This window comes from Anolis carolinensis, chromosome 2 (genome assembly GCF_035594765.1).
Source record: "Anolis carolinensis isolate JA03-04 chromosome 2, rAnoCar3.1.pri, whole genome shotgun sequence".
In the NCBI taxonomy this organism is placed as follows: Eukaryota; Metazoa; Chordata; class Lepidosauria; order Squamata; family Dactyloidae; genus Anolis; species Anolis carolinensis.
Window position 1 is genome coordinate 253,157,306 of NC_085842.1, and position 286,848 is coordinate 253,444,153.

Here is a 286,848-nt window from a genome sequence, read left to right on the forward strand (position 1 = left end):
TACAGGAAAGGAGATTTCACCTGAACATCAGGAAGAACTTCCTCACTGTAAGGAGAGCTGTTCGGCAGTGGAACTCTCTCTCCCGGACTGTGGTGGAGGCTCCTTCTTTGGAGGCCTTTAAGCAGAGGCTGAATGGTCATCTGTTGGGGGTGCTTTGAATGCGATTTCCTGCTTATTGGCAGGGGGTTGGACTGGATGGCCCATGAGGTCTCTTCCAGTTCTATGATTCTATGATTCTATGACTATAGCAATAAATGTCTGTTTTTCTACCTTTTCACTATCATGTCTATTTTATTTCTTGACACAAGTGAAAAATAAAACCTCAAACTGCATTGTCCCACTTTTCAACCACTAGTGAAGGTATCCTCCACAAGGCCTTATTCTGAACAGAGAAAGTTGGTTCCCATGTGATGAATTAAGCGGAGGAGTTGGGAATAGTTGTGGTCTGTATTGGTGGAGAGTTGCATTGCCGGATTATATCCAGGATGGGGCTCCTGTAACTTTATCCTGACAAATTGTGGAGTAAGGGCAGGCAAACTGGTATTGCTGCTGGACCACCACCAAAGGTCTCTATCACAGCACTGTTGGTCTTCCTCCTCATTATGATTATCCCTTTCCTAGCTATAGCCATGCCACGTCCAGAGGTGAGTTAAGTATATTTAGATATACTTTCTTTTCTACCTCTGGCAGACTTTCAAAATTGAGTGTTCCACTCTGATTTGTGTGATTAGACCTGGATATATCTGAGGTAGGCATCAGGATGATGGGTGTTTAATAGCATCCCTTCTAACCACCCACTTTCCAATGGACTGAAATTATGTTTGAGGCCACCCTGGTTTTATTGACCTTGAAACCCTGCCTGGGCCAGAAAGTGACTGTGAAGCCAGCTGCAAGCATCCTCCTCCTTTCCTGTGTGTGTGTGTGTATATGTATGTGCATGTGTACTCTTGGATTCTCATCTTTAGGAAAGATCCTCCAAAGGTGGTGCCTCAAGAGATGTGATTGCAGTCAGCTCTGGGGTGGTCAGCCCACAATTGAGCATTTCTCCGGCTTCAGAGCTGATGGCCACAAATGGAGCAGCTCCCATAATTACAAGGGGCCGTTCCTCTCATCCAAGGTTAATACAGGTTAGATAAAAGATAAATATGTTTCCCACAAGAATTTCCTCGAGCCAAGGGATGCTATATGCTTTCATCTTCTTTGACTACCCTTATTTAGACAGGGCAGCAAACTTACAATGACACTGGGGAAGAAAAGAAGTTTTTGGACACATCCTTTACACTAAAATGAGAACATTTTGTTTTTATTTTATATCAAACAAACAAGTAATTCATGTCCCCAGCCTAAACTATGTGAAGTAATCTTTGGGTGTATCAACACTGTAGAATTAAATCAATTCAACTCCACTTTTACTGCCATGGCTTGATACTATGAAATCATAGGACTTGTTTGGTAAAGCAGCAGCACTCTTTGGCAAAGAAGACAAAAATGATGGAAACTGTAAAACTACAGGTCCCATTAGTCCATAGCATTGAGCCATGGCAGATAAAGTGCCATCGAGCTGCATTAGTTCTACAGTGTAATTGCACCCTAAGTCTGTCTCCTTGGGTTTTATTTTGAACAAGCTTGGGTACCCGGTGTTGCCTGGGTTATTTGAAAAAGTCATTTTTAATTGTACAAAATGCATAAGGTTGTGGATGTCCATTGTTGGTAGAGTTTGCAGATTGCAGGTGAACTATACATTCCAGTACCTACAATTCCTATAAATCATGATGAATTCTCTCCAAACCTCTCTAGTATATTCAGTTGCTGATCAATTCCTCTGTTTGCTGTATGACATAGAAAAGAGCAGGAAAGGGTGATGGGAGAGGCAGTGGGTGGGGTCATGCAAATTCCACACCAATGGAGGGAGAAAGGAACCCTAGGATGCCTGTGGTGGAGGAAACACGGAAAATCTCAGATGAAATGGTTCCCGTATGAAAGCCTTTGGTGTTTGTGGAGGGCATTGGCAGGGCTCTTGGACATGTTCATGGCACTCTCTATAACCTGCAATGTCATTGGTATCTCCTGAGTAGTGAGAGCTATAGCTATTTGTGGAAGTGGGAGATTGTCTGTATAAATGGACTCCCCAGCTGAACACATACATACATATTTTCACTTCTATTATGTGTATAGATGATTCTACACTGGAGCATAGTCTTTCAAAAAGGTGGATGGGTGGGAAAATGAAGGCACATCAAGCACTGCAGAGTGTGTGACACTGAAAATCATTTACACCTAGAACCCTATGTTTGATGTGTTTGTATCACCTTGTTCACTTTGCCTTCCTCTTTTCTTTAAATATCTAAACTGTATGTCTAAATTCTCAACAGGTGGAGGAAAGGATAAGAGGATCAACAATTCTGGACTTGATCCTAACCAACAGGAAGGATTTCGTCACTGGAAAAAAAAGCCATTGGTACTTTCTGTGGGACTGATCTTGTAATGCTAGAATTCATGATTGTAGGACAGGACAAAGAAGGGTATGGCCAAACACAAACCTTGGATTTCAAGAAGCCTGATTGTATCACACTCGGGAAATTTTGGGATGAATCCTATGACTAGAGATGCTAAAAGCAGAAAGAGACTGTGTCTGTGTGAGATTTTATGGAGAAAAATTGCTAATTGTACAATCACAAAGAAAATGCCATGGCAGAGTAAACATGGGAAACATCTGAAGAAAACAATGTGGCTGCACAGTAAAAATCAGAGAGGAAGTGAAAGGAAAAAAGAATGGAAGGGAGGAACAGTCACCAAGGAAGAATACAAATATGCAGCTAGAGATATGTAGCCCGAGTTTGCAGGAATAGTGTAAGGAAAGCGAAAGCTAAAAAGGTACTGAGACTTGCTAGGGAAGCAGGAAGCTAGAAAAAGGGATTTTAAAAAACTGACTCAATTATTGAATCAAATTTGAATCAAATGTGAATGCATACAACAACTGATATAATGAGTCTGCTCTCATGGGGATAATCAACAGGATGCCAGCCCAAAACCCTTGGAGAGATACTTTAGGAAAAGAGAGAACAAATGATGAATACTACAGTACCCGTTTTCCCTAAAATAAGACATCCCCTGAAAATAAGACCTAGTAGAGATTTTGCTGAATTTCTAAATATAAGGCCTCCCCCAAAGGTAAGACCTAGCGAAGCTTTTGTTTGGAAGCATGACCGCTGAACAGAACATCAGAGTATGCAGGATCAGTAAATGTACACAATCATACCATAGATTGTTGTACATGGAAATAATGGTTGTAACAAGAAATTCTTGATAGTATTCACAGTTTGTCTGGTTGTGCTGGTTTGTGATGACAACTACTCTACTGTATATAATAAATGTTCATTTTTTTGTTCAACAATATATGTAAAATCTTCTTCATGGAAAAATAAGACATCCCCTGAAAATAAGACCTAGTGCATCTTTGGGAGCAAAAATTAATGTAAGACATTGTCTTATTTTTGGGGAAACAGGGTACTGATAATTCCTAGACCTGTTGAATTACTGAGATATATGTTACTTACCATTCAACATTTGATTCAATTAGTCTGGTCAGGATCACCAATAGAATTCTGCCCATGAAATTCAAAAGAACTTGCCCATTTTAAATATAAATTTCCTTATGCAGTCATTAATCATTTGCTAATTACAGTAATTAATCACTTGCTATGGCTCAATGCTATAGAGTTCTGGGATTTGTAGTCAATAAAGACACCTGTACTCTTTTGTAGAGAGGATTAAAGACTTTGTAAAGCTACAGCTCTCATGATTCCATAGCATTGAGCAATGATCATCAATGTGGTATTAAACTAAATTAATTCTACAGTCTGCATGTATCTGCACACTAAAGCCTCAGTGACTATGCCTCTTGAAGTGGGAGACAAAGATTAAGCAGAACTGACCTATATTGCTTGAAAGTATATTTCTATGTTGGAGCCCCTGGTGGCACAGTGAGTTAAACTGCTGAGCGGTTGAACTTGCTGTCCAAAAGGTTGGCAGCTGGAATCTGGGGAGGGGGGGGTAAGCTCCCACTGTTAGCCTCAGCTTCTGCCAACCTAGCAGTTTGAAAACATGCAAATGTGAGTAGATCGATAGGTACCACTCTGGTGGGAAGGTAATGGTGCTCCATGAAGTCATGCCGGCCACATAATCTTGGAGGCATTTATGGACAACACCGGCTCTTCAGCTTAGAAATGGAGATAAGCACCACACCCCAGAGGACTGGACTTGATGTCAGGGGGGAAACTTTTACCTTTACCTATATTCCTATGGCAAAATGCCATTCAGCACTATGGGTTTTTCATTGCATTCTTATGCAGACAATACTAAAGATGCAAAATCTGAAGTATTTAATGTGTTGTCGAAGGCTTTCATGGCCGGGATCACAGGGTTGTTGTATGTCTTTCGGGCTGTGTGGCCATGTTCCAGAAGTATTCTCTCCTGACGTTTCGCCCACATCTATGGTAGGCATCCTCAGAGGTTGTGAGGTAGGTACCTCTGAGGATGCCTACCATAGATGTGGGCGAAACGTCAGGAGAGAATACTTCTGGAACATGGCCACACAGGCCGAAAGACATACAACAACCCTCAGAAGTATTTGCTTACATTTATTTTCCTAGGCTGCTTAGAGATTTTCTTACCCATTTATTTTCATCTGTGCCTGACTTGTGAAGTTGAGACAATCAGTAGATTGTGCCAGAATAAATTGCAGCCATGTATTCTATTGTTGGGAAATCAGATGGAAACACTTTGGTAAAATATCTGTTAAAACTGATTGAGCTATGGTTTGGTTTTTCTTGAGACTTTTGAGAAATGGCAGATAAATACCATAATATATATCAACAATGAAAATGACAATTAAAAAACCCAAGAATCCTGTATTAGATTAGTTTATACAGGATGTGGTTTAGAGGGAGGGAAAAAAAACCTATGAGGAATGATATGACTTCAGAATTGTTTGCAGGGCAAAGGCGATGATGCATTATGTGGTGTCAATTGGACATATATGTGGAAAAGCCAGCAATTGTATGCACAGGGATCATGCACAGACTTATAACCAACTTTCCCCTGTTAGGGTATAAAAAGTTCCATTCTGAATTCTTTCCTTTCCTGTCTGCAGTGAACAATATATCATATTAACTTTGTATTACAGTTTGTCCTTGGTATCTGCTGCGGTTTTGTTTCAGAAAACTCCATGGGTACCAGATCCCTTGGATGCTCAAACCCCATTGTATTAAATAACATAGTAGAATGGTGCCCTTATATAAAATGAAAAATCAATGTTTGCTTTGGGGATATTATTTGAGGGAAGAGGGACAATATTGCAAGCTGCAGATGGTTGAATCTGCGGGTACAGAATTTGTAGATACAGAAGAGTGAGTGTAATGTCAAGAGAGGAGGCCACACTCTAGACTTGTAGGAGATACATTAGCCCTGTTTGAACATTGAATACTTTAAAATCTGGAGTGGGATGGAAGCACATGTGACAACCCTGTTCCCTTTATTCATGGTTTCCCTTTGTTGATGGCAAAAGTCTGCAGCCCAAATGGAATGGCATTTAAAGGAACACAGTTACAGACAGTGCCTGATGCAGATAATTTTCACTGGAGCAGAAGGAGCCCTCAGTGGTGCAATGGCTTAAACTCTTGTGCCAGCAGGACTGCTGACTGATAGGTTGGCGGTTTGAATCCAAGGAGAACAGGTGAGCTATCTTTGTCAGCTTCAGCTCCCCATGCGGGGACACAAGAGAAGCCTCCCACAAGGTTGGAAAACATCAAACATGTGGGTGTCCCCTGGGCAATGTCTTTGCAGATGGCCAATTCTCTCACACCAGAAGCAACTTGCAGTTTCTCAAGTTGCGCCTGACACACACACACACACAAACTAGAGCAGAGAATTCACTCTTGGATTGATGCCACACTTAATGTTTTAGTCATATAGGAACTCTGTCGCAGCACCTAGATAGCTGTAATATAACCCAGAGCTGGACCAAAATGAAGGCTGAACGAAGGAAGATAGAGACTTTTGAACTATCTTGAGGAAAATCCTGAGAGTGCTTTGGACCGTAAGAAGATCCAACCAGTCCAAACTCCAGGAAATAATGCCCGGCTGCTCACTGGAGGGAAGGATATTAGAGGCAAAGTTGAAGTATTTTGGCCACATCATGAAAAGACAGGAAAGCTTGGAAAAGATCATGATGCTGGGGGAAAAAGGAAGGAAAAAAGAAGAGAGGCTGACCAAGGGCGAGATGGATGGATGGTATCCTTGAAGTGACTGGCTTGACCTTGAGGGAACTGGGGGCGGTGACAATCAACAGGGAGCTCTGGCGTGGACTGGTCCATGAGATCACGAAGAGTTGGAAACGACTGTGCGAATGAAGAAGAAGAAGGAACCCAGAACAGCAATGGGAGGAGAGCTTACAAAATGAACGCCCCTATCACACTATACTGTTGTAGTGCTATGATTCGACTTTTAACAACAACAACAACAACAACAACAACAACAACAACAACAACAACAGCAGCAGCAATAAGTTTTATTTATATCCCACCCCCTTTCCCCAAATGGACTCTAGGCAGCTTTTACTGCCATGGAAATATTATATGAACTAGTTTAGGAAGAGGTACTGAGTTCTCAGCCAGAGAACTCTTGGACCGTACTAACCTCAACTAAACCCTAAGAATTACAGACATTTGCAATGATAGTTAAAGTAAATGAACAGTGCTATAACATTTAGTGCAATATGGTGTATTCATTGCTCCCCATAGCAACAGATCTAGACTTAGCAAGGCTCCATAACTCACAGAACCATTACTGTATTGGACCACAGCTCCCCAGGTTTCCAGAATTTCTCAGAAATGTAATTCTGGAGGGGGGTGGGGGGTAGTGGTGGATTGATGGGCTCTAGGAGTTATAGGGAAAAAGGTAACAGCTCCAACTTCTTCATAGCGGTTCCTAATTGCAGTCATTGAAAATGCACTTAAGACTCCACTGTTAATCTTCCCTGTCACTATGGAAAGGCCATGAATACAAGAAACAGAGCTTGGGTTGAATTGCTTTTGGAACATTTTTCACTGGACTGCTTTAGGAAAGCACATCTTCTCTTACTTAGCTATGTCCCTCATTGTAAGGGCAAGGAGTTCTCACTCTTTCTTTCTTGATAGTTTGGGGGACATAATAACTATTCCACACAAAAATCCACATTTGTAGTAATTTTGCTGCTACCACATGATGGAAATTATTTGACTTCAAAAATGAGAAGAGAGAACAATCTGTCACGTGCTGCTAGTTATTAATGAATGAATGAATGAATGAATGAATTAATTAATGAAAAACAGAGACTGGAAAATATTACTTTTGTAGACTGCAAGCAAAGGCTTGGTGGATTCTGGAAATCTTGTCCCCCAAATTTAAACTTCTCAAGAGCTGTTTAAAAAGTAATGACAACAAATGTTCTTTTCAGCCATTTAGTCTTGACTAGGCTGGCTTTTAAACCTGCTTTGGTATCATGTCATCCCTCTTGAAACCACTTTAATCTGAAAGGGAGCCCCTGTCAACAACTCCTGTTTAAACTATCAAGGGATACCCAGAATGTCTTAGTGCTGTAGTTATCAGGTCACTCACATAATATTTTTTACCCTCAGTCACTGTTGATGAGCTCTAAACCCACTTCATGCTCATGTGAGAATAATTTTCTTAGCTTTCTTCTTCCCTTTCTGCTCTGATGACCTTCTCCAAGATTTGGGCTCAGCAACACTAAATCATTTGACATGGCTAATAGCCAAGCTTGCATTGCATCCAAGCCTCTGCACTTTTGTCCCCTTCCTAGCCATGTTGGGAGTGCTGGAAAACATGAACATGACACCTGATCAAAGAATTTAGTGATTAGCCAAAAGAATTTACAATGCATTTTTCACAAGAAAATTATTGAGAAGTTGAACATGAATTAAATATTATGTCTAGTTTTCCTGTTTACACTGTATAAATCTTGGAAGGAGTTATAAATACATAGAACAGCACACTGTTTGTTGGTTTTTAATCAAAGAAAATACATGGAAGCTAATCAGTTTTAATTTAATCTGACATAGGCTAAAAGGTGATTTGATTTCAGCTAGTTGTGTGTATAAACAGAGAAGAAGTAACTCAAATAGTACAAAAAAGGCAACTCTCATTCATTCATCAACACTATTTAATTTACCAGTATGGTGAACCAAAACATTTTAAAGAAAAGTAGAGTTTTACAATTTTGCCAGTAGAAACATCTTTCTGCATTTCTTACTGATAAGGTACAATCAAATACATAACATAAATAAAAAGCAATCAGTATCAGAACAAATGCTATTGATTATGGAAAACACCAGGGGTAATGGACAAATAACTGTATCTGCACAACTAGAGGAAGAAACAAGGATATACACGTCCTAGATCCTAGGTTTCGCCTGTGTAGAAGACATTTCCAAGTGATTGAAACCCTGCCTCTATGTCTGTGTGTATGCCTTCAAGTCACCTGTTGATTTATGATAACGCCAATTTCCTAAGGTTTGCTTAGCAATTGAATACTCAGAGGTAATCTCTGACATTTCTTTAAATTAATGAGTTATAAATAGAAATTACAATACAGGAGAATATTTTTTGGAGGCAGGGATTCAATTCAATAGTTTAGAAAGAAGAAATATTAAACCCTTTCCAGCTAGATAAGAGCTATCAAGAGTTTCCTATCAATGTAGTTTGACGAAACTTACCTGCCTACAATACTGTCTTCCTATTCAAAATACATTATGTATTGTAAGAACCTATGAGTCTCCATAGGAACACCATAGGCAGCATGGTGTAGTGGTTTGAATGTTAAACTATAGCTCTGTAAAGCAGGGCTTAAATTCCTGCTCAGATCCGGGAAATCACTGGGCAAGTCACATACTTTAAGGAAGGCAAAGTTTAACCATCTTAGAACAAATCTTGCCCCCAAAAACCCTATGATGGGTTTGACTTATGGTTGCCATAACTCGGAAATGTCTTGAAAGCAAACAACAACAGCAACAATGTGGACATTATTTTGGGAGGGACACATAGCTATGGTTATTCTTTGGGGTGAAATTAGATGGAGGCTTCCTAGCCCACAAAGTACTCTGCAGATATACCATCTTCCTTCCAAAAACAGATTTTCTATAATAAGAGAAAACAGTGGTGAAAAAATATGGGAGGCTTATGAATGGAAGATGTCATCCTCTCCCAAAATCATCCCCTAACATTATGTGCTTGCAGCAGGGTGATGTCACAGAATTCTTATCTGCAGCTGGAAGCACGGTTATTTTCCCAGTTCCTGGTCTAGTTGAGCAGAGCAGACATTTTTTTACTATGTATGTCAGTGGTGAAATATGGTCTGTTGTTGACTAGTCTTGGAATTCTTAAATTTTTCCCACTTGCAATCCTTTTAAGGTGGACATTTTATGTGACCCCAAGTATTATAAAATAGATATATATAAAACACAAACATTTACTGAAAATAATTCAGCATTTGTAAGGTTTGCTAAACAGACTTATTTTTCCTTTTTAGAAGAATTTTCTGTAGAGTCCACTAACAGATTTGTGTAAATGGGTGGCATTCAGAAACCTTTTACTGTTGCCAAATATTTTGTGACCCCCAACATTGAGCTAAGGGCACCCCATTTGAGGATGGGACCTACAGTTTAAAAAGCAGTGGATTAGACATAGCCCTCTGATTTTACCCAAACCCTGTTCCCGTTGACTCAACCCACAGGCCTCATACATAGCAAAGATCTTCAGACTTCACAAAAAGGTCCAATCACTGGACCATATAGGTAAATCCAGTTGTTAGTCCCAATTAAAATGGACCCACTGAATCAATTTTGTGTGTGTCAGGAGTGACTTGAGAAACTGCAAGTTGCTTCTGGTGTGAGAGAATTGGCCGTCTGCAAGGATGTTGCCCAGGGGATGCCCAGATGTTTGATGTTTTACCATCCTGTAGGACGTTTCTCTCCTGTCCCTGCATGGGGAGCTGAAGCTGACAGAGGAAGCTCACCTGCTCTCTCCAGATTCGAACCACTGACTTGTTGTTCAGCAGTCCTTCTGGCACAAGGGTTTAACCCATTGCACCACCGGGGGCTCCGGATCTATATAAGTGATCATTTACCAAGTTTCCTGTGGTTCAATTGGTTTATGGAAGATGGTACTAACAACTGAATATAAGCCTGTAAATTGACTTTGTGCATCAATTTTTAAAGGTTCTGTAGCCTGCTAAGCAGAAGTTGACTTTATCATGATAGGTTTACTTATATTTTAAAAAATTCTGCCCATTGTCTAAACACACTTGTTATTCCATTAAGAAGAGAAAAAAGAGAAAAGAACAGAAAAGCAGGAGTGGAAGTAACAGATCAAGTGTGTCCATTTCCCAGGGATCACTATAGTTACAATCCATTGATTGAATGAGCATTTATCTGTCCAGGATTAATTGTAACATCCCACACTAAAGAGGAATATTAGTCAAAATCCCTTAAACCTGCATTATTACCCATAACATTTTTTGTTTAAACCTTGACACTCCCTTTTAATATGATACTTTTCAAGGCTTTCTTCTTTTTATATCAGAGACTTAGTATTTAACTAGGTAATGGGATTTATGAATTTGTTTATATCGGTTGTCTTGGCAACTCACCCTAAAAGCTCAGTTGCCTGGCAACTTGGCATTGTGGCCCTGCAATGGAGGGTGGACTTTTTGTCTCCCCGAAGGGAGGGCTTAAGGAATAATGAAAACTTTTGCTCATACTTCTCATGAATACGCTTATTTTCAAGGTCACCCGTTTCTCCCCTTCTGCAATAAAGACGAAGGCATTTTCCTTCTTAAGATGCGCCATAAAATGTTTTTTCCCCAACGATTATCTTGTGTCAGAGAGAGAATAACCAGCTTAAGCACATCTCTCTCTCTCTCTTTGCCCAGTTGCATAATAAAGTGCAGTGTTAACTATAGTGCAGCTTTCATAAAGCGAGCCTTTTATTTGCTACCGCTTGCTGCATTCATTAAGAAATCAGCTACTGTACACCCCCAAAGTTTCAACTGTCCTAGAAAGGCAGGGCGGCTCTCTGCAAAAAAAGTGTATTTGTTCTGCTTTTCTTTTCTTCAAACCCTTTCTCCTCCCTTTGGTTACAGTGGGGACATGGGGTGGGAGTGATGAAGGGCGAGGGGGAGATCTTTAGGTGGCCAGAGAAGGAGGAAAGTACATTTCCAGCTGCCAAGTTTTATTTCACATATTTCACACTAATGCTTGACTCTTGATTCAATATTTTGTGAATCATATTGAAGAATTATATCCAATATGTTGTAACCCAAATTAAAATTCTGTCTTCTGGTACTGTACTTCCAAAAATAGTTAGGCTGAACAAGCAAGTTCCTCTCCAGTTAAAAAAAACAAAACTACAAAATCGGTGCTGAGGATTACTCAGGGCAGCTCTGTGGGGCATGGTCCCACAGCAAAAATAAGAATAATAGGTGTGCACTGTCTTATGCTCTCCAATGCTAGGTGTTTGGAGGCGTAAGGAAGATAATATTTTCCTTGTGTAATTTGCTCCTATTGTAGCGAATACCCCAAGACGCTCGTGCCTCCTGATATTGGCTTTGGGTGTTACCTCCCCTCCAAAGCAGATCAGAATCCATTTCATTAGGGAAAGGAAATCCATTCTGCAAGTGGATGCCATTCTGCTGCAAAAGGGCTTTATGGGATGGAAATAGAACTCCATAACTATGAAGACACCTTTTTCAAATTTGGCCTTGCAAACAAGATTACTTATAGATTATTATGATTTTAGCATTTTTATTATTTATTGTGTTTTTAGGGATGGTTGGGTGGTGCACTGTACACTTTTGAATTTTGGGACTTTATCCCACAAAGCTGCTACCCCACAACATTTGTGCAATGAAATATAGCATCATAGAACCATAGAACCATAGAATCATAGCATTGGAAGAGACTGCCAAGAAGCAGGAAAATCACATTCAAAGTACCCCCGACAGATGGCCATTCAGCCTCTGTTTAAAAGCCTCCAAAGAAGGAGCCTCCACCACAGTCTGGGACAGAGAGTTCAACTTACTGGAACTCTCATTCTCACAATCACATCTCTCTGTTGTTGGATGACAGCAACGATTTGTCGAACTGTGGCCTTAATTCTGGTTAGGATTGTAAACCTGCCCTCCTACAATTCCACTGCTTCATTTTAATAATACAATAATAATAATTACAATTATTTTTGTACCCCGTCTCCATCTCCCCGAAGGGACTCGGGCGGCTTACATATACCACAAGGTGCCTAAAACAATGCATAAAATAAACACACAGTACAATACAAAATAAAACCACGGGTATATAAAGCAACAATTTGAACTCAGAACAGCACCCAATAACCTATAGTTCATCTGTTGTAAAACATGGCCAACTGTAAACAAGAAGAGGGGAAAGACACAGTGCAAGTTGTAGTTAAGGAACAAGGACGTGGGATGAAAGTGCTATGCTATATCATAACTGCGGCCCATTGGGCTAGACATTCTCAAAGGCTTGTCTAAACATCCAAGTTTTCAGTTCCCTTTGAAAAGAGGATAAGGTGGGGGCCTGCCTAATGTCCCTGGGGAGGGTGTTCCAAAGCCGGGGGCCACCACCGAGAAGCTCATCTCCCTCGTCCCCACCGACTGTGCTTGTGATGGTGGCGAGACCGCGAGAAGGGCCTCCCCATAGATCTTAACACTCACAGAGGTACATAGGGGTGGATGTGGTCACGAAGATAGTCAGGGCCCAAACCGTTTAGGGCTTTATAGAAGATTAGTGATTACCTGCACTTTGAATTGGGACCGGAAACTTATCAGCAGTCAGTGGAGCTGTTTTAATAGGGGTGTTGTCCGTTCCCTATAATTAGCTCCAGTTAGCAACCTCTAACTGGGGGTTAGGGTGTAAAAGCAACGTTGAAATTCAGTGGTGGTTAGGTTAAAGAAAAAAATGAAATAACAACAATCCTGCAAGAGTGGAGGAGAGTGGAAGAAGAAAATCTTGTCCCTTGAGGTCAACTCCAAACCAGCCTTTCAGCAAGTAGAAGTAGATTGGGCTCATAATGTGAGTTAAGTGACTAAATTGTGGCATTGACTTATTACAGGAAGGTGGCAGATTGGCAATGGATTACTTATGGTGTTACACAAAAGGAACTGTCACCAAAGGTGGCAGTCCTACTTCAATTCTGGTTTGCCACCTTTGTGCAATAGTGTCCATGGCAGGAGGAAGGGGTGAAATACTGTATAATAAATAATAAACCTATTGCCATCTAAAAAAAAGGGTTTGTAGGCTGCACAGGGTCTGTAGGCTGCACAAGACCTTTGTTGCACCTGACGGCTGATTGCGCTCTAGTGTTGCAAGTTACAGAAATGTGCCACATTAAACCTGTTATTCAGTCACCTTGTATTCTTTAGGACTGACAAGATGCTTCAAGATGGCAGAAATACACTGCCATACTAGCATTAGATAGGTCTGGGAAACGACCTTTTGATTGCTATGTAGCAGGAGAATGGAGTTTCCTGGAATAAAGGCAGAAGAAGGGAAAGGAGTTCTAATATCATGTCATTCATATTCTGCTCACACTTGTGATCCATGTTTCCCCTTTTATTCTATGCCACCCCCCCGGCAAACATGGAAGTATCTCCCACGAAGCACACACACACGTCCTGTACTTTCTTAATGCCACAAAGCATGCTCAGTCCTTCACAGGCCGTTTTGGGGTCTTTCCTTCCCCTTTTGTAAATGAATATACAGAGTAATTATAGTTTCCATTTCCCCCGAGTGTCCACCCTGCCCCCAATCAAGTGTACAGAAGCCACTATTTTGTTTGTGGGTGGCCCTGTTTCGCTGCCAGATGGAGAGTTGTGGGATCACCAAGTCTGGTGTTGGAAGGAAAAAGCAGAGATTTGCAACAACATGTTCGCTGTTCAAGGCTCCTGCCAGTCTAGAACAGGAGCCTTGTAGCTGCCATTTACAGAGTGCAGTGGGGAAGGGATTTCATAAGGGGGGGGGGGGAAAGGGCAAGCTTCTCTTTTAATTCCCTCTTCTATTCTGAAGCCTTCTTCCACTGTACTCAATAGCTAAAGGGTGCAGGCTGGGAGCCAGTTCCGAGTCTTTACTCCACTGCTTTATAGCTAGGTAAGAAATAGTTCTAAAAAGTGAAAAGGAAGACGGAATCCCGTTTTCTTTCTTTTCATCTTCTGAAAGCTGTCTTTGTGGCATAGGAGTTTTTGTAATCACAATATGTAAGCTGTAAGAAGCTTCAATAAGAAAATTCAACCTGTTTCTTCCTCCTCTCCACCTTTTTTGGTGGACGCTCAGGTGCTCTCTACCTTCTATGGATCAAAACACATGCTCAGTCCTTATCCAGAAATTAGTAAAATGGCATTTTGGACTACAGCTCTCAGAATCCCCTAGCCAATCAGACCCTGAGGGTTGTAGTTAATAAATGTGACTTCAACATACTTCTTGTCTCAGCCTGTTACAAATACAGTACTACCTCCAAAGATTCAATATCAATGATTTCAGTTACTTATGCTTCAAAAATTATTTCCCATGGAAGTATTTGTGGACCTTTCTAGGTCCTCCAGTGTGGTTCCATGGATGCTTCTGATCCCACTATAATAAAAATATAGGGTTTGCTATTATCCACAATTTTGGGTATGTATAAGAATGTAACATATTTCCTGTGATTACAGGGGTTGTACTGTAAAAATATGTCAGAAAATCTAGAGGAGTCCCCAGTGGTGCAGCGCGTTAAACCGCTGAGCTGCTGAACTTGCTGGCCAAAAGGTTGGCGGTTCAAATCCAGGGAGCAGGGTAAACTCCCAGAAATTCTAACAGCTGGTAAACTGGGAGTTATAGGCCAAAAACCTGGGGACCCATAGGTTGAGAACCACTGATCTAGAGAGTGCTCTCTACTTGTAGCAACTGCTGGCTTTCTTGGAATTGGCCATGTTTCATGTCAAATTGATAGCCATGAAACCACTAAGATGGGTGCTGTCTAGCAGTTGTGGTGGCTTCGAATCACGCTTGTAATCTTTTAATTTTGAGTTTACAGATTACTCTTTCACACTACGCAGTGATAACACCAGGATTCTGCCATATTTCCAACCTGTAGAATTCTGGAATATGCAGGGTTTTCTTTAATCATGTCAGAAGTGACTTGAGAACATACTGCAAGTTGCTTCTGGTGTGAGAGAATTGGCTGTCTACAGAGATGTTGCCCAGGGGATGCCTGGATGTGTTATCATCATGCTGGAGGACTTCTCTCATGTCCCCGGATATGCAGTTGAAAAAAAGAATAAGAATAATAAGAATAATTCTTAAAGCCTTTCTTTCTACTAGGTATGCAGTTAAAAGTAAGTCTTTTAGAATTAGTCTTATTCTTATTATCATTTACTTACAGAGCACCATTAGTCTATATGGCACTTTGCAAAATAAAACTATCAAAGAGCTAGCCCTGCCAAACGTATGCAATCTAGTTATTTTTAAAGGAACATGGGAAGAATGGAGTAGTATTGCAAAACAAGCCATATAAATATAAAAGTTAACGCAATCTATCTATGTCAAAGTAGTATGTATGTATGCATGTATGTATGTATGTACGTTGGTTGGTCTGTTTGTACCACAAAAGCTCCTACTTGGCTTGATGGATCTGGACCAAACTTGGTACACATACAGTTTTGCCTTTAGAGGTGTATATATATCTAGTTTGCCCCAAGAGATATCCTACTTGACTTCCAGAAAATAAGGGGTTTTATTCATTTTACCTACTCAAGTTAAGACCAAAAGCCTGGGTCATGAAATTTTCATGGAATAATCTGCAGTGCTCTTTTCCAACACGTAATAAAGATTGTCCACATCCCCATATTTATTATTTACATATCCTAAGTAGGATGGAATTTTGGTCCTTATTTCTAATTGTTTTACTCAGTCATTTGTTTTAAAGCTGTTTCCTACAAAACAGAAATGAAACAGATGTTAAATGATTCCAGCCTCCCTGTATAAAGCAAGGATGAAGGGTGGCAAGGAAGTCTGCCCGCACTTCACTAGCTCTATATTGTGATATTTTATAGACACTTACAAAGAGCCAAAGTCATAAAATTGGGCATTTCATTCTGTCTAATCTTAAATAAGGTTTACAACCCTTTTATTAAGGTAGTAGCATGTTGCACTATTGAGCTATTCAGAAAAGCCACTCTGTACCTTGTATAAACTTGAAAATAAAAATGCAGTGCGTTCTTCAGCAACTGGCAATGGGAAATTAATACCAAATAATCCAATAAATTGCATATACTAAAAATAATCACAGCAACCTGACTCTCTTCTGCTCCTTGCCCCATGCTGAAACAGACATTTCCTCTGCATTTTAAGCTTTTCGGGGATTTTGTTTTAGGAATTTGTTCCTCAGATTTTGGTTAGTTTTCAGTCTACATAAAAGTACCAGGAAAGCCTGCCTGGAAAGGATGGCGGAGTTCTGAATGACCCTTGAAATCTTTTGGTTTTGCAAAGTTTTCAAAATAAAAGTCTGAAGTTACAACTAGCTTCTGTGTGTAATTCTCTTTTATCTTTTTCAGGAGTCTAAAATATTCTAGAAATTCTGAGTAATATTCAGTCTCATTGTTTGTTTTTTGTTGCAAAGTGATTTGGATCATTTTAGAGGAAAAGCTGTCAAGGAGAAGATAGATGTTGGATTAGTCAAAGCTCAGGTGTCAAAAATAACATGCTTTAGAAAACTATTCTCTCACCTCAAATGTATCATATTTGGAAGTATGTTTTGAGCATTGTAAACATGATTAGGATCCTGTTGTGGCCATCCTGAGACTTTGGAGAAGGGTGGGCTAAAGACAAACTAAACTAATGTGCCTTTGGAGACATGGGCTATATTTGCTGACTTTCTGATTCAGCAGACCACCATACAATGTATTGAATTCTCCTGTGCTTCAATAATGGTTTATTTATTTATTTATTTAAGACATTTCTATATCGCCTTTCTCCAAGCACTCAAGGTGGTTTACAACCATAGTTAAAACATAACAATATAAAACAACCCATTAAAATAATCGCATTGGTCCAAATCACCTTGATTTAATGAGGTGTTGACCAGTTCCCTTATCCAGGCCTTCTCCCCCTGGCCTGCTTTACCAGCCAAGATGAGCAAGGGTTCAGTTTGCAGGTGGTGGCTCTCACTTCTCCCCAGATTTTGTCAGCATTTTCGGGCAAAAACAATTAAAACAAATCCATTAAAACTGGACAAGATGGTGCGCTGGCTACATCCACCAGACCTGCCAAAATAGTGGAGTTCAAATCATCCCGAATCCAACTGATCTTATTTGCGAAGTAGTAAGCGAAGTCCTTGCATTGCTCTGTGGTAGGTGGACTTTGACTTTTGGGTTTAGAAACCTATTAAACAACTCTGAATAATTCAGATTCTGTTTTTTGCAGTGGCGATGGAGGTTGAGAACAAGGATTTTTTTGCTGCCTCTATGGCTTCACCATAGGCCTTTTGGTGGAGCTTCGGCCTCTATAAGTCGGATTCATTTTGATTCTTCTGCCACTCACGCTCTAGACTCTTTCCCATCTGTTTCATTGCTAATAGCTCCTTGGAGAACCTATCCTGGTAGTTGAAAACTCCCCAAGAGATATCAGGAATCCATCCAGATCCATAGGCCTCCTGGAGTGGACCATCTTAGTGGGTCCACCACCTCTGCAGATGAAAGGGCATGTGATTCAATGTGTGTGTTTGCTGGACCAAAAAGGCAACTCCTCAGGAGTATGTGCGCATTAGAAGCTTTGCTGGAATGCACCCATTGTAAATACACATTTAGACTTAAACTGCATGGCCCCATCATAAACTTGCTGGCTCATAAACTCTTTGTGAAGCATGAATGCTTTTTATCCTAAAAATCCTCTTTTCCTGGAGACATGGTAGAAAAGACTTACTGGTAGTTCTCTGCACTAAAACAGATTAACTTACTCTGGAAAGAATGTACAGGCAGTCCCCAGGTTACACACACCTGACTTACAAATGACTCATAGTTAAGAATGGGAGTGAGACAACAGGAAAGGAGAGAAATCTACCCCTAGGAAGGGAAATTTACTCCTTAAAGAGTTATTATGGAGAAAAGGTGTCACCATTGAACTTTCTCATCAATCCTTGTTTCCACAACAGGCCAATTTTTTTCCAAATCCAATTATCACAGGGACAGGAAGTGAAGTGAAATCTTCTGAACGGGGCACAGATAGCAAAACAAATGCCACAGGGACTGGAGTTAGACTTAAAAATGTAGCCATTCCAACTTATACATATTCAACTTAAGAAGAATCCTACAGAATCTATCTTGTTCATAACTTGGGGGCTGTCTGGTAATCTGTTAGGAAATCCTCCCCTTCTTTTCTGGGTCCTGTTCATACTGTGTATTTGTCACACTGTTGTTCCACTTTAACTGTCATGATTTCACCCTACGGAATTTTGGACTAATTTAAGAAGGGGCATCTAGAATAGTGAACCAGAGTAGTCCAGGGCCTCACAAACTATAATTCAGGATTTCACAGAATGGAGCTCAAGCAGTTAAAGTGGAATCATAGTGCTATAATTCTATAATATGAACGGGCCTCTGTTCTTAGGCTTCTGTGATATAAGCTTTCACTTGCTTCTATTAAGCATGTTGATATAAAATGTTTAGTATATTGCAGATCAGATTTTTCTAATAAGAACAAACAATCCTTTTACAGCTTCAGCTATTATACTTCTTTTATGATCTACAAACAATTTTATTCTTATTTTAATACACTTTCTCTTAAAGAATGCCTGTATGTGATTGATCGATTATTTGATAAAAAAGAATCAGATTTCCAAATTCAATTTTGGATCATTGGGAATTGGGAGATTCCCTGAAAAGTCCACAGTTGTCAAATTTTAACATTTTACAAACTGTTTTAAAGCTCTCCTGAGTATATACCTCAAAATTGACCTAACAAATGAACCTTGGAAATTATTTGCTGCTGGTAACTCCTAAGTCAGGTATTTTCATTTCCCTGTGAAACTTGAACTATTCAACAACACAACATACCAATGCAGTTAGAGACTGCACACTAGGAAAAAATGCTTTAGAAAAATTGAAACTTTACTTTGATTTCTGTTTTGATTTCTTTTTAAAAGCCCAATTCCATTCAAGCTGCTTTTTAAAGACAAATGATGAGTGTGATATATTTGGAATTATAAATGCTTGCATTTTGAGTAACTACTATGCAACAGTGATTAGCATGTTCTTCAATCACATATTCTCCTAAATATCTCATTTGACTTTAGCATATGAACCATTTCTTATGCTCCACTTTTCAAAGTTTTAATATTCCTCATGGATGTTTCTTATCCTGAGAAACTTTCTTTCCTTGGAGACATGGTAGAAAATATTTATTCTGTTGGGACCCTTTCAGAGCTCAATGTTTTCTGGTCTAGGATACCTATTGACAAGCTTTTATTAAGCACTAGCTGTGCCCAGCCACGCATTGCTGTGGCGAAGTATGGTGGTATGGGAAATAAAGTATTGAGGAATTGGTGGTAGTTAAGGTAAAGAGTAAAGTTTTTACCTTACATTAGGTCCATTAACAATGGGTTATATAGCTGTGTGGAAGGGCCTTGAGTCTACACTGCCACATAATCCAGTTAAAATCAGATAATCCGTATTTTATAGGCAGTGTGGAAGAGGCCTAAATGAGGCCTAACTCTGCCTGTCCCCTGGGCTGAGTGGGTTACTAGGAGACCAAGTGGGCGGAGCTTAGCCTTCTAACTGGCAGCAATTGGATAAAAACAATTATTGCTCTCGCTCTTTATTTTTCTTTTCTTTTTGTTGCATGAACGTAGAGGCATGGATGAGGGGTTGTGCTGCCAAGTTTAGTGTTTCTGGGATGTGTAATTTTGTTGTTTTGTCCTAGGCCGAAATTTCATTACTCTTTTATATATATAGATATGAAAATAATTTGGTACACTGTAAATAAGATTTCCATACGGAATGCAAATGATTTCTTACAGGTCAAATGATTTCTTACTTATTTAACAGGTGTTAAATGATACTTTTTTATAGATTCTAATATCTGGCACAGTGTGTTAAAGTGCTGAGCTGCTGAAATTGCGGATTGAAAGGTGCCAGGTTCAAATCCCGGGAGCAGAATGAGCGCCCGCTGTTAGCCCCAGCTCCTGCCAACCTAGCAGTTCAAAATCATGCAAAATGTGAGTAGATCAATAGGTACCGCTCTGGTGGGAAGGTAACGGCACTCCATGCAATCATGCCGGCCACGTGACCTGGAGGTGTCTATGGACAACGCCGGCTCTTAGAAATGGAGATGAGCACCAACCCCCAGAGTCGATCACGACTGGACTTAATGTCAGGGGAAACCTTTACCTTTTTAATATGTGAGAATCTTAGTGACACACTTTTTAGCTATCCATCCTTTCATGACATGGCAATTCAATTTTACTAGCAAACATGAGATTTAACCAACTCCTTACACACACACACACACACACACAATCTTTCCTGTAAAATACATTTGTAATTCTCTCCTTTGCACTTTTTAGATACTACAGTTGATTCTTGTATAGTTTTCTCTGTAGGCTATAGATACTCCATATACCTTCCGCAAACATTATTGTCAATAGATTTTCTTTTCTTAATAATAAAAATATCAATTATAGCTGTAGTTACTGCAATTTAATTAACAAACTGTGCAAAATATAAAAGTTACAACAGTACCTACACTTGAACAACACTATGTAGTACTCCACTTCTGTAATGATTTTGATGAGGGCACACGGGGCAATTCGCCAGCCTCTGTGGTGAATCAGTGGGGCAACAGGGCAATCTCTTTGCCCCACGACCTGCCATGACTGAAGCAACACTAATGTGATGAGGTCGTAAACCTCTCTGCTATAACTTTTATAAATTAGGCTGGATGACTGTCTGTTGGGAGGGCTTTGACTGTATCTATCTTCTTGCCTGACAGAAGGGGATGGGTTAGATGCCCTTTGAGGGAGTTTTCATCCTCCTCCTTGCTCCCCACCCCATGGCTGGGGCTGCTGTTTAGGCTGGTGTCATCAGGGCAAGGCAGAGAGCTGTGGATGACAAGAAGGAGGAAGATGGTGGGTCTTAGGCTTGGTGCTGCCTGAAAGGCTGCTGCTGTTGATCCTGCTAGCACCTCTTCCTCCTCTAGGGGTGGCCAATGTGCTCAATCACCAGGCAGCCTTTTGTGAAGGCAGCCGGGGGGGGGGGCATTTTTGATGCAAAACACCTGTGGACTACAGGCGACACAGTTTGAAAAGCTCTACCTTAGGACAATCCTGTTAATGTAGATAATTGATATATACCAAATTGGGCACCTTTGATATTGCACCTCTCTCCATAAGCACCACCTTTTTTGTTCTGGATTATAAGCCATGGCCCCACATTCAATCTTCTGCACATCCTCAGAACCACAACTTGCTGCACTATTCCTTATTTATATTAAGAATGTTATATTATATCAAATTTGAGAAGACAATTTGAACAATTTGATAATTGAAAAACATTTCAATATATTTATTTATAATATGTAAGTGAGGGTCCTTCCAGACAGGACCCAAAATGTGAGCCTTATCAGACCTTTACCTGTGTCAGGACCCAGGCTGCAGAACACCAATAACCATGCGCAGAGGCCAGACTCTATCTAATATCTTTATTAAAGAAATATATAAAGTCAATAAAAACAAGTGAAGAATATAGTTCAGAAGCAGACCTTTCAGATAAGGTCAAATATAGTCCAGAAATGTATTGTCCAATACAAGATATTAGAGTTCAAAGTTTTAATCCACTTGACCGAAACACACACTTTGCCAAGCAATAGTGTGGGGAAATAACAGAGTCTTTAAAGTCCAATGAAGCTTGACAACAAGGCTGAATAAACTTGATTCTCGACTAGATCCTTGACTGGAGGCAAGATGAACATGAAGCATGAAACATAGTCCGTGGTAAAAACATGAGACAAAGGCAAGGCTTGAAACTTGATCCGGGAAGCAAGGAACTGGGATTATGAAGTCCACACACGATCTCTCTCCTCAAGCTGACCAATTGACTCCGCAAAGTATCCCTGGCGCTAAGCACCTATATTGGGTCTCGTTTTCCCGCCAACCGAACTTTTTCCCTAGAGAACGAGAAGCAAAACCCAACTGTCCAGATGCATGACTCCTTAGAATTTCCCAAGGGAAGCAGGCCTAATCAGCCATTTGTTTGGCAGCGATTCTCAGGCTTCTGCGATTAGCCTCCCTGACTCCCCTATCTTTGGTATAATTGTCCCTCCGGGAAAACGGGGGGGAGTTCTGTCCAAGGCCTGTTTGGCTGGATTCTTGTGGGCAAATATCAACATCCTGCAGGTGAAGAGGCTCCGGCTCTGGCTGAACCGGCGAAAATCCCATGTTTTCCTCTTCGTCTGTCACAATAGTACTAGGAACAGGACTACAAGGCCCATGAGTCATCACAACCTGAGATGTCCAAATGATGCCTCAGTAATAGAGGATTAATTTGGGACAAAGTAGGAAAACCCTGCTTTGTCACAAATTAATTAGACACCCCATTAGACCCTGGCCTTCCTGAAAGACCCAGGTCTAATGGGGTATCCTGGGGATCTGCCTCCACACCCATAGATAGCTCACACCACTTTCCCCAGTCCCCCAAAAGCCTTAATTTTTTTTTAAATCCTTACCAGGTCACCATGAAGCTGCTCAGGCAGCCCTCCTGATGTCTAAAAATGACACAACAAGAGGTGGGGGGCAAGTTGCTCCTGCCCCCTCTCCGTCTCCTGGCACATCATTTTTACACACCAGGAGGGCTGCCGGAGCAGACTTATGAAGACTGTTGTAGCCCAGCCTCCATCTGAGCTGTCAGGTGAGCTTAAGGTTGGGCCCGTTCAGCCTGTGATTGTCTCTGCACCTGCCTTGTCAGAGGACTCTGGATTTGGGCCTGAGATGCAGCCAGAATTTGTACCAGTAGATTCTCGGATGAGAGAAGGAATGGTTGCAAGTAGGCAGTTTGAACTGCATTCCTCAAAGCAGTCAAGGTTGGATCTCCTGGTGCCAGATGGACATTCTAGTTCGGATTCTGGAAGTGATGAGGAAGATAGGGCTAATGAGCTTGACAGGAGAAAGGCAATAACTCAGGAGAGGAAAGAAAGGGAGGATGTTAAAAGGAGTAGATGTTTGCTTTTGAAATGAAATAAGGAGTAGACTTCTCACAGGAAAGGACCTTAAGAAGGGCTGCTTTCTCTGACAGAGTCAGGGGTGGTAATTTTGCTTATCCAAGAGAGGAAGATCTCTGCTTCGTGTTCCTGTGAATTCCGGCAGCTTTGATTCTTGATTCGAGTTCCAGCCTTGTTCTTGTTCCTGTGTATCCAGTTGAATGTTCCAGTAATTTTGCAGTTTGGATTTCTGTTCCAGCCAAGACCCTTGCCTTGTGTTCCAGCATTGACTCTGTACCTTGGACTAAGCTTGGAGTTTTGTTCCTGTATTCCAGTTTTGCTTCCTGTGTTTCCAGCTTGACTCATGCCTTGGATTAATCCTTGAAATGTATAAGAATGTATAAGAAGTTTTAAGTACCGAATATGTAAAATTCACAATTATTCAATAAAATTTATTATACTGGGGAAAAAAATCCTTGAAATCTTGTTCGGACTATTTTTGATACCTTTCTTGGGATTTACTTTGATATCCGGTTTGGACTATGTTCTTAGAGTGACTTTTATAGACGTTGCTTCAAGATTTTCAAGTACTTTGTTCTTGTGGATTCAAACCCATTTTGTTGACTTTGAACCTTGATTTGCGATTCTTGCATATAATCTTCAATAAACAGCTTGCTTGCTTATATTTTGGGGCTCCAGTGTGGTTTTGAGGTGCCTATGCAGCCTAGGGGTGCAACAGCGACCTGGTAAGGTTTATTTGTTTTAAGGCTGTTTTGTGGGGGGTGGCCCCATTCCAATGCAGTAGTTACCACGCTGTAATGGGAACACCCCCCTACCCTGGTGAGAAGCCTGGATTTTTCTTTGGGCATGGGGATTTATACCCACAACGAAGTGGGTTTCTTAAACCCTCTTCGTCATGTGTTTAAGCCCTCTGTGTAAGTGCCTTTAGATAGATATATATATATATATATATATATATATATATATATATATATATATATATAAAGGGATTAATGACACTTATATACAAGGTGATGGAACATTAGATAATGCACTTGTATACAATGTTGGAACATTAGATGATGAGAAAATGTTTTCACTATTATGAAAAAAGAACTTATTATCTGATATTTTAATTAGGATAGGATGCACCTAAAAATGGATGCAGAGGACCTGTAATTAAGTATGTTAGAATATAAAGATTATTAAGATTGATAAAGTGACCTGACAAAATTATTGCTTTATTGTCTTTTTGTAGAAATGAACTAGATATGTTGGTAAGTTTTGATTTTAATTAATAGACCAATTTTTATAGAGAGGAGGGTCTCACTAGATAAGTGAAGTTTAAATTGATTATATGTTTAAATAACTGTGAAGAAAAAATGAGAAGTCCCTTTTATTTTTGTGTTTCTCTCCTTTGCTTCTTCCTTTCCTGTTTATTCTTTATCTTCTTGCTTCTTTCTATTTTCTTTTTTGTTTCTCATTGCTATTTGTAAATGTTTTAATATACTATTTGAAAATCTTCTCTTTCTTTCTGATCAAACAACATCTAGATGGCACTGTAGATAGCCTAAGTCACCCATCCTTGGCTGTTAAACACTTTCATACTGCCTGCTGGATTATCTGAAATTTAAAACAAATGAAGTTTATTGAAAATAGCTGTGAAAATTGCGATAAAGAATAGAATGTAACCATCTTTTTTTTTTTTTTGGTCTACACTTTCTATAATACCTAACTCTGATCTGCCCCTCTTGTTTACATTGCTTTCTATCCAGTTCCTCATCCGTGGTCTGATTGCAACATGTAGTACCTTCTCATCTGGTTTCCAGCAGTTGGAATTCCAAGTGTTGTCTCTTGGCCAGCATACATAAACAGTTCAGCATTTGCCCACCCACAGTCACTGTGAAGACAAGTTTCTGCAATTTTCTAGGACTTGATTGGCCTTTCTTTCTTTTGTAACTTTGCTAACATTTGTTTAAACACCAAGTGTGATTTTACTCATAATCAAATACTTCAATGCCCATTCATTATCATAGGAAGTCATGGCAAAAACAGTTTATACACAAAATACACATGTATATGTGTGCTGTACTCTAAACAGGCATATTGACAAGACTGAAGAAAACTTGCACATTTACTGGGGAGGACAGCTGATTAATGTAACAAATAAAAAATAATTTTAAAATAACATTCAGGGTGGCATAGTCATGCCAATACTTTTTTCTTAACAATACTGCTCTGACAGCTTCTTCAAAATCCTTCAAAGTGATTGCAGTTATTTACACAACCCTATTCAAATAAACCACTAATGCCTACTTTTGCTCTGAAATTCTTTTTAAAAGATCTCTTTGTTACCTTGCTTTCTGTGGCTTTGCAATTCAAATAAAGACTAGCATAAATTATATTTATTTGGTATTATCGACATGCTTTGCAGGCTTACATGGAAAACACTTCCAACATGATTCTCCAATGTCTTAACTGGGGAAAGAATTGTGTATCCGATTTATTTTTGTCCAATATTTGTTAGCCAAAAATATTTGTTTAATATCATTGTATTTTCATTATGCCCAATGAATATGTATCACTGCTAGGTGATTCTTGAAAGTATTTTTTTTAATTCTGAAAAGCAAACCTTGATTTTGCCAATATATATAAGGGATGTAATTTTACTATGTCATTGAGCATTCCCGGATTTTGGTATCCATGGGGGGGGGGGGGGGAGGACCAAAGCCTAGTGAAAATCACTGTACCTAAAACAATTCCAACTTGAACAAATATGGTTGCCTTTATTTAGGCTCATCTTTAATGGGTCACATTGAGGATTCCTGCTGATTAGTCATGCCCACGTCTGTGATGTTCTATTACAATTTCTTTAGGCAGACATCCGCATCATGGGTAGAACATATATATGTAGGTGTTCCTTCCAAAGCATGGATGGTGAAGTGATGAAGCAGATGTGGGAGTGAAGGTGGTGTTGATGTGAATGGGTGAAGCACTATTATTTAACTTTACATTACGATTAATTGTGTGATTGGAGGCCAAAATAGGATTGACTAGAACAGCAACATGATTATGATTCCCGATTAGCTGGAAATAGTTGGTGAAGAAGCAAAAAATGATACGGCAAAGCAGCAGTGAAGAGGAAAAAGAAATCCACTGTATTGTATAAAACAAGGAAACAGCTAATGTCTGCAGATGTCTACGAGGCACTGGGATGTAAATTCTTGCTAATTTCATTCTTGCATGCAAGTAAGTCATGTCAAGTCAAGTTTATTTGTCTATGGCACAACATCCATTACAAAACATTCTGAAACTAACATACTTACATTAAAAGGATAAAGTTTTTAAGCTGTAATTTAATATCCCTCTCCAATAAAGTACCATAGTACCATAGCTGAAAAACCATAATGCACTTTGCACCATGTTATGAAATAAAATTGTTGAAATATGAAAAATATGTACTGATAAATCATTTACCCAGCTACTTTGTTTCTATATCCTCATATAAAAGACACACTCACACCTAATTTATCATTAAGAATATTTCTATCAAATTTTTCAGTCTGGACTACCCCCAGCTCCCCGCAATAAGGTACCATGTTGGGAGGTTCAATTGTTAAAAAGCATATGTTTTGAAGACTTGATAAAGGTTTGATTTTACTTTTTATGAGCTCATCACCATTACAGCCTTTTATTAAAATTTATTCAATTCCTCGCATACAGCATGCCTTCCATTTTTGCAAGGATCCACACGTTTAAAAATGCATTCTTATTACTTTTTTCAAAAAAAGTCTCTGGCTGGTCCAGTTGGTTTGGTTGGTTCAGAAGTCCATAACAGCATGGGCTCCACTGTCAATCTTTTTTCTGCTGCAATAGAATAGCGGCTGTCGAAATCCACCTGCTTTCGGGTTTTTTGGAGTGCTGGGAGAGAGACAGCCACTAGAAAGGAAATTATCCCAGAAGAGATTGCAGGAAGGGGGTTTCTTAAGCCCTTGCCTTAAACTTGGGTCTTCTCTAAAGGGAGAATGGAAAGTAAAGCAGGAAGGGGGGCATCTTAAGCCCTTGCGTTAAACCTGGGAAGCCCCCCCCCCATTGCCGCCAAGGAGCCAGATTGAAAACAAATCTTTCAGCTTCCCAGATCAAAAACAGATTACAGGACCCCCTTGAATTCAGGATGCTCCCCAAAATTGGGTCAGGAACCCCACCAAAATCCAGGACACCGAAATGGATCAAGGTTTACCTGGATCACAGAAGCCTTAGGTCCTCAATTCCATGAATAATCAAATCCACAAAAAGAAATATCTTATTTGTGCACAATTATTTTCATAATATATGTATATCAAAATGAAAATGTGTATGCATGTATGTAGAAGGAAAAAGACATACCGGGAGGGGAGGGGAGGATATTATCCTGCAATCTGCAATCTGCAGGTTTTGAGTGTGTCCATCTTAAGGTGGGTACCCGGGACAATTTGGGGATTCTGCTAGTGTACTGTCAACCCCATGACACTGCAGTTTCCCTGCCCAAGCTGGCAGAGGTGATCTCTGGTGTGGCATTGGTCTCTCAGCAGCTGGGGGACTTTAACATTCATGCCGAGGCCACCTTAACTGGTGCAGCTTAAGACTTCATGGCTGCCATGACTCCCATGGGACTGTCCCAAGTGATATCTGGTCCCACTCATCAAGCTGGACACACACTTGACCTGGTTTTTGTTGTGGCAGATGGTGAGGTCTTAGTGGAAGAGCAAAATATTCTTCCGTTGTCATGGTCCGATCACCACCTGATCAGTTTAAGACTCACTGTGACCTCAAACCTCCGCAGGGGTGGTGGACCCATTAAGATGGTCCGCCCCACCTCCGTCACAAGCGCGGTTGGTGGGGACAAGAGAGAGGGCCTTCTCCGTGGTGGCCTCCCGGCTCTGGAACTCGCTCCCCAGGGAAATCAGGCAAGCCCCCACCCTGGTAGCATTCAGAAAGAGCTTGAAAACCTGGCTCTTTACTCAGGCCTTTGGATAAAGATTGCTCATCCCCATAACAATCTGTATCTGTGACCATTCTTGTACCGGTTTGCACTTTTTACCTTTGTCAACTTAATATAGACACAGGGTCTATTCCCATCCCAATTTGCACTTCCAAGAATTTGCAGCACTTTACCTCGTGTTTGCAATATTTATATGGTTCACCTTACCCAGTCTACTTTTACAACCTCTCCATTTTAATCCATGTTTTTATTAGTTCTTGTCATTTGTTTTTATTGGCTAATGTTTAAATTTTTATAATTGTGCATGCTTTTTGTCTATTGTTGTGTTTTATATTGTTATTGTTTTTATTCAGGCTTGGCCCCATTTAAGCTGCCCTGAGTCCCCTTTGGGGAGATAGAGGCGGGGTATAAAAATAAAGTTATTATTATTATTATTATTATTATTATTATTATTATTATTATTATTTACAATCACTTCTTCATTTTATTGGACTATCCCTCCCCCAAATCCCGGATTTTGTTGTTGTTTTGTTTATGATGACCCCTTTTAGTTTTGTAGAGTAGAAATAAAAACTGCCTGAAACATTGGCGAGTTCTTGCCAGTCAGACGTCATAGTGCTAGGCAAGATGGCCAATGATGAACCAATAAACATAAAGCAGATTCATATGCTCCTGGAAATAATTGGCATCCTCGGCAGCTGCCAATTACTCTGAGCTCAGGTAGGGTCCCTCAGTTTCGATGTCAAGTTTGGCTCTGAGTTAGCCTATTCTCTTCTTATGGGCTTACTTATGCATTTTATATAAGTTCATGTTAAGGTTTTCTGACTTGTGATTCTATCATGACCCAAATTCCACATGCAGCCAGAAGCCAAACACTACGCCACTTTTGTTTTTGTCAGAACATCAGAATTCCAATGTCAAATTGATCCTTTTCAAATGTATTTCGTACCCTAGTTTCTGAAAGCTTTGAATTGGATTTAGACTCAAGATAATGAAGAACCAGTTGTCACAGTGTATACTATTTGGGGGGGGGGGGGGAAGAGAATGAGACCTGATCATGATGTCTATGTAAAAATCCTCTTGTGTAATTTTAATAGCCTGAGAAAGAGCAAAGTCTCAGTTATTTCTCCATACAACCATGTAGCTAGCTTCATAGACAATCTGGAAGAATTTCAATATAAATTATCCTTCACATTCAAGTAGCTCCAATGAAAACTACAAAACCAGCCTACTTATTCTTCATTAAATAGTGTGAGGCTGGGGAAAAGGTTGTTATTATTCATTATACAGATTTCCTTACAAGGCAGCACAGGAAATCTTGTTTTGACTAGGTTGGAAATAACCTGGGAATAACCTCTCTCTGGTGAAAACTGTGTGGAGAGGTAAAATGTGATCAAAACTCAAGTTCAGGTCATGTTCCCGCTTCATCAAAACCAGTCCACCTAGTTATTATTTATAGCCTGCCCAAGTTCTTATATAATATTGTACAAAATAAAGCTTTCAATTTTAAACTGTTTTCAACAACAGATAGTCCTTTGCAACTGTGTGTCTCACTTTTTTTTCTACTTCTCACATTAGCAGCAGACTGGATTTGTTGTCTGCACTCTTATGCACAATCAGATCATGTATGCATCATTTTACCCCTATGTTGCAAACTCTGATTCAGCAATATTAACATACAGCCAGAGTTTAGAAAAAGCTAGTATAATAGGCTAATGGTCGGATCATGGTATTTTGAATTTTATCTTGTGAAACTCAGGTTTCAATCCCTTCTCAAGTCATTTATGATCTGCTTTAGGAGTCAATCTTTTCAAAGTTATTTCCTGGCAGTATAATGGGAATAAAAGGCCACATAATCACATCAGTCATCAAAAATGCTTTACTATTACTACTATACTACTGCTAAATTACTATGAGGATAAGCTATTGAGTATTTTTAACTGGAAGAGATAATTAGGAGGTTTAGGAATGTAAATTGTGATTGCCTTTGTTTATGCATGATAAAAAGAACAAAGTATAAAATACTGTCCTAACTGCAAGATACTGAAATTATGAAGGTTTGGTTCTATCTAGGCTTGCACATTTTAAAAAGAGTTTTTGGGTTTCTATGTCACTGATTCTGTAAAATGTATAAAAAAATTAAAATGTAAAATTTGAAAATGTGATATTTCTTGCTTTTTACATAGATTAATCAAAATAGTAGCTCTTGTTTGTGTCTTTCTAATCAATTGGCCCTCGGTGGCGCAATGAGTTAAACCAGTGGTTCCCAAACTTATTTGGCCTACCGCCCCCTTTCCAAAAAAAACGACTCAGCGCCCCCTGGAAAGTGGGGTGTGGCTTAGAGGGGTGGGCATGGCTCCTGCTCAAGAGGGTGGAGGCGAGCCTCCCCCCTAGTCCAAGATGCAGGGCTGGGAGGGGGAGGGAGAGGTGGGCGGGGCCACAAATGGGCAGCCAGGACTGGGATGGGCGGAGTTACGAGCTCTGAGGCAGGGCTGAGCTTCTATCCCTGTCCTGTGACACCTGCCAGGACACAGGGGGTGGGGCTAGAGGAGGGGGTGGGGTCTCTTCCCAAGTGCCTGATGGGGCTGAACCTCTATACCCCGCCCCCGTGTTCTAACAAGCGCCTCAGGAGAGGTATACAGAGGCTAAACCCTGTCTCGTGCTCTTGGGAAGAGGCCCCGCCCCTAGCCCCGCCCTTTAGTCCTAAAAGGCCTCTCAGGAGAGGTAATGAGGCTCAGCCCTGTCTCTGGCTCTTGGAAGAAGGCCCTGCCCCCTTCCCTAGCTCCGCCCTCTGTGTCCCAACAAGTGCCTCAGGAGTGGTATAGATTCTCAGCCCTGTCTCTGGCTCTTGGGAAGAAGCCACACCCACTCCTCTAGCTCCACCCCCAGTGTCCTAACAGGCGCCTCAGGTGCTCAGCCCGGTCTCCGGCACTTGGGAAGAGGCCCCGCCTGCCCCTCCCCTGGCCCCGCCCCCATGACCTAATAGGTGCCATCACCGCCCCCCTGGATTGCTGCAACACCCACCGGGGGGTGGTAGCGCCCACTTTGGGAATCACTGGGTTAAACCCTTGTGCTAGTAGGACTGCTGATTGACAGGTTAGTGGTTCGAATCCAGGGAGAGCATGGTGAGCTCCCTGTCAGCTCCAGCTCCCCATGTGGGGACATGAGAGAAGCCTCCCACAAGGAAGGTAAAACATCAAACATCCGGGCGTCCCCTGGGCAACGTCCTTGCAAACAGTCAATTCTGTCACACCAGAAGCAACTTGAAATTTCTCAAGTCGCTCCTGACATGGAAAAAGAATCAATTGGCCAATTTTTGATTGATTGGTCTGCTATTTTGTATTTGCTATACACATATTTGCTTAGCTTCATGAAACAGATATGATCCTAGATGTCCACAGAGATTGTTTCTGTAAAATGCAGAAAACATGACGACCAGTTCACCTTTCTGACCTTTCAGTCCTGGAGGGCCTTGTTGTGTCACTTTACTCAAAATTATCTTCCTTGTTGTTTGAACTCACTTTCCTCTGTAGCAGGGCCGGTTGATTCTAAGAGGCCGCTGACGCGGCCGCCTCGGGCGCTGGCCGCTAGGGGCGCTGTCGAGGCGTCGACAGTGGCCCGTAGCGCCACCGACGCCTCCGGTGTTGGCGCGGGGCTTCAATCCCCGCGCCCACGCCAAACCGCTAAAAACAGATAGGCCATTTTGCCCTTAGTCTACAAACTAAGGGCAAAATGGCCTATCTGTGCTGTGCGCATGCGGACAGCCAGATAAGCCATTTTGCCCTTAGTTTGTTGACTAAGGGCAAAATGGCCTATCTGTGCTGTGCGCACGCGCACAGCACAGATAGGCCATTTGGCCCTTAGTCAACAAACTAAGGGCAAAATGGCCTATATCTGGCTGTGCGCATGCGCACAGCGAATTTCACCCGTGGAAGCTTCTAGGCACTAATAATCTACCCTCTACGCATGCCCAATACCATAGCCCGCGCTGTGCATGCGTACTGAAAACCAAACATCTTCCACGAGGCGTGTGGTGTGTACTGGGGACTGACTAGGACAACCAGCCAAACAACAATCTTTTAACATAAATAATCAAGGGCCAGGGATACCACAGGTCTCCAGCAGCCTTCTGAGCAAGGTAATCAAGGCTGTCTGAATTAGTGACAAGTTGCAAGTAAACTTACAAGTCAATCTTACATTATTTTTCAAAATGGATGGGCATTGCTCTTGTGCTTTCATGTTTCCTAGCTTCTTACTACTATAATCAGTTTTATTTTATTTTTTCTTTGTTGTCAGGAGTGACTTGAGAAACTGCAAGTCGCTTCTGGTGTGAGATAATTGGCCATTTGCAAGGACCTTGCCCAGGGGAACACCTGGATGTTTAATTCTGTTACCATCCTGTGGGAGGCATCTCTCATGTCACAGTTGACTGTGTGTATCAATTGTACAAAAAGTAAACAGTATAAAATATATAGAAGCATAGAATAAAAAATGGAAGTGGATGGGCCAATTTCTAATGTGTGTGCATTCTAATGTGTTAATTCTTCCATCTATGGAATCATTTCTGTAGTAATGTGAGAAATAATTTCAGATATGTGATACAAATACATATTTAAATATTAATTTGTACATGCTTTCTATAAAAGTACATGTTTACTGTTTAATCCCTTGTTTTGGGAGTTGTAGTTGGTGATTTTATGTTATGTTAAAAAATTAATTGAGTAGGGAGTTGTAGTTGCTGGGATTTATAGATTTAATAATTACATATATTATATAATAATAAAGTAGCTGTGCCCAACCACGCTTTGCTGTGGCGAAGTATGGTGTTCTGGGAAATAAAGAACAGTAGAGTCTCACTTATCTAACATAAACGGGCCGACAGAATGTTGGATAAGCGAATATGTTGGATAATAAGGAGGGATTAAGGAAAAGCCTATTAAACATCAAATTAGTTTATGATTTTACAAATTAAGCACCAAAACATCATGTTAGACAACAAATTTGATAGAAAAAAGTAGTTCAATACGCAGTAATGCTATGTAGTAAGTACTGTATTTATGAATTTAGCACCAAAATATCATGATGTATTGAAAACATTGACTACAAAAATGCGTTGGATAATCCAGAACGTTGAATAAGTGAGTGTTGGATAAGTGAGACTCTACTGTATTGAGGAATTGGTGGTAGTTAAGGTAAAGGGTAAACTTGTTGTCGAAGGCTTTCATGGCCGGGATCACAGGGTTGTTGTATGTCTTTCGGGCTGTGTGGCCATGTTCCAGAAGTATTTTCTCCTGACGTTTCACCCACATCTATGGCAGGCATCCTCAAAGATTGTGAGGTATCCATACCTCATTAAGTCCAGTCATGTCTGATTCTGGGGGTTGGTGCTCATCTCCATTTCTAAGCCAAAGAGCCAGCGTTGTCCGTAGACTCCTCCAAGGTCATGTGGGATGACTGCATGGAGCGGTGTTACCTTCCCTCCAGAGCAGTACCTATTGATTTACTCACATTTGCATGTGTTTGAACTTCTGGGTTGGCAGAAGCTGGGGCTAAAAGTGAGGGCTCACTCTGTTCCCCCAATTCAAACCTTTCGGTCCAGAAGTTCAGCAGCTCAGCGCTTTAACACGCTGTGCCATCAGGGGATATTATTTCCTAAAGGTTGTGAATATACAATATTTCTAATTGGTTTTTTTTTGGCTGTTAGATGCAAGCATGAATGCTGCAATTAGGGAAAATGATTAGGATGTAAGCCTTGCAGCTTTAAAGCCTGACTGTTTCCTCCCTGAGTGAATTTTTTGTTGGGCGGTGTTAGCTGGCGCTGAATGTTTCCTGTGTGGAATTCCCCTGTTTTCAGAGTGGTGTTCTTTGCGATATATGTTATGTGCTTGTACTGTCTGTGGCCGTGAGAAAACAGTGGATTTATCAGACTTTGATGATGGGAATACTTTGTTGGGAGGTGTTAGCTAGCCCTGATTGTTTCCTTTGTGGAATGCTTTCAGACTGTTGGTCTTTATTTATTGTCCTGGTTTTAGAGATTATATTGTTCTGCATTATTCTATCCCAGTAATTATTTCATATTAAAGTAGAATCTCACTTATCCAACATTCGCTTATACAGTGTTCTGGATTATCCAACACAGTCTGCCTTTTCGTAATCAATGTTTTTGTAGTCAGTGTCTTAAATTCATTGTGATATTTTAGTGGTAAATTTGTAAATACAGTACAGTAGAGTCTCACTTATCCAAAATAAACGGGCCGGCAGAATGTTGGATAAGCGAATATGTTGGATAATAAGGAGGCATTAAGGAGAAGCCTATTAAACATCAAATGAGGTTATGATTTTACAAATGAAACACCAAAACATCATGTTAGACAACAAATTTGGCAGAAAAAGTAGTTCAATACACAGTAATGCTATGTAGTGATTACTGTATTTATGAATTTAGCACCAAAATATCACAATGTATTGAAAACATTGACTACAAAAATGGCTTGGATTATCCAGAACGTTGGATAAGCGAGGCTTGGATAAGTGAGACTCTACTGTAATTACTACATAGCATTACTACACATGTAACTACTTTTTCTGCCAAATTTGTTGTATAACATGATGTTTTGGTGCTTAATTTGTAAAATCATAACCTAATTTGATGTTTAATAGGCTTTTCCTTAATCTCTTCTTATTATCCAACATATTCGCTTATCCAACGTTCTGCCGGCCCATTTATGTTGGATAAGTGAGACTCTACAGTAGAGACTCTACTGTAGAGTCTCTGCTGTACTTAAACAGTCCTCAAGTATAGCATGAAAAGGAATAATGCTCAAATGCTTGGTCGATAACCAGGTCTAGCAAGGCTATTCAATGCTAATCATCATTTTTTGATTATCCAACGCTCTGCTGGCCCGTTTATGTGGGATAAATGAGACTCTACTGTTCTTGGATGGAGCTGCAGGCTGTATTTCTGCTGTGTTGTCATAAGCTGAAAGTTGTTCTGCGTCAGTCCCCTTCCTTATATGACGAGTTGGGTTTTTTAGCAGAAAATGTCAAGCAAGAAGAAGCCATCGGGAGCATTTCATCGTAAAAGGAGGTTGCAGCATAGCCAAGAAGATAAGAGTCAAGCTAAAGCATTAAAAAGGTTTTTCACGACTTCACCATCATGCCAGACAGGAAAGCCAGAGACAACTAAATTGACTGAATTAGATCATGCTGATGACGGAAAGATACCAATCTCAGAGCCTCTACCAGGACCATCAACCAGTCAAGACCTTCTCACTGCAACTTCAGCAATACCATTACCACCTTCCTGTATTGGCATTACTGGGACTGACACTGAAGATGTGGATGAGGATTCATTAAGAGATGCAGCCCTGCCATCTACTAGTCGGCAAGCTATTGAATCTGTAAGTAGATTCAATTTAAAAATATTAGTGCAGATTTTTGGGAAATATAATTGGCCTTGGCCTGTCTTGTTCATTTTTTATTTAAAGATTGCATAACGAGGTATTATACTTATTGATCTTGCATTGCATTACATCTTAGAAAAACTTCTAGAAGTTAACATACACCCCCCTTTTTTTTCAGGAACAAAGAAGAGACCCTTTGTTATTTCTTTCCAATGATTGTGGAGAGTGGCCACTCAAAATAAATGATGAGGCACGGAAAATAATTGTTGAGCGAGGACCACAGCAAGTCAGAGGCATAAAGTTTCCTAAGGACATTCATGGCAGAAAATTTTCCCCATTTCATTATTCAAGGAAGTTGTGTAATGGAGAGCGTGTCAACAGATATTGGCTACAGTATTCTGTATCAAAAAATGCAGTGTTTTGTATTACTTGCAAAATTTTTGGAAACGACACATCCAGTCTTGCAGGTAGCCAAGGGTTTTCTGACTGGCGGAATTTGGGCAGGCTTTTGAGCAGTCACGAGAAATCCCGCCCTCATATGAAAAACCGTTCATCTTGGCGTGAGCTCTCGCAACGTTTGCATTTAAACAAAACTATCGATGCAGAGCATGAAAGACTTCTTAATGCTGAAATTAAACATTGGGATCAAATTCTGAAACGCTTGCTATGTGTTACACGGTTTTTGGGGGTTCAAGGATTGCCATTTAGAGGGACAAAAGATGTTCTATTTGAACCTAATAATGGCAACTTTTTAAAATTGATAGAACATATAGCACAGTTTGATGATCCGATGGCTGAATATGTGAGAAGAATCACTTCCAAAGAAACACATGTCCACTATTTGAGTAAAAATGTCCAGAACGAGTTTATTTCTTTCTTGGCAGGCAAGGTCCAGAATAATATTTTGGAACAACTACATGAGGCAACATATTATTCTATTATATTGGACTGCACACCAGATATTAGCAACACCGAACAAATGACGTTGGTGGTTAGATTTGTTACATGTAAAGCAAATGAAGATATCTCGATTAAGGAACATTTTTTAGGCTTTGTTCCTGTTGCCAGTCCTTCAGGTGAAGGTATGACAGAAATATTACTCCATGAGTTGGAAGCACGACGTATTCCATTAAAAAACATGAGAGGCCAGGGATATGATAATGGTTCTGCAATGAAGGGAAAACATGTTGGAGTCCAGAGGAGGATCCTTGATTTAAATCCTAGAGCCTTTTATGTACCATGTGGAAACCACTCCCTGAACTTGGTCATAAATGATGCAGCTATGTCTTGCAAGATTGCAGCAGACTGTTTCGCCACCGTACAAGACCTCTATAACCTTTTTTCAGGTTCCCCAGTAAGATGGGGTACTTTGTTGAAGCATGTTTCAACTCTCACACTCAAACCACTTAGCAGTACTAGGTGGGAAAGTAGAATCGAAGCATTGTTGCCTTTGAGGTTCCATATTGAAGAAGTATATGATGCCGTATATGAAGCTTCTCATGATCAGAAATTTGATGGACTCTGTAGGAGCCGTGCTGGTGCTCTTCTTAAAAGACTGCAAAGCTTCACATTTCTGTGCAGCATAGTGACATGGCATGAGATCCTGCACAAGATAAATATCGTTAGTAAACAGTTGCAAAAAGTGTCAATCGATCTTCAAAATTCTATGGCTCTTATTAAGAGTGTGAAAAGTTTTCTAGAAAGGATGAGATCTGAAGAAGGTCTAAATAGCATCATTACAGATGCAAAGGAACTGGCAGAAAAAATCGATGCTACTGCCGACTTTGAAAACGAACAGGAAGCTCGACCGAGAAAAGTAAGCAGACAATTTTCGTATGAATGTAAAGATGAAGCTGTCCATTCTGGCAAAGAGTCTTTTAAAGTGAACTTTTTTTTTGTTGTGCTTGACACAGCAATATCCTCATTAAAGGAGAGATTTCAGCTAATGGACAACCATAGTGGAAGTTTCAAATTTCTGTATGACATTTCAAGCCTTCGGAAATGTTGGAATGAAAACGAATTGAAGTACGCCTGTCAACGCCTTGAAACTGTTTTGACAGATGGAGAAGACCACGATGTGAATGCTGGTGATCTGTATACAGAGCTACAATTACTTGCAGATATGCTTCCCCCTGGAAGTCTCCCAGCTGATGCCTTGTCTTTTATAAATCATGGTTCGGAGGATGTTTTCCCAAATATCTACATTGCACTGAGAATTCTGTTAACACTTCCAATATCCGTGGCCAGCGGTGAAAGGAGTTTTTCAAAATTGAAACTTATAAAAAATTACTTAAGATCTACTGTGAATCAAGAGCGCTTGAGTGGACTATCAACCTTGGCCATTGAAAATAGCTTGTTGGATGACATGGACACAGATTCCCTAGTACATGAGTTTTCCAAATTGAAAGTCAGAAAAATCAGGTTTTAATTTTTACAAGTGTTCAAGTTAATTTGTGTTAAGGAAAACTGGATGTTAAAATATCCACTCAAGTGAAGGGGCCATAGGCTGGCTATGTTGCCACTCCCATTACAATGGTCCACGCTGGCATGGCACTTCTGAAGGACAAGAGTTCACTTCCTGAGAAAGGAAGTATCTATTTTCCTATTCTCCTATTGTTCTCTCAAACAAAACTGATCTAAAGCTAGTCCAAAGTCTGGAAAATCTTCTGAAGAGATATCATGACCAGGAAACCTTTGTGTAGTACTTGTAGACTAGAAATAACAAAAAAATTAAAATTGTTGCAAAGTTTATTAAAATATTTATTTATTAAATTATTATTATTATTATTATTATTTATTAAGATTGGTGTTAATTCTATGTAATGTTACTATATGAACATAATGTTGTTAATAAACTTCTGGTTGTAAGGTAAACTCTTTTATCCATTCTATTCACCTCTACCTTCTACCTTTTATTTCTCGGTGATTGGGGTTTTTTTTTGGGGGGGGGGGCACCAAAATCCTGTTTCGCTTACACTTGAAAATTTCCTTGGGCCGGCCCTGCTCTGTAGCAATACAGAACAAATTTCCTCCACAACCTATGTTACAGTCTTTTGATGATTACAACATCATTGTTAGGGATGTGAAACCAATTTTGCAATTGCTGAGATTTTGGACACAATGGCTGTTAGGAAAATTGGAACAACCGTATGATAAAGAAAATGACTACTTTGCAAGGTTCTTAAGCCAATGTTGTCTGGCCAATTATCAGGGCTGCTGTACCACAGTGGTTCTCAACCTGTAGGTACCTAGATGTTTTGGCCTTCAGCTCCCAGAAATCCTAATAGCTGGTAACCTGGTTGGGATTTCTGAGAGTTGAAGGCTAAAAACACCCGGAGAACCACAGGTTGAGAACCACTGCTATAGCCAAGGATTTACTGCATTAGTAAGGTGTTGGTCAAACTGACTATTGAGATCTCCTCCTCTGATTTTATAATAAAGAGCTTAGAATAGCATCTAGAATTGCAATATGATGTGATTCTAGACAGCAGGGCTGTCTTTATGAACCTTATGTAAATGGAACTTCAATAGCAAAACAATCAGTATTTTGTGGAATGGATAGTTCCTCCAACATGCAAAGAAGGTTAATCCCAAAAGCAGTTTTTGTTGTTTTGTATTTTAGTCTGGGCAATGTTATGTTCTTTCTTACAGAACAAAGACAACCCCCACCCCAGTCCATTGGAACAAAATGCTGTTTTGTTCATTAAAAAGAAAGAAAGAAAAACAATTGAATACAAGAAATGCTTTCATTCCAGAGGCAAAAAAGTAGTTTGTCTGTGAAATCTTTGGGGGAAGAAATTAACAAATGGGAATGATTAAGGGAGCAGTGGTTTGATTTTCTAATTGAAGAAGCCATACAGCATGATCTCACTCAGTGTTATTAGCACTTAACTGCATTCAGAGTACACATGGGGCACCTCGCTCTTTTCCCTTCCATCCTCCATTGAATTCCTAAAGCCTTAAATTATAGAAGAATGTTGCTGTTTGCACACGTTTGGTCTGTTTAAAGTTTGTTTAATTGTGTTAGCTTAGTACAATAAAGCACAAAGCTGTTTGAAGGCTGAAATTAAGGCTTTTTGTTTTTTTATTATTTTCCTCATTCTCTCTCCCTCTTTCTGTTTGATGGCTGAATTGATTTGCTGGTTCCACATTCATAACAAGATGTGACCACAACTTACATTTTTATTTTAGTTTAGTCACTCGGGGTGCAAATACATAACTAAATACATTAAGACATGTACTTATAGGAATTGCATTAACATATGTGTATAATCTAGCTTCACATGTGTTGTGATGGGGCAACTGCCTGATATGTCTGACTTCGCCATTAAGGAAATAAAAACAGCTGCCTCAAGTAGCCTATGTGGAGTGACATAAAAAGACAGCAAATTGTCACTTCAGTTTTTTTTAAGAGCCAGATTTGGGAAGAGGTACCCATGCAATTGTATCTTACAAATATCAAAAGAACTTGACAAGGTTTAATGGGAGGGTAACCCCATTTGCTGCTTTGCATCTTTTGCCTACTTGAAATTAGTTTGTTGATTCTACACCTAATTTCAAGAAGGGAAAAGATTGCATTTTCCATTTGTATTGTACTCTTGATCCAAATCCACCTCTCCTTTCAGTTGTTATGAGGCAGGCCCCCCAAACTAAGGTCCCCGGGCCAGATGTGGCCCTCCAAGGTCATTTACTTACCCACCCCCCATCCTAAACTTTAGACTTAGGGTTGCCCTAAGTCTGAAATGAATTGAAGGCACAAAATGACAACAATTCTAATTAACTTGACTACCTTTTCAGCCAAAAGCAAGCCCACATTTCCCACTGATAGGTTTATGTTGGTTGGTGGTGCAGTGGATTAAACCGCTGTGCTGCTGAACTTGCTGTCCAAAAGGATGGTGGTTTGAATCCAGGGAGGAGGGATGAGCTCCTGCTGTTAGCCCCAGCTTCTGCCGACCTAGCAGTTCAAAAACATGCAAATGTGAGTAGATCAATAGATACCACTTCAGTGGAAAAGTAACGGTGCTCCATGCAGTCATGCCAGCCACATGACCCTGGAGGCGTCTACAGACAACTCTGACTCTTCGGCGTAGAAATGGAAATGAGCACCAACCCCCAGAGTCAGACACGACTAGATTTAATGTCAAGGGAAAACCTTTACTTTTAACTTTACTTATGTTGGTTAAAATTGTTGTTAATTTTAAGTATTGTATTGTTCTTTCATGGTTTTTTTTTCTGCACTATAAACAAGCTATTTGCACTGTTCATAGGAATTTGGTCATTTTTTTCCACACTATACCCTGGGGGACTGGGATTCTGATTCAAAAGTTTGAGGACCCCTGTTATAAGGTATGACATATAAACATAAAGCCATAATGTGGATTGGGAACCTTATGCTCTCTCTGTAACATTTAGCAGCATTTCATATCATCTGAATTTTCACAAATGAAAACTGGGACACATGGTGATTGAGCAACATCAGAGTGTGGACCACAAGATGTGGCCAGACAAAAAGAGGAAAAATATGGGGTTGGGGGTTGGGGGTTGGGGAGTCAAATGAGCCTATCGGGAAGGAAAAGACTCTACTTGGTTTTAGCTGTTTAGGTCAACAAAGAAACAGCCTGAATCTAATTACAGGCAATCCCTGTGTTATAAACATCTGACTTACAAATGAGAATGGGGTTGAGACAACAGGAAGTGAAAGAAATCTATCCCTTCGAGGGAAAATTCACCCCTGAAAGAATTATCATGGGGAAAAGGTGTCTCCACTGAAGCTCTTTCACCAACCCTTGTTTCCACAACAAGCCACATTTTTCAAATTCCTATTATCACAGGGACAGAAAGTGAGATGAAATCTTCTGAACAGAAGCACAGACAGAAAAACAAACACCACAGGGGTGTTAACCTTTCCCCATATTATACAAAGATATATGTGTGTGTGTGTGTCTATGTGTGTGTATGTATGTATATGTATATGTATATATTTACATATTCAACTTAGGAACAAACCTACAGAACCTATCTTGTTTGTAACTTGGGGGACTGCCTGTACTCATCCCAACTCCAATTTGAGCTATTAAACCCGTGAAAATTACAAATCTCTTGGCTTACCAGTTAGCTATTGATTCTACACATCTCGGTGGCTATCATGGATAGGACATTCCAAGGATGGTAATTCCAAAAGAAAGAAGAAAAAAGAAGTAACTCTCCCACACTTTTTGCTCTACCACTGAACTATGGCCCTACAACAGAAGAAATCTGCGCTGTTTGCTTTTGAACACCTCCTGTTTCATGAAAATGGAAAACATTCACTTGTGGGCATCACATATTGTTATTATAGAGAGATTTAGATCACACAGTGCACATAATAAGAGGTTACAGAAACTGGCTAAGGTTGAGAAATGGGGGAAAGCACACCAGGAAACATGGCACTTTTCCGTTTCATACGGTTAAGGGCCATTTTATGTTTCTTGCCACACCCTTGTTAAAAGCTGGCTTGACTGTGTGGGAAGAGAGATATAATTGACAACATGGATTTAGTAGCGGATGTTGGACATTACAGGGCAAGAAAGAAAGGCTGAAATCAGTGAATTATTAAGTAACAGTAAACCACTGTTCTCTCTTTTTCAAATTTATGATCACGGAAAACAGTGCTTTTGTGCTGTTACGACAGGGGAAAAAAAAATCTGCCGCTCATTAAATGTATAAATGCAAGTACAGTATATTAACACAAAGAGCCAACCTGTGCCATGGTGAATGGGTAAGTCACAACTCTTTAAGCATGTACAATACATGGCAAAATGACTTGACCGCAAGGGCTCGACATCCCTGAGGGTGGTCAAATTATGGCTCAGAAGATTGCCCTCCCCACATAAACACCTGAGTTAGAATTCTTCCACTATCTTGCCCATCTACTGAAAAGCAGCTTCATAGAACAGCTGGAAAAAGTTAGCTTGGACTGCACTACTCAGCATCCTCCGCCCAGCATGGTTACAGTTCTGCTTCACAGGAGGCAATTGGGAGAGAAAAATGGGGGAGATAGCACTTTCCCTGTTCAAAACTGCCCTATGCCTATCAATAACATTTATCCTTTTTAGGTTCATAATCCTAGCAGATTGCAAAGCAGACAATCTTTTAAACTTGGGGGAGGTAAAATTGGGTAGTTTGGAAAGGGGTGGTGGAAGATTTGGAAAGGGGAATAGATTAGGTGCTCGCTACCACTGCTTTTCTATTCTCAATCCTTCCTTCTAAAGATGCTTTCTTTAAAAATAGTATTAATGATCTTATTTGTGCTTATTCCTTCCATGGTTAAATTGATATAAGTTATTGCTCTGCATACACCTCTTCTACCTACTTTAGGTCAGAGTGTGAATCTAAGTTTGAGTATGGTAAGTCTATATCAATTGACACCCAATCTGTTCCAATCTAGACTCTAATCAAAATCGAGATTCTGGAATCCAAATTGCCAGTCCCCACACTGACCTATATTGGGAAACCAAAATAATGTTTAAAAAAACCACTGAATAAAAACTTGGAGGCACCGTAGACTTTAAAGAGAAGATTAGCTCTAGGGCAGCAAATTCTGACTTTTTGTGCTAGGCAGTCCTTCAGCTTATGTTTTCCCCATAATCAAAAACAATTTTGTTGTTGAAGGCTTTCATGGCTGGAATCACTGAGTTGCTGTGAGCTTTCCGAGCTCTATGACCATGTTCCAGAAGCATTCTCTTCTGACGTTTCGCCCACATCATGGCAGGCATCCTTGAAGGTTGTAAGGTCTGTTGGAAACCAGGCAAGTGGGGTTTATATATTTGTGGAAGATCCAGGTCAGAGAAAGAGCTCTTGTCTCCTTGAGGCAAGTGTGAATGTTTCAATGGGCCACCTTAATTAGCATTGAATGGCCTTGCAGCTTCAAAGTCTGGCTTCTTCCTGCCTGGGAGAATCCTTTGTTGGGAGGTGTTAGCTGGCCCTTATATTAAAACAATTTTTGAAGTGTTGTTCACTGCTCCACGTTGCTTTTGTTCTAGCATGGTCTCCCCTTCCAGTTAGTCTGTTAAAGTTTAACTAAAGGCCCTTCTGCACTGAGCATATAATGCAGTTTGAAGCTGACTCGAGGCTACTGTGGCCACAAAACAGTGAAACACACCCTGCCAGTACACGCTGCAATGTGCATCAAGGGTTTTTTTTTGTGTGTGTCAGGAGTGTCTTGAGAAACTGCATCAAGGGTGATACAGTGCTTTAAATAAAATCCCAGGAAAGTCTGAGTTCTGTTTAAAAAATGTGCTGAAGCAGATGCCAGTGTATCCCAGATCCAGGGTGAATTTGGCTCCACAAAAATGCAGAGCACAGTGTAGACATCCACCCCTGCTGAGGCAGAGGCATAGTAAAGAATCCTACATGAGGGCAGCTAAAATCTCCCCAAGGACATGACTGGGCAGCAGGGCTAATCTACCTCCCGGGAGGAGTAGTTGTTTACCTCCACTTCTCCCTGTCACTTTCCCTGTTTCTCACCTGTATGTCTTTGGTACTTACAGTAGAGGCAAATAGCAACCCTGGATCTACTACCATCCCAAAGTAGCCCTATATAACGGTGTTCTGTTTCTTTGGTTACTTTGGGCCCTTCCAAACAGGCCCTATATCCCAGGATCTGATCCCAGGTTTTCTGTTTATCCCAGATTATCTGGCAGTAGAGACTCATATAATCCGGTCTAAAGCAGAAAACCTGGGATCAGATCCTGGAATATAGGGCCTGTCTGGAAGGGCCCTAAGATTACCTGCTTTCTGTCCAGCTCCTAACAATAGCAAAAACTAAGAGCAATTGGGTTTTTTTTGTGTGTGTCAAGAGCAACTTGAGAAACTGCAAGTCGCTTCTGGTATGAGAGAATTGGCTGTCTGCAAGGACGTTGCTCAGGGGACGCCCAGATGTTTTGATGTTTTACCATCCTCATGGGAAGCTTCTCTCATGCTGCCACACGGGGAACTGGAGGTGACAGAGGGAGCTCACCTTGCTCTTCCTGGATTCGAACCGGCAACCTTCAGGTCAGCAACCCAGCCTTTAGGTCAGCAGTCCTGCCAGCACAAGGGTTTAATCTATTGCTTACAATTGGGGTAAGAAGGAGAGATTAATTTCATGATTTAACACACTTGTTAAACAGACAAACAAAATATTAAGCTTAAGCATTCAAAAATAAAATCAAAATAAAAGACCGAGAATACCAACGTAGATGAAATACACACCTCACAATGACTCTCTCACAATCTGTTACAGAATGAGGAGGTGCCAGGAGGAGTCACCAGATGATACGACCTCACTGATTTTGCATAATACGGCTGCTTATGCACTGTGACTGGAGTGTCTCCCAGACTGTGTGGTAGAACTATCAATGAGCAAATCCCGGCTCCCTGACTCTGCATCACACCATCTTGTTGTCTTCCTCATATGGTCAAACTGAAGAAACTGTCTGGCTTTCCCCCTGCTTATTTTTGATGTCTGGACCATTCTGATCTGGAACTCATCCAAATTAATCCAACAGCTCAATCCACTTTGTTATATGGGATTTAGCTGAGTGAATTGCACTACCCTATATAGTTATGTTTGCTTTAAAAGAAGGAGTGGGTGAGACTGACATATTCTTTAATTGAGCACAGGTATGGAGGGTGAAAGAGCATTCCTGCAGTCATTCATACTCTAAGGTTACAGAAGTGGAAACCTATTTGCTAATTCCCTCCACGATTGGGAATATACATTCCGACGTGTCATCTCTTAATAACATTAAACAATCTGGATAGCTCAGAGGTAAGGGCAGGTGTGTCTTTGCAAAGCCACCTCAGAAAGAGAAGGATAATTTATCAAGGTAGGTAGAAAATGCTATATAGCTGTCAGGGCAAATAGTCTCTCTTTCCCTGCCAGATGATAATAGAATAACAGAGTTGGACAGTCATGCTTTTCAGCTTGCTATAGTAGAGTTTCTAATTTCATTTAAATTCTGTGCTCAAATATACTATACTGTTTTAACTCTACCCAACATATACATTGCCTGCTATGATTCAGGACAGGGCAGCCTAAATCTAAAAAAACTCGATGGAGTTCATGGTTGAAGGGATTTGTGTATGAAATTGCAGATACAATAACAGTTTTTATAAACACATCACTTAATTTTGGGATGAAGTGCATATGGAAAAGACAGCGTTCATATGACTTTTAATCTCTCTGGTAAAACAGCCCTGGCTTCTATTAAGATAGGGGTGGCCAAATTCGAAGATTTGGGGAACCAATTTTCCATCCTGTCAAAACCCACTGCCATCCTGCCAAGCCCTGAAAACACACACACACAACCAGAAGTGCCTCAAGATGAACTTTCTGTTTTATTTTTGCAGGTTTTAATGCAGAAAAGGCTGGAAGGGTTCGCTCCTTGTTTAATTCAACATTGCCAACTTAGAATTGGACTTTCTTCACTCTTTTTTTTTCAATAAAAGGATGCAGAAGAGAGTCTGGGAAGGCTTCTGAGGCTGCCAAAACTGCCTGGAAGTGATATGTGTCCCTTGGACTTCGCTCTGTCCCTCTCTTCCAACACACATTTTTTGAACATATTAAATGTATGTGTATCAGATGTAAGCATTAGACCTTCTTTGGTGGTGATCACATCACTTGCAGTGTAAATGAATATTTCATAGACATTAAAGGATACTTTCCTGACAATGTCAATAGGCTGAATATCTTGGAGGATACAGAGAAGGAAGACATTTCAAACCATACTATAAAAATGAGCTTGAGAAGTCCCAGGTTAACCTGGTGGCTCATCTTCTTCTTCCTCACAGGATGTGATCAGTAGCATCTGATCCTTGCTTGCTGGTAAATCATACTTTGCCAGTTTTGTTAAAAAGGCACACAATGCTTTGAGCTTACCTGCAAACCAGGATCAAATGTGAGTCTACAATGTTGATTGAACAAACCTACAAACTATATTCCTGTCTCCCTCTCTCTTTCACATACACCAACACCGAACCCCGACTCAAAGTTGCAGCACATGAGAACAGAAGAAAGAGGGAGATGAAGGGAGCAGCACATGAGAGTGAATATGCTTGAGGTAAATTCTCACAATACCAACCCAGGGCGTGGCACTATCTCTGGATGGGACTGTTCCTAGGGCTAATCCTACCATTAGGCAGAGTGGGGCAACTTTTTAAGGGGTCCATCAATGTATAGTCCTCTTGTTTAGATGGGAGTGTGAGTTAGACAGAGTTTATTCTACATCCACTAAACTAGACTGCTTGCCTCACATGTAATGGAGGAAATGTCTTATTGCCTTTATTGCCTTCATCTCCCTATCTAGTTTGTTTCTGTACATGGGACAGGGAGCACCTTGTATTCTTCCTCAGGCAGCCTAACATCTTAGGGTGCTTCCACACATGACTTAAATGCGGGCTAAAGTGGGTTTGGCAAAACCCAGGCTTTTCCGGGGTAGTGTATACATGCCATCCTGATAACAATTTGGATGTGGAGACCCGGGTAAACTTTGCTTTGTTCCAAATTAATTTGGTTTTACCAGAGGTGTCAGTAAAACCTCGACAGATCACGAGATATGGACCTGTCTGGAAGGGCCCTAAGATATACAAACTATTGACAGGGCTGATGAGATTTTCAATGGGAATTGTCTGTTGCCATTAACAGAGGTGAAACATGGGTTCTTATGCATCTATGTGAAAGAGGTAATTGTAGAGCGAGAGAAACCCCTCCTCTTTTGCCCAGTAACAAGAATAAGTGCCTTAGGTCTGTCTGAAATATCAGCTTAATGGAGAGGTATTGGTAACAATATATCCAAACAATTTATAAGCCCATTTAGAAGATCCAACCTGTTTCTACCTTGATTGCAAAACATTGGCAAGGACCCATATTTGTAGCTGTTACATGAGTGTGGCAAGTTGGAGCAGATTAAAACATCGCTGAAGGCACAAGTATGAGAGTGCTGCTGTCATAATAACAATTTTAAAGGTGAATCAACACAACATTACCCAGACAGACAATTTCCTAATCACCTGAGATAGAGGTTAAATAACCAGAAGTGCATGCCAATTATTCAGAAAAAGAAGACAGAGTGTAAACAGTTCATAATGTGATAGTTAAACACACATACCAGATCTGGAGTAGGGGGGAATGGGGTAACCACCACAAAAGATCTCTCAACAATTGTGTCTGCTGCAATAAAATTGATTCTAAACAGTTTCTCCCAACCTGGTGGCCTCCCCAAGTGGTGGAGTACAAATACAATAATCCCCAAATCACCATGCAGGTTACAGATGATGAAGTTCTGAAAGTCTGTCCTAGGACCTCTTCACATCGAGCAAATTTCAGCAGCAACTGTTCCATAGCAGCTTTGCCATCAAGCACACCAGCTTCCACCAGACACCGGAGAAGTACTTCCAGGGTGGCTCTGTGGTAAAACAGCTGCTGAAAAAACCAGCTGTGGCAAGACGGGAAGCTTCATGTGGTTGCATTGTCCTCAACAGGGCAAGTCAGCCGGCGAACGCTTCCCCCCATGTGATAAAGTGGGAGGAACCCGGGATGGTGAGGAGCGTGGGTTGATGGTTTCCCACGCCCCTGGATGCGTACCGCTAAGACTTGTGGGAATTCTGGTGGCACATCTGAAGCGGTCCCTAAATCAAGACATAATAAATTCATGTAGGATTCTGCTAGTTTTCTGGCCCTGGCTGTATCCACACTCCAGAATTATAGCAGTTTGACACCATATAACTGCAATGGTTCTACACTATGCAATTCTGGGATTTAACTTTTTGTGAGTTATTTATTTATCTCTGAGAACTTTAGTGCCACTTGAAACTACAGATCCCCAAATTTCATAGGATGGAGCCATGGAAGTTAAGTGGTGATGAAGTGCTAAAATTCTGTAGTATGGATGGTCTATTTGTGATTCCTGATTCCTTTTTCAAATGAAATAGAAGAGTGTATTGAGTTCCCCAGTTTCCTAGAGATATTTCAGAGAAATTACTTCCCGTTTTTTAATTACTTCTCACTATTGGGGAAAAGTATATTGCTTCTAGAAGGCAGCCCTTCACTCTGCATTGTTAAAAGCCAGAGGCGGTTCAACCACCAGGCCAACTAGGCAGTTGCCTGTGGCGCCATCTTGTTGGGGGCGCCATCGAGGCAACCCCTGTCTCCTGCAGCCTGCCTCCGCCACTGCGCCTCCCTCCACAAGGAAGGAGCTGAGGTCACCACTTTGGGAAGCAGAGAAGCGCTCCTCAAAGCGCTTCTCGCCAGGAAGGTGTTCGGTCTGGATTTCTCCTGTTTTCAGAGTGTTGTTCTTTTTTATTGTCCTGATTTTAGATTTTTTTTAATACCGGGGGCTATCTGGGTTATCTAAGTCCACACTGCCCTATATCCCTGTTCAATGTTTGGTGCTAAATTCGCAAATATAGTAATTCCTACATAACATTACCATGTATTGAACTGCGTTTTCTGTTGATTTGTTGTAAAACATGATGTTTTGGTGCTTAATTTGTAAAATCGTAATGTAATTTGATGTTTAATAGGCTTTTCCTTAATCCCTCCTTATTATCCAACATTTTCACTTATCCAATGCTTTTATTTTTTTAGTGATTGGTTTGGGGGGGGGGCAACAAAATTCTGTTTGCCTACACTTGAAAAATACCTAGGGCCATCTCTGTTAAAAGCCACACATCTTGTAGAGAATCTAGGCTGTTACTGACAGGTTTTAGAGTCCAACGAATTCCAGAGGACCATATATTCTGCAGTCTTGGTAGAGACTGCACTGCAGTGCTGACACAGAAAACAATATTTTCCATGTATCTTTAATCAAAATGATGCAGAAACCATGGAGACTTGGGTGCTGTGTTTAAGACTGATGGCATTTGTGGGCAGAAAGAGAAAGCTGATGACTTCAAATATCCCTGAATCATCTCACCCAAGTATCCAGGAAGCTATACCACAAAATAATTGACTATTTCTCAATGATTTTGTATAGCTGTGGCTATACAGAAAAAAAGTCTTCAGGTTGGAGTGTTGTCCGTTTTCCAGGATATCTTCAGGTTATTTCTCCGTGTCCCTTCTCCCCCCCCCCCCCCCCAAAATGAGAAACCAATTTTTTAAAAGTGTTTATTGTATGTGGGGATATATATACATTTATGTCCCCAGTCTGATAGTTTTAAAGTATATATGTTCATTTCAAAATTCACATCCGGATAGAAATTCACTATCAGGTTAGGCTTTCACATATATCCCATGTGTTTAGACCCAATAGCAATCTGAAAAAACAAAGCAAAAAACAACACATTAAACTTATAGAAGTTAACACAAAATTACAAATTAAGTCATATTTTTCAGAACAAAAGCAGCCATAGCTTCAAAAACACATCCCACTCCTGTTTATTTTCAATCTTGAAATTTATTGTATTGTTTTCTCTTTATAGAGTCGTCTTTTGTTTTGTTTTCTTGTAGTTGAATATGTCATTGACATTTTTAGATTTTTGTGGAACAAAGATCCCGGGTCAATTAGTTCCTTGTAAGATCCTGTAGGGTTTATTGCTCAGCCAATCTCATTTTATAGAGAGTTGAGCTTGTGGGTATTCCGTAAACCTTGGGCCTGGCCCCTCCCCTCCCTTCAATCCCAATACAACCATACATGAGTTTGGGATCCACCATGTCTTGTGGAGTCTAAGGAAGTTGGCAGTTAAAGAAAAAGCATAATCAGTTATTGCTGAATTTTTTATTTTCCTGTATCAGGAAAACATCACTAGGTGGGACCCATTCAGATTCCTGTGGTTATTATTATTATTCTTTATATTCCACGAAAAGAGGTTGTCTTATGTAGAGACATACTCAATTAAATTTCCTTGAGCATCAAACTGATTTTTATGTATTCCAAGTGTCTCAGTTAACAAAATCTCTGACAAAGAAATATCTTTTAATGATTTTTTGAGTGCAAGGCAGCCTCCTGGTGTCTCCCCTGTCCTTTGTCTAAATACAGTAGAGTCTCACTAATCCAAGCTAAACGGGCCGGCAGAAGCTTGGATAAGCGAATATCTTGGATTATAAGGACTGATCAAGGAAAAGCCTATTAAACATCAAATTAGGTTATGATTTTACAAATTAAGCACCAAAACATCATGTTAGACAACAAATTTGACAGAAAAAGTAGTTCAATGTGCAGTAATGCTATGTTGTAATTACTGTATTTATGAATTTAGCACCAAAATATCACGATATATTGGAAACATTGACTACAAAAATGGCTTGGATTATCCAGAGGCTTGGATAAGCGAGGCTTGGATTAGTGAGACTCTACTGTACAAGACTTATCACACTGCATATTTAACCAAAGAAATCTTCTCAGAAAAGTATTGTCCCAAGAAAACTCACTTTTGGAACATATTTATTTATTTTATTTTATTACTTCCTTTTTACCCCACCTTTCTCAACCCTGGAGGGGACTCAAGGCAGCTTACAGATCCTGCAAAAATTCAATGCCACACAGGTAAACAATAAAACACATGTTATCAAAAACATAGATTTGTTACTTTTGTACAACAGTACTAACTGAACACGGTAAAGATCTGAAAGACTTGCACCACCCTTTGAAAGTTTAGGGCAAGTGATACGATTTGCATCTTTCGGAATCCTTCTACATTCTATCCTACTCCGATAACTGTGGATACATATGCTTTATACCTGAGGTCTTAATACCACTTAGTAGTGCATTTGAAGAAGGGGTTTATAGCTGTGAAAGCTCCTGCTAAAATAAAAACCAGTTAGGTTGGATTTACACTACCATATAATTCAGATTATTAAAGATGATAATCCAGGTTATCTTCTTTGAACTGAATTATATGAGTCTATACTGCCATATAATCCAGTTCAAAACAAATAATCTGAATTTTATATGACAGTGAAGATGGGGCCTTAGGACTCTTCCAGACAGGACTAAATCCTGAAAAGAACTGGGATTTTAAACATGAATATGTGAATATGGAGGGCTGATTGTATCATAAAATACATGTAGGTGTCTCGGGCTATAAGTGTGTCCTGAGTCTTAAAATATTGCAGACTGGAGCATATTATAAATTTGGATGCAATATTACTCTGAAGTCAAGGTACAGTATTTTTGTCTTATGCAACCCTACTTTAAAAAATAGCACCACACATATCAGATGGTTTATTTGTTTTTTGTTTTTTTAAAAAAAAAACTACATGAACACACCTCCCAACTTACACATGCACGATATTGCCATGGTACCAAGTGTGAACATGTCTTTCTCATAAGCTGTGAATGACTAGACTGCCTACAACAGACTGCGGTTTAATGCTTGTGGGGACAATTCAACATAATCTCCAAGTTTTCAGATCTATGGAAGGAAGGGAACGATTTACTAAGAACTGTGTGAGGAAGAGGAAGAGAAAACAAATAGTTGGAATAACATGAAACAAAACAGCTTGGGGAAGATCTTTTTTTAAAAAATCCTCTAATTCTGTTTCCCAGAACCCTACAACAGAATAGCCAATGGCCACACTGGCGGAAGAATTTGGTGCATTGTAATCTAAATAATCAACTTTTCGAAGCTCAGGAAAGAGACATCTCTGCAGAGTCATAAGCTGAATTTCAGAGTATTTGTAACGACTCCGTTGTGCTTTCCTGAACCAGTTGGAGCTTGATTTTGCTGAAAAGCATCTCAGACACAAACAATCCTGCATCTATCATTTCCTTGTAAATCAAACAACACCTAATTGGCTGAGCGTGAGTTCAAAGATCAGAGAACATACTCCAGAAATGTTTCTTTTTTGCTTTAATTTCTAAGCAGCTAGAGCAATTAGGAAAATCAGCATAGTTCAGCTTTCTTCTCAGTGAGTTGTCGAAGGCTTTCATGGCTGGAATCACTGGGTTGCTGTGAGTTTTCCAGGCTGTAAGTCCATGTTCCAGAAGCATTCTCTCCTGACATTTCACCCACATCTATAGCAGGCAGCCTCAGAGGTTGAGAGGTCTGTTGGAAACTAGGCAAGTGGGGTTTATATATCTGTGGGAAGTCCAGGTTGGGAGAAAGAACTCTTGTCTGTTGGAGGCAAGTGTGAACGTTGCAATTTGCCAGCTTGATTAGCATTTAATGTCCTGATTAAATGCTAATCAAGCTGGCAAATTGCAATATTCACACTTGCCTCAAACAGACAAGAGTTCTTTCTCTGTAGGCATGGGATGCTTCATCCCTTACCTCACCACCAATAGTAAGCAGGACATTAAAAAGCTAGGCAGCCAACGTGATGGCAATTAACAATAACAAATCGCACAATTCATGTAACCTTCAGCTGTCTGAATCCCAAGCTGTTTAACCTTTATATTTACATCACATAGGAAAATGAGTTTCTTAACATAAATACAAGAAACACAGTGACCTCAGACTACAGTTTAGAAGAACACTTCTGCTCAGAGTGGTCCAGGGACTGGTGCTGGTTCCTGGGTTGTTTTTTTTTTATCATGTCAGAAACGACTTGAGAACATACTGCAAGTTGTTTCTGGTGTGAGAGAATTGGCCGTCTTCAGAGACATTACCCAGGAGACACCCAGATGTGTTGCTAGGAAGCTTCTGTCATGTTTCCGCAAGCTAGAGCTGACAAACGAGAGGCCACTTCATCTCGCGGATTCGAACCGGCAACCTTCAGGTCAGCAACCCAACCTTCAGGTCAGCAGTCCAGCTGGCACAAGGGTTTAACCTATTGCATCACCGTGGTTCCTGGTCAATTTCCAGGAAAGAAAAAAATTATATTTGCTGGGCACACATATATTTTGGCACATTGGAAAAAACAATTGCTACCAGCTCACATCTGATAGCTTGGAAATTTATTCATGTATTCATTTACAACATTTCTACCACGCCTTTCTCACCCGAGGGGACTCAAGGTGGCTTACAAAACTGGCAAAATTCAATGCTGATAATACAAAGCACAGTAATAAAATAAAACATAAACATTTTAACAAATATAATCAAATAAAAACAGCATACAAAATTTCAAACATAATATTGCTTAAGTCCGTTCGTCCAATAACCTTGTGCTTCATCCAATAACCTTGTGCATCATACTGGTTACAACACACTCACTAAACAGTGAGGGACTTCGTTCAGTATAGGGACTTTCTTCAGACTAGGGATGTAATTCTTTGTTAATTTCTTAGTGAACAAATAATTTTAGTAATTTTTGCCCTACTGTAAAAAAAGTTTTCAAAACATGTGCACTTTGGAATACTCCTTTATTTTGACACAGAAAGCACAATTTTCTGTGCAGGGAACATCATTTTAATGTTGTTTTTTTCTGTGCAGAAAATGCAATGTACAAAGTTTGTAGAGAATACAAAGTAGTTGAACTACAAAGTAGTTTTCAAAAGTGCACATGTTTTGAAAACTTTTTCACAGTAGGACAAAATTTACTAAAATTATTTGTTCAATCCCAGTGCTGTTTTTTTTGCATATAACAACCACACATGAAGGTTGCTTAATAATTATTTTTTAATTTTATCATAATTCAATACATTTGTTATACATCATTTGTTTAACAGCAGACACAAAATATTCAATATAATCTACCATTCATTAACTTTTGCTTAGAATACATCTTGATCTGCGAAGGTTCCAGAATTTTTCTCAACATTTGAGAAACACATTTTTGGGAAAAGTTTCAATTTTTTATCCCTTCTTAAGACTAAAGAGGTTTGGCAATGTGTTATATAAACAACATCTATGCATAGCTATATACATTACATACCATTACATTTCTCATTGTTTATCTGTTTGTCACTGCATTATATATAAACAGCTGAGTAGATGCTCGCCACATTGGGAGGATTTGATTGGGAGGTTTGACTTAAAATATATGGTACATGGTAATCATAAAATTCAGCTTTTGTGGGATTTGTGTGTGCACGCTTTTCATTCCAAAAGAGTAATATGTGTGGGAGCTGATCAGAAAAGACTTGTTCTTCCAAGTGCAGTTGAGAGTGAGGTGCAATGTGAAGAACATTTGAGTGCTCAAAGAGGTAGGTACCTATCCTCCCAATCAATTGAAGTCCAATGATCAATGATTTATCCAAGCAATGTTGGGCATTACAGTCAGCATTAAAATATGAAGTTAAGAACCTGGAAGTGGCAAATCAATTGAGTAATAAAAATATTTTAAATTGAAATTTGAGTATGATTGGATACTACCCAACTGCATTATGTGATACATTGTGTTTCTCATACTGTAAAGTAGCTTTCAAGATCTTACTTTCTAGATTAGCTGGCTTATCTTGGAAATGTAGTAATATGTAAATTTGTGGATGTTACAGTCTATTTACATATAGGTAAAGGTTTCCCCTTAAATTAAAGCTATTTATTTATTTATTTATTTACAGTATTTATATTCCACCCTTCTCACCCCAAAGGGGACTCAGGGCGGATCACATTGTACACATATAACATAAAACAGAGACAGAGACAGATGCAGAGGCAATTTAAACCTTCTGCAGGTTCCAGCTACCTAAGGGTATGCTTGATTCTGGCCACAGGGGGAGCAGCTGCTTCATCATCCACTGCAACTGCAACTTCCACATTCCAACATTGGCTGGATGATTTTTATGTTGTCGTAAATTAGCCTCCCCACATATAAATGGTACCTAAATTTCCTACTTGATAGATGCAACTATCTTTCGGGTTGCTTAGGTCAACAACAAGCAGGGGCTATTTTATTTTTAATTGTCGGGTGCTCACCCCGACACAGGCTGGACTTGAACTCATGACCTCTTGGTCAGAGTGATTTATTGCAGCTGGCTGCCAACCAGCCTGCGCCACAGCCCGGCTAGTCGTGTCTGACTGGGGGTTGGTGCTCATCTCCATTTCTGAAGAGTTGGCGTTGTCCGTAGACACTTCCAAGGTCATGTGGCTGGCATGACTGCATGGGCCACTGTTACCTTCCCGCCAGAGCAGTACCTATTGATCCACTCACATTTGCATGTTTTTGAAGTGCTAGGTTGGCAGAAGCTGGGGATAACAGCAGGAGCTCACCCTGCTTCTCGGATTCGAACTGCCAGCCTTTCAGTCAGCAAGTTCAGCAGCTCAGCAGTTTAAACCCACGGGGGCTCCAATTCACATATTCACATATAGTGTGTTATTTTATTATCATCTGTTTGATGATAACCTGCCTTATTCAGAAGGATGGTTTTTGACAGTTTTGTAACAGACACAAAGGCCCAAGGGAAGCTTTTTCTTTATCTATGCTGGAGACATCACATAAGGCCTTAGATTAGATATTTGATTTCCATATACGTTTTTATTTTCATCTGTAAAATACGATCATCTTTACTGACTTTGTGAAGATGACAAGGAACATAAATTAATAGAATCAGAGATAAAGCAAACCTTTAAAAGAAATGTTACATTTTAATGAAAGAGAAACACTATCACTCTGCATAGTTAAATGTCGTTTGAAGAGATGATTGACACAGCTATACCTGAAACCAAATTTGATCACATCAAATTTAGTAGTGGTTCAAACTCTGGTCCAAAGGGTAGGACTCAAAGGATTCAAATTACAAGAAAGGAGATTCAGACTAAATATTGGAAAGAAGTTCCAGATGATACGAGCTACATCACAGTGGAACAGACTACCTTGGAAGATGGTGGAGCCTCCTTCACTGGAAATTTTTTAAAACAAAGATTTGATGGCTGTTAGGAATATATTATAAAGTATATGGATTTCTGAAATGGCAAGAGCTTGGCTAGATGGCAATTGATATCCATGGTTCTGTGAAAATGTATCCAGTTTAGTTCAGTAGAAAATGAACAGCTCTCCTCTAAATAGTAAGAGTTTTCACAATTGTTTAAAAGGTTTATTATATTAATAAGAAGTAATTAATATAATGGACTATACAGTGGTGTAATTGGTTTAACTCTTGTGCTACTGAACTGCTGACCTGAAGGTTGGCAGTTTGAATTTGTGGCATGGTGTGAGCTCCTGCTGTTAGCCCAAGCTCCTGACAACCTAGCAGTTTGAAAACATGCAAATGTGAGTAGATCAATAAGTCCCGCCTTGTTGGGAAGGCTAAAAGATGCTCCACGCAGTCATGCCGGCCACATGACCAGGAGGTGTCTATGGACAACGCAGGCTCCTTAGCTTAGAAATGGAGATGAGCACCGCCTCCAGAGCCGGAAATGAAAGCAGAAGCCTTTGCCTTTGCCTGTGTATTTGTGTTTCATTGTATTTCATTGTAACAAGGTATTGAATGTTTTCCTGTATCTGTTTATGTGCTGTAATCCACTCTGAGACTCTTTGAGAAGAAGGATGGAATATAAATAAAGTGTTGTTGTTGTTGTTGTTGTTATGTAGGGTAATGAGTGATTGTACAAGAGCAAGAAAGTAACAAAGATAGTACTCCCAGAACCTATATGGTTGCAAAGCAATTTTAATGTTTCCCGCTTAACTAAGAGCTTTGTTTGCAAAATTCAATATGAGGGAAAAGAAAGCGATTTCCCCACCCTAACCTCCATAAACATGGCATGGCTAAGCAGCAGAAACCTTTAATTTCCATCCCACAACCAGATGAGAAACTGACATGTTTTTGGCTCTTCTCTAGCCTATCTATTTATCATATAGGGAAGGATTATAGCAATAGAGTTTATGGTTTGCATGGAAATAGGCAGAGATTCAAGTTTTGGCTTAGACAAGAAGGGTTGGAAAAGACCTGTTTGTAGCCCTGAAGAGCCTTTGCCAGTCAGTAACGTGAAAAACAGACGGATAGCTGGCTTGGTATAAAGCAATTTCCTGGGCAATGTTAGTCCTATAATGGCAATCCATAACTTAGTAACATATTCTTAGTGTTCTGGAGTTAATCATTTGAGGACTCAGCCTAGAGACACATGAGAGACATTTTCCAATAACTCTGCAAGTTGTCATGAAGGAACATTTTAAAGACTTTTAAAACGAAAGTGATCTTTTAAGCTACTTTCCTTATTTCTCTGTCATAGAGAGGGCATCTCTCTCTGTGTTTGTATGTTAATTTTCACCCACAAGTGGGTCATCCTAGTGTATCTGGACACAAAGGAAATGATGCACAGTTACTTCCAATTCCACGTTCAGATGACATCCAGCTGGAAAAGGGGACTTTGGAATGAGTATGAGGGCTACTGATGAATGAGGAAATGTAACTTTCCCCATGTCTGTGTGTGGTTTAGGTGAGTTTTGTCAGGGTTTGCAAAGATACTATATGTGTGTTAACTGGAAAATCAAATGCATGAAGCCGATTGGCTGAGTTTGCAAGGACATGGGGAATTGGTTTGTAACTGTTGCCATCCTGCTGCTGGAGAACCAGTTTGAACAGGTTTCTCTGTGTGTATGTGTGTGTGTGAGAGAGAGTGTCTACCAAGTACTGGCTGGAAAGAAGATGGCTCTGTACTCAGAGAGGCCTGACTATTTCTGAGGCCTTGTTTGCTACTGGTCTTCACTGAAGCAGATTCATGGACAAAGAAAGGATAGCCTATAACTGCTGATTTCTGTAAGCAATCAGAGGGACTATTGTAAATACCAACGTTCGGTTGGAACATTACTGGAAAAGGGATGCTTTGGAGTGAATTTGGGGGCTACTGATGAATGAGGAAATGTAACTTTCCCCATATCTGTGTTTGGTTTAGGTCAGTTTGATGCAGATTTGAGGTGTAACATGGCATCATGGAGGGGGGTGGGAGAGTTGAAGGCTTTGGGGGGTACGAAAGTGGGATTTGAGGAATGCATGTGTTCCTCGGGCTGCACTCTCCCTACTAATGCTTGGGCTTGTTTTTGGATCTTAAAATATTACATAGCATTAGAAATGGAGAAGGAAGATAGCAACAATTTTTGAACTTTACAGATGCCAGATTTGGACAGGAGATGTTGACTTAGGAAAAGGTGCCTTCATTACTCCCCCTTTCTGAAAATTCTATCTATTTGCTTTTGTTAACCTCTGATCATTCACTTGCCCTCTTCTACGGCACTTTGTAGGAAAGATCAAGAGAGATTGAGTAGAGCAGGCCTTTTTAATTAGGCGATCCCTCGTTATCTGAGGACAAGTGTCGTGTCTTGGCGGTGGGTACATAGGTGACTGTGGAGTCCTATTCTTGACCCACATTGGATTTCAGATGGAAGATGGTCCTGGTCAGGGTTGGCTTGAAGTGCCTTCCTCTTGGCACGTTTCTCCCTTTTGCCCTCCATTTGTGCCTCTTCGAATTCCACTGCACTGCTGGTCACAGCTGACCTCCAGTTAGAGTGCTCAAGGACCAGGGTTCCCCGTTCTCGGTGTCTATGCCAGAGTTTTTAAGGTTGGCATTAAGCCCATCTTTAAATCTCTTTTCCTATCCACCAATATTCCGTTTTCTGTTCTTGAGTTGGAAGTAGTGTAACTGCTTTGGGAGACAGTGATCAGGCATTCGGACAACGTGGCCAGTCCAGCGGAGTTGATGGCGAAGGAGCATCGCTTCAATGCTGGTGGTCTTTGCTTCTTCCAGCACGCTGAGCAGGGCGTCTTAAATCCCTAACATTGAGCTAACTGCACCCCATTTGGGACCCACAGTTTGAGAAGCAATGGAGTAGATGATCTCTGTGTATATGTATTCTAGCAAGCATATGGAACTCTTCTGGCTAACAATGAGGGCTACTTCCTGCCTCATTTCAGTGGAGGAAACAGCACCATACTCCTCTCCAACCAAGTGAAACGAACTGTTCTCTCTGGTTCACTGCAGTGGCCAGTTTGCACATGGAGGTGCTGTCTGTGTTCATCTCAAAGCAGAAGGGAGCCTGAAACGGGGAAAAAAATAAGTCATCAAATAAGCTTCTAGAATGAATGTCTTGCACAATGACAGCTGTTTGCCATTTTCACAAAATAAAACAATAAAATAAAACACTCATTACAATCGTCATTTTCTCAACTTCCTTGAAGACACCACATGGCAAGCTATTGAGAATTAGAAATTTTGCATTGCTGCTGTGAGCAACTCTTGGATAAGAGATATAGTAATAACTTTTTCGTTCCCAAGGCAGTATTTGATTTGGCACCCACAGCAGTACAGATTTATGAGCTGAAACAAGCAAGCTGAGGTAAACTGAGTGTGGATTTTGCTAAAACAAACAGCAATAAGAAACCTAATATACCTTAATACATTTTCAAGTTTTAATTTTGAACGTGAATCTAGTGCTTGAGAAAGATTCCAGGCTGAAAAGATGAAATCCTATCTTGCAATGAATGATAAAAAAGAAGGCATCATGCTGGATTTGAGATCAACACGCCACCAAGGATACTTAAAACATGTCTGGGATCCTTATTTTCTCACTCAGAAATTTTATATTGCATTATAATTGTATCTCCTGGCAGTGAGTGAGAGCACTTATGGAGAAAAAAAAATTGGTAAGGGAAGTGTCTGTAGATGTGGAACAAAAAATAGATTTTGTTTAGAAATGTAGAGAGCAGAAGAGATTAAAATTATTGTAGGAAAAATTCTCAGTCTAGCAATGTCAGAATTGTCAGCAAAAAGCAGATTTTTGGCAAATCAGCCAACAGCTTTAGGTTTTTGCATCAACAGTAAGAAGCAAGATGTTATTCGTTGTAAAATAATACAATTTTAAATAAAATACATTGATTGGAAACACATCATGTCAAGCAAATAGAATGAAAAAAGGCAGCATGAAAGATCAGAAGGTTTTAAAAAAAAACTACAGGAAATGTTGAAGGTTTTCCTTGTAGTGGTGCAACAGGTTAAACCGCCGAGCTGCTGAACTTGCTGACTGGAAGGCTGGTGGTTCAAATCCATGGGATGAGTTGAGCTCCTACTGTTAACCTCAGCATCTGCCAACCAAACTGTTCGAAAATATGCAAATGTAAGTAGATCAATAGGCACTGCCTTGGCAGGAAGGTAATGGTGCTTCATGCAGTCATGTCAGCTTAGAAATGGAGATGAGCACCACCCCTCAGAGCCGGAAGGGGAATCCTTTACCTTTATCTGTGTTATGGTTGTTTCTAGGCATTGAATGTTTGCCTTTGTGTTTGTGTATGCTGGAATCCACCCTGAGTCCCCTCAGAGAGATAGGGAGGAATACAAATGAAAGTATTATTATTTTTTCTTGGTAAATAATTGAAAACTGCTTGTTCCCTGTTCCCATTAAAAAACAAAAAAAACAAAACCCAAGATTAAACTAACATTTCTAAAAACTTGGGGAGAAAACCTTAAAGAGTATCTAAATTTTAAAAATTTGAAAAAATCCTAATGCATTTAAAATGATGGTGGAGCTGAATTAGGTCCTGTCGATAACATCTAATTTGGGGCACAATATTCCTGCCCAAACAACCTTTCATTGACATTTACTGTAAGTATAAAATATGCAAGTGCGAGCCATCCGAATCCAGTCTTATGTGGTTTCTGTTGGCTGCAGAAGCTCGTCTGGTGTACTTTTTTCACTTGCAGTTTTAAAAGGTACACAAACAGGAACACTGAATGATGTTTTATGTCTTGACACATATTTCATTTACTCCTCTGGCTGCTTGCAGCTGAAACTGGAGGAGGAGAAAATGCAAGTTGGCCAAGTTTGAGAATTATAAGTAACAACAGACTATTTAAGGAGATTAAGGATAATTAATTCTAGATAGAAAAGGCATCAGTGGTTCCAGAAGACTTTGTTAGATTTTATAACTGTCAACGCTGGGCATATTCCAAGAGGACGTTCTCCAGCTCAAGGCTGCATGAGTGCTCTTCTAAACGTCTCATGTTTTTTTCGGTGGGGTTGGTGCTGAAGAATTTTTCCAGTGGATTTTTGGATAAAATGTTTAATTTGAAGCTGGCTTATTTAGATATTTAAGCTACTGGATCTGGAAGACGTGGGGAAAATCATATCCTTTAAATTGAAACCATATAATTTGTTGTCAAAGGAAACATATTCTGGGGTAACCATTTTGGCCATGTACCAATATACAACAAAATCCAAAATCTGCAAAACTGTGATCTGAAATACACAAAATATGTCATGCAAGCTTCATCAAGAAAAATATGTTTAGAAACGTCCAGGAAAAGAAAAAATGGAAAAATTACAAGCCTACAAATGTTATAACAACAACAACAACAACAACAACAACAACTTTATTTTTGTATCCCTCCTTTATCTCCCTGAAGGGACTCGGGGCAGCTCACATGGGGACAAATCTGATCAAACATAGATTAAAACCATAAATCAGTAAAATTAACAACCTTATAACTACATAAAACAACATATAACAACATCATCAAAAGCCTGAACAATAATAAATGTTGGAATTCAGAGGGTAGAGCTTGTGCATAGAACTTGCATTCAATGTTGTTTCTATCATCTTTGCTCTGGTCAAAAAACTCTTTTATCAAAAAAGAATCTAAATATTTTTGATGTAATATAACCAAAAAGGACACAATCTAATATAAAGCTAAGACAAGAGCTGGATTTAAGTATACGACACACTGACCTATGACCTATGTCATTAGTAGTAACACAATCAGGTTTCAGTACATTTTTCAGATGAACATAGGAAAGCTCTCATAGATTTGCCAGTATCCTTCTTTAGTGCTTTTTTAAAGGGCAACTAGAGGACTGGCACTTAGGTATCTGTTTCCAGGATGGGCCAAAGATCCACTTAACAATTTGTCATATTAAATTTATGGGACATGCTACTCCACTCACTCTTCTCTGAAGGCTGAATTCATAAATAGCTGTTATGAGCTAGAAAGTAGTTTTTAAATTTTGCAGTTGGTCTTTGCAGCTGGCCATTGGTCTGCCCCTTAGTTTGGCCTTCATTGGAATTCTTTAATCATCTGTCATGCCTCTCACAGCAGGTTTGGGCAGATGTTAGGCATGTAAGACCTGTTCCCCACCCCTAGAATTAAACATCCATCAACTAGATCCAGCTGTGATGCACTGAGAAAAGCAGGCACATACATTACGTGAAGGAATAGCATACTGCTGAAAACATGCTCAGGGTTTAACACCAGAAATTGCTTCACAATCCATGCATAGGTATAAAAAATCTCTTCAAGTTAGATTCAGAGAATGAAAGATACTTTTGGTTGTTAGTAATTTTAAATAAGCAGGAGCCAGTAGCTTCTAAGTATCTATTGCAGGTTTCCCAGAGGCTACTAGTAGATCCAAATCTTACTTCAGATTGCATTTTGCTTCAGGGAATCTATTTGAGTGCCAGTTATCCTTTTTGCCATCTAAGAAATATTTCATTTGCTCTTGTTTTTTAAATAAAGGTCACCTTTGCCACCACTGAGAATTAGAGCCCAGGGATTAGGAGATACATTTCAGTCCTAATCCTATATCTGGTAAATTGTGATTAGAAAGTATTTTCCCCTTGTACATCTTATACACTACAAATTCAGTGTTGAATTAGCATGATTGCTTTTCGTAGCGAATACAAAAATGTTTGTGATGAATATAGGTAGATCATAGTAAGAGCCACTACGAACTATGGCTCTCAGGAACCCTTGACCTGTAGGTGGTACCACTGAATGGATCTGATATTAATTTAAATATTTAAATATGTAATGCAGCCATATCCACAGAGGGCAACATCAGATACCCAACTAATATATACAATATACATATATTTCAAAAGAGATAAAAAGAGAGAGAGGAAGTATACTAATGCGGTATAGTGATTTGAGTCCTGGACTATGACTCCAGGCTTCAAATGTCCTCAGCCACAGAAACTCATTGGGTGGTTTTGGGCAAGTCACCTTCAGAATAAATCTTGCCAAGAAAACCCCATGATAAGTTTCGATATAAATCTTATGAAAGAAATACCACTAATTATGGTGGACACTGAACTGGCAGTATGTTGGTGATAAGCTGAACTGGATATCTTAATTCAATAGAATTTCTCATTATACGTTATGGAGCCCCCAGTGGTACAGTGGGTTAAAGCCTTGTACAAGCAGGACTGATGACTTGAAGGCTGGGTTGCTGACCTGAAGATTGACAGTTCGAATCCAACCTGGGGACAGAGCGGATGAGCTCCCTCTATTAGCTCCAGCTCCATGTGGTGACATGAGAGAAGCCTCCCACAAAGATAATAAAAACATCAAAACATCTGGGTGTCCCCTAGGCAATATCCTTGCAGACAGCCAATTCTCTCACAGCAGAAGCAATTTGCAATTTCTTTTTTTTTAATTGATGGATTTTTGCAGAGTGCTTAAAAAAGAGAAAAAAAGGTGGAGTAAGGGATAGGAAATACGTAGGGGACAGGGTAAGGGGAGGTGGGAGGAGGGAAAGGAGAAAGGGAGGGGAGGAAAGAAGAATGGGGAAGGAGGGAGAGAGAGAGGGGGGAGGAGGGGAGTTGGTTTACTTCCGTTCTGTTCTTCTTCCTTCCGTTTGTAGTTATCTCCTTAAGAAAAATGTGAGAGAAAAGAGAGAGCAAGAGAAAAGAAAAGAAAAAAAAACAATTTTAAATTTCATAATAGTACATAGTGTCTCGCTTTTCTTTCTTTGTGTTCCTTATCCATCTTCCTTAATATTCATTCTTTATATATTCTTCCAGGTAGGTCCAGTCTGTTTCCCTCATGGGGTTTCCAGAGTTTCTTTTCAGCGGGAACGTCAATTTATCCATGTTTTTTATTTCTATTATTTTCTCTATCCAGAGCTGCCATTCAGGAATAATTTCTAATTTCCAAAATCTTGCTAATATTAATCTAGCCGCTGTTATCAAACAGATGAAAAGCTTCTCTTTGTTTGGGTCTTCCAGTATTTGTGTGTCAGTCATCCTTAGGAGATAGAATTCTGGCTTCAGAGGTATATTTACTTTTAGGATTTGTTTTGCATTGTTCATGGATCATTTTCCAGTATGTCGAGGTTTTGTTTTTTTTGCAGCTCCACCACATGTTCTTTGCATTTCGAACATTTTTTATCTCTATCTTTGTACATGATCCCCAATTTTCCCGGGGTTAAATACCACCGGTGTAGCATGTTTAATTTGCAATTTCTCAAGTCACTCCTGACACAAAAAATTCTATGTTATAATAAGTATTGTTATTGTTGTTAACCATCATCAAGTTGACTTCGATTTATAGCAACCCAATGAACAAGAGACCTCAACATTACTATTAGCCCCACTCAGTTTTGCAGACACAGGATATGCTTATGTTCATATTTAATTCACATCTTTGAATCCATGTTACAGAAAGATTGCTTGTGACAAATACCTCTTCTCCTTTTGTTTTTGTGGAAGGCATCTATTTTGGATTATCAAATGTACATACATTTCTAAAGAAACAATTATTAAATTAACAGCATGAGACTATCCATATATATTCAGAAGTAAGCCATATAGGAAGCCAGCATAGTGTAGTGATTTGAGCATGCGACTTTGAATCTGAAGACCAGATTTCAATCCCTGCTCAGACATGGAAAACCATGTGCAAGATACACTCTTTCGGCTCCAAATCTTGCAAAGAAAACCTCATTGCAGATTCACTTTAAGATTGTCATAAGTCAGAAATTACTTGAATGCATGCAAGAGCAACAAGTCATAGAGTTCAACAGAACATTTTGCAAGGGAAGCATGCTTTGGATTGCAACCCAATCCTTCATTACATTTAACTATGTAAAGTAATTACTGAAATATTATAGCCATTCAGTAGCATTCTACGGAATCCTGTAACTTGTAGTTTGATAAGTTATTGATAATTCTCTGCCAGAAAGCACTCTTTTTCAGGGAGGTCAGCTGCAAATTCGAAAGACTTCACTAAACTGCAAATCCTAGGCAGAACCATGGCAGTTTGTGGTATCAAACTACTATAATTTTGCAGAGGGTATATATTTTAAATTACTCTTTTAAACTCTGAGGCCACCGTCTTCTCTACGGTGGGTTAATCTTGATGGGCATGATAAGAACCTTAATTCTTAACATAGATTCATTTTTCAGCTCAGAGAAGGGCTCCCCTGGGGCTGTATGTCACAAAAGCAGACATCTCACACTGATAATCTAAATGGAAAGTCTTTAACATCCTCACGTGTGGGCACTGACTTGCCTCTGGAAAGAGACCACACACATGGACTCAAATAGAGGATCCCATAATTGCCCACCATTTTCATTACTTGTTTTGAAGTTGTTTTATCAAGGGGGAGGACGACGACGAGGAACCTCCAATAACAATAGTTCATAATTAGAAGCAACTACAAGAGGAACTCGATAAACATTTTAGTACAAAGTATTTGTATGGCACAGCCTGTAATTTACTCTCCATGCTCAGTTCCTTTAAAGCACTGGTTTCACATTACAGGATATTATAATTACTCTTCTGGGGGGTATTTCTTCTGGAGCTGGGTGTCTCATAGTCATTATTTCTTGGTTATCTACTTTTTTCAAATATAATATTGTCTAAGAAGTATACTTGCATTGCTTCATCCCACTGATAAGTAACTTTTAAATCAAAACAGAAAAGTCTTCATTTGAGAGATGGAAGAGGTGTCCTGAGATATTTACCTGTGAGATCTGTAAAAACGCAGGATGATAATGATGACCATTATTATTTCTTACCCAGATCGAGGTGGGAACATCAACAAATAACACGATACATCACTTTAGTTAAAAGAGCATATATAACAAGTGCATATTAAATCCAGCAATAAATAGTTTTTGAAAACAATGTAAAAAGAATCTCTTTCCTCTGTGAGAATATCGACTTTCTTATTTGATTTGTAGTCATCCGTCTCCTCAAAACTGGAACTCAATACAGTTCATTACAATAGTAACCTAAAATGAAAGTACAAATAAATATACAAAATTTGTAATATTAAAAGTTCAATAAATTAATATTTAATACATAAAAACAATGAGGATTTATTGTAAAACATTTCTGAAATTAAAAGACATGGGTGGTTCAGTTTTGCTCTGCATATATTGTATCTCTATCTCATATTTTGAAAGTGTTGATGAACAGTGGCTTGCAGCATCATTCGAGGCATTCCTTGAATCCTGAATTAATCTATGAGGTTTTTCCAAGGCAACATTTTTTAAAATTACAAACATCCATTGAGATCACAAGTATCTCTTGTCACTTGTGAGAAGTCGGTTACTCCAGGAAAAGTTATGAAATGAAAGCAGTAGTGAAGCAGGGTTTGGTTCCAGGATCCATCCCCCTAAATAACAAAATCCATGAATCCTCAAGTCCTATTATATGCAATGGTGTAGTTTAGAAAAATGACAAAATCAAGGTTTGCTCCTTGGTTTTGGGAGATAATGATTTCAATCTGTGAATTGCTGAATCCATGTATATAGACTCCTTGGGTACAGAGGGCCAACTACAATGGTCTCCCTACCAGAATGACTAAATTTGCAAGGCAGAAACTGAACAACAACCAGTCCCACATCCACCCATCCATGGTTCGAGGAGAGAAAAGAAATAATCTTATGGGATTTTTATAAAACATATGCAAGTAGGTTTATTTACATTTGCTTTTGCATAATTAAATACATCTAATGGAGAAGACAGAAAGAAGAGAAAAAATGGATGCAGGTTTGTGTGATACAGAAAGAGAGTGGGTGTAGAAAAGCAGTCAGGAAATCAGCAAACATGCAAAGTAGCAACTATTACAGACATGCAGAAATGGCTAATTCTGACAACCTTAAGGATCAGTGAGACTAGATGTATTCTCAAAGTTTGAATTTTAAAGAATTTTTAGACCAAGGGTCTACCTATGTAGTCCCACAATGGATTCTTATTGTTAGTCAGTGAACTGGCTCTTAGAAATGAACAAGCTGGATATGAACACAGTAACACTCTTCTGGTTCTGTTCCTTAGCAACTGGAATTAACAGGCATTGTGTCTTTTATACTGGAGACAATATATAGCCCATTGTGACTAGTAGCCAATGGAAATCTAATGCTTAATGATTTTTTTCCAATCTCTTTAATGCAATTGATAGTTTCCATGCTCTGGTCAGAAGCAGCCTTTCTACAAACCAAACCCTGGTGATGGAAGATTTGGAATCTAATTGTGTTCTTGCGTTTGTTTCAATCATTTTAAAGCATCTGTTGTGCCTTCAAGTCATTATGGGAAGAAATTTTCAGAGGGGCTTTGACTTTGCCCTTCTTAGAGGCTGAGAGTGGGACTTGCCCATGGTCATTCAGAGAGGTCTTCGTGACAGAGCGAGGATTTGTGAGCCGCATTTTTCAGAGTTGTTGCCCAATGCTCAAACCACTGTCTCTCAAATTATCTGTTAAAGACACATACTTGCCTTTTGGAAATATATGAATTTCCTGAGTGTTGAAACAATATGGAACTATCATAAAACATGTCTGAAATGCTAGGCTTTCAGCAACCTTTTGTTTTTGAACTTACTTGTACCACATGGTGCTATTATTCTGACCATCTCGGCACCAATATATTGCATCAACAAAGGTGTTCCATATCTCACTCATCCGCTCCCTCTGCTGGTCTCTTGCTGCCTCCGTCCGTACTTCAATCTTGCACACTTCTGATGCTTTGCTGAGCTGGGTGCAGATCCATGTGTAGCTTCATAAAAATGCTTTATTCTGACAAAAGTGTCAACACTGTGTTTAGGAAAATAAAAATAGTCCCCCAAGCTTGGCCTGTTTCTCTGTATTTCTTCAACTGCAGCTATCCTCAGCTTTCCCCAACTTGCCTTATGACAGTGTTTTCAAAGAAAATACACGAAACAGCTTTACACAATTACCAAATCACTGGGGGAAGGCAGGGACTTTAGTGGAGAAACTTGTATACTGAGACATGACAGAAATGACTGAAGCTTTCGATAATAGTTGCGGAGATTGGAGCAGAGGGACCCAGATACCGTTTTACTGATTTTCTCCCCTTTCAATGGTTTCTAAAGATAAGTAGCCAACACCAAAATCTAGGGCAGAGGGAGGTGGAGGGAGAAAGAAGGAGGAGGAGAAAAAGAAAGAAAGGAAGGAAGGAAGGAAGGAAGGAAGGAAGGAAGGAAGGAAGGAAGGAAGGAAGGCAGGCAGGCAGGCAGGCAGGCAGGCAGGCAGGCTCATGAGACGGGACAAGGACAATTCTTCTGGCTAAGGCGATAACATTCAATTCTATTTATTGATTACTCCAATGTAACAGGAAACACTCCATTTATTTACCATAGTTACCAGTCTAGCCATCCCACTTACACCCCATGCTCCCCTTTCCAGATGCTCGTGATGACAAGGGCATCCAAAGAATGGAGATATTGATGGTGAAATTTAGTAGATAAGGGCAAATGGTAAAAAAAACTATTCCGATTTGTGCCAAAATATGCCTATTTAAATAGGCAGAAATGCCTTCTGCGGGGTATTTACCACTGGCATTCACAGAGTTCTTCGGCATTGTTTAAACAAATTTCAAAATGATTCAAAAAGGTGTTGTCATATTTGGAAGAAGAGCACATGAGGCCACTACTAGCATTGATGCCATGGTTCATGGGGACCTAACCAACTGGTGCTTGTGGCATTTCCATAATTACATTTATTTATCATTTAATGTATGCCCCAACTTTCCACCCAAAAAGCCACTCAGACATTCCAGATGGCACAATAAATAGTGATGGTGGTTGGGATTACATTCTTCCTCCTGCTGTCTACCCTTTCCTTCAAGTGAATCAGACATTTGAGTAGTACTGGAAAAATGCAATTTCCTCATAACTGACATGCTAAGGAAAATATGTTTGGGTCTCTGCTTTGCCTTAAGTATAGGTGTTTTCAAGCATTCATTATAAATTCCATCTGTGGAATTGTTTCCCTCATTAAAACTATAATACAAGAATCATGTTTCTGAAACTGTCATCCAGCAGGAAAACTTGCAATCTTACCTGAAAATGGAATGAAGAATCTAAACAAACAATCTCTTTAGTTATTTCTAAGCACAAACCATGTGTTTATTTCTGCTTTGAATAATTAACCACTCTGCCAATCCATTTATCTGATTACAAAATATGGTATTCTGATTACACATTGTTTAGAACTATGCTTCACTTATGTTTACTTTGCAAGACTGCATGAAATTAAATCTTTATCATACTCATATTTTTTCCATAAATTGTATAGACAAAGGTACTTGCAAATGCTATGAAAAATGTTCTCATGTGAGCCCTGTTTCTTCTGATTTCTTTTTAAAGTTTAGTCTTCCACCAAAGTATGTTAGTGCTCACTGAAATCTATGAGGCAAGTTCCTTTTATTTGTATTCAGTTACTTTATTTTTATCCTACCTTTCTCCCAATATAGGGATTCCCGATATGCGGAATTTAACCTTGAACACCTTTTCATATTGATTTTGCATGACTTAAACATGACTATTATTTAGTTTTGATCCAATCCACTGTTTACCATGGGGTGTCATATTATTAAACTGTGTTGTTTGGAACAGACCTTTGCCATATATCAAAGAAGAGAAGTCAGAGGCCAGTACAACCTCCAGGGCAACTTGTATAAAATGAATAGACTTTCCAGATCAATTCTGCATGATATTTATTTAAATCTGTTGCTTTAATACATTGAGACAAATGAACAGAGATGTAAAGGCATGATACCTTTGAATTTCCCCATTTCCAAAAGCTCGGTGGTTTAGCTTTGTGCTTTAACACACTGGAATTATATGACCAATACAGATTGGTCAAAAAATAAACATTTCTTCTCTCCCCTTTCTTTGTCTTCTTAGCTGCTGAGGAATGCCTTCTTTTTCTTCTCTATTTTGCTTGTTATTTACTGATCATGCTGTACAAATAACCAGTAACAAAAGGTTCCAAAGGCTCTGTGGGAGAAGAAGAGGTTTTTGGGATTTGTGCTGAAAGAAGGACTGCACATAGGATGTGTTTTTGCAAGTAGTGTGTGCACTTGGGTGTGTGTGTATGTGTGTTGTGTGTCCCCAGCGGGAGCACTGTGTGTGGCCTCACAATGTGTCAACACAAAGTGCCATTTTGCCTTGAAGGCATTCCAAACCACCCTGAATGCTCACAGGAAACACGGCTCTTGTCAAGTAAAGAAACACAAAGGCCAAAATAGTTATTTGTTAATTGTTTCTTCTGTATACTCCCATTCCTGAGACTTTGTAAACATCCTTCCTACTGTCAGGGCATGTTCCTCACAATAGCATCTCAAAGCAAGTTTGGCTTGGCTGTAAATACCACTCCTCCTCACAGTCTTTTCTTCTTGCCTTCTTTTCTTGAGGCACCATTAGTGAACCACCATCCCTTGTGGGTTCTCAGGCATGCCTACAAAAACATAAGACAGGCCTAGTTGTTTGTGAAATCCGGGGATATGCTTTAGGCTAAAACCCAAGAGAAAAGATATCACAGCTGGCACCTTGGAAAGTTGGCCTCATTCTGCCAGATGTTCAAACTGCCTTGACCAGATGGCATGTCATTCACTGCCAGGTGCTTCCAGTGGCCTCACCTAGACACTAAGGCACTGCTCTTCCAAGCAGATGAGGGCAACTGTGGTGGGTCTGGGAACCAATTTAATTTCCCCAAGAGATTTGGGGGGGGGGGGGGGCGGGGGGGCTGTACAAACTGCCAAACCCCAAGGGCATCAGATCTTGTCTCATTTTGGAATCTAAGCAGGATCAGCCCTGGTTAGTACTTTATTGGGAGACCACCAGTATACCAGGTGCTGTAGGCTATATTTCAGCTGGAAAAACCACTTTTGAGTGTTCTGTACCTAAGAAAACCCTATGAAATTCAAGGAGTCTCCATAAGTCAATGGGTGAATTGAAGATAAGCATATACACACACCAAAACTGCCCAAAATGCAAGGAAAAATCCCTCTCAAACACCCTCCTACTTTCTAGAAATAGTTTGAAATGCACTGTTGAAAAACAACCATTTCTTGATATTGTAATCACCTCTGCACCTGCTTGAAAGGAGAATTGCTATCCTGGAGGTTTCCAGAAAGGGAAATTTAACCTTTCATTGGTCAGTAAATTTAATGTAAATCTTCTCTTGTGAAACCAGAACATCAAGAGGAGCAAATATTTCCTAGCCTTTCCAAGGTTTCAGAAAGGAATCATTTCCAGCCTTCCATCACTGAAACTAGGACTAACTGTATAATACATTCTCTGTGTACTGGGCTCTTCTGTCACATCCCAGAAAACCAAGATACCGTTTGGAAATGCTAATTTCTGTACTTTAATGCTTTAGTTATACTATGAGGACTTTTCTGATCACTGACATAGAAAGCTGTCAGAAAACATGCTGTGAAGATACTGTTGTAAATGAGGATTACTGCTAGAAACAAATGCCTTTCAGGAAGAGGCAGGTTATGTTTACCTGTGGTAAACTAGATTCAATGAGCTCTGTGATCGTCACTTTAGTTTCAGAAACATAAAGCTAAAGCATTTAAAATAGATTAAAGACACAAAGCATTTATGTTTAAATGTATAGTATTTCATATACATAACTCCTACACTACATGTAATTTATTTTGGAATGGATCATTTCCACTAAACAATCATGTAAGTACCAATTTGAACATGCTCCAACCTTAACATCATTGGCTGAGGCTTTACCCTTTGGATCACCACTGAAGTTGGTAAGGTTGGTAGACACCAGGGAGCATGTTTTTTTTGTAACACATGTCCTCAAATATGTGGAATTTCTGCCCATGAAAAGCTCAATTTTGGCCCCATTTATGGCATTTAAGTAGACCCCACTTAAATGCAAATTCTGCAAATTGATCATATTGTTGCTGATTTTTACACTGCCTAAATCCCATTGTTAGTCCCAAGTGGAGTAGATTCACTGAATTAACATGAATACCACAATGCTTACATAAATTCTAGCTGGAACTAGATTGGATGAAGGTACACTTCTAATCTGTTACTTTTCGATCCATTTAAATAACTAGTTAGTTTTTGAAATTTTAATTATGAATAAGTATGTGTACATAAAGAAAAGCAGTACTGGGTCTGCTCAGCAGCCTGTCTAGTGTTGCACAGTGACTAACCAGACCTTTTTTGGTCGGCATCTTTGATTTTGGAGGCAATCTATGGCCATCATGATGAACTATGTTATCTCACACAGCCCCCCCTCTGGGTTCTAAACACTTGTAAAACATTAAGGAAATAATAATAATAATAATAATAATAATAATAATAATACTTTATTTGTATTCTAGGGCAGATTCCAGCATACGCAAACACAAAGGCAGGCATTAAATACCTAGAAACAACCATAACACAGATAAAAAATAAAGGCTTCCCCTTCCAGCTCTGAGAGGTGGTGCTCATCTCCAGCTCTGGGGGTTGGTGCTCATCTCCATTTCTAAGCCAAAGAGCCTGTGTTCTCCGTAGACACCTCTTAAGTCATGTGACCGACATGACTGCATGGAACTCCATTGATGGGCTCCATTGAACTACGATGGAGCCCATCACACAATGCAGGGAGACTTCCCACTGCATCTGTCATGCTTCATCAGGGAAGTGTTTTCAAAGTATTAAGAAATTGGCAGGGGGGGGGGGGTGAGAAGACAGACTGAAATCACCTTCTGATCTCAGGAATCACTATAAAACTGGAGAAAATGGCAAAAAAAATTATGTGAAATGGGATTTGTTAAATTTGCCCATGTAGAATCGCTTCAGTGATGTGGTGTAATGGGTGTGCCTATGGGTGGTCTCCTACCAAGCATTGACATTTCTCTCCCCAAATCCTGCTTTCTAATGATTAAATTATATCCTTAATTTAATAATTAAAAATACTGAAATTTTAAAATATCACCACAGTTTTTCCTGTAATTTCTCCTTCATAGTTACCTTGGTTTTTAAAATTGTGCTACTGTTAGCTTTTTTAAACTTTTGTTTCAGGAACTGCACTTGCTCGTGTGATAAATCTGAAAATGGATGATTTTGGAAGAGAAGGCAAGAAAGAACAAAGTGTGATAGGATTGGAGAAATGATACAATTTGTTTTCTAACACAAAGGACATAAAGCCATGGTAATATGATGCTTCTCCCCGCCATGAGACGATGTCTTAATAACTACTCAAAGCTTGATCTTTCACGTGAGACTAGCATGTTTACCTTTATAACACAATTACATCTAACACATTTGTATTGAGCCAAAGAGTTAATATTTGGGCACTGGTTGATGAATTCAGCGGCATAAGCCTTTATTAGAAAACCCCCCAGTTACAGACATCCGACTTACATCCAACTCATACTTAAGAGGTGAGGCAGTAGGAAGTGAGAGAAATCTACTCCTAGGAAGGTAAATTCACTTCTGGAAGAGTTATCATGGGGAAAACATGTCTTCACCGAAGCTTTATCACCAATCTTTGTTTCCATAACAAACCAAATTTTTCAAAATCCAATTGTCACAGAGACAGAAAGGTGAAATCTTCTAAACAAGGGCACAGGCAGCAAAACAAACACCACAGGGGTATTAACCCTTCCCTATGCTACCCAAGCTGGCGTTATACTTTAAATATGTGCCTGTTACAACTTACATACAAATTCAACGTAAGAACAAACCTACAGAACCTTATGTATAAACAAGATTTATAGTACCCACTTTGATAAAATGTGGGTCCATTAATATGTCCTAAAGAAGACTGGGTGGCCTCAACTGGATTGATTGCCTCTGCCCTAGTCTTTTTGCCATTGTTCTTGCTTTGGCTCAATCTTCAGTTTTCTTCCTTTTTCTGTTGCCTTTAGATCCCCAAACGGACTGTTTTTAAGATATTGAGTCACTTGAAAATGCTCCATTTATTGATAGCTTTAGATTTCTGAGCCAAGAAGAAAGATTAGAGCCATGCTCCTCCCGGAGCCCTTTCCTACCAAACATATGTTCCTAAGCTTCATAATTTTTTTTTGTTTTTCCAGAGAAATATGTAGACAAACCACTGGCATAGTGAAGACAGTTTAGAGTCAACAATTTAGCTTTGCTAAACAAATACAAATTAGGAATCTAGCCTTGTTTTACTTTGCTGTCAGTCTAAATGCAAGTTTATGTGAACTAGATTCTTATTCTGACCGTTTTCTGATTGCATGCATGTGGCTCAATGATATGGAGGCAGAGACGCAGGGCAGGGAAATCAGCATGTGCTACAGAATGTATGAAAACATGATGTCAAAGATACAAAGCCAAGTACGGTGTATGATGACACAAGAGTTTCAGCCTGGTCAAGTTATTCCAAATGTTACTGTCTTTCAAATGATGGTGGTTTACATATAATTTTTTGTACACATTAATTGCATTGTCAAGTGCCGGCCAAAATGCAGAAAACTATCACAGAATGGTTTCCATGTTACATCTGCTATTAATCAGTGGAAAAGAAAGCACCGCCTCAATTAATTGTGGTAGTTTTCAAGTTAGTTGTATTAGCTTCTTGCAGCATAAAAAGAAGGAAGGGAGAAGGGAAACAATGTGCCAGCACCTTTACAATTGTTTCTTTTTCTTTAACATGCGTTTTCATGGATATAAACCATTCCTTCAGATGCAGTACAGGGGGAAGCCTTAAAATAACTTTGTACTGTATCTGAAGAAGTGGGTATATATTCACAAAAGCTCATGCTAAAATAAAAGCTAGTTGGTCTTAAAGATGCAGCTACATTTTTTCCTCCCCATCCCTTCCCTTTTAGACCTCAATACAGCTAAATGAGAATGGAGCTCCTTGGTTTCCACCTTACCAAGGACTGATATTTGAGGAATGCAAAAAACATGTTAGAATTCTACAAATTCTCTACACAGAAGAGATGGAGAAATTACATTGGGGATAGTTCCATGGGTCATGTTTTCCCATGGAAATAATTTAATGGTGTAAAAGGAAAGGAGATCATAAGGAGGCAGTCTGTTGCATCTAGTGTTGCCAGGTGCAATATAGAGCAAATCTCTGGTTTGTGCAGAAGCAGGAATTTTAACAAGCAATTTCCTCTTTTACATAACTATTAATGGTACAGGAGCCCTCAATGATATTTTACTTGGCAACCCGAGCTGAATCAGAGTACAGACCAATGCAGTCTGCTTCTGGGCCCCTGTCCTGAATAGCAAAATAGTTATGAGAAGCCCACAAATAGGTCATGAAGACATCAGTATGAGCACATCTTTTCTGAGCAACCTGAATTAATGTGATTGACATATGAACAGGCCTGGACTATGATTTGAATTTGCGTGATTTTAATCGATGTTTTAATAATTGATGTTTTCATTGTCTGGATTTTAATTGTAATTGTTTATTTTTGGAATTGTATGTTGTTGGCATCAATTGTTGCCTGTTGGAAGGTCAGCCTGAGTCCCCTTTGGGGCGAGAAGGGCGGGATACAAATGTGGGAAATAAATAAATAAAGATTCTGGAACAATAGGAGGCCATCATAATTCATAACCATTGTTAGCTGTATCCTCTCTAACCAATCCTATTCTGTCTTGAATCTCTCACCATTTAGTTTCACTGGCTGACCTCAATTTATAGTATGAAAAAAGAATGCTTGGACAAAGAAAATACTTTCCTAGGCACTTTTTCAATACTGTGACTAATTTTAAAGACCTCTAACCTATCACTCCCTTTTCCCCCCCAAACCCAAATAGACCCAAACCTTATAAGCTCCATGATCACTTTGGTTGCCCTTTCCTGCACATTTTCCAGTTATTGAGTGAACGTTATGACTATGACACTGGAAACAAGGGCATGATTCTCTGTTCAGCTGTGGAAACCCACTGGGTGACAACTGTGGGCAACTTACACATTCTTAGCCTCAGAAACTCCCATGATAGGTTCACCTTAGGGTCATCATAAGATATAAATTATTTGACAGCACACAACAACAACAAAGAACAGAAGGTGCTACACAGTACAGTCTTCCTTTCTCTTTTGTAGTTTTGCCTTTTGTGGATTTGATTTAAAATGTTCATCCTACAATCGCTAGATCCTTCAGAGAAAACCTATAGTCAATTTCTCCTGTCATGCTGGAGAACACTGAGATTTCTAGAGGTAACAGCTTTCTAGGAATCCCTAAGTCCTCCATGGTCATTCTATATAGACAGCTCCCATGACAAGGTGACCATAGGATCGAGCTAGAAGACCTAGAAATTCCTAGAAAGCTGTTTGCTCAGGTAAAAAACCCAGCAATTTATTTAATCATCTTTTCCACTTTCACAGGGGTCCTGTGCCCCTAACATTAGCAAATGTGGAGGGCTGACTGTATTCCAAATATAGTTACACCACAGATTGGGGTTTAGTTAACAAAAGTAATTGATTTATCATGTTTTGTTGAGCACTTCCCATGTTCACGTAAATTTAAAATGACAGGAGTGTTGCTGCCAATGGCCATGGCTTATGAAGGTAACTTGGATGTGGGATGGTTGTTCCAAATTTCCCCATGGTATTGGAGCTGGTTGGGTGTCTGTTGTAAAAACTCCAGTCCCACATTTACCTGTTCATTGAAAAAGACACATGGAGCCCGTGAAACTGGAGATATGCAACCGAAGCTACTGTTCCACATTACAAGTATTCATTTCGCAAGCAATGCTATTCCATACAGAATACTCCAGCTGGAAGAATCCTTGAAAACCATCATGGCCATTTTAAGACATCTATGCACTTTTAAGAATAAGAAGAGGATTATAGGACTTGCTATGTAGGGAAAGGTGGGAGAGTTTGAAAACTGGGCTGTATCAGCTAGGAGACCCATAACACTTTCAGTTTTCCTTGAGGTGAGTGGTGTTAAAAGGGCACTTTAATGTCATTGAAAGAGACATATTGAAATATGTTTTAAAACACACACATTTATTACAGAAAAGTAATACTGAGTTGCATGGATTTTAATATGAAATGGTGATGATTGCTTCAGGAAACCTAGCACCACTTCAAAAATGCCTAGCAATTCTGAAAGAATTTTTATCACAAAATCCAACTGGCATACATCCCTGATAGGCTTATAAGCTTGTAAACGAAGGAGAGCTTATTTACTCACATATCTTCCGGGGCCTGTAAATTTAGCAGCAGAAATTCTTCTGCGGCCTATAAATGTAGGAATAGAAATGCCTCCTGCAACCAATTGCCTGACTGGTGGAGAGAAAAATGTCAGAATGAATTAAGCTGGGACATGTAGTTTAAAACTGGTGGCTCAAAATTATATACAGTGTATTGAATTGATACCTGATACAAAAAAGTAATCCTATTCATTCAAAGGGATTGTGAGATAGTGAAAGCAGCGAAAGCCTGCGTATCTCATGCTCAAATATATTTCCTCTTTTTAGCATTCCTTCAAGTTGTGTTTCATAACATGGATACTTGTAGTAAGGCATTGTGAAAGTCACTGCATGCCTTGGGGCTGAATGGGAAACAGCAAGTTCCTTCTCTCCTTTCTTCTTAAAAAAATTGGAAAATGTTTCTTAAAAACAAATAAATACACATTGAGCCCTTGGTACCGTGTTTCCCCGAAAATAAGACCTCCCCAAAGAATAAGACCTAGCAGGGGTTTGGGGGGATTGCCAAATATAAGGCCTCCCCTGAAAGTAAGACCTAGCAACTAAGGCTGCAGCAGAGTTCCATTGGGAAGCATGGCTGCAGGGCAGAAGCAGCACTCATTCATACCCACCGGAGGGAGGGAGGGAGGGAGGGAGGGAGGGAAAGTGCTTGCTTTCTGTGCCTCCCTCCCTGCCTTGCCTTGCCTTGCCTGTCCCCCAGCCGCGGCTTGAAAAATCTTCCGTGGCTGCTGCTGCGCTGCCGTTTCTTCCTTCGGAGACAAGGCCATGCTGGCCATGCTCCCTTCTTCCAGAGGCTTCTGATTGGCTCCTGGAGCCCGGGCAAGGAAGGGTGGGAGGGAAGGAAGAGGGCTTTCCACTCGTCCCCAAGGCTTCTGCTCCTTAAAGGTACAGGACGCACTGGGATTCTCCTCTCATCCTTATTCCTATCCTATGCCATGAAACTGATTATTTTATACTATTATTCTATTACCATATTATTATCATCATATTCTGTTACTATTATTATATCCCATTATTATATTATCCTATTAATATATTTTAAATCATTATATTATATTTTTCTATTATTATTATATCATTATATTATTATTCTATTATTATTCTATTATATTTTCATATTATTATATTATTATTCTGTTATTAAATTCCATTTTATATTACCCTATTAATATATTTTATATCATTATATTCTATACTATTATTCTATTATATTATCATATTATTATTTTATTATTATCAGCATATTCTGTTATTATTATTATATTCCATTTTATATTATCCTATTAATATATTTTATATCATTCTATTCCATTCTATTATTATATTATATTATCCTATTATTATTATATTATTATGCTATTCTGTTATTATATCCCATTATTATATTATCCTATTAATACCATATTATTATCATATTCTGTTATTATTATATCCTATATTATATTATCTCATTAATATATTGTATATCATTATATTATTATTATATTATCATATTATTATTATAGTATATTATATTATTCATCATTCATGACTACATTGAAACTAGAATAGAGAGAAATCAGCGTGGAAACCTTGTGAAACCTAAATTGCAAGAGGTACCATAGATTGTTGTACATGTAAATAATGGTAGTAACAAGAAATTCTTGATAGGATTCATAGTTTGTCTGGTTATGGTGGTTTGTGACGACAACTACTTCTATATATATAAAAGAGTGATGGCATCACGGCAATTCACAAAACAACAAAAGTACAGGCCCCCCAACCTCAAAATTTGACAACACAACCCATCATCCACGCCTCAAGGTTGATACAACAAAAAGAAAAGAAAAATAAAGTCCTAATTAGAGGGAGAGCAATAATTTTTTTTATCCAATTGCTGCCAGTTTAGAGGGCTAATCTCTGCCCACTTGGTTGCCTAGCAACCAAGGGACAGCCAGGTTTCAGTTAGGGGCCAGGCCAATTTAGGCCTCACTTAGACTTCTTCCACAGATTATCTAATTTGCACTGGATTATATGGCAGTGTAGACTCAAGGCCCTTCAACACAGCTATATAACCCATTTATAATCTTATATTATCTGCTTTGCACTGGATTATCTTGACTCCACACTACCATATAATCCACTTCAGTGGGCATTTTATACAGCTGTGAAGAAGGAGCCTCATATAATCCAGTTCTGAGCAGAGAATATAAGATTATCAATATACAGTAGAGTCTCACTTATCCAACGTAAACAGGCCGGCAGGATAAGTGAATATGTTGGATAATAAGAAGGGATTCAGGAAAAGCCAATTAAACATCAAATTAGGTAATTGTTATACAAATTAAGCACCAAAACATCATATTATACAACAAATTTGACAGAAAAAGTAGTTCCATGCGCAGTAATGCTATGTAGTATTTACAGTAGAGTCTCACTTATCCAACACTCGCTTATCCAACGTTCTGGATTATCCAACGCATTTTTGTAGTCAATGCTTTCAATATATCATGATATTTTGGTGCTAAATTCATAAATACAGTAATTACTATATAGCATTACTGTGTACTGAACTACTTTTTCTGACAAATTTGTTGTCTAACATGATGTTTTGGTGCTTAATTTGTAAAATCATAACTTAATTTGATGTTTAATAGGGTTGTCCTTAATTCCTCATTATCCAACATATTCGCTTATCCAACGTTCTGCCGGCCCGTTTATGTTGGATAAGTGAGACTCTACTGTACTGTATTTACAAATTTACCACTAAAATATCACAATGAATTTAAAACACTGACTACAAAAACATTGATTATGAAAAGGCAGACTGCGTTGGATAATCCAGAACATTGTATAAGCGAATGTTGGATAAGTGAGATTCTTCTTTAATATGAAATAATTACAGGGATAGAATAATGCAGAACAATATAATCTCTAAAACCAGGACAGTAAATAAACAGGGGAATTCCACACAGGAAACAATCAGGGCCAGCTAACACCTCCCAACAAAGTATTCCCATCATCAAAGTCTGGAAAATCCTCTGTTTTCTCAGGGCCACAGACAGTAGAAGCACATAAAATATCGCAAACAACACCACTCTGAAAACAAGGGAATTCCAGACAGGAAACAATCAGGGCCAGCTAACACCTCCCAACAAAAAATTCACTCAGGGAGGAAACAGCCAGGCTTTAAAGCTGCAAGGCCATTACATCCTAATCATTATTCCTAATTGCAGCATTCATACTTGCCTCCAACAAACAAAAAAAACCAATCAGAAATATTGTATATTCACAACCTTTAGGAAATAATATCCCCTGATTGCGCAGCGTGTTAAAGCGCTGAGCTGCTGATCTTCTGGACCGAAAGGCCACAGGTTTGAATTGGGGGAACGGAGAGAGCCCCCACTGTTAGCCCCAGCTTCTGCCAACCCAGAAGTTCAAAAACATGCAAATGTGAGTGCATTAATAGGTACTGCTCCGGCGGGAAGGTAACGCCGCTCCATGCAGTCATCCCACATGACTTTGGAGGAGTCTACGGACAACGCCGGCTCTTCGACTTAGAAATGGAGATGAGCACCAACCTCCAGAGTCAGACACGACTGGACTTAATGTCTGGGGAAAACCTTTACCCTTTACCTTAACTACCACCAATTCCTCAATACTTTATTTCCCATACCACCAGACTTCGCCACAGCAACGCGTGGCCGGGCACAACTAGTTGCAGTATATAATAAATGTTCATTTTGTTGTTCAACAATAAATGTGAGCTCTTCTTCATGGAAAAATAAGACATCACCTGAAAATAAGACCTAGTGCATCTTTGGGAGCAAAAATTAATATAAGACCCTGTCTTATTTTCGGGGAAACAGGGTATCTACCAGGGTTTGGTTCCAGGAACCGCATTGCTACTCAAATCTGTAGATGCTCAAGTGTCATTATATACAGTGGCACAGTAATACGGTGTCCCTTAAATAAAATGGCAAAATCAAGACTTGCTTTCTGAATTTTTAAAAATGTGAATATTCTCAAGGCGTGAGAGGTTGAATCTGTGGGTGCAGAATCCATGAATATGGAGAGTTCTAGGATCTTGATCCGCTCTGAATACTATACCTATAGTTACAAATTTTCATTTATTTATTTATTTATTTGTTTGTTTTCTGTATTTATATACCACTTTTCTCACCCCTGGGAGGACTCAAAGTTGTTTACTACATAATAATGACAAAATTCAATGCCTTACATACATTTAGACCAAATCAAACATCTAAACAAAAACATATAGCTATGCATTAAAATCAGTTAAACCATTAAACATAAGATATAAACAACATTTAAACATAAAAACATAGAATTAAAACACTTAATATAAACATTAAAATCACATGATCCAATTAAAATCTCTCATGAAAGCCCCAGGGGTCTTTGGCAGAACCCTAAAAATCCAGGGATATTTAGCTGAGAAACCTTGGTTCATCCCATACCCTGAAACTATCTGGATTTGGGAAGAACAGCCTTGATCAGTCCTCTGGTGTCCTACTTATTTATCTACTTTAGAAATATCCCAGTTTCTCTCTCTGCCTCCCACTTTCCCTCTTCTTCCTCAGCTTACTTGAATTGTTACAAACTCTTTTCAGTGTGCAAAAGTAGTTTGAACTTCATTTACTTAACAGAGGAAAAAAGGTAAAGGTTTCCCCTGACGTTAAGTCCAGTCATGTCTGACTCTGGGGGGGTTGGTGCTCATCTCCATTTCTAAGCTGAAGAGCCGGCGTTGTCTGTAGACACCTCCAAGGTCATGTGGCTGGCATGACTGCATGGAGTGCCGTTACCTTCCCGCCGGAGCAGTACCTATTGATCTACTCACATTGGCATGTTTTCGAACTGCTAGGTTGGCAGGAGCTGGAGCTAACAGTGGGCGCTCAAGCCACTCCCGGGATTTGAACCTGGGACCTTTCGGTCTGCAAGTTCAGCAGCTCAGCACTTTAATGCACTTCGCCACCGGGGCTCCTAACAGAGGAAAGAGGAGTGGAAAAGTGGGACTGCCTTTCACTGTAAACTCAAGAAAAATAAACTGCTGCAGATTCTACTCTTTTGTGTGTTTTTCCTCATTAACAACTTTTAACATACTCATCACACTTTGATGTTGCTTGGTCACACATCCCAATTGTCATCTGTGAAATGCTAAAAGGTGATGAGAAATCCACACATCCTCATATTGTGTGTGTGTGTGTGTGTGTGTGTGTGTGTGTGTGTGTGTAAATGTATATAGTAGTCATTGTCATATAGATTAAGCTGGATTGATTTGCTCTGAGGCTCGAGCAAAATTAGAGGTGCACTTTGTAAGAAAAAGGTTTTTCTATGCATAACATTTAATAAGTTAAACTATGAAAATAAATACAGATGTAATTGCATGGAGCAACAGAACATGAGTCTAAATTGAAAAGTGACTGCAAGAATTCTTGGAAAAGATTTTAGGAAGAGAAACTCTGATGGTGGAAGGAAGGAGGTCAGGAATGGAAAAATAAATATTATGGTCCAAAACGGGGCATACCATTTTCTCTGAAAAAAAATTACTATGCTTGCTGCTGCTAAATATTTGAACTACATTGTGTTTGAAAGAGTTTAAAGTGCTAGTGGCTTTATAATTCACTGCTGTTGATTTTTACCAAATTATCTTGTAACTTGCTTTGAGAAAGCCATGGTCCTGAAAGTGACTCAGAACTATATGACAAAAACATGCATCATTTGTACCACTGAGTTTACAAGTTGAATGATAAGTAGAAATTTTTTGTGTGGGAAGGAATGAAATACATGCTTACTATACATTTACTTTTCTCTGCTAAAATAAAATGGGTGTGGATGTGGGAGAAGTGGGAGAAGCAAAGAGGTTATCCATGCAGATGTTTTGGACAAAAACTTTAATGAGAAGTTGTTTGATGTTTGCATGACCCCTGGAACAAACTGTACATAGCGTGTCTGAGGCTGGATTCTTGGGCTGGAACTTCATTCATATGTATAGAATCCTCTTCACTTTCAACTGTTGCTGTAGTTTAGTTATGGCCAAGAGAGAGACTCAAAAGGCTTTCATGCCAAGGCAGATAAAACAGACAGTTATACTCCCCGGCTGGCATGCTTACTTTGTCTCTGCTGCTAAACAAAAGGTCTCTGTGCGAGGTCACTGTATAATGAGCCTCTGTTCAGTTGTAAATACGTTGTTGATGTTTCCGTCCCACTGCAGAACAAAGAGGCACGTCCCAATTCAGGTCAACACTTTGCAACATCATCATTTGATGAGAAAAATAATTTTTGTCATCGGTTGTCTGCTAAGAATCCCTGCTTCATGGGAAGCGGGCTTTCCAGATAGATTTAACACTGATTCTGATGTCAACGGGCTGTCATTGGCCTCTTTAATCTTAATTGGTGAGCTCAGCTCAGAGCCATACTGTAGGTTTTGCATCCTAAGGCAGTGTGCTTCAGGCCTCTTTGGTGCTTTGTCCTTCTGGAAGTCATGGCTGGTGGCTGAAATAAAATGATTGCTACAGTTGGCAGGCTGAAAATAACAAACACATTTAAGCTTCTAAGCATAAATCGAAAGGAGTATTGCCTATAATTTAGGATAGAACCCAGATAGGAGATCCTAAAACCCAATTTGGTTCTACTGGGGCCTCAGTCTGGCCCTCGGGGTCCTCTAGCTGGCCACATTCCCTTTCTCACCATTTGCAGGCTTCCAACTTTTGTACTGTTCAAACCCTGCCCTCATTCTCAAAAGCTGAATTTCTCCCCCTCCCCCCAAAAATCTTACATATTGGCAGTAACATGGTCTTGCTCTGGGTTAGACTAAGTTGCGGAAGAGCATATATCTTGACCCATGATTCAGCTTTTACCAGATTTAAGAGCTGTCAAGACGCTTGGGCCGATTCCTTGCCAGAATTGGCTACAGCTGTCTTGAGTGCCATCCTGTATTCCTAGGCTCAGGTGGCCCAGGGACATAGGATGGTAGTACTATGTCTCTCCCCACCCTTTGTGTCACAGCTATCCCTGACTATGACATCCCAACTATCATGTTCTCACATCTGTTCTGATGCCATGTTCTGACATCAATGAGAAGAGGAGCTTTCCGCCCTTTTTCTCCCAGCTCCCTTAGGGCAGTAGCACTCTGGCTGACATCAGCTATAATGGAAAAGACCACTCAGGTAGCATGTCAAGGCTGGGGACAATCATGACATGGGGGGGTGGGAGGGACTCCTACAGTGGCTTCCCAGCAGCACTGAATACAATATGATGCAGCTAGGCAGTAGGGATTCCCTGATGTCTCAGAGGCCGCTGAGAAAGCCCCTGCAATAACACCATGCAAGGCCAATCAGGTATCCTGGGTTTTGGGTCAGTCCTACATTATTGTTCCGTCCCCCAGGACGATGGTTTGCCTTACCTATTGGTTGTTTGTTTGTTTTCCCTCCTTTACATTTTGTTTGAGCCTCTGGCTGCAAAGGCCTAGGAAAGGTGGCTTGGAATCTGCAAGAGCTGGCTGCAGTTTTCTTTGCAGTGATTGGTCAAAGAGTGCAACATCTTAGGACCGCCCTTTTTACCAGGGTCTAGTCTCCATTTTAGAGCTTCATTCTGGCTATAGTCTTCCAACGTGCTGGAGCTGTGCAAGGCTAACTGGGACAAATCATCCTCAAAACTAGGCCAATCTAAGCCTATCCAAATTAGATAAGTATTGAATTATATTGATCTGGAATAGGAAATCTAGTTAGAGGAGCAGAGTTATTCCATCGCTTCTAGAACTAATCTTTGCTGTAAAGATAGGGAAGGAAAGAGTTTCTCCTTCTAATATAGACAGCGTGATTAGGGTATAGTGGTTTTATAATCACCTTTTGCCTTCTGGAACCAGGGATAATTCTGTGACTAAAACCTATAGAAATTTGTTTCATTTTCTGCAACTTTAAGATCTGTGCCAGGTTTACAACCTTGTATGAATAAACATCCTTTTTTGAAGTTATCCAGACTCAGTCGTTCAATATCTATAGGACAGCTTATAGGGATTTGCAGTTCGCCCGGATAAAGGACAGCACGTTTCAGTTTTATAGTTTTTTATTGTCCGGCGGACGGCACAGTTTTGAGGTAGATCAGCGGTTTTTCCGCTTGAGCTAGCTTGCACGGCTTTATAGTTTTTTATAGTTTAGGAAGTTTTAGTATAGGCTGCGGCTTTTCCGCCTGAGCTCAGTCTGCATACCTAAAGACTCTACCAGCGTCTGAGGCAGTGGAGCCCGCTCTCAGACCCGAAGGAGTCAAATAGTGGGGCTCTATTTCCTTGCTATTTGGCTCGCGTGTGCGCACGTGGCCCAGTGGCTTTCTGGGTTTGCACAGGCTGTGCAGTTCCCAGCAACGTCCAGGGCTCCCTCGGCGGTAGACCTCGAGCCGCGGAGCACCAGCGACAGTTCTTTGGCTGGCTCTGAGGCGTGGAGCCCACCAGAACCAGGCTAGAACCTGGACAGGCCTGGCAACGCTGCTGCGAGTTCGGCCGGAGCACTCAACCGGCTTTGACAGCCTCTTCATCAGGAGTTCGGCCGGAGCACTCGGCCGGCTTTGACCTGCCTCATGGTCCGGCGGTGGTGACCTGCCTCATCGTCCTGCGGTGGTGACCTGCCTCATTGACCTGCGGCGGTGACCTGCCTCATCGTCCTGCGGTGGTGACCTGCCTCATCGTCCTGCGGTGGTGACCTGCCTCATCGTCCTGCGGTGGTGACCTGCCTCATCGTCCTGCGGTGGTGACCTGCCTCATTGTCCTGCGGTGGTGACCTGCCTCATCGTCCTGCGGTGGTGACCTGCCTCATCGTCCTGCGGTGGTGACCTGCTTCATCGACCTGCGGTGGTGACCTCCCTTCACAGCGGGGAGGAGGCGTCTCTTCTCTCCTCCTTTCCAAAGCCAGCCTCGGTGCTCCTTCGGCGGCAGGCCTCGAGCCGCAGAGCACGAGGTGCTTGAAAATTTGGCGAAGTCGCCATTTTGGCAGTTTACGTCACTCGGGCAAGGGAGGTATCAAGTGGCAAGTTGCTGTCAGTTGGCATTTTGCAGCTTGCCCACTAAAATCTGGCGCCAAAGGTCACAATCTTTGTAAAGTATAGTTACTTAGTGATATATATTGCTATGGTTAAGTGTTGTGCATTGTATTATATGTTGTATTTGCTTTTGTTGTAAATTTACTTGCTATTAAGAATACATAATGTCTATGCAATTTCAAGACGATACAGATGGTATACCTCCTTCTGAGGCTGAAAGTAGGAATGAAAGGCCCCAAAGGATAAAGCACCCTTCAGCCAAAATGCTAGCCCATCTAATAGACGAAAAGGAGCTCCTCCATGTGAGGTTAGGTTCGGCATGGGAGCGCATCACAACATTAATGGACAGAATAGAGAGCTTGGGTATCACAAGGGTGCCAGCCATATTACAGACAGACCTCGAAGAAGCCTTCGGTCTTTGGAGGGGTTTAGTGTCTAAGATAGTCCAGGTCCTCGAGCGCATTAACGCCAAGGATTCAGAGTTAGAAATAGGGAGTGTTTTAGCTGACACTAATGAGAAAGAAAATAGGGTGAGGGCAATCCTAGCTTCCTTATGCAGCCATGAGACCAATCTTTTGAAATCACCTGCTGTGGCACTTAGTCTTAAGTCCAACCGCTCTAGCCAGGTATCTAAACTAAGGGAGCGTGCATCGTCTAAACACAGCCACTCTAGCAAGTCTTCTGCTGCTGGGAGTGCCATCTCTTCCCTAGCTGCCTTGCACATTAAGGAGGCTGCACGTCTGGAGCTAAAGAGCAAGGTAGCGGGGGCGGAGGCTGATGCTAAGGCAGCTGATCTCACCCTTCCCTTTAAAGAAGAAGAGCAACGACTGCAAATAGAACAGGCCCGTAGACAAAGCGAAATGCAAATGGAACAGGCCCGTAGACAAAGCGAAATGCAAATGGAACAGGCCCAAAGACAAAGCGAAATGCAAATAGAACAGGCCCGTAGACAAAGCGAAATGCAAATAGAACAGGCTCGTATAGAGATGCTTAGAATAAAGATGGATGCCGCAGCCAAAAGGGTAAGGGCTGAGACTTTGGCCAAGGCCCTAATTGAGCCACTCACAGAAGAAAATGTAAGCCAGTTACCAATACAGGATCCTTCTGCCAAAGTGTTTGCGCACCTTGGCAGCATGAACAGCCAGTTTTCGGATGAGGAACAGGGAGACTTCTCTCCTTACCCAGAGCAGGGCCCCAAAGTCACTTTTGAGTTTCCTGCAGAGCAGAGCGTCATAGCGGGGAGCTCACCCTTGCTCGAGCTACCTGTGCCTCCTGCTAAAACCCTAGGTCAGTCAATCAGGGCCTCAAGGCCAAGTGCTAGTTGGCCCTTACAGACAGCTGCACAGGGAGCCACCGATTCGTCAGTGGTCGATGTCATCCCTCCAAGAGGCCAAAGGTTGACGCAAGGTGCACGGTGGGAGTCCCCTCCACAACAGCAAACTCCTCAATTGTTCCCTTCGACGCCAGAGTCCCAGCTTGTCTCCATCATCAGAAGCCCCAGAAGAGATCTTAAGGACAAGGGTGTCGAAAAGTTTTCGGACAAGCCTGAGGAATTTCTTCTCTGGAAAGCCACCTTCCAGAGAGCAATCAGAGACTTAAAGTTATTGCCTGAGGAAGAACTGACTCTTCTGGCTGCATGGTTGGGCCCAGCCTCATCCTCACAAGTTAAGAAGATCTACGCAGCCCACGTAGCCGATCCCGACAAAGCCCTGGAAAAGGCCTGGGCCAGGTTGCAGCAGAGGTATGGGGCCAGCACAGAGATTGAAGCATCTCTTATGGACAAGCTCCAAAGGTTCCCAGCTTTGAAACTCAAAGACTTCAAACTCTTGTGGGACCTCAGCGATCTCCTTACGGAATTAGAGTCGGCCAAGGAGAATCCAGAACTGCCCGGTTTGAAGTGCCTCGATCAGCACCTGTCCCAGAGGCAGATCTTGACCAAGCTGCCCTTCACTTTGCAAGAACGCTGGGGACAGGAGGTCTTCAACTACAAGGAGGCCCACTCCCAGGCATACCCTCCATTTTCTCATTTGGTCCAGTTCATCACCAGGGCGGCCAGAGAAAGGAATGATCCGCAGACGGGCCTCCCCACCTTATACCAAGGGACCCAGCCAGAGAAGGCACCTAAAGTGGAGAAAAAACCACCTAGAGAGGCCAATAGACCTGTCAGCGTAAAGGCAGTCGAAACTCAACACAAGACTGATGAACCCAGGTCGGAGGTAAAAGAGGTGCTCTGCCCCATTCACCAAAAGCCTCACAGTTTGGCCAACTGCCGGGAATTTGGCAAGAAGCCTTATAAAGAAAGACAACAGATTGTACAGAAGCTGGGCATATGTTTTAGGTGCTGTGGAGCAACTCTTCACTTTGCATCCAACTGCAAAGAGGACGTCAAATGCGCAAGGTGTAACAGCCTTAAGCATTGCACCGCGATGCACAACTCTGACGCTGTCTCCCGCGCCAAAGGGGACACGTTTTCCAAAGAAGGGTCATCTACTGAAGCCACCAACATGCAGACCGCGTCACGGATGCAGGAGGATGCCCCATCGGTCGCCTGTACTGAACTATGCTCTGACGTGCACCAGTTCAGAGTTTGTCATCCTATCTGCCTAGCGGATGTATATCCAGCCAAGAGCCCTTGGCTTAGAAAGAGACTCTATGTGGCCCTGGATTCACAGAGCGACGCCTCCCTGGCTACTCCAGAGTTCTTCCGCATGTTTGACATTAAAACCAAGATGGTTGACTACACTATGACTACGTGTGCAGGAAAAAAGAAGTTGCAGGGTCGCATAGCATCTGGCTTTGTTGTCTCCTCTTGCGACCAGAAGAGGCAGTTCAAGTTGCCAGACCTGATTGAGTGTTCCTCCATCCCTCGGAACAAAAAACAAATTGTAACTAGAGAAGTTGTGGAGGCTCATCCACATTTGCGACGATTAAAGAATGCCATACCTGCTTTCCGTCCAGATGTGGACATTGCCCTTCTGCTTGGTGCGGACTGTCCGAACTTGTTCTATGTGAACGACCAAGTTAAGGGACCTCCAGGGGCGCCCATTGCTCAGCTGCTACCACTAGGCTGGACAGTTACAGGCCCAGTGTGCATAAACAAGATGCACCCACCATCGTCGTTGGACTCCAATCAAGCACAGGTGCTTAAAGGTGGACGTCCTACACTTGTGCGCAGTTGCCTAAGTCACATCTCAGTCTACTGCCAAGCAATAACTCCAGAGTATTCCTCCATTTTCAAAGTCTCTGAGAGAGACGAAGCCACAGCGCTCTCGAAAGATGAGCAAAGGTTTTCGGACATTATGAATGCTCAAGTCTCACGAAGTGCAGAGGTGAAAGCCTGCAAATCAACCACAGAAATCAAGATGGGCCAAAGATCTTGCCTGGAACCACACCGTTTTGAATGTTTTTCGGAGTGGCACAGTCTTCTTAGAGCAGTTGCTAGGCTTATACATCGTTTAGCTTGCAAGGATAGTGAGCCTTTACAGGTCCAGGATATGATAAAGGCTAAGAGCGTCATATTCAAGTCAGTACAGAGATCTGCTTTCAAGCAGGAAATAGCTAGGCTAGAGCAAGGGCTCAACATCCCTAATCAAAGTCTTCTAAATGAGTTAAACCCATTTCTAGACAAGGAGGGTATTTTGAGAGTTGGAGGAAGGTTAGCCAAAGCTAAACTCAAGGCGTGCATAAAAAACCCCATCATCATACCCCCTAATAGTCACACTGCATTGCTGCTCGTTCGGCATCACCATGAAAGGATCCATCATCAGGGTAGAACTCTAACTGAGGCAGCCCTTAGAAATGAAGGTCTGTGGGTAGTTAATGCCAAAAGGTTGGTCAACAGTTGTATTTTCAAATGTGTTAAATGCAGGCGCCTTAGGCGAAACTGTCAAAGTCAGTTGATGGCAGAACTACCTCAGGATAGGACTTTGACAGACCCACCCTTTTCCAATGTGGGAATCGATGTGTTTGGTCCTTGGGAGGTTGTCACTAGGAAAACCAGGGGTGGTGTTGTAAATAATAAAAGATGGGCGGTTTTGTTTACTTGTTTGTCAAAACGAACTGTCTATATTGAGGATGTAGAGGGAATGGACACTTCATCATTTTTAAATGCATTGAAAAGGTTCATAGCCCTCAGAGGGCCAATTAAGTCAATTCGATCGGACTGTGGCACCAATTTTGCATGTGCAGACCTTAGCCAACCACTTCAGGAAGAGGTGGAAGGCCGAATACTTAAGCCAGCTTCCAACCAGAAGACTCTGGCAAACCCCAGAGGACAATTTCAAGGTGGGAAACCTTGTGTTGCTAAAGGACAAAGACTTGCCCCGCTATGCCTGGCCTATGGGCATTACACTAAAGACCTTTCCTTGCCCTGACGGTAAGGTTAGAAAAGTTCAAGTAAAGACTCATAGTAAGGACAAAATGTCTGTCCTGGACAGACCAATTAGTGACCTCGTGTTGCTTATTGGAGATGTTTAAAGTTTTATACTGTTGTATTGTTGTGTATACAAAGGTGTTTGTATGTTTTTGATTGGTAAATTCCCACATCCTGGGAATTTAGCGGGGAGTGTTCCGTCCCCCAGGACGATGGTTTGCCTTACCTATTGGTTGTTTGTTTGTTTTCCCTCCTTTACATTTTGTTTGAGCCTCTGGCTGCAAAGGCCTAGGAAAGGTGGCTTGGAATCTGCAAGAGCTGGCTGCAGTTTTCTTTGCAGTGATTGGTCAAAGAGTGCAACATCTTAGGACCGCCCTTTTTACCAGGGTCTAGTCTCCATTTTAGAGCTTCATTCTGGCTATAGTCTTCCAACGTGCTGGAGCTGTGCAAGGCTAACTGGGACAAATCATCCTCAAAACCAGGCCAATCTAAGCCTATCCAAATTAGATAAGTATTGAATTATACTGATCTGGAATAGAAAATCTAGTTAGAGGAGCAGGGTTATTCCATCGCTTCTAGAACTAATCTTTGCTGTAAAGATAGGGAAGGAAAGAGTTTCTCCTTCTAATATAGACAGCGTGATTAGGGTATAGTGGTTTTATAATCACCTTTGCCTTCTGGAACCAGGGATAATTCTGTGACTAAAACCTATAGAAATTTGTTTCATTTTCTGCAACTTTAAGATCTGTGCCAGGTTTACAACCTTGTATGAATAAACATTCTTTTTTGAAGTTATCCAGACTCAGTCGTTCAATATCTATAGGACAGCTTATAGGGATTTGCAGTTCGCCCGGATAAAGGACAGCACGTTTCAGTTTTATAGTTTTTTATTGTCCGGCGGACGGCACAATTATGTCTCAATGTAGAAGGGCCCTTGGATGTCTACATGGGTTAAACTGGTTTTGCGCGCTAAGTAAAATTGGGGAGTTAGGGCGAAAATCTAGGGCAGCCCTATAGTTTGGGCACAGTTTAGACAGCATGACTGAGTTGAATGCATACTTGTCAGCTGTCCTTATGGGCTGCTGCTACAATACGCTTTTTCCTGTGCTCATCAGAACAGGAAACGGGGTGGAATTGGCCTGTGTCATTTCTGTTGGATGGGCGAAGAGCTTCAGGAGAGTTTCTGGCTCCGTGCTGACATCAACAGAGAGAGACACACACACATGACCGGGGAGAAGGAAGGGGGAATCAGCTCAGGAACTGTTCAGCAACAGGGAAGGGAAAGTGGCACTCCACCAGGTCTGAACTGGTTTTAGCCCAGCTGGACCGTGTAGACTCTACCCCACCACTGCCATGGATTTAGGACTGCTCCTGCATGGCCATGGAGTAAGCAGCCAGTATAAATACTGTAAGTCCTAAATCACACTGATCTTTAGGATCAAACCCACCATAGGAATTATCATTGTGTTCTATGCAAGTGTGTTTATTCATATGTCTTATTTTTCATAGGTACTTAAATGTAGTGTTTGTAGTTCTAGCAAGTTAAATGTAGATGTGTACTTTTAAAAATCATATAACAAAAAGAAAAACTTGTTTGTATGTTCTGTTATTTTGTGTAACTATATATTTCGTTTTTTTGCTTTTCTGAATAAAATCATTTTTTAAAAGAATTATCTTTATTTTTAATTTTGTCGTTATGAATATGCTTCATTGTTATAGGTAGAATGCAAATAAAGATACTAAGGGTTGCTGAGAGAATACCTCTTCTGGATGGTATCAGTGTTCATAATCTTCTAACAAGGGAAATAGCTTATAGCATTGGAGGTAGTGATGTTAAGTTTTTAACATATTTTATGTAATCCATTTTTATTTCCACTCATATCTTATGTGTTTCACATTCTGGCTGGAAGGAGCAATAATATTTATAAAGTAGGAGTAGACTAAAGAAAAGTTTGGGGGGAGAGAACTGCACCATTTTGTGGTTATTGAAATATGAGATCAGGAACATTTTCCTTACGTAAAATCAAAAGACCCATTTAGTGTCCTTTTGTTTTGGACCTAAATGCATCAAATGTTTTAAAAGCAATGAAGAGTTCTGTTACATCATAGAAGTTAACTTATTATACCCCATAAAACTAATGCCATAAAGCATATATTAGAATTTAAGGTGCCACAAGGATTATGTTGTCTCAGGGATTTTTGTTGCTGCTGATGCAAAGACTAGTTCCTTTACTGAAATATTGTAAGACTGCTGTGTGCTGATAATTTTTCTCTATTTACATTTTTAAATAAGGATTGTTAAGACTTAAAAAGTCAACAAGAGTCCTATGATTTATAATGTAATTTGTAGAAATAAATCCTAAAATGTTCATTTGTTGTAGCAAAACGCTTCCTGCTGTTGTTTACTTTTGGAATTCTATACATTCCTCTACAGCAAAGCTTTGTGTGGGAGGTCATGATGTGATCTAAGGGAATAAAGTATACATAATTGTGATATTCAAAACATTAAAGGATACCGTTAATAAGATTTCTTTTTATTGGCTATTATCAGTTTTAAGTGATGTGATATAGAAGTGTTTCTATATCTATTAAGCAAATGTCTATCGTGAGAGCTATATGGATGCCCTATAGCAATGGAAATATCATGAGAAGAAGCAATTAATTACAGGCCAGGTGTGCCAAGTACAGAAACCTAATTTCTATCACCTAGGCGGTGCAACTTGCTAATGAAAGTTTTCATAACCCACACCCTTCTCCAAATTGTGTGCTGAGAGTATGATGTCAGGATTATTTTAAACCCTTAAATACCAGGTTGATTGGGTGTTCTCTTCTTGGCTGCTAGCACTGTAGGGGAAAAATAGTTGAATCCTTTCCAGTTATAGAAAGCCCTGTACTTCATAGAAGCAAACAGCCAAATGTTGGCTTCTACACCGCTTAATTTTGGTTTTGTAAATTACAGAGCATAGTAAATAGGATGCTAATATTCTTATAATACACTAACACACTTCACTGGTGCCTGTGGCCAACAGCTGTCACTATATTAGGAGGAAATGAATTATGCGTTGCAGAACTGTGAGACAGTTTGTTATTTTTGTCTCTTGAACTCCCCTGGCTTTCAAGGGGGAGAAGAAGACGCAGGCACAGCTCCATTCTGCCTTGGCCCAGAAGTGGGTGAAAGCACTCCCTCCACACTAACCGCCACTGCCCTAGTCTTGGAGGGAGAGAGAAAGAATCATAGAATCATAGAATAGTAGAGTTGGAAGAGACCTCGTGGGCCATCCAGTCCAACCCCCTGCCAAGAAGCAGGAAATTGCATTCAAAGCACCCCCGACAGATGGCCATCCAGCCTCTGTTTAAAAGCTCCACAGTCTGGAGGAGAGAGTTCCACTGCTGAACAGCTCTCACAGTGAGGAAGTTCTTCCTGATGTTCAGGTGGAATCTCCTTTCCTGTAGTTTGAAGCCATTGTTCCGCGTCCTAGTCTGGAAGGCAGCAGAAAACAAGCTTGCTCCCTCCTCCCTAGGCTCAGCATCATTCCTAGAAGCAGAAGCAGATGAAAAGCCCCCTCCATCCCAATTGCCACTGCCCTAGCCATGGGGGAAGAGAGGAATCATAGAATCATAGAGTTGGAAGAGATCTCATGGGCCATCCAGTCCAACCCCCTGCCAAGAAGCAGGAAAACCGCATTCTAAGCACCCCCAATAGATGGCCATCCAGCCTCTGTTTCAAAGTCTACTCCAGGGCAGAGAGTTCCATTGCTGAACAGCTCTCACAATTAGGAAGTTTTTCCTCATGTTCAGGTGGAATCTCCTTTCTTGTAGTTTAAAGCCATTGTAGTTTAAAGCCATCAGGGCAGCGGAAAACAAGCTTGCTCCCTCCTCCCTATGACTTCCCCTCACATATTTATACATGGCTATCATGTCTCCTCTCAGCCTTCTCTTCTGCGGGCTAAACATGCCCAGCTCTCTAAGTCACTCCTCGTAGGGCTTGTTCTCCAGACCCTTGATTATTTTAGTCACCCTCCTCTGAACACCTTCCAGCTTGTCAACATCTCCCTTCAACTGCGGTGCCCAGAATTGGACACAGTATTCCAGGTGTGGTCTGACCAAGGCAGAATAAAGGGGTAGCATGACTTCCCTGGATCTACACACTCTACTCCTATTGATGCAGGCCAAAATCCCATTGGCTTTTTAAGCCGCCGCATCGCATTGTTGGCTCATGTTTAACTTGTTGTCCATGAGGACTCCAAGAGCTTTTTCACACTTACTGCTGTCGAGCCAGGCGTCCCCCATTCTGTACCTTTGCATTTCATTTTTTCTTCCTAAGTGGAGTATCTTGCATTTGTCCCTGTTGAACTTCATTTTGTTAGTTTTGGCCCATCTCTCTCATCTGTTAAGATCGTTTTGAATTCTGTTCCTGTCTCCTGGAGTATTAGCTATCCCTTCCAATTTGGTGTCATCTGCAAACTTTATGATCATGCCTTCTAACCCTTCGTCTAAGTCATTAATAAAGATGTTGAACAGAACCGGGCCCAGGACGGAACCCTGCGGCACTCCACTTGTCACTTCTTTCCAGTATGAAAAAGAAGCATTAGTGAGCACCCTCTGGGTTTGTTCACTTAACCAATTACAAGTCCACCTAACTGTAGTTTTGCCTAGCCCACATTTGACTAGTTTGTTTGCCAGAAGGCGGACATTGTCGAAGGCCTTACTGAAATCTAGATACACTACTTCCACAGGATCCCCTGCATCTATCCAGCTTATAACTCTATTGAAAAAAGAGATCAGATTAGTCTGGAATGACTTGTTTTTAATTAATCCATGTTGACTATTAGTGATGACCGCATTTGTTTCTAAGTGTTTGCAGACCATTTCCTTAATGGTCTTTTCCGGAATCTTGCTCAGTATCAACATGAGGCTGACCAGATGGTAATAGTTTGGGTCGTTCTTTTTCCCCTTCTTGAAGATAAGGATCACATTTGCCCTCCTCCAATCTGCTGGGACTTGTCCTGTCCTCCAAGAACTCTCAAAGATGATTACCAGTAGTTCTGAAATGACTTCCGCTAGTTCCTTCAATACTCTTGGATGTAGTTGATCCAGCCTGGGGACTTGAATTCGTTTAGAGCCATCAGGTATTTCTGGATGACTTGTTTCCCTATTTGGGGTTGGATTTCCACTAATCCTGCATCCATTCCAGGAAGAGAAAGGCTCAGCTCCATCATACCTAGAACCAGAAGCAGATGAAAATCTCTCCCTCCATTCCAACTGCCACTGTCCTAGCCTTGGAAGGAGAGAGGAAAAGAACCAGATTTCAAGAGAAAACACAATATTTAGGTTTAACAGTAATTTCTTTACAGAAGTTTCCATGATTTTGGTGCTTTAGGAAAAGATATAAAGCTGTTTATGTCATTTTGCTTTCCCAATGCAATGCGGACAACACATTGTCATGCATTTTCATCCTTCAGTGTGCTGTAAATCAGACATAACTTGCAAAAATTATTCTCTAGTGAATAAGATAAAAGCACCTCACTTTTCAAGAACATTCATTCCAAGCCTTTAGTAGACCAAAGCCAATGTGCCAAATGTGATATATGATATGCGTTACAGTCCAAAAGAAACTTGGCTTATTTTGCTTAGGACCTTTAAGAGACCTCTGATCACAATTTATTTTCTTCAACCTGATGAAAGATAAACTGTAAACTTTCATTCAGAGCTGACTTTTCATGAACTCCACATGCACTGCTCTTCAGGTTTCCCCCAGATTGTATACTGATGTATACTAATGTAACTGAAGCTGGCGTAATCGTCTGTGTTTAACCAAATCAGGTTAATCAAGCGATCTTTCAAATGGTTTAGATTGATGATTGTGAAGTATCAAGTGTAATGATCCAACTTTTGTCCAAATGTCAGTAATTAGTAGAGTGAGGTTTAGGCAAGAGGGAAAGCAAAGAATAATTTTCAGGTATCTGATGTGCCCCGGGGCACTCCTACCACACATTATACACCACGACTAAATCACAGCTAGTATAGTGGATCCTTGGTTTCCACTGGGGCGTAATTCTAGGACCCTCACCCCATGGATCATTGGATGTTCAAGTTCCATTATATTACTATTGATCTGGCAAAATGGTGGCCCTTATATAAAATAATAATAAAAGTAAAGAAAAGTACCCGTATATGCTTGAGTATAAGCTGAGTTTTTCAGCCCTTTTTTAAGGCTGAAAAAGCCCCCCATAGCTTATACTCGAGTGAGGGTCCTGGTCAGCTTATATTCAGGTCAGCTTACACTCAAGTATATAGGTAATCAGAGTTGGACAGTCTTATCATAAATTACAGTTTTATGTAAATATTCAATATTTTAAAGTATCCTACTGATACTTTAAAATATAATTTTATTACTATCTATTTTTTATTTTTGAAATTTACCAGTAACTGCTGCATTTCCCACCCTCATCTTATATTTAATTCAGTAAGTTTTCCTAGTTATTGTGGTAAAATTAGGACCCTTGGCTTATATTCGGGTTGGCTTATACTTCAGTGTATACGGTGTGTGTGTGTGTGTGTGTATATATATATATATATTTACATCACTTTTACCCCGCCCTTCTCACCTGGAGAGACTCAGGGCGGCTTACAACAGCTGGCAATTATATTCAATAAAACAGTAACAGAATCCATAGACACGTCATATCGACCTCAGAAGTTACTCCTCAAACGCTTGAGTACATAGCCATGTCTTCATGGCTTTCCTGAAACCTTGAAGAGTTGGAGCTTGTCGAACATTACTGGGGAGGGCATTCCACAGCTGGGGAGCCACCACCGAGAAGACCCTGTCCCTCGTTCCCACCAGCCACGCCTGCGAGGCAGGTGGGACCGAGAGCAGGGCCTCTCCAGATGATCTTAACACCCTAGTTGGTTCATATAGTCAAGCCATGGATAGTTGAATCCACGGATAAAGAATCTGTGGCTACAAAGGTTGATTGTATGACTTTGGTGGTACTCCTATACCACGCTTAATAGCTGTCTTTTGAAGGGGAAGCAATACTCGCTTGGGAGTCCCTTAAGTCACGAAAGAGAAGCAGTTTGCTGTTGACAGAGACTTCTACATTTCCATTTTAAATCCAGATTATCTGCTTTTAACTGGATTATGTGTCAGTGTAGACTCAGATAATACAATTCAAAGCAGATAATGTGAATTATTTGCTTTGATAATCTGGATTATATGGCAGTGTAGCAAGGGGCTGAGTTTAGAGAGAAGGGCAATAATCTTCCCTTTTCCAAACTCTCCTCCCTGCTGAGCTATGTGAGTGCAAACTTCTTCTGCACTTTCAAATCTGTTTGCATTGATTCAAGTAAGTTAAGGAAGAAGCAGAAGTGAGAGAAGAGAAACTGGGACAATTTAAAAGCAACTGAAAAAGTGGGGTGACAGAGGATTAATCAGAACTGTCCCTGCGTCTCCTGGTCCTACTTACTTACCCGCTTACCACTGCAATCGCTTGCTCACCCCGCTCACTTGCTCTCTTGCCTGCCCCTCCACTCGCTCACCTCCAACCCCCCCATTGCACACTTGCTCACCCACTAGTCTACTTGGTCTCATCATCATAGAAGACATGTTTGATAAGGACATCAAGAAAGACTTCTTGGTAGTTGCTCCCTGACTTTAGAATTCTCACTCATGAAATCTCTGCATTCTTTCCACTTGGAAGTGAAAATCCTTCTGTTCTTCTAGGCCTATTATTTACTAACTTCATTTTTACGTTGTCTTTCTCCCAATATAGAGACTCAAGTGTTCACTATCTGTTGAACAAAGTCTATCAATTGGATTGTGTTATATTTATATTTTTTATCATTGTTCTTGTATTCTGCATTAAAAAATGAATTAAGGTTTCTAATTCTTGTTTCTGTAGTTTTCTGCTATCAATTCTTTTAACCATATTGTATTTAAACTCAGACTATGAGTTTCTTTGAGTTCCATATTGGTTGAAAAGTGGGATATAAAATGAATGAACAAATGAATAAATAATGAGAGTCAGCCTTTAGGGGCTCTTTTGTAAACAAGAATAGCACAGTTCCTTTTGTTTATCTCTGGTTTCTATCCCAAGCTGGACCTCCTGAGATAACAATCATACTTTTACCTTTATAACTACATTTGTACCACAAACACATTACACTAACCCCACATAACACAAATAATAAATATTCTTATAAGGTGTAGCTACTGCTCTGAGAGAAACCATGATTTGGATTTTAAAAACAGTACTGGGGAAAGTCCTCCAAAAGCGGTGATGAGAATGTAACAAGAAATCCTTTATCTGTTGGAGAATAAGTGACTCTTCCCCAAAATGCATACCTTTGGGAGACTCCCCATATTTGAAAATGAAGAATGCAGTGCCAGTTTCCCCAACTTACTGTTCAACCATAGTGTTAGGAAATAATTGTATAGCACATCTTCAAGATTTGCTCTTGTGGGTGAGAGTGATGTCAAGGTTATAATGGAAATATTCCAAAAGACTCAATGGAACAGACAGATTTCATATGTTTATACAGAACTGTGGCGCTTATTTAACTGACAAATTGAATTTTATTTCCAAGTTGACTATATCTTTCAATGACTGATCATCATCCAAACCTGACATAAATGCTACCTGATTAAAGTAGTAAAGGTTAAAACATTTAAAACACATGCTGTAGACCTGCGAAATCAAGTCAAGATGTGTATGGGAAAGAATTATTAGAGGGTTTATGAAATCTGCCCTGAACAAATTAATTCGTCTGTTTAGCCAAAGGCCTGTCAATGAATTCAAGAGCCATTTCAAAAAAGGGAACATCTGTTGCATATTTAAAGGTTCTGTTTATATGTGAACGTAGTGGATTATTCTGTCTGAGGGAGGATACACAGTTTACATAAATGTATTCGGAAGTTAATCTTAAATTGCTCTTATGTCACTGAGGATCAAGAGTAATCTAATAACTCTAACAGGTTCTTTAAAAAGTCCTCAAGACTTATGGCTACATGAAATGAATTAGATCTTGACTGAGACCAGGAGATGGGTACCCTAATATTGTGAAAATGCCTTTACCAAATAAGAGTTTCCAACAAGTATGGGGAACCTTTGGCTGTCAAGATGTTTTTGAGCTACAATTACCACAATGCCTTACAATTGGCTGTGCTGGATGGGAATTGTAGGCCAAAACACCTAGATGGCCAAAGTCTCCCTTTTCATGAATTAACACCAGAAAGGGAATTTTTAATTGGGCAGAGAACACCCGAGTATCAAACTTCCCTGAAAGGTTTGGAGGAAAGTGTCACCTCCTGTTGATTCTCTTGGACTTCTTCTTATATTTTTGACTACACTTCCCAGAATCTCCCAGGCAGCATGTTGAGCTGTTCCCTGACCCCGATCACATTTCCAAGCTCTGCTTTTATGCAACATTTCCTTACAAGTTTAAAACAGTGGGGTTCATTGGCTTAAAGGAGTTTGCATGTTGGCTAAATGCCACTGTGAAGAACAGTACTTCACAAAATGTCTGTGTGGTCTGAGTTAGGAACGTACAGGGAAATAATACACTTTGGAAACCCCACACATTATTTTTAAACTGCAAAGCCAACACCCAAAGATTCTGAAAGCTGAGGTTCATGACAAAGATTCTGACGTTGTTCGTTTTTGCCAAAAGGCTTTGAAAACACTGACATAAAACAACGGCTTTGAATGGCTTTTCAGCTTTGGATAGAAACAGGTCCAGAAAGATGCAAAGATCATGCTGGAACACATGCCGTCAAATCATACGCATGTTTACTCAGCAGTGAATCCTACTGAGTTCAGTGCAGTTTATCACTACTTGAGCTTCCATAAATTGTAAATTTACATCATACTTTTAAATGCAAAAAAGGAAGAAAGATGGGAGCATGTTACAAAAGTCAAGGGTTAGAGCAGAGTTTTGCAAACATTTCCTATTGGTGATACACCTTTTAGATAGGCATCATTTCGCAACACAGTAATTCAGTTTTAGTAGCAAACCGGAGGTTAAACCAACCTTCTATAAGAGATACAGTCACATGCATAAATAATGGAGACACAATATATCTAATGAAAACTTTCCTTTAATATATATTTAAAATATATGATGATTTGTAATAATAATAATAATAATAATAACAACAACAACAACAACAACACACTTTATATTCTGCCCTTCTTCCCTAGGGGAAACAGCGAATTACAGCATTTACAGCAGACATAGACAAACATTCAATGCTTTTACAATCAAATACAATGAGACATACAAACACAAACAAAGGCAAAGGCTTCTCCTTTCATTTCTGGCTTCTGGAGGCAGTTCTCATCTCTGGTGCTGGGGAGGTGCTTTCTCAATTTTCAAGCCGAGGAGCCTGCGTTGTCACCTCCTGGTTGTGTGGCCAGCAAGACTGCTTGGATTGTCTCTTTGCCTTTTCCTGCTGAAGGAACTGCTAGGTTGGCAGGAGCTAGGGCTGACAGACAGAAGCTCATCTCATCTCACGGATTCAAACTGCCAACCTCCAGATCAGCAGTTCAGCAGCACAAGGGTTTAACCCATTGTGCCACTGTGACCCCTTATTATTATTATCTGATTATCAAGATAATAACATGCATTTCCAAGATGTCTATCATTTCTTGTTACATTCATGTGACACACTAACACATCACAACACACAGTTTAGAAAGCTCTATATTAGAGGGTTGTGGCAGTTAGTAGAATTTGCAGTTCTCTTCTTCTCCATAAGAGTAGAAGATAGGAGTGGCGGTTGTAATAAATGGGATAACAGATTAAATTTTACAACTAAAAGCAGATGCAGAATTCCAGGAGAGCAGTCATTTTACCATGTAATGTCAAAATCAACAATGGATCTGAATTCAATGTGCTAAAACGCTAGAAAGCAAAACCATGGCCAAGTACCATTTTTATTATTTAATTAAAATTAATTTATTGCCTTGCATTTATTTTGCAAAAGCCTTGGTAATTAAATTGTCCTAGGTATGATGATTCGAATGTAAGTTCCATTTTAAGGCAGTTACTTCCAGGGAACTGTGTACATGCCAGAAACCATTCCTACCATTTTGTTTCTTTAATGTGCATTGTATTATATTACTTGTTATTTATCATCCTACACAGAGCCTTGAACTAAATGGGCAGCTGGGGTTATCTGATAAAGTGATGGTTTTATTCACTCAGAATTCTTGAACACAAAACTTCATTTGTAATCTCTTTAAGGCCTTCCTTAAAACTGTTATACCGGATGGAAAGAGATATTCTGTTCCTAAAACTGTGCTTTAATTTTTTTTAAATTAGAATGAATCGAGTAACACGTAATAAAATAAATTCTCTGAAGGATAATTAATTACAGTGATTCAGGGGAACCAGAGTCACCATATAAGTGGGATTGTTTAACTAGTCCTCTAAGTGCTCACATACTTTTTAAAAACAAAACCCAAGGAGCATTCCACATAAATATCTGCTGGAAATCCAGCAGAGCTGACAAGCATCATTATGCAGCCCCATTCCAGGCAACCATGTAAGTTGAGTGTTGCTGACATGATCCATTTATGGACAATATTTATTTAAGAACGAGATTTGAGAGTTTCGTCAGGTCACCCATTAAACAGACACAGTGGGGAAATGAATCAATATTTCACAGGACTTGTGGAATCAAATACTCTCAAGATTATTCGAACTGAAAGCGACGCCTCCCACTCAGCAGTACATTTTGCAACCCACAGATGAAACTGCTCAGGCTTCTATGTGGCTTGTCATACATTCACTTTAAAAATAGTGAAGCCTCTTGTTAGGAAAACATCAAATAGCTTTCCAAGAGACCTCTGAGGATGCTTGCCACAGATGCAGGCAAAACGTCAGGAGATAATGTTACAGGAAAAACCCACAGCTTATTACAGACTGGGGTGCAACTCCCAGCATTCATAACTTTTTCCATTGCTGGCTAGGGCTACTGTGACATTCAACTGTTTTATATGCTAGTGTATATACTCTGGGTTGCCTGAGCATTGTTGGGACTGTTGCCTGCCTAACTTTCTCCCTTCTCCAGCTCTTAAAAGGCCTACCTCACAATGTCTCAATGGAAACACTCTGGCAACAGTCTCTCTTCCCTCCCTCCCTTCATCCATTTTTCCTTTCCTTTCTCTTTCCTCATACCTTTTCCCCTTTCATTTCTCTTCCTTTATTCCCTCCCTTTTCTTTCTTCCCTTCTCTGTACTTAAACACCACACTCCAGACCAAGATAAATCAACAAAGCAATTTATTGAATATTATATAAAAAGAAGTTCAGCAAAAATAGTAAAAAAAAACCCTTCAAAGTCCAAATGTAGGAAATAGTCCACAAGGTTCAAGGTACAAGACTGGTTTCAAAGACCCCAAAGCAAAAAGACATCAAGAAAAGGGATACAAAAGAACTAGGAATACAAGGTAGCATTAAATCCAATACAAAATTTCAGGAACAATCCTTTAAACTTGGAAGCTTGAAACAGGAACAAAGACATTAACTAGAATTTCCTTAGCAGGCTTGATTAGGACTTGGCAAGAGCTGCTGCCTCAATTACCAAAGTTGACTAGACTGGCTGGCAAAAACCCTCAGCCTCTTTAATATACACAGAAAATCATGCCTTTTCCCCTGACTTCCTGATAACGGCCTTTTCTGTAACAAGTGTTTTTGGAAATTCTGTTGCACGGCACGGAGTTTACGAAAACTGTCTCCTATCTACCAGCTCATTATCCTCTCCACCTGGGATTTCATCCTCTGAACTCATTTCAGCCTCTGACCTTGTTTCACTGAAGAATGACTCATCTTTAGCATCTGGGCCCCTCTCTGGAATGTGACCTTTACTAACTGCTGGAGACATAGACTGCTAATTTTCAAGACTTAAAATCTCATGTTCGCTCGCAGGCCCAGAAATCCCATGATCTCCTTCCTCATAGACATTGGAAGCAGGCACAACCATGGGCTGAATAGGCTGAACTATAACACTCCCCCCTCCCCTCCCTTCTCCTTTCCTTATTTTTCTTTTCTCTTGATTTCCTCCCTTCTCCCTTCCCCTCATACATATGTCAACTTTCTTTCCCAGTGACATCACGGAGGGGCATTTCACCTTGCAATAGCATGTGTGGTACAAACTGACAAACAAACAAACTTTCACACACATACATACACCTATGTTTAAAATGGATATCAGCCTTAGTGATATCCTCTACCATCTCCCCTGGCTAGGCCACACTGGCCAAATACTTGTCCCCCCCCCCCCCCCCCCAGAATTACAGAGTTCTCAGAGAAGAATGGACTGAATTGATGGTATCCAACAAGAGGATCCTTTGGAAGGGCCAATAGTTGCAGGAAATGTTGTATTATTCTGTTTCTAGATTTCAAATCTGATAATGGTAGCCCCAACCATTATCAGTTGCATCCTAAAGCTGGATCTATACTGCTACATAATCCATATTATCAAAGCAAATAATCCACATTATCTGCTTTGAACTGGATATGAGATTGTATATGGCAGTGTAGATCCATCGTAAATGTAGTGGTGCTTTGCCTACTTGAGTTTCCTTCTTATGGTCTGGTTAACTGTGTTGTAGGTAAGGTGGTCTTCCTTCCTTGTCATCGCTCTCCATGAACTCAACACTCCCAACAATATTGTCAGTCATACAGCATTTATTAATTTAATAGATGTAGTGCAAAGGTGTCACAGAGGTAAAGTACTCTCCTACTATTGTATTGGAACCCTAACCTTAGGAATCATTGTCAGTCTCAAACCTCTAGGCCATGCTGCCCATATAAATTAAATATACACACTGCATGCATACAGATAATACTTCTACTAATCAAGAGTAAAAAAATGTGGAATCCTTTCTATTGTATGCAATCCCAAACCCCTTGAGTTATCAAAGGTACCATGCAGGGAAAATTTATTATTTCCTCAAAAAAGGGCCAAAGCACTGTTGTTTGCTTTGCCGCTATCTTGTGTTAAATATGCAGCTCATATTTAAGAGAAAGATAACACTTTATTGGCCACTCCTTTGAAATAAATTTAATCAGATTTCCATTTGTTTGTATTGGCTGGTACCAATTATTGGTACTGTAGTATATTTAATTTATAGACAGCCTCCCTGAATTCCATGACAGTCAGCTAGAAATACGAGTAGATTTTTCTGTACAATACAATAATATTCTGATGGTTCACGTTGAGAGGATTAACCAGCTATAAACCATCTTTCATAGTTTTTGTTAAGGCCATGGTCTTCTTTATAAGCAAACAGATCATGTAACTACATTTGGAACTGGAAATCTATACAGAGAGTAGAGAAAATACATGTTTAGTTTATTGCTGTAAATCAAACTAGTGGGATTGTTCTCAAGAATCTCTAGTAAATGTGAACATGCAACACTTATTTTTTTAAAGTGTAGTCTCCAACATGACTGCCAATGTTTTCTAAAGACTGAATTTTAATCTTGCTTGACATCATAACACCTTTCCTAAAATAGGTTTCTATTCTGTGAGTTTTGTGAATGGGAAACTGATTGCAAAGCTTTGTCCATAGAGATGTTTTCATCATCGCTGATTTTGCATTGTAGCACTTGGTGAGAAGTAGGAAAAATAACCAAAGTAACATTTTTTTCCACTTTTCCAGTCAAGCTAATCCTAAATGGGTAGAAGCATCCACTTTTGAAGCAAGCCAAAAAGCCCAGAGGCTGATCTTGAGCAACCAGAATGTTGTAGCTAGCTTACCTGAAATGGTGTTGTGAGAACAGGAATGATGGCATGCCAAGAAGAGTGTGACTTAGGTGCTCCAAAAGAACTAAAATGAGATATCTTATTCTTGTCATGTTAGCCTGTATTTACTATTGCTGTACTAATATGCAACATGAGGTTTTATGGAAACAGACTCTTATAGCTCACTGCTTCTTAAAATGTGGTTCCTAACCCCAAATGGGTCAAAATAGTACTGTTCTGTCCCCATGCTATCTTAACTACTTGGAAGGTGAATTGGCTGCACAGGAAACTGATCGGAGGCTATATAATTGAATCAAACAAGAATTTATTAACTGGCAAGAATTTTAGACTTTCTCTCCTCCTGAGTCTCACTATGAGAGGTGAAGTCTTTGGGAGATACAGTTCTGGCCAAACTGAGGCTCTTGAATCTCTATTTCTTCTTATTGTCTCTTTCTTGTATAGTGTTCAACTGTCTCTAAGATGGTCTCAATATTTAACTCTGACTGGACTTGAATACAGCTATGACTGTATTTTGTAGACTTTCTAGCCTTCCTCTTCACCTTCCAGTCACAAAAAAGGCTGATTATTCCAAGAAACAGAAATGCCTTGCCTAAGGCTCTGCCCCGAGGAGATTCTTAAAGGGGCAGGGCGACGGAGGCTTCAAATGCAAAGAGGCTGTCTAGACTGACCCCTCCAGAAACTGTACCTAAAGTATTAATCCCCCTAAATAAAAAGGTATTAACTAGGGGTAAATAGTGAGGGTCCTTTCAGTTCAATGTAGGAGTCCTGATTTTTTCCCCCTGTATGTCACCTACTGGTAGTTTTAGACATTTAAGTGAATGTGTTGTGCAGTGTTTACAGTGTCTTCTGCAGATACTTTAGATGTACTTCATAACAGTCTGTTTAGAAAGCCTTGCAAATGCTGATTTGTTATCAGTAAATGTTTGATTTTTATACCTATTTTATATACTATATACTCGGTGTCGAAAAGGGGTCCTGAATTGAAAGGTTTAAGAAGCCTTAATATACATGACAGATGTAGCAGTTAATTACGTTTAAAAATGCCCATATCCCAGTTAAACCTGTTTGTCCATATCATTTTAAAACATCTTCTTGGGTGGTCTAACTTTACCTATTATAATCCCTGCCACCCCCAGATGTGCTTTCAGTTTGCAAAGTATCTCCACAGGACCACTTAACAGGGATAATAAAAGCATCTTAATGCATACATTGCTAAGACCATTATTTGCCTTGCAGGACATTGTGAAGGGGTTTTCCCCTTAGACTGAGACCCATCTACACTGCCATATAATCCAGATTATCATACTCCATCATGGACATCAGAAGAGCTGTAAAGCTAAGAACAAGCCATGAGAGTAAAGATAAAGATCCACCCAGAGGAAAGGTGTTCTTACCATACATCAAGGGAACTACTAACCGCATAGGCAAACTGATGAAAAAACACAAGCTACAAACTATCTACAGACCCACTAAGAAAATGCAACAAATTCAGCAAAGGACAAGAGGGATCCTCTTACCTCTGCAGGAGTCTACCATATACCATGCAGCTGTGGACAAGTCTACATAGGGACCACCAAACGCAGCATTGCCCAAACATGAGTCAAAGAACATGAAAGGAACTGAGAAATCAGCCATAGCAGAGAACTTGATAAACCAACCTGGACACAGTATATTATTTGAGAACACAGAAATGCTCGACCACTCCAACAACTATCATGTCAGACTACACAGAGAAGCCATTGAAATCCACAAGCATGTGGACAATTTCAACAGAAAGGAGGAAACCATGATAATGAACAAAATCTGGCTACCAGTACTAAAAAACTCCAAAATCAGAACAGTAAATAAGGAGCAACACTCTGAAAACAGAAGAATTCCAGATATGAATCAATCAGGGCCAGCTAACACCTCCGAACAAAGGATTTCCCCAGGCCAGGAGGTGAAGCTGGGAAGGCCAGTTAATGCTAATCAAGGTGATTAATTATAACATTCACTCTGGCCTCCAACAGACAAGGATCCCAGAATCTTCCACAGATATATAAACTTTCCTTGCTTAGTTTCTCTATATACCTCACAACCTCTGAGGATGCCTGCCATAGATGTGGGCGAAACGTCAGGAGAGAACACTTCTGGAACATGGCCATACTGCCTGGAAAACACACAACAACCCTGTGATCCCGGCCATGAAAGCCTTCGACAACACATCTCCCAGCACAGTTCTCCATTGCGTAATCTGGATAGAGCTGATAGGAGCTGCAATCCAGCAACTCCATGACTTCCACCTTATATGCACATTTAGTTGGAACTGAAGTTAGGTCTTATTGAACTCAACAGATCTTGCTCCTGTTAAATAAAAAGGTGTTGTAATATTATGGGCGAGGGAAGCAGCATCCCCTGTGTCTCTTCTGGTTTCCTGACCTTAATCAAAACTTGAAAATCAGTGGGGTGTGACAGTGCACTGCACTTGTTTCCTCTGCAACCCACTCCACCTTTTTGCTTCTTTCTTTGTTGAGGGAAGTGCTGAGCATGGCTTTTGCCTATGTATGCGCAGAATATTAGTACAAGATAGCAGAGAAGGCAGACAACACTGGGCATTCAACAAAAATTCACTTTCTGTAACCAGTATATGGTGACCTCTTGCAACTTCCAGTGCCTTGTCAAAATAGGTGGTATCCTGTCCATTTCATTCAGCAGACTGAGGTGAGTGAACATGATGGGGAACGAGGGGGAAAGGGAAACTATGCAGGGAGGACAGCACAAAAGTGGAGAGAAGTCAATGTGAGGGTGAGAAGTGGAACCACAGAGACGTCTCCTATGTGAGGGTGGCTGGATATTAGTGCAAATAGGGTTTCTGCATCTGAGATGGTTGGTATGTACAGATGGGAGACCGTCAATGAATACAAGGTGATGTATCTTATATTTGGGTCCCCTGGGGGAGAAGAGCGGTATATAAATTAATTAAATAAACAAATATTTTAGATCAGTGGTTCTCAACATGTATGTCTCCAGGTGTTTTGGCCTACAACTCCCAGAAATCCCAGCCAGTTTATTAGCTGTTAGGATTTCTGGGAGTTGAAGGCCAAAACATCTGAGGACCCACAGGTTGAGAACCACAGTGAAGCAAAGCCATCTTGAGTATTCTTTGACCAAGAAAAATCTAAGAAATTCATATGTTTGCCATAGTCTACAGGCGACTTGAAGGCACATCCACACAAACATACACAGAGTATTTGGAATTTCATGACAATAATACTTTAACAGTGAAATAATACAGTAGAGTCTCGCTTATCTAACATAAACGGGCTGGCAGAACACTGGATAAGTGAAAATGTTGGATAATAAGGAGGGATTAAGGAAAAGTTTATTAAACATCAAATTACATTACGAATTTACAAATTAAGCACCAAAACATCATGTTTTACAACAAATTGACAGAAAAAGCAGTTCAATACACAGTAATGTTATGTAGTAATTACTGTATTTACGAATTTAGCACCAAAACATTGCAACATTTACTACAAAAACAATAACTACTAAAAGGCAGGCTGCCTTGGATAATACAGAACCTTGGATAAGTGAAGCTTAGATAAGTGAGACTCTACTGAAGTGAAATTAAAGAGAGATGTTTTATTTTCTTCCATAAATGACACTATAGACTTGTCCTTTCTTGAACTGAATATCCTTGAATCCAGCTGCACCAAGGAGTGTATTGTGCTCGGATATGGTCCATTCTTTTCCTTCTAAGACAATCAGCATCATTATGGAGTAGATGTGGGCTGGTAAAGGCCCACTTCTGTCTTCATTGAGAATTGTCTCCACTATTAGTACACCACAACCTGTCAATTGAATTAGGAAAAAGAGGATGTCATCATTACCTATTATTACAGCCCCAGGATATGCAGGGCCTAGCTGTCTATAGGAGCCAAATAATGGGCACTCATGACTTCGCTGCTGCAGGGAGTCCATAAAACACACGGCTGCATTTGCAGAAGCTCTTCAATAACATATAGAATACTTCACTTTGTACACTGCCTATTTTAATGGATTCTCATAATTTAATAACTTGATCTCACTCACACTGGATTATGATGACAACTTTCTTACAAATATGACTCATTAACTGCAGAACAGCCCATAGATTAATAGCCCTATATAGATAATGGAATTGATAACACACTATTTGCTTAATATCTGAAGAGAGTGGAAGATTGATGGATGCCTCCAAAGGACAAAAGAAGAAGCAGAAGATTTGGAGAAGGCATGGTAGAGGAGCCCATTGTAGAGCACAGGTTTAAACCCTAGGCCCTCCTTATAAGACTGGAAAATAATCTGTCTTGAAATCCAGAATTATTGCTTTTCTGTTGATCCCAGTCTGGATGGAAACTGGGACCCCTGCAACTGAATTAAAGGCATTATTTATTGTGAGTCCAGGAATTCTCCCTTGTTCATCATAGGCTGTACAGAGCAGACTTGTCTCCATCCCATTCTAAGTATACGTACCAGGCTTACAGGCCTTGTATAGCTTAGTCAGCAGTTTCTGAGCTTTTGCTGTTTCTCAAAGAAAGACGCTATCTGGCCACCCAAAGAAGACTACTCTTATTTTATTACTGTGTTGTTCTTGCTAAATGCCTCTATTGCGAAACATAGGGGTCTTTAAGAAATAGTTAACTGTTTGATACCAAAAAGGCTGGATTGGATTTATGAAAATATGTCACAATTGCCCCCCAAATTCCCAACAAATCTGAACTATGTGAAAAGGAAGAAGAGAAAGAAATCAGCTCATTAGCTCACTAATTTGGAGGGAAATAAACAATAATGATTGTCAAATGCAGAAGGAAGGTGGAGAAAAATGTATTCAACTTAAGAAACAGGATAAAATGAAATACCTATATATGCTTTCTAAAAAAAGGGATAGAAAAAAAGAATGTTGAAGAATTTGAATAAGTGAGATGCATTAATTATTGGAAATAGCAACCTCCCAAGCCTTTCACTATTGATTTGTCAATGTATATATTTGCTAACCTGTATTCTAGGCAGTCATGCCGGCCACATGACCTTGGAGGTGTCTACGGACAACGCCGGCTCTTCAGCTTAGAAATGGAGATGAGCACCAACCCCAGAGTCAGACATGACTGGACTTAACGTCAGGGAAAACCTTTACCTTTACCTATTCTATGTATATGTTGATTTGCCAGTTTGACTGACCTCTGGTGTGACTCAGATCTTTAATGTGGTGAGAAATTTACTTAAAGACTGCGGAGAATATATTAAGTTGCACGGAAGTGTGGTGAAGGTAAGGAATTTAATACACAATGGAACTCTACTGTGCTCTACTGATCAAAACATTTTCATCCATTTCATTGTCTTGATGTGATGAAGTCCCTAGTCTGCAGTTCATTTTGATTTGTGTTTCAAATAGTGATTTGGTAGGAACCATGGCTGCATTTCCGTTTGGAAATCACGACTGCCCCTAGATTAATGTGAAATTAGGGTACTCTTCTTTCTCATTAACACTGAGAGATGGAGCAAGCCACATTCAGTCTAGTTTACTATCTAAATTGGAGGTGGATACTGGGAGAGGATGGAGGAAGCCATGAGTACATCTACACTGCCAAATTAATGCAGTTTGTTGTTGAAGGCTTTCATGGCCAAAATCACTGGGTTGTTGTGCATTTTCCCAGCTGGAATATGGCCCTATTCCAGAAGCAATTCTCTCCTGACATTTTGCCCACACCTATGGCAAGCATCTTCAGATATACCTCACAACCTCTGAGGATGCCTGCCATAGATGTGGGCGAAAACGTCAGGAGAGAATGCTTCTGGAACATGGCCATACAGCCCTGAAAATGCACAACTTAATGTAGTTAATACTTTAATTGCCTGGCTCGATGCTATGGGAGGCTACGAGTTGTAGTCTGTACTCTTTGGTAGAGAAAGCCTACTGATTATGCAAAACCACAATTCTGCAGAATTCCCCTGTACTGAGCCATAGCAGTTAACGTGGTCTCAGACTGCATTAATTCTACAGTGTAGGTGCATTCTAAGCAAAGGGATACATTCTGGCAATCCTCGACCAAAACAGTTGCAACTGTTGAATTTCTCTATGGCAGTAAGCAATCAACATGAAATAGAATAGAAAATCCAGTTTTTGTATCGCGATGCTTGTTCTCGCGATATCTCGTTTCCTGCCCATAGAGATTATGAAGTTAGGAATCACAAGAATAAGAACCAAGAGCAGGAACGTATCGCTGCCCCTATTTGTGTAGAAACGGCTAGAAAAGGATACAGGCGATTTTCTGTCCCCAGCATACGGGAAAATGCAGGCCTTTCCAACTGATGTTTCTGTGCATTGGAAGAGAAGGTATGCGAGAGAGAGAAAAAATGGCGCCCACCCTCTAAAAGAGTCTATGGTTAAAGCAGCTCCAAATCCCGTGGAGATCACAGATCTCGCGAGAGTTCGCCGGTGGCTGACTGAAGGAAAGCGGGGCTGGTGCTGAAATCCCGGAAGGTTCGGAAGCGGCGAGGGCCGTGGGCTCGCGCGCGGGGTGCGTCTGCGCGTGCGCGTGTTTGCGCGGGAGTTAGGCAGCAGAGGGGTCTCCTCCTTTTCCTCCTCCAGTTGGTGTCAGGCCAGTTGAAGAGAAAAGGGCACCGTCGCTCTCAGGCCTTTCCGTCGCTAGACTTTCCCTTATTGGTGTAGATCTACATTGTGGAATTAATGCACTTTGGCACCACTTTAACTGCCCTGGCTCAATGCTGGGGAATTCTGGGGAATTGTGGGTTTTGTATGATCTTTGGCCTTCTCTGCCAAGGAGTGCAAACTACAAGTCCTAGGCATCCACAGCCTTGAGCCATGACAGTTAAAGTGGTGTCAAACTGCATTCATTCTCTGTATTGTCGAAGGCTTGCATGGAATCACTGGGTTGCTATGAGTTTACGGGCTGTATGGCCATGTTCCAGAAGCATTCTCTCCTGACGTTTCACCCACATCTATGGCAGGCATCCTCAGAGGATGTGAAGAATATTGGAAAGGGGGATTTCTATATCTGTGGAAGGTCCAGGGTGGTAAAAGTACTCTCTGTTGGAGACAAGTGTGAATGTTGCAATTAAACACCTTGATCAGCATTGAAAAGCCTTTCAGCTTCAAGGCTGGACTGATTCCTGCATAGGAGAATCCTTTGTTGGGAGGTGTTAGCTGACCCTGATTGATTCATGTCTTCTCAGGTCATTTTACATGTGCAGGGCAATCTTATGCATGTTTAGGTTAAGTAAAGGTTTCCCCTTGACATTAAGTCCAGTTTTGTCCGACTCGGGGTGGTGGGGGGTGGTGCTCATCTCCATTTCTAAGCTGAAGGTCATGTGGCCAGCATGACTGCATGAAGCACCGTTACCTTTCCGCTGGAGCGGTATCTATTGATCTACTCACATTTGCATGCTTTTGAACTGCTAGGTTGGTGGAAGCTGGGGCTAACAGCGGGAGCTCATTCCTCTCCTTGCTATGCATGTTTAGCCAGGAGTAAGCACTGCATGCTTGTTAAGGTAGAAAGCAACACTGAGCTTCAGAAAACGGGAATTCAAGACAGGAAACAATCAGGGTCAGCTAACACCTCCCAACAAAGGAGTCCCCCAGATAGTAAGCAGCCAGACCTTGAAGATGAAAGACTATTCAATGCTAATCAAGATGGCCAGTTGAAACATTCACACCTGCCTCAAACAGACTAGAGTTCTTTCTCCCAGCCTGGACATTCCACAAATATATAAACCCCATTTGCCCAGTTTCCACCAGACCTCACAACCTCTGAGGATGCCTGCCAAAGATGCAGGTGAAACATCCAGAAAGACTGCTTCTGGAACATGGCCATACAGCCCGGAAAACTCACAGCAACCCACTGCATTAATTCTACAATGTAGAAGCGCCCTGAGTAAACATGTAAGAGATTCAGCTATGTAGGGAAAGGCATTTCATTAGCAGTCATCGTCTCAGTTCATCTGTGATGTTCACTCATTAATTTCTGCCTTCTTTTCCTAAATGTCAAATAGAGACAGTTTAATTGCATGCCATGCAGTGCTGACAGCAAGTTTAGCTGTAACCAAACCAATAGTTTGGTTACAGTATAGTCTCTCTGTTTCGATAGATTGTGTCTTTATGGGTTCAGTTGAATGTGATTTTAAATGCTCCTCTTCATCCACAAACATCAAATATTGTTTTTGCCGTTTTTATGTAAGAAAGGATACCGTGTGAGCCTCAATGGAGTTTGATGATGGACTGAATGAGGGATAACAAGCTGAAGCTTAATTCAGACAAGATGTAGGTCCTCCTGGTCAGTCACAAGGCCGACCAGAGTATAGGGTGGCAACCTGTGCTTGATGGGGTTACACTCCCCCGAGGACACAGATCCGTAATCTGGGAGTCCTGAACACTTGATGCTCATGTGTGAAGTTGGCCTCTTGTGTGAGAAGACCTGGTGTGTGAAGCTTTGGTGACAGAAGCCCCAGGTTGAAGTGAACTTTATTTGTGTTATAGAAACCTTGTTTTTGTAAATAGTGTTACCATATACAACATAACTTGTATGGATTTAAATGCTTTAATTGTATGGTTATTTTTATTGTACTATGTTTTTAAAGGCATTGCCTATGTTATGAAGCTGCCTTGAGTCCCCACCGGGGTTTAGAAAGGCAGGATAAAATAGTCATAAATAGATAAATAATATTATTTTGCTATAAAGAAAAGCCTCCTAAGGAAGAGATAACATTGATCTGTTTGTTCTTGTTCTTTTTATCACTTTTGGCTACTGGTGCTGGGTCATGCTGCTAATAAGTTACTCTGTTATACATTTATGGGGAGGGTCTTTTGTTAACAAGCCCACTCACCCAACAGAGAAGCCTGATTTGGCCAAAGTGGTCAATGTCTTGGTCACATCCAGATTGGGTTGCTGCAGTGCATTCTATGTGGGGCTACCTTTGAAGATGGCTTGGAAACTGCATTTGGTTCAAAGGTTGGCAGCTAGGCTTCTAACTGGAGCTAATTGTAGGGAGCTCATGATGTCCCTATTAAAGCAGTTCCACTGGCTGCCAATAAGTTTCCGGTCCCAATTCAAAGTGCTGGTTATCTATATACAGTAGAGTCTCACTTATCCAAGCCTCGCTTATCCAAGCCTCTGGATAATCCAAGCCATTTTTGTCGTCAATGTTTTCAATACATCATGATATTTTGGTGCTAAATTCGTAAATACAGTAATTACAACATAACATGACTGCGTATTGAACTACTTTTTCTGTCAAATTTGTTGTATAACATGAAGTTTTGGTGCTTAATTTGTAAAATCATAACCTAATTTGATGTTTAATAGGCTTTTCCTTAATCCCTCCTTATTATCCAAGATATTCGCTTATCCAAGCTTCTGCCGGCCACTTTAGCTTGGATAAGTGAGACTCTACTGTATATAAAAGAGTGATGGCATCACGGCGATTCACAAAACAACAAAAGTACAGGCCCCCCAACCTCGAAATTTGACAACACAACCCATCATCCACGCCTCAAGGTTGATACAACAAAAAGAAAAGAAAAATAAAGTCCTAATTAGAGGGAGAGCAATAATTTTTTTTATCCAATTGCTGCCAGTTTAGAGGGCTAATCTCTTCCCACTTCGTCTCCTAGCAACCAAGGGACAGCCAGGGTTCAGTTAGGGGACAGGCAGATTTAGGCCTTACTTAGGCTTCTTCCACAGATTATCTAATTTTCACTGGATTATATGACAGTGTAGACTCAAGGCCCTTCCACACAGCTATATAACCCATTTATAATCTTATATTATCTGCTTTGCACTGGATTATCTTGACTCCACACTACCATATCATCCACTTCAGTGTGCATTTTATATAGCTGTGAAGAAGAGGCCTCATATAATCCAGTTCTAAGCAGAGAATATAAGATTATCAATATACAGTAGACTCTCACTTATCCAACATAAACAGGCCGGCAGGATAAGTGAATATGTTGGATAATAAGAAGGGATTCAGGAAAAGCCGATTAAACATCAAATTAGGTAATCGTTATACAAATTAAGCACCAAAACATCATATTATACAACAAATTTGACAGAAAAAGTAGTTCCATACGCAGTAATGCTATGTAGTAATTACAGTAGAGTCTCACTTATCCAACACTCACTTATCCAACGTTCTGGATTATCCAACGCATTTTTGTAGTCAATGCTTTCAATATATTGTGATATTTTGGTGCTAAATTCATAAATACAGTAATTTCTACATAGAATTACTGTGTACTGAACTACTTTTTCTGCCAAATTTGTTGTCTAACATGATGTTTTGGTGCTTAATTTGTAAAATCATAACTTAATTTGATGTTTAATAGGCTTATCCTTAATCCCTCCTTATTATTCAACATATTTGCTTATCCAACGTTCGGCCGGCCCGTTTATGTTGGATAAGTGAGACTCTACTGTACTGTATTTACAAATTTACCACTAAAATATCACAATGAATACAAAAACATTCATTATGAAAAGGCAGACTGCGTTGGATAATCCAGAACATTGTATAAGCAAATGTTGGATAAGTGAGATTCTACTTTAATATGAAATAATTATGGGATAGGATAATGCAGAACAATATAATCTCTAAAACCAGGACAGTAAATAAATGGGAATTCCACACAGGAAACAATCAGGGCCAGCTAACACCTCCCAACAAAGTATTCCCATCATCAAAGTCTGGCAAATCCTCTGTTTTCTTAGGGCCACAGACAGTAGAAGCACATAAAATATCACAAACAACACCACTCTGAAAACAAGGGAATTCCAGACAGGAAACAATCAGGGCCAGCTAACACCTCCCAACAAAAAAAATCACTCAGGGAGGAAAAAGCCAGGCTTTAAAGCTGCAAGGCCATTACATCCTAATCATTTTTCCTAATTGCAGCATTCATACTTGCCTCCAACAGACAAAAAAACCAATCAGAAATATTGTATATTCACAATCTTTAGGAAATAATATCCCCTGATGGCGCAGCTGAGCTGCTGAACTTCTGGACCGAAAGGCCGCAGGTTTGAATTGGGGGAGCGGAGAGAGCCCCCACTGTTAGCCCCAGCTTCTGCCAACCCAGAGGTTCAAAAACATGCAAATGTGAGTGCATCAATAGGTACTGCTCTGGCGGGAAGGTAACGCCGCTCCATTCAGTCATCCCACATGACCTTGGAGGAGTCTACGGACAACGCCGGCTTTTCGGCTTAGAAATGGAGATGAGCACCAACCCCCAGAGTCAGACATGACTGAACTTAACGTCAGGGGAAAACGTTTACCCTTTACCTTAAATACCACCAATTCCTCAATACTTTATTTCCCATGCCACCATACTTCGCCACAGCAACGTGTGGCCGGGCACAGCTAGTGACCTATAAAACCTTAAAGCAGTGGTTCTCAACCTGTGGATCCCCAAGTGTTTTGGCCTTCAGTTCCCAGAAATCCTAACAGCTGGTAAACTGGCTGAGATTTCTGGGTGTTGTAGGCCAAAAACACCTGGAGACCCACAGGTTGAGAACCATTGCTCTAAATGGTTCAGGACCTGCCTGTCTTCAGGACAGCATCTTCCCCTGTTAACCGGCATGGGCTCTAAGATCTGCCAGGGGGGCCCTCCTCTCGCTTCCACCACTGTCACAAGCATGGTTGGTGGGGATGAGGAAGAGGGCCCTCTTGGTGGTGGCCCCCTGACTTTGGAACACCCTTCCAAGAGAGATTAGGCAAGCTCCCACACTGTCCTCCTTTCGTAGGGATTTGAAAACCTGGACGTTTCAGCTAGTATTTGAGAATGCCTAGTCCCTAGTTATAAATCCCCAGTCCCTAGGTTCCCTGATAATAATTTGTTCTCTGCACTTCATCCAGTACCCCAGCCCTATGGTATGCCGCTTGTAAAATCCCGTGCCCGACCCTTTTATAGCCTGGTCATGCCCATTGTATTACTGGTTATTGGTTTTGCTGAGCATGATTTTGATTGGGTTCCATTGCTGCTGTTTTATATTGATACGTTTTAGTTTAATTTTGTTTTTATCTTGATTGTTTATTTTATTATGTTTTTGTTTTGTGTTTTGCTTTAATGGATGTCTTATAATTGTGTCTTGTGGGCATTTTGTCCCGTATGTAAGCTGCCCATATGGTGGTGGGATATAAGAATAAAATTATCATCATCATCTATGGCAACCGTGGAATCAGATCCAAGCAGATTCCAGGTCCAGATCCATGGTTTCTGCATCGTTAGATTCAACTGACCGCTGCTCAAAAATATTTGCAGGAAAAAAATCCCTAAGCAAACCTTGATTTTCTCATTTTTTGTGAGGATGCCATATTACTGTGCCATTGTACATATCTGGCATGGGTAAACTTTGGCCCATCGGGTTTTTTGGACTTCAGCTCCCACAATTCCTAACAGCCTCAGTGCGATTTTGTGGTTTTCTTTAGCCAGAAGTCCAATAGGGTTTCTTATCCATGGTTTCATGTATCATGATGTATTTCTTAATGGATAGTGAGATACTAGAATTCCTTCCCACAAAATAAGTAGTATTGAATTTAGAAGAAGCTTCAAAAGAAAATGAAGCAAAATGATGAGGGGGATCAGTGACTGCTAATCTTGATAGTTTTCTATTGCCTCCATGTTCAGACAGTATAGTTTTAGATGCCATCTATTACCAACAAAAAGAGAGGTGTCTTTTCATGTCTGTTTATGGTCTTCCTTTTTTGCAAGAGTAGGGTTTGCATGACCATCCTGATATCATTTGGATGGCAACTTTCCGAATCTTGCAACACTTGTTTGGCCTAAGGATGGATTGACACCGTTATATAATGCAGATTCAGACTGCATTGTATGGCAATGTAGATCCAGTCTCAGTTTTGACTCTTGTAAGCCATTGCTTACTAATAGGAAGCAGGATGCTGATCTAAGAGATAGATTTTGAGGCAGGAATGCCAAAAACAGACCCTTCCTAAATTCTAAAACACTACTGTTTTGTATGGTCTGTTTTGAAAATTTTAAATAAATGGGCATGGTATACATATGTTGTCTGATGTGGGGAATTATTTCCCCCCCAACATGCTGGTGAACCTGCACTAAATGTATAGCTATTTGGTGCAGTTTCTTCCCTGGAAACTTTCAAGGAACTGGCAGCCAATGGCTTAGGGACTGGCACTGATCCAGAAACCACCCCTTTGAACAGCACTGCATTAGACATGTGCTATATTTCTTGCCATAACATCTTTTTAAAAACAGGGCAAAATTTAAAATGCATCACCATATTTTACAGTAGAGGCAATTAATGTTTCTAAGGTAGGTGAAGAATGTTTTATTGATAGCTTATTCCTGCAACTCTAGAATATTTTTATGCTGATATTAATATTTTCTTCACTATTATATATTTTTAAATATTAAGTTCTATTGTAATTATTTTAGTCTTTTGATTGCTACATTTGGTGAACTTAGTTTACAAGATGGCTTCAAAATACCTAAATAAATCACATTTTAAAAGGGATAGATTCCTCTTCCCTCATTCTAATTCATATGAATATTGAAGGCACCAACGTTAGGTCCCATCTGCATTGACCATTTAATGCCGTTTGCAGTTAGCTTTTAACTGTGGTGGCTAAGCAAGAAACTGCCACAAAATGCATGAAAGAAAGCCCTTAATGTGCATCAGTGGTCTGTGATTTGTCTAATCATCATCCAGGACTCAACCTCATTCCAGGATTTTCTATGTAATAACTGTCAGATCGAAAGCACTTTCTTCTATTTCTCTATTGCTTTATGCTGTTAATGATACTCGTCTAACATGTTGTAAATATAGCTGTTTTTCTATACTTGCCTTTTCCAGATTTAAAGGTGTTGGGCATCCATACTTACATGCTTAAGTAGGAATGTGTGATAATCAATCAGGTGAGTTATTTATATAACAGTTACTGTACCTTAAAAGAGAAAAATACATTGGTTTTAGTTCTAATCTAATATTATTTTCATGTCAGTCTTCTGTGCCTTTACTCAGAAGTAAGAAGCATTAGGGGAGTTTCCCCAGGTTAGTGTGCATATTATAGCAGTCACATAGTCTCATAGTAAGTATGTTTACTGGACAATATGGCTCACTTAATTACATGGAATAAAAATTTCCTTGGGCTGCAATATACTTTGACTTACCTGCTTTAAAGTTACTAAATTTAGTAAGACCTGTTTCTGAACAGATATCAGTTATTATTATAACCATATTTATATCCCATATTCCCCACTTTAAAATAGATACAACAAAAGGTTTATAACATTCAAATGTTAAAAATATATTTAATTTAAAAATAGTTAAAGTATGACCACAAAAAGAAAAACAACATATCTAAAGAGTACAGCACAATTTGAGAAGTTAAATGCCAGATGTCCAAGCTGCTAAAAAGACAAATAAATGGGTCTTAGAGCACATCAAGCTTAACTTTCCCTAGAAGCCAAAATGTTCTGAAACTGTCATACTTTGGCCATGTCATGAGATGATGCAATGCACTAGAAAAGACAATGTTTGATGAGGCTGAAGGCAACAGGAGAAGAGGAACCCACATTCCAGGGAAATTCTATCCAGTCAAAGAAGCCATGGCCCTCAGTCTGCAAGAAATGTGCAGGGCTGATAATGGTAGGATGGCATGGAGGTCTCTCATTCATGGGGACACTATAAGTCTATGTTGACTTCCCCTTAGTTAACAGCTACAAAATATTTATTTCGTGTCAAAAGCATTGTACAACAAATACATTTCAAATAATGGAAATAAAAAAAGAAAAAGAAATCACAAGCAACTAAATAGTTTTGGACCAAAAGCGGGCAACAGCAACCGCATTGTCTGTAGCTTTAAACAACTCCTCCTCCGTACATGAGGCAGGGCATTGTGGGCAAGCATACATATGCTGAGTTGTTTGTTCAGCTCCACAGTCACACAAGGTGGAGGATTCCTCCAGGTAGTGCCACCTTGCCAAGTTGTCTTTTGAACTGCCCACTCCACTTCTGAGTCTGTTCAGGGACTTCCAAGTTGCCCATTCTTGGTTTGCCCCTGGAGGAAGACCCTCTTGGGGGGGCCATCCAGTTAGAATTGCCAGGTTTAGCTGCCCAGAGAGACACCCTTGCTGCTGCAATATTGAAATCTTATCTGTGGAACTTGATAGTTGCACCGTATCATCACTCTATAAACCACCTGGGGATTATTTCTATTTTACACCCCCAACCAGTTGCCACAATCATGAAGCCCATTTTGTTGTGGGAGATTTCAATAGCCACAGCTGTATCTGGGGCTATGACGAAGATGATAGAAATGGCGAAGCAGTTCTAACGTGGGCCGACAATAGTAGAATGAGCCTCCTTCATGACAGTAAATTACCACCATCATTTAATAGCGGCTGATGGAAGCGTGGTTATAACCCTGATCTGATTTTTGTAAAGGAAAGCATAAGCCACCAATGCACCAAAAGGGTATTAAGCCCAATACCTAACACACAACACAGACCAATATGCTGCGTAGCATATGCAGCTGTAAGACCGAAAAGTGTCCCATTCCGCAGAAGATATAACTTCAATAAAGCTAACTGGACAAAGTTTACAGAGACCTTGGAAGCTGCTATTTCTGATATAGAACCTTCTATAGAAAATTATGACCTGTTCGTAGAAGCTGTGAAAAGATCCTCAAGGCTCTCAATCCCTAGAGGCTGTTGCACAAGCTACCTACCAGGCCTAAACGAAGAATCACTAAATCAGCTACAAGAATATCTCAGATCATTTCAAGAGAACCCATACAGTGATGGGACTATAGCAGCAGGCCAAAAACTATCTACAGCCTTAGCTAATGCTAAGAAAGACCGTTGGATAGAGCTGCTTGAGAACCTGGACATGTCCAAGAGTAGCCGAAAAGCCTGGCAATTGCTGAGACGCCTGGATAGTGACCCTCTGGTCAACCCTGGACACGCGAACGTGACACCAGATCAGATAGCTCACCAGCTAATTCAGAATGGGAAAACCAACTGCAGCAGAATAAAGATGAAAATCAACAGGGTGCCAGAACTTGAAACCCACCTTCTCCTCTAAACCTGAAAGAACTCAGAGAAGCCATCAAGCGATGTAAGACTGGTAAAGCACCTGGCCTAGATGACCTGATGATGGAGCAAATCAAACACTTGGGGGCCAAAGCTGAAAACTGGCTTTTGAAATTCTACAATCAATGCCTGGCACACAAACAGATTCCCAGAGCATGGAGGAAAACTAAGATCATTGCCATTTTAAAACCTGGTAAAGATGCCTCCAATGCCAGGAACTATCGACCAATCTCCCTCTTATGTTATCTATATAAAGTCTATGAGAGGATGCTATTAAATCGACTAGGACCTGTTATCGAACCCAAGCTTATTCCACAACAAGCAGGTTTCAGACCAGGGAAAAACTGTACAGGTCAAATTCTTCATCTGACTGAGCATATCGAGGAAGGCTATGAGAAAGGCTGCATTACGGGAACAGTTTTTGTGGACCTTACGGCAGCCTATGACACGGTGCAACATAGAAAAATGCTGCATAAAGTCTACCATATCACCCGGGACTTTGACTTTACAAAAACTGTCCAGACCCTCTTAGAAAACCGCAGCTTCTATGTGGAGTTTCAGGGCCAGAAAAGCAGATGGAGGAGGCAAAAGAATGGTTTACCCAAAGGCAGCGTTCTTGCACCAACCTTATTTAATATCTTCACGAACGATCAGCCACAACCACCACTCACAAAGAGCTTTATATATGCTGATGACCTTGGCCTTACAACACAAGCGAAAGATTTTGAAACAGTTGAAAAGCAACTCACCAATGCCTTGAAAGATCTCTCCAGCTACTACAAAGAGAACCACCTGAAGCCTAACCCTGCCAAGACACAAGTGTGTGCTTTCCACCTACGTAACTGCGAAGCCAACAGGAAACTGAAAGTTACTTGGGAAGGCCAAGAGCTCGAACACTGTTTCCATCCTAAATACCTTGGTGTCACCTTAGACCGAACACTAACATATAGGAAACACTGCATGAACACCAAGCACAAAGTAGCTGCATGCAATAACATCCTGCGGAAACTGACTGGCAGCGCATGGGGAGCAGACCCACAAGTAATAAGAACATCAGCCCTGGCCTTGTCTTTCTCAACTGCAGAGTATGCCTGTCCTGTTTGGCACAAGTCTGCCCATGCAAAGCAAGTGGACATAGCACTGAATGAAACATGCAGAATCATCACAGGATGCCTTAAACCTACACCTGTTGATAAACTCTACAAGTTAGCTGGCACTGCCCCTCCTGACGTGCGACGGGAAGTTGCTGCTAACGGTGAGAGAAAAAAGGTCGAACATTGTGAAAGCCACCCACTGCATGGCTATCACCCTCCTCCCACCAGACTCAAATCAAGGAAGGGCTTCATGAGCTACAAAATACTGAGAAGACACTCTACTGTATTCTAACCAGATGCGTCTGTAGTTAGAGAGAAGGGCCTCCTCCGAAAACAGAAAAGCATGCACATATTGATATATGGTCCTTCAGAAAACCTAGATCTGAGCTTTATAGGGCTTTCCAGATCATGACTAGCATTATATATTTTGAGTTATAAACATTTCAGGATTTTTATTTGTTTAATTGTGTAAAGATAGTTTTATTTAACCAAATCTAAGGCATTTGACCCTCTGAAATGTCAATCCTTATGGTTAGTAAGAACATTGATCCCACCTCTGCCACATGTAAGAACTTCCTCCTATCCCTCTTGTGTAACACCAACTTGGAATCAGTCTAAATGCTTTCAAGTATCCTATGAAGTTTTATACTACTTTTATCCCCAACAAAACACTACCTTTCCACCTATAATTCTTTCTGGACCACCCTTGTTGGGTGAGGAAAAGTAAACAGCTTCTCTTGGAATCTTCTCTGCATTTTTAAAACAAACTCCTCTTCCGCCCATTTTTTCAAAAACATGAGTGAATCTCAGTGTATTCATCCACCTTTGTTGTTTCTCATTTGTAAAAGCAATTTTGGCAGTCCATGTGGGCTCTTGGGGGAATGCCAGGGCTAAAAAAATGCCAGGGTTTACCAAAATGTCTGACTCAACACACAAAAGGGAAGCTTTCTTCCTTCCCTTTTTTGCTTTTCTCATGTGAGAATGATAGTTTTGAAAAGGAGAGCCAGGTGCATCTGTTGATGTTCTCCATGCAAGTCAGAATGTGGGAAACCCAGAGTTCTAGCTCATTTAGAAAGTCTTCATAGGTACAACAGGTTCCTTCTTTTTAGATATGTCACTTTTGTATGAGGAAAACACCAGTAAAATGGTGCAAGAGAAGTTGGACCATTGGGATGTGATTGAAGTATTACTCCATCAGTTATGGCTAAAGTAACCAGGAATGATGAAAGTTACAATCTGGAAATCTATGTGTTCCCCATCACCAGGAAATGCAAATGATTCTGAGAAACACAGCTTTCCCCTCTAGTACAGTAGAGTCTCACTCATCCAACACTCGCTTATCCAACGTTCTGGATTATCCAACGCATTTTTGTAGTCAATGTTTTCAATATATCGTGATATTTTGGTGCTAAATTCATAAATACAGTAAATACTACATAGCATTACTGTGTATTGAACTACTTTTTCTGTCAAATTTGTTGTATAACATAATGTTTTGGTGCTTAATTTGTAAAATCATAACCTAATTTGATGTTTAATAGGCTTTTCCTTAATCTCTCCTTATTATCCAACATATTCGCTTATCCAACGTTCTGCCGGCCCGTTTACGTTGGATAAGCGAGACTCTACTGTATTACTTATTAGTCTGATTTTCATTTAAAATTTTACGTTTAAATATATCAGTTTATATCTACACAAAACTCTTTAAAGCAGTGGTTCTCAACCTGTGGGTCCCCAGATGTTTTCCTAACACCTGGTAAACTGGGATTTTTGGGAGTTGTAGATCAAAACACCTGGGAATCCACAGGTTGAGAACCACTGCTTTAAAGCATCCGCAAGAGAAATTAAACTGTAGAATTTCAGGGTTATCCCAATGCTTTTGTATATAACTACTAGAACTAATTTCAATAACCCCTGAGATTACACATTTGCAAAACTGTGGATAGCATTATTTGGAGAACGGCACATAACATGTCAGTTCCAAGTGAAAAGCGTCTTTCGTCATTATAAAGCATTATGCCCATAAGGTTGTTTTAAAATTAATTTGAAACATTCTTTTAAAATTATGTTAATGTTAAACTTTCCTTTTTAAAACATTTGCTTGTACATTTTGTCTTCACTTTGTGTTAATGGTCTGTTTGTATTGATATTAAAAGTATAACTATTTCATGAATGTTTTATATATTTCATTTCCCATGTAGACTGAAGTTTGGGAAAGAGACACTTGTCAAACAGACAATACTGACTAGTTATTTATTATTTTTATCTTGCATTGTTCTTAGATTGAGTAATGGAAGTATCTTTTAAAAATGCAACATTGGTCCTTTTAAAAAATAAATCCTGTTTCTTTGTGTTCTGTTGAACAAACATTTTCCCCATGATGGACAAAGGCAAATGTACTTCAGTACATTTATTTTGATTGTCTGAATTATTTTCTTTGTATGTCTTCTTTACAGACCAGTGGCATGTTGGAGACAAGTGCCTTGTCCCTTTATATGAAAATGAAAAGCTTTGTGATGCCACAATAACGTCTTTGGAAACAGACAAAAATGGGAAGCTTTTTGCCATTGTTTCTTTTGAGGCCTCTCAAGAAAAGAAAGTACTTGTAACAAAACTACAGAAGATCAAAACCACCAAAGATACAAAAAAGTACTTAATATTTGATGATGAAGATTTGGAGAAGCCTTACTTTCCTGACAGAAGGCTTCCATCTCCTGCAGTTGGCTTTCAGTTGTCAAAGGATGGACATCAGATCCCTTATACAATTAATCGATACCTACGTGATTATCAAAGGGAAGGGGCCCAGTTTTTACATGGTCACTATGTTCGTAAACGTGGATGTATTCTTGGAGATGACATGGGACTTGGGAAAACAGTACAGGTATATTTCCTCTCCTCTTGAAAGGAAATACTTTTAATGTATTGATTTTTTGTTCACAGGAAAGAATAGGTTTAATTATATGTTGAAAAAAAGTAATTTGTTCAGCCATTTACAGTGAAATACAAAGGGAAGAGGCATACGTAATATTAGATTCTCAGGCAGTTTTGAAGACTTGTCAGTCTGTTCTGACCAGGACAGATGGTTTATGTCTTGACTCTAGCCCTAACACTATTCTGCATGTTTTGTCATTTCTTTTCTATATTACTGACAAACATTGGTCCTCTAGTTAGTTATACTAGCTCCAAGCTGTGCTAGAGATGTCTCCAGTGAACAAAGGGGTTTGTAAATCCTTCATCATTCTCTTGGCCCAACCTGGAAGGCCCAATTTGTTGGCCTGAGTACAGTCACTGTACATAGAAATGCCACTAGCTATACACATCAACCCACTTTCTGCTAGTGTGCAAAGTTAAAATGTCTTGTTTTGCTGGCATGGCTTTTTTCTCTTGGCAGAACATCTTCACCCTGTCCTCATATTCTTAGCCTAGCCAGTGGGTAATGCCCTAGTGATGTAGACATCTTTTGAATGTTAGAGCCTCATATTTATTAAAGTTCCAGTGCTGTAGTTCACTGTCATTTATTTATTCTTCTTTACAACCAATAAGGGAAATGATCATGTGGAAAAGGTGTCTTTTCCATGGTTTGTTTCTACTCTTTCCTACTTTCCCCCCTAAACTGAGGCAAGCTATATTTTCATTTTGACAGTACAAAAAAAATTTGGAAAACTGATTTGTCTCAAAAAAGTATGTAGGAAATGGGAAAGTTCGCATGAATCCAAACAGCCTTGATTTCACATTGGTGTAGCACTCAATGTTTTAAGGGCATTTTGTCTGCATTTCCTCTGTCATTAAGTTGTTTTGGAAAATGTTTCATTAATGCTTTATTAATACCATAAATGACTCTGGATTGCATTTAAAATTGAGATTTTGTGTAGTTAGCAAATGGGAGAAACAGGAGAGCAATTGATTAAAAACAGTAAGTCTTTAAATATCCTGAGTCTTCTCATTTAAAAATAAAATCATCATACAGTTTTAGAACAGCAATCTGACTTTGCTAAAAAGCTCAAATTTGTAGTGTGGGGGACTTGATAAGAACATCTTTGATGATCTATCTAAATAGATTAATATCTAAATATTAATTAAACTGAACAAACAGCTTTACAGTGTTTGTTTTCCTCTTTCCTGTGGTACAGTCTACAGATTTTTAATACTCAGACATATCGTCTGTCTTTCTGTCTGTCTTTCATCGTTTTCAGCTTTTAGTAATATTGAGAAAATTGCAAAAATGTTGACTTTTGCTATTTATTACACAATATTTCCTAAACTCTGGAGGCAGGCAATTGGTGAGATTGGGGCTGAGCTTGGAAAAGTTACTTTCTTTGCATGACAGCTAGAAAAATCTTTTTAAAACCCCATTAGAAACCCTATGTTCTTTCTTAAATAGCAAATGGGAAATATATCCAAGGAAATAATAGCCCTTCTCTCTGTCCTTTTAGTAACGAGGCTGGTTTCCACTTCCTTTTTTGTCTTGCCTTTTAGGAAATACTATTACGCTCTTTCCCAGACATTGGTGTATAGCACACATTGCAAAATAACAGGTGAGAAAATATATCTTGTGAAAATGCTTTCTTCTCAGCAAAGAGAAGGATGTCTGTAACATTGTTTTCTCATAATGGTCATTCATTCCATCATTTCAAGACTGAGATATTACTCTGCTTTTTTGAGAAATCCAAAAATGTAACTATAGTTTGAGCAGTAATTCAGACTTACTTTACTCTGCAGTTCCATTCCATAACTTCCACTTGCCTCCCCCAATTTTCATTGAATAGTTTTCAATCTTTTTGCTGTGACTCATGATGAGAAGACTTGGATTCCCATTGTAAGCATGTTCTTTATGGAACAGTTTGAATTTCATTGTAAACTTCAAAAGGGTGTGTAAATAGTCATTGTGACATTTTTTCTTTTAAAAAAAAACCCATTTAATTTAGGCCTGGTCATCCAGTTGAATATTAAACATCTAGGTGAAGACACAGCTATTTTGTGAACTTGATTCACTTAATATTGACTAATTCTATAACAACTGGAGCACACCAAAACTTGTACTTAAATAAGTATCTTCCCAACTCCACATAAAATTTGGAACCCCTAAACTGTTGCTTGTCAGTTTATTTCTTATTCTGTCTACAGTTGGAGGAAATGATGTTGTCATTAAGACAATGTTTACCCATCCCATGTAGCAAATTGCATTGGAAATCTTCCTCCAGTGGTTGTCTGTTCTTTCCAATATGCCCTGGCTCTCATCCTACATCATCATCAGAGGTGATCACTTGGGGCCGAGTATGAGTATCTTCCAAAAGTAGAGTCTGGCAGTTAAGTGACTGTGAAGACATATTCCGGATCCATACAGTCCTTCACATTAAGGACATAGATTTCAGAGTGGAAGGCTATCACAACAAGGATTTACCTGATGTGTCTTTCTCTTGGTATGCTTTTTCAATTTGCCCTCTAGTTGTGCCTCTTCAAAATTCATAGCACTGTTGGTACCAGCTGACCTCCAGTTAGAACGCTTGAGAACCAGGGCTTTTCAGTTCTCGCTGTTTATTCCACATTTTTAAATATTTGCTTTAAATCCATCTTTTAGTCTCTGTTGTCCACCGACATTCTGTTTTCCATTCTTTGGTTGAAAATGAAGTAGCTGCAGACAAAGTGACTGGTTCAGCTAAGTCGAAGAATCATCACTTCAATGCTGGTGGTCTTTGCTTCTTCCAGAATTCTTTCCAGAAGTCGAGAGGACAATTGTAGAGGCTCCATGTTTTGCAGGCTTACAATAACTTTATGAACAAGCATCTTGGTATCCCATCCCTACAAATGTCCCTTATAAGAAAGGAGGCATCACAAATATTTGGGCAGATGGAATATTGCATCAGAAGTATGTATATTCCCCTTTACCTTTGCCAGCACATTGATGGAATTTACCTACATTTCTAGTTCTGATGACCAAAGTTCCTGTTCCTTTCACATATTTAAGAAAGTAATGCTTTTCTCTTTGAAGGAGTAGGAGTAGAAGATAGTCTGTGGCCATGAGCGTTTTATACATCAAGGCGTTTTCAGTGCATTCAGGAGCCATACTTCACCTTTTACATAGTTGTGTGTTATATGTGTCCTTCTATATCTAATTGCATCTGTAGCTTTAAAAATTCTGGTGAAAGTTTGTGCCTGGAGTTCGGTGGCAGAATAATTATGAAGATTCTGAGAAGTTGAGTTTTAGTAGTATGTGTTTGCCAGATCAAATCTTGTACTAAATATTACCTGGGTATCACTGCATATTTTCTGAATACTTCATGCTATATTTTTCTTCCCTAGGTTATTTCATTTCTGGCTGCAATGCTGAATAAAAAGGGGGCGCGTGCTGATATTGAAAATAACATGCCTGAATTTTTAAGAACAATGAAAAATGAAATGTCATCTGTTCCAAAGAAAGTAAGTTTTGAATTTAAGCACATTTTGAAGATGTTGTGGAATAGACACAATGTGTATGCGGTTCTCTGAATCATAGTTTCCACTAGTGACATGTTGTCCAAATGCAGGAAAGAAAGTGGGAATTGTTGCTGCTGTTTCAAAATGAGGTTCTCCTTGCTCCTCACCACAGAATATGGTCCTCTCTGATTATTAAACAGTTTGAATAGCAAGACACTTCAGAGATGCTCTTGGTGGAGTCTGTGATCATTAAATTTAATTTATATTCCAGTTTTCTTTCAGAATGTGAACCATGCAGCTCGTGATATGAGTTAAAGCAAAATACAGTGTAACAACGGGTAATATAAACATTTTTAAAAAACAATTAAACAAGTCAAAATAATCTTATTAAAGGATTTTTGTAAAAGACAATGAAAATACAATAATTTTAAGCATGCAACACACACCCTGATTAAAAGGCCTTCTGTCAAAGACAATGAACACTTAAAAGCCTGGATAAGAAGCGAGGTCTTCAACTTCTGGGCAGAAAGACTACCAATTACATTATTATATTAATCAGTTTTTTTATATTGAATATTTTCAAATGTGGGGCTCTTGGAGGTGGGTGAAAATGAGTGGGAACTGCATGTGACTCACTTACTACATTTTCCTAATTAAAATCCTGAACCAAATCTGTGTAATTTTGGTTAAGATTGTTATATCAGTATATAGCCTGGCTAGTGTCTTCTATTGCTTTAGGTCAGTCCCCTGTTTCACACTTGAGACTTTAAAAAAATTACACAAAAAAATACGGATTTTCTGAAAAAACACAGACACATACATATATTGTGCGAAACTTTTATACTTGCCATGCCAGGCCTGTGAGAGGGCAGTTTAATTATTCAGAATGGGTTGTAGCACATTGATGGTGCATTTGAGATTTGAGATGCTTCACTTGGGAGCTGTAGGTAACAGCTAGTGGCATTTAAAATACATTTGTATCTGTCTTGAAGAATTGTTTTCCTGGTTACAAATAAAAGCAGTTTCTGGAAATGTTAGCTCTGCGTAGAATAGCTTATAGCAGCCTTCCAAACTGGCCCACTCCTCATCCACATGACTCTTCCTGTTAATATTGTCTTTAGCTGAAAATGGTATCTGGAGGACACCAGTTAGATTGCTTTATATGAATGCAGAAAGTTGTCTTATACCATTTTTGAGACTAACTAATAACATTATTGCAAATATCTTGCCAAGAATGTTTTGTTTTAGGGGTAGCCCTATGATTTGAGGAGGAGGGATGTCTTACTCTGAAATGGCAGTGTAAGGTACTCATCCCCTTCTCACTCAAAGTCCCCAAAGTCTGCTGAGATCATTTTGTCAGCATCGCCTCTTTTTTTTTTTTTTTTGACTCTTGGAATAACACTTTCACATTAATAACTGCTCCAATAGCTGGTGTATAGCAATTTCTATTATATTCCATTGTTCTAACCAAAACGTTATTTTAGTAACATTTCAGGAAGAGCTTAGAGTTATTTTTGGGCTCTTCCACACAGCTATATAACCCAGAAAATCCCACAATATCTGCTTTGAACTGAGTTATCTGAGTCCACACTGTTATATATATTCCAGTTCAAAGCAGATAATGTGGGATTTTATTCAGCTGTGTGGAAGGGGCTTTAGAGCTAAGAAACAATTCTATTGGAAGTAAAACCCATTTAGCTCAAGGGCACTTCGTTCTAAATAGGTATAGATAACACTGCACTCGTAGAAAGCTTTGACAGGCAAGTATTAAGGCAGTCCTGAAACTGATCAGTACTCTGTGAAATGATTTATATTTCAGTGGAAATTACTGCTATGTAATATGGAAATCTGAGATCTGCATGGAAATTAAATGTGACCTAAAACACAGTACAATTGCTAATAAAAATAATCATATAATCTTTCTACTCTGTAGAGTTGTTTTTCCCCGTACAAAGAGAAATTTCATTCACTCATGCAGTAATTAATTGAAAGTGATTAATTATGTAGGTAGTTAGCCAGAATGGCCTCAGGAGCAAATCTTTAGAGCATTCAGTTTCTGAAAATTAGAATTATATCCAAGACATTTCATTATTTTGAAAGCATAGCATAACACAGGAGAATGTGAACATTGACGGCCCCATCTATACTGCCATATAATGCAGTTTGAAATTGCATTATATAATTACTTTGGTCTCATATAATGCAATTCAATTCAGTTAAACTCTATCATATGAGACTATATTGACTACATAGTACACTTTCAAACTGTTGTTAAAACTCTGGGGAAAGAGGAATTGTTCTCTGAAGCTTTTGATCTCAGTTTTCACCAAGAACACAAAATTCAAGCCTTACAAAACATTTCTCACTCATTTTTATTAAAACTGTAAGACCTGGAAAACAGGAACAAGAGATTCAGCTTAAGCTCCCACAAGATCATGGAGGAAGTAGAGTCAGAGGATACAACTACTCTTGTGGTGTATTGTATAATGGGTATTTGTCCTTATTTGAAACATACACATTATCATAGAACACAGAGCATTTGGTCCCTCGTTATAAAATTGTAATCACATACAGCATATCCTATTGTGCCTTGCTAGGAATGCAAGAAAATTGTAGATATTTTGCATTTGAAGCAACCTCACATATCTAGAATATGATGGATATAAATTTCAAAGGATTCATAATATATTTGAAGAAGCATTAAGGAAACATGGAGAAATACATGCATTTACTCATGCATTTTGGGAGGCAGAAATTCAGGTAGTGAGGGTTCTCATTTCAGTTGGCAATTTTTCGTAGCAGAAAAAGAATATACTGCAGTGAGTATTCCGCAAGCTGATACCCTCTTGAAGCATGTGAAATAACATGTGTAAAAATACCAAAATTGACCTCTTTGCTCCCAGAGGAAGTAGAAGTATAGTTTCTGCAACAGATTCAAGATGGCTAAAGGTGCCTGTTAATAAAGAGAAGGGGAAAAGTATCCGTTCCCTGCCCATTGTGATTTTCTCCTTGTTGGTACTGTGTTTGAGTGGATTTAGTTCAATAGTGCGACATCTAACTGATTTTACATGCTGAATTGTATTTTGCTGCTGGGTGTGTTTTCAAACTATTCTGAAACCACACTGAGTGGTGGCAATAACACCAGTGGGTGCTATGTTTTTAAAGGATGTTTGTTCTTTTCTGCATTTACAAAAGGAAACCTGGATTAAAGTTAAATTTATGATTTTTACCGTGGTTAAGGGCATGTATTCAATCCTATTGGAGAAGATATACTATAGCAAGGATTAATTTCTGCAGTTTACACAGCTTACTGACTCAATTATATGTGAGCTAATATAAACCTCATGTGAATTGTGTCTTTTACAATGCCTTTTGTATGAATTGTGCATTGAGTCATACATTGTATAATAGCAAAATTTTCATGAACAACTAAGAACAAATACTGCACAGTTATCCTCCAGGGTAGAATTAATATAGTTTGATACCACTTTAACTGTAATGGCTCAATTCTATGGGAGTTGTAGGTTTGCAGATCTTTAGCCTTCTCAGCCAAAAAGGTGCCTCACCAAACTGCATCTCTTATGAATCCATAGCATTGAGCCATGGCACTTAAAGTGGTTTTAAACTGATTCTACAGTACAGATGCACCACCAGGGAATGAGAAAGATTATTGTTTTTATCTTTGCTACTAACCAGATGGAAACCAGCCACCAGACTGAGCATTGCTACCGGCAGTGTTTTCGTGTTTATGCTATACTGGATTTTTATAAATTGGATGTTACTCTATTGGGGGCAGTGTCTGATGACACTGTGTAGAAGAGGATGCAAAGAAAACTAAGGGCATATAACTGGGAAGATATGTACAGATAATTTCAGCTAATGGGAAATTATACACTAAATTATTTGATTATAATAAATTATACAATTATTTTCACTGAACATTACCAGCCTAATGTCTTTGTCTTGCGTTCTGTTAACTGGCAGGTGTCTGTATATGGTTAATGGTTTCTGTGATTCAAAACATCTCTTTGAATAAGCCAGATATGAATGAAAGGCAATGTTTTCCATGTTTTTGAAATACTAACTATATTTTATTGAAGTAATGTTTCTCTTTTGCTTTTCACTAGTTGGACTATTGAAAAGTATAGGTTTCATACTTCAGCCAACTGAATGCAACTGTGTGGGAATTTTGTATTCTGATATATTTTCCATTCAGCAGTATCATGTGCTTTTCTTTTCAGATCTTCTTGATTGTGTCGCCACTCTCTGTGCTTTATAACTGGAAAGATGAATTGGATACTTGGGGTTATTTCAAGGTTATAGTTTTGCATGGCAATAAAAAGGACTATGAACTGAATCGAATCAAGAAAGGAAAATGTGAGATTGCGCTAACAACATATGAAACACTTCGCCTTTTTTTAGATGAACTTAACAGGTAACAGAATTATCCAATTGCTGTGAATATAGTGGGTATTTCTTTTAACAGCCTAGGTAAAGGTAAAGGTAAAGGTTTCTCCTGACGTTAAGTCCAGTCGTGACCGACTCTGGGGGTTGGTACTCATCTCCATTTCTAAGCCAAAGAGCCGGCGTTGTCCATAGACACCTCCACGGTCATGTGGCCGGCATGACTGCATGGAGCGCCGTTACCTTCCCACTGGAGCGGTACCTATTAATCTACTCACATTTGCATGTTTTTGAACTGCTAGGTTGGCAGGAGCTGGGGCTAACAGCGGGCGCTCATTCTGCTCCCGGGATTTGAACCTGGCACCTTTTGGTCCGCAAGTTCAGCAGCTCAGCAATTTAACACACTGTGCCACCAGGGGCCCCTTTAACAGCCTAAGAGCCCTATAAACCAGAATAACAAATCATTGAAGTTGTTTAAAGAGAACATGAGAAAAACATGTTTAAAAAGTGATAATACTGCACACACAAAATCAGTTCAAATATGTGGATTTTTTTCTGATTAAATGATTTCAAATGAAAATAAGCCCTGTCCAATATTACGTGAAGATACTTTTGCTTGGAGCATAGTAAAATTACATTTTTTTAAACTAAAACTCCCAATATCTCCCTCCATTGGCTTGGTCACTGTCAGTCTGGCAGACTGTGGTAGTTGTCTTTCAGAAAAAAAGAACTTTTCCAGGTTGACTTTATGTCCTGATTATCCCTTCTTCTCCACTCCATCCCCTGTGCTCGTCCTGATCTACTCAGTGGATTGAATCTTAGAGCAGATTTTGAGAGGTTCAGAAGAAGAATCCATTCTCTCAATAGCATCTGTTTCATTGACTGAAAAAGTTGGTTGGATTTAACCCAGTTTTCAAAAATTATAGTTGTACCAATAAATATAGAATAATACTGACCACATGTGCCAGCTGTGTGGTAAATGTGTATATCAGAAAAAAAACTGTCTTTAGTTATACAAAGGCTTCTTTGGACTAGAAAGATATTTTTCTGGTTAATTCTTTCCTTCCTTCACCTGATTGTTTCTGAATGAATGATGTCTGATACTAGGTATTGGGCATGAGAGTGTACAAATGTATTACATTTACTTTCTCATACATTTGCCTTAAATCTCAAATTAATTCCATACAATTGATGGCGAAATTTGCAAATGTTAGTAGATTCTTATCAAAAATGATAGGAAGAAACCCTGACTCTTCAGATGTGGTCGGGTTGAATAGATACAACTATTTTTATTATGAATTGCACCATGTTGCACTTATCTACCAAGTAGCTATTAAAAGTAAGGAGGCCATCAGAAGCAGCAGGAGTCAATTAACCTCTTCAAATGTGGTTGAAAATATGGATGTAAAGGCAAGCTTCTAAGGGCGATTCTACACAGCCATATAATACTGCTTCAAACTGGTATCCAAATTGGCTGTCTATTTCCTGGTTTGCCTCATGTGACTGAGTAAAGCCAAGGAAGTAAACTATATTGCAAGTTGGTCAGAGATCTTTGATGTAAGATGTGCTTTAAATACTTTAATAAATAAATTATTCCTTAGCTGCCATGGAAGTATTCATTTACGGTGTTAAATTCTTTTGTTTATATGGGAAACACCTAAATTTAGGTGAAAATGGTTCAGCTCTCATGATATTGATATTATTACTGATCTTACTGGACTGTAATTGTAAGGAAAATCATGTAAAGTGCTGGGAGTTGTAGTTCAGCAGTACTGCTGACCTAAGTCCAATTGTGGAACTATAATTCCTAGCATTCCTCACTATTGGCTATCCTAAATCCAGCCATGGTAGACAGACCTACTTAATGAAACCATTGATTGATAGGTCTTCTGTAATGTGAATGAACGATTTGATTTAGGACAATGTTTTGTATGATAACTATCAGTATTTCCTGCTTCACAGCTTAGAGTGGTCAGCTGTCATTGTAGATGAAGTGCACAGAATCAAAAATCCGAAGGCTCAAATAACTCAGACAATGAAGGCTCTAACATGTAAGGTTCGGCTTGGACTTACTGGGACAATTCTGCAGAATAATATGAAGGAACTTTGGTGTGTCATGGACTGGTATGTTGCAAGAGGAGACCAAATATTTGGAACATTTGAAGCCACTTAAATATATTCCAAGCACATGATGGTTGTAGATTGCATTGTATTGATCTGTAAGGCACAACTGCAGGGAAATCAGTCACAACCTCTTGGTTCATAGGACTGTAGAAAGTGCATTATGTTCCAGTAGAATACACCGGGAACATACTTGTCACATACTATGGAATAGCAAAGTATCTGTTCACCTCTGAGGTCATAGGTTTGAATGAATATATGCCTTTTAACAACACAGTGAACAAAACCCTACTGGAAATTCAAATGCATGTTTCAGTTGTTGTTGTTGTATGTTGTTGTAATTTCTTGACCCAGATTTTACTGACATTGCTTTTAGAGAATATTATTACAGTTTAATGATTGTCATTGGAGTAGTACATACATTGATCATCTGTTTCCTAGTTATTTCTAGTAAACATTTTCCTACTGTAGTAAACAAACAACATTGATATCGTAATTTGAGCTTGCTACAACTAATGTAAAGGTCAGTGCATGGAGCCATTTTCTAATGTGATGGCAACATTCGTAGTGAAATCATGGTGTGCTGCCCTTATGAATATTTCAGTATTACATTTCCATGCATATAGAAACACTGTTATAATACTTGTTTTTTAACAAAACGGAGTGCAGAGAGCTTTGAAAATGAATATATGAGAGGTATGCATGGAGTTTTAAAGAACTATTCTATATAGGCCTTCTTATAAACTAATTAATTGGGTTGTCGAAGGCTTTCATTGCTTGGAATCACAGGGTTGTTGTGTGTTTTCCGGGCTGTATGGCCATGTTCCAGAAGCATTCTCTCCTGACGTTTCACCCACATCTATGGCAGGCATCCTCAGAGGTGGTGAGATATATGCTTCTGGAACATGGCCATACAGCCCAGAAAACACACAACAACCCTAATGAATTGGGACTTACTCTCTCTGAAAGTTGCATCATTGGTTAACTCCTAGATGGAAGATAGCAATACACTGATAATTCATATTTTTAAACAAATAAGCCTCACATTTGGAGCCTCAGAAACAAATAGTAACACCTTGAATCAATCATAAAAGTGACAATATATTTACTGCTGTCTTTATCTCTTCTCTCAGGGCTGTACCTGGGCTTTTGGGTAATGAAGCACGCTTTAAGAAGGAATTTTCTGATCCAGTAGAGCATGGCCAGCGGCACACTGCCACAAAAAGAGAACTAGCCACTGGCCGTAAGGCAATGCAAAAACTAGCTAAACAAATGTCTGGTTACTTCTTAAGGCGTACAAAGGCTCTTATTAACGATCAGCTGCCCAAGAAGGAAGATAGAGTAAGAACTATTAATTACAATTGGTTTATTAGGATTGTTAATCACAGGCAGTCTCCAAGTTATTAACAAAATTTGGCTTGTAAAAACAAAGGTTGGTGATCGAGCTTCATTGGAGACATCTTTTCCTCATGAAAACTCTTCCAGGAGTGAATTTCCTTTCTTAGAGGTAGATGTCTCTCACTTCCTGTTTTCTCACCCTCGTTTATAACTATGAGTCATTTCTAAGTTGGATGTTTGTTACTTGAGGACTACCTGTACATTTAAATGTGGAAATTGTGGAATTTATCCAAAATAGACATTGTATATGCAGTGGATTATCATCTTACACAGGGGACAAATGTGAATGTGTGCAAGATGGAGGCTAGCAGGGACTGTTAAGATGTTAGTAAGGGAATTCCATCACATTCGCACTTCAGGAAATAAATAGGAATGGATTTAGTGAGGAACATGATTATCTCTTGATTGTTAAAATTATTATTTATTATTATTATTAACTACATTTCTATACTGCTTTTCTCACCCCTGGGGGACTCAAAGCAGTTTACAACATAATAAACGGCAAAATTCAATGCCTTACAAATATATAAAAATATATCACATATCTAAATAAAATACATACAACTGTAGATTAAAACCATTAAAACTATAAAAACATCAAACAAAGACATATGCATAAAACTTGCTATTACAGCAATTCACCTAGTTCTCTTCCCCATCTCCCTCTCCATAGAGTTTCACCCTTTCTTTATATACCCTCTTTTTACTGAAGAGATAAAATTCTTGTAAGGGAAACTTAGTGAAGGCTCTGAGGCAGTGGAAAAGGAGGAGAGCTAACAGCAACAGCATATTTACAGATGTCAATGGGGAGATAACTGAGTTCTAACTTCCTGGCCTAGTCAGTGACGTGACTAATTTGAAGGGCCTGTGATTAATATGAAGCGCCTGTGCTTTCTTGCCATTCATGTTTTGGAAGAACCTAATACCACAAATTTTGTCCACAAGTTGTGCAGTCAGTATTTCACCTCTGTGAGTGTTGGCTAGGACAGTTACAAACAAATGAACTTTTTTGCAGCCTCACATAATTCCAAATTCCATCTTTTGTGCTCAGTTTAGACTCTTGAGTCCTTAGTGCATTTTTTCCTGAGTCATGGTGTTTCAAATTTTGCTGTGTCTTCCTTCCATTTCCACAATGCAATGAATATATTTTTAGATTATACACAAGTCATTTGTGCTATTGTCATTCACACTTGTCCTCTCCCTGACAGACTTGAGTCTTTTGAACAAGCTGGAGTGGCTGCATTGTTCTACTTTTGTTTGCATCTGTTGGGCATGGTCTTCCCTTCCTAAGAGAAGCTATTTGAAAATTGCCCAAATGAAACGTATATTTGATAATGCTTTATGTAAGAACGTTTGCATCCATGCAAGGCATGTATGGGGTTGGGAAAGGAACCAGTGTTTCCTGACTCCCAGGGACTTCCTGAAGGCCTGAATAGTGTCTGTGTATGCACAGTCCCTTAGGTGAGAAGAACAATGGTTTTAGGTAACTTTCTGTTTATGACATTTGCACACAGTTATTTTTTACTTTTTTTGATGTCGTTGGCCAATATATAATTAAATGCTTAAATAAGGTATGAAACTGAGTTTGTCTGATTTAGCTCTTCAAAACCTCTAAAAAGGACTGATCTTATGTAAATGTATACCAGGGTATGGCCGAAACCTTTCTGGTCTCATACTTTCACTTCTTTGATAAACTTATAAAAAAGCTAGTTATGAGCTGTTAAAAGGAAAACTCTATTTGTACTTGGCAGATAGAACACATGCTAATGAAAGAACACATGCTTTTCAGTTTGGCTAGAATGTTTGCATGAGTGCAAGAATACATTTTAGAGAGCACACAGTTTCACATAGTTTTAATAAAGATACACATCAGTCTGCTGTTCCCTCCTTGTTTATACCTGTCTTTCTGCCAAAGCTTGGAATAATGCTGCAGACTAACTGTGTTTTCTAAAGAGAAGATTAACAGCAATGTCACTTGGTTGCCTTTAATCTAGGAGCTTTTATTTAGCTCCATTCTCTTGATAATGTGAGTATATGTTCAAGATACCACTGGATTATTATAGCACAGCATGGTGCTGCTGCTTTGTGGGTGGTCTAAATTCAGAAGTGATCTTGGGATTTCTGTATCCTGCTGGTTGAGACCAAAAGATGTCATGGAGATGCCACCCATGGTCTTTAAGAGGATGGATAAGGTTTGTCATACCACTGTACAGAGCCCCCTCCCCCCTGTACCACCAATTCAGAATGTCAGTCTTAAGAATTGACTGTTTCCTTTTATTCACTCTGTCTGCATTAGGGCTCTACAATAATTAGTGCCAAAAACGGCAAATAGAGCTTTTAAGCGATGCAGAATCTTTAGTCATTTTCTTTCACAGTCCTGCTCATACCAGCCTCAGATAGATTGTTACAATGTATCTTTTATATTCTTAACAGATTGAATAATTTCATAGAAGAGAGTTACTGACTATGATCTTTTTTATACTTTTTCAAAAACAGAGCATTCATTGAATTGCACTGTGTTGAAAACAGTTGTTCACTCTCCACGTTTTGTGATTTTTTTAAATATTTATGTGTGTGTTTTCTTTTGTGTTCTTTTGTATATTATTTTGCCAGATGGTATACTGTTCTCTGACTGAGTTCCAGAGAGCTGTTTATAAGGCCGTATTGGAAACAGAAGATGTACGCTTAGTGCTACAAGCACGTAAACCTTGTAGCTGCAACAGTGGCCGCAAAAGGAAGAACTGTTGCTACAAAGTAAGATTTGTTTGTATTATTAGCAGCAGCGTTTTTTATTGTAACACCTGTTCTGCAATGTCCTATTCATCTTCACTGGCTTGTTGCTCATGTATCTCCAAAGGGCTGGAGTCAGTTTACAGATTAAGACATAGGACATACTTAATGTCTGCTCCATTTCCTTGATAATGTGAGCATCTGTTCCAGTGACTTTCCAAAAATAGTAGAAAGCCTTACAATTGTAATTTCCCACTTATTTTATTTAAATATTTAGTCATTTTACAATTATTTTAATGACGTACAACCTACAATCTGAAGTCCTACTTCATATCTGTTCTGTCACCTGAGGGCTGCATTATCTCTTTTATACTTCATTCTCATGCAAGTCAGTCCTGGTGCATGTGTAGACAAGTTAATGCAATATTTCCTTAAATAAAAAAAGCAAATGATGATTAGTATCAAGTCTTTCTTCACTCTGAAATCTTTCAGATGTTATGTTAAGATGAGAATAGCAGTATTTAAACTTAAAAACACTGGCCTATGGCCAGTTGCTAGTTTCAACTTGAGAATTGAATTAAATCTTAAATAAGTCACACTTTATATAAATCTCATTAATTAAATGGGTCTGTTGCAGTTGACATTAATACTGGTTTAGGATACTGGTTTTAGAAAGTAGTTTGTCTAATTCCTGGAGGACATAGAAGCAACAAATCCATATTTGTGTTGCTTAATTTTGCAAGTAATTGAATAATTAGTGTAAAAATGCATAATGCCCTCTGTACAACCGATTTCTATTTTTTTGTGTTGGAGTAGAAAGATTTCAGTGTTTGTATGACCATGGCTGTCAGATATGTTATTATCTTCAAAGTTTGAAAAAACCCCCCGATGCCATCTGTTTTTTATAAAATAAAAATATATTTCTTCTCTTTGATGCTTATTACTGGATCAATAAAATGTCTTTTAACTACCTGATATATAATGTTTGAGAGACAGAAAATTATAGTATATGTTTAATTCTGTTAGGTTTAAGGCACATTTGTAGAATTCAAGTTTTTCTCCTGATTCCAGAAACATGTCTTTTAGGAAGAAGAAAGAAATCCAAATTATGAACTTGGTGGTATATATCTATCTCATGCGATATAATTATAAACTGGTTCAATCCTTTGATTATTCAAAGATTATTTATTTATGTTTCTATAGACAAATGTCCATGGTGAAACGATGCAAGCATTGTATTTCAGCTACCTCACGATTCTTCGTAAGATCGCTAACCACACTGGCCTGTTACAAATAGACAACACTAGCAAACAGCAGGTTAGTTTCCTTAAGTTTTCCTAACCAGTAATATTCTGTAGAAGTAGCAGCCTACTGATAACTTTTAATTTCAGTGCCTTGCTAGTTATCCATTCTGTTAAAATTGTTCTGAGAATATGCTGTTCACAAAATATGGCATCATTTATGTAATAGTAAATGTTTTTTCAGTGGTAATTTTTTTTGTCTTATAGTGTGAACATGATCAAAAAAATATGGCTGGCCACCCCCAGTTCTTTTGCTGGATTTTTACCTGCTTTTCTATGTCCCCATCTTCTTTTTTCTATCTGATGTTTCAAAGACTTAGAAACAGCTTAACTGAAAGATACAATTGCGGAAATTGTAAGAGTCCTATAGGCTATTAAATCAAATCCCCTCCTAAATCCAGAATAAAAAATACTAAAACTAATGCTAATAGGTAGCTGTCCAGACTCTTTTTGAGAACCCCAAAAAGAGCTGCTCTTTTAGTGAAGCAGGTTTGCTGTCAACTCCTACTCCATCCAGACTAGCATCTCCCTGAGTTCTCTTCCGTCTTCTTAGCATTCAGCTGCCTTCTATCTAGAAAGGGACAGCTGTGAACTATTCTGCTGCCTCCTAGTCTCCAAGATGTGGCAGGAACACCTCCTAAAATACTCATCTTAATAGGAAAATATTCATATAGCTGTATGATCGCTGCTGTTTGCCCACATCGTTCTGGTCTTTGAAGTACCTGCAATAATGATAGAGTGATGAAGAAACATGAGAGAGGCATGGGGTGAAAGGAGGAATCACTACCTCCTTTTGCCTCTTTTTCCTTCCAGTCACCTCATTGCTCCAGAAGAGTGATGAACTCTGCCGTTGTTGTGACTGGTGGGCACCACAAAATCCAGAACAACAGGATCAGGTAGATGCCATCACCTGCACTGAGCCCAGGGAAAGCAGTGTGATACTGCCACAGCTGCTTCCTGAATATGAAATGGTTTACCCTCGCTCAAAATGCAGGTGATTTTAAAAAGTTCAAAGAAGTATCCTGTAACATATATTAATGTTACAGGCCGCATTAACCCATCAAACAGCTGCCACAAAACTGATTAGCAACTCCCCCCCCCCCCCCCCCCCCCCCAAATCAGGATGAAGGGTTGGTTTAATTGGGCCCTGGGAGCTTCTTGAAGTCTTAATCAAATCTTCATTTGTCCCTTTCCTTTTCTGTCTGGACATTGCTCAGTAACACACTTAACAGATTCTAATTTCTGCATCTCTCTTCCCTTCTTTACTACGATGAAGGAGAGAAGGAGACATGGCAGGCAGACTCTATTGTGCTCAGCCCCTTTTCCCAGCTTGAAAGGGGGCAGCTAGCCTTCACATTTGTCTTCTGTTTCTCTACTTGTGGAATGCTTTGTGTAAAGGAGAAAAGGACTGCTGGATAACAATTGGGGTCTATAAGACCGCCTGTTTTGTTTCACTCTGAGCACTCTAGTTTTCAAAATGGATCTCTTGATAAAGAAATTTGTGCTCCTGTAACTCAAGTGTCCAGTCTGGTGATCTTCAACTTTCTAACTTTAAAGAGCTAGTAGGTCTTTAGGAATAGAAGACAATGAATATGCTCATCTAAATCAGTAAATTGCCTGAGAACTTTCTTACCTTAGGAGACCTAAAGGCTGTTTTGAAGACTGAATCAGCTAGAAAGAGCTGAAATTCCATTTTTATAAGATAATTTTAACAGAAATGGTTTATTTCACAGATAAATTAAACAAAAGCAAAGACAAAACAAGAGAAAAGTAAATATACATATATGAAGATACTTTTCAAAACCCTCACATAACATATTAAAGTTTAATTTATACCTACAAACAATACTAAATATGTATATCATTTAAAATGAGTAATTGTAACAAATAAGATAGGAAAAACAGATAAATTGTTAGCAGAAAGCATGATACATTAAAATGAATCAAATGCAAATTAGAATAAGTAATCCTTAACATTCCCCTGAAAGTCAGTATGTAAGGTCATGTACTGTTCCCAAAGGATGGTATTCCAAACATGTGATTTAAAGGGGACTTAAGTTCCAAAGAAGTTAGCTTAAGTTCATGGTGCATAATGGACCAAGAAAAGGCATGTTCATGGTGCATAATGGACCAAGAAAAGGCATGTCTGTACTTATCTCTTTCTTTTTTTGTAAGGATAGAAACACACAGGCAGAGACAACAATTTAGAAGCAGTAAAGTAACACAGACCCAGAAATTGATTTTATCAGCTTCTTGTAAGACCATGCCTTCTGGTATGCAAGCTCATAAAAAATCCCACCATATACCTACAGAACTGAAGGGAGAGTTTATTTTAAGAAGGACATTTTAAACTAAACTTTTAACAAATTAGAAACAGATTGACCTTTTTTACATGGTATGAGAAGATATAATCAGTATATACCCTGTTTCCCTGAAAATAAGACAGTGTCTTATACTATTTTTTTCTCCCAAAGAGGCGCTAGGTCTTATTTTCAGGGGATGTCTTATTTTCCCACAAAGAAGAATTCACATTTATGGTTGAATTTTTAAAAAATGAAAATTTATTATCTACTGTACAGTAGTTGTCATCACAAACCAGCATAACCAAACTGTGAATCCTTTCAAGAATTTCTGTATTATATTTTATTGCTATACTGTTTTTAAATTACTGTTTTAAATTTCTGTTCGTATGTAAATTTATGTTGTTGTTTTGCTTATCCCTGTGTAAGCTGCCCTAAGTCCCTTCTGGGACATGGAGGTGGGGTACAAGAATAAAGTTATTATAATATTATTATTATTATTATTTCTTGTTACTACCTGTATTTCCATGTACAACAATCTATGGTATGTACATTTACCGATCCTGCATGCTTCCAAACAAAAACTTTACTAGATCTTACCTTTGGGGGAGGCCTTATATTTAGCAATTCAGCAAAACCTCTACTAGGTCTTATTTTCTGGGGATGTCTTATTTTCGGGGAAACAGGGTAGCTTTAATTGGGAGATGCTAACCAAAGCAGTTGTAATGATGATGATGACGACGACGACGACAACTTTATTCTTATATCCCACCCCATCTTACATGGGGACCAAACACAGTGAAACAAAATTAAAATACGGCACATTAAAATACATGTACATTGCAAAGCATAACTAACATAAAAACATGTAAACCATCATTAAAAACATAAACTCAACAGCAACCGATTCCAGTAGCCGAGCCCGGTAAATATAGTCAGAGCTATAAGGTGGGCCAGAGCTTGTGCAGTATACTCCAGCGACGAGGCTGGTGATAAAGTGCTAAGGCTAGATATTAAATAGGGCTTGAAAGAACAAGTCAAAATGTGAAAGGCACATTGGAAAAGCCATGTTTTCAGATCTTTCCAGAAGATGGCCAGGGTGGGTGTCATGACACAGCCCCCTCTTAAAAAGCCACACATGTAAAGGACAGTTCTTAAATGTTTATTAAATGATATTTAAAACCCAGAAACACTTAACTGCAGTGTTTCTCTTCAAAAGTAAACGTCTTAGTTCAAAAGGAGTCAAAAGCAAGAACAAAAGGATAAACTGGATTATCTGGCTTGATAATCCGTAGCAAATGTAACAGAAACGTTACCAGAACTGACGCCACTCAATGCTGTGGCGCAAAGGGCTGGAAAAGATCAAAACGCTCCCAAAAGGCAGCAAGCAGAATCATAGTCGAAGCCAGGCCAAATTTCAAAGACCAAAGGAAGAAAACCGGAGACACCAAGCCAGGAGCAAGCACAGATGAAGGTCAGGAGCTGGACCGGGTTCCGAAGCCAGAAAAGCCGAAGTATGAGCGCCAAAGCAGGAACGCCAAAGCAGGAACGCCAACACAAACGCTGAACTGGAAGCGCTGGAACAAAAACGCCAAGGCAAATGCCGAACTGGAAGCGCTGGAGCAGAAATGCCAAGGCAAATGCCAAACTGGAAGCGCTGGAGCAGAAACGCCAAAACAAACGCCAAACTGGAACATTGTTGTCAAGAGCCGAACAGGAGTCAGAAGCCAGGAACACCAAAGCAGGATTCAATCCGGATTATCAGGAAGCTGTACAGCCAAGACCCAAGGAAAACAGGCAGCAACAAAGCAATGTCCCCAAAACGACACCTTGCCTTCTGCAAGGCAATAGTTCTCCAAACTGTACTTTTAACTTACTCATCAGAGTCCGATGCTGATGAGACCTCAGCCCTTTCCTCATCAATCACAGCTGATCTTGATCTTGTTAGTGGATCTTGCCTCCCATCCCTCTAGCCCCTCCATCTCTGTGTGATGACCCATGGGCCTTGTAGTCCTGCTCAGGACATTGTAATTCCTGATGAAGATGAAAACTTGGGTTTTTTACCTTCCCAGTCTGAACTGGATTCCTCTCAGCCAGATCTTTCCCAGGCAGATCTGGGAACCTTGCACCTGCAAGAAAGTTGTCTCCCAGAAGTATGTCAAACAAGCCCAGAGCCTACTTCTCCCGTATTCTTGCGCCGGGAGTTTTGTAAACAACAGAGAAGTTTGGATTCAGCTTCGCGCAGGAGTGCGAGGATTGCAGCTAAGAATGTGGCCAATTAAGACTGCTTCTCGTGAGAATCTTTGGGGAGTCTCACATCTGGTCTCAGAGTTAGCTTTCGGTTCTGATTCCCAGAGAACTGCTTCGGCGGGAAAGCTAGACTCTATTTAGGTGTTTTACCCGCGTAGTAACTTCGCGGAGTCAATTCGTCAGCCTACGGAGCGAGTTGTGTCTGGACAGCGCGCTCCGGTTCAAGCCTCGCTCCTGCTCAAGCCTTGCCTTGCTATCCAGCCTTCGCCTTGCTTCCCAGCCTTTGTTTATCTACGGACTTTGCCTTGTTTCCCAGGATCAATCCTTGCCTTGTTCCACGGATTTATCAAGTTATTCCACGGACCTTGTTCTTGTTCTTAGTTACCTTGTTCCACGTTCAAGCCTTGTTTCAAGTATCAAGTTATTTCCTAGCCTCGCTCAAGTTTCATGGACTAAAGGACCTTGTCATCTCCCCTCACTTTGCTTGGCAAAGTGAGTGTTTCGGTTATTGGATTACAACTTTGGACCTTAATATTTCTTATTGGACATTGCTTTTTTGGACTAATTCTGACCTTTCCTGAAAGGTCTAATTCTGGACTATTTTCTACACTTGTTTTTATTAACTTTATATATTCCTACAATAAAGATATTAGATAGATTCTGGCCTCTGTGTATGGTTATTGGTGCTCTGCAGCCTGGGTCGTGACAGTTTGACTCCGCCACCCTAAGCACCAATTAACCTCGGCCAGAATGTCTACCGGAGTCGTACCTGGGCCGAGCGGCCAGCCGATTACCTACACCATCGACAAGGAAGAGGTGGACCGAATCCGTGATAAGCTCAATGCACAGGATGGAGAAATAAGGGGTTTGAAGGAACGCGGAGTTCGTCTTCCGGCCATGGCGTTGCCAACCAAGTTTACTGGAGAAGCTTCTAAGGTTCATGTCTTCCGTCGCCAATGTCAAGCTTATCTGGAGGCCCGTGCTGCCGAGTTTCCCCAAGAAGACATCAAAGTGGCATGGGTTTACAGTCTTCTAGACGGGCCAGCGGCCAGCTGGGCGACGGCACTGTTCGACCAAGCCTCTCCACACCTAAGATCAGCGCAACACTTCTTGGACCACCTCAAGGAGACTTGGGGAATCGAGGACAATTTGGAGGCAGCCGGTCACAAACTCCGTCGCCTTTTCCAAGGAGACAGACCTATGTCTCAGTATATAGCCGAGTTCCGAGTGCTGGCCCACAACACCGGCTGGAACGATGTAGCCCTCAGGGGACAATTCCGGGAGGGTCTCAACATTGAAATGCTGGAAGAAATCTCCAAGGTGGATCCTCCCCAGACCCTCGAGGCACTCATTGATCAATGTTTACGGGCTGAAGTCATGATTGCCAACAGGAAACAGTGGGTTCGAGGCCAGGGCAGTAGAGCCGGGGCAAAACCCCCCGCTCCCGCCAGCGTTCAGCCACGTCCGGTGTGGAGACCCCCACCGCCAACCCCATACCCCAGAGGAGGCGAGGAGGTGCCGATGCAGTTGGGCAATGTGCGTCCCAGACTAGATGCCGCCGAGAAGGCCCGTCGTCAACGCTTAAACCTCTGCTGGTACTGCGGGAACGGGGGCCACTTCGCCAGAGAGTGCCCAGCCAAAGGGAAGCCTGCCGCCCGTCTTGCGGCGGCGTCCTCCACGGAGACGAAGGCGTCTGAGCCGACTGGCACACAGCCGGCGGGGGAAGCCAACGACCGGGTGTAGAGAGGCTCGCCAACCCGGTCAAAAAATCCATCCAAGAGCCGCCAACCGGGGTCCTGTTCCTTCTCGTGGTCACATTATGGTCAGCAAAAAGGGGACCCGTCATGATCCACGCCATGATAGACTCTGGAGCTACCAACAATTTCATCGATAGAGAGTATGCCGACTCTCTGGGATTACAATATCATGATTTCAAGAATGCCCGTGTGGTGCAAGCCATAGACGGCCGTCCCCTCAAGACGGGCCCCGTAAGTCAGTGGTCGGAACCCACCAGGATGTGGATAAGGGAACATATGGAAGAGATTTCCTTCTTTGTTACCGAGGTCCCCCATTTCCCTGTGATTTTGGGAATTCCATGGCTGACTCTCCACGACCCTAACATCTCCTGGTCCAACAGAGAACTGCAGTTTGCTTCACCGTACTGCCAAAACCATTGCCTCGTAGCCAAGGTATGCCATGCCACAGACACCGAGCCCATCATCACCTTGCCAAAGAAGTACTCCGAGTATTGGGATGTATTCAATGAGAAAGAAGCCGAAAAATTACCCCCACATAGACCTTATGACTGTGCCATTGACTTGGTGGAGGGGGCCCCGATCCCGCGAGGGCATCTCTACTCCCTGACTGAACCAGAGCAAGAAGCTCTCAGGGAATTCCTAGAGACAAACCTTCGCAAGGGATTCATCAGACCCTCTCAATCCCCAGCCGCCTCCCCAGTGATGTTTGTGAAGAAGAAGTCAGGGGAACTACGCTTGGTGGTGGACTACAGAGCATTGAACAATATCACCAAGCGGAACAGCTATCCCCTGCCCTTAATCTCGGATCTACTGGATCGGCTTCGAGGAGCCAAGGTTTACACCAAGCTGGATCTTCGGGGGGCTTACAACTTAGTTCGCATCAGGGAAGGGGACGAGTGGAAGACCGCCTTCCAGACCAAATTCGGATTATTTGAGTCCCGAGTTATGAATTTCGGTTTATGCGGAGCCCCCGCAACGTTCCAGCATTTTGTCAATGACATTTTTCAGGACTATCTAGACAGGTTCTTGATAATCTACCTGGACGATTTTTTGGTGTTTTCCAGATCACAATCAGAACATGAGAACCACGTCAAAATGGTGTTACAACGATTGCGGGATCATGGACTTTATGCCAAGCTGGAAAAATGCGCTTTTGATCTACAAGAGGTAGATTTCCTTGGTTACCGCATCTCGCCTCTAGGGCTTTCCATGGATCCAGCCAAAGTTTCAGCAGTATTGGAATGGCGGGCGCCAACTAACAAGAAAGAGGTGCAGCGTTTCTTGGGGTTCGCGAACTACTACCGCAAGTTCATTCCAGATTTTGCCCGCTGGTCCGACCCCATCACTAGCTGCATCCGTGGAAAGCAGCCTTTCCGCTGGACTGATCAAGCAGAGAAAGGGTTCCAGCAACTAAAGAAACTATTCACCTCCCAGCCAATTCTACAGCACCCAAATCCTGGAACCCCTTTTGTGGTGCAAGCGGACGCCTCTGATGTGGCAATTGGGGCTGTACTCTTACAACCGGTGGGAGATCACCTCCACCCCTGTGCCTTTTATTCTCGTCAACTAACCACACCAGAGAGGAATTACACCATTTGGGAAAAAGAACTACTGGCCATAAAGGCAGCCTTTGAAACTTGGAGACATTGGCTAGAAGGGGCCAAATTTCCCATTGAAGTCCACACTGATCATCGTAATCTAGAACATCTAAGAACTGCCCGCAAACTAAATCAGAGGCAGCAACGTTGGGCTTTATTCTTTGAACGTTTCAACTTCCAGATCCATTATGTGACCCCAGCCCAAACCAAGCAAGCAGACGCCCTGTCACGTAAACCGGAATACGCTGCAGGACGCAAGGAGACCTTTGAATCCCAACTGCTACAACCTGAGAACTTTGCCACGCTCACGGTGGGGAACACCAAATCCATTCCCATTGGTTCAACTTCCCCTACTCCAGGACCCATCTGTGCTCAAGAAATCAGGGCTAGTCAGCAAGCAGATGCCTGGGCGCAGGACCAACTTCGCCAAGGTCTGCATTTCCCCTTTTCGCTTAAAGATGGGCTGCTCTGCTATAGAAATCATGTTTATATCCCACCCGGACCGGGCAGGGAAAAAGCGCTTCGTCTGTGTCATGACTGCAAACCAGCAGGACACTTCGGACTATTTAAAACTATGCATTTGATCCTAAGGGATTTTTGGTGGCCCAAGATCCGCAAGGATGTGGAAAAATATGTCAACACCTGCCCAGTATGCCAGCGCTCCAAGATACGAAGGGAGAAGCCCTCAGGGCTTTTACACCCCCTTCCTACCCCATCTCGCCCATGGGAAATAATTTCCGCGGATTTCATCACTGACCTACCACCTTCCTGTGGATTCACCACGATCTTAGTGGTGGTGGACCTATTCACCAAGTTAGCCCATTTCATTCCCTGCGAAGGCCTCCCCACGGCCAAGGAAACTGCGGATCTATTTCTTCAACATGTTTTCAGACTACATGGATTGCCCAAGAGTTTAGTCACAGACCGTGGATCTCAATTCACCTCTCGTTTTTGGAAGGCACTACAAAAACTATTGGGCATAGACTCTCGCTTATCTTCAGCTCATCATCCCCAAACAGATGGGCAAACGGAGCGCACCAATGCCACTTTGGAGCAGTATCTTCGCTGTTATGTAAACTATCAACAGGACAATTGGGCTTCTCTGTTACCACTGTCTGAGTTTGCCTACAACAATGGAGTTCAAGCTTCTACAAAAGAAACGCCGTTCTTTGCAAACTACGGCTTCCATCCACGTTTCTTTCCCCCTGTCATTGAAACTTCAGAGGTTCCCGCAGCAGAGGATTGGCTGCAGGAACTCACAGCGGTGCAACAACTTTTGCTCCAGCAACTGGACCAAGCCAAGGAGGACTATAAACGCCACGCTGACAAACATCGCCAGCCGGGCCCTGAAATCAAGGTAGGAGATCGGGTTTTCCTGTCCACTCGCTTCCTGCCCTCCCACCGCCCTTGCCGGAAGTTAGATGCCCGTTTCATTGGTCCCTATCCAGTGGTGGCGCAATTAAACCCCGTGACTTTCAAACTCCAACTTCCGCGTTCAATGCGCATTCACCCAGTGTTTCACCGTTCCCTGCTCCTTCCGGCGGATGGTGTGCGACCTGATACAGACCAACCGGCCCCCCCTCCTGTTTTGATGAATGGGGAGGAGGAGTTCGAGGTTGAGGACATTTTGGATTCTCGCTTTCACCGCCGCCGCCTACAATATCTCATTGACTGGGTGGGTTTTGGCCCTGAGGAACGCTCTTGGGAAGACGCCTCCACAGTCCATGCTCCTGATCTAACTCGTCGCTTTCATCAGACCTATCCCACCAAACCGCGACCTCGCGCCTCGGGGAGAGGGCCCCAGTTTGGGAGGGGCCTTGAGGAGGGGGATAGTGTGATGACCCATGGGCCTTGTAGTCCTGCTCAGGACATTGTAATTCCTGATGAAGATGAAAACTTGGGTTTTTTACCTTCCCAGTCTGAACTGGATTCCTCTCAGCCAGATCTTTCCCAGGCAGATCTGGGAACCTTGCACCTGCAAGAAAGTTGTCTCCCAGAAGTATGTCAAACAAGCCCAGAGCCTACTTCTCCCGTATTCTTGCGCCGGGAGTTTTGTAAACAACAGAGAAGTTTGGATTCAGCTTCGCGCAGGAGTGCGAGGATTGCAGCTAAGAATGTGGCCAATTAAGACTGCTTCTCGTGAGAATCTTTGGGGAGTCTCACATCTGGTCTCAGAGTTAGCTTTCGGTTCTGATTCCCAGAGAACTGCTTCGGCGGGAAAGCTAGACTCTATTTAGGTGTTTTACCCGCGTAGTAACTTCGCGGAGTCAATTCGTCAGCCTACGGAGCGAGTTGTGTCTGGACAGCGCGCTCCGGTTCAAGCCTCGCTCCTGCTCAAGCCTTGCCTTGCTATCCAGCCTTCGCCTTGCTTCCCAGCCTTTGTTTATCTACGGACTTTGCCTTGTTTCCCAGGATCAATCCTTGCCTTGTTCCACGGATTTATCAAGTTATTCCACGGACCTTGTTCTTGTTCTTAGTTACCTTGTTCCACGTTCAAGCCTTGTTTCAAGTATCAAGTTATTTCCTAGCCTCGCTCAAGTTTCATGGACTAAAGGACCTTGTCATCTCCCCTCACTTTGCTTGGCAAAGTGAGTGTTTCGGTTATTGGATTACAACTTTGGACCTTAATATTTCTTATTGGACATTGCTTTTTTGGACTAATTCTGACCTTTCCTGAAAGGTCTAATTCTGGACTATTTTCTACACTTGTTTTTATTAACTTTATATATTCCTACAATAAAGATATTAGATAGATTCTGGCCTCTGTGTATGGTTATTGGTGCTCTGCAGCCTGGGTCGTGACAGTTTGACTCCGCCACCCTAAGCACCAATTAACCTCGGCCAGAATGTCTACCGGAGTCGTACCTGGGCCGAGCGGCCAGCCGATTACCTACACCATCGACAAGGAAGAGGTGGACCGAATCCGTGATAAGCTCAATGCACAGGATGGAGAAATAAGGGGTTTGAAGGAACGCGGAGTTCGTCTTCCGGCCATGGCGTTGCCAACCAAGTTTACTGGAGAAGCTTCTAAGGTTCATGTCTTCCGTCGCCAATGTCAAGCTTATCTGGAGGCCCGTGCTGCCGAGTTTCCCCAAGAAGACATCAAAGTGGCATGGGTTTACAGTCTTCTAGACGGGCCAGCGGCCAGCTGGGCGACGGCACTGTTCGACCAAGCCTCTCCACACCTAAGATCAGCGCAACACTTCTTGGACCACCTCAAGGAGACTTGGGGAATCGAGGACAATTTGGAGGCAGCCGGTCACAAACTCCGTCGCCTTTTCCAAGGAGACAGACCTATGTCTCAGTATATAGCCGAGTTCCGAGTGCTGGCCCACAACACCGGCTGGAACGATGTAGCCCTCAGGGGACAATTCCGGGAGGGTCTCAACATTGAAATGCTGGAAGAAATCTCCAAGGTGGATCCTCCCCAGACCCTCGAGGCACTCATTGATCAATGTTTACGGGCTGAAGTCATGATTGCCAACAGGAAACAGTGGGTTCGAGGCCAGGGCAGTAGAGCCGGGGCAAAACCCCCCGCTCCCGCCAGCGTTCAGCCACGTCCGGTGTGGAGACCCCCACCGCCAACCCCATACCCCAGAGGAGGCGAGGAGGTGCCGATGCAGTTGGGCAATGTGCGTCCCAGACTAGATGCCGCCGAGAAGGCCCGTCGTCAACGCTTAAACCTCTGCTGGTACTGCGGGAACGGGGGCCACTTCGCCAGAGAGTGCCCAGCCAAAGGGAAGCCTGCCGCCCGTCTTGCGGCGGCGTCCTCCACGGAGACGAAGGCGTCTGAGCCGACTGGCACACAGCCGGCGGGGGAAGCCAACGACCGGGTGTAGAGAGGCTCGCCAACCCGGTCAAAAAATCCATCCAAGAGCCGCCAACCGGGGTCCTGTTCCTTCTCGTGGTCACATTATGGTCAGCAAAAAGGGGACCCGTCATGATCCACGCCATGATAGACTCTGGAGCTACCAACAATTTCATCGATAGAGAGTATGCCGACTCTCTGGGATTACAATATCATGATTTCAAGAATGCCCGTGTGGTGCAAGCCATAGACGGCCGTCCCCTCAAGACGGGCCCCGTAAGTCAGTGGTCGGAACCCACCAGGATGTGGATAAGGGAACATATGGAAGAGATTTCCTTCTTTGTTACCGAGGTCCCCCATTTCCCTGTGATTTTGGGAATTCCATGGCTGACTCTCCACGACCCTAACATCTCCTGGTCCAACAGAGAACTGCAGTTTGCTTCACCGTACTGCCAAAACCATTGCCTCGTAGCCAAGGTATGCCATGCCACAGACACCGAGCCCATCATCACCTTGCCAAAGAAGTACTCCGAGTATTGGGATGTATTCAATGAGAAAGAAGCCGAAAAATTACCCCCACATAGACCTTATGACTGTGCCATTGACTTGGTGGAGGGGGCCCCGATCCCGCGAGGGCATCTCTACTCCCTGACTGAACCAGAGCAAGAAGCTCTCAGGGAATTCCTAGAGACAAACCTTCGCAAGGGATTCATCAGACCCTCTCAATCCCCAGCCGCCTCCCCAGTGATGTTTGTGAAGAAGAAGTCAGGGGAACTACGCTTGGTGGTGGACTACAGAGCATTGAACAATATCACCAAGCGGAACAGCTATCCCCTGCCCTTAATCTCGGATCTACTGGATCGGCTTCGAGGAGCCAAGGTTTACACCAAGCTGGATCTTCGGGGGGCTTACAACTTAGTTCGCATCAGGGAAGGGGACGAGTGGAAGACCGCCTTCCAGACCAAATTCGGATTATTTGAGTCCCGAGTTATGAATTTCGGTTTATGCGGAGCCCCCGCAACGTTCCAGCATTTTGTCAATGACATTTTTCAGGACTATCTAGACAGGTTCTTGATAATCTACCTGGACGATTTTTTGGTGTTTTCCAGATCACAATCAGAACATGAGAACCACGTCAAAATGGTGTTACAACGATTGCGGGATCATGGACTTTATGCCAAGCTGGAAAAATGCGCTTTTGATCTACAAGAGGTAGATTTCCTTGGTTACCGCATCTCGCCTCTAGGGCTTTCCATGGATCCAGCCAAAGTTTCAGCAGTATTGGAATGGCGGGCGCCAACTAACAAGAAAGAGGTGCAGCGTTTCTTGGGGTTCGCGAACTACTACCGCAAGTTCATTCCAGATTTTGCCCGCTGGTCCGACCCCATCACTAGCTGCATCCGTGGAAAGCAGCCTTTCCGCTGGACTGATCAAGCAGAGAAAGGGTTCCAGCAACTAAAGAAACTATTCACCTCCCAGCCAATTCTACAGCACCCAAATCCTGGAACCCCTTTTGTGGTGCAAGCGGACGCCTCTGATGTGGCAATTGGGGCTGTACTCTTACAACCGGTGGGAGATCACCTCCACCCCTGTGCCTTTTATTCTCGTCAACTAACCACACCAGAGAGGAATTACACCATTTGGGAAAAAGAACTACTGGCCATAAAGGCAGCCTTTGAAACTTGGAGACATTGGCTAGAAGGGGCCAAATTTCCCATTGAAGTCCACACTGATCATCGTAATCTAGAACATCTAAGAACTGCCCGCAAACTAAATCAGAGGCAGCAACGTTGGGCTTTATTCTTTGAACGTTTCAACTTCCAGATCCATTATGTGACCCCAGCCCAAACCAAGCAAGCAGACGCCCTGTCACGTAAACCGGAATACGCTGCAGGACGCAAGGAGACCTTTGAATCCCAACTGCTACAACCTGAGAACTTTGCCACGCTCACGGTGGGGAACACCAAATCCATTCCCATTGGTTCAACTTCCCCTACTCCAGGACCCATCTGTGCTCAAGAAATCAGGGCTAGTCAGCAAGCAGATGCCTGGGCGCAGGACCAACTTCGCCAAGGTCTGCATTTCCCCTTTTCGCTTAAAGATGGGCTGCTCTGCTATAGAAATCATGTTTATATCCCACCCGGACCGGGCAGGGAAAAAGCGCTTCGTCTGTGTCATGACTGCAAACCAGCAGGACACTTCGGACTATTTAAAACTATGCATTTGATCCTAAGGGATTTTTGGTGGCCCAAGATCCGCAAGGATGTGGAAAAATATGTCAACACCTGCCCAGTATGCCAGCGCTCCAAGATACGAAGGGAGAAGCCCTCAGGGCTTTTACACCCCCTTCCTACCCCATCTCGCCCATGGGAAATAATTTCCGCGGATTTCATCACTGACCTACCACCTTCCTGTGGATTCACCACGATCTTAGTGGTGGTGGACCTATTCACCAAGTTAGCCCATTTCATTCCCTGCGAAGGCCTCCCCACGGCCAAGGAAACTGCGGATCTATTTCTTCAACATGTTTTCAGACTACATGGATTGCCCAAGAGTTTAGTCACAGACCGTGGATCTCAATTCACCTCTCGTTTTTGGAAGGCACTACAAAAACTATTGGGCATAGACTCTCGCTTATCTTCAGCTCATCATCCCCAAACAGATGGGCAAACGGAGCGCACCAATGCCACTTTGGAGCAGTATCTTCGCTGTTATGTAAACTATCAACAGGACAATTGGGCTTCTCTGTTACCACTGTCTGAGTTTGCCTACAACAATGGAGTTCAAGCTTCTACAAAAGAAACGCCGTTCTTTGCAAACTACGGCTTCCATCCACGTTTCTTTCCCCCTGTCATTGAAACTTCAGAGGTTCCCGCAGCAGAGGATTGGCTGCAGGAACTCACAGCGGTGCAACAACTTTTGCTCCAGCAACTGGACCAAGCCAAGGAGGACTATAAACGCCACGCTGACAAACATCGCCAGCCGGGCCCTGAAATCAAGGTAGGAGATCGGGTTTTCCTGTCCACTCGCTTCCTGCCCTCCCACCGCCCTTGCCGGAAGTTAGATGCCCGTTTCATTGGTCCCTATCCAGTGGTGGCGCAATTAAACCCCGTGACTTTCAAACTCCAACTTCCGCGTTCAATGCGCATTCACCCAGTGTTTCACCGTTCCCTGCTCCTTCCGGCGGATGGTGTGCGACCTGATACAGACCAACCGGCCCCCCCTCCTGTTTTGATGAATGGGGAGGAGGAGTTCGAGGTTGAGGACATTTTGGATTCTCGCTTTCACCGCCGCCGCCTACAATATCTCATTGACTGGGTGGGTTTTGGCCCTGAGGAACGCTCTTGGGAAGACGCCTCCACAGTCCATGCTCCTGATCTAACTCGTCGCTTTCATCAGACCTATCCCACCAAACCGCGACCTCGCGCCTCGGGGAGAGGGCCCCAGTTTGGGAGGGGCCTTGAGGAGGGGGATAGTGTGATGACCCATGGGCCTTGTAGTCCTGCTCAGGACATTGTAATTCCTGATGAAGATGAAAACTTGGGTTTTTTACCTTCCCAGTCTGAACTGGATTCCTCTCAGCCAGATCTTTCCCAGGCAGATCTGGGAACCTTGCACCTGCAAGAAAGTTGTCTCCCAGAAGTATGTCAAACAAGCCCAGAGCCTACTTCTCCCGTATTCTTGCGCCGGGAGTTTTGTAAACAACAGAGAAGTTTGGATTCAGCTTCGCGCAGGAGTGCGAGGATTGCAGCTAAGAATGTGGCCAATTAAGACTGCTTCTCGTGAGAATCTTTGGGGAGTCTCACATCTGGTCTCAGAGTTAGCTTTCGGTTCTGATTCCCAGAGAACTGCTTCGGCGGGAAAGCTAGACTCTATTTAGGTGTTTTACCCGCGTAGTAACTTCGCGGAGTCAATTCGTCAGCCTACGGAGCGAGTTGTGTCTGGACAGCGCGCTCCGGTTCAAGCCTCGCTCCTGCTCAAGCCTTGCCTTGCTATCCAGCCTTCGCCTTGCTTCCCAGCCTTTGTTTATCTACGGACTTTGCCTTGTTTCCCAGGATCAATCCTTGCCTTGTTCCACGGATTTATCAAGTTATTCCACGGACCTTGTTCTTGTTCTTAGTTACCTTGTTCCACGTTCAAGCCTTGTTTCAAGTATCAAGTTATTTCCTAGCCTCGCTCAAGTTTCATGGACTAAAGGACCTTGTCATCTCCCCTCACTTTGCTTGGCAAAGTGAGTGTTTCGGTTATTGGATTACAACTTTGGACCTTAATATTTCTTATTGGACATTGCTTTTTTGGACTAATTCTGACCTTTCCTGAAAGGTCTAATTCTGGACTATTTTCTACACTTGTTTTTATTAACTTTATATATTCCTACAATAAAGATATTAGATAGATTCTGGCCTCTGTGTATGGTTATTGGTGCTCTGCAGCCTGGGTCGTGACACTCTGTTCAAGACTTAGATCTCCCCATGTCCCAGAAGTATGAGAGGCTTGCCAATCCCTTGATGCAGCCCCCTGATGCAGGCTTATCATCCACATTTACTTGAGTCCAGTCAGCACTCTCCATCTCACTCCCAGACCCATCATTCCCAGAGAATCCCTCAAAAGTCTCCTCATCCGTGGGAGCAGTGAGTATGTCCCGGATCTTTTTCCTTTCTCTTTCCTCATCCGACTCCTGCTCTCGAGTAGACCTTTTAGTTCCTCTACTCTCTGAGAAATCATCATCTAGTATGGACTCCTCATCACTAGAAAACCCATAAAACGTCTCATCCTCTGAAGGAGCCATAAGTATTTCCCAGACCCGCTTTACTTGTTGTTCTTCATCAAGCACCTGCTCTCTATTAGCCCCTTTTCTCCTTCTTGCTGTTTCACCCATAGAACCATTACTGCCCCTTGGCCCAACTACAACAGTGGGCACTAATCTAGTCTCTCTGGGGAGGGAGTTCCATAATGTTAACCTTATAGGAAAAGCAGAAGTCTGTTTACAGCAAAACTTTAGAAAAATTTAGTCAATCATAAATCCTAGTGTTCACTGGCACTTACTCCCTGTTAAGTGTGCATAGGATTTCGGCTTTCATGTCATAAGGGAACTGCACACAAGTCTTACATTGCAACATTACAATTGCAATAGAAACTAAAAGAAATGTCATAATTAAGATGTTTTATAGGTAATGAAGTCCAATGATGTCAAATACAAAATATATATATAGTGGAATGATACATTTTCTACCTAATAAATACCAGGTATGATATCCAATTTTATTATGGGAAGGAGGAGAGAGTGGTAGGGCCAGTATATATTCTAAATCTCTCTTTCTAAGTCTTTATCTTGCAAATATATAGATGTGTATCTTCAGAATAGCCTTAACTTTCTAAGACTTTTAGATGCCAAATTCTCTACAATTTCTTTCCCAAATCATCTGCCTGCAGTATAAGTCCTTTTCCCACAAGGCATTATTTACCCTCCAAAATCTTCTTCCAGTCCTACCAAGCTAAATAATCTTTCCCATTTCTCCAGATACCATCATTTGCTCCTTATCTTTTCCCTTTGGCTGCCTATTTAGATTAGACTGCACACTCTACTCAGATATATCTCATTGCAATGAAATGAATGCCTTAATACCTGTACTTCTAGTTTAGATAGGGTACTGATACTACAGCACATACGTAGTATTACAGTAGAGTCTCGCATATCCAACCTTCACTTATCCAACATTCTGTATTATCCAACGCAGTCTGCCCTTTAGTAGCCAATGTTTTTGTAGTCAATGTTTTCAATACATTGCGATGTTTTGGTGCTAAATTTTTAAATACAGTAATTACGATATAATGTTATTGTGTATTGAACTGCTTTTTCTGTCGATTTGTTGTAAAATATGATGTGCTTAATTTGTAAAATCATAATGCAATTTGACATTTAATAGGCTTTTCCTTAATCCCTCCTTATTATCCAACATTTTCGCTTATCCAACGTTCTACTGGCCCGTTTATGTTGGATAAGTGAGACTACTGTACTCATAAATTTTGACTGACTGTGAGCATTGTTTACTAGCTGTAAAGATGGCTCACTAATCTGTATAAAGCATGGTGTTTATATGTGTTGGAAACCTCAAAGGACCATACAAGATGCGTGGTATAGTAAATCATTTGAACTTGTGGGGCCTAACTTCAAATCTCTATTAGGGGCCAAATTTCATAGCATAAATTTAACCAAGCCACAAACTCAGCCTATTTGCTCTCCTATAGGAATTTGTTGTGTGTGTGTGTGTGTGGGGGGGGGGGGGGGAATGTGTGTGGAGGGCATAAAAGAGAAAGCAACTTCTAGTTTACCCTGAATTCCTTGGGGAGAAACAAGGTCCATATGAAATATATGTTTTTTTAAAAGTTTTGGATTTTTTCCATTTTCTAAAATATCCTTTGAGACCTTTTCATTCCTGTGTTAATTACAGCTACGTCAATGTGTCCTATTTGAATAATTTTTGCACTGTGTACATTTTGTTATAGGAAGCTCACATCAGAAGAGTTTGTGAAGAAGTGTTTTCCAAATTTCCTGATTTTGTGCAACTTAGCAAAGATGCAGCATTTGAAACTATTTCTGATCCAAAGTACAGTGGGAAAATGAAGGTAATTGAATGAAGTGAGGTAGCATATGTTTTGTGCAATATATAGCAACTGGAATGTTTTTAAAAAAAAACAGATTACACTTTCTTTAAGAAAGAAAATCATCCTTTTGACATACTTTCATCATACAGTTCTAATATGTCGTCTGTGTTTAGAAATAAATAGAGGACATTCTTCTGGCAGATATTTTCTGCAATTTTATTATTTTTGGTATGGGCATCGGATAATACAAGGAGCAACCTAATTCTTGCTGTTGTCAAATGGATATTACATTTTTATTAACTTTCTTTTGAACTATTTTTTGCAAGGGTTCTGTGATTTGTGAATTAAATTATGATGGAACTGTGATGTACTGGAGGACATTTACTTGCTTGGAAGCTTGTGTGTTTAGGTTGGATTGCTTATGGGGCTTTGGTTCAAGGTGAATTGGAGTTCTGGAAAAGTTACCTTTTGGATTACAACTCTCAGAATCCCTAATGTTGTATGCAATATCCCGGGAATTGTAATCCAAACAAAGGTAATGTTTCTTTGTTCGGGTGCCATATTGTGATGGCCTATGGAGGCCCATCCTACTATGTATATGGTTTCTTCACTTTCATTCCAGTTATCATTCCAGCAGGTAAGTTACTTAGACAAAATGGTTGAGAACACATGAAAAATTTCCAGGGTGAAATAACTAAAGTGCATAAACCCTCTTTTTGTGTCTAATAGGGGTTTAGGTTTCACAAAACTATAGGAAGAGCTTAATCTCTTTCATTGACAATAGGAGTTTGGAGAGCTTTCTTGAGACTGAGGGTAGTTTAGGCTAGGCAGGTGGGAACACAGAGAAGAGATAGAAGTACCACTGGATGAGCCAAATAGTGATTACAAGAAAGTGTAGATGAAGCCCTTGTATCCTTGTGGAGAGAAAGACCAGAGTATAAACACAACAATAACAGCAGCAGCAGCAACAGCAACAACAATCTAGCACAGATAACCAGGTGTATGAATATTGCGAGGGCAACCCATTTTATTGCCTTCTCCTTGAAATAGGGTACCCTGCCTCTCTCTATTTCTTCCTCTACTTATGTCTCCAATGCAAACTCCTGCATTTTCATAAATACTATAGTACTTTAGATATATTTTAAAAATGAAACTAGTAAGACACCAGTACAAAAAGAAATTTTAATTAGATGCTGTTGCCCTCAGGAGATTTGTTTTAATTTCAGCTAGCCTGCTAAAGCTTCAGCTAAGATAAGGTTATGAAAATATTACAGAGGCAGCTTTTCAAACTGTATTTTACTTCAAAGTTCAAATATTTAATGTTGGTTTGTTTTACTTCTGAGCATAACTTATATCAGTAATCCATTATAGTTGTGAAACTGACCAAGACTGAAACGGCTGTGTGAATTGTCATGGCAGTAGCATGTTTATTTTGATGTGCTACTGCAGTTTCAACATGTTTCTTTCTCTCAATGTAAAATAATGTAGAATTAGTTGTACGTGGAATGATTTTGTATCACTTGATGAATATGTTATTTTTCAGTAATGTGGAAGATTACAATCGTACTTCTTTCACTATGTTAATAATCTTGTTTTATTCTAATCATTTCCACAATATTTTTATTGTTTCAACATTACAACATTTGCTTACACTTAGTTTCCATTGGTGCTCATATTTCATTTTCATGTAACATTTATTTTGTCTGCACCTTCTTTTTTTAATACATCCCTCTGATCACATATTTGTTCTATATCTTTATCAGTTAAATAAATACCATTTTGCAGTTATATGTATACAATTTCTTCCTAAATATTTGTAATTATGCTCCTGCAATTAGATTTTAATGTCAGAAAAGATATGGTTTGGAATAGAGAAATTGAGTATATGTCATGGACAAGTTGGCATAAGGCTTTGTATAGAGACTGGAATGGCTATCATCTATCCTTTGGCAACAGTTAACATTATTTGCATAAAAGTATTAGGCAGTGTGTTATCTATTCTTAGCGAAGTTATTGTTTGTATGTGATGTTCTAGACATGTGTAATGTATAAGCAAGTCAGAGATAAGAGAGAGTAAAATGGACTGTCATTCATGTATTCCATCCTCTTGTATGTACATATTCTTTGTTCGTAATCTTGTTGAAATATGAATCGTATAGCATGCCATTGACAGCAAACATTTTAATGTATTAATAACCCATAGCTTTTGCTACTGAAGTAAGTCCTCACTTATTCTCTTGTACAAGGGTAAAAAATCTCAAAAATTTCAGGATGTGGTTGTAAGGATGGCAAAATCAGGCCATTGCCCCCAAATTCCAATTAATCCCTATGAATTTTTATTTTTGTTTCCACAGTCCTAGTATTACTGTAATGTAAAATTTTAAGTTGAAATTTTAGAAATACAATTTACGCATCCAAAAAGGGGCCCAACCAAGTGACCAAAGAAATGGAAACAAAGCAAATGGAAGAGTTCTAGTTATGAAAAGTGTCTCACTCTCTACATTGCTCAAGATATGGGAAATGAAGGAAACTTTCAAGGGGAGAGCATTCTTATTTGGAGGGGCAATGCCCTTATACCCTACTTTCCCAGTCATCTTCATGCCTACAAAATATTCTAGAAGATGCCATATATTCCACCATTGTTTTTGTCTGGCACATTTTGTTGTTATCTCATTTAAATTGGGTCTTTTTGTACTTTTACTTGCTTTTACTAAATGGGCAATTTCCAAAGGTCTTCTGCTACAAAACTCATCCTTGATTTTCTGGTGAGATTTGTAGCCCAACACTTCAAGGATGGTATTTGTTAGTTATGTTTTATCACTCATCAACATGTCTCTCCATTCTTTCTCCCCTCAACGAAACACTGTAGGTTGTCGGAATTACATGATGTTAATAAGATATAAGCTTGTGCAATCCAGGTAAACTGCGATCTGTTTTGGTGTCCTGGATTATAGTGAAGGGTCCGGATCTGTTTTTCAGGAGTCTCCCGAATTCAGGAAGACAGAAATCCATTTTCAATCCGGGAAGCTGAAAGATTTGTTTTCTGTCTGGCCCATTATGGGGCGGGCGGGGGGGGGGGGGACGCTTTGCAGGCTCTCCTTCCCATCATTTTAAGCATCGTTTGTCCTTATATCCTTTATTAAGACCCGGATTACAAACATCAGAGTTAAGATACCACTCTTTCCGTGATCCTTTCCCTTCTGTCTGTTGAAGAGACAGCGTTTAATGCTTAGTTAAAGCTGTTTCTACTCTAAAGGAGACAGGCGCTGCAGGCGCATTTGGCCACTCTCTCCCTGCAACACACAGCTTTCCATTAGTTTAAGGAGGCTTCCCCACTTTCCAGAGAAGGAAAAGTGATAACCTGGAGCTATCCTACCCTGAGCTTCCTTTAAAAAGCCCTCTTTTTCTCTTGATTCGCAGGCCCTGGGTGGTGTTTCCCCCCCCCCCCCCCTTGAGCTTTTCCTTCTAGGGGCTGGCTCCCTCCTGCGCTCCACTTACAGCTGAAGGCAGCTGTTTTTTGACAGCCTCTATTCAATTGCTGCCAAAATACACATGGAGGCTGAGCCCTTTACGTTATGGCCATCCGATTAAGCCGGATTGATCTAGTGAACTAACCAATCCGAATCCATGCACAAGCCTAATAAGAAATTTAAAATTTCTAATTCCAACCAGTGCAGACCCACTGAATTGAATGGAATTTGATCATACAAGTACAATTAATTTGATAGATCTACTCTAGTTATGTCTAGAAATAGGAGCCGCGGTGGCGCAATGGGTTAAACCCTTGTGTTGGCTGAACTGCTGACCTGAAGGTTGGCGGTTCGAAGATGGAGTGAGCTCCCATCTGTCAGCCTTAGCTTCCCATGCGGGGACATGAGAGAAGCCCCCCAGCAGGATGGTAACACATCCGGGCATCCCCCGGGCAATGTCTTTGTAAACGGCTGATTCTCTCACACCAGAAACGACTTGCTCTATAGTCTGTAAATTAGATTCAGCCGAATGATTTTGTTTGATTTAGGGAACACTGTTTCAGTGAAATACTGAACTCTCCCCTACTCTGCTAGTTTTTACGCCTGATGGACTTTGGGTTTTGTAGGAAAACATCAAAATGTGGCTGGCTTCACCAATAGCTGAAAGTGGTTGTTGGCCAAATAAAAGCATCAAATGATTCTTCTACACGAGGCCGCTGAAACCCTAAAGTATAAAAGTCTTATTGGCAAAAGATTTTGTGGGGAATGCCTGTTGAAAAATGTGTTTCCCCACCTTGGGCAAAGTAGGTTTTGTTGAGAGTGTGGTTGGACTGTTTTATCTGGCCTCTAGATTAGTGGTGACAGACCATCCAAAGCCAAGAGAAAGAAACGTAGCCCAGCCTCAACATTTTGGTTATTTTTTTAATAGAGGGAAGTAATTAATACTTAATAATTATTAAGTAAATATTTCTTTTAAAGTTGTTTTGAATTATTCTGGGAGAAATACTTTTACAGAGCAGCACCTATTTTTGCCTAGACTTTGATATACCATCCACGAGGAAATATAAACCAGCTCATTTATATTATAACTTGGAAGCAGCAACTGCTGATCTTGCAAATGCAAGAAAAATGTGTCAGTCAACAGTCAGATGGATCTCTGGAATAACAGAGATGAACCAATGCAAAATCAATGGCTTTCTATTAAATACATGTTTTAAAGGATCTGATTCAACAACAACAATTCTTTATTGATTAGTTACTTTTGACCATATCAAAACATGTAAAACATACAATATGTACACACTTACGCATACATACAATAAAACCATGTAAAGATACAAAACATCCCGACCTGCGGCCTAATAACCCGCTCCTAGATAAGTATACAAATACAGAGTAAAAAGGTTAAAATTAGTTATTTCCTGAGGTAAAGTTTGAACGAGGACAGGGGTAAGTAAAACAAGTGTCTTGTCCATAGTAAATTTTAAGTTTGGATTTTGTTAATGGCAATAATGTGTCAGCTCTCAGCTTCCATCTTCTCATGAGTGGCCAGCACTTTTTGCATAAAAAGGGCCAGTTTTAAAATAGATTTTTTATCTGAACCCTGTAGAAGGATATGCAGTTTCTCCTTATTCTCTAAGTGAGTATGATTCTCCAGCAGAGGGTCTAAATAGAGAGATCGAATCCTGGTGTAGTAGGGGCATTTTAAGAAAAAATGTTCTGAGTCCTCCACTTCTGCATCTACCTCACGACACCCACAGGTTCTCTTCGTATAGGGGATATTCTAATGTCTACCTAACTTGGACTTAATGTCGAGCTACTTTAACCTAGCCCGGGTAAATGGAAGAGTCAAGAAGAGGTAGGTTTCCATGCCCACTTTGCATTGGATCTGATCTATGGGCCAAGGGAGCTGGCAGCAAATCTCAGCATTTGCAAGCAAGGAATTTCCCCAGATCAATTCACAGGTCTGAGGACTTTAGTGGCCTTCAGTGGTTGCATGTTTTCTGTGGTCCATAGTTCATTCAGCTTCTGCTTTAAAGGGAACTAATCCAGTGGATACTGAGTCCAGAAGAAATAATATGCCTCTCCCATTCTCTGTTGATCTCTTGCTACCTTCTCTTGTTACCTTCTACTTTAAAGTTAAGTCATTCACCTGTGGTCACTATTTTTGTTTTCTTAATGTTTAGCTGTAAACTTGCCTTTGTACTTTCTTCAATCTCCTGCTAGTAGTTTGGTGTCATCTGCATATCTTAAATGGTTAATGTTCTTTCTTCCAATTTTCACCCCTGCTTCCTCATAGTATACTGCTTTGTTCAATGTACAGTTTAACCAGACTGATAAAATGTAGCCTTGGCTGACCCCCTTGCCAACTGGAAACTGTTATGTTTCTCTGTTATCGTTCCTGATGGTAACCTCTTGTCCTGAATGTAGGTTATGCATCAGATAATGAAATCTTGTGGCACACCATTTATTTATAGTTTTTCATGAGTTAAACAACAAAGCCTTTCCCAGAATTTAAAAAGTATAGACTAACTTTTAACACTATATTCAATACAGGAGAATAGTGTCTGCGTTTTGTCCATTGTTTCACTCTTTAAAAAGATCCAGGTGGTTGAGATGTCTCAAGCTGACCTCTTTTCAAATAGGGAAGGACAACTATGAGTATGGGGAGGAGAGGGTTATACAAGGACAGGATGCTATTATAATTCAGTGGGTATAGAATAATAGCTGACAGTGGAGGTGCGGAGCAGAAAACGAGGAGGTATATAAGATGGAGCCAGTGGGAATGGAATGGCTTTCATTCTAATGAGGGACCATTTCATCCCAACATTTGGGATACACTTACTCTTTAATCATTTCTGTTTGTGTACATCAATCAGACCAAAAACGCCTAGGGGCAGTAATGTGTTAACAAATTGTAGGAGAAAAAAGCTACATTAAAAATGTTTATCTTGCTTTATTGCATAATCAGCATCAATACTGCTACAAGAAAATCTCAGTCTCAGCACACAGATGGTATATAAAGTAAGGAAATGATACTTTGTGTGCAAATATTGTACAATATCTTAGGTAAGTAGAGCTGTATGAAGATGTCTTTGAAACTGCAAAGGACCTGCCTAAAAAGGCTCAATTATGAGCTTCTGAAAATGAGTAATTAACAAGCGTGTGTGTGTGCGCACGTGCGTGCGCGCCATCAAGTAACCTGTCAAACTGGCCATCTCATGAATTTCATAGTATTCTTAGGCAATGAATACCCAGAGGTGTTTTTTTTCCTGGTTTCCTTACTCTGAAATGTAGCCTAAAGCACCTAGGATTGATTGGTGGTCTCCCACCCAGGTATTAACTAGAGTTTCTCCTGCTTAGCTTCCAAGATCAGATTGGAGCTGGTGCCTTTGGGGCACACATATCAAATGTAAGGGCTAAATCTGGCCTTTCATGTCATTTTATTTTGGAAGATGGCATTTATAACCTTTTGGAAAAATACCTTTTGGAGATCATAACTTTTTAAGAAAAGCATGACCTTTCAGAGAAGAGCCAAAAACCCTTTAGAGTAGAATCATCTTTTGTCCTATACAATCAGATATAATTATGCAAGGCAGTGGTTTCAGTTGTTAGACTGAATAACCTGTTATCTCTGATCTCTTAGGAGAACAGAGATTTGCCAGTGCATGAAAACAGCAGAGCTTTTTTCAGTGCCCAAAAAATACTCTCCCATAAAATTAATATTTTCAAATTGATTGATACTCTCTTATAAAACAACTTGTTATATATCATGCACTCAAGAGATAAAAATGAAATAGACTTTGATAAAAATAACCTATTTGGTTTACTCAAAACTTTCATGTGTTCAGCATATACAGGTACAAAACTTATCAGTCCAGTTTCAGATATGTTTGAGATAATTCTCTGTGCCATCAGGCCAGGACATCTCTCTTATTACAAAAAAGCCATCAACAGGTCACATAGTCAAAAGGAGAGAGAGAGAGAGAGAGAACATATGGTCTGCAGCCCCTTTTATAACTTCTCAGGAACCATAGAGTAAAGGAAGCTGCATACCAGAACATACATACAGGAAACAATAAGCAACAGGATCACAGATAAACATTATTAGAGAAGACTTGAAGAAGGTTGTCATTTGCAACATTATGTGCCCCATGAAGCTTTCAATGCCAGAGCGACATAGTTAAATTTATATAAAAAGGTAAAGGTTTCCCCTGACGTTAAGTCCAGTCATGTCTGACTCTGGGGGTTGGTGCTCATCTCCATTTCTAAGCCGAAGAGCCGGCGTGGTCCGTAGGCACCTTCAAGGTCATGTGGCCGGCATGACTGCATGGAGCACTGTTACCTTCCCGCCGGAGCGGTACCTATTGATCTACTCACATTTGCATGTTTTCAAACTGCTAGGTTGGCAGGAGCTGGAGCTAACAGCGGGCACTCAAGTCGCTCCCGGGATTTGAACCTGGGACCTTTCGGTCTCAAGTTCAGCAGCTCAGAGCTTTAACGCACTTCGCCACCAGGGCTCCTTCAATTTATATACAGTCTTACAATTACAAATGGCCCTTTAAAGGCAACCGAAAGGCAGATGTGACGCTCAGTGGAAATGAATTTGACACCCATTTTATTGTATTTACTTCCATATTAAGCTCAACAAGGTAGTTCATACTGAAAATATGAAGCCTTGATGTTTTCTGTACATGATGAGCATTAGACACAAAAGCAAAAAGTAGCATCCTGTTGCATCAATTTTCTTACCTTTTATGTTTTGTCTTTTAAAAAATAATTGATCTGTTATGTGGATTTGTGTAGTTCTCCTTTAGATTTGTTTTCAGAGTTTCAGCTCTATAGAATATAACTCATGTTTTCATCCATTAAAGCAATCAATTTTTTACAGTTTCTAACTGAATGGCACGCTGAACTTATATTTCTCATTTATGCCTCTTTAAATCTCCATGCAATTGACTGATGATTCTTTAGAGTACATTATTACAGGCATTCAGTATTTTACTTTCTATTACGTAACTAATCAGAAAAGTATTCTTCTTTTAGTAACTCTGCTTTCTGGAAACTCCTTTTAAAGTAAAAGGTTAAGTATTATGGAATCAATAATGTTAAAATATTTATTGCCCAGTGAGACTAGACTACAGACATGGGGCAGAAAAATTCCTCTTTTCCCATTCGTGTCTTGCTTCTGCACTGTTCTGGAATTACTGTTGCCAGATGTGGACATGGTTCTTTAGAAAATAACAATATTACTATTATATGAAATGCCCTGGATTATTTGCTTCCCCACCAGAAGAACATTGCGTGTGGGCGGATTATTGGCATTTTAGAATCTATGCAAAGTCTGGGAAGTCAAAATCTATTGTAAACACAGCAGTTGAGGACAGTAGGAGCAAGGAGGGGTGTTCAGCTGACTGATTATTTAGAGAAGTCTTGATCCAAGAAATTCTGAACTTGGATTTAGTACAGCACATTTAAAAGAGAGTAAGCCCTATTCATGGTACTTATACTAGTATCCAGGTGTTATTTAAACTAATACGTGTATTATTGTATCAGATGGATAGATAGATAGATAGATAGATAGATAGATAGATAGATAGATAGATAGATAGATAGATAGATAGAAGAAATCCTATCATGGGCTGTGACCACAGTGGAAATATGTGACTGAGATAGCATCACCCTTGGCAATTTCATGCATTTAATTTTATATTAATATTGCACTTCATTGATTTTAAGGCACCATGGATTCTAAGGCGCACACGTATTTCAGTATCACCAACAGAACACACACACACACACAATCACCTGCAATTCTAAGACACAGCCTGTTTTTTGAGATGTTTATGGGGGCAGTTTGTCTTAAAATCAATGGAATACAGTATTAGTAAAGTGGTGTATGGCAACAGGGTGGACAAGAACCATGAACAGTTTTTTCAGGTGGGAAGGCTCAATATTGGCAGGCAAGTTGTATTAATTTTGCCAGCTTGCAGGTGGAGAGCAAAATACTTTCCCAATCCGTTAGAAATGCCTTTGGTGTGTTCATTGTAGCTTACTCCCAAGTTAAGCGTACATAAAATGATTGCTGGCAACAGTTACTGTTTCTGTGTAGTCTAAACCAGGGTTTTTTAAACTATTTCCTCTCACTATCCCTTTCTGCTTGAGAAATAGTTATGTGACCCTGGATATATAGGTATATATAACAGGTATAAAATACAAACATTTATTGATAATAAATCAGCATTTGCAAGTCTTTCTAAACAGGCTGATTTTCATTTTTGTGAAGTACAACTCAGGCATATTCTGCAGAATCCATTGTAAACACTGCACATTGTTGCTAACAGATTCATGTTAATATCTAGGAGGCATTCAGAAACCTTTTACTGCTACCAAATATTTTGCACCCCAACATAAGGGGATCCTATTTAGGGTCAGGACCCACAGTTCGAAAAGCAGTGGTCTAAACAACAACTGCTCTTATTCAGTATAATTTTGATTGGTAATGCTCAGTGAGGCAGAACTAAACAGGAGTCTTGGTGGTCCTGTTTTTTAGATCATTCCAGGGGAGCTCAGGCCCCAACCTAGTCTTAATCAAGCTTGAGCTCTGTTCCCTAATCTATTATGGCATTGTGGGGGGGGGGGCTCAAGCCCCTCTGTCCCTCCTTTACCAGAGTTCACCAGGTTGGGACTTCATGTCGGATAATCGCATTTGTCACCCTATACCAGTGGTTCTCAACCTGGGGTCCCCAAATATTTTTGGCCTTCAACTCCCAGAAATCCTAACACCTGGTAAAGAACCATTGCCCTATACCTTTCTGTACACCACTGCTGTAGTTGCCAAAATTGGAGAATGTAAGGAATGCAAGAGAATCTCACTGTATTCTTCTCTACCATAGAACCCACTTTTATTGTGCTTCTGTGTCTTCCATGATACTTTTATGACTTTTTGGAGTTCTATGAAGAACTTGTTGCAGTGTAGTATTTGCTGTGGGAACCACAAAATTAGTACAGCTTCTGAAGCAACAGCAGCAGGTTTGGCAGTGGTGGCATCTAAGGGCTGTAAAATAGAGATCCAAGGGTTAAATGCATGCTGTATGTTGCCCGTCACTGATGTAAAGGATTCTTCATGTAGTGGAGTGAAAAAAATAAAAATGGTGGTATCTGTTGGTTTACAGATACAAGTACTTTGTTCACATTTTTAAAGATGTCACTTCTGTTTTCTTTTTCTTGGTGAAACAGGAATAGATTATATTTGTTTATCAATTTGTGTTAAACCCCCCAGAATAGAATATTTGCGAAGGTATGTTTCGGCTCTGGTTTGCTTATGCTCCCCTTCTCTCATTTTCTATTTCCAGGTCCTTCAGAAGTTTTTAAATCACTTCAGAAAAAACAAGGATAAAGTGCTTCTTTTTTCCTTTTCAACCAAGGTGAACTAGTATTTCTTTGTGTGAATGACTTATCTAATGAACAGTGAATAATAAGCCTGAAATATCTATAGAAAGTACAGTAAAGTCTCAGTTATCCAACATAAACGGGCCGGCAGAATGTTGGATAAGCAAATATGTTGGATAATAAGGAGGCATTAAGGAAAAGCCTATTAAACATCAAATTAGGTTATGATTTTACAAATTAAGCACCAAAACATCATGTTAGACAACAAATTTGGCAGAAAAAGTAGTTCAATACGCAGTAATGCTATGTAATAATTACTGTATTTATGAATTAGCACCAAAATATCACGATATATTGAAAACATTGACTACAAAAATGCGTTGGATAATTCAGAACGTTGGATAAGCGAGTGTTGGATAAGTGAGACTCTACTGTATCAATATTTATTCTTCCACTTCCAATGGTTATGTAAAATGTGATATCAAGACAACTTCCAATGTGAAGCTTTACATTTTTCTTACACAAAAAATAGATCTGTGTAAAAAAAATGTTGAAAATTAAATGTCTATAATCTACTATTATGATAGCACCTTTGACTGTTTTGCTGCCTGCTCAAATGCTCCCGTATTCCAGTAATTCAGATGTAAATGGCATGACTCTTGTATCCACAGGGACTACATTCCTGAGCTTACTATAGAAACAGGAAAATTTGGATAAAACTGAACCCTATTGAACTTTCTGCCTTAGGTTACCATGTTTCATTTGGAGGACCTATACAATTTCCGGGGAAAATTCCTCGAGAGGTATTTGCTAGGTACTCCAGGAAAATCTAAGGCAATCTACAACTCCCAGAATTCCCAGCCAGTTTACCAGTTGTTAGGATTTCTGGGAGTTGAAGGCCAAAACATCTGGGGACCCACAAGTTGAAAACCACTGATCTAAGATAAGGTCCAGTGAAAGCATACTATAGAATTGTTTGGAGGACCTCAAAAATTATTAGTGGACATATTTTATTACATGCGGGTAGGTGAAGCCACAGGAACCAATCCTGAAGTTGTGCTGGTTGTACTGTTTCTGATTATTCTATACAGCTTCCATGCTTTTCTACAGGGAAATAGTTTTCTTTATAGGAAAAATGTTCATGCAACAGCTCTTATAAATTTAAGATATGAACTATATACCTATTTCCTGGAATTTAGCCTTGTTAATTGAATCAGGCTTATTTCTGGATAAGCTTGCATAGAATTACACAGACTAGGCCAAAAAGTTTGGGGTTGAAAGCTAGTTGCACATCTCAGAATAAACCCACTGAATTAGTTGCTTAGCACTTTTGTAAAATACTGGTGATTCAGAAGTTCTACTGTAGTTAGTTAGGACTAGCCCCTGGGCTGAAGTCTTGTTTTTGTCATCCCTCAACTTGCTTTGTATGATGAATGCAACTTGTGAAAAGGCATATGTGAGTACACAGAGTTGTTTGGTTAATACTAAAATGAATATAAACATAATTTGGGATTGCTGTGTCAAATTCATTGTTGTTTCACTAGGAAAGCAGGCAGTTTAAAATGTACTGTCGTTGTAACAAAATTATAAACATTACAAATGTTTCTGCTATCCGATAAATATTTATGACTTTGTGACCTTGGTGAAATAGTTATGTTAGGGAGAATGTGGGCTCTTACAAACTTTTAAGATATTTGATCTATTTAGTTTACTGTAGTTGTCTTTAAATTGTACTAATTGCTTAGTCTCCCCATCTTTTTTACCAGTTGCTTGATGTTCTGGAACAATATTGCATGGCATCTGGGCTAGATTACCGAAGACTTGATGGAAATACAAAGGCAGAGGACAGGGTCAAGATAGTAAAAGAGTTCAACGGCATGGAAGAAGTTAACATTTGCCTTGTTTCTACAATGTAAGAAAATGCTGTGTCTGCTTTTGTCTAGGTAGTTAGAGGTTTATAGCAAATTTACTGCACTCCTGCTTGATTGATCCTGCATTTTGTCACTTCCTTGGGAAGAAGCAATAACATTACTGTCTGCTGTTATAAGAATGGGAAGTAGACTGCATCCATCAAGGCTATTAGGGTAGAAACAAAAAATGAGTCATAACTCTTACTCATTTCTGTGTTTCTTCAGACTGGCTCTCTTTTCCTAGGGATCGCTTGAGATCTGAAACTGTTGAGTGATAACACTGAAAAAATAAACATTTTGTTTCCATCTCAGAAGGGAGATATGAATTGTGTGTGAATGGAGACAATGATGGCATGTTAAAATAGAACTTTGCAAACTCACAATAGTTAATCCAGTTTCTGAACTCTTTTCTCAAACCTTAACAATCATGTTGCTTCAATTGTAAGATGCCGTCAATGGTAAGCACACTAATTTCAGTACCACCAACAACAAAAATACATAAGACACACCTCTGATTCTAAGACATACTCCCTTTTTAGAGATGTTTATACAGGATTAGGGTAATGTGAGTCTTAGAATTGAAGAAATACAGTATCCCACTTGGAAGATTCCTCCTTGCTATTTAATTTTCTAAACCAAAATGCTGTGCAACAGGATCTTTCTGTTGAGCATCTTTGCTGCTAATGTAGATTAACCTTTGAGGCAGGTGATCTTCCTGCCTGTTTTAACATCAGAATTCGGCCATTTTGAATTCAGCCATTTTAGTGTATGTAGCCTCCGGTGGCTCAGTGTGTTAAAGCGCTGAGCTGCTGAACTTGCAGACCGAAAGGTCCCAGGTTCAAATCCGGGGAGCAGAGTGATCACCCGCTGTTAGCTCCAGCTTCTGCCAACCTAGCAGTTCGAAAACATGCAAATGTGAGTAGATCAATAGGTCTGGCGGGAAGGTAACAGCACTCCATGCAGTCATGCCGGCCACATGACCTTGGAGGTGTCTACGGACCACGCCGGCTCTTCGGCTTAGAAATGGAGATGAGCACCAGCCCCCAGAGTTGGACACGACTGGACTTAACGTCAGGGGAAACCTTTACCTTTACCTATCAACTGATGGCAACCCCATGAATTTCATATGAGCTTTTCTTTGGAAGCGGTATTCAGAGGTTGCTTTGCCACGCCCTTCCTCTGAAATATAGTCTATAGCAGGGCTTCTTAAATTTTTCCACTTGTGACCCATTTGGGCCTAAAAAGTTTTTAAGTGATCCTGAATATTTAGGTGTATAAAACAGGTATAAAAATCAAACATTTACTGATAACAAATCAGCATTTTGCAAGGCTTGTTAAACAGACTGATATTTCTTGTTATGGAGTACAACTGAAACATCAGGCTCTACTGAAAACTCTGCATGACAGATTTTGCAAATGCCTAAAACTGCCACTAGGTGATGTTCAGACATCTTTTACTGTTGCCAAATTTTTCCTGACCCCAACATTGAGCTACGGGGACCCTATTTGGAGTCCGGACTCATAGTTTAAGATGCAGTGGTTTATACGGTAGCACCTGGTGTTCATTGGTGGTCTCCCATCTCAGTACTAATTATCAGAGCTGATCCTGCTTATCTTCCAAGATCAGAGAAAATCTGTTGCCTTTATGGTGTTTAGACCCATGATATAGTACAGAGCAGTAAATACGCATTAGCAGTCTTACTAGAGGACTAGCCACCAAAGTCCCTTTTTCAATAGTGTAGAAAAGAAAAATTCCACCTTCGCTTATACGTATAGGTCTCTAAATCAAGAGCCAAGATCTCTTCAGCCTTCCCTTCTGACAGTTAATGTTGCCAGAGCTGATACATTAAGGTTTATGAGAGAGCCAACACAATTCATAGTCTCCATACTTCTCCATTTCAGCAGTATACACCCTGCTCTCAGGATCAGATATTTCACTCAGCTTAGGCAGCTCATGAACATTTTGAGGTTGATTTCCTTCTGATTAATGCAGTATGAAATTCCCTGAAGGTTTTTGGTTTCTCAGATTAGTAGAGAAGCAGCTTATTAGAATCACAGACTTTAGAACTCTGATTTATTTGTTATGTCAGGAAAACCAGCAGCTACTAATTATGAATGAGACCCAAGTAAAAGATAGATAATTTTAGATGACTCATTGTATTACATTTCTGGTTCCTCTACTCTATTTTTTTAAACTGCAATAGATCCAATTTTTAAAAAATGCAAATAAGATTGGAAAATCTATCTTTAGCTATTAGAATGGTCATTTCCTGTCCACTGAAATGTAGTAAGATTTCTCACTTAGGGATTTGGTAGATTGGGAGGTGGGATGTCAAAGAAAAAGAAGCACACTCATCCAGTGAATTAAACTTCTAGGCTTTTTTCGTGTCAGGAGCAACTTGAGAAACTGCAAGTCACTTCTGGTGTCAGAGAATTGGCCGTCTACAAGGATGTTGCCCAGGGGACGCCCGGATGTTTAATGTTTTACCATTCTTGCGGGAAGCTTCTCTCATGTCACCGTATGGGGAGCTGGAGCTCCCCGGATTCGAACCACCAACCTGTCAGTCAGCAGTCCTGCCAGCCCAAGGGTTTAACCCATTGCGTCACTAGGGGCTCCCCTTCTAGGCTTAAAAGTTGTTATAAATGCTTTCAATTAATTCTTCCAAGCCTACTTGGAAATGCAATCATTTTGAAACATTTGTAATAGTGTTAGCCTGAAAGAGAAATTGTCATAGAGCAAAAACTTATTGATATATTCAGTTTGACCTAGAAAATACCTGTAGGTAAGGATCAAACAATGGCACTGAGGATTTTAATGAAACCAAGTCATCACATTTTCTCAGTGAAATTTGCCAACGTGGATGAAGTTTAGCCAATCCTTTTAAAAGAGCCATCTTCTAAATTGCTTATTTTGGAAGATCTTCAGATAGCTAAAAAGTGGTGGAAAAGAAGTGTTATTTGGGAAGTCTAAGCATGAAAATTTAGGAGAGTTTGGAAAGCTTTATGTCTTTTCAGGTTTTCTTGGAAACTCAAATAAGCATAAATCATGCCCTCCTTCAACTTGAAGTGTGGCATATTAGGTTAATTGAATGTGGCAAGAGGATTTTTCTGTAAATTGAGCACTGTAATTGATGTAAACCTTGCCTCCTTTCCTCAACCCTGTATAGTGTTGAAATTTGTAACAAGGATTTGTTGGATTTGTAACTGTGTCTATTTTAATACAATTGTTTTGGTTCCTGTCTGATGATGTTGTTTTATTTGTTTACTATGTTTAAGTTGTTGTATGATGTTTTGACAATTGACGATTTTTGTACACTTGTTGGAAACCGCCCTGAGTCTTCTCAAGGAAATAGAGCAGTATATAAATAAAAGTTTATTATTATTATTATTATTATTATTATTATTATTATTATTAATTTATAAATTTGTTTTGATGGAAACATGAATGTGTCTGAAACTAATGTGATAGTACATACTTGAGACAAGATGCCTAGCATTGTGGGGACTTTTGTCAGCTTTTTGCAGATTATATATTATAATTTATTTTAAAAAGGTATGTGATTCATTTGCCATATATTTAATTGCAATATACAAATAATTCTTGGAGGAGACTTACTACCAATTTGTCTAAACACAATAATAATAATAATAATAATAATAATAATAATAATAATAATAATAATAATAACAACAACAACAAATCCAGCATGTCTATCTTGTTTGCTGTGTCATACAATAAAATAATAATAATTATAATAACAACAACTTTATTTTTAAATGCCGTCTTCATCTCCCCAAGGGGACTCAGAGCGGCTCACATAGGGACAAACCCAACCATCAAACATCATAAAAACAGTTTAAAACATCATGATTAAAACAGAACAATCAACTATAGTTTAAAACAGTTTAAAATTATCAAACCGTAAGGCATAAAACAATCTTAATCAATCATCAGAGAGTGATAATATGCAGTTTGGGTTGTATTTTATGCCTTTATATATGCTTGAACTTCTTGTTTCTTCTGTTACTCTAAAGGGCTGGTGGACTAGGACTCAATTTTGTTGGTGCTAATATTGTTATATTGTTTGACCCAACTTGGAATCCAGCTAATGATCTACAAGCCATTGACAGGTACAACTCAATTGCTAAAGAATTGTTTAATATGGTAGATACAATGTTTTTCAATTTTTGACTCTGGGAGCATTTGTTTTGCAGAGCATACAGGATTGGCCAATGCAGAGATGTGAAAGTTTTTAGACTTATATCTTTGGGAACTGTGGAGGAGATGATGTACTTGCGGCAGGTTTACAAACAGGTAACATTTTCACTATGTTTACATTTACATTGGGTGTTTTTAAAATTCAAATTACTAAACTTCTCAACTAATTGTCTGTATATTGATGAAACCTGACTTACTACAGCATTTTCTGGATTGATAGCAGGAATAATCTGGACACCCTTAGGTTCTCTCATGTGCCAGCTGACTTAGCAGGAGTCTATCGTTCTTTTCAGTTAGATCAGTTGATACTCTTTATTGCTCAGTGGTTTTTTATTTTTTGTTTATTTAATTTGATCTATTTGATTTTATAAATTTAATAATTTATTGTATTAACCAAAGATATAAAAATATACAAAACATAATAAAATGATACTATAGGTAAAGGTAAAGGTTTTCCCCTGACATTAAGTCTAGTCATGGCTGACTCTGGGAGTTAATGCTTATCTCCATTTCTTGTCTTGCCTTTCCTTCTTCTTAAATGAGAAGTACTGTACTTCTAAAACAGTCAACTGCAGTTACCATCTGCAAAAGTTAAAACAAAATGCCAAAAGCTGTATCTTGAAATTGTATCTTGCTCCATTAATAACAAATTGTAGTCGTAATCAGTTCTCAGTGTAGTTTTTGCACATATTAAACTAATCTGAAGTGATTGTGATTGTTTGAGGATTCTTTCTTTGGCAGTCCAGTGGAATAAAGACTTTTCTGCCATTGTATCATGGTGCTAATGGTGAAGCATAAGCTCTTTGTGGGGTTTATTTAATGACCTTACATCTTGTCTGGGTGAAACATAACACATTACAAATGGGAATGACTTTTCATTTCTTCCTGTTTAGAAGAAAAATATGAGAAAAGTGCTTGGAGGACAAGGGGGGGCATGGAAAATTGGGTAGACCATCCAAAGTTGCTCACCTCTGCAATAAGATCTCATATAGTGTTAAGAGGGATGTGCAATTAATTGTTGCATTGTATCTCCCACATCCAAAGGAATCACCCCGTAGGGGTCCAGTCAGTCAGGAAAATGGTGTAGTGGTTTGAGCCTTGGACTGTAACTCTGGAGACTAGGGCTCAAACCCCTGCTTAATCATGAAAATTCATTGGGTGATCTTGAGCAAGCACACTCTTGGCCCCAGAGGAAGGCAAAGACTCTCCAAAAAATCTTGCCAAAAACCCCCATGATACGGAAACCATCAGCAGGAAATGACTTGAAGCCACTAAAAACACTTGTTTAAGTCATGAAGTCTGGAGGTGAGGGGTCAAGAAGGTAAAAGATAGAATAATCCCTTCCAAAAGCTTTATCTGATGTGCTGTTTAATGCCAGAGGGCTTGATTTGAGTATTGGCTAACAGTTCCAAAATGAAGCATTTGATTATTACATAAAGCGGTGATGGCTTGGGAAGAAGAAAAATTGTCCCCACCACCACCTAAATTCCTACAAATTACAAGGTGAAAGTGTTTTTTATCTCATTGCACATATCCACTCTCCCCTCGCCTACCATTTTTAGCCCCCCCCCCGCCTCAGAATACCTACTATAAACTATTTTGAGTTTAAACACATTGATTGCTTCTATAATCCTATAAATATGGTGTTTCTCCCAATTTAATGAGCACTGTAGAATTCCTTCCCTGTATACTTGAAAGGCCAAGGTCCTCATCCTTTTATACAGGTACATGCAACATTGATTTACTATAACAATCAAAGAAGCAGTTACATCTGGATCATAATGATATAAAAGTATCTGCAGTTCACTTTACTCCACATTCATTGAACATTGCCTAAAATGCATATGTGTATGTAGGTCAGTGCGCTTTATTTATTTATTTATTTATTTATTTCAATTATTTATACCGCCCTTCTCACCCGAGGGGACTCAGGGCGACTTACAAGTGACAATTGATGTCGTTACACTGATATACAATGAACTAAAACGTTAAAACAGTTAAAACAGTCATAAAATACAATATGCAAAGTTTAAAACAATGCAAAGTGCTTATCCCATTCATCCACCAGACCAACACATGCTTATTCTTCAAATGCCTGCGTACATAGCCAGGTCTTCAGTTTTTTTGGCTTTTAAAAGACAAACCAAATATTAAAATGAGAGTTTCTCTTAGTACAGAACTGGTTTGCGTGTTATCAAATTGAGTTCTGTTGTATCTTTCTGTCAAGTAACTGTGCACTGGTTTGCAGCCTTATTGTACAGATGTGCTCAATATTAGAATTTATATCAGGCTTTTAAATTCATGAAAAATTGAAGAACAGTTGGGAACCCCCAGAAGTCTTAAAGAGCTATGTTGGAGGTTTATTGATAATAATCTGGCTATGTATTACATGTGACCACAAACTTAACGTTCTTATATTTGGACTGTGGATTTTGGCCACAGTCCTACCTAAAGCTGGGCTCTAGAACTGTTTGTACAGACATACGCCACACAAGCATTAGGTCTGTTTTGCCATCTATGTCAGAGGTAGGCAATGTATGACTCAACTGACATCCCTACACTTTTATATGCAAACTCTGCACTTCTAGCCCGATCTTCCTTAATCCATTTTGAATTTGAAACATGTTGATCATGGGGAAACTCTAGATAGTTGCTGTTCAGGTCAAGGGAAAACCTTAGAAGTCCAAATACAGCTTATTTCCTTTCCCTGCTCCACCTTTATTAAATTCTCATTCTATCTTTGAAAATGGGAGCTGTTAGGAGGTGTCTGATTTATTTCATCATTTCCAGATTCTAACTATCAATAATTCTGGATTTATGTTTAACAACAACAAATTCTTATTTATTAATAAATGAAAACTTGTGTTGTAAATAGTATATCTGTTGTAGGCTGCGAATACTGGTGCTAAATTTTATATGTTATACAGGAGACTTCAGACCACATTTTCTTTCCTTTCCAGTAAAATGACTCTACAATGGCAGCATCTGCCAGGGTAAATAAAACATAATATTCTCCTGTGTGGGGATTTAGGTCTGCTTTAAATCTAGGTATATATTGTAAATGCCAGGAAATTCTGACCCATTGTTGCAGAAACATACTTCTGAAATCTTTTGTGTCATTCTCTCTTTTAGCAATTGCATTGTGTAGTGGTTGGAAGTGAAAATGCCAAGCGATATTTTGAGGCAGTGCAAGGATCAAAAGAACACCAAGGCGAACTTTTTGGTATCCATAATCTTTTCAGGTTTCAGGACCATGGATCTTGTCTTACAAAAGAGATTCTGGAGGTTTGGTGTTTATTCCTTTGTCATTTCATATATCTTTGTATTGATTCATTATGACTTACTGTGTAGATGAAGAAATACAAATTCTAAAATGTAAACAGATTTTCACAATTGCAAAAATAGAGCCCTGTCCATAGGCATCATAAGGCTAATGGGCTAAATTCAACAGTTTGTTCCAGCGAAAGTAGACTCATTAAATTAGCAAAACTTCTATAAGTATTACTTTAGCAACACTTGTGTAAGTCTGTTCAATTCAGTGGGCCTACTCTAGAGAGATTAACATTTGGATTTAGCACAATCTAATTTGCTTACTGAACAAGAGGAGCCCCCAGATGGCGTAGTGGACTAAGTGACTTGAAGGTTGGGTTGCTGACCTGAAAGCTGCCAGGTTCGAATCCCACCTGGGGAGAGTGTGGATGAGCTCCCTCTATCAGCTCCAGCTCCACGCGGGAAAATGAGAGAAGCCACCCACAAGGATGGTAAAAACATCAAAACATCCGGGCGTCCCCTGGGCAACGTCCTTGCAGACGGCCAATTCTCTCACTCCAGAAGCAACTTCGGTTGCTCCTGACACGGAAAAAAAAAAAAACCAAAAAAAAAACCAAGAGAGGTTCAGTCTAATTACTACTATATTTATCATATATTTAAGATGTTTATAATATACACACACACACCCTTCTTCTAATAAGCAATCAGAAATGTAAGGTGTCCAAGCTGTTTGCCTGAATGTAATTGTACCAATAACAGTGTGACCCACCAAGAAATGTTGTAGTGTTCTGTTCTCTGGTTCAGTAGTCAGTCAGCCCTTTTCAAGACTGTTTCTACACTCTTACCTGTTTTGATACCTGAGATTGTTATCTGCAGTCCCAAGTGTCTGTCTCCACAATCATCACACACTCACCAGGCTCAGGCAGCCAGTGAAAGCGGGTTGGTAATTCCACCATCTCCTCCCTGCTCCCTGTTTTGCTTCAGAACTGAAGACATGCCCTTCCATCTTCAAAGTTGTGCTGTGTCATCACTGAGAGCAACAGAGCTAAGGAAAGCCTCCAGCAATGGCAAGAAGGCTGTGTCATTGTTTTTTTGTTGTTGTTGTTGTTGTTGGGGGGGAGGGCAAAACGAGGAATAGGGAGTGGAGTTGGCACTCACCATGTCTAAACTGTATCAGCACAGTGGGTATGTCTGACCTCCCCCACCCACCCACCCAATAGTGAGGTGTAGTTTTGTCCCTGTGAGTGGTTGCAAAATGTGGCACGAACTGACATTTTTAATTGGGCTGTATAGAAGCGCTCTTAGAGACAATTTCTACTTCTGTTAACTCTGAGATTAGGAAACAAGACATTGCCCTTTATCAATTTTTATTGTTTGTGTACCTTCCTCGGTATTCTTTACTTTGAGTGTATGTGGTTTTCTAGAGTTTCAGACAGAAGAATTCTCAGTGTTTGTTCAAGTCGCCAGAGATTGAACTGGGACCTTTTGCCCATAAGGAAGGCATGTGTCACAGAACTGCAGCCTCTACTTGCCTCTTCCCCAAATCTGCTTGATTCTTCTCTTTTCTGAGTGGATGGAAGTTGGGGTTTTTTTTTTTTGCAGGGGTCAGGGTAGGTGTTGGCTATATAATGACCAGTACTATATGAAAGAGTTCATCCTCATGATATAATGCATGGCTGTACAGAAACATTACAGCCAGATTTAACTTTTATGCAATTACATTGATGTTTTATAGAGAGAGGGAAAAGTGGAAGCTGGAGTCATGACAGCTACTACATGGTTAGAAGAAGAACCCCAGTCATGCGGAAACCAAATGGTAAATTAGCTAGTTGTCTTTCTGCCATTGCATGCCATAAAACTTCTAATTTAATGTTTTCTGTTCACAGGATTCATAAAATTTCCAAAGTAGGGATAAAGTCAGAGCTTTAAATCAGAGAAATTCATAAGGGTTTGGTCTATCAGTGGCTATCAGTGCATATATACCATAGATAGATGCTATAATATCTTACTACACTAAACATTGTATTGAAATTCCTGGGAGTATATATGGGATGATTTGTGGGCTTCCATAAGCAATTGGTTGAACACTGTATGACCTAAACGCTGTATTGGATTGACTTTTGGATTAATCTAACATAGCTATAAGTTTTATGACTAAATGTTTACATGGCACATAATTTTTAAAAATAAAATGTAAAACCTATTGGAAGAGACCAGGAGCAAATAACACAGGATACCAGCACTGTATGGGGTTAGAAGTGTGCCAGGGTTCAGTTTGTTGTTGTTTTTGAATTGTTTACATCACACACAGCTCCCCTTTTCTAGTTTGATATTTTGTTTTGTTTTGCACTTTTCATCGGGAATCTTGTTGGTGCGTGTAACCTTGCATTATGCACATGTATGTCTAACACAGCTGGCTCTGTGTTAACTCAGTTTGGGAGAATCCCACTGCAACTGTAGGAGATCCAAGAAACAATCATTCTTTGGGAGTAAGTGCTGCCCCGCCATTTCCCCCTCTCCCCACTCTCCTCCTCTCCATCCAGTTAATTAATTAATTAATTAATAATGTTTATATTTTGCCATTCTCACCCTAAAGGGGACTCAAAGTGAAGCACAACATATATACAGTAAGCATTCCATGCCGGGACATAAAATAACTATAAACAAACACAAACATTAAAATCAGTTATATCTACTTTAAAGTCAGCTGTTTAAACCGACTCAAGACACCATGCTGGCTCTGGTCAGCAGAATAGGTTTCCTATTATTTCCTCATTGCACTGCCTCAAAGGCTTGGTCCCACAGCCAGATCGTTACCATCTTTCTGAAGGACAGGAGGAAGGGAACTGATCTAATCTCACCAGGAAGGGAGTTCCATAGCTTGGGGGGGGGGGGGAATAACTCAAAACGCCCTCTCTTTTGTCCCTGCCAAACGCGCCTGTGATGGTGGCGGGACTGAGTGCAGCACCTCCACAGACAATCTTAGTCGTTGCGGTGGTTCGTAAAGGGAGATGTGTTCAGATGTAGCATCTAAATGGATGTAGCAGTGCCCCAGGTATGTTTGGGTAGGGGAAGGAACTGCCTTTGCTGAGCGTTACACTCTCTAATCCCTTATGTTATGCTTTGGTATTTGAATCTGGCAATTAATACACACACACACACACACAAACTATTTGAGGTAGACTAGAATTTTATGTCATAGTCGATTATACCATATATGGTATAAAAACAACAGTATTTATAGCAACTTTTACAAGTAACTGTAAAATATATGTATAGAAAAAAAAGGGTAGCACCCATGATGTATGTATAGCTGTCTATAGCCTTTAGATAATTGCAAAGCTATTTGTTTTCCCATTTCCCATTCTGTTGATTTACTATTTTGTATGACCTCTTTTTTCACATTATTTCAGCATGGTCATGAAGATCAAGAGACTGTCAGTTCTAAGGAATCACTGGAAAAGGAAGGGCTTGATTGTAGCAGTGACTTCAGTGATGAGGAATCTGTGCAAAATTGTAAGGTGAAAGGAGAAAGAAACAGACTGTCTAATGCGAAGAACACCAAAACTCTTCAGGGGCAACTTACTTTAATGCAATGTGGGTTCCCTAAACTTCTGGAAAAGAGAAGCCAAACAGCTGAGGAGGACAGTTCCAGTGATGAAAATGTTGATGGCCAATTTATGAAAAAGAGATCCAAATGTATCTCCTTAAGTAGTAGTTCCCTGAAAAGTGAAGGCTATTGTAATATTTCACAGTACCAGACAACCACTCCGCCACCATACAGAATGACAAAACAAGAGGAATGTATTGAAAATGTGTATTGTGATCCTCCTGCTCCATCACACGTTAAAGACGAAAACCCTGTTGAAAAAAATGATAAAGATCGGTATATCTCAAATCAGGTTGGGATAGTTCAAGAGACTGAAGCCAGTTCATCTGAAAATGAAGATGTTGTTAAAAGCTATAAAGGCACAAATGTAAAGCGTGAATGTTTACATACTGAAAAAAGCCCCAAACTTACACCTCTCCAAAAACATTTGATTTCCGAGCAGCGTAGTAGAGGTGCCTCGACTTTCAGTAAAATAAAATCCTTTAAAACCATTCCAAAGACCAAGACTGTGAAAGAAGCAAGTGACATTAGTGATGAGTCTGATGATATCGAGATGCCAAAAACAAGAGTGCATAAATTCAACACCAGTGTGAAAAAAAGCCGATTCCATAACAAGAAGCACAACAACCCTTCCAGAATAACTTTGTATAGTAGCAAATTAAGCACAGAGCAAAGTAGTGCTGAATCTCAAAATATAGAAGAGTTTTCATCATCTGAAGACAATTCTGTATTTGGGAAGGCTGATGTTAATAAACAAAAGCTAAAAGGTGATAAGTGTCAAATTCAGTTTAAGTCTGGATTATCAAAATATTCCCATCATCCCTCTGTGCTGCTGAGAAAACGAAGTAATTCAGATAGGTTACAGACCCCTTTGAGCAAAGAAGCAACTCCTAACCAAAGACGAGGAGAGGGATCATTGGACAAACTTCTTGGTAATTTTATATATATTTTTATAAATAATAAAAGTCCAAAAGATGTGGGGTGTTTATATATATATAAAGACTTTGTGGTGTATAATATGCATTTTAAGCCAATTACAGATTTTGGCAGGCATCCTGTTGTTTAGCCCCTATTACAGTATACCCATTAATTCAGTTGTTTTTCAATGATTCATTGTATTTACTCTGGTTGAAATTGATAATGTAGGTGTCAATTGATTTAGACATGCATTTTTATCATATATGCTACCATATATATACACGTAGGACATGAACACCCATGAAGATCCATGGATTTTGAGATCTGTGGGATCATGGAACCAAACCTGAGTGGATACCAGGGGCCCACAATATAAGACCAGTGGTTTGGTTCTGTGACACTCACCCTTCTATTTTTATATATTATAATAATCCAACCTTACTCTCTAGCAGTCCATTTAGATGTTAGTCAATGAAGCAGATGTGTTCTTGGGAATTACTTCTTTAACAAAAAGCTTGTTACACAGGAAGAACAGAGATAGGTTCCTCCACCACAAAACATGAGAAGTTCAACATATTAGAACAAATTTTGTGTTCAGAACTAATAATATGAACATGTAAAATGACACAATCAGGTCAGGTAAGCCTTGGATAGATAAACAAAAATATTTTAAAGAGATGATTTGAAAGCTTCTTCCAAAATGCATCTTGGGATGAGTTCTAATTTCCCTAGCTCCCATGTTTCTTATAATTACCATTTTGGTGACCAAACTTAGATCTTGGCCTTTTTTTTTTTAACATGCTGGGTGGAAATCCAGTGATAGTGCTTTCCTTTTCTCTCTCTATCTTGCTAGAGGCAGCTGCTGTTTACCTTGTCTTTTACAAGGACCCACAGCTACAGTAGGATTGGCTTGAGCAGTACTTGTTTCCCAACTTTTTCTTGTTGAAGAAAAGTTCATCTTCCTTAAAACTGTTATAACTTTCCACTTGTAGGTTTGCTCAGATATGCCTGGATGAATGAATGGCAATTAAAAAATTAAAACTTTGGATTGTGTGATTTAAATTTTAATTTAATATCTATAAGTCAATCATATACAGTTGTTAAACACACAAACTTTGTGTTTCACACTCTAATTAACTAGATGATGTTGCTGAGGTCTCATACATTCATTCGAACCAGAATGTTGTTGGCGCAAGCAAAGCTGAAAATCAGATGAGTCGGTGGGCAGTGCGAGATGTATTTGAACTACAGCAATTTTCTCAACTCCCTGCAAATGTAGCAGTGTGGAGAGCCAAGGTAAAGAAGAGTTGAGAAATGTTTTCTATTACTGTTGTTATTTTTTAACCTCAATGTTTTCCTTGTTTTTAAACCCAAGGTTTCCTTTATTGGCCACCATGAGTGATCAAAGGCCTCACTTCTTGGTGGAGGCACCTCCAACAGCGTCCTACAAAGCCAGTGCTGCTATTTATGTACCAAAGAAGTCAGGACTTGGGCAGATTGTCATGTTTTGAAAGATAGTTATTTTAACTGGAAAATGCTTATCTGTCAGGCATGCCAAAGATGTGTATGTAAACTGATATGCCTTTGTTTGCTTTTGTTAAAAAAAAAACGGAATTTGAAAGAAGAACAGAAACATGTCCATGCATTATGGACATTTTTGTGAGATAATTCCAGGGCCTGGAAATAACGGTGTAGATGTACTTAGTTACCTTGGGCAGGTAACAAGAGTGCAATCAAATCATATTTCAAAAGAAACAAATCAAAAGAAAGTTACAGTACTTTATTGATATAGCAATTATTTCTAGTTTCTTTCAAAAGTTATGTTAAAGTCATTTAAAATGCTTTTAGAGGCATTTTATATTTTTATGGTAATAATAAAAACTTTTGTTGCTGCTCTTATAGCAGTCCTATCAATGTGTAAGACCTTTTAGTGTAATGCCTTCAGTCTTTCATTCATACCTTGTTTTTCTAGATCAGAGGTGGGAATCATGACTTCTAAGACAATTTTTGCATTCCCCATTATTTCTCCTAACTAAACTGATAGCTGTCGCTTTTAACAGGATCTGTATTGTAAATAGTTTTTTTAAAATAGTTATATTCCCTTAGTAGTTCAGATGTTCCTAAACATTCCGTTGACACATCTGTGAACTAAAGAAGTGAAGCCTTTATTTTCAGAAGGAAGTATTATAAAAAACATTTAGCTGGACAATTGTTTCTCCTGGAGGAAAAATAAAGTGATGGGAAAATTGTCACCTAATTTCTTTGTGGCAGCCTGCTTTAAGAGCTTGCTGCCCTCCTATTTATAGTCGCTATGTAGGGTTGCCATGAGGAGAGTTCTTGTGCATTAATAGCTGCAATGAAGATATGAAAGAAAATATTTTTCCAGTGTATAAATTTGTTGTTAATACTTTATGTAAATCTCAGTGATTCTGTGACATTATCAATAGGATCAGTCACTCAAAAAGTTTAGTAGTAGCAGTCTGCGGAAATGGTGCTTTGCTCCTTCCCCACAACAATGTGCCAATATTTGAATATTCAGCTTCTCCTAGGGTCCATCAATTTTTTAATGTCAATTAAGAAGGAAAAGTGTTGAATCACTGTACTTACAGTATTAGATTTACAATTCCACTGTCAGTGTTGAAAGACATTGAACATCTTTATTCTGCTATGAAATAATAGCAACAATAATAACTTTCTTACCCACCTCTCTTTGTGGCTTGAGTGGGTTACAACATAGCTAAAACACATAATTATTATATAAAACACATATAATAAAACATAAAATGGAACAGATAATGATGATTATAATAAAACATAAAATGGAACGGATAATGATGATGATGTTTATAAGGTGTCATCCTGAGATGTGGAGAAGGGAGAGATAGATGGCTGTATATTCCAGGAAATTGAAAGATCCTACTGGAGTTCTTTCCGTCCATTTTCCACATGCTGATGCTTCATTTGGAGCAAATAATTCATCCCTCTCGATATTGTTGGGCTGCTGGCCCAAGCGTCCCTAACCAGCAAGCTAAGGATGAGGGATGCTGGGAGTAGCAGTCTAGCAGTATCTAGGAAGCCACATGACTCCCATCCCTGGTTTAGAAGAACCAAGGCTCAGGTCACCTAGTGGTTTTAGGTTCTGGCTTAAAGGTTCAGTTCAGATGTTCAGCTCTCCATTCAGTCATTACCATAGTTGTGAGGCAGCTTTCTGGTTGGAGAAGAACCTGCCAGCTATATGAGGAGCAGTGGCTCATGCTGGGATGCCTGGCTGTCCTTCCTGAATAAAATTACTTCTCTCCTGCAGATCAGAAAGTACTGCTGCTGTAAACCTGTCACAGATTTTTTTTTGTTTTGGACAAAGAAAGATAGCTTCTTATTTTCTACTTTTAAAAAATGACAAATAGGAGCTGAAACCTTGAATACCTTGCCTTGCATATGGGAAGGCTGCTGAAAAATATTTAAATCTACTGCACTACAGTAAAATATCCTGAATGTTTATGAATGAGCAGAGTGAAGACTGTTATATAGCATATGTTCTGTATTTCAAAAAGTAGAGTGGACAGTGAGAAACTGGTACCATTTTTGGAATCAGCAGGACAAATACACCCAGAAACATGTCTAACATTTGAGGCACCAAAATATGTGTTGGCTAGGGTTATAAGGTGACCTTCCCTGTTCAAAAGTATGTGCAGTTATGGAACACTAGAATATTTGGTTGACCAAATATAGTCCATAATACATTTGATAATCCTCTTCACGTGAAGTTGAGGATTGTTTCTGAGCCCAAGGATGGTCAGCTCTTGTATATACTAATTTATTTTTATATTTATGAATGTAAAGTAATGGTGAAGAAGATGCTGTGTTTCAAAATGCAAATTGTGTGGAGAGGCAAAAAACAAAGTGTTCAGTGAGAGTTAAATATAACGAGATGAATCCAGACCCAGTGAAATTTGGATTTATTAAAATTTGTGGGACTGAACATTAGTCTTGGCAGATGTCAGATTTGAATGGATCTGCTCTGGATCAAACCCAGTATTCCTTTCTGATTGGAATGTTTAGCCTAAAATGGCCACTAAAGATTTGCTAACCTTGTAATACTATTTTGAGTACATTAAAGTTGTACTGACTGAAACCATCAAACAGTGATTGATCTTAATAGGGGGTGTGCAAGATTTATTTCTTTTAATGTTCTGTTGCTTTAAGAGTAGCCTGCATCCTTTCAGGGAGGAAAAAAACTTCTAAACATTAAAGTAATTTCAGTCTTCTGGAGCCGGTCAACATCCTCTTCTACTGTTTCCAATCTATTTTGGATGTCTGGATTCCTTCATTAATTCCCTAATTAATTTCTGTGTTAATTGGCAAAAACAACTTCTGTGAAACAGCCTAAATGAGAATTCAGATTTACAAGGGTATGAGATGGCCTTGTTTAGCTCCTTTTGGGGGCTGGTGTTTTTGAATGCTATGCATAAAGAGATCCCCTTTTAAACACAAATACACATACTCAACCAAGTAAACTTCGGGACTAGAAAGGAAACGTTAGTTCACCCAATAATTATATTAACAGGGACAGGATATATTTAGGGAGTTTGAAGAAGTTGTATTATGCATTAGAGTTAATTTGCTGTTTTAATATGTGGAAATATATTGGTCACAAAACTTATACTGTACCTTTTGGTTATGTGAAGCCTCTTTTTTCATTCAACTGCTTGTTTTCAACTTAAGTTTACTTAAAGTTTTACTGAAAAGAAATATACAAAGACGGGCATTGAACTGAGGATTAATCCCTATGGCAACCGAAATGTGGTGACTGAAAAGGGGGAGGATGTATTCTCCCCTCCGCTTCCTGCCAGCTGTCATATTCAACCTTTGCGGCGTGAATCCAGTCCAAAATATAGACTGTGACCAGCTCTAAGAAACTATATCTGTATTTTTATAAATTGGTACAAGTATCGCACTATAAAAGAAGACTTAATCCCCTGAATTGGATGACAGACACTTGGCACTCCTGACAGTGTTTGACAGAGCAATAACAGGATGCTTTGTAGTAAAACCTGGATTAATGGTAAACCCCTCTTTATGTTATTGCAGTGTGGTGTAAAGGAGAGGACTAAGCATTCTGTCAGTCGAGGGAAAAAAACATGCCCTCCCTATGCCCAGTTCAGGTTTAAGTGCTCTGTGGTGGAATACTGTAAATACAAAAGGAGAGTTATTAAGAACTTCTCTTTGTGGAACTTGCATTTTGTATTACATAGACATTTTTCATAGGTTGTGCAAACAAAGAGATTGATTTCCGCTGTAGTAGATGTTGAGTGCAGGGCATTTGTTTAGATTTTAGATTCAGGAGGACAGCAGACCTGGGAGCAGGAGACACAGGATGGGGAGCAAAATCCTACCTTTTCCTCAGCATATCCCATCTTTTCTCCAGTATGGGACCCAGAATGGTTTTTTGAAGAAGTTAAAAGCAAATGCAGTTAAACCAATAGATAGTACAGTTATTTAAAGCAATTAAAGAAGACAGTTTGAAAAAAAGGTACCAAACCCTATGCATCTTCCTCTGTTATTGCTGTTTCAGCACCAGCATCAAAATTATTTATTTGTTACTTGCCTCACCTTGTGACTTGAGGCAGGGTACAACATGGTTAAAACAGACTGATAAAACACTATTGAAATGCATATACAAAATACACACAAGACCAACTAATAAAATGCAGGTTAAAATGCATAATATCTGTTAACCAGTGTGAATCCTTAATGGTACATTAATTCTGTTGCTTTATTATTATTATTATTATTATTATTATTATTATTATTATTATTATTGCTTACAGATGCACCGATGGCTATACTTGATATAGATGTTATTCTGAAGTTACTTTAACATAATTATAGGTGCTTTGGCTTCAATGAACAATGCTAAAAGGGTTCAGATTTACATTGGTGATGAATATTGCTGTTATACATATAAATGTGATATATGTACAAATTTATTCCGCAGCCTGAGAACAGAAAAATCTGGTTCACTTAGGCTGTCACATTGCAGGTCTCTTGGTTCACAGCAGAAGCTGATGAAATACAGAGACTGGTTGGCATTTTGGCAGAAGTTTTAGCCCTCTCCTGTCTACCATGGAAGGTAATGGAATCTGATAAAAATGGCTTCTGTCTATACCCTGTTTCCCCTAAAATAAGACATCCCCAGAAAATAAGACCTAGTAGAAGTTTTGCTGAATTGCTAAATATAAGGCCTCCCCTGAAAGTAAGACCTAGCAAAGTTTTTGTTTGGAAGCATGCCTGCTGAACAGAACACCAGAGCATGCAGGATCGGTAAATGTACGTACCATAGAGTGTTGTACATGGAAATAATGGTAGTAACAAGAAATTCTTGATAGGATACACATTTTGTCTGGTTATGCTGGTTTGTGATGACAACTACTGCACAGTATATAATAAATGTTCATTTTTTTTTGTTCAACAATAAATGTAAATTCTTCTTCATGGAAAAATAAGACATCCCCTGAAAATAAGACCTAGCACATCTTTGGGAGCAAAAATTAATATAAGACACTGTCTTATTTTCAGGGAAACACGGTAGTTGACCAGGGGTTGGATTCATATTAAGACTGGGATCCATCTGCTTCTGTCAATAAATTGGGTAAAGGGTATCTCTCTTTATTATTGCAAGCCCTATTTTTGCCCGAAACTTCTGCATGAAGGCTGTGAAATCATCCTGGAGTTTGGTTTTCAGGAGACACCCAGAGCTACAACGGGGAAAATTGAGGAAGAAAATCTCATTGTGTTGCTTGAGCACAGTATTGACATTAGATAAGGATGGGCTCAAAGGAACATAGGTGGAAGCTTGAACAGGATTTGATTTTTTCATTGTTAACAGATATTTTGGTTCATTATGGCTAACCCTGGTGTTTGGGCTTTGGTGCTTTCTTGGACTTAAGAAGGCCCAGCTTAATAAAAACACCAATAAAATGTTAACTAATCGACATGGAATAGTATTTTTCCTTTCTTTCATATGGTACTGCAAGATGTGCTATTCCTCTTTAACACTACAACATTTGTGGATATTACTTTGGATGTGCATTGCTTTGAATATTCAACAGATTCAGATGAACCTGGCACTCTTATGCATCAATAGACAGTGCTTGTGGGTCTGTTTAGCCAGTTGGCTTTTTTCCAGAAACTCTGAGTTAAGATAATTGAAGGGTAATTCTTGATTGCTTGAAGCTTGTTCTTCCATTAGCTTGCAGGATACTTTGTTTACAGCAAGTTTATGTTTTTTTTCGCCTTTAGGCAGAAACCTTTAAACAGTTTATTTTGTGACTAAGTTTTTAAGGAGGAGGGAAAAAAGTTTTGTGGGTACATTTAGATGTGTTTTTGTCCTTTTCAAATTGCAGATGCCATCTGTGATAATTTATTTACAGTGAAGTGAACACTATTAGGTTTAACAGCAATTCGCTTCCTTTAGAAAGACAAGAAAGCTTGTGGTGTTGAGTCTATTTACAAAACATGGCAGTTTTCCAAATAGGCTTTTAAAAAAAGTTTACGTTTAAGAGATGCACAAACTAAACTATTTGGTATTATTAATTATATTAGGCAAATAACTGAATGTTAAGAGGTTTTAAAACTTAAGAAAGATAGGATTTATTCACTTGTTTCCCATTAATTTGGTAGTAATATGTTAATATCCTTCTAAATCTCTATTGGCTAACTTGATACTATAGATTAGGAACTGATTCTAGTGCTCAGTGAAGCCGTAAATGGTTAATTTAGAGGAAGAAGTATGTGGGAGTAGGAACTGGCAGGAGTACTTTTGGGCTATATACCTTGGTGCGACGAAATAAGAGTGGCTTTCCCATTAACGTCCAATGGTTTGGTCAAAAATTATCCGCACTCTGGCTGTAGAATGCAATCAACTTTCCCAAAAGACAAATACAGTAGAGTCTCACTTATCCAACACTCGCTTATTCAACATTCTGGATTATCCAACGCATTTTTGTAGTCAGTGTTTTAATATGTAGTGATATTTTGGTGCTAAATTCGTAAATACAGTAGTTACTACATAGCATTACTGCATATTGAACTACTTTTTCTGTAAAATTTGTTGTATAACATGATGTTTTGGTGCTTAATTTGTAAAATCATAACCTAATTTGACGTTTAATAGGCTTTTCCTTAATGCCTCCTTATTATCCAACATATTTGCTTATCTAACATTCTGCCGGCCCGTTTATGTTGGATAAGTGAGACTCTACTGTACTGTATTTACAAATTTACCACTAAAATATCACAATGAATTTAAAACACTGACTACAAAAACATTGATTATGAAAAGGCAGACTGCGTTGGATAATCCAGAACATTGTATAAGCGAATGTTGGATAAGTGAGATTCTTCTTTAATATGAAATAATTACAGGGATAGAATAATGCAGAACAATATAATCTCTAAAACCAGGACAGTAAATAAACAGGGGAATTCCACACAGGAAACAATCAGGGCCAGCTAACACCTCCCAACAAAGTATTCCCATCATCAAAGTCTGGAAAATCCTCTGTTTTCTCAGGGCCACAGACAGTAGAAGCACATAAAATATCGCAAACAACACCACTCTGAAAACAAGGGAATTCCAGACAGGAAACAATCAGGGCCAGCTAACACCTCCCAACAAAAAATTCACTCAGGGAGGAAACAGCCAGGCTTTAAAGCTGCAAGGCCATTACATCCTAATCATTTTTCCTAATTGCAGCATTCATACTTGCCTCCAACAAACAAAAAAAACCAATCAGAAATATTGTATATTCACAACCTTTAGGAAATAATATCCCCTGATTGCGCAGCGTGTTAAAGCTGTGTTGTATAACATGATGTTTTGGTGCTTAATTTGTAAAATCATAACCTAATTTGACGTTTAATAGGCTTTTCCTTAATGCCTCCTTATTATCCAACATATTTGCTTATCTAACATTCTGCCGGCCCGTTTATGTTGGATAAGTGAGACTCTACTGTACAGTACATCATTTTTGACACAATCTCGCTGCTTTTCAATACACATTGTCCATCTCTCAAAAAACTTTTGTATTCCCTTATTTAAAAAAAATGTTTAGGCTCAGCTGCGAGCCGTGAATGCAGTGCTGTCTTCAAATCTTCATCAGACATGAGTCTCTATCCTCATAGGGCTTAGTTCAGGAAATCAAACAGGTGAAAGTCCAATGGGGCAAAATCAGGATTGTAGGGAAGATGCTTTAACACTTCCAAAACTAAGTTTTAGGAGAGTGTTGATGGTATGGGCAGCACTCCCATGCAACAACCTAACACCCCTGGATAATAGTAATAATCATAGTAATAATAATAGTAATAATAATAACTTTATTTTTGTATGCCGCCTCCATCTCCCCCAGCGGGGACTCGGAGCAGCTCACTTGGGGACCAGGCCCAATCAATACATTTAACATCATAGAACCATCAATTATACAGCAACATCATAATAAAAACAATTTAAACAGGTTGTGATTAAAAACATCATTAAAAACACAAAATAATTAACAGTCATCACATGCCAGTAAAAAGTCCAATAGGTCATGAATGGGCAACAACCAAACTGGTAAAAGTGTCTATATCAAATAGGACATACATGAAAGGCACACAAAAGGGAAAGATGAATTCTGAGGTGGAAATCAGCTATAAAGTGACTAAGCAAATTTCAATATAGATCAAGACTAGAATTATAATGGACTTGTTTAATCGAATGCACGACCAAACATCCATGTTTTTAGCTGTTTCCGAAAGACGGCGAGGGTCGGTGCTAACCTAATCTCCCTGGGGAGGGAATTCCAGAGCTGGGGAGCTACCACAGAGAAGGCCCTCTCTCGCGTCCCCACCAGCCACATTTGTGAAGGGGGAGGAAGTGAGATAAGGACCTTCTCAGAGGATCAAAGAGATCGTACAGGTTCGTAGGGGAAGATGTGGTCATGAGGATAGGCCGGTCTCGAACCATTTAGGGCTTTATAAGTAAGCACCTGCACTTTGAATTAGGACCAGAAACTTAATGGCAGCCAGTGGAGCTGTTTAAACAGAGGGGTAGACCCCTCCCTGTTATATGATAATGTTCAGCATATGTGCTGCACCATAAACACAAAGATTTCCTAAGTAACTGAGTCCACTCTGAACTACCTCTGTAAGAATCTGGGCAGCTACACCCTTGTGCCAATTAGAGCCCAAGAAAACATGGGACAGGTGGTTGTGCCAATATAGGACTTGGGCTGTGGTACCTTTGTAGTAAGTGTGTTGCATGTGAATGAAGAATAGTTGGTTGGATTAAAGAAAGTTGGTTAAATCAATTAGACACATTAGTCCTAATTATCATAAGGTCCAATGAAGTAAATGAAACTTAGTAGTGCTGTTCTATACAAGTTTATTTTGAAATGTTTTTATTTGTGTTAAATGTAGCTTAGTCCTGGGATCGTACTGCAGTATCAAAAATGACTAGTTTATTTCGGGTCCAGCACATTAGAATGGAGGGCCCTTCCACACAGCCATATAACCCAGAATATCAAGACAGATAATCCACAATATCTGCTTTGAACTGGATGATCTGACTCCACACTGCTATATAATCCAGTTCAATGTGGATTTTATACAGCTGTGTGGAAGTGGCAGGGGAAGCTTGAAGACATTAGTGGTGTTGGCACTTAGATCAGTAAACCTGTAAATATATTAACATAAACACAGTTTGTGAAGCTACCTATAAGAACAGCTCAGAAATTTTAGTTGGTAACAATGTTTGAGAAGACAGGAAAGCTTGGAGAAGATAATGATCCTGGGGAAAATGGAAGGAAAAGAGAAGAGAGGCCGACCAAGGGCAAGATGGATGGATGGTATCCTTGAAGTGACTGGCTTGACTTTGAAGGAGCTGGGGGTGGTGACGGCCAACAGGGAGCTCTGGCGTGGGCTGGTCCATGAGGTCACAAAGAGTCAGAAGCGACTGAACGAATAAACAACAACAACAATGTTAGGAACAGTGCCGGTTCAATATGGAGGCCAATGAAGCCCCCGCTTGGGGCGCAGGTCCCCAGGGGCGCCATTGAGCGCCCCCCCCCCCCCCCCGCGGGGACCACTGGCTCCGTCGACGGCTAATGCGATAGGCCTCAGTTGAAGCCTTCCATGTTCGGCAGCGGCAGGCATGGCTTTTTCTTCCCTTCTCTCTCCTCTCTCCCCCCTCCCTGCTTCTCTCTCTCTCTCTCTCTCTCTCTCTCTCTCTCTCTCTCTCTCTCTCTCTCTCTCCAAACTCTGAGGCCTGGATCCGCCCTCCTGGGCCTTCTCCCGGCCTCCGAGGCCTGGATCCACCCAACGGGGCCTTCTCCCGGCCTCCAGGCCCTTCGCTCGCCCTCAGGGGCAGGCATCCTCAGAGGTTTTGAGGTCTGTTGGAAGCTAAGTAAGTGGGGTTTATATATCTATAGAAGGTCCAGAGTGGGAGAAAGAAGTTGGATGGCCATCTATAGGGAATTGTATCTCCTTGCCTGGGAGTCTGCTTATCTACTTATCTGGTGCTTTTTTAAAGCAGAGGCTGGATGGCCATCTATTGGGAGGATTCTAATTGTATCTCCTTGCCTGGGAGTATTCTTATCTGTTTATCTGGTGCTTTTTTAAAGCAGAGGCTGGATGGCCATCTATTGGGAGGGTTCTAATTGTATCTCCTTGCCTGGGAGTATGCTTATTTGCTTATCTGGTGCTTTTTTTAAGCAGAGGCTGGATGACCATCTATTGGGAGGGTTCTAATTGTATCTCCTTGCCTGGGAGTATGCTTATCTGCTTATCTGGTGCTTTTTTAAAGCAGAGGCTGGATGGCCATCTATTGGGAGGGGTCTAATTGTATCTCCTTGCCTGGGAGTCTGCTTATCTGCTTATCTGGTGCTTTTTTTTTAAAGCAGAGGCTGGATGGCCATCTATTGGGAGGGTTCTAATTGTATCTCCTTGCCTGGGAGTCTGTTTATCTGCTTATCTGGTGCTTTTTTAAAGCAGAGGCTGGATGGCCATCTATTGGGAGGGTTCTAATTGTATCTCCTTGCCTGGGAGTCTGCTTATCTGCTTCCCTGGTGCTTTTTTAAAGCAGAGGCTGGATGGCCATCTGTTGTGAAGGTTCTAATTGTATCTCCTTGCCTGGGAGTCTGCTTATCTGCTTATCTGGTGCTATTTTAAAGCAGAGGCTGGATGGCCATCTATTGGGAGGGTTCTAATTGTATCTCCTTGCCTGGGAGTCTGTTTATCTGCTTATCTGGTGCTTTTTTAAAGCAGAGGCTGGATGGCCATCTATTGGGAGGGTTCTAATTGTATCTCCTTGCCTGGGAGTCTGCTTATCTGCTTATCTGGTGCTATTTTAAAGCAGAGGCTGGATGGCCATCTATTGGGAGGGTTCTAATTGTATCTCCTTGCCTGGGAGTCTGCTTATCTGCTTATCTGGTGCTTTTTTTTAAAGCAGAGGCTGGATGGCCATCTGTTGGGAGGGTTCTAATTGTATCTCCTTGCCTGGGAGTCTGTTTATCTGCTTATCTGGTGCTTTTTTAAAGCAGAGGCTGGATGGCCATTTATTGGGAGGGCTCTAATTGTATCTCCTTGCCTGGGAGTCTGCTTATCTGCTTCCCTGGTGCTTTTTTAAAGCAGAGGCTGGATGGCCATCTGTTGTAAAGGTTCTAATTGTATCTCCTTGCCTGGGAGTCTGCTTATCTGCTTATCTGGTGCTTTTTTTTTAAAGCAGAGGCTGGATGGCCATCTATTGGGAGGGTTCTAATTGTATCTCCTTGCCTGGGAGTCTCCTTATTTGCTCATCTGGTGTTTTTTTAAAGCAGAGGCTGGATGGCCATCTATTGGGAGGGTTCTAATTGTATCTCCTTGCCTGGGATTCTGAGGAAATTTCCTTCCCTGGTGCTTTTTTAAAGCAGAGGCTGGATGGCCATCTATTGGGAGGGGTCTAATTGTATCTCCTTGCCTGGGAGTCTGAGGAAATTTCCTTCCCTGGTGCTTTTTTAAAGCAGAGGCTGGATGGCCATCTATTGGGAGGGGTCTAATTGTATCTCCTTGCCTGGGAGTCTGCTTATCTGCTTATCTGGTGCTTTTTTAAAGCAGAGGCTGGATAGTCATCTGTTAGGACAGGTCCTTTTTTCTCTCTAAAGTCTCTCCTCTTTTTTTCTTTCAAGTCATCCTGCATAAAGGTAACTATCATGTCTCCAGTGGGTTAGTGAAATGATGTCCTTTTGGATTAAAAAAATATTTTCAAGCTATTGATGGTTGAATATGTGGGTACAGAGTTGGTTCAGATAACTTCATATAGCTTTATCAAACCACTTCTTCTTCTTCTTCTTTTAAAATATTTATTCAGGTTTTACATATATATGATAAAAGAAACATGGCAATGCCAAAAGACAAAAGAAAAAGAGAAAAAATAAAAAGGGGGAAAATGTAAAAATAAAATAAAATCAAAAAATAAAGTTCCCTACTTCTGGTCTGTAGGATTCAGGAAGAAAGGCAAGTGGGGTTTATTTATCTGTGGAATAATGTCCAGGGTGGGAGAAAGAGTTCTTGTCTGTTTGAGGCAAGTGTGAATGTAGCAATACAGTAGAGTCTCACTTATCCAACATAAACAGGCCGGCAGAAGCTTGGATAAGCGAATATCTTGGATAATAAGGAGGGATTAAGGAAAAGCCTATTAAAAATCAATTTAGGTTATGATTTTACAAATTAAGCACCAAAACATCATGTTATACAACAAATTTGACAGAAAAAAGTAGTTCAATACGCAGTAATGCTATGTAGTAATTACTGTATTTACGAATTTAGCACCAAAATATCACGATATATTGAAAACATTGACTACAAAAATGTGTTGGATAATCCAGAACGTTGGATAAGTGAGACTCTGCTATACTTTTATTTTTGAGCTATTGGTTTTTTTGGGGGGTGGCAAAATTCGGGGGGGGGATGGCAAAATTCGGGAGGGGGCACCAAAATTCTGTTCGCTTACACTTGAAAATTATCTAGGGCCGGCTCTGGTTAGGAAGTATGTTTATTGAATCTTACAGAATCTTCAGTATTTAGAATTAGAAAGGGCTGCAAAGGCTATCCAGTCCAATCCCCTGCCATGCAGGAATAGGCAACTTATGTACCCTAGAAGAATGCCCATCAAACCTTAGTTTAAAGACCTTCAAAGATGGAGAGTCCACCATCCTCTGATACTATCTATTCCACTGTTCAACAGCTCTTACATTAAATGAGTGTTTTTTTTCCTCTTTCATTTGGGTTGAATTTCTTTTTTTACCAAGGAACTTACTTCTTTCTGGACAATTGCACTAGCTTTAAGACCATTTCCAAGCACAGTGTGAGACTACTTTTTCTCCCTCCATCCCATTTCTCAAATTTTGGAAGCACTGTTTTTCTTCTTTGTGGTCTCTGATTCACAGAGATGAATTGTTCATTTAATAAGAATTTTCTAGAGTTCAGCATAACATTTTTGACGGGAGTATTTCCTTGCTCCCTGCACATACCTTTCCCTTAGTCCTCTTTATCTGCCACAGCAGCAGCCCTGAATTAGGACCCTCCTGTGTTTTTCAGTGACACTAATCTGAATGCTGAAAAAGGAGAGATGTCAATATAGCAAATTATGATGTTTCATGGGGCATTTTATGCTTCTCTGGCCTGTTACCAGTGATTAAAAATCAATAATTTCAACTCCTAAGAGGAGCATTAAATAGATGTAGAGAACCTTTTCATAGTCAACTAATCCCCTTTTCCTCTCCACACACCAAAGAAATTAACCATAACTTTATCAAGAGGAAAACTAAGAATGCAATCAAATATGGAATTTGATGTCTGAAGTTACTAAAGTGTTTTATTTCTTTGGTTTAGAAATGCAGGAAAAATTCAGGAGAAGCTCCATCAAAGAGAAAGGATACTCAAAAGAGTAATTTAGGGAGTGAAATCACCAAACCAACTCTCCTCTGCATCAGCCATCCTGTGTGCCAGAAGCAGAAGAGGATCCACCGAATAGGCTCAAGGACTTTCTTACTTGGAAGGACACCCAAAAGAATCCGTAGGTAAGAATACAATGAAAAGTTGCAAAAGAAAATGGCTTCAATTAGTCTCATTTTCCCAATTCTCATTTAAAGATTTGTACCTGAATTGTCTTGTACTAGAATGTACTGATAATTTTATTTTTCAAGAATAATATTGTTTCAAAGCCCTGCCATAACTATAGCACTTTTGCAGAGTAAACAATAGAAAAATTCTGTGTAGGAATGCCTGCTTTCTGTAATAGAACGCATAACCTGTTGAATTTAATGTTTCAGAAATAAAAATAAGTTGTGACCTTTAGGGAAGGGATGGGGTATTTCCTCAGAGCTTTTTCTTTGCCAAGCATTTGCGTTTGCCTGCAGAACAGCTTTTGAGTGGTTAAGGCCTGTTGTACTCTGGTCCATGAGATAATGTAGATATCGACTATTTTACAGCTCGCTGTGATCTTTTTGCATGACACATTGCAGATAAAATCACTGAAATGCATTCTGATTCTAGTTGATGCAGTTCGCAGCATCAATTTTGGTTCATGGTGTTTCCAGCTGTAATGGATCCCTTTCCCTTGGAACAGCCCAAGATTGTGGATAGGTTCCTTGGAGAGGTGGGGTACAACACAGGTGCACTGCTTCTTCATCTTACCTAGATAATAAAGACAACTGTGGGGCTATTGAGGAACTATGTCTATGGAGTGATGAATTCCTCTTTGTAAGAAGGAAACATTTAATTTTGCCTCATGGCAACCTATATCATACTTAGTAATTACTAGCCATTCTTCAGTACAGGGAGTCCCCAAGTTATGAACAAGATAGGTTCTGAATTTTTTTTCTTCTTAAGTTGAATTTTATGTAAGTCAGAACAGGTACATTTTTAAAGTGTAACTCCAGCCTATAGATAGAGAGATAGGTCGATCAAACCTTTCCAGCTGTGTATATATTTAGCTCTGGATAGCATAAGGAAGGATTAACACCCCTGTGGAGTTTGTTTTGCTGCCTGTGCTCCTGTTCAGAAGATTTCACTTCACTTTTTGTTCCTGTGATAATTGGATTTTGAAAAAAATGCTTGTTGTGGAAACAAAGATTGATGGGAAAGCTTCAGCGGAGACACTTTTTCCCTATGATAACTCTTCTTTGGGGTAGATTTCTCTTACTTCCTGTTGTCTCACCCCCATTCTTAACTATGAGCTGTTTATAAATTGGATGTAAATCTGGGATTGCCTGTATTCTTCAGTTGGAAGAAAAGAGCCTTAAGAGCTTTTTCATATGTGTCTTCAATCAAGCCTATTCAGATGATTTTTAAGTTAGAAGTTTTAAAGTCTGAATTGATTGTTCTACTATGTATGCTCTTTTAACTACTATTATTCTCTTGTAATTGATATTGTGGTTCCCTGCATCATTTGAAGAGGTAGGTGGGAAGAAACTATTGTCAACATTATCAAACTGTAGTTTATTGTAACAATAATTTAAACTCCAACCATGGTTTGTGTTCCATAGCATATTATTATTATTATTATTATTATTATTATTATTATTATTATTATTATTAATAATAATAATAATATCCCGCTTTATCTCTCCCAAAGGAGACTCAAAGTGACTTGACATAAAAGCATTACCATGCAATTAAAAATATAAAAATATCCAAACATTAAAACAGAATTAAATATAATCAATATTAAAAAATCCACAGTTAAAATCCATTAAAACATATTCAAAGTTAAAAAAAACACCCTGACCAGATCTTAAAAACCTTATTCTTTAAAAGCCCATCTGAATAAAAAGGTTTTAACCTGCTGCCTGAAGGACAACAGGGAGGGGGACATTCTGCTTTCCCTGGGCAGGAAGTTCCAGTGTCGAGGGGCAGCCACTGCTAAAGAAGGCCTGCTTTCTCATTCCCATAAACCAAGCTTGAGATGGGGGCCGAGAGGAGGGCCTCTCCTGAAGATCTCAGAGTCCAGGCAGGTTTGTACAAGGGGACTTCCTTTGTGTGTCAGGAGCGACTTGAGATTCAGTCAGCCAAATAGCCTGGACCTGAACAGCTGGACATAGTTTGTGCAATTTCCCACCTCTCCTGTTCCTGAGAATGCTAGAAGGACTCCAAATGGCAGTTTTTTGTATCTATAATGACCTCATCACACACTAGAGCTTGGATCCACTTTAAATACACTTTAGCGAGAGGGCTTTAAACAGCTCAGCCAGACAGGTCCTGGGCCTCATGAAACTACAAACCCCAGAATTCTTCAGGAGGCAAAAGCCAGATTTAAAGTGGATTCATGCTCTAGTGTGATGAGGCAGTTAAATTGTGTTTTTCCCCTGTTCAAAATACTGCAGAAGCACTTCTTTTTGACTATGTTTTTTCAACTCATTAATTATATTTGAACTCTTTGCCTTTTTTTTCCTGGACCATTTAAGGAAAGGTTGGTTTAATATGTTGCAAGCTTCCTTTGAGAAGTAGAGTAATAAAAAGAAACAACAGGAGAAAGATCAGGGGACACAGAATGTGCAGTTGAAGCTTTCCCTTCCCTCAGGGAACCCTCATACACTCCGAATATTACGCTTTTCTTTTACATTTAGCTACATTTTTCAAGACCAGAGCTTTAGCAATCTTGTTCTTAAGCTGGCCTGGAAATAATTGTAATTTGTTGACTTTATCAGATTGTTGTCCAGTTTATTTTGTTTGCTTAGTGTCTATATCACAGTGACAGTAAGGACATTTCTTATTTTCTCTTAATAACTGCAGGAAACAATTTGAAGAAATGGCATCTCATTTTCATAAGAATCCAGTGGAAGACTTTGCAAGATATATTACCAGAGCAACATCAGAAGAAAGGCAGAAAATGGTGAAAGCATTTTATGGTGAAAAATACCCAGAACTGAAGGACTTATTAAAAATCGAGGTTCCAGTTTGTGCTGCAGAGGGAAGTGAGGAAACTGATGTACATAGACCCTTGTCCAGAAAAGGAAAGTCCATTTCTAAAAATGAAAAATCAAAGTCTGATCCTTCAGCCGATGTGTGTGTCCAAAAAAGACATGATGCAGAAGGAAAGCAATTTCAATATTATCCCTGCATACAGGCTGCTGTGTGTCATAACGGGGAGGATAAACAATTGCCCACTGTCATTAACCAAGATAGCATTAGTGGGAGAAACAGTCAGGCATTCAAAGACTTTATGGCATCTGACTCATTAAGCAGTAAATCAGGAATAATTGAGGGGCTGTCTGCAAATACTACTAAAGGACAGCCAAACTTGAAGGGGACACAGTCGCCAAGAAAACCCTTTTCGTCTCAGTTAGAGAACAGACAGACTCAAATATGCGAGGAAAACTCATTTACAGACTTACTAGGAGACACCTCTATTTTGCACGACCTCTTCAAAGGTAATGAAAGTAGGCCAAGAGAACCACCCAGGAGGTCTCTTTCTCAGCCTGCGGAAAAAGCAAAAACTCGGGCAAAAGACTTCTGGGATATGTTGAATGAACAGAATGAGGAGGGCCTCCAAAAACTCACAGACTTGGCAGTTGTAGAGAAATTGTGTGAAACACCTTTGTCTAAGAAGAAAAAAGAAGAACAAAAACCACTTTGGAAGAAAAATGACAATTTCTTATGGAAAAGATATAGCACAAGTGACACAGATGAAGAAACTTAACCCAGGAATAAGATGCGATGTGTAAATATCCATAAAGCAAGAGGGAAATTATATACAGGTTCTATGAAATACTAGTTTGGCTTCTGTTAACTAGCCCAGTGCATTTCAAACATGCTGAGTTCTTTCCTTTTCCAAGGATATTTGCCTTTTAGTGTTCCTTCAAAATAAAGAGTTTCTTCTTCTGCATTTTGAAGATGTTTTGAAGCAGCTGCAAAAGGAAATAGCCTTGGAAAAGGTGAAGAAATTTAAAATTCATTGGATGAATATCCAGAACAAAACTGTGTCTTTGTAGCACCTTTGGATATTTTTCTCTTGTTTTTGTTATTGCAAGCTGTGTGGCTTCTGGCCTAAATATCGGGGTTTTTTTTAATCAATGTTAATCAGATAAATGGGCCCCTGATGGTGCAGTGTGTTAAAGCGCTGAGCTGCTGAACTTGCAGATTGAAGGGTCACAGGTTAAAATCCGGGGAGCGGAGTGATGTCCCGCTGTTAGCCCCAGCTTCTGCCAACCTAGCAGTTCGAAAACATGCAAATGTGAGTAGATAATAGGTACCGCTTCGGCGGGAAAGTAATGGCGCTCCATGCAGTCATGCCAGCCACATGACCTTGGAGGCATCTACGGACAATGCCGGCTCTTCGGCTTAGAAATGGAGATGAGCACCAGCCCCCAGAGTTGGACACGACTGTACTTAATGTCAGGGAAAACCTTTACCTACCTTAATCAGATAAAGAAAATAATATAAACTTTCCCGTGCGAGTTCCCCATGTCTCCGTATAGTTTTAACCTTCCTTTAATCAAATTGTTAACCGTGAGAGGAAGGGGACCATGAGAATCTCTGAGCCCAGAGTGTTTAGCCCCATTAGGTGAGCAACTATGTGTTTTAATTATGATCTTTTGGCCTACAGGTTTATCAGTTACATTTTCTGAAATTGTCTGGGCAGCGATTATGAGGGAAACATGGAGTTAGAATGTAACTGAAACCTGTTTGAACAAGTTATGCTCAGAATACTTTCAGACATCAAAGTCAAGCAAAACATAACTATAAACATTTCAGAATCAGTGGACTGTATCTGTTTAGCCTTGTTTTGAGTAGGCCATTACAATCAGTGAGACTTAAGCTGTCAGTGAGAGACTTCAGTCCCACTGATTTCAGTGAATCTACTGCAAGCACAACTGTCCAGTAATTCTTTAAGTGTATATAGTAACTGTCTTAGGAGGAGGGAATATGCTAGTCCTATCCCTAGTTTCATTGCCCTCCCACTCATGAATAGGGACAGGTCAAAGCAAAACTGTGATAGAGGAAGCTTTCAACTTCAGACTCTTCCTGCAAGCAGAGAAGACTGCACAAGTGATGATGTGTGTTACTAGTGATTTCCTTCTGCCCTCATACACTTAAGAAATGACTGAATAAGGCTTGTATTGAATTTATTCTAATTTTGCTCTGCTTACCACGTCTTATAACCATTTGTTCAGTGGTAAACTCTGTTTGGCAACTACTAAGCAAAGAACATGAGCAAGCCTCAGAAATTTATCAAGATGTAAATGTCTACAGACATTGTCAAATTAGCCTGAAGGAAGATTGAGCAAGAGCATATTATCTCTATATTATCTAATTTGTGGTATCTGAAAGAAAAAAAAGGGAGCAATTCCCTTGGGATCATTTATGCAAAGTTAACAGCGCAGGCCTGTAAGGTATCCATTACTTTCTCACAAATCATACTTGCTTAAACTAAAAATCAGTGTTTGAATTGAGCCATGAGAGTTCTGCCACATTTTTATTGGGTTTAGAATGTTCTATTGTAATATTTTAAATATAGGTAATAAAGACACTGTTATACACGAGTATGTATAATACCGTAATTTTAAAATCTTTTTAAAAGGCTAATATGAAAAAGATGTCTCAGTTGTCTTCTAAGTTTCAATATGTTAAATCTAGCTGTTCAGTGGTGTTTAAGGCAGATTGAAAAAATTACTTGCAAATACTTTAAAATTAAGCTACTTTTGTCTTCTGTAATGAGGACAGCTATTCAGAAGGTATATTGTTTTCATATATAACATAAGGCAGGATCAGTCATTGCAGTAGTGTAGTTCATCCAGTGGTCCCCAAAAACTAAAATATGGTCCGTGGCCTCGTGGTTACTGCACCGTTGCAATGAGAGCAACTGGTCTCACAAAACCATCTTATAGTGTCGAGGCAATGGGGATGCCAGGAGGGGAGAGGCTGACTACCCACTAAAGGTGCGACAACAAGCCTCCTTACTGCTGCTTCTCCTCCTCCTGAGTGGAGCCGTTTCATGTGGTGCCTCGAAGCGAGGGCACCGTGGTGTCTCCATTTCCTTAGCAGCTTGTTCCTGGGGTTATTTGGGGAACTGATTCAGAAAATTGCATTGGATAGACCACATCAGCTCTAGATTATTAATTATGGTTTTCTCTGGGTGAGCAGATGGCAACTACTGGATGGCATGTGTTTTGTAGTAGAAACTAGTGCTGATGTGGTTTCTTCACTGCAATTTTCTGAATCAGCACCCCAAATAACCAAACCAAATCTAAAGTTGGCCAAAACCTGATCCATAACCCTTTTGGTACTAATGTTAGAGAGTGGTCCTTGGTCAAAGTGGTCCCTGGTCAAAGTAGACCCTAGACACGTGGTCCCTGGTTAAGTGGTCCCTGGTCGAAAAAGGTTGGAAACCACTGATCTAGAGCAATGAGAAATCCCCTTTCTCTCTCCTTCACAGCCTGAAAATGTAGAGATTGCCATCTTCCTGGTTCAGTTGATCATGCCTGTTACTGGAATAGTAAATAGGTACAAACATTATGGAATCAAGTGGATATAGATTACCAGACATTGCGCTATGATGTTCGTAACTTGTGAATGATGTATGCATGGAAATGAATTAAAACTGCAGGGCAGGCCTTGGTCAATGCATTTCCATATACTCTGCAACTTCTTACATTGTTAGTCTTGATCAGAAGTCACCTTACTGGCCCATGTATGAGCTGCTATTGTTTTTGTTCTCTGTTTTAAAGTGAAGTAGTTGCCTAAATTGTCAAGGATTTTTGAAAAGAAAAATGATGGATGACTGTTTTTTTTAGCTTGGATTAATTTATAAGCAAATGTTCTGAAAATAAAAATATTTTATAAGCAAGTCTTCATCCTTGTAGTCTGTACTTATCTGATAAAATATTACTTGTTCTTATATGGCTCAGTATATTTTGTAAACCAATATAGCATCCTAAACAACATGCTTCTTGGAATTCCCTTTTGATGAGAAGGACGATGGTGATGAAAATGTTATAATCTTTTTGATAAACAGATATATAAATAGATATACCTATTTTGGATTATTCAGACAGCTTGTATCCACGTAAATTCCTGGCTACATTTCTTTTGGTTACTATCATAGTAAAAGTTTAACAAAAGCCATGCTTTACTTTCATTTCAATGGCAAAGAGATATTAAGGTCTCTACCCAGGACAGATGGGGCCCCTGATGGCGTAGCGTGTTAAATTGCTGAGCTGCTGAACTTGTGGACCAAAAGGTCCAGATTCGAACACAGGAGCGGGATGAGCTCCCGGTGTTAGCCCCAGCTTCTGCCAACCTAGTAGTTCGAAAACATGCAAATGTGAGTAGATCAATAGGTACTGCTCCGGCGGGAAGGTAACAGCACTCCAAGCAGTCATGCTGGCCACATGACCTTGGAGGTGTCTACGTACAACGCCGGCTCTTCAGCTTAGAAATGGAGATGAGCACCAACCTCCACAGTTGGACACGGCAAGGGCAAGGGCAAGGGTAAGGGCTGACAGACAGACTGACAGACAAGAGAGAGAAAAGGAAATAGAGGGAAGGAGGAGGAGAGTCAGATTTTCAATACATCAAGTAAATTGGCTTGGAATAGTCAAGGGAGAGATCATGGCCAAATATGCGCAATTGGACAACTATTATACGTACAAGAAGCTAGCTAGCATTTTATCCCTTAGGCAGAGATGGAAGCGTATTTACAATACAGTCACCTAATAAGAAACTAATCCTTCAGTGATTACAAAATTACTATATTGTAAGCAGTGTAAATTCCTTGTTGCCACAATGTTTATCATATAGCCCAAGTCTAAATGGACAACATGGAAGGATATTTTTTTCCTGATACATAGTTCCTTGAAACAAAGCCATTTTGATTTGTGTGACTGTCAAGTTTTGAAATTTCATATGTAACCCTACATTAATACAAGGATTTGTGTATGTTCTTGCCTTTGAGTACAGTATATAAACTGTTCCATGCAAGGGGAAATTGCTCTGAACACTGGGCACTAATGCTGAACACAGCAATCTGTGAACTGTGGTGGTTTTTGTGGTCTGGATGGCTGCCCAGTTGGAAATAAGCTTACATTTGATGTGTAGCAGGTTCTGCTTTTGGTCATGGGAAGATGCTATAAGCTTCGCTTTGTCCCTGTGTTAGTTGGGATCCTGGTACGTTTGCTAAAAATTGAAGTTTGGGGACTCCAAGAAAGTATTTTTCTTGTTTGAGATACTGGGTATGTATGATGATTAGGGGTGTGAAAATCTCTATGTCTCCATCTTGTCAAGTTTCGGAATCCCAGTTTCACTTTCTTCCCAATCTTGTTTTTTTAGGAGTTACAAGACTTTGTGCTTTCTTCCTGCACTGACATCTGTACATTTTTCACATTTTTCTTAATTAGTATTATTTATTTGTACTTTACCTGATATACTCACATTTCTTCCACTGGCCAAAGCAGGTTCTGCATCTCTCCCCCTCCCTCCCCTGTTAGCATTTAAAATATGTGTATTGTTTTGTGTGCACTTCTATTCATTTTTAAAATTCCCCACAAGTACAAATGTGTAAATGTTTAAGATGACAACCATGTTTTCTTATAGTCTCAAGAAGTGTGAATTATTGACTTAATCAAGTATGTCAAAGCCAATAAAATGTCTTTCCATCCCCAATTATGATTTCAGTTAAATCTGTGCAACATTGATAATTGATCACGCTGCTGACATGTTGCATACACCATTTTTGTTTTAAAAGGTTGCGGGAAAAGATATTCGCTGCCCCCAAGCTTACAATCGAAAAGTCATGACAGAAAAGGAAGGGGACAAAAAACAAGGATGAAAGTGGGATGGTCCTAAGGTGACCCTATCATGCCGCTTTCTTGCTAAAAATTTGTTCAGGGTATGTGTGCCTTCCCTTGAAGCTGTGAGAGTGTGACTTGCTCAGAATTACCCAGTAAATTTCTATAGCTAAGTGACGATCCAAATCCTGGTCTCCAGAGCCAAAGTTGATATGTTGTCGAAGGCTTTCATGGCCAGAATCACTGGGATGTTGTGGGTTTTCTGGGCTGTATGGCAATGTTCCAGCCCAGAAAACTCACAACAACCCAGAGGTAGGTAAAGGTTTTCACCTGACATTAAGTCTAGTCATGTCCCACTCTGGGAATTGGTGCTCATCTCCATTTTTAAGCCGAAGAGCCGGCATTGTCCATAGACGCCTCCAAAGTCATGTGGCTGGCATGACTGCATGGAACACCGTTACCTTCCCACCGGAGCGGTACCTATTGATCTATTTATAATTGCATGTTTTCGAACTTCTAGGTTGGCAGAAGATGGGGCTAACAGCGGGAGCCCACCCACTCTCCGAATTAGTCAATGTCTAAACTGCTATACCACACTGACTTTCTTACCACACTACTAGAACTTCCAGAATCACCCCAAAATCAGCCAAAATTGAAACCAGAAGTCACTGAAACTGAAAGCGTTAAACTGATTTAAGGCTATCTGGGGGGTTTGGTATTCTGATGCAACCTGGTAGGCCTTTTCCGTGCCTCCATTTCATTCAGCTGTCGTCGGCAAAATTCATGCTCCACTTTCATTTTCCCATCTTTAAAGCAGTTGTGATGATACCAAAATCATTGAATCTTTAGAGTCAGCTGCACCGTAATGGTCTGTAACATGTTGATGCAGTTTCTCCAGCAAATTCCAACTTTAAAATAGAAAAGATTTACAGTGGGGAGGACATGTTTGCCTTTACATCAGATACGCAGGACCACCAAAAGGGAAGGGGCCCTGCTTCTGTTTCCTTCTTGAGAAATGTTGATTGCATTGTTCCCCGAGGGCAGAAGCCTGCAAAATTAATGGCTGTGTCGTGTGATAATGACTTGACCACTCTTGGATTTTCATCTCCCTGCTTTCCTTTACCCGTTCTTTCTTTCGTGCATGACTTTCAGATGGTCAGATTAGTCAGAAGTGGTGAAACCAGAAGGAAGTTATAAAGATTGATATAAGTGTGGATAAAATCTTTACACTGCACAGGAGCATGTGTTCTGCACATGCTCCATATGGGATAGATTCTACCTTTTAAAATGTTTCTGAGATTAATACAAGTTATATTGGGACAGTATTCAATACTGGTATATTTCACATAAATACTGGGTGCCAGTTCGTTATCTGCCTGAGAAAAGTTTGAAAGTGCTCCATAAGAAGTGCTCTAAAATGGATTTTGTGCTCACCATTCAGATACCGAAGCAGAAATACTGAGATGGTGATGATGATGATTACCACCAAAACAACAACCATGACTGTTGCAAAATAACTATGTCAACTGGAACATTAAGGAGTCCCCAGTGGCACAAGGGTTTAAACCCTTGTTCCGGCAGGACTGCTGACCAAAAGGTTGGCAGTTCAAATCTGGGGAGTGAGGTGAGTCCCATCTGTAAGCTCCAGCTTCCCATGCAGAGATATAAGAGAAGTCTCCTACGGAATGGTAAGACATCCAGGCATCCCTTAGGCAGCATCCTTGCAGGTGGCTAATTCTCTCACACCAGAAGTGACTTGCAATTTCTCAAGTCGCCTGAGAAAAAAACTAGAACATTGACTGTCATCAGCTGACAGATCTTAACAAAATGTTTGATTTTTAAATACAGTGTTCCCTCGCTACTTCGCGGTTCACTTTTTGCTCCCTCGCTGTTTTGCGGGTTTTCAATTAATATTAATGTACACATTTATTGTGGTATTTTTGCTGTTTTGCGGGGTTTTGCAGTGTGCAATGGGTTTTGGAAGGGGGGAAGGGAGAAATAAAGAGCGGGGAGGGTAGGGAAGGGTTGGAAATAAAAAAGGGTTATTTAGCTTCCATTCTTCTTCTCTGCTGGTGTGCTGTATGTTAAAATAAAGTACAGACTGCATTTTAGTAAGTGGTCTGTGGTTTGCTCTCCTCCATACATAGAATAAATATAGTGTCCCTACTTCGCGGATTTTCACTTACTGCGGGTGGTCCTGGAACGTAACCCCCGCGATGTGAGGGAACACTGTATTCAGCTTTGCCACATGTAAAACAGCAGCAGTCATCACTCATGTCATGAACATTTGCGCAGCTATTCCTCACCACCAGGATTATCTGTCATCCTAGATGCTAAGATTTTAAGACCTATCTGAGAGATAGTGAGGGCCCCTCGTAATATCACAAGGGATATCTCTGAGTAATGGCACAAAAGGCAGGTGATATCATTCAGAATCATTGATGATTTGCATGCAATGCTTTAATTAAGAAAAATTACCTTTTGCGCTACATTTCTACAGAGTATCCAGAATTTTTGGCATACGACCACCAGGCAGCATCACTTCACTGTGGAATTGGGAGGGGAATTAGTGGTGGGAAGAGCTGGCTGCTGGGAGTGAGCATTTGCATGAATAGGCAGATCTCTACTGAAATGAATTTTTTAAAAAATGAGGTTTCATGTGTACAGTGCTAACAAATCATTATAGGCAGTCCCTGAGTTACAAACATTTGACTTACAAATGATTCCTAGATAAGAACAAGGGTGAGACAACAGGAAGTGAAATAAATCTATCTCTAGGAAGAGAAATTTGTTATGGATTAATGATGATAAAAAGGAGCCCCGGTGGCGAAGTGCGTTAAAGCGCTAAGCTGCTGAACTTGCAGACCGAAAGGTCCCAGGTTCAAACCCCGGGAGCGGCGTGAGCGCCCGCTGTTAGCTCCAGCTCCTGCCAACCTAGCAGTTCGAAAACATGCCAATGTGAGTAGATCAATAGGTACCGCTCCGGCGGGAAGGTAACGGCGCTCCATGCAGTCATGCCGGCCACATGACCTTGGAGGTGTCTGCGGATAATGCCGGCTCTTCGGCTTAGAAATGGAGATGTACACCAACCCCCAGAGTCAGACATGACTGGACTTAACATCAGGGGAAACCTTTACTTTTTTAATGATGATAAATGGAAGCTCTTACACGTGCCTGCAATCCAGAGTCACCTGCAGAAGAATAACATGCTACTCATGTTTGCAGAACAAAAATACAGGAACTTTACTGATTCCAAGAGATCAAAAAACAGTAGTACAGTAGAGTCTCACTTATCCAACACTCGCTTATCCAACGTTCTGGATTATCCAATGCTTTTTTGTAGTCAATGTTTTCAATACATGATATTTTGGTGCCAAGATTGTAAATACAGTAATTTCTACATAGCATTACTGTGTATTGAACTACTTTTTCTGTCAAATTTGTGTTATAACATGATGTTTTGGTGCTTAATTTGTAAAAGCATAACCTAATTTGATGTTTAATAGGCTTTTCCTTAATCCCTCCTTATTATCCAACATATTCGCTTATCCAACGTTCTGCCGGTCCGTTTATGTTGGATAAGTGAGAGTCTACTGTATTTACAATGGTCCCTCTGATCACTTACAGAAGTCCACAGTCATAAACAGTCCTTTCTCAGTCCACAAATCTGCTTCAGAGAAGAATATAGTCCTGTTTCTTCTCCCTTTTTCTCAGCAGGAAACAGGCCTCAAATAGCAAGGTCTCACTGAGTACACAGCTCTCTTCACTAGCAGTACTCAGTCAGCACTGAAAACTTGTCCAAACTGGTTCTGCAGCAGCCGAACAGAAACAGCATCAAAATCAATCCCCAGATCCTTTGCAGGCTCAGCCAATCGGCTTCACCCATTATCTTTGCAAGCAAACACACAACAAACTTGGAAACTATCTCTCTTCACTTGTTGCCTTGTCTTGCTTCTCTCCCAAGAAACCTGCCAATATGTCATTAACTGTCCCTCTTTTAAAAATACAGCAAACCGATCAGCTGCCTTTCTTTCTTTTGAAAGCCTATCCATAAAAGTGGAACAGGGGATGGGATGGTGGTGGGGATGGGAGAAGGATATCAGTGACTTTACTCTTTGGCATGTCAGGCACATACTGTAGTAATCCATTTTTTCATCAGCTCATTGCTAACAATCAGCCACCTAAGCTCTGAAAACCCTCCTTTTGCCCGTGCATTGTAGACTGATGCTTAAAGGATTTAAGAATGTCAGTCATCATCTTGTTTTGCAGGCCAGCCTATGTGTGTGGGAGAGGGAGGGTGAAGGACAGGGAAGAGGGAGGAAAAGGGGGGGGGAGGAGGGAGCCCATGTCCAGAAATTGCATTCTGTGTGTGTGTGTGTGTGTGTGTGTGTGTGTGTGTGTGTGTGTGTGTGTGTGGTCTCTGAGGTTATTTTCTCATTTTATGAAATGCATGCTTCATTCTGGGCTTGGGCAAAACTTGTGCGTCACTGAATGAGTCCCTTATCCACTATCCTAAACACAAGGGGAAAGAGAAAAAAAAAGATGTGAAAGAACGCTGTGGGTGGACTGCTGCTATCAGCAAAAGTGAATAAGCTAACTTATTTAGCCGGGGTGGGACTTCCCCTCTCCTCTGCTATGTTTAAATGGTAACGCATGGGCACCAAAGGAAAGAGAAATGGTTAGGGCGGCGGAACTGTTCCAAGTTTTAAAGGCCAGATTACAGGGCTTGGCTGTGTTCAGAAGGCTACCGAATCCTGGTCAGAAAGGAAAGGAGGAAAAAACACTTTGGGGAAATGATTAAATGGACTGACTGTACCACAGGAGTCCCCTGTGGTTCTCAGCTGTGCCGCTTACTCAGGCATTTACAGAGAGGTTTGGAGAAATAGGTCAACTGATTAGATGTATTCCACCAAAGGCACAATGTAAACACTCTTTGTCCCCAAAGCATTCTGAACAAACCAGTCCATTTATTTCAGTATAATTATCCTTTAAAGAAAACTTATTTTTTTCAATGGGGGAATTCAGAATTTTAAAAGGACATGACACCCATATTTAAATATTTGAAAGGATGTCACATTGAGAAGGGGGCAAGCTTGTTTTCTGTTGCTCGAGAGACTAGGACTCGGAGCAATGGATTCAAATTGTCGAAAAAGAGATTCCACCAAAATGTTAAGAAGAACTTCCTGAAGGGGAGAGCTGTTTGGCAGTGGAATAGGCTGCCTCATAGTATGGTGGAGTCTCTTTCTTTGGAGGATTTTTTAAAATAAAAAAACTGAATTCTTATATTGTGCTTTTCCTACATGGTAGGGGGTTGGACTGGAAGGCCCTTGGGGGGTCTCTTCCAAATCTGATATTATTATTATTATTATTATTATTATTATTATTATTATTATTATTATTATTATTATTATTAGATACACAACAAGATTAGTACATAGCAAACAAGATCAATATGCTGGCTGTTGTATTGGGCCGGGCTGTGGCGCAGCTGGCTAGTAACCAGCTGCAATAAATCACTACTGACCGAAAGGTCATGAGTTCGAAGCCCGGGTCGGGTTAAGCCCCCAACCATAAATAGCCTGGCTTGCTATTGACCTATGCAGCCCCGAAAGACAGTTGCATCTGTCAATTAGGAAAAGTTACGTACGCTTTATGCGGGAGGCTAATTTAACTAATTTACAACATCATAAAACTGCCAGCAAAACACGAGGAATGGAATGAGGAAGTACAGCTACTACTGGACAGTGAAGCAACAGCTCCCCCTGTGGCCGGAATCGTGAAGCTGGAAAAAAAAATGATAAATGCCTCTGTGTCTGTCTATATATGTTGTTTGTCTGTTGGCATTGAATGTTTCCCATATATGTGTTCATTGTAATCCGCCCTGAGTCCCCTTCGGGGTGAGAAGGGCGGAATATAAATACTGTAAATAAATAAAATAAAATAAAATAAATCACACGTCGGACACTTCCCAAGTGTCTAGGACTGTGTGATGTGTGGACGAATAATGTGTGCAAATCCGAGTAAGGTGGCCTTTTGCAGCTGACAAATTGTAATTTTGTCAGTGCTGATTGTGTTTAAGTGTTGTTCAAGATCTTTAGGCACTGCACTCAGTGTGCCAATCACCACTTGGACCACCTTTGTTGGATTGTGCCAGAGTCTTTGTAGTTCGATCTTTAAACCCTCGTATCATGTAAGCTTTTCCAGTTGCTTCTCGTCGATTCTGCTGTCGCCTGGGATTGTAATATCAATTATCCATATTTTGTTTTTTTCCATAATTGTGAGGTCAGGAGTATTGTGCTCCAAAACTCAGTCTGAATTCAGAAGCCTCAGAGTAGTTTTATGCATTCATTTTCTGTAACTTTTTCAGGTTTGTGATCCCATCAGTTTTTGTGTCACAGGCAGGTGGTATTAGTGGCACAGGTTCCAGTGGATCATCTGAGCAATGTTATTATTCCTCTGCTTGTAGTCCGTCTGTGCAATCTGCTGGCAGCAGCTGAGTATGTGATCCATTGTTTCATCTGCTTCCTTGCAGAGTCTACATTTGGAATCTGTAGTCAACGTTTCAATTCTGGCTTTGATGGCATTTGTTCTAATTGCTTGTTCTTGGGATGCAAGAATGAGGCCCTCCATCTCCTTTTTAAAAGTTCCATTTTGTGAACCACATCCATGTTTTTTCCTTGTCAATTTTGCTCTCATTTTTTTTACAGGAACTGTCCATGGAGAGCCTTCTTCTACCAGTTTTCTCTTCTGCTCTGCATTGTATTCTTACAGTAATCACTCTATGTCTTTTGCACTTCAAGCAGTTTTCTACTATTGAGTTCCATCATTGTTGGTTCCTGACTGTCTTTCACATAATCTGCTAGTGCATGTTTCTCTTCTTCTACCATTTGTTTCATTTGCAGAAGCCCTCTGCCTCCTGATGATGATGATGATTATTATTCTTATTATTATTTTATTGTATGACACAGCAAACAAGATAGATATGCTGGATTTCATTTCACAAAATCACAAGTCGAACACTTCCCAAGTGTCTAGGACTGTGTGATGTATTTTCAGATGATGCGTGCAGATCCCAGTAGGGTGGCCTTTTTCAGTTGACAGATCGTAATTTTGTCAATGCCTATTGTTTCCAAATGCTGGCTAAGATCTTTTGGCACGGCACCCAGTGTGCCGATCACCACCGGGACCACCTGATCCAAACCTTTTTCTTTTCCACAACTGTGATGTCTGGTGTGTTCTGTTGTTGTTGTTGTTGTTATTATTATTATTATTATTATTATTATTATTATTATTATTATTATTATTTATACCTCACATTTTCTCTCCACAAAGATGACTTGTTTAATGATGCTGTGTGTTTTGGTTCCCAGTGAGTTCCAGCTCTACTATTAAGCAGAGTTGAGTATCACCTCTGGCAGTGGATCCTGGGTCCACACCTTTGGCAACCTCTGTGCTCTTTTCCTGGCATCTACAGCTGTTTCCCTCTTCCATACAACATGGTCCTGATGCTTTCCATGTAATGGAGGAACTCTCCTTCAGCCAGTGCTGAAGTCTAACATGCCTGTCCAGCAGGCCTCTGTACATTAAATGGAGACGAGGTGCCATGTAATCCATCACCTTATGTAGCAACATAGTTACATAGCAACATATTTGTGTATATGTGTCCTTCAACCCACCTGTCAATATATGGCAACCCCATGAATTTCATAGGCAAGGAATACTCAAAGATGACTTGGTGTCAATTCAGAGTCTATGTACCCCTAAAGGATGCTTATATGTGATGCTAAACAGAGGAATATCCAATATACATGAGTTTGTGGATTGCTGAGCTGAATACAGGTATAGTTATTTACATAGAAGATTCAATATGTGTACATTATATAATGGCTGTATACTGATCTTTTCACATTTTTTCTTTTGAATTCAAAAGTAACACTACGAATAGGAGAAACATTACTTTGGTGCAACAGTAACAGCTTCTAGTTACCATCAAAACGTTACTATGAAGGGAATTTTTAGAAGCACTTTGAGAAGATTATTTTTATGCCATTTTTTATTGATTCTATGGTTCTTTAAAAAAATTATAAAAAAGCAATGGACCTGTATAATAAGCAATACCATGAATTATATTTTTCAGTATTATACCGAGCAATGAAAAATTATTTATTTATTTATTTACTATATTTTTATCCCACTCTTCTCACCCTGAAGGGGACTCAGAGTGGCTTCCAAGTTGGCAATATTCAATGAAATACTACAACAAACAGATACCAATGAACACAAATATTAAAATAATTAAAAGGTAAAACAAAACAAAACCATAGCATATTAACACATTACATTTATACAATTAAAATCAGCTATTAAACACCCACAAATCTGAAATGATAGTCCAGGAGCCATTCCAAATTGTATTATGGAGGGAAGGAGCTGATCTAATTTCACTGGGAAGGGAGTTCCACAGCTGAGGGGCCACCACTAAGAAGGCCCTGTCTCGTCCCCACCAACCGCACCTGAGAAGGAGGCAGGACCGAGAGCAGAGCCTGCCCAGAAGATCTTAACCTCCAAGGTGGTTCATAGAGGGAGATACGTTTGGACAAGTTACTTTTCAAACAATGTAATAAATAACAAAAAAGCTGCTCTCTAAAAAGTCACTTTCTGCGCTCCACTTAAATAGCTGGAGATCCAATAGATTTGGCTATCATGTGAAGTGTTAGGTGTCTTTATCGATGCTCATTACAATTTATACATCAATTTTACAACATGCCAAAAGTCTTCATAAACTTTTTCTTAAAAGTATTCAAATCTGGGGAAGTATTTTTAATGGGTTTTTAAAAACCTTGGCAAGTCTCAGGTTTGTATTTGTGCTTTTTGATTTGATTTTTGAGATGCACACATTTACTTCATCCTGAAGAATTTCCTGGGAGCTCCAAGCATTATCAAGGGCTTTTCATTCCCACTTCCCAGGTCAGTTTAAATTAACTTAGTATTTTCCAAAATGAAATTTATCAGAACTTACCTTGCATAAATTCTTGGAACTCACTAATACAGCTGATGCCAGTAAATACAGCTACTGTTTCCAAGTCACAGATTCAACAGAGATCAAGTGACGGAAAGAGGAATGCTAGCACGAAAATGAAAGGCTCTTAATGCTTTACCAGTATAATACTGCAAAAGCACTTAGTTCTGTAACAATAGCTCCTAGTTTTTTTAAGGCTCAGTTTCTGGAATGTTGCATGAAACTGGATGTGATAAAACAGGGGAAAGAAAGGACACAAGGGAGGAGGGACAGAAGGAAACCTGGCATATTTCAAGAAAGAAACGGGATGCAAGTTGTGAATAAACACGTACTTAAAAATAATTGGAAGCTCTCAAGACTTTTTTCTCTCTTCTGGCATTGCCCCCGGGCTTGTGTTTTGGTAATACTGGACTCTTTCAGAAAATACTTTGGATTAAATAACTATCGTATGAAGCTACAATAAAATCAGCACAGTAACAAAAACTGGAACTTCCAAGCTTTGAGGATATAAAAAATCCACCTGAAGATAATAATAATAATAATAAAACTTTATTTATACCCCGCCACCATCTCCCCAACGGGGACTCGGGGCGGCTTGATTTGACCTGATTTGTCAAGACATAAATGATTAAACTTTCAAGATCTTGTAGAATCTGGTTGTTGGGGAAAATTAAAGTCTTCTGAATATGCTTTCAAACAACATGTCTCCACCGCCATTTGCCTAGGTTGTTTGAGGGGATCTAATTCATTCCTCCTGCCAACCTAGCAGTTTGAAAACATGCAAATGTGAGTAGATCAGTAGGTACCGCTCTGGTGGGAAGGTAACGGCGCTCCATGCAGTCATGCCGGCCACATGACCTTGGGGGTGTCTACGGACAATGCTGGCTCTTCGGCTTAGAAATGGAGATGAGCACCAACCCCCAGAGTCGGTCACGACTGGACTTAACGTCAGGGGAAAACCTTTACCTTAATTCATTTTGAGGACAAGCAACCTTCTGGTTACTCATCCCTACCGCCTGGAAGGTACTTTAAATCACTTTCTTTGGCAGGTGTGCCCACGTGGCATGTCCTTTGTGCACAGCAACTCTCTGTAAGAAATGGGTACCTTGCTCAGATTTATTTTTAATATAATGCGGGTTCAAAATACATCAGTCAGTCAACCAGTTATTCAATTGGATTTTTGTGTTGAAGGAATTCATTTGCTAGCCTGCTGAGCTTCTTTATGGGGCACATTTGTCCTTTATGAGGTGTCATTTGTCCTTTGCCAGAACCCCAATAAGATGTAGTGATTTGAGTGTTGGACCAAGACATTTCCCTGCTTGGAAATGGAAACTCACTGGATGGCCTTAGGCACATCACACACTCTCAGCCTTAAAGATAGGCAACTCAACAGGTCATTCCAAGAAAACCCTGTGATAGGGTCATCTTAGAGCTCCCATAAGTTGGAAGCAACTTGAAGGAACACAGAAACAATAACAATCCTATGCTGAGAAGTCAAAAATTATGTCCAAAATGATGTTTGATCTGTGAATATGTATCAGTGTTGGGAATTTTAACACCAGGGACAATATAACATTATGGTTCCAATAAGTGTCATGGCTGAATGCTAGGGAATCTGGAAAGGCACTAGAAGTCTCTGGCTGAAATCTCTAAATGCCTCACCCTAAATGGCACTCCATGGAATTTTACAGGATGGAACCATGGGGATCATATTGCTATATTTGTGTACTGTGATAGGGTCCCTGCTCTTCCCTGGAGGGCTGTGGCTCTGTCCAGGAGTCATGGGCTGAGATCCTAAACATCCCTTTGTCATTAGCCTATTTCCCTATGTGACTGGATATACGAGTCAAATGCCACGTTCCATACCTTCCACTGTCAGAGAGCTCAAAAGCTAAGCTTGCATGACCATGAGGTGCTCCCAGCCAGATCTTTTGTATACTTCCTAACCGCACAGTAAACGTTGCTGCCAGCAGTAAGACTTTGTTCATTGCCTGGCTGCTTTAATGTCCGGCTGCCAGGTGCCAGAAGCAACTGCCAGACCTCCATGACTCGATCCAGAATGAGGTTTTTCCAAAACTTGGATGGTTCCCGCATCAATTTCTTCTGCATATGAGTTAAGCCAATTTAAAAGAGGAGAAAGGCCTCCCAGTCTATAAAACGATTCCACTTCTGAAACTAGCAATCAGCAAAACCTCTCCCTGGAAAAGATCGCCATGGCTGATCCCATTATAGTACCTGCAGCTGAGCTTTGCTAGTAAGTGACCGCAACCTCTCCCCAGGGACTGCGGGTGTTGAGGCAAAGACGCATGTGAGAAAACACGCTGGCGCATGTTTTTTGAATGCTAGAGGTAGTTTTAGTAGCCGGTGCCTGGTTCTGATTAATATCCCAGTCCTTCAGATGAATGGAATGTAAACCACATACCAATTATTGGAAAGCCATGAAGGAAACTCCCTTTTCCGTCTGTCTATCCATCCATCCTTTTGCCCACCCACATGACTCCAGCTTCTTTGAAAAATGCCTTCTGCTTAGGAAAAGTATGGAAATTGTACTCCTAGGCACCCACTCCACTCGGGGTCTTCAATCCGATGGTAAAACCAAAGAGATAAATTTGCACATGGCACATTTCATGTTGCTTATAAAGAAAGAAAGAAATAGCCTTGTTAACTGAAATAAGGATCATTTTCCCCCCAAGGCGGAAATAAAAATATACTGGGTAGAATGATTTTGAGAGCCTTAGTCATATTTTCTTCATCTCCCATGGAGAGGTTTTACAGAAATAAAGATCAATGTAGTTGGTGGTAAAATACTTCATAAAGCATTTTTATGAAGTATTCATATTAACTGTCCAGTGGAAAAATCCAAACCTTTCAAAAGTCCTCAAAATGGACAAAATAGCTATGGAAGCACAGATTAACCTTTCTCGGTAGATTAAGTGGCATCCCTGTTAGTTTCACCAAATTATCTTCATTTTATTGATTCGTTAAATTTAATTCAGATTAATATTCAGCTGAATTTCTTGGTGTGTGTAATGGATTAGTCTACCTTACAAGGTCAGTGTACAGTAGTTTCAGACCTTGCTTGCAAAAGCTAAGCAGAGCAAGGGGGAGGAGTGATCAGGCAGCCATTACTGGAAGTGCAGTCTGATTGGCTGATGTAAATGGGGAGAGTTGCTTAGCAACTGGAGATGGGCAGAGCCAAAGTGACAGTTGGAGCTATGAAGCCAGATAATTATTCATTCAGTTAGGGGATTGGTTGGTGTTTGGAGTGTAAAGATAGAGATAGTCTTGGGAACGGTGTTATTAGAGAGATACCTCTTTGAGGAATATAATTAAAAGCCGGGGAAGAGAGGCTGAGAACTATATTGAGACTCAATAGTTTAGAGTGCTGGTGTTAAATCCCAGAAGAAGTGGATTTAAAGGTTTAAATTATCCTGTTTGTTTTTCCTGTGTGAAGGAAAATATTTTCACAAATTCAAGTTATGAAACCATCCTTTGTAAGAAATAAGCCTAACTTGCTATTGAAACTACTACGCATCTTTACTGTTTAAGAACAAATAAACAACACCTTATTGTTTTTCCTCACATAAAGTGTCTCGTGTGACTCTCTAAATATCCTAACACAGAGGAGGTTCCTGAATATAACATTGGTGGCAATGTTAATAGTGATAACGAGTTTGAATCCTCCATATACCGGGATTATTGTTTTATTGCTTTGTTACTGTTATTTGTTTGTTTTATCGGGCCAGGCCCCATGTAAGCTGCCCCGAGTCCCTTCGGGGAGATGGGGCGGGGTATAAAAATAAAGTTGTTGTTATTATTATTATTATTATTATTATTATTATTATTATTATTATTATTATATATTGGTGTCAGTGGGTGGTGATCTGTCTAACCCACATCAAGTCCTCCATATTTTTGGTGACAGCTGAAAGCTCTACAGTGTGCTGCCTATTTCAGATGAGCAAACATTATTCACATAGTCATATGGGAACTGTAGCTCACCACCTTTTGAATAGTCAAGAATTTTCTCAACATGGTCAAAACTACATTGGACAGTCACAGGTTGGGCCCTTAGGCCAAAAGCCAATGGGACACAACTCCCAGAAATTCCAGGCAGTTTGCCAGCTGTTAGGATTTCTGAGAGTTGAAAGCCAAAACATCTGGGGACCCACAGGTTGAGAACCATTGTTCTAAAGAAATCATGCCAAGAAACTCCTGTGATACGTTTAATTTAATGTCACCAAATGTCATATTTCAAAGCACACAATAACAACAAATTGCTCCAGAGATTTATTTACAAGGAAGACAAAATTAGGCCATTGCCTCCCTCTGTTCCCACAAGATGTCTGTCCTTCTCAAGAAGGTTGCCTTCAGTTCCTAAATTTCTAGCATTGCAGGAAACTAAAAACTCTAGTTGAGCATTTAGAAATAGGCATCCAATGAAAAAGTGCAGGCACTATTACCAAGGAAATGTGAATTCAACAAAGGTTCTAGGCATTTTGAATTTTGAATGTCCCTGAGTCTTCACAGTGCTGCAAATTTAGAGACTGCAGTCAAAGTTTGTTGGGTAAAAGAATTCCTATGAGGTGGACAATGCCTCCATTTTCTACCCCTGGAAGCTATCTCTCTGGTATCCCATCAAGGTATCTAATATCCAAAGCAAAGCTAATCAAATTACTCTGGAATATAAGTTTGAATATCTGACAAGCACGTTTCGCCATCGCTGGTCATTCATATACAATATCAAAGCAATTAAAAAATTGTTTTCCTTCCACTATGCAACAGAAGGAGAAAGCATGGGCCATTGATTCTTTCAGATTCCCTGGGTTTCCTCATTCAACACAAACCTCGTTTTTGTGAGAAAGAAATCTTTTGTTGCTCCCAGAATCTTCCAAAAATAATAAGGTTGCATCCTCTGCAAAAGCTCCCAGTTCCCAAAGATGTTGGGGATTTGGTCTATAGTTTCAAAACAAAATAAATGAATTCTTATGTACACTGGACATATCTTATTTGTAATGCAAAAAAAAAACCCCATGAAGAAACAATATAATATTTAAAATGAAGAACAATTTCAATCAACATACCTTACCAATGGAGCCTCCAGTGGTGCAGTAGATTAAACTGCTGAGCTGCTGAACTTGCTGACCGAAAGGTCAGTGGTTCGAATCCAGGGAGTGGGGTGAGCTCCTGCTGTTAGCCCCAGCTTCTGCCAATCTAACAGTTCAGAAACATATAAATGTGAGTAGATCAATAGATACCATTCTGGTGGGAAGGTAACAGTGTTCCATGCACTCATGCCAGCCACATGACCTTGAAGGTGTCTATGGACAATGTTGGCTATTCAGCTTAGAAATGGAGATGAGCACCAACCCCCAGAGCCGGACGCGACTAGACTTAATGTCAGGGGAAAACCTTTACCTTCACCTTTTACCTTACCAGTATTTCAATGGGAAGTGTGAGCCTGGTTTTGGCTGATGAGATAGTCCAGATAATTAGGATTGTTGTTGTGTCCCTTCAAATCATTTCAGACTTAGGATAACCTTAAATCTAAAGTTTAGGGCGGGAGACAGGAAAATGACCTTGGAGGGGTGCATCTAGCCTGTGGCCGGCCTTAGTTTGGGAACCTCTGCTATAGAAGTTCCTGAAGGAAAGGAAATAATCTGAGCCTGAAACTTAGGCCATCCACACTTCTCTTTCATCCTTTTTCACAGATGCATTACATCTAAAATTTGAAGCCTGGAATAGCCAGTCATTCGCTTAATGGTAGGGTTTGCAGTGGCTTGTGCCTCCCATATAAAAAAGAGGCAGTGAATTCACACCAGATTTTCAATCCAGGTTTTAAATAAGTCATCTAAGATACTAAAATCAATTTCTGAACAAATTTGGTGCCTTAAGACTTTATCACACAACCCCACTGTCCCACTACAATTGTGCTGTCATTGATACAGGATACACACCAAGTTGAGCACCTTTGATATTGCACTACTCTTCAATTGCACTGATTCCCCAATGTGTGATCCAGTGATTGCACTTCCACATATTCTCATCACCTCGATCTTTTACATTACAGTTATTGGGGCTGCAGTAGCACAGTGGGTTAAATCTTTGTGGTGGTTGAACTGCTGACCTGAAGGTTGGGAGTTCGAATCTGCAAGATGGAGTGAGCTCCCATCTGTCAGCCCTAGCTTCCCGTGTGGGGACATGAGAGAAGCCTCCCAACAGGATGGTAACACATCCGGGCATCCCCTGGCAACGTCTTTGTAGACGGACGATTCTCTCACACCAGAAGTGACTTGCAGTATGTTTTCGATTTGATTCTGTCACAATAAAAAATTATAGTTCTGTAATTTTAAAAAATCAGAGCAATTTTACAATTTCTGCTTTGACAAAAAGCAACTGTAATTATTATAAAATATAAAATAAAGAAAACTGGCTTAATGCCAGTTTGCCCACCTTGGACAAAATCCTTGGACAATTCCTCCAAAGATAGCTCAAACCCAGATGCACTCTAGCCCCTTCTACACTGCCATATAAAATCCAGATTATCTGCTTTGAACTGGATTATGTGGCAGTATAGACTCATATAATCCAGTTCAAATCAGATAACCTGGATTCTTTGCTTTGACAATCTGGATTTTATGGCAGTGTAGAAGGGGCCTCTCCCAGTAATATGGGAGTGACCAGCTATTATTGAGTAGGACCAGACCTGCATGGTAGCTGAATATAGACACTGGAAATGTATGTCTAGGTCACAGTACACCATCCTTAGGAGATAGATTGTACATCAAATACCCAGGTATTTGGGAAGACATGTCCTTAACGAAATCCAAGGCCAGTCCTACTGTTAAGTAGAGGGAGGCAGTCACATCAGCAATCATGATTTTTCATGTTATGAATGTTTAGGAAAAGGTAGTAATATAATTTATTGTTGTATTTTCACTGATAGAAATGAGAAGAGGTGATTCAGATAACTTTCTGCCTCATGTAACAAAATGACTTGCTCAATTTTGAGTGTCTTGTGATACAGGATGGTATTTGAATACTTTAATTGATAAATAACTATTGCTATGTACATGAATTTCATTGGATCATGATTTGGACTGATATCAGGCAGTCAAAATATCTTGGGTAATCCTGATCATATAAAAGTGTTATCAAGGTGGGTTTTTTAATTGAAAAGAGAAAATATTGATAATTGTCACTATGAATACAGATTAATTATTGAAAAGGGATGGGTCCGGGGACTTAAATTCCTTACTTCCATACCAAGCTCTGTTTTCTTTCCTTCAGGCTCCTCTTTCCACAGCAACTCCATCGACAAACATGAGGGGAACCCGCTTTAACAGAACACAGTATATTTGCTTTGCTAACAACTGTGGTCCTAACAAGGAATGGAAGGGTTTTAAATTGCAGCAGTAAGTGCTGTACAAACCAGACAGACTGAAACCTCCAGGCAGACCTTGGAAAGCTGGCAGAAGGTTACAATGTACCAAGGGCAGTAAGTCTTGAGTTTACACAGCAACATCCTGCCTTTTGCTGCAGCTGTTTTCTGATACTTTGCTGGCCTCTAGAGGGACATATGCCATACGGACTGAAGTACTATGCAAAGAAAGTCATAAAATTTAAGCACCCTGTTGTACCCTTATATACAGAAATGCCTGAGGAGAGGATGAGTTGAAAACTGGTAAATTCCTTGAGGAGGAGGCAGGGGAAAGGTTTCCAAGGATTATGAGAAGAGTGCCCTTCCTTTTTGTCTGTGTTACCTCTTTGCTGTTTAACCTGTCCTGATTCTTTGATATGCAAAGAGCTTCGTGTGAAATTCCTCCGGACTGCCTTGCTAGGGAAAACTAAATGGCAGAGTATACATTTTGCATGCAGGTGATCAGTTTCCATCCATGGCATAACTAGCTGAGACTAGAAAGGACTGCTTCCTGAAACTCTAAAAAGCAACTAGCTAGTCAGTGTTGAACAGAGAAGGGAATCTTCACCCAAGGTTCACACTCCATATTTCACTGTTGACTAGATTGGCTTGGACTGCTGGAAAGGAGAGTTCAAACAACATTTGGGGGGCCACACGTTCTGTAGTCTAGGTGCCTTATAAACAACTGAGCATATGATTTCTTTTTTACAACAGTTCAATTGGTTGCCAGTCTGTTTCTTGCCATAATTAAAAGTCTAAGTTTTGACCTAAAAAGCCTTATATAGGTTGGGTCGCAGCTATTTGAAGAATCATCATTTCTCATAGGAGTCTATGGACCTCATCATACTTACCTAAATCAGCTTAGTGTGACTTCCGGCAGAAGATCTGCCCCCAGCTTGGGTAGAAGGGTCGTTGAACACTTTCCCCAGAACACGGGACTATTGTCATCACTAATAGTCAACATGGATTTATCAAAAAGCAAGTCATGCCAGACTAATCTGATCTCTTTTTTTGATAGAGTTACAAGCTGGTTCAATGCAGGGAACACCGTGGATGTAGCGTACCTGGATTTCAGTAAGGCCTTCAACAAGGTCCCCCATGACCTTTTGGAAAACAAGCTAGTCAAATGGTGGAGGCAAAACTACGGTTAGGTTAATCTGTAATTCGTTAAGTGAATAAACCCAAAGGGTGCTCACCGGGTGCTCACTCCTGGAAAGAAGTGACAAGTGGAACGCCACAGGGATCCATCCTGGGCCCGGTTCTGTTCAACATCTTTATTAATGACTTAGATGAATGGCTAGAAGGCATGATTATCAAGTTAGCAGACGACAACAAATTGGGAGAGGTGGTTAATACTCCAGAAGGCAGAAACAGAATTCAAAACGATCTTAAAAGATTAGAGAGATGGGTCGAAACTAACAAAATGAAGTTCAGCAGGGACAAATGCAAGATATTCCACTTAGGCAGAAAAAAATAAATGCAAAGATACAGAATGGGGGACGCATGGCTCGACAGCAGTACGTGTGAAAAAGATCTTGGAGTTCTCATGGACAACAAGTTAAACATAAGCCAACAATGTCATGTGGTGGCTAAAAAGCCAATGGGATTTTGGCCTGCATAAATAGGAGTCTAGTGTCTAGGTAAGTCATGCTCCCCCTCTATTCTGCCTTGGACAGATCACATTAGGAATACTGTGTCCAATTCTGGGCACTGCAATTGAAGGGAGATGTTGACAAGCTGGAATGCGTCCAGAGGAGGGCAACTAATATGATCAAGGGTCTGGAGAACAAGACCTATGAGGAGCGGCTTAAAGAGCTGGACATGTTTAGCCTGCAGAGGAGAAGGCTGAGAGGAGACATGATAGCCATGTATAAATATGTGAGGGGAAGTCATAGGGAGTAGGAAGCAAGCTTGTTTTTTTGCTGTCCTAGGGACTAGGACATGGAACAATGGCTTCAAACTACAGGAAAGAAGATTCCACCTGAACATTAGGAAGAATTTCCTCACAGTGAGGGCTGTTCGGCAGTGGAACTCTCTGCCATGGATTGTGGTCGAGGCTCCTTCTTTGGAGGTTTCTAAGCAGAGGCTGGATGGCCATCTGTCGGGTGTGCTTTGAATGTGATTTCTTGCTTCTTGGAAGGGGGTTGGACTGGATAGCCCATGAGATTTCTTCCAACTCTATGATTCTATGATTCTACGGGAGGCTTTCCGTGTTGTGGTGGTTCCAATGGAGCCAGCATGGGGCCTCTCTGCGAGGGCAACACTTCCCCCATGTCATGAGGAAAGCATCACTGAAAGGGAGCTGTGTGCAAGGCAACAGATTCACCCTGCTGCCCCACTCTTTTGTTACGGAGGCCAAGCAAAGTGGGATGCTCCACCTGGCCTTTTTGATAGGCCCAATTTGACTTCTAAACTCTTTGGAGGAGGTATATCCCTCAATTCTATCACCTTCTCTGGCAAAGTTAATGAGGACATGAGAAGGGGTCTTCTCCATAGCTGCCCCTATGCTCTGGAATTCGCTCCCTGGGAAGGTTACCCTAGCTCCCTTTTCACCCTTCTTTCACTGTCAAGTGAAGTCCTCTTTCCTAGCATGTCTTTGGAAAATTATTGTTTTCTACTAAGAGTTTTCTGCTTTAGTTCTGCAGTGTTTTAAGCTATGCCTTTAAATTAATGTTTTAATTCCATAGGCAGTTTAATATACTTTTAATATCAGCTTGTGATTTCTCTGATAGTTAATAGGATTAGATCTTCTACTGTTGCTAAAAGATGTACTCCTGGAAGGTTGGAAACCCAAAACACTCACCATCCCCCATTCAATGGTTACAAGATTTTAGTCCTTGAACAATACATGAATATGTATTTTACAGGCATCACTCCCAAAATAATACAAGTTTTAGCAAGGTCTAGTGAGCCATTCTGAGCCTGAAACCCGACTCTCCATTTTCTGTGTAATCCATCTGTAGTTTATAAGTAAGCTTAAAGGCAAGAAAAAGATTGAAGCAGATCATATGTTAGCTAGTACATGAAGTAATGACTACTACAGCGTTTATACTGCATCACATCAAAAGATAAATGTTGTGGTATCTCCACCATCATAAACCTTAAAGGGTTTTCCCACCCAGATATAACTCTCCATCTCTGAAACTGGAGGCCTGCTGTCACTGAGGATTGCAGCTGCCCTCTGATCTTACAGATCTGTGCCTGTAGGTGCAAATGGTGTCAATGGTGAATCAAGAGCTGGGAGCAGTAAATGATTCAATATCACCTGCTCCAGTTACAGATGGGCTGTTTGGCACATCTCCAGCTTTGCTTGTGATGAAAGCCTTATGAAGGTTCAAAACGACAGAGATGGCAAGTTGATCTCTGGTTTACTTTTTCCTTCCATAATCCGACTTGTCTTCACAAGACTGTTCTCCCAAAGCTGATTGAGTGATGAGTAATAGCAGAAGGGCAAAGCAGCTATCCAAAATGTGGAACCTATTTGGGAAACAAGGGTTCAGCACCTTGGATAGCTCTGACTAAAACCTGGAGCAGATTTGCTCCCCTGCTAACAAGGCAGTTACCAGTTACATCAGACATAGACACAAGCACACACCCCTTGTTTTGGAAACTTGTAAATGAGTGGAAAAGAAAAGCTGATGTAATTGCCCCCTGCATGCATCAGAATACAGAGGAATTTCCCCCCCACCCTTAATTACAACTGCCAGTCACTTATTTCCAGCCAAAATTATTGGAGTATGCTAGGCAAGTTCCCAAAAAGGATTTTTCCTGCCACATTGAAAGGGCTAGATGTGACTTGCTTTGGGAGATCTATGAATTGATTGCCTAGTTTCTTTGGCCTTCTTCAGATGATCAAAATCTGTAGATGTGAAGGGCAAAGAAAGACATGTATGCTAGACCTCTATCCCTTTCCCCCTCCTTATATATATATGTGGGAAAATCTGTAAAAGAGCCATAGTGTCTTTGTGATTTGGATTCTCCGTGCATTGGGAAATAAATAATATGTGACTCCACCCATTCGGACAATAATCATAACATTCTGTCAAAGTCCCAAATATGCCCAACTCAAAAGGTTCCCACAGAATCAACTCCATTGTTCATTTGGCTTTAGGAAATAATATTTTTAGGCAATAATAATACATTTCCCTGTTCTCTTTACACTTCAAACACAGGCATATTCAAGAAAAGGTTTCTCTATGATACTTCTGCCCTATGAGAAAATCTAGTGATTTGAGGACATAGAAATTTACCATGGGTCAGTGCCAAGTTCATGGAATGCAATTACGACCTCCAGGAGCGGTGGAGGGCACAGGGACAGAGAGTTTCCTTCCCATGTGCAGCTAAAGCAAACCAAATGTCGTGAGCCAACAACACTGCACCAAAGGGAAGGTAAAGTGCCTCAGAGCATTTATTGAAAACAATGTTTGGAAAAGTTACTTATTTGGGCTAGAATTCTCAGAATTCACCAACCATCATGGCCACCTTCTGGGAGCTGCAAGTTTAAAAAAGGTCCTGACTTTATGGATGTGTCACATTTTTAGAAGATCGAAATGTCAGTCTGGAAGGCGTATTCCATCTAGGCTTTATGTCAGGTAAAACCACAGCTGGGCTTCGTTAACTTTCAGTCTCACATTCTTCAAAAACACATCCTAGCTATTTGGTAGTCATTTAATTAGTTTTTCTTCACAATACCAATCCTATAAGATATGTTCAGTTGAAAGGCAGAACATGACTGGCTTAGGATCACCACTTGATCTCATGGCTTATTGGAAGTCACGGGGGCTAGAATATCTTGAGGGCGGAACAGTTTCCACTCCTGCTCTGACCACTACACTACATTGTCTATTTCTTCTTTTAAAAACCCATGTATAAATAAGTGAGAGGAAGTCACAGGGAGGAGGGAGCAAGCTTGTTTTCTGCTGTCCTAGAGATGGCCCGTGAGGTCTCTTTCAACTCTATGATTATATGTTAACAGGAGAGATAACCGATTTATGTCCAGGCCATTGTATTTCCCATTTCTATGTACAGTTGTAAAAGATGATTAGTGAAGAAAGATAATAAGAAGAAAATTAGCTCATTTTAATGTAATGCTGGAGAAAAAAATATGGATAGATACTATGGGGTGCTAAAAAAATTAATGAATGGTTCCCACCGCAAATCAAACATGAGCTATCCCTAGCAGTCAGGCTGACTAAGCTGAGATTGTACTTTGGCCATACCATGAGAAGACATGACTCACTAGAAAAGACAATTGTGCTGGTAAGTAGGAGAAAGGGAAGACAGCAGTCCAGATGGATAGACCTGCACAGGGCTGTTGTTATCAGAGTGTCTTGGAAGTCCCTCATTTGTAGGGTCTCCATAAGTTGAAGTCAATGTGATGGCCATTAACAACAACAACAGGTGCTACATGTGAAATACCACGGTGAGGGGAACAGCAATGCTAAAGGCCATGAAGAGGTCCTTCAGTTTACAGTATAAAGAGCTTTACCTAGAGCCAAGTACAAAAGGAGAGAAAAGGAAATTGGGACCTTTTGAAAGCAACTGCAAAAGCAGGATGGTAGCATTAATTGGGACTCATCCTGTTGGATTCCAGAGGATTCGATCTTAGGGACGGTTCTCCTGTCACCACAGTAACTCATTGAAGCCACAAACCATTTGGATGCCTCATAGGAAATGAACTTTTTATATGTTTTAGCTATGTTGTACCTCTTTATTTTATAGGTCACTTTGAATCCTACTTTGGAGGATTGATTGCATTGTCAGTTAATTGGTTTTAAGATGAGATTTTGCTTCCCTTAAGATGGACAAAGGCTCAGGAGCAGCATCACTTATGGCAGTGGTTCCCACCTCTTTTTGACTAGGGACCACTTTGACCAGGGACCACTCTCCAACATTAGTACCAAAAGGCTTAAGAATTGGTTTTTGGTCAAGTTTAGATTTGGTTTGGTAATTTGGGGTGCTGATTCAGAAAATGCACTGGATAGATCACATCAGCTCTAGTTTCTGATACAGAACATATGCCATCCAGTAGTCACCATCTGCTTGCCCATAGAAAACTATATTTAATAATTTAGAGCAGATATGGTTTATCTAATGCAATTTTCTGAATCGGCACCCTAAATAACCCCAGGAACAGGCCTAAAAATGAAGACACCAAGAAAAAAATTTTTTTGGTTGGGCTGTGTTATTATCTGTAGTTGTAATGGTGAGGCTGCGGACCATATTTTAGTTCTTGCAGACCATTGGTGGTCCATGGACCACAGGTTGGGAACCACTGATTTATGACCATGTGATGCACAGCCATGTTTCTTCTCAGCTTGAAGTTTGGCAGCAATGCAGATTTTGAGAATACAATGCCAGCTGCTGGGGAATTCTGGGAGCTGCAACCCAAAATTAACATCATCAAACTCTCCATCTCATTTAAGAGTAGACTTCACCAGAGTAAATTTCTCCCTTTCTCCTGTTTATTTTACTCAGCATTTTCAACAATACTGGTTCCTTTCTCACCATTAATAATTACTCCATGGAGCCTCTGCAGAACTGTTGCTTTGTTTCTTCTGCCTGTCACTCTTTTATTTAGATTGTAATTCCATGGAAAGTGCTGTGTAAATTTATAGCAGCTGCATAATTTACGGTTGTGCACATAGGATATATTTCAATATGTCCTTCAATCTTATGTTTTGATAGTAATAAATATCATTCTTAGAACTATTCTCAGGAGATCTATTTTAAGTGCTTTTCTTGACTTTAAAAATATTATTAATACAGCCAAATAAAATTTTAAAGAAATTTATTTTGCAGTTTGAAAAGCTAAAGGATTGAAAACATGATATTACCGTATTAATTGGGCTTTGTAGCTGATCAGGTCTACATAGCTGAAATGGCAAAGTCTATATGTCTTGTAAACATGCTTGTAGATTAATCTGTGAAACATAAGTGTTGTTTTGATACAGAATGGACCAAGTACGAACGTTCCTTTCTTAGGAAAATATTTGGGCACAGCTGTTGCTCTCCACTGTCCCATATGGTTGTGTTTTTAAGTATGGCTTGAAGTTGAAGCAGTTTCCATTTATAAAAATTCTTTAGCAAAATCATCTTTCCAATAATAATAATAATAATAATAATAATAATAATATTCACATGTGTGCCTTTGCTTCTAATGTGTCTTTTTCTAATTAATTGATCTTGTAAAATGCAGCTCTGTGCCCTCTTGCTTTGCTGCATTTGCATTTTCAGTGTCCTCATTCTCAACTGCCTAATATTGCAGAAAAGTTGAGTTACCTTGGTTTTTTTTTTCTAAGGATGTTAGACTTGTGTTGTTATGAGAATCTGTATAAAATGTCACATGCCAGATGTAGCGTTTCTTCATTACCGACTCAGCCTGATCATCGTATTTCTATTGTGCCTACTGAAAAAGATCTCCACTCTGTTCTTTGTTTCTTATTGTGAGGTTAAACTCATTAGATGCTCAATGAATGTGACCACAGACCCACCTAAAATCAAATGAAATGTCTTTTAAAGAAATAAAGTACATCCAGGAAATAAAAAAGTTGTAACTATTAGGGGTGTGCAATTTCTTCGTTAGTCCTCGTAAGTCATATCACATTTGTTAAATTCCTAGTTACGATGCGATATTGGACATGTGAGTGTGGCTGGTGCCAAAAACTTAAGAATAGAAATTTACTCAATACTTTTTGTTGCATTTTGTAAATCTCAAAATTCTCCCAAAATCAGTTTCATTTTCAGTGCAAGGAAGCAAACCAAAGCCAAAAAGGCTGCCTTTCCTCTTTAAATTAATGACCCCTTGCCATTAGGAAAGAGAAGCAGCAAGGAGAAAGCAGTGTTTGCTGGGAAAGAAAGCACAGGATTCTGGGAAATGTAGTTTGGGAAGGTGAGGAGCCCCATGGCAGAGAATCCAACAGGCTCTTCCCTAAACTACATTTTCCAGAATTCTGCTCAGCATCAGAAAGTCCCAATCAGGATAGGGGAGAGCTATTTTCCCTCAATAGCAGCAGCCAGCCAGAGTTTCAATAAATGGCTGAATCTGCAAAGAGGAGGGCTGACTGATACTTCTAGTAAGTACATCTCTATGCTGGGCTGGGAACAAATCCCTAAATGGAAGTCCTATTGGTTAATATGAGAGACATGTTGTGGCTTAAAAACATTTTTGTCAAAGTTTTTTAAAAATTTCCTAAAATCAGTAGATGTATGAATATTTCTGAAAGTTGGGGGGAATGATCCCCTGCTATCTTGTGTCATTTTATAGAAAGTTCAAGGAGATAACTAATGTAGTTTTTAAAAAATTTATAAACACTTTGAAAATTCCCCAAAAATCTGTGGATGAGTAAAATGTTCTGAAATGTGATGGGCTAACAGTGATAAATATGTTCTACCGTTGTAGCAAGTTTCACACCAATAGCTGTAAAAATGTGGGGAAAGGAACCCCTGAAGTTTTCCCACTTGAACAATTACTATAACTAAAAAGTAATGACATTTTGTTATTCTCATTATAGTAATGAAATTTTCACTAACTATACTTTAGAAACACTTTAGAAATAAAATGGCAATGCCCCTAATTTTGTAATGACCTTTGAAACATTTTTTAACCTATCACACATGCCTAGTAACTATAGATCATGCCACATGGTAAAGGGAAACAAATGTATACTCCCAAAACCAGAACTTATGCTCTTACTTTTTAGAAGGAACTAGCTGTGCCCGGCCACGTGTTGCTGTGGCGAAGTATGGTGGTCTGGGAAATAAAGTATTGAGGAATTGGTGGTACTTAAGGTAAAGGGTAAAAGTTTTCCCGAGACATTAAGTCCAGTCGTGTCTGACTCTGGAGGTTGGTGCTCATCTCCATTTCTAAGCCGAAGAGCCGGCGTTGTCCGTAGACTCCTCCAAGGTCATGTGGGATGACTACATGGAGCGGCGTTACCTTCCCGCCGGAGCAGTACCTATTGATGCACTCACATTTGCATGTTTTTGAACTTCTGGGTTGGCAGAAGCTGGGGCTAACAGTAGGGGCTCTCTCCGCTCCCCCAATTCAAACCTGTGGCCTTTCGGTCCAGAAGTTCAGCAGCTCAACGTTTTAACACGCTGCGCCATCAGGGGATATTATTTCCTAAAGGTTGTGAATATACAATATTTCTGATTGGTTTTTTTTGTTTGTTGGAGGCAAGTATGAATGCTGCAATTAGGAAAAATGATTAGGATGTAATGGCCTTGCAGCTTTAAAGCCTGGCTGTTTCCTCCCTGAGTGAATTTTTTGTTGGGAGGTGTTAGCTGGCCCTGATTGTTTCCTGTCTGGAATTCCCTTGTTTTCAGAGTGGTGTTGTTTGCGATATTTTATGTGCTTCTACTGTCTGTGGCCCTGAGAAAACAGGATTTGCCAGACTTTGATGATGGGAATACTTTGTTGGGAGGTGTTAGCTGGCCCCGATTGTTTCCTGTGTGGAATTCCCCTGTTTATTTACTGTCCTGGTTTTAGAGATTATATTGTTCTGCATTATTCTATCCCAGTAATTATTTCATATTAAAGAAGAATCTCACTTATCCAACATTCGCTTATACAATGTTCTGGATTATCCAACGCAGTCTGCCTTTTCATAATCAAGCTAAAGTCTAGCTAAAATGGGTTTTAGTAATCAGTATTATCCAGAGGTGTCTGGAGTTGTACCTTGGAAAGAAGGGTACGTTTTTCAAGAATGGCTTCTAAATTCTCACATCTACAGGGTCAAGAGAAGCATTTTTTTCCCCAAAGACCTACTTACTGCCTCCTTGAAGCAAGAGAAAAGGTCTTCATGAGTGGACATTCATCAGTCTCCTTAACCAATCAATTTAATTGATCGAAACAATCGGGTCAAGTAAACAGATGGTAGCCATAATATCTCTTCCATTTAAAAGGCTCTGGCTAACAGAAAATAATGTGAAAGTCAGAACAGGGTGAGAAAGGTTCAAATACATGTTGTGTTCCCACAATACTAGTTTTGTGCACCAAGTTCTTCTAATGAATAGATATTTAAAAAATAAATGGAAGCCCACTCTCGGCAGCAAAACTAGAATGGTCCAAACAATGGGAAAATCTGTGGGGTTCAGTTTCTCTCACATTCAATTTAAACAAACATAACAATAACTCAAGCTCTTTCAATTACCTATTTAAAGACATTTTCAAGCTGGAGTAAATTCTTACTAAATGAACTGAAATAAAAAAAATTCAGACATCTGCACTAGCTAAATTCGATAGACTTGTGCAATAGCAATTCTCAACCTGGAGAAAAGTTCACATTGAACTTGCCTGTCATACAGGTGTTAAATACAAGAAGCCCCCAGGGGGGAAAAGATAGTAATTCTATAGTGTTGCTTGAGTGTCCAAAACTGTTGGCCATCGATCACCATTTCAACTACTTTTGTTTAAAATTCAGAGATGCTGCTTTCAGTTAGCCCAGCTTGCGTGACTGACTTGTACATCTTACTACGTGTAGTTGAGACTCACAAATACATTTCAGCAGATGGCCCAATTAGTTGCAGTGCAAACAGTTGGGAAGGGAAGGGCTCGGTTGGAGAATGTGAGTTTACAATCCCCAGTATTTAGAAATTACAGGGATAAAATGATGCACAGCTGCCTTGAAGCTGCTGGTAAAAAAGAAGAATTTGTTTTGAAAGCCAGCGAGCTCTCTTCTATGATAAAACCAACATTTTGATCCACAGTATACTTTGTTCAACATTGTGGGAGGTGAGAAAAGTGAATTTGAAGATTTTCACTCAATCAAGACACATTTTTGGAAAGTTTTTATTTAGAATTTCTCAGTAATGAATACCATTCTGATAGATAAGAGGGGAATGCAATATAAATAGAGTAGATTGCAATCTTGTGTCCAGTCAATTCTTAACTATGAATTTTAAACTCATGTCTTGTTTTTACTATATTTTAATCTTTGTTCTATTTATTTCAATATATGTATTTTATAGAAACACACATTTTAATATATTTATTTTACATAATGTGTTATAATTGTGGGTAAGAAATAAAAATTGTTATTGATGTTGTTGTTGTTTTTACTGTTGTTGTAGTGAGCCAGCCTTCTTGCTTAGCGAAGTGTCTTCCAAAAGTATTGAACTACTGCTGCCGTTACCAGAGGCAATGGAAACTGTAGTCTATCAGATCTGGAACATACCAGATAGACAGGGTCTTATATTAATTTTTGTTCCAAAGGATTCGTGAGGCTCTACGTATAGCTGCCCCTTCACCTGGACACTATTTAAATTGATTTTTTAATGAACAATAACTGAGGCTTATTATTTGAAGTAGGGCTTATATTTTGAGCATCCTCAAAAAACCTGAGAAATCATGCTAGGGCTTATTTTCAGGGTTGGTTTTATTTTCAGGAAAACAGGGTAGTAGTGAATGTGAAGCGGTGAGGGAGCCAGCATGGTGTTGTGGTTTGAGCATTTGACTACAACTCTGGAAACCAGGGTACAAATCCCTGCTCAGCCATGAACTCACTGGATGATCTTGGGCTGCTATAGATTAGAAATGACTTGAAAGCACACAACAGCATGCCAACAGCAATGAAGCAGTGATGGACACTGAACTAGGAATCTTCTCACAGAGGAGTAGATGTTAGAAGTAGAAACCTTCGTATGCCTAGAACAATAGTTGTTGGCTTGCACATGTCACTGGGATTTTAGGCACAGTATGAATTCATTTGACTTTCGGTTTGCTAGTCTAAGCTCCACCTCTCTCATTCTGCATATAACACGCTATAAAACTTTTAGTATTTGTTCTTAAGCCCACTTCATATGTTTTTACAGGGAAGACTAAAGGTGATTCTACACTGCCACAAAATGCTGGGCAGAACCAGCATCCAAAATGCCAGTTCTGGCCCACTGAGCAGGGATCCAACTGCCATCCACTTGAGAGGAGTGAGAAGGGAAAGACTCCCTCCCTACCCACAGGCTTCTTTGCTAGTCACATGGCACAACAGCAGGAAGGGAGATGGCCAAGCAGCAGGTACTGTAGCTGCCAGTGCTCTCGCCAGTGTAGCTGGCAGTGACCAGGAAGGAGAAGGTGAGAAGGGACAGCCACCTGAGCCCAGGGAACATGGGATGCCCATTAGAACACCCACAGCCGATTTCACCTAGGAACTGGCTGCAGGTATCCAAAGTGCCAGAACTCAAAACTGATCCAAGATTTGGGCTTTCCCTTTGAATTATTTTAACCCAGGGCCATGATATCACCTCTGTCCAATGGCCATGCTTTTATTCTGTGAAGTTGTGTTTTAGAGTTGATATATTAATCTGTTGTGATTGTTATGTATTTTATATTGTTGTATTTTATAATGTGCATTTTATACTGCTGTATTTTATTGTGTGTTGTTGGGCTTTGTCCCCATGTGAGCCGCCCCGAGTCCCCTCGGGAAGATTGGGCGGGATACTAAAATAAAGTTGTTGTTGTTATTATTATGCAGATCCAGATCAGTCCACATGTATTTTCTAACTGCCCACTGGCTGATCCAATCCCACACCAACCTAAATACCTAGTATAGATGGGGCCTAAGTCTACTTTATTTCTCTGCTAGGTTAAATGGGAGAGATTGTTGCTCACCTGCTTGTGAATGCTAATTACTATTACTGGGCATGAAAATATCTTGCTTCTATTTGATGCTTTCAGTAGATTCAAGTAGACTTCTTTAAAATAACAACTTCATGTATTTAAATATACGGGTACATTTCTTGTGAGGTTAAGCTTTAAAATGTTTCAGTTTGTATCTTTAACTTATGATCTTTAACAGTCTATTTAAAACTGTATTGCTCTGTATAGCTCTCTTTAATAACAGTCTACTTCCAAAGAACTCAAGCCTCAACTGTCTTCTAACTTCTAACACTGGCATCTGTGCTCAAACAGACTTGGATCTCAACTGACTTCTGTCTTCTAACATTGACTTCTGTACTCAAACAGATTCAAGCATCAACTCTCATTCCTCAACTGTCATCTTTTTAAACTGCATTTTAAACAGTTACTGAACCAGTCAGCCCCTCACACTGCCTCAAGTACATAGAGCTAAAAAAACTGCAAACCAAAGACGACATACACTTCAGGATATAAACAAAACATTGTTTAAACAGATAAAACATTGGATAAAGGAGACTTGAGAAGGTTGTTATCTCCAACAATTACAGTCACGTCACATTTGTGAATTTCAATTTTGCAGATTTAATTTTTCACCAATTTGATTAATATGGTCTCTGTAGGAATATCTAGGTTTCCCAATGTGACTCTGTGGTGGATTTCTACTGGAGGACCTATAGATTCTAGAGAGGTGGTCTTCTGGGTACAAAAATAGTGAAGTCTTATTCATGGTTTTTCCACTTTCATGGAAGTCTTGCGCCCCTAACCCCAATAAATGTGGAGCGCTGACTGTGCCATTCTTGTGACAGTAATGTCATTTCTCATATTGTCCAACAGTAGGGCTAGTCAAAAGATTCTTGGTCTGCCATTGGCAAAGTTCCTTTTCTGAAACAGGGTAAGTGCAAACAGAGAAGTGGTGAAGGGATAGAGAATATAGAGATCTGAGAAGCTAATGGTCCAAATGATGCGGAGAAGGAGACACTGGGAAAAGTGAAGTGGAGGCAAAGTGGGACACTGGGCATCTCCAGAGAAATAGGCTAGCTGATAGAAAAGTAAGTCTATGACTCCAACATCGACACTTTTATTTTCTCCTCTATGGGTTTTTAACATCTTCTGCCTGATGAAGAAGCCAGTGGAGCAGGTTTTTGTGAACTATTTTTGCATTTTTGTTTAGTATTGCATTTTTGTGGATTTAGTACCTTTGTGGTGTTACCTACTTTTTTGGGTTTACCATTGTTAGGATAATTGTTGCATAATTAAACCATGGAAGAGGGGAGGAAACATAGTTCAAATGCTACCTCATGCTGCCATATCAGGTTCTGTGGTGGATGTTGAGGCAACAGTGAAGGGAAAAGGAATAGTTTGTATGATTCACCTGGGGGCTTGCAGCGTTAAGATGCTTTTGAAAAAACAATTAAAAGACAACCATTATAGTTACTTTTGAGAAAAGTGTACAATTATTTTTGAAAAATTACACCTAAAGTTGGCCTCAGAATGCATTTAAAGAGCCTTCCTGAGTTTTGCATAATCAGTATGTCCCAGAAATTATGGTATATTACACCCAGACAGTCCTTAATTTCTTAGCTGCAGTGCTGGGGTTCAAGCCCACCTATGAGGGATGCCCTCTGGCTTTATTATCCTTTCATTCTAGATGTGTGGGGTCTGTTGTGTGGTTATTAGTCTCTGGAGAAAGCAACATACTCCCTGTATTTCCCCCATTTTGTTTGTCTTAACCTATTTTCTAGTCCCAAGGCTGGCTTTGAAAAGAGATTCTTCGTTGTCTACACAATTGCTATTACCTTGATCCAATTATGTATGAAGATGTTTGCCTGTCTGATTTACCTTCCTGGCATGTTTGTAAGCTTTGTGAGCTGTGGACCTCCCAAGGGATTGCTGATGGGGTCTGAAGGCAAGCCAGGAAGCTAAGCTGCATGGACAGGTTTTGACAGGTAACCAAACAGATTTGGAATAACAACAGAGGCATCCGCAACCTCACTGCAAAAATGCTTTGTAAATGTGCCAAGGACTGTATTGACAAAACTCTATACATATACCTGGAGTGGAATGGAAACAACCACAAAGGGAGTGGTAACTATGTGTACTAAGATGGCTGTGATTTATGCTTTACAGCGGACTGTCCTGTATTTGTTGCACTTTTAAGGATAAATAAGAGTTCTTTCTTTGAAAGGTAACTAGTCTAAGGACCTCTTCCCTCCTCTCCTTTAAGAAGCTGTTAAAAACTCACTTATATACTCTAGTTTTTGGGGAAGAGGAGGAATAGCACTTTACTAAACATTCTGACTCAGATAATGGAAAGCTACCTCAGCTCTGTTGCCTTGCCACAAACTGCCTTACAGTTTTAGTGTTTTAATTGTTTATTATTATTAGATTCATTTGTCCCAAATGTTTTATTTGTATACCTAAATTTCAATTTCGTTATCTTGGAGCAGTTTTATAAGTACACCTCGATGTTGTTTATTTTATTGTTTATGATTTGTTTTGTTATGTTTTGTCAACATTGAATGATTGCCAATTTTTGTTGTAAACTGCCCTGAGTCCCCTTAGAGAGATAGGGTGGGGTAAAATTAAAAATTATTATTATTAGTATTATTATTATTATTATTATTCACATGCACTGCCAAAATCGCCGAGTATTGCCACAGATCGCAGTGTTCCTGGCTGTGCCTGCCCAGGGGTATAGGGACCTGTTGCGCTGTGCCTTGCACTGTTTTGACCAGGGGTCCCCAAACTAAGGCCCGGGGGCCGGATGCAGCCCTTCAAGGTCATTTACCTGGCCCCCGCCCTCAGTTTTATAATATTATATTTTTATATCAGTTTTAATAATATAACATATTAATAATATATTTAACACACTGGTGGCACAGTGTGTTAAGGCACTGAGCTGCTGAACTTGCAGACCAAAAGGTCCCAGGTTCAAATCCTGGGAGCAGAGTGAGCGCCCGCTGTTAGCCCCAGCTCCTGCCAACCTAGCAGCTCGAAAACATGCAAATGTGAGTAGATCAATAGGTACTGCTCTGGCGGGAAGGTAACAGCGCTCCATGCAGTCATGCCGGCCACATGACCTTGGAGGTGTCTATGGACAACACAGGCTCTTTGGCTTAGAAATGGAGATGAGCACCAACCCCCAGAGTCGGTCATGACTGGACTTAACTTCAGGGGAAACCTTTACTTTTTTATAGACATATTATATTGATAATAATATTATCACGTGATACAAAATAAAATAATAATAATAATATCATATAATAATATTAATTATATGTTATATATTACATATAATATTACAGTATAGTGGTATAGTTCAGTATAGTAATATATAATGCTAATATTGTACTATGCTAATAATATAATATATTGTATGTACGTACAGTTGCTCTGAGTCCCCTTCAGAGTGAGAAGGGTGGGATATAAATGTAATAAATAAATGTAGTAAATGAATAAATAAATAATTTTAGACCTAGGCTCACCCAAAATCTGAAATGACTTGAAGGCACACAACAACAACAATCCTAATTAACTTGACTATCTCATTGGTCAGAAGTAGGCCCACACTTCCCATTGAAATCCTGATAGGTTTATGTTGGTTAAAATTGTTTTCATTTTTAAATATTGTATTGTTCTTTCGTTGTTGTTGTTGTTTTGCATTACAAATAAGACATGTGCAGTGTGCATAGGAATTTGTTCGGTTTTTTTCAAATGATAATTCGGCCCCTCAACAGTCTGAAGGATTGTGGACCGGCCCTCTGCTTTAAAAGTTTGAGGACCCCTGGTTTTGACTTTCCCCCTATCTCATCACATGGTGGGAAGCCTTGGTAAGCCAGCTCAATCCAGACAGGAAGCCTTGGGGGGGGGGGGGGTTGCACTATTGTCACAGAGCCTCCTGAGAAGTACTTTTCCAGTGTGTGATAGGAGCCAGTGGGATCCATGTCAAAAATGTAAAAAATCCATCACCGCTGCTGAATTTTATCTCATGTGAAGAGGTCCTTAATCTGGATTCAACCTAACTTTAACATTAAGGAGGCCTTGAAGTTGCTTGTCATCAGTTAGCACCAGAGATTGGCTCTCTATTGTTGTTTCTATTATTATGAAAATATATTTCTGTTTAAAGTGCAGTGTAGTGGTTTGAGTGCTAGATCTGGACTCTGGAAAACCAAGCTCTGAATCCCAATTCAGCCATGGAAACTAACTGGGGGCCCATCCAGACAGGGCCCACAACGTGGGAGCTCCCACGGTTTTACCAGAGGCATCCAAATGACATCTCTGGTAAAACCTAATTAATTTGAGACAAAGCAGGAAAACTGCTTTGTCCTGAATTAATCTGATACTCCATTAGACCCAGGTCTTCCTGAAATGGAGTATGGGCCCAGTGAGAACTGACCCCTGGTTACTTCTGGGACTACTGAGGGGGTCAGTCCACATAGCCCAATTCGCTTTGTCAGGTCTCGTGGGCCCAGAGAATCGAAGAGGGAACTCCCTCCCTCACCAAATCTCCCCCCCTCCTAAAACCTTTAAAATAAAGCACAAACTTACCAGGCCACCACTAGACCTTCTTGGAACGCACCAATATAGCACTAAGATGTGGGGGGATGAGCAATTCTCCTGGTCTCTTACTTCTACATTGGTACATTCCAGGAAGCATTCTGAGAGGCCTAATGATGGCCCTGTAAGTTTGTCTTTTATTTTAAAGATTTTTTGGGGGGAGGTTGGGTTGTGCCCATTGTGGCACAGTTGTTACCGCACTACAGTGGGGATAGCACACGGGAAAGCCTACTTCTTTTGGACACCCATGCAGACAGAAACACGGGAGAAAATGGGTTACTTTAACCCCGTGGTTCTCAACCTGTAGGTTCTCAGGTGTTTTGGCCTACAACTCCCAAAAATCCCAGCCAGTTTACCAGCTGTTAGGATTTCTGGGAGTTGAAGGCCAAAACATCTGGGGACCCACAGATTGAGAACCACTGCTTTAACCCATTTTCTCCCGTGATAAATTGCTGTCTGGAAGCGGCCTGGGTGACTCTGGGCAAATCACACCTTTTCTTTCTATGAGGAAGATGGTGGCAAACCTCCTCGGAATGTGTGCTATTAAGAAAGCACTATTATATGGTCAGTGGGCACCATAAGTTGGAGTATACTTAGTGGTGCATAAGAACACCTGTTTACAATTCAAAATTTATGCATCTTTAAAAGCACATGCAAATGTTATCAAAATCTGCCCCCCTTTTCATTTTTCCTCCTCCTTTTTCCTGGTAAATATCTACTTTTTGGATAACACATAAGCAACCACCCCATCCATAAAGCCACAGAGCAAATTAAGATCTGGTCCAAATTGTATGCACAGGGGAATCGTTAAAGTTCTGAAAATATATGTGAGATGAAAAGCTAATTGTCACTATTGCTTTAGTTTTATTTATTTATTAAAATATTGTTTTTCTAACCAATATGTAGAGACCTTAGGGACGAGTGGAGAGAATAAAACAACACTGTATAAGTCTAAACTATTTTACAACAATCCAGTGAGATAAAACAATACACTGAAAATTACAATGCATTTGATCAGAGTCACTAAGCACCAATTCTTGAAAGAAAAAACATTTTTATCTCAGTGCTGAACAGATATCAAGCCTCCCAGAGGAAGGCACAGGCAGGATATAAATCCATTAAATAAAATAAAGAGATAAAGCTTGGAGTGTTCATTCTTATTTCTGTTTAGTTCTAACTTTTTAATCAATGGTGGAGTTACTGTTTCAATTCTACTTCATTAGTTTTGAAATAGATGAGGTAATCCGTACATGAAGAGTGGCTTTGAAATGTAATGCAAAAACGATTTTCATACCAACAGCAAACCTCACCCGGCTCTGTATGGTCACAGGCACTTTGCTTTGACTGTGAACCAAAGTATGACTTTAAAAAATCCTCATGTGTGAATCCGGTAAATGCTATGTGTTAAATCTCCCCCTTCCCCCCAATGACTTCATGTGCTAACAATGTGACTTAATGAGTAACTGCAATAAACGTGCAGTGTGGAAATATTGTTACAAGTCTGCAAGAGCATTCCTGGGATTTATAAAACACTGCGCTGAAAGATATGTAAAATGCATAATTACTCTGAGGCCTTGAACAAAATGCTGTTCCCAACTGATTCTTTTAAAAAAACAAAACAAAACTGAGAGCTGTTTCAAACATGGTGCATTTCCTCATCTGGAAGCTCTTTCACATAGATCAGGGGTGGGGGTGCCTAGGGTGCATCTACACTGTAGAATTAATGCAGCTTGACACCACTTTCATCAACATCATGGCTCAAGGTTATGGAATCATGGGAATTGTGGTTTGGCGAGGCTCCAGCATTCTTTTGCAGAGAAAGCTAAAGACCTTGTAAAACCAGAACTCCCATGAATCCATTGCATGAGCCGGGGCAGTTCAAGTGGTGACAAACTGCAAATGAACTCTTTCTCAAAAGTGAATCTGGCAGTGATGTGATACCATTTCCAGTCACCCAAATGTATATATACAATGTTATCATCTTCATCATGGAGGTGAAAATTTGGCTTTGCCCCAATACATTTTCCTAATGTAGGAATATTGGATGGCACAGTGGAGACATATTGTCCACAATTTCCTCGTGGTTTGAAGCAGAGGTGGGGAATATGTGATCCACAGGCCAAATGAAGTCCTTGGACCCAACATTTAGACTGCCCATAGGCCCAACAAGTTTCCATTTTTAGAGGGGAGGAATAGGATGATTTTATGCCCTCCCCCCCAATGCACAATGCATTAAAATCTCTCCTATATATACCTGGTAGAAAGGGATCATAAGAGGAAAATGTTTAAGAAGCTCTGGTTTAAGAAACAGGCAATATTTGTAAACTATACTGCCATTCATATAGAAAAATTAAAGCTTGGGATTTTAATAAATAAATAAATAAATGATATTTAATTTAAACTTTTTTTTAAAAAAAGAATGTGACTTGCTGCTCATTATTTTAGTAATGAGAAGCCCCCTGTGGCGCAATGAGTTAAAACCTTGTGCTGGCAGGACTGCTGACCTGAAGGTTGAGTTGCTGACCTGCTGGTTGCCAGTTTGAATACGGGGAGAGCACAGATGAGCTCCCTCTCATCTTGAGCTCCCCATGCGGGAACATGAGAGAAGCCTTCCACAGGGATGGTAAAACATCAAAACAACTGGGCGTTCCTTGGACAACGTCCTTGCAGATGGCCAATTCTCTCACACCAGAAGCGATTTGCAGTTTCTCAAGTCACTCCTGACTAAAAAAAAAAAAAAAGGTATTAGCAGCTTAACTGAAATACCAATCTATTGATTTTAGTTAAGTTTTCAATTTCATTTTTTAAAGGTTAAAAATGCCTCAAGGGAACTTTAAAATGCCATACAGCCTCAGTATTCTTTGTCTGAAATGTTTTAGATCAGAAGTGTTTGGGATTTTTTTAAAAAAAATTGAATACACATATTTTTATATACGTACATAATGAAATCTAAGAGATGAGACCCAAAATGAATTTGTGTTTTATAGAAACATCATACACATAACCTGAAGGTAACTTTATACAATATATGAAATTATTTTGTGCATGAAATAATCAGAAAGCAAAGTGTTCATTATCTTAGTCACCTATGTAGACCATTTTGGATTTTTGGAGCATTTTGGAATGCCAGATAAGGGATACTCAATCTGAACTTTTGAATTAAAAACTAGACATTGCTACACCAAAACGTAATGGTGCCTGATCACATTACTTTTGAAAAGTAAAAACATTGTTACAATGACCGGAATCCTCTATGACAATTTAAAAAGTATAACACTTGTGTGTGCTGCATATTCACAATCTGTATGTAGCCCCTACTTTAAGGGCAATGTAAACCATCAATAGCCATCAATAGCCATCAATTCATGGCTATTGAGCAGCAGCCTCTGTGATCAACAAAGGTCTGCTCTCCTGTTCCTCGAGATGCAGTTTACTGACATTCCCATCCAGCCTCATGCAAGACAGATTTGGGATAGGAGTTGTGGGGGGAGTGGAAATGAGTCAGCTGCTTCCTGAGCAACAGGGAAACAGATCCTGATCAATCGAAGTGGCTGCTTCCTGGGAAGTGGGGATTGTGGGGCGATCTAGCCAAAATTCACAGCATATGCTTAGGCATATTGTTTCCCATACAGGATTCTGGCTCATGTTATAGTAATGTTGTGCAGTAGAGTCTCGTTTATCCAACCTTCACTTATCCAATGTTCTGTATTATCCAACCCAGTCTGCTTTTTAGTAGTCAATGTTTTCAATATATTGAGATGTTTTGGTGCTAAATTCGTAAATACAGTAATTACTACATAACGTTACCGTGTACTGAACTGCTTTTTCTGTTGATTTGTTGTAAAACATGATGTAAAATCATAACGTCATTTGATATTTAATAGGCTTTTCTTTAATCCCTCCCTGTTATCCAACATTTTCACTGATCCAATGTTCTGCCAGCCTGTATGTTGGATAAGCGAGATTCTATTGTACTTCAAAGTTCTGCAATTTACTTGCTTGGTTATTCCAGTGTGCCTTTGACTAATCGGTTACAACTTGACTTAGGCCTTCTACCTCTACCTTAATACCTGGCCACTACACTTTATTACTAGCCCCTTTTACCAGTAGCCTTGCAATATATTGCACATGCCGTATTATTGACCTGCCTCCAGCTCTGAACATGCTCACTGCTCTCAGCTATTGGTTATTGGTTGTTGCTGAGTTATGTTTTTATAATACCTTATGAGTTTTTATGTGTTAATTCATTGTAATTTAAATATATTTTTGTTGATATATTTTATTGTTGTATTACTGGGCTTGGTCCCCATGTAAGCCATGCCAAGTCCCCGTGGGGAGACGGGGCGGGATATAAGAATAAAGTTATTATAATTCACACTGTTTGACCATCTGGAGAACAGCAATGCTTCTCAGTGTTTGAAAGACCCCCCCCCCCCCCCCCAAAAAAAAAAAAGATTGACTTCTGGCTATTCCTTTTAAAGACTACAGATTGTTCCAAGCAATTGGTTTCTCTTGTTGTTTATTTTATTGTGAATGCTGCCCATTTCCTTTCTTAATGAATCCTTTCCAAGAGTTTGTATGTGTATCCTTGTAATTGTGTTTGGAAATCCGATTTGCTTGGATGCAACAAACGAGCTGAGCTTAGACAGAAATATAAGGAGATATCCTTTCCTAAATATTTATCTCTGTTAGGCAGTCTGTTAAATCTGTCTTCCCATCCACTTTGGTGCCAGCCTCTTGCCAATTTGTTTCTCATTACTCAACACAGTGAAAAATTATTACGGTGAGATAAATGTGGAATCTACAAGTCAGTGATGTATCTGTCATCAATTATAGTTGTTTTTCTCAAAATCCAAGCATTCACGATTTAAAAGGATAAAGAATGAATTGTGCTGGTTTATACCCCCCATGGGGAAGGGAGACTCAGAGCCAGATCTTGTTTATTTGTCTTGAAGACTGAAATACTGAGCTGTTTTTATATTAGCCTGTGGCTGTACAGTCTAAATCCACAGAATTAGATATGGCAGGATGCTGGTGAAATAACTGAGGCAACCAAATGAAGATTGGAGGAACAAACTAACACCCTGTAAACACGCAGGATATAAATTGCACATCTGTAGTGCTTGTTGTGAGGCTTTACTGTGTGGCAATGCACACTTGGTGAATAGTCAAGCTACAGCAGATTGTACATATTTCATGTGTAACTCATGCAGCAGAATACATTAACTGAAATTAATCTGGTTTCAGAGTCCAGTATGGTGTAGTGGCATTAGCATTTGACTATGACTCTGAAGACCAGGTTTGATTCTCCACTCAATTGTGGAAACCCACTGGTTCATCCAGACAATCAACGAACAGTAGCCAAAACAGATCAAAGAGACAAGGCATGGAGTCCTTTGTAACAAGGCAAAAAGCATGCACAAGTAGGAAGTTCTGAAAAATGTTGTTGCTTTGAAAGAAAATACAATTTTTAATTAAGGGGGAAAATATCTTTTAGCATATAAGGACCAATTAATTTAATTTAATATTTTTAAAGGAAGCAATTGAGATGATAAAGGAAAGAAAGGATCCAGTCCTTTTGCAGTTGAGAAAAACAGCCCATAATAGATGGGGGGGGGGGGGGGTTGGGGGTTCAGGCCCCCCCCCCCCCCCAATTTTTCAAGTTTTAAAAAAACTGGTTTACTCATGAATTTTAACTGATTAACCAAATCCCCATGAGTGTCCACTTAAGTCTATCTGTCTTAGTGTCCACTGAAGTTTATCAATGGAGCTGATATCTAAATTATTTTGCATAATGGAACTACTCTTTATGATTCACTAAAATAAGTTTCAACACCTTCCCCCCTCCCCAAATCTTTTTTCTGGCTATGGCCCTGATGTCACATCCCTCAAAACCAGTGGCTAAAGCGCATTTCTCTCACAGCACAGTAAAATACATTTTGTAAACTTGGATAAAAGCAGGATCAAAAGCCAAAAGATGGAGGGAACCTATTTTCCTTAAATACAAGTTTGATATGACTGGAAGCTTGCTTTGGGAGGAGATTAGAATGATGTCATGTTGTAAATAATGCTTTTATTCATTATCCAGGGGGCCTCCCAATGCAACTCAGGCTGGTGTGATAATGTCCTCAGCTTGATTTCTTGCTTCATAATTAGCTGACTGGTGAAACTGAATATAGTTTGTGAAACATCTTTAAATCAACTGAGAACCAGATACTGTTATAATGCCTTATTATAATGCAATGGGGAACTCTTATTTCTGCTTTTCTTTCAGACACTTAGTTCTTCATTTAATAAGTTACTCAGATTTCTTTCTTTTGAAAACTTGTTTTTTCAACACTTGTGGGAAAGGTTGTCACAGCTCTGTCACACTGTTTTACAAGGTCATAATTTGAATCCCTTGCTGGGGTGAAGTATGAAGACTTTGCTTTTGGAGTCTCTCCATTTAGTGGCCAGATTACTACCTTGTAAAACAGCATGATAGTACAGTTACAGCTGAAAAAAGAACCTGTCATCAAGAGATCTTATTGGCCAACACCTTGATTTCATGCAACATAATATTTATATTCTTCAAGGACCATATAAAACACAGGACTTGCAACAGTTGCACCCAATAATTTACATTTGGGAACAATTGTGAATTATTTTTTCAAAATTGAATTTGTTTGATTCCTCACCTCCCTGGAGATAGGACAATTTGTTACAGGGTAGCATTCTTCAACTAAATGTTCTACAAGAGTTCCTTAAATGTAAGAATGATTGTTCTGAAAGCTAGGAATTAGTATCTCACTGCCATATTGCTTTACCAGTTGCTTGGCTCATCTAAAACTTTAATTTTCAGGGGTGAGTCAAAACAGCATTGTATGTACCTTGTTCAGATTTCAAGACCCAGAATTGCTGGTCATGCTATCTGAAGGCCCTTCTACACAGCCCTATATCCCAGAATATCAAGGCAGAAAATCCCACAATACCTGCTTGGAACTGGGTTGTCTGAGTCCACATTGCCATATAACCCAGTTCAAAGCACATAATGTGGAATTATATTCAGCTATGTGGAAGGGGCCTGAGGGATTCTAGGAATCCCGGTTCAAAAAGAAACTTGTTCCTAGCTCTGCTTTAATGGTCTGCCTCAATTTCTAAGCTGGTTAAATCTGCCCTAAGAGGAAGGAGAAATTACAATAACTGTAAACACCAATAGAGACATTTGGTATATGGGCAACCTGTTTGGGGTTTCCTAAGCATTGGGGTTGGCCCCTAGATAAGGGTCCTATATTTTGACTATACTTGAGTCATAAGCATACCATAGAATCTTACTGGACTTAGAAAAGCCAAAAAAGATTTAGAATGTGTATAAGTGAAACCATGGATATTGTCAGTGGATAAGGTGGTCTCTCTGTATTGCAGAATCAGTAAAATAGGAAATAAACAAGTAGGAATTAATCGCACTTTGTATATTCTCATACCGAATAATTGATTTGGGAATAAAGCAATCTCACATCTCAACCTCTAACAAGTTTATGTTCAGATCCCAAAGAAAACTTCTGAACTGAAGGGTAGAATCCTGTTGGTTAGTTCCAGCTAGAGTAGATCCACTCAACTTGGATAGTGAGTCAACACATGGGTAAATCCAGTTCATTCAATATTTTTTCTCTAGACAGAGACAACAATAGTATTTTAGGCCTATGAGAAAAAGCAGTGGTTGTAACCCTTGCTTCTCTTGCCTTATGAGATACTGTGGTAAGGAAAATATTCAACTAAACTTGACATACACTACTGCGAAATCCTAGGTGCTAATATTATGAAAGGATATTATTATTATATTTGTTTATACCCTGCTTTATCTCCCCAAAGGGGACTCAAAGCAGCTTGACAAAAAAAACGTTAGTATGCAATGTAAAGGAGCCCCTGGTGGAGCAGCGGATTAAACTGCTGAGCTGCTGAATTTGCTCACCGAAACATCAGCAGTTTCAATCCGAGGAGCAGAGTGAGCGCTCACTGTTAGCCCCAGCTTCTGCCAACCTAGCAGTTCAAAACATACAAATGGGAGTAGATCACAGGGGGGAAGGTATAACGCTGCTCCATGCAGTCATGCCGGCCACATGACCTTGGAGGCATCTACGGACAATGCCAACTCTTTGCCTTAGAAATGGAGATGAGCACCAACCCCCAGAGTTGGACACGACTAGACTTAATGTCAGGGGAAAACCTTTACCTTTATTATACACTGTAAAATATAAATATATGCAAACATTAAAACAGAATTAAACACAAACAACACCAAGAATTCACAGTTAAAATCCACACACAGATATGACCGTGTGTGTATTATCAGCAGGAGTGACAACTACATCTCTTTATACTTTATGTGTGTGTGCCACTGCTATGGTAACAAAAGAGCTCTGCATCTAGTATCTTAGCCGCCATTTTGATTTTCCCCAGAATGCCCTGGATATAGCATCTGGTTATGATTTTTGAATTATGGTGTCTGGTATTTGATAAGAATTCAAAATGAAGTACAGTATACCAGAAACGTGATGCTTGATGAAAATGAATTGGATGCAATTATCCTTGAATATTATAATCTGTTAAAGAATGGAGTGCATCATACTAGACATGAAGTTTCATTGCATGTCAAGGGCAAAATCAATCCCATTAAATAAGAACAACTTTATCTTCATAATCCCTTTGGCAGAAATTCCAGTTGAAGGGGGGAAAGCACAATTTCTAGTAAATCAAGCATGATTTTACAAAAAGGCAAGCCAAGAAATGCCAAACTGTCTCTGCAACCACAGTTGCATTTTGCAATATGCAGTGATTATTCAGACAAGTGCTAGAGCTACTTAGCCAAAGAGTTGATGGATGAAGCTTTCTTCCTCATGTTCCAAGATAACTTGGTTGGCTTTGGGTACTATGCACATTGATTTGAGTAGATGGGGGGATGTCTCAGGAAGCAACGTGTCCTGAACATGGATATTCATGTTTTCCTGAATTCTCTTGTCAGAGGAAGTGCCTGAAGAAATCAGCAACTCGCCTGGCAGAGATAGGAAAAGTACTGTCAGGTTACATGTACACTAAAATTGTACACACTGCCCACTAATTATATCTAGTTATTTACACTGAAAAGGGGAAGTTTATTTTAGTCCCATTAATTCTGTCTGTCACTTAAATTTACTCCACTAATCCTCTCCCATATGCTTCCTCCACATTTCTCTTTGTCTCCACTTACGTGTGTACCTCCTCCTTCGGCTTGCTTTCTCCTTATATCTCCAGGATTGCTGCAGTGGGGTGGGGAGATGACAATTTTTAATTTTCCTTCAGTTCTCATATTTTAGCACTGCAGGAACTTAAAACTCCTGTGACAATTTAGAAATACATTTTAGACATCCAAAAAAGAGGCAGCTAAATGTTCAAGAGAATGTGAACACAGCAAATAGTAGAGGTTCAAGGTGTGAACAATTTTCAGTGTCTTGCACTCTGAAAGCTAATAAAGTAATGAACTGATATTAATAGGAATGTAATAAGATTCAGAAAGCAATAGGATCTAGAATGGCAACCATAATTGACAACTGTAGAGATACAAAAGATCCGAACCATTTGACAGAGTCCTTAGAAAATTTAAGGTGGGGATCATGATTTGCACCTTCCTGGATTGTATTACATTCTGTTCACTCCCACAACTATGCAAACATACTTTATATCCAGAGGATTAGATATCACTCTGTACTCCATTTGAAGAAGTGGGTTTATATCGGTCATAAGCAAACTTTGGCCTTCCAGGTGTCTTGGACTTCAACTCCCCAAAATCCCAGCCAGTTTACCAGCTGTTAAGAATTATGGGAGTTGAAGTCCAAAATACCTGGAGGGCAGAAGTTTGCCCATGCCTTGTTTATATCCATTAAAGCTCACGCTAAAATTAAAAATAGTTTGTTAGTACTGCTATGTCCCTCTCCCACACCCTTTCCTACTTTTTATGCTTTCCCCTCTGCTCTCTGTATAATGGAGCGATATACCATGGACTTCCCTTCCCTACTCTTCCTGTTCCTCTCCTGGTGAGAGCAACAACACAAACAATAAAACAGAAACACATAGATAACCTCCACACTTCCAAAACTTTGTCCAACTCTAAATTGTACTGCTGAAATGAAGTGAACTAGGGTTAACCAGTAATGGACTTGGGACCCCTTCTACACCGCCATGTATCCCAGAATCTGATCCCAGATCATTCTGCTTTAAACAGTAATATATAAATCTGCACTGCCAGATAACCTGGGATAAATAGATAATCTGGGATCAGATCCTGGGATAAAAGGGCAGTGTGGAAGGGGGCTTGGACTGCTCAATTCACTTTCAGTTTATACCCAGATTTCTGAACTCTAAATTCTTTAATTCTAAGTATACATTTTTTGGGTTAAGTTCTTAGGTCTCTACCCGTCCTGGTTTAATGTTCTTTGTCATTTAATGCTTAGGCATGACCGCATTTCCTGTATTATTAATTAAAGGAATAAGGAGCATGGGGAAAAGTAGGGTGGAGATGACGGTGTTCAAGATGAGGGAATTTTTAACCATACTAACCCATGCCAAAGTTGTATTGAGAATATTCCCCATCCTGGTTTTTTGTTTCAAGAAAAACAGTGTGATGTTATGAAGTTCCAAAAATTGTATTACCATTACAGACAAAAAGAAAGAAATAGTGCCATACAGAACTGAACTCCAGTTTTACCTGTTCCCTGTCTAGTGCAACAGGGACATTCCCCACAATTGTAACACTACAATTCTGCTTTAGCTGCCATAGGAACATTCTGTTGAATCTTGGGATTTGCAGTTTCAGGAGAGGTGTTTAGAAATCCAAGAACGATAGTACATCGTCAGACAACAAACTCCAGAAGTTGACAGGATGTTGCCATGACAGTTAGAGTGCAATCATGGTGATGTAAATGTGTGATGTGAAAGGGTCCTGGATTGCATCTTCAGTATCCTATGAGAGCGCCTTGGCAGTGTTTCAATATTTTGTGAATACATTTTGCCTTGCATGAGAGCAGTTTATAGATTTATCATCAGTGTAGGAAAACTGACCACAGCACACACAGCAACTGATGGTATATAGGCGAGCATGGAAATGGTATTTACATTATATTTGTGTTCCCCACAAATTGGTATTTGCTCTGAACTTTCCAACCATAAATTAAAGCTTGGCCACTGGGTTTTTCTCCCCTTTTCTTCCTTTGCCCAGACATCTCCTTTGATATTTGATGCAAAATGATGACTGTGATTACTAAAGCCAACCCCCACCCCAGCCCATTTGCAAACTATCAAAAGCAGGACACAACTAAATGGGAAACACTGTCGGATCTCAGGATATTTATAGAAGGATAACCTCAACACCATTTGGTCTTTCAGGGAGGTCCTCTTGATTACTGATAGTGTGTGCTTTAACCATATGTGGTGGTACGTACTGAATGCAGCACTGAGAGTGGCGGATCTTCTGTCCGCATTTCCTTTGAACTTTGAGCTGCTCACCACAATAAGTTCAGGCCACCCAGAGAGTTGACTGAGTGGTGGGTAGGCTTGGTTGTTGTTGTTGCCTGTGTGTATTTTGGGAACATTCTCCTTAACTTGTTTATGATATGGTCCTACAACCAACCTACAGAGCTACATCCTTTGCATCGACTCAGCCCATCAGTCATGCTCCTTATAAAAAGGAGGTAGGGGAAAAGACAAAGAAAGAAACCAATTTCTGTAAAACTAGAGATGCTAATAGATACTGTGCAGCTGCAAAATTTAAAATGTTTTTAAATTTTGCAGCCTTAGTATCTGTTGGAGTTTGGTTCCAGGACCCCTGTGGATACTGAAATCTGTGGATGCTCAAGCCCCATTATATACAGGGACTGGTAAAACAGTTCCTCATATAAAAGTGCAAAACTGAGGTTAACTTTTTGGATTTTTTTAACAATATTTTCAAGCTGTGGATGGTTGGATTCATGGATGCAGAATCTGTGGATACAAGGGCCAACTGTACCTCCAAGCAGTGGCAAATATTGGTTTCTGTGTCAGTTAAGTTTTAAATTCCCAACATATTTTCAGTTTTTTTGATAAAATTTCAAACTGAAACCTAGAGGACCACATAAGTTAAAGCAAGGGTGGCCCTTGCTTTAACATGATTGGGACACAACCAAGGGTGAAAGAGACAAAGGGACTCAAAACATAGTAATGGCGGAGCAGGGCTTAGATGATCTCTCCATCTTGTTCTTGTTGCTATCTGTGTGCTTCAAGAAATTCACTGAGAATACAATTTTTGCCATCTTTCTTCCTCATTGTTAGATTTTAAAAAATGAAATAGAGATACTCCTGAATTCCTACTAAAACAATTAGTTTATACCAGTACAGTATGGCCACCATATCTGCAGGATATATTTTCAGACTTTACATGGATATTCAGAACTGCAGATATTAATGAACTCTATTGAACAAAGGACCGCTGGCTCAAGAATTCCATAGAATCATACTAGCAGCCCTAGAAAATGCCTAGAGATATTTAAAATGTTTTTAAATTTTGCAGCCTTAGTATCTGCTGGAGTTTGGTTCCAGGACCCCCATGGATACTGAAATCTGTAGATGCTCAAGCCTTGTGAATCGCTTGTACCTCCCGTCGCTGATGTAAGGAAAGATGTGAAAATTCAGCTTTGTGAATCACGAAGGAACATGGTTCCTATACACACCTTACTTAGGCACTTTTATCACACTCATCATTCTAACATAATGATGTGGCCACTTTTCATGGATTTAAAAAAACAGCATTAGATGCATTTTAAAATACAGTAGAGTCTCACTTATCCAACATAAACGGGCCGGCAGAACGTTGGATAAGCGAATATGTTGGATAATAAGGAGAGATTAAGCAGAAGCCTATTAGACATCAAATTAGGTTATGATTTTATAAATTAAGCACCAAAACATCATGTTAGACAACAAATTTGACAGAAAAAGTAGTTCAATATGCAGTAATGCTACGTAGTAATTACTGTATTTATGAATTTAGCACCAAAATATCATGATGTATTGAAAACATTGACTACAAAAATGCGTTGGATAATCCAGAACATTGGATAAGTGGATGTTGGATAAGTGAGACTCTACTGTATAGACAAACAGATCTGGCTCTCAATAAAATTAACAGGATTGTTCAACAAGTTTTACTGTGAGATATTCAGTATGAACCCTTCAACAGATCATGTGTTCTATTGAGCTGAATGGTCCCCGTAATGACATAGCAGGACATTCATCCAGATTGAAAGAAAAGTATATTCTCTGATACTATTTCTCCAAGGATCTCTCTGATAAAGCCAAATCCATCATTCTGTCAAAATATAAACTTCTTTTTGAATGTAAACCTCAATCCATCCCCAGAGCCATAATATTGATCCAAACAATCACATCAGTTCAGAATTTAGAGCATGTTAGACCTTTGTTAAGGGCTTAGTGGAATAAGCTGGCCTTCAGATCGACTTGGTAAATATACATTAATAAAAGGTATTGCAATCACCTGTCATAATATCCTAAAGTGTTATAGGTCGAGATGAGAGGCCTTTGCTGGGACTAGCTTGCTTGCTGTGAGAATTCAAAGGCTGTTTATCTCGATTAGTTAAAGACCTATAATTGCAGCAGTTTGACCTCAAGTCAGGTAATTACTCTACAAAAGCGCTCTACAGGAAACCAGACATTAGACGTGGCTAATTAGGTTGACATTCACAAGCTGCCCTTATCAGAATGCAGATGGTTTGGCAATAGCATCTATAAAATGCTGCATGGTTCGCTCACATAAAACTTCTGCTGTAATGATGGCTAAGGCTGGAGTTATTTTCTTGCTGCCTTTTAATACCTTTCTGGAAGTAAAGAAAAAAGGAAACTCCTGTTTTCCTAGAGGTAGTTTCCCAGGAAGAAGAGCGGAAGCTGACAATACCAAAGCAATTTATTATAGGGTGGAGTGAATACAAAACTGGTTCAGTTAGTGTTTTTATAATTTCTTATCCTGGTAAAGTGATTGTTCATCGTGCCACCTGTAGGCATATTCCTCAAATCTCTCAAACATGCTACCTCTTTTTTTCCTTTTTGGCGAGTGGATATTTGTCTTCCTGGGACATGTCTCACCTATTTGGGGTGTGGTATTCTGACAACAACATGATCTGGGTGAATGCTACCACTGATCAAAGAACACACATGATGTAATTGGCACTCAATGTTGCATGACATGCAAACTAAATCCAGCCGGCTTACTGTTTCAGTATACATCCTGGTCATCGACTAAAATGTAAACAGTGTAGATTTGCTGGCATTTTTTCTTTTAGTTCTATATACACAACCAAATATGGACATGTATACAAAGGATCTAATTGTACATAATCCTTATACCCAAGAAGTGATGTTTTGACCTTCATGTCATTCTTCATCCAAATGTGTTGGACTACAACTTCCATCACCCCCGGCCTGCATGACCTTTGGGTCTGATGGATTGAAGAACTTACATACACAGTTGAAGTTGGTTGGAAAAGATTACTATAAGGGAACTAAAAACAAACAAAACAGTATTATATTAAACTTTACTCTGTCACTTTTCTGAGGGCCCTTCCAGACAGTCCCTATATCCCCGGATCTGATCCCAGGTTTTCTGTTTATCCCAGATTATCTGACAGTGCGGACTCATATCTGGAAGGGCCCTGAAAGACCCACTCATTTGTGTGTGAACCACTTTTAAATATTGTTGCACACACTACTCTCATCTCTACCTCATCAAGTAGCTTAATATAGAGACATAATTTAAATGTATCAATAGAAACAGCCTGAGGGCTTAACTATTTTCATTAATCCTGAATACACATGTAGATGAGAGCCCCTGGTGGCACAGCGGATTAAACTGCTGAGCTGCTGAACTTGCTGACCGAAAGGTCGGTGATTCAGATTTGGGGAGTGGGGTGAGCTCCCACTGTTAGCCCCAGCTTCTGCCAACCTAGCAGTTTGAAAACATGCAAATGTGAGTAGATCAATAGGTACTGCTCTGGCGGGAAGGTAACAGAGCTCCATGCAGTCAAGCTGGCCACATGACCTTGGAGGTGTCTATGGACAACGCCGGCTCTTCAGCTTAGAAATTGAGATGAGCACCAACCCCCAGAGTCAGACATGACTAGACTTAATGTCAGGGGAAAACGTTTACCTTTACCTTTTACACATGTAGACAAAGTTGCTGGAAACGCTACATTTACATTTGAAAGGAATGTCTACAATGCTTGTGAATGCACTGCCATCTATGATCATATCTTCCTAGAAAGTGCAACAAAGTGTTGTTATTTTTTAATGCTCTGAAGAATATCCAAAGTTTGACACACTTTTCCCATCAAGATGCAACTAGGAGGATTTACTCATGAGGAGTTGCATTCACCTTAGTGATTGATTCTTGTCTGGCTGTGGGGAGAAGGCCTTCAAGGTGATTTGCAAACTTCCATATGCATACAAATTCCACCTAAGGTTTTGTTCTCCCCACTGCTGCATGGCAAACTGTTTTTGAAAGCAGGAGGCCCAAAACCAGCTTGTCACATGGCTGGGGAGGTCTACCGCTGGGAGAAAATGAGTCAAACATTCCATGGGATCTGCCAGACCTAAAGCAGCTCTCCAGATCCCAGACATTAAAAACCCATGGTCCCGTTCTATGTTAGAAGGCAAGAACTCATCACTTATCTAGGTCAGTGCCATTTGCCTAAGAAACATCAGCTTCGTTCTTCAGGAGAATGGCTCACAGAGTTTAATTAAAACATTTTATTTGAAAGCTGGCCTTTTTATGAGTTCACTTTTTTAAAAAAGGCCAAATGATGTAATGTTGAAAGTACATCAGTAGGTTTGTGGGTGCCATAAAGATGTATATGAATAAAGACGTGTTTTAGGAAGGGGGAAGCTGACAGATACAGATGAATCAAGGCATAGGATTATCCCACAAAATAAATGTGTTTTCTATCCTGCCTCCCAAACCTGACAACCAGTCCTCCTCCCTTTCAGGAAAAAGAAAATATTTGACATTCCATCAGCTAAACTATTCTTATATTAATCTCTTGGTAATCATTTCTGAATTTAAAGGGAGGAAAAGCCTGCAGCAGCCAGAAGGCATCAGATCCTGTCTGACCTTGGAAGCTTGTCAGGATCATGAGTCTTGCCATGCTTACAGTTACGTATCTGTTAAGATGATTCTATCTGCCTTGTATACTTGCACACTGGATGATGAGTTTTGACATGTTTTAAACCATGCTTGCATTTAATTGTATATCAGGGATGATGGGGTATGCCACATTCTCTCATTAGCTTAGAATTGTTTATCATGTGCTGTCAGATTTATGGCCAGATGCAATGGGAGTGCCAACTACAGTCAGATGCTGCCAGTGTCATTCTTGGGAGAGAAGGAGGAGAGACAATTGCTGGGATGTTTTGATTCATTGACCATAGGGCTAGAACCCACTTAAAGAGTATATGTTTTTATTAATTGGGGTTGTCACCCAGGGTAGAGACTGAATTGCTTACCTATATTGTGTAAGTGCTAATCTTGCAGTCCTAACAACGGCTAGGTGCCGGGATTTACTCTTTAATAACCAATGCTTAATTTTTGAGAGCTTTTGTTTTCTGAACTATAGTCAATAGTGTTTGAGAAAGTGGCAAACAAAGTGACCAGTACTCAGTGGTATCTAACATAGCATTTTTTCAATCCTAGTTCCTGACTAGATGTACAGTGGTATCCAACAATATTGGACAGAAGTGCAACCAGGAGTAGGAGAAGTAGCGCAGCCAGCTGCACAATCAACATGGGCCTGGGGACCACAAGACTAATGAGTGATCACTTGGGCAACCAGAGTGGGAACTCTATGTCTCACTCTATGTGGGAACACTCAGCAGTTATTTGGGCATTCCTTACATATTCCTTCCATAAGGAGCCCCGGTGGCGAAGTGTGTTAAAACACTGAGCTGCTGAACTTGCAGATCGAAAGGTCCCAGGTTCAAATCCCAGGAGCGGAATGAGTGCCCGCTGTTAGCTCCAGTTTCTGCCAACGTAGCAGTTTGAAAACATGCCAATGTGAGTAGATCAATAGGTACCGCTCTGGCGGGAAGGTAACGACGTTCCATGCAGTCATGCCAGCCACATGATGTTGGAGGTGTCTACAGACAATGGCGGCTCTTCAGCTTAGAAATGGAGATGAGCACCAACCCCCAGAGACAGATATGACTGGACTTAATGTCAGGGGAAACCTTTACCTTTACCTACATATGGCAGTTGCCATTCCTCTAATGCCAATATGATAGAAGTCTTTGCATGCTGCTCTGCCCTCAATTTGTCACCGTCTTCTTCTCCTTCTTTATCTGGGGGATTCTCCACTACTGACTACAAATTGTCTCTTAACAAAAAAAATCATTTTAAATGACTATGTGGCACAATTGTTGGCATTCAACCTTTCAAAAGGCAGTCCACTTGCTTGAAATGCCATTGCCATATTTTTTCAACCTCAAAATGGTCTCTACCAGTCTGTACTGGTTTATACTGGGCCCATAACCCTTATTGGGTGAGGGGGCTTATTCACAAAAGACCCTCTTAACAAATGCACAGCAAAGTAACTTACTAGCAGCAGAGTGACCCAGCACCAGTAGCCAAATGTGATAAAAACCCACACAGACCAATGTTGTCTCTTATGGAAACAAAATTTCCGTAACACAAGTAAAGTTCTTTATAATTCCTTCTTTTCTTCCACTCTGGGCTTCTTTCTCATGCAGATAAACAGTGTCGCTCTCACAGAGCCTCCTCTCACAACAAACTTACACAGGTGCTTCACACAGGAGCTTTACACATGAGACCTTCAACCTGGGGCTTCTCTCACTGAAGCTTCTCACACTGAGGCCTTCTCATTCTCCTCAGGACGACACTAGTTTTGACCCACTGTCTCTAACAGGCTTCAGTCTACTCACTCTCTCAGGGCAACACTAGCTTATTTAACCCTTTCAGTGACTGACTCACATTTTGTAATTAAAAATACCTAGTTAATTTTTAATATTTCTGACACTCTATTAATGCACTGTATTTAACTGTTAATACTACACAGGATGTAAACCAATATGCCACCGATAAATGTTCAATTGACATGGAAATGGCCAAACTGTGGGAGCTTAATCATTTGAAATATAGGTTTGAGGCAGGTGAGGTGGTGGTGGTGGGAAGATCTTTACATGTTTGCCAAAGAATTGTGACCTTTGCCATCCATAAAAAGGTGAATTGGGATGGCTTAAGCCTGGCCATCATAATTCACCAACAAGGTGTCAATCATTCTCTGATCATCACAGTCTTTTATTTTTCACTTGTCTAGAGAAGTTTCTTGTAAGGCAAGAATGAGACACTGATGAATATCTTTGCTCAATATACTGTAGACTTAGACTGCAATTCCAAAGTTCCTGTTGTGCCTTCATGTGCCTTTTTATCTTTAAAGCAGACTTGGATCAGTAACCCGTTCAAACAGAGGACACTTTCAATTAGAGGACAATTATCTGCAGTTGGATACATGGTCAATGTAATCCAGCCAGCTCTTAGAAATGAAGATCCCAATATCATGTTGGTAGGCTGTAAACAGAGTTTCCGATTCCCATCCCAGCCTGAAAATAAAAATTTAGATTATAATGAATATGGAGAATTGTATTCTGACTAAATTGAATTTTGAGAACTAAATATTTAAAGAAGGACAGACAGAGCACAACAAATTACTTTTGTTCAAATTTCCATCATTTGCTGCCAAGGATCCCTTGGGTTTGTACCATCTAACATTTACTGTACCATATGTTTTTTTCCTAAAGAAATGGATTAGAAGTACTCTATACTAGTGAAAAACATTGCTTCATTTGTCCTAGGCCTCCCCCCCCCCCCAACCCAGCATTTGTTGTTAATTTACAAGTTTCTCACATCCCTCTGATGATTTCTGTCAGCCTGTTTACATGTTTTAAATTTCCGATGGAATGTACATTTGCCTTACTGGATCTGCTGCAAATTTTCCATAGGAAGAGCTGATTGAGCACAACTGTGCTTCATTGAACATTTCAGAACACTGACAGCAGGTACCTATGGCATATATTGAATTCAGATTTCCCAAGGCAGTGTCAGGAAGAAACATCCTGCAATAATCTACAACAGTAAAATGGAGGACTTTGTGTATTTTTTTCGTTGTTGTTGCTGCTGTGTGCCTTCAAGTCATTTCCAACCTATGGCAAACCTATCACAGGTTTTTCTTAGCACAATTTGTTACAAGGACATTGTACATTCAGGGACATTGCTAGGCTGTGACATTGCAGGATCCACATGTATTTCTTGTTGCTTTGAGTGTCAGTCAAGCAATGCTGAAGATGCTCTGCAATCATTTGGGAGCAGTGAGAGTTATATATCCTGCCATAATGGTTTTAGGACAGTGCGTGTGTCCACCATTTCTGCTTTGGACTAGCCCTAGATGAACTGACCAGTGTAGATGAGGACTATGTGTGATGCTTTGACTATCATGTTGTGTGCTTCAGTTGCATCCTGTGGAATGCTTCCCCAAAGTCTTTTTCTGTCTCATTGTGGTGTGGAGGTATCGCTGGGCTATGAAATAGGAGAATTTATGGAAACTACAGCTTCACTGGTTCACTTGATATTTGCTGATCAAGGACAAGCCTAGTGAAATACAGGGAAGCTCCTCAATAGAAGAGTGGGCATCAAGGGAAGAATTGGCTACGGCAGCAATGAACTCAGTAATAGTTTTCTTCTGTATTACTGTAGGGGTTGTCTACACTGATTAAACAAAATAGGACCTCCAAGCTATTTGCTGTACTGTACATAATGTGGGACCAGTGTCCTCAAAGTGCACTTATTCTGGCAAGGAGCCTCTCTGAAGAGCTTGATGATGGGTCTTTTCCCTTGTTCCACCATAGTTGGACAGAAGATAGCAAATAGTAGACAGGCAGTGTGGTGGAGCAATTTGAGTGTTTGATTACAACTCTGGGGACCAGAATTTGAATCCTGGTTTGGTCATGGAAACATCATAATGGGTCTCCATGACCAAAGTTGGAAATGATTTGAAGACATACACCACCAACAACAAAAGCCAATAGTAGTTGATATAAGCAATTGTGGCTTGTTTTGTGCCTTTTTATTTGTCCATGCTGACATGTGTTTCATGCTCCCAGCTCTGTCTATATTATTTATCATATGCTCCTAATATTTTGTCAGTGCTTAGGTTAATGCGCTCTGAAGTTTAAAAGGGTTGGTTTTAATTGGCTTTGGATTTAAGTCTAAACTTTAAAAAGTACTTTCAGCATACTGGATCTTTTTTAGAGGTATGGTTTATTGTCATCTTGGGTGGCCCCTTGAAAATTAGGCCAAAAAATCCAAATGGATTCATTGCTGGACTGACAAAAGCCCAGAGCCCCACTGACATGGAAGCCATCTCACAACTGGAGCTGCATGCCAACCAAACTATCCTGCTGCCTTGAACAATACTCTTATCACCAAGACTGAGGAAAGACTAAATTCCTGGCCAGTGCTTGTATCACTGGGAGGGGGTGCCATGTTGTTCTTCTCAGGTGGAACATGTCTTGCCCTCTAAATCAGTGCTTCTCAACTTGGGGTACCCAGATGTTTTTGGCCTACAACTACCAGATATCCCAGCCAGTTTACCAGCTGTTAGGATTTCTGGGATTTGAAGGCCAAAAACTTCTGGGGACCCAGGTTGAGAACCACTGCTCTAAATAATGAAATAAGTAAGCAAATATTCAAGAATTCAGACGAAATGCCTACTCTTGACATTAATTTCCACTCAAAACCCAAGCCAAGAGAGAACATGCCTCAAAGGAGTCTAGCACTCATACATTTGAAACTTACATAGAGAAATGTTTAGTTGAATGTTTTCTCTTAACTGTCTGGCCTACATTAGGGTCAGTCTGGCTCAGTGGAAAGTGCTGGGTGGATTTGGAGCAGATTCTTAGCTGAGAAACAAAGTTACTGGGTGGCCTCGCATATGTGACTCATAGAGAATGCACTCCCTTTTCAATAAGGTTTAGTTCCCTTCTATAAAATAAGCACAGTATGGTCAACATCCAAATGTTGTTCTGGCCAAAAAGTATGCCAAGAAGCTAATTTGTCTGCTCTTTCTTTTTACATCAGTGATCTACTTCTCAACCAGCAAAACTCACTGCATTCAGGGGAGTCCTTTGACCCTCTGTATAGCATTTGGAGTTGTTGTGGAAGGAGGGAGACTCACATGACTTAAGGTACATATGTCAAATGAAAGGCCCGCAGGCCGAATCCGGTCCACCACATCATTTTGTGTGGCCTGTGAGGCTTTCAGTGCCAAGGCAAAATAGTTAAATGTATACAGTGTTACTATTACAAGAAGGCAATCATAAGACTGATGTGGCCTTTGGTGAATATGTGTTTGACACCCCTGTCATTGTATTCACCTACCTCCACAATTTGCTGTACAGATGAGTCATTAAACCAGGGGTCCCCAAACTAAGGCCCGGGGGCCGGATGCCCTCCAAGGTCATTTACCTGGCCCCCGCCCTTAGTTTTATAATATAATATTTTTATATCATTTTAAATAATATAATATATTGTATATACATATAATATTGATAATAATATAATGTTATACAATATAATACTACTAATAATACCATATAATAATATTAATTCTATATTACATATAATATTATAGTATAGTGGTATAGTTCAATAAAGTAATATATAATGTTAATATTCTACTATGCTAATAATATAACATATTGTATGTACAGCTGCTCTGAGTCCCCTTCGGGGTGAGAAGGGCGGGATATAAATGTAATAAATAAATGTAGTAAATGAATAAATAAATAATTTTAGACTTAGGCTTGCCCAAAGTCTGAAATGACTTGAAGGCACACAACAACAACAATCCTAATTAACTTGACTATCTCATTGGCCAGAAGTAGGCCCACATTTCCCACTGAAATCCTGATAGGTTTATGTTGGTTAAAATTGTTTTCATTTTTAAATATTGTATTGTTCTTTCATTGTTGTTGTTGTTTTGCACAACAAATAAGACATGTGCAGTGGCCATAGGAATTTGTTCGGTTTTTTTTTTCAAATGATAATTTGGCCCCTCCACAGTCTAAAGGATTGTGGACCGGCCCTCTGCTTTAAAAGTTTGAGGACCCCTGCATTAAACTGTTAATCTTCTTGGAAAACAGAGAAAAATAAGTACCATATTTTGAATTGTGTGAGAAAACAAAATTAAAAGGCTGCCACTAATAGTGTTGGAAGAGCATTTGAATATATGATACATTTAGAGACTGTTAGAGCATCATGCGTTGTCATTTATGACAAGGCACAACAAAAATAACAAGCAAAAACAACTAAAACAAACCCCCAATTTGAATGTGATTTTTGATATCAGATATATTTTAAATGTGTTTGTTGTCTTTGAATTTTAATTGGTTGCATTTGTGTTCTGTAGGATATCGGAGAAGAATCTTAGCTTTCTGCCAATATTCAGAATCAGGTGTGAAAAGATGCACAAAAAACAAAAGGGGACAGCTCACTGTTGCTTTGCTCCCGTGCGTCAAGAGTGGAAAAAGGAGCAAGGTGAGAAATAAAAGATCCACTCTGCTTTTCTGACATGGTGATTACTAGATTCATTCACCTCCATACTGTTTCCTCTGTGAAAAATGAGCAAATAATGAATAGTTTTTAAGTAAACTAAAATAAATGGTTTGATGGGAACCTTACTTTCAATTGTGTGTAAATGTATTTCTTTTGCCTCACTTTCAATTCTGGTCAAACAGATGTAGCATTGTTCTGAACCAATATAGACACTTATAAAGCCTGTTTATATAGACAGATGTGAGGTGAGTGTACATGCCACATGCAGTCTTCCACATGCTTTCAACTGTTTTCCAAAGTAAAAACCTAGCTCTTCTTTGACATATTCAGAAATCTCACTTTGTGCGTGTTACTATTTTGGACTACAACTGTTTGCATGTAGAACAATTTTAATAAAACAAGGAATTGTAAACAGAAAAAAATAAACATCTGACAAATGTTAAATAATTTAATAGTTACAAAGTGAATCCAGTTAAAACTTGAACAAATTTGGGCAAAAAGTGTTAGAACCAAAAAAATGGTGATTGAAAGCCATATTTTATCTTGGCATTAGAAAGAAGCCAGTACTGATGTTAATCCAGTCTCCAGGGGATGGGCACATCACAACCAGTGCTGCACGACAGAGAAGGCATTACCAATGCTGAGAAATGGAGAAGAACACCTCCAACAGATCTCAAGCAGTGCCAGTTCCTGGGTCTGGGAATCATCAATGCTTAGAATTTCATCAAAGGTGAACTTCTATTTACTGGCCCTCATCCAGCTCACTATTACTGAACTATCCTGACTCAATACTCAAGCTGTATCTTTTCAGTATCCATAGTTATTCAGAATGTCATCAAGGATCTTATCAAATGAAGGCTGAAAAGCATCTTCACAGCCTCTGAGGATGCCTTCCATAGATGTGGGCGAAACGTCAGGAGAGAATACTTCTGGAACATGGCAACACAGCCCGAAAGAAATACAACAAACCCATCTTCATCCCGCCTCTTTGCACTGCCGGCATGTAGTCCCCCAGAGCCCATCACATGATGCAGGGCTACTTCTGGTGGGGCTCTGTGGGGTTCTGTGCTGGCAACATTCCAGCAGCATGGAGAAATGGAGCCTGGAGAAGTCGGGTGTACACCCAACTCCTCATCCAAAAAAGGCAGATGAGCTGAAGAGGAAGTGGGGGACAGTGGGGAAACATCATGGGAAGGCAGAGGATGGACCCCAACAGTAGGGAACACAACCAGATAGGTTCCTTACGCTGCCCCACAATTTCCCCCACTGTCTCCCACTTTACAGCGGGAGCTGATGATGTCCCAAGTCAAAATCAATCTGACTGGTGACTCTATGAATGAGACATGAGACTTTACCACACCAACTCATTATACCACTAGAGTTGCATTATCATAGGTAGTGGATGCACAGGTGCACACAGCATTGAGCAGTTTCAATATCATACCTCTCTTCATTAGTGCAATTGTGACAATTTGTAATTCTGTGGCCTCTAGCTCATAACCCTGCCTTCCTGCATTTCTGAGCATATAACAACAACAACAACAACAACAACAACAACAACAACAACAACAAGTGCAATTCCAGCACTTGGAAACAAAAAAGTAAATACAAAATATCAAAATAAAGAAAACAGCCAGTTTGAGAATAGTGAGGGGAAAGGGTAGAGGTGGAGAATCCCACCCCCTGATGTTACATTCCCCTCAGCAGGCTGGCACAAAAGTGGAAGGAACCCATTGCACTAAGTTAGATAATGGAAATGTTGTGAGACTGGGAGCTATTGACAGGTTTTAGGTATAGGAGAATAATGGGGTGAGGTGGAGGCAAACTGGTAGAGTGATGCACATGGTGTCATGTGATAGAGACTTCCACCAAAACTGCAATGCTGGCTTGTATCCCTCAAATGAATAAGTCCCAAGTGATTTTGCAATCAATGGCCCCACTCAGGTCTTGCGGTCTTGGGCCATGGTTTCCTTGATTGAGTCTATCCATTAGCAGGGCCGGCCCCACCATAAAGGCCAGTGACGCCGCCGCCTCGGGCGCAGGTCCCGGGGGGCGCCGTCAGGCTGGGAGGGAGGCGGGGCACCGCTCTGACGGTGCCCCGCCGCCCGACCAGTGCGCCCTGGCCTTGTGGCTCCCTCTTTCGCCGCCCGGGGAGGGGAGGAGGGATCGCCTCCTTCCCTCCCCGGGCGGCGAAGCCTGCTTCTTTCGCCGCCCGGGGAGGGGAGGAGGGATCGCCTCCTTCCCTCCCCGGGCGGCGAAGCCTGCTTCTTTCGCCGCCCGGGGAGGGGAGGAGGGATCGCCTCCTTCCCTCCCCGGGCGGCGAAGCCTGCTTCTTTCGCCGCCCGGGGAGGGGAGGAGGCGATCCCTCCTCCCCTCCCCGGGAGGCAAAGCCTGCTTCTTTCGCCGCCCGGGGAGGGGAGGAGGCGATCCCTCCTCCCCTCCCCGGGCGGCAAAGCCTGCTTCTTTCGCCGCCCGGGGAGGGGAGGAGGCGATCCCTCCTCCCCTCCCCGGGCGGCGAAGCCTCCCTCTTTCCAACCCTGGCCGCGCCTCCCACGCAGCGCGGGAGGCGGGGCCAGGGCACGCTGGTTGGGAGGCGGGGCCAGGGCGCAGGAGGCGGGGCCGGCGGGGGGCGCTTTTCAGCGCCCCCGCTTAATATTTAAATTTATCTCCGACCGGCCCTGTCCATTAGGCTTGCTCAAATAATTCGTTTTCCCCGTTAACCGTTATTAATTCGTTATTTTCGTTTGTTTTGAAGCAATATACGGCATTGGTTGTCCACACGTCTGGATATCGCGGTTTCGAATCGCGAGAGGCCGTTTTTCGTTATGTCGTCGTTTTTTTCGTTAGGAAAAACAGCTTTTGCAAATCACCCAAACTCCCACCATTCAGGCCCTTTCCTTTTGCCCCTCAGCAAAAGGGGCGTCACGGGCTCAGCCAATGGGAGGGGGCGAGGGGTAAGGAGGCCGAGGAGGAGGAGGAAGATGGAGGGGGGAAATGGCCGCCGCCGCCGCCGCCTCGCCTCAGCTCAGGCCTGGTGTCTCTCTGTGAGGCGGGAAGGCGGCGGATGGAGCCGGGAATGGAGAGACCGAGAGAGACAGAGAGGGGCCCAGCGGTGAGGTTTTGACGTCTGTGCGAAGCTAGGCAAGTGGGGTTTATATATCTGTGGAAGGTCCAGGGTGGGAGAAAGAACTCTTGTCTGTGGGAGGCAAGTGTGAATGTTGCAATTGGTCACCTTGATTAGCATTGAATAGCCTTGCAGCTTCAAAGCCTGGCTGCTTCCTACCTGGGGGAATCCTTTGTTGGGAGGTATTAGCTGGCCCTGATTGTTTCCTGTCTGGAATTCCCATTTTCTGGGTGTTGTTCTTTTACTGTCCTGATTTTAGCTTTTCTGTAGCTAAAAATGCATATAAAATTGATTCTATAGGGAGGATAAATGATTGGATTTCAACTCCTACAGCTTGGCTTTCTCTGCCAACAATGGTACCCATCTTGGATATTGTAAGGGATTTTTTATTATTATTATTATTATTATTATTATTAGACCTTGCTCCCAGGAAGGTGCCTTCGCTGTGGCTCCCAACTTATCTATCTATCTACCTTTCCACATATTTTCCACATTGTGTGGATGTGTATGTATATTATATATATATACATGAGCCCCGATGGCGAAGTGTGTTAAAGCACTGAGCTGCTGAACTTGCAGACCGAAAGGTCCCAGGTTCAAATCCCGGGAGCAGAGTGAGTGCCCGCTGTTAGCTCCAGCTTCTGCCAACCTAGCAGCTTGAAAACATGCCAATGTGAGTAGATCAATAGGTACCGCTCTGGCGGGAAGGTAATGGCACTCCATGTAGTCATGCCGGCCACATGACCTTGGAGGTGTCTATGGACAACACTGGCTCTTGGGCTTAGAAATGGAGATGAGCACCAACCCCCAGAGTCAGACATGACTGAACTTAACGTCAAGGGATACCTTTACCTTTACCTATACACACACACAGAAACACACACACACATATGCAGGGACTATATATATATATATACACAGTATATATCACACACACACCAATTTAACAAAGTTTCAGCCACAAAAACAAAGTTTCTGAAGTAGAACAATGACTTTCACAGTAAAGACAACCCAATTTAACAGGAAATAAGACTTTCAAACCAGGAACAGATTTCTGCAATTATTAAAAAATGGTTTATTACAAAAGCTATGAAAATTTTCGTGGATCGATCAAGCCTACTATCCATCTATAATATGGTGCCCCTCTTTTTCTATTGCCTTCTATCTGACCAAGCATTACGGTATTGCTCAAAACTAGAGATGATCAAAAATAATCTTGCAAACAAAAACATTCATTCTCAAAAGATATTCTAATCCAGAATTCATGCAGTGCTGAATTAACATTTTTAACCTGACTATAATTCAATACATTCATAATACTTTTCCTTTACATACACACATGTGTACATGCATTTTATGGAACTCCTATCACTACATGGAGTTTGTTAGCTTTTTTGTTCTGCACACACACACACTACCCCCCCTTCACATTGCAAGCAACAATTTGCTCAAAATGCTCCGTAAAGAAATGACAGGTGCCCCCTTCATGTTGCAGCTCGTCTGAATATATAAAGGGATCATTTGTGTGTGAGGGGGTAAAGAAGGGTCAGGGTCACATTGTTCTTTCTTGGCTTCGTTTTGTTGGAGCAAAACAAAAAGTCAAACTTGAATCTTCAGAGTAGAGGGAATCCAAACAGATTGCTTGGGAACCTGGTTGCATTTCTAACTTATGTAACATTAATTCGATTGGACTGGGCTCACTGGCACTCTCTGTCCTAACTTGTTTTTTGGCTGTAGTGAAACAAGGACCGTTTCCCTTTTGTCCTTTAAAAAAAAGATTCAAGATTTTAAAAGCCTTTTTTATAATCAAGGGATCTTTCAAATGTATCAAAAATCTCAGAAGTTGCTGAGAGTGCCACCCTAATCTCTTAAAAGGTGCAGCTTTAGAGACATGGCTAGCAAAGTAACTAGGCATGTCTTATTCTCAGAAAGAAAGCTTTATTTTGAAAAACTAAAATGAGGTAAAAAAAAAATACAGAGAACTGGAGCTCCAAAATGGAGGGACCCCAAGCAGTGACAGTATTTTTGATTTTATAGCTTCACAGTGCTGTGCCACCTTTTTGGGGCGTCACTCAATCATTCGATCTCATCAAAGGGGCAAAATAGGAAACAACAGGGGGAAGCCAAGTGGCGACGCTTCCCCCCATGGGATGAGGTGAGGGGCAAGGCAGGCAATGCAGGGCATGGAACAATGTGTTCCCCATGTCCCTACCGGGCTCTGCCGGATTCACTACAATGCATAGCTTACCTATCCAAACGTATATCTCCCTATGAACTTGCTAGAGTGTTAAGATCTTCTGGGGAGGCCCTGCTCTCAGTCCCACCTCCGTTGCAGGTGCGATTGGTGGGGACGAGAGACAGGGCCTTCTCAGTGGTGGCCCCCAGGCTGTGGAACTCCCTCCCCAGTGAGTTCAGACTGGCCCCCACCATCCTGGTCTTTAGAAAAAGGATGAAAACTTGGTTATGCGATCAGGCATTTGAGTAGTGCAATATGGATCCAGCATAATGTAGCAACATAAAGGATGATGGCAGGATGGCAGTTTTATGATATTTATGTTTTATTTGTTTTATTGTTTATATATTGTATTGTATTGTTTGTATAATATTGAATTGCGGCATCTAATTGTGCCAAATTATACAAGTTGCTCTGAGTCCCTTTTGGGGTTAGAAGAGCAGAATATAAATATAGTAAATAAATAAATAAATAAATAAATAAATAGCAAATCCCTTCCTAATGATGATGAATTCCATTGTCAGGCTCAATTGGGGAGGGTCCAGTAAGCCTCCAGTTTATCAAAGCCATCTATATCTAGCAGGGTGGGTTACGGGATGCTCACAGGAGTTGTACCTGCATTTCTTTGGAATGTTTAAAAAATATTCATATGATGCATGCCCTGTCCCATCCTGTTTCTTATGAATTGCTGGTAATAGCTGTGACTTTTAAACCGAAGGTAGCATTGTTGGTTTTTCCATCCTAGGGAGTTTCTAATGCACATCTATATCCATGGATGCAGTTCCTTCTGTACTTTTGAGCAATCCCATAAATGACATTAAGAATGGTGGCTCAACCTTTGTCATGGAAATTGTTGTATTTTATATTGTATGTTATTTTATACTGTGGTATTTTATTGTATGTTTTTGGGCTTGTCCCCATGTGAGCCACCCCGAGTCCCTTCGGGGAGATGGGGCGGGATATAAAAAGAAACTACTTCTTCTTCTTCTTCTTCTTCTTCTTCTTCTTCTTCTTCTTCTTTTTATTATTATTATATTCTCTCATGTTTCCTGTTACCAGGCTGAATATCGTACTCGGCCACAAGTGATAGCCTATGATGTTGATGACACTTTATCATTACAACTATAACAAAAAAGTTTTTTAAAAATTGAAAATTAAATGTTCAAGACTTTGAATAATAGGAGAGTGGGGAAGATTTGAGATCATGTATAGCACAGTTCAAAAGCATCTATCTTTCTTCGCTCAGCGTTCCTTATGGTCCAGCTCTCGCATCCATAGGTTACTATGGGGAATACCACTTCTTTAACTATGCGGATCTTTGTTGCCAGTGTCATGTCTCTACTCTTAACTATTTTATCAAGATTGGTCATTGCTCTCCTCCCAAGAAGTAAATGTCTTCTGATTTCCTGGCTGCAGTCTGAGTCTGCAGTAAACTTTGTGCCTAGAAATACAAAGTCTGTCACTGTCTCCACATATAGTAAGTAACTCCATGAATTACTTACTTATAGTAAATAACTCCATGAATTTGATAAGCTTTTCTAAGGTAAGGAATACCCAGAGATGGTTTGCGGGTTTCTTCCTCAGCCTACAGCACCTAGTATCCATATACTAGCCAAGCTGACCCTATTTAGCTTCCAGATCAGATGACACCAAACTGGGAGGGATAGCTAATACTCCAGAAGACAGGAGCAGAATTCAAAACCATCTTAACAGACTAGAGAGGTGGGCCGAAACTAACAAAATGAAGTTCAACAGGGACAAATGCAAGATACTTCACTTTGGCAGAAAAAATGGAATGCAAAGATACAGAATGGGGGCTCGACAGCAGTACGTGTGAAAAAGATCTAGGAGTCCTTGTGGACAACAAGTTAAACATGAACCTACAATGTGATGCAGCTGCTTAAAAAGCCAATGGGATTTTGGCCTGCATCAATAGGAGTATAGTGTCTAGATCCAGGGAAGTCATGCTACCCCTTTATTCTGCCTTGGTCAGGCCACGCCTGGAATACTGTGTCCAATTCTGGGCACCGCAGTTGAAGGGAGATGTTGACAAGCTGGAAAGCGTCCAGAGGAGGGCGACTAAAATGATCAAGGGTCTGGAGAACAAGCCCTATGAGGAGCGGCTTAAAGAACTGGGCATGTTTAGCCTGCAGAAGAGAAGGCTGAGAGGAGACATGATAGCCATGTACGAATACATGAAGGGAAGTCATAAGTGGATGGTCATCTGTTGGAGGTGCTCTGAATGCGATTTCCCGCTTCTTGGCAGGGGGTTGGACTGGATGGCCCATGAGGTCTCTTCCAACTCTACTATTCTACGATACTATAATTCTATGTGTCTGGTGCCTTTAGGATACTTTCATAAAATTGGATTGAGAGTGATAGCTATGATTATCAGTTGAAGACCAGTCCCCATTATCGCTCTATTGTAAACTTGAACGGAATATTGGAATGATGGCTGAAAGTGTGACTAGACACATAACAGCCATTTTCTACAAGGTGAAATATTCCAGTGTTGTAATACTTAGCAGAGGTTTGATTCCCTTGGAAATTGGTCACTGGAGTGTCTTTGGCATCTCCAATATTTTCCTCTATTTAGAATAATATAAGAAAAGCATGGGTGAAGGCACTGCTTTACATCTAAAAAGCAGGTAAAGGTGCATCACATCTCTAAGGATTCAATCAGCACCCTAAGATGCTTACAATGCCCACACTTTGCTGTATATTGTTCTCCTATGAGTCTTCCTGAATGGCTCAAAACTGCAATCTCTTGTTTTTTCCATAAAAGGACACCATACTCTGTTTCCATAACTAGAAAACAGGTGAAGTAGATGACAGAAGTAACCTCCTCTCAACAACACTTTACTTTTGTTGGTGGTGACTCATGGAGACACATTTCCCATGTGCAAATTTTGACCACTCTTGTTTGTCAGGAAACCCAAAATGATGGCTGCAGTCAGAGTAATTGGTAGGGAACTCATAACATTGTACTCCATTTGAATGTGAAGTTTTAAAGGTAAAGGTGCATTCAAAAATGGATTAAGACGTTTAGATTTGAAGATGCATACCATACAAATTCCATATCATATGGAACAATCAGAGAAATTAAAATGGTGATGACAGATATTTAGGTACATTTCTCTCTTCATAAGCAGAATGAACAGGTATTTTACTGTTCGAAATTTACTTCCAATCCTCCATTTTCTAGCATTTCAGTAGTAATGTAATACTTCAGTTGAGCATGTATATATATATAGTTTAGGCATCCAAAGAAAGGGAACAGCCAAAATAGCTGAAAGACAACATGCGGGACTGTAGTGCCTTAAAGTACACAGAGTAGCATGAGAATCCATATTGCCTTTATACATTGCCTTTGCACATGATGCCCTGCAATTACCCAATGGGTTGTCAGTCACACATGTTAAGCACTGATTCACATACCTTGCTGTATGTGATTATTTAGTCCTGGAGCTCCACCACTTTGCTGCTTAATGTAGGAACTTGGCCAAAATGCACTCCACAAACTCTTGATGGAGAAATAGACATAGCCACCCTGAGAAGGGAAACCGAGGAGTCACAGAGCTGTGTATCTAAAAACTTTGTGAGGGTTGGGACTATGTTCCTGAACTCTCATTGGAAAACAATTGCACCATTTTGTGGGAATCTACTTTCTCAGGGTTTTCTCAATCTTTTTTCTGCCCTTCTCTTTTTCAAGCAGGATGCTTTCAACGTCACCCCTCGGCTGCCCTCCATATTCGAAAAGCCAAGTGCTAACAGGCCACTGCTGGGGGCTGTGCTGACACAATTTGGTCCCTGATTGTTTGAAGGTTAGAGCTTAGTGGGTGGCATTGAAACTCTCCGACTGCTCCCCTCCTTCTGTTCTTGTTACTATTGGCTGCTCCCCCCTCCGCTTTAATTTTTTTACCCTTTCCCTAGGGATAGAAGGAAAGGGCTGCATGTAATGGGAGGAAAGAGCCTTCACAGCTAGCCTGAGACACTGACGGGTTTATTTACTCAAACAACAAACATTCGGCCTGCCGTAAGTGCAGTGACACAGGGCAGTTCCTGAATGGGATGAGACAGTGGGTCTTCACAGGAGCCCACCCACATCGAGGAGGGCTCTTTCCCTTGCAAGGAAATGACAGTTTGAGTCACAGGCTTCTCAACAATGTGAGTGTGATGCGAAGGATCGCACAAGCTGTTTGCTAATAGCCGGAGGCAAAAGCTCTGCTCCTTATTTTCCTTTGCCCCCTTCTCTCTCTTCCCCCTGCTCCCTGCCTTCAGAGACTTCATTCTTCTCACCCTTCTTCATACAGCTGGCTCTAAACACCAGTGTGGTCTCCAGGTTGCCTTAGATGTGCTGGGGGAAGTGGGTGGGTGGGTGTTGGATAAACAAACATGCAAAAAAAACTTATAACAAAACTCTGCAAAACTGACCTTTTGTTTGTTATGGCAGCTATCAGGAAGAAAGGGTTTCCAGGCGAGTGCAAATTGCAGCCGAGGAAAATAGGACCCCCTTGGACAGCTGTGCCTGTTCTTAGGTGACCCCATACAGCTTTGAGACATATGGGGCTTTACAAATAAACCAGAGGTATAGTATGTAGATACAGTAAACAAAAATGCTTATATAAAAACACACATTTTTCCCCGAACAAGGTTCTTGGAAAGCTGTTAAAACTCTGCTTGCACATATTAGCCAGAACATCAGATGCTACACTTGGGTGGTGAAAAAAGGAACTTCCAACAGAAAGAGAGAGTGAATGGAGGCAATATTGGCCAGATGACATGAAGCTGATGTCTATGCCTCTGTCTTGTGGGTCTGTAATGATAGATGTTGTAGTGAAGTGGTTCTCAACCTGTGGGTCCCCAAGTGTTTTGGCCTACAAATCCCAGAAATCCCAGCCAGTTTACCAGCTGCCAGGATTTCTGGGAGTTGAAGGCCAAACATCTGGGGACCCACAGGTTGAGAACCACTGTTGTAGTGTGTTCTGAGTGGAAACTAGAAGCATGTAAGCTTGTGTAGCAATTTGGGAATTTTCGATAGTCAGTGCTTCGAAATCCATTGTGCAGTTGCACAAGAAAGTATCTTCGTTGTGTGGATTGTTCTAGGCTCGGTTTACGTTAGCATGGAAGTTGTTGAAATCCTGGTGAAACTTCTAAAGTGATTACTTCCCATGTATCTAGACAACAAAAATGTCATCAAGATATAGGCATAGAGAAGTTTGGGGTGTGTGAGTTGAGAAAGCGGTTTCAGGCTAGCATACTGTGGTGCCATATGTTTGCCCATGGCAGTGCCACTGACTTGGAGATACATGGTTATGAGTGAATACATATTGGCATAGTTTTATGGCTAGACGTGCTGTTGCTCCTTTCTTCAAGATTCTTGATGGCTTGACAATGGTAGCTGAGGACTTTCATGCCAATGGAATAGTAAGTCTATTCTGGGGTAAACCCCCACTATCTGTTTAAACCTCACTGACTCTGTTCTGGGTTTTAATCCAGTCAATAAAAGACCTATCCAGGATGCTGAACCCGATCTTCCAAACAGGGCCAGCACATTGGTTAGCTTAGCTTCTATAATGAAATCTGGGCATGTTTATCTGCCCCAACTAACACGGAAGCAATCAGCTCCTACTGACTGGTGCAAGAAGCAAAGACATGCCTGTTGAGTAATCCCCAAAGAACTAGCAGGAAGAGGCCATAAAAATGTATGTCCAAGACACATTGATCTGATATGTATAGAAGATGCATTGTAGCCTTTATCCAATATCTATATCTGCATGCTTATTAGAAATCATTGTCAGGTTTCACCCAACTTGGTCCATGAGCTCAGATTACTTGTTGTTACTAACTGTCAGTATAGTCAAAAGAGTTATTTTTGAGATGCTACAGAGTTTAGAGTTAAGTTGTACTTTACTCCAGAAACTTTGGAGCTGAAATTTTGGAGCACCCAAAGGAATTCCCATCTCAATGGGCTTAAAAGAAAAGTGTTTTATTAGTGAAAAAGCCTGATATATCTCGGCCTATAAGAACTCTTAAGGCCTTCTTCTTAGAGCCATATATGAGGGTTGAATGAAAAGTAATGCCTCCACCTTCATAACTCCTCAACAGATAGCAGTACTGGTATGCAGCAAGTACTGGCTTGTTCAGTAGACTCTCCTCTACAGTTCCATTTGGCAGGAAGCCTTAGCATTGAATGGTTGTGTTGTTAAAGTGCAAAGTATGGAACCCTGCACAAGTCAATGCGACTTAAGCAACATGCAGTCATTGAAAGCAGAAGGTGTCACCCCAAAGGAGATTCATCAGAGAATGCAAGCTGTTTATGGTGATTGTGTTGATGTGAGAACTGTGTGTCGTTGGGCGAGTAAGTTTAAAAATATTGAGGTGGAAACATCTGACTTGTGTGACAAACAAAGAGTTGGACGTCCTGTGACAGCAACTACCGAGTTTCACAAGAAAAAGGATGACAGATGGATTCAGGACGATCATCGTATCACTTAGAGAGAAATTTCAAGCATAACTGGCATTTCACAAGAACGTGTGGGTCACATTATTGTTTTCCTTGGCTATTGGAAGATCTGTGCACCATCGGTACTGTGAGACGCTGGTTGCGGAAACAAAGTGTCGACTTCTTCCGTGACAGCTTCAGAAAACTTGTTCATCATTGGCAGAAGTGTATCCAATTGTCTTGTGATTATGTGGAAAAGTGAATAGTGATCGTTAAAAGAGCACATTCTAAGGATTATTTCTGCGTTTGATTTATTAAAATATTCCCATCCAAATTGATGTAATGAAGGTGGAGGCATTTAACCCTCATAAAATCATAGAAGGACATCATAGCATAATATTTATTATGTACATAGCATAATACTTATTACAATAGTCCCCACTATCTGGGAACTATTATTACACAGTCTCCACTATCTGTGGACTGTGCATACCTGTTTAAGATTTAACTTTAACCCTTTTTAGATCACAGTGCAGGCCGATATCTTGAAAACAGTTTTATAATAGTATGGATTTATGTATTGTCCTTTTATGATCTTTTGTAGCTCCTTAGTATTAAGAGAATAAACATGTTGAAATGTTTTGGACTTTTTACTAATAAGACTGAAACCTGTCAACTTGTACATATGGAGAAGATAACTTAAGGGGAGAAGATGTGATCTTCAGGAAAGTAAATTAATTCAGCCTTGCTTATCAGGCTGTTGCATGCATAGTAGGGCCAAGCTGAAAAAGAATGCTTGTAGAATCTGGGTCTGGGCATACAGAAACATTAAGATAATTGTCTATCTCCTCATGCTAGAATCTCTTGAATCATTAGATTAAGGCATACATCTCTTGAATCATTAGAAAAAGATCTCAGTGTTATTTAATCTATCTCTAATATATGCCCCTAGGCCACAGATGTTATACATGATGCTCTCAACTCTCAACCATTCAGGTGTGGCTATACATACCTGCCAGAGCTATCTGTTTAAAACTCCACTGACTCTGTTCTGAAAAGACATGGAATGTAGAATCCTATTGTAAATGGCTCGGAGGAATTAGAAATCATTCCAATAAATAGAACTTCAGATAAAGTTATTTATGTTACATGTATATTTCAAAACTAAGAAGTGAGAAACTGAACAAAATGTTTGCATGCTGTCAGCCCACGAGTGTCTAGAAATCAAAGCTTAGCTTGAAAGAATCCTAGGATAGTAATGTACAAAGAGTTCCCTGTATGAAAGTCAGAGGTATATTATTATTCCGTTGGAACTTTTTTACCTTGGAACTAAATCTGTCTTGGAAAGACTACATTATTTTTGTCACATGGAAATCCCTCAAAGTAGTCTCCATGTTTATGGCTGCTTTATTTGGCAGTTTTAATATGAACAATGTCAATGTAGATAGTACTGTCCCCTTGAACCTTCCCATAGGGACAGGGGCAATTGAAATGTCTGCATTCCTAAGAGGAAAGAAAAAGAGGGTGTACATCTGAGTTATTTCAGTTCCAAGCAAACTAATGGGAAATGCCTGAAGCAAAATTACACTGGTCTCCCTCCAGGTTTCGCTCCTTGGGTGTTAGAACAGTTTTTCTGCTTCAAAAAACCTGTTAATGGCGATGTTTTATAGACTCCAAGAAAGTAGGCCCCTTTCCAGAGGGTGAACTATCTATAATTTGACAGGGAGGCAACAAAAGGAAAGGAAGGAAAGGAAATGGAGGTGAATGTTAACAGGTAATCAATATGCACATACTTAAGATTGGCTACAGTGCCTCCAACTTCAAATATCAGGATTCCACAGCACTGAGTCATGGCAATTAGTGGCGTCAAACTGCATTAATTCTACAGTGTAGGTGCGTCCTTGGTTTTCATGACTGAGTGGAGATTTGAGTCTTTTAATTCTGGGACCCCAACGCAGTTTGCACCAATACTTTTCCAAGTTGTAACAAGGTGAAACTGATAAGAAACTATGGAGAAATGGATGGTGCTCTTTATGAGATCAATACACTGAAAGGCATTGGAGTATCTTCTAGCTAGAGCACCCATGGCATTTTGAGTATTCCAAAAATGCATGAACGGAAGGAATGAACTGCTGAGTCATAAAACTCCGTAGCATGCCTGAGACTGCACTCATGTACATCTGCTTCACAGAAAATCCAGGACATAAGCCAGGACTACTGTATGAGCCCTTTTCCACTGGGGACAACGTGAAAGCAAGGCAACTAGTCAGGCTGCCAGAGTGAATCACACTACAGACTGGGGAAAACACTTTCCAGATCAGCTGCGTCTTTACTTCGTAGGTGCTTGGGAAAAGATAGAACATTTGTTGACTCCACTTGTAAGGGTTCTTGTCTATTACAAAAAGAAAAGAAGTTTGATAAGAAATGGGAATTTATTACAAAAGACGGTGAGCATTATAGTATCCTTCAGATAAAAATAATCATACCTGGTTGCAAACTTAATTAACTAATCATCAAAGGTGTATTCATATGGGAACATATGAATTCAATGCTTTAACACACCTTAAAACACACAGAAAGTAATGTAAAGAAAAAGGTTATCACACTTACCCCACCCCTGCACTTTTCCAATTTGACTGTGTGGGTTCCATAGCTGGAATAAGCATCAGCTGCATCTGAGGATTTGGATCTTCTGCTGAAAGTGTGTGTGGATGACTTGCAGTAGAAGGGAAAGGTTTTCTTAGATCAAGACATTCAGCAATAGCAGCAGTTTGCTGTTACTGTGTGCTGTCAAGTCCTATATTGGCAAGATTTGTTTAGAAGCTGTTTGCCTTTGCGTGTGGCTGAGAATGTGTGATCTGCCCAAGGTCACCCAATGAGTTTCAGTGGCCAAGCAGGGATTCCCACTCTGGTCTCCATAGTGGTAGTCAATAGTTGTGGTCCAACACTCAAACCACTACACCACGCTGCCTCCCTGGCACATTATACCGGAGCTTGGAAAAGCTATTTTGGGACTACAACTCCTAGTATTTCCCCCTTTGTTTCTGGAGATTGGAACTAGGGTACACATTAATGATGATGATGACGATTATTATTATTATTATTATTATTATTATTATTATTATTATTATTATTATTATGTTTTCTCTCCACAAAGGAGACTCAAAGTTGCTTACATTAAAAGCATTCCTATATAATTTAAAATCCACAAATATACAAACATTAATATAGAATTAAACATCAATGGTCTTAAAAAAATTATCAGTTAAAATCCATAAAACTGCTTAAAAATGTATTTAAAGCTAAAACCACAACAACCCCTGATGATCTTAATAACCTCCTTTAGCAGACACCCAAGCAGTCGTTTTCAGGGTACATTACTTGGATGCAGACACACAAGCAGGAATTTGTTAAAGAAAGCAGCTTCTTCCTTTTTGCTCTCTTTAGTAAGGCAGATAGGTAAAGACTGTGATAGCGCAAAGACTACTCAGAGATGGTTTTGCCAGTTCCTCCCTCTGAAATACCATAGGATCCCTGGATCTGTGAAAAATATTTGGCTGGACATAAAACTCTGGATGTGAGAACATGCCAAAATGTCATTGAATTACCTCTCTTCTGCTCCCAGGATTCCATAGAGTTGCATTTTAGGACATAGAGATTCCTGGAGAGGCATCCACTCTAATACTTTACTAGATCCTCCAACGCAACCCCATGATAACTTACAAGGGACAAATACCATAGAAACACATGAAGAGCCTAGTAAAGTCCAAGAGAGATCATTTTTCCTCTGGGCATATATGGTAGATGAAAATGAATATGGGCTCCATGAGATTTTTTTTGGCGGCGGGGGGGGGGGAGGACTGCCCCATCCAATTACTAATCAGGACTGACCATTCAAGATCAGACAAGCTTTCCAAACTCTTAGTGTATCAGCTGCTGTGTGTAAGTGTATCTCACGAACTTAATGAGAAATGACAAAAAAGTCTCATTCCCCATCACCTGACCTGGGCATCTTTCTGCCTTATGAAAAGGCTGGCCTTTCTCCTGCCAGGAAATTTCATGGGATAACCTTGGGTTCTATTACCAGAAGAAAGGGTAAAAAAGTGTCTTTGTATCCACTTTTTCCACACTTAGCATCTATGCATCTATCACATGCCCTATGCTTCCATAATTGCCTCCATAAATGCCTGAACTAAACTGCTGTAGCTTCTCCACATGAGAGATTTACTGCTCTTCTATGACAGCCCTCCCACCCCCAAAGCATTCTATAAATCTATTTTCCTAAGATGGTCTGAATACATTACCAGTGAATTGTTATAGGCTACGAAGTCTTCTGGGAATAGTTATAAAACAATCCAATATTTTTGTTCATGGACTTCTTGTGTGTCTTGGAGCAGGCATAATGGAAATTTCCCTTATTATAACATTTGGATGTAAAATCCGGTGTCTGCTGCCCTCCTGGAAGCTGCTAATTTACACCATTTGAAAAAAGACAGTATAACCTGCGGATGCAAAACTTCAAACAAAACCACCTGTATTTTACTAAGGCTTTGTTGCAGAGGACTATTTGTTGAGGGCAGTAAATGGGAGGTAACATCCGCACAAGCTCATTAATCTTTGCAGCTGCAAGATGTAGTAGATTATAGTCATTCTGATTTTTGGAGGAGATAAATACTAGGTTAGTTACTATACTCTATGTGTGGTCTTCAAGGAGAGAGGTCTGTACTTGCAGTCTTGGTTAGGTTGTCCTTCTGCAAAGTACAGGTGATGTGGAAGGAACTTAAACTCAAGGAACTCAGCTACAAGGCTATACTGAAATAAAATATTTGTGGCTTAGCAAGTGACTAATAAGATGCATCCCTAAGAGAACGGGCCTATCGAAATGGATGAACACAATTGTATTGCACATGTTGAAAATGGCACACGGTGCTTCCAGAAGAATGCAGTTGGAAAGGCGTGGGTGTTTGATTTATGTCAAATAATGTAAAACAGAGGACAAAGTTCAGCACTCAAGGCTGTTTTTATAGCTCTTGGCCACTCTATCTCTCTAGACCAGGGGTCCCCAAACTAAGGCCCGGGGGCCGGATGCGGCCCTCCAAGGCCATTTACCTGGCCCCCGCCCTCAGTTTTAGACTTAGGCTCGCCCAAAGTCTGACATGACTTGAAGGCACAACAACAACAATCCCACTTGATTATCTCATTGGCCAGAAGCAGGTCCACACTTCCCACTGAAATCCTGATAAGTTTACAGTATGTTGGTTAATTTTTTTTTTATTTTTAAATATTGTATTGTTCTTTCATTTACTAATATTGTAAATGAAATATTGTAAATGAATGATATGGTAATAATATGATATATTGTGTATACATATAATATTGATAATAATACAATATAAATACAATATAATATTTATTTATTTATTACAGTATTTCTACCCCACCCTTCTCACCTAATAGGGGACTCAGGGCGGATAATAATAATAATAATAATAATAATAATAATAATAATACAATATAATAATATTGTATAATATAATAATATTAATTATATATTATATATTAAATGTAATATTACTAATAATATTACTGTATAATGATATAGTATAATATGGTAATATATAATGCTAATATTGTGCTATGCTAATAATATAATATATTGTATCTGCATACAACTTGTAAGCCTCTCTGAGTCCCCTTCGGGTGTGAGAGAGGGTGGGGTATAAATGTAGTAAATAAATAAATAAGTAATTGTTGCTGGGTTGTTGTTTTTTTTGTACTACAAATAAGACAAGTGCAGTGAGCATACAAATTTGTTTGATTTTTTTCAAATGATAATTCGGCCCCTCAACAATCTGAGGGATCATGAATCGGCCCTCCACTTAAAAAGTTTGAGGACCCCTGCTCTAGACCACCCATTTTCTGCCCAAAAAGAAGGTTAATTGAAGCCCTTGGGGCCAGCAACTCACCTTTTGATAAGCTGTGCCCCTCTCCACTGCACTGTTTAATATACCAGCATTATTTTTCCCCCAAAGCTGGAAGTTGACTTTGTGACACTTCTGTTATCAGTGGTTCTCAACCTGGGCCCACATGTTTTCAGCCTTCGACTCCCAGAGATCCTAACAGCTGATAAACTGGCTGTGATGTGAAGGGGACTTTTGGGGGTATTTGAAGTTCCTGGAAGGTCCTGGGACAAAAATAAATACCACCTCCCCACCATGCAGTTCTTGTGAAGAGGAGAATTGGATATATTTATCTGGAAGGAAGAAGTAAGGACCTGATAGTTTTAGTTGCAAAGAGATATGTCATACAAAGAAAAAATGCATGCAAATATGAGGTCAAAGTTGATAGATGTGAAGTCCAGTTCCAGCTCACCGTGGGGATATATATATCTGCTGAAGGAAAATGCCCTTGGTGTGGTTCCCTTCCTTGGTATACTTCAGCCTCTTCACTGAACTTGCTTTCAGCTGTTTGCTCTCATAGGATAAACCCATGCCCTCCAACCATTCCAGTTTCATAGGGACAATCCCAATTGATCTTCTAAAATCCCTGATTTTCAGCTGTTTATAAAATGTCCCAATTTCTGACTCCTCCTCTCATTTTATGCCTTTGTCATCAGTTGCTTCAAACTGATTTCCAAAGGCAAACGCAGATTGTTGTTGTGTGTCTGCTGGTTCAGATATCAGTGGGGCAACAAGTTTTCAACTGAATTTTGAAGCAACTATTTAAGTAGCTAGACCTGTTCTGGGAGCAAAGCTAGATTGGCATAGTTTGGCTTAACATGTCAGTGAATAAGGTGAAAGAGAGACAGAGAGTCAGGACAGACACTTCCTTTGCAGGGCACATAGAGCTGAAGTTTGGAGGGTGACGTCTAAATAAAGTGAGTGATAAACTGTCTCGCCATCTCGTTCCAGAGCATATATTTGGTTTTCTCTCTTTCACTTTAGATAAAAATACTAGTGATTTCCAAGTTCCCACATATCTTCCTGGCTCATTCCAACCCTGTATAGCTTAGCTAGGACCAAAACCAAAACTAGAAAAACTGTTGGGCCAAACTGCAATAACAATGTTAGCCAAGCTTAAAAATCTTTAACTGTCTCTGCCAAAGATGTTTGCTGATGTTTCTCCAAACTACAAACCACAGGATTCCATAGCATTGAGCCACAACAATGAAAGTGGTGTCAAACTGCATTAATTCTACACTGTAGATGCCCCCTAAGTCAAAGTCAGGATCGAAGTTAGTTGTGAAGCTGGAACTAACTAAGACACTGCGTCATACCCATATGTAAAAAATGCATCTGTTGATGGCATGAACCTTAATAGCTGCAATTTCCCAGCATTCTGGAAAGAGAACGAACATGGAAAAGCCTTAAAATGAATTGTTAAATTAAAAAACAATATATATTGTGTGCTAGTTGAATAGCAAAAATACTTGATGTGATGCCATTGTGCTGTGCATGTTCCCACACAAGCTTCATATCATTGGTTGGTAAGGGTGGGGAGATGCACAGACAACACAACACAACACACATTGTTTGCATTAGATGTTGCAAGGGAGATAATAAGGAGACTCTGAGTGGTGGTGACTCTGTGCTTCGTGTTACAGCTAATTTGGATCAGAGAAATATGTTTGGGGAAGCTGGGGGGGACAAAAACAAAGGCAGTAAGACAAAGGATGGGATGTTTGTTTCTTAGTAATGTGTGTCTTTCTTATAAAAAAAGTATCATACTTTAGTGAGGGATCATTGCTTTGCATGCAGTGTCACGTCATTGCCATTATCTCCAGGGTGATGAGAAAGGTTGCTAATTGTCTTCAGTTGGCTTTGAATTACAGCAACCCTGTAAGACTTCAAAGAGTCCTGGAGAGGCACCCCTTTAACTGCCATGACTCAGTGCTATAGAATTATGGGAGTTGTAGTTTGGCAAGTCACCCTGACTCAATTGGTAGAGAAAGCTAAAAACCTTGCAAAAATATAATCCCCATGATTCATAGCCTTGAACCATAGTAGTTAAAGCAGTGTACAACTGTGTTAATTCTACACTATAGATGAACCTCGGTCAGAAACAGTTCTACTTGCAAAGTTAAGGTTGTGGATTTCTTGATCAAACTGATCCAACAGTATCATTGTCGTCTTTTCGATCTGCCTTTAACTTTATTGTTATCAAATAACTCACATTGTCTCATGACATACCCAAAGCATTTAGCATCTAGTGCAGTGGTTCTCAACCTGTGGGTCCCCAGGAGTTTTGGCTTACAACACCCAGAAATCCCAGCCAGTTTACCAGCTATTAGGATTTCTGGGAGTTGAAGGCTAAAACATCTGGGGACCCACAGGTTGAGAACCACCGATCTAGTGAGAGTTGGGGCCTGATTTGCTCTCAGACCCCCACCCCCTTTTCTGGGAAATCCATGGTATATATAGAACTTTTCCCCAGCACCACATTTTGAATGAGCTGATTCTCCACCCATTCGCTTTCTTTAGCTTTCTCAATCACCCGTAGAAATTGGAAATACTATGATATGGATGATTCTGACTTTTATATTTAATGATATATATCTGATATAAGGAGCCTCGGTGGCGAAGTGTGTTAAAGTGCTGAGCTGCTGAACTTGCAGACCAAAAGGTCCCAGGTTCAAATCCCGGGAGCGGAATAAGCGCTGGCTGTTAGCCCCAGTTCCTGCCAACCTAGCAGTTCGAAAACATGCAAATGTGAGTAGATCAATAGGTACCGCTCTGGCGGGAAGGTAACGGCGCTCCATGCAGTCGTGCTGGCCACATGACCTTGGAGGTGTCTATGGACAACGCCGGCTCTTTGGCTTAGAAATGGAGATGAGCACCAACCCCCAGAGTCAGACATGACTGGACTTAACATCAGGGGAAACCTTTATCTTTTATCTGATATATAGTTTACATTTGAGAATCTTACCTAGTTTCTTAACAGCTGTGCTTTCAAGTTATTTCAGTTTCTTGGTTACAGTCTCTATTTTGATTAACTACCAAGCCAAGAATAGTTTAAACCAGTGGTTCTCAACCTGTGGGTCCCCAGGTGTTTTGGCTTACAACGCCCAGAATTCCCAATCAGTTTACCAGCTGTTAGGATTTCTGGGAGTTGAAGGCCACAACATCTGGGGACCCACAGGTTGAGAACCACTGGTTTATCATACTTCAGTATCTTTATTACATGTTCCAATGATACTACCTGGGACACTGGAGAGTTGTTGTCACCAAGAAATGACATTGCTGATATAAATGAATACAATAACCTAACTCAGCACTTAAATAAGGTTATATAGCCATGCTGGCTGGGGTTGTAACTCAAAAATAACCTTTTCAACTTGTGACTTGCCAAAGGGTAGCATATAAATGTCTTAAAATGATGTTTCAGCTGTTTTCCTCTTCCCCTAGTCCCAGTCTCTGCCTACCAACCATCCATTTTCTCCCTACCTTCAAAATTAAAGCACACAAGGAGCAGTGTCTCTCTTTGCATATGAGGAGGTGCTGTGATTTTATCTTGGAATATATTTTAAATCAGTTTTTATAGATTTTAACTGTAATTTTTAAAAATATATTTTATATTTATTTTTGTTTTAATGTTTGTATATTTGTATATTTTGTATATTTTAGATTGTATTGAAATTATTTTAATTAAAGCCGCTTTGAGTCTCCTTTGTGGAGAGAAAAAGTGGGGTATATATAATAAAATCATCATCATCATCATCTGATTCCCTATCAGACCATCATAGTCAGAAATCTCAAGAGGATGCCATGATGTACTGATCTGAGAACAAGATATATCCATTATGCATGTCAAAGAACTTGTGGGCATGTATAAGCCATATTCTGCATTAGCTCCCTCCTCCCCTCCTCTGTTGTATGCCTGTAGGATACGTTTTCCTAAGGGGTTTGAAACTTGGGAATCTGGAAGAACAACCATAAAGCCAAACATCCCTCATCACGTTAGCCCACCCAAAACGTTTGCTTGATGCTGAGTAACATGCGTCTAATAACAATATGTTCCTGAGAACTATGTAGTTTGGTTGGAGAAGCCACATCTTGTCAACACACCAGCGCCCCAACTGCACCTGAAATAACTCAGCTCCTGGATGAAATGCCACCTAGATTCTTCATTCATTCATCAACATCCAAACACCTATTTCCCTGAAGTCATGTTTGAAACTATGCACTATTTATGAAACAGCAATGACAAACAAGCATGGAACAGTATCTCAAGAAAGTGACAGCATACCCAAGCCAAGAAACCAGAGTATTTAAGTTAGAGTTGCCAAACAAAATAAGGAACAGGGCCTCTGTACCTTTAACAATCTGTAGAAGAAGAAGAAACTCAGCAGATCTGCACAACTATCAGCACCTGATGAAATTCCCTTTTTTATGCAACTGTCCCTTATTTCACACAGTAGCTATAATTTGAGACAGCAAGCTCTTCCATGAGATA

At 40.1% G+C, this 286,848-nt stretch overlaps 1 protein-coding gene and 1 long non-coding RNA gene across 7 annotated transcripts; one reads left to right on the plus strand and one right to left on the minus strand.

Moving 5' to 3' along the window:
• Positions 1–103,302: 103,302 nt before the first annotated feature.
• Positions 103,303–112,257, minus strand: LOC134296632 (uncharacterized). The gene is made up of 3 exons (XR_010003433.1): positions 112,094–112,257; positions 110,830–110,939; positions 103,303–109,643 (listed from the first exon to the last, which is right to left on the minus strand). It is a non-coding gene; the product is annotated as an uncharacterized LOC134296632 (long non-coding RNA).
• A 7-nt stretch (positions 112,258–112,264) lies between these two features.
• Positions 112,265–206,350, plus strand: ercc6l2 (ERCC excision repair 6 like 2). 6 transcript variants are annotated; one of them, XM_062972084.1, is made up of 21 exons: positions 112,265–112,352; positions 119,682–119,743; positions 125,472–125,896; positions 129,316–129,432; positions 133,671–133,864; positions 135,796–135,957; positions 137,088–137,295; positions 139,966–140,106; positions 141,286–141,399; positions 159,604–159,723; positions 170,528–170,599; positions 172,331–172,476; positions 176,510–176,605; positions 176,690–176,789; positions 179,826–179,978; positions 181,699–181,779; positions 183,377–184,505; positions 185,633–185,787; positions 190,532–190,621; positions 199,396–199,583; positions 202,297–206,350. In XM_062972084.1, exons 2-21 carry the CDS (start codon positions 119,725–119,727, stop codon positions 203,201–203,203), a joined length of 4,617 nt encoding a protein of 1,538 aa, XP_062828154.1. In that variant the 5' UTR covers positions 112,265–112,352; positions 119,682–119,724; the 3' UTR covers positions 203,204–206,350. The 6 variants fall into 6 exon arrangements, with proteins under 6 accessions (XP_062828154.1, XP_008101420.2, XP_016846480.2 ...); XM_062972085.1 differs by having other exon boundaries at positions 112,266–112,315; XM_062972087.1 differs by lacking the exon at positions 112,265–112,352 and adding an exon at positions 113,659–114,300.
• The last annotated feature ends 80,498 nt before the right edge of the window (positions 206,351–286,848 follow it).

Excerpts from the sequence above, each read along its gene's own strand:
- ercc6l2 (XM_062972084.1), top strand. Across the intron at positions 179,979-181,698 it reads TTACAAAAGAGATTCTGGAG|AGAGAGGGAAAAGTGGAAGC; the intron begins GTTTGGTGTTTA and ends GATGTTTTATAG. Across the intron at positions 190,622-199,395 it reads TCTCCTGTCTACCATGGAAG|AAATGCAGGAAAAATTCAGG; the intron begins GTAATGGAATCT and ends TCTTTGGTTTAG.